At 42.9% G+C, this 211,553-nt stretch overlaps 1 protein-coding gene across 1 annotated transcript; it reads left to right on the top strand.

The window, feature by feature from the left end:
• Positions 1-56,886: 56,886 nt before the first annotated feature.
• On the top strand, positions 56,887-208,609 carry NPAS2 (neuronal PAS domain protein 2). Its single transcript, XM_054009832.1, has 21 exons — positions 56,887-57,758; positions 121,498-121,551; positions 127,295-127,443; positions 132,652-132,743; positions 141,347-141,436; positions 145,409-145,529; positions 146,551-146,664; positions 161,752-161,870; positions 164,855-164,937; positions 166,358-166,464; positions 168,070-168,217; positions 170,828-170,909; positions 171,924-172,065; positions 175,281-175,390; positions 175,589-175,681; positions 189,044-189,190; positions 197,488-197,682; positions 202,650-202,738; positions 203,131-203,223; positions 205,204-205,384; positions 207,355-208,609. The coding sequence occupies exons 1-21, from the start codon at positions 57,475-57,477 to the stop codon at positions 207,526-207,528; spliced, it is 2,667 nt and encodes an 888-aa protein (XP_053865807.1). The 5' UTR covers positions 56,887-57,474; the 3' UTR covers positions 207,529-208,609.
• Positions 208,610-211,553: the final 2,944 nt, after the last annotated feature.

The raw sequence follows: 211,553 nt of genomic DNA on the forward strand, positions 1-211,553 counted from the left end.
CATGTTTACAGTTTTGAAACGAAACAAATTTTGGTTTATTCAAACATTTGAGGGCTTTTTTTTTAATTGAAAATATTTGTTTCAAAATGTTGGGCAGGGTTTTTTTTATTATTATTTCCTTCCCTTCACTCCTTTATTTTTCTTCTGCCACTGAAATATGGGAGAAGAAAAATTACAACCTGAAAAAAGGATTTAATGTTTAATTTTCCAATGTGTATCAAAAACAATGGGAAAAAATGGTGAGAATATCTGTTTTATTTTAAAAAGCTGTGGGAAGGGGGGGATTAATGAAAAACAATTGTTTTAAAAATTCCACCCAGCTCTTCTTAGCTTTTAAAAAAAAATTTAAACAGGTGCTTCTGGAAGTTTGCTGCGAGCAACAGCAGAAAAAGCCAGCCTGTTTCCCTGCAGTACCAGGCACTTTGCAGGTTTCTCCCCCAAGCCTTTGCGCGTCACAGGGGAGGGGACTAGGAGCAGAGAAAACACAAGGCGTGGCACCACCCTATGTGTTGTCTGCTCTACTGCTGTGGAATTCCCAGCTCTCCGCTCTTCCATGTAATTAGGAACTTCCCCCACAGCCTGCCAGGAAAGAGAGGAAGAACCCCTCTCCAGCCCGCTCATGATGGTGTATTATTGTGTACTATTCCTCGCCACCCAGAGACACCCAAAGGGACACCCAGAACTGCACCCCAAGCCACCTGCAAGGCCCACAACTGAAAGTTCTAAATCCAAAAAGGAGCCGCATAAAAAGGCTCTGGCCCACAGGAGATGAGGGGCAGGAAGTGATGTGTCTAGAATTGGGGTGTTTGTGGGAAGAGTTAATTAAATAGGTGGTTCTTTGTTACGCAGGGGGAGTGGAAAGCCTGTGATAGGCACCCAGCTAAAGAGGAAACATCCTGATTCCCCAGGGGCCTGAGTTATTATCAGCATGAAGCAGCTTGTGCTTGCCACCACATAGCACTGAAGCCTGTGCAGTAAGCAACTCATTAACATATTTTCAACCTTTCCCTGTTGAGGTGAGGCCCCCAGGGTCATGGAGCCCCTATTTTGCTGCAGCTTTGGCATCACCGACTGAATTAGTCCTGCCCCTCCAGTCTGTCATGCCTTAATTACTTCACACCCCTGCCTGGCCTTACCTCAGTCACCTCCTGACCTGGGAGCACCTGGTAAGATAAAATTGAATGTAAATGAATAATTAAAATATTGATATTGGTCTGTGAGCTGTTGTAAATAACACAAAACTCTGCGTAAAACCGAACAAGCTAAATAAATATGGCGGCATTAAGGAAAAAACACAGGGGAAAACAGCTGGGGGACAAAAAGGATGGAGAGCGGATAAAAAACTGCAGTGTTTCCTGCTTTTACATTTTGTTCCAGGTTCCGTGAATCCTGACTGTGCACTTGGCTTTAGAGCAAGTCATTTAAATGCTCTCCCTGGTCTTGGGGAATTGCTACAGAATGCAGGCTCCACTGGAAGAGTCGGACTGACTGTCAGTAGCAGGATATCCATGCCTAGGTGCTGGAACTAGAGGTGCAGCGGGTGCTGCAGCGCCCCCTGGCTTGAAGTGGATTTCATTGTATACAGGGTTTGCAGTTTGGTTTGATGGCTCTCAGCACCCTCATTATACAAATTGTTCCAGCTCTCCTGTATCCATGTCAACAAGCACCAGTGCAGGCCCAAGTCTGTCCTCATTTTGGTTCAAATGTTTCATTTCATAACAGCAATGAGATGCTCATGGCAGTGCATGTCCGGAGGGCTACTGCACTTCTGGGCTGGTTATGGAAGGGCCTCTGCCTTCAGCCTTGTGCCTTGGCACTCACCCAAGGCAAAAAGTAAACCTCCAGAAATGCAGAGCCAGACATGTCTCATTGCTTGATGCTAAACTACTTGTTATAAAGAAACATGTTCCTAACCTGACTCACTGGAGTTTGATCAGCATTAGAAATAGCAAGAATGACTTTCAAATGAAGGGGTTCTAGTTGTACATCAATGAAAATGGTAGTGAAGGACAGGTTAGGGGAAATGTTATCACCCAGAGTTAAAGTTACAATTCCACAGTGTTAAGAGACTTATTAAGTTTCTAACTCTGATGCTGAATCTCACTAGTAAGTTAACTTGGGTTTGATGAAACAATGTCAAGACATAGCACTTGAAGTGTCAGATAACTGTTAGTCACCCAGATTAAAAACAAATTACATTGACATTGTGTCATATCTTGGGAGCCCAAAACAGAGATTGATGTTTTCATCTTGGGTACAGGAGGAGGGGAGAGAGGGAGTAAAGTAAGAAATGAAAATTGCCCAGATATAGCAAGTCTTCAAGTTTTGTTTGAAAAGTGACACCACAGCAAACTGCGCCAAGCTGAGGCTGAGAGATAACACAATCCTGCCTATCTCCCTTATACTCAGCAGAAGCGTAGACAGAGGAGACATCACAGGCGCTGACTTTTCTTTTGCCTGGTGAGTGCTGCCCCCCCCCACCCGCTCCACCCCACCCTCTCTCCACATCTTCCCACACCCGCTCCGCCCCCTCCCCTGAGAGCTCCCCCACCTGCTACTTGCTCTTCTCCGCTGCCCCTCCCCGAAGCGCCTCCTGCCAGCTGCTCACTAATCGGCCGCCAGCCCGGGCCTTGTAACCACTGTGACTGGTGGGCTCTAAGCACCCCCAATTTCTTTTCTGTGGGTGCTTGAGCCCCGGAGCACCCATGGAGTCAGTGCCTATGGGGGACATTATCACACAAACAAAAGTACAATAATGCCTAACACCTATTGAGAATTTTAAGTACAAGTTTAGAAACCAAATTCAGTAACTGGTTCCTGCCAGGTGCTCAAACCCTTCACCAGCTCCCAGTGATGTCAATGAGAATTGAAGGGGTTCAGCAACACCCAGGACTGGATTCCGTGATGCCTTTGCTTATCATTCGAGAATGAAAGAGATGAATACAGAATTTAACATAAGAACGGCCACATGGGTCAGACCAACAGTCCATCTAGCCCAATAACCTGTCTTCCAACAGTGGCCAATGCCAGGTGCTTCAGAGGGAATGAACAGAACAAGTAATCACCATGTGATCCATCCACCATCGCCAATCCCAGCTTCTGTCAAACAGAGACTAGGGACACTTCAGAGCATGGTTTTGCATCCCTGCCCATCCTCGCTAATAGCCATTGATGGACCAATTCTCCATGAACTTACCAGCATCTGGGAAGGAAACTGTGAGGACCCAATTCTCAGCTGATGTAAATTGGTGTAGCTCCATGGATTTCAATACAGCTATATCAATTTACACTATTGAGGATCTGGCCCTGAATTTTTAATTAACTGTCCCAGAATCAAAAATGAATTGGGGATCTATTTCTGCATGGGCTAGTAAGTGGTGTGAAGAGGTCCTGAATTACTGTATTTCTATTACACAGATGTATAAACAGTTAAAAACGCCACTACTAGCTCTTATTCCTAGAGAGAGGTTCTTTGACCTCCATTAGAGAAGGGCCAGAACCAAACCCCAGAGTGAAACACCCACAAACTTTGGGAGGAATTTTGAATCTAAATCTGTCTACAATTTGTGGTTAAGGTGCAGTTAAGAGGCAGAGGCCCTACCTGATGTCTGGTGACCAAGTAGGATTAACCGTGATATCAAGGTAGACCAACGTAGCTGCTTTTGCCCGTGTCATGTACTCCTTGTTTACCGTCAGTTGCAGGGCGGCTACTAGCAAGTCAGGCTTCTGTACCAGATACGGACTCTCTACAGAACTTCCTTCCCAGAGAGATACACCAGATGTGATCACTATAAGACCCTTTAAGGCAGCGTTTTTCAAAGTTCGGGTGGCGACCCAGTACTGGGTCGCAGCATGTCAGGCACTGGGTTGCTCTGGTCAGCACTGCCGACCGGGACATTAAAAGTCCCATCAGCGGTGCGGCCCAGCTAAGGCAGTCTAGTGCCTACCTGCTCCAACACCGCGCTGCACCCCAGAAGTGGCCAACAGCAGGTCCAGCTTCTAGATGGGGGGCCAATGGGCTCCGCACACTGCCCCTGCCTCGAGCGCCAGCTCTGCACTCCCATTTGCCGGGAATGGGAGCTCGGGGGGCAGTGCCTGCAGATGAGGGCCACATGGAGCCGCTTGTGAGCCTCTGTCTAGGAGCCGGACCTGCTGCTGACTGCTTCAGGTGCAGCATGGTCCGCGGTGCCAGGACAAGCAGGAAGCCTGCCTCTGCACCCCGGCTGCACCGCTGACTGGGAGCCGCCGGAGGTTAGTTCATGCCCCAACCCCATGCCCAATCCCCTGCCCCAGCCCGAGCCCCCCTCCCCCAAACCTGGAACCCCTTCCTGCACCCCAAGCCTCTCATCCCCGGCCCCACCCCAGAGCCTGCACCCCCAGCCCAGAGCCCTGACCCCCTCCCGCACCCCAACCCCCTGACCCAGCCCAGAGCCCCCTCCCACACCCTGAACCCCTCATTCCTGGCCCCACCCCACAGCCCTCACCCCCGCACCCTAACCCTCTGCCCCAGCCCTGAGCCCCTCCCACATCCCAAACCCATCATCCCCAGCTCCACTGGGTTGTGGGCATCAATAATTTTCTTCAACTGGGTCCCCAGAAAAAAAGTTTGAAAACTACTGCTTTAAATCAATGCCCAGAATGGCTGTTGTGTGCTCAAGTAAGGTATGTTACACATATCACCACCTAGTGGCTAGACACTACAGTTTAACATTATGTTACAGCTTGGGCATAGTTTTGTGTGGCCTCTGTGCCCTGCCCTCAGTATGCAGCTTGTGCTGGCTCAGTCAGGCATGGCTCTAACAAGATGGATCACTGATCACATTGCCACTGGACTGCTGTCACCATTTTCTCAAAGATCATGAGGAAAGCCTCCAAGGCATACTCGGGGCTTATTTTCACAAGCCTCACTTGCATGACCACAGTTGCTGGGCCTATGGCCCCTGGAGGGTAAACCCTGGAAACTGTCTGAGGTTGCATAAGGGCCATTATGTCTCTGCTGTTGTGCCCCTACGTCCTGGGCTGACTGTTGGTGCTGAGCTGCCAGGAGCTGCTGCTGCTGAGGTAGGGTGATTCTTGGTCATCCAATTTAGAAGACATTCCAGATACACATTGTCACTGTCTTACCACCCCATGTCCTTAGGACTAGGGTGTTCGACTGTTCTGGGCATGAAAGCCTCCCCCTTCTTCGAGGGTGAGAAGATCATGCTCGCATTCACCACCCAGGTTCATTCCCCAGGACACCACCTGGGCCATGACCTTCTACTCCCCCAGGCTACTGCTCAGCATCCTCCAAATGTTCTAAGAGACGAGGTATCCAAGCCTCTAGCTATTATCTTTGGGAAATCGTGGGAGGCGGGAGAGATTCCAGAAGACTGGAAAAGGGCAAATATAGTGCCCATCTATAAAAAGGGAAATAAAAACAACTCAGGAAACTACAGACCAGTTAGTTTAACTTCTGTGCCAGGGAAGATAATGGAGCAAGTAATTAAGGAAATCATCTGCAAACACTTGGAAGCTGGTAAGGTGATAGGGAATAGTCAACTTGTGGAACTCCTTACCTAAGGAGGTTGTGAAGGCTAGGACTATAACAGAGTTTAAAAGAGAACTGGATAAATTCATGGTGGTTAAGTCCATTAATGGCTATTAGCCAGGATGGGTAAGGAATGGTGTCCCTAGACTGTTTGTCAGAGGGTGGAGATGGATGGCAGGAGAGATATCACTTGATCATTGCCTGTTAGGTTCACTCCCTCTGGGGCACCTGGCATTGGCCACTGTCGGTAAACAGGATACTGGGCTAGATGGACCTTGGTCTGACCCGGTACGGCCTTTCTTATGTTCTTATGTTCTTATAATAGCCAGCATGGATTTGTAAAGAACAAATCATGTCAAACCAATCTGATAGCTTTCTTTGATAGGATAACGAGTCTTGTGGATAAGGGAGAAGACTTTAGTAAGGCATTTGATATGGTCTCACATGATATTCTTATCAATAAACAAGGCAAATACAACTTAGATGGGGCTACTATGAGGTGGGTGCATAACTGGCTGGATAACCGTACTCAGAGAGTAGTTATTAATGGTTCCCAATCCTGCTGGAAAGGTATAACAAGTGGGGTTCCGCGGGGGTCTGTTTTGGGACCAGCTCTGTTCAATATCTTCATCAACGACTTAGATATTGGCATAGAAAGTACACTTATTAAGTTTGTAGATGATACCAAACTGGGAGAGATTGCAACTGCTTTGGAGGATAGGGTCATAATTCAAAATGATCTGGACAAATTGGAGAAATGGTCTGAGGTAAACAGGATGAAGTTTAATAAAGACAAATGCAAAGTGCTCCACTTAGGAAGGAACAATCAGTTTCACACATACAGAATGGGAAGAGACTGTCTAGGAAGGAGTATGGCAGAAAGGGATCTAGGGGTTATAGTGGACCACAAGCTAAATATGAGTCAACAGTGTGATGCTGTTGCAAAAAAAGCAAATGTGATTCTGGGATGGATTAACAGGTGTGTTGTGAGCAAGACACAAGAAGTCATTCTTCTGCTCTACTCTGCACTGGTTAGGCCTCAACTGGAATATTGTGTCTAGTTCTGGGCGCCGGTTTTCAAGAAAGATGTGGAGAAATTGGAGAGGGTACAGAGAAGAGCAACAAGAATGATTAAAGGTCTAGAGAACATGACCTATGAAGGAAGGCTGAAAGAATTGGGTTTGTTTAGTTTGGAAAAGAGAAGACTGAGAGGGGACATGATAGCAGTTTTCAGGTATCTAAAAGTGTGTCATAAGGAGGAGGGAGAAAACTTGTTCCTCTTAGCCTCTAAGGATAGAACAAGAAGCAGTGGGCTTAAACTGCAGCAAGGGAGGTTTAGATTGGACATTAGGAAAAAGTTCCTAACTGTCAGGGTAGTTAAACACTGGAATAAACTGCCTAGGGAGGTTGTGGAATCTCCATCTCTGGAGATATTTAAGAGTAGGTTAGATAAATGTCTATCAGGGATGGTCTAGACAGTATTTGGTCCTGCCATGAGGGCAGGGGACTGGACTCGATGACCTCTCGAGGTCCCTTCCAGCCCTAGAATCTATGAATCTACCACCCCAGTCCAGATGTAAGCAGCTCAGCTCTCCAGTGGAGCCCAGACACCCCACTTCTTTCAGATGGTCAGCAAACAGCCCACCTATGGCACAATTTCTTTGTGTTTAAGGCCCTCTTCCTTCAGAGAAGCTTCTGTTAAGTTGTGGCTACAACCAATCTCACAGGCTAATAGGAGGCAAAAGTCCTATCAAAGGTAGGTCAGCATCGAGTAGTCACGCCCTCCTTTCAGGGAGGGACCATCAGGCAACAGTCATACAAGGAACACTTGCTTTCAGCCAGCCCTCTCTCCAGGACCTGGACACTGGAGGTCTACTCTCCTCTCTGACCTACCACCAACTGTGTGTGTGTTTTCTCTTTTTAAGCTTCTCCCTCCAAGTCTGACATCTCTCACAGGTGTGGTGGGCAGGCTGACTGAGCATTGTGGGCTCATTTACACAGTGTGGCCCCAGTGTAGGGTTTGTATACCCCATCATATGAGGGTGTGGTTTATTCCCCAGGTATAGAAGATTTGGCCCAATGTAAACATATTTTCTCATGTATCCCAAGAAAAACGAGTTTTCAGGGAGCAAATCCACTCACTGCTTGGCAAATCCACATCACAGAAGCAATTCAGAACATCTAGTAAATAAACATCTTTGGTCAACCGATGAGCAATCGAATAAGTTTTCTACATAACAACTGTAGTAGGAAGAGGGCCTGAAACATAAGCCCTTGTATCAGCAGCCTAGTATGAGGCCCGAGGCCTAGGCTAAAGTAGTGGGCAAAGCTTTGCTGAAATAAAGCAAAGTCAGGCTATGAGCTAAAGGCAGGCCCTGCTCACAGAATCTGGCAAGAACAGGGCTAATATTGCAAAAACACACATTCCTAAGAGGTGCTAGGCACAGAGCACTTACGCAAACACATTGCAGAAGGGTGGTACCAGAACACCTCGATACCAACACATTCCCCAAAGGTAACGAGAACACACTGATCCCTCCTAAAGATGAGGTCAGGATGACAATGTGATGAATAGAGATGTTTTGATCAAACCAACCTGTAGAGGATAATGGGTGGTAACAACCCACTCAGGGGGCAGTAATTAACTATGTCAGAGGAACAATACGTAACTTGTTTGTATTGCTGTATAAAATGGAGTCTCAAAGGGAGTGTCTTTGGCCAGCTGAGGGGATAGTGGAAAGTCCTGCCATTAATTGAGCTGCATCCATTGTCATGGGCATACATAGAATCATAGACTTTAAGGTCAGAAGGGACCATTATGATCATATAGTCTGACCTCCTGCACAATGCAGGCCACAGAATCTCACCCACCCACTCCTGTATCAAACCTGTGTCTGAGCCATTGAAGTCCTCAAATCATGGTTTAACGATTTCAAGGTGCAGAGAATCTTCCAGCAAGTGACCCGTGCCCCATGCTGCAGAGGAAGGTGAAAAAAACCCCAGGGCTTCTGCCAATCTACCCTGGAGGAAAATTCCTTCCCGACCCCAAATATAGCGATCAGCTAAACCCTGAGCATGTGGGCAAGACTCACCAGCCAGACCCAGGAAAGAATTCTCTGTAGTAACTGAGATCCTGCCCCATCTAACATCCCATCACAAGCCATTGGGCATATTTACCGCTAGTAATCAAAGACGAATTAATTGCCAAAATTAGGCTATCCCATTATATCATCCCCTCCATAAACTTATCAAGCTTAGTCTTGAAGCCAGATATGTCTTTTGCCCCCACTGCTCCCCTTGGAAGGCTGTTCCAGAACTTCACTTCTCTGATGGTTAGAAACCTTCATCTAATTTCATCCAGGGCCGGCTCCAGGCACCAGCATTCCAAGCAGGTGCTTGGGGCGGCAATCTGCAAGGGGCGGAGGTCTGTGTGGTTTTGCCCCCCCCCCAGCAGCACGCCGAATTGCTGCCGCGGACGGCAGGGGCAGTCCATGTACCGTTAGGGCGGCACGCGTGTTTCGGTGGCGGCGGCAATTCGGCGGCAGCTTCTGTCTTCAGCTGCCTGCGGCGGCTGCCTCCGGCTGAAGACAGAAGCTGCCGCCAAATTGCCACCGCCGCGGAAACGCGTGTGCCGCCCTAACGGCACACGGACTGCCCCCGCCGTCCATGGCGACAATTTAGCACGCTGCTTGGGGTGGTGAAAACAGTAGAGCCGGCCCTGATTTCATCTCTAAACTTCCTGATAGCCAGTTTATATCCATTTGTTCTTGTGTCCACATTGGTACTGAGCTTAAATAATTCCTCTCCCTCCCTGGTATTTATTCCTCTGATATATTTACAGAGAGCAATCATATCTCCCCTCAGCTTTCTTTTGGTTAGGCTAAACAAGCCAAGCTCTTTGAGTCTCCTTTCATAAGACAGGTTTTCCATTCCTCGGATCATCCTAGTAGCCCTTCTCTGTACCTGTTCCAGTTTGAATTCATCCTTCTTAAACATGGGAGACCAGAACTGCACACAGTATTCCAGATGAGGTCTCACCAGTGCCTTGTATAACGGTACTAACACCTCCTTATCTCTACTGGAAATACCTCACCTGATGCATCCCAAGATCGCATTAGCTTTTTTCATAGCCATATCACATTGGCGGCTCATAGTCATCCTGTGATCAACCAATACTCCGAGGTTCTTCTCCTCCTCTGTTACTTCCAACTGATGCCTCCCCAACTTATAACAATAGTTCTTGTTATTAATCCCTAAATGCATGACCTTGCAATTTTCACTATTAAATTCATCCTATTACTATTACTCTAGTTTACAAGGTAATCCAGATCTTCCTGTATGATATCCCGGTCCTTCTCTGTATTGGCAATACCTCCCAGCTTTGTGTCATCTGCAAACTTTATTAGCACATTCCCACTTTTTGTGCCAAGGTCAGTAATAAAAAGATTAAATAAGATTGGTCCCAAAACCGATCCCTGAGGAACTCCACTAGTAACCTCCCTCCAGCCTGACAATTCACCTTTCAGTACGACCCATTGTAGTCTCCCCTTTAACCAGTTCCTTATCCACCTTTCAATTTTCATATTGATCCCCATCTTTTCCAATTTAGCTAATAATTCCCCATGTGGAACTGTATCAAATGCCTTACTGAAATCGAGGTAAATTAGATCCACTGCATTTCCTTTTTCTAAAAAATCTGTTACCTTCCCAAAAAAGGAGATCAGGTTAGTTTGGCACGATCCACCTTTTGTAAAACCATGTTGTATTTTGTCCCAATTACCATTGACCTCAATGTCCTTGACTACTTTTTCCTTCAAAATTTTTTCCAAGACCTTGCATACTACAGATGTCAAACTGACAGGCCTGTAGTTGCCCGGATCACTTTTTTCCTCTTTCTTAAAGATAGGAACTATGTTAGCAATTCTCCAGTCATACGGTACAACCCCTGAGTTTACAGATTCATTAAAAATTCTTGCTAATGGGCTTGCAATTTCATGTGCCAGTTCCTTTAATATTCCTGGATGAAGATTATCTGGGCCCCCTGATTTCGTCCCATTAAGCTGTTCGAGTTTGGCTTCTACCTCGGAAGTGGTAATATCTACCTCCATATCCTCATTCCTATTTGTCATCCTACCATTATCCCTAAGCTCCTCATTAGCCTCATTAAAGACTGAGGCAAAGTATTTGTTTAGATATTGGGCCATGCCTAGATTATCCTTAACCTCCACTCCATCCTCAGTGTTTAGTGGTCCCACTTCTTCTTTCTTTGTTTTCTTCTTATTTATATGGCTATAGAACCTTTTACTATTGGTTTTAATTCCCTTTGCAAGGTCCAACTCTACGTGCATTGAGTGTACTTGTATCAGCTGTAAGACACCAATACGTTGCTTTATCGACAATAAACCTGGCCGGGTGCCTTCATACCTTAATGGAACTTGTGGTCATTGGGCGGTTTGCTCAAGGTCTGCTGTGCCAGCTGTTTGCGCAGAGCTGGGACGACACACAGAGAGAACACACACACACAGCCAAATATCTGATGACATCAATATAAATGTTAACTGGTATATCATAAATTATAAATATTGACTGTATTAAGTAGTAAATATTGCTAGTGAGATATAGCAGAGACCTGAGATGAGATGAAATGCCAGAAAGTCACAGACTAACAGCAGTATTTTACAAACTCTATATTACTTTTGTTTATCCTCAGGCAATATTTTACCCAGCACAAGAAAACAGTCACAAGTTTTTATTAGACAGCATGATTTTTAAATGTGAGTGTTGTAAATCTTATTTAGAGAGATCTCCAAAATGAGATTTCTATGCTGCTCTGGGGCATTCCTGTTTTTAAAAGCACAGGGTATCTAAGCCAGATGATAACTTGGAGTTATAATTGGTCACATGGTTCTAGTTCAGCCACTCAGAAGCCAGGAGAAATACAACTATGCATTAAATATGTATTTGTCATCTTTAGCCTGCCATTTGGCTAGCTAACAAGATTTTGACAAGTTACTGTGAGACAAATCCTGGGAATGGAGCAAAGCTCAAGTAATAATAATTATACCTAGCTCTTATCCAACACTTTTCATTAGATCCCAGAAAGCTTTACAAATGCAGTCAGCAACATTAACATCATTTTATAGCTGGGGAAACTGAGGCACAGACCAGTGACGTGAAAGGGATTTTCTCTGCCTGAAAACATTATGGACATGAGGGAAGTATCCTCAGCATCAACTGGTCAGAGCCGCAACCATCATTTAAAATATAAGGGGGAAGCAGGAAACATAACCCAGTGCTCACCTCATGTGGGGTCTTGGCCCAGTGGATCTGCCACTGACCAGCTAACCGTCTTCCCATCCACAGTCAGCTGCAGAGACCCACCATGCAGCTCTCCCCTGTGGCACAAAGAAGATTTGAAATCCCCCTGCATATTTGACACGTAGCATTTAAAAATGATTTTGATACTCCCATGTACCCTGGGATATGTCCCTATGATAAGTGTATTGGTTAGTACATGGCCCAGCATTACTAACATATCTGATACTTGTATTTGTATATCAGAAGTAACAATAAGAATACTAGAATATAGGGTTAGAAGGGACCGCAAAGGTTCATCTAGTCTAACCCCCTGCCAAGATGCAGGATTGGTTGTTTCTAAACCATCCAAGACAGATGGCCAACCAGCCTCCTTTTGAAAACCTCCAGCAAAGGAGATTCCATTACCTCCCTAAGCAGTTTGTTCCATTGTCCCACTCTTCTTACAGTTCGGAAGTTTTTCCTGAGATCGAATCTAAATCTGCTATGCCGTAGTTCAGTGTTTCTCAAACTGGGGTCGCCGCTTGTGTAGGGAAAGCCCCTGGAGGGCTGGGCCGGTTTGTTTACCTGCCCCGTCCTTAGGTCCAGCCGATCGCAGCTCCCACTGGGCATGGTTCGCTGCTCCAGGTCAATGGGAGCAGCTGGAAATTGCGCGGGCCAAGGGACTTACTGGCCGCCACTTCCAGCAGCCCCCATTGGCCTGCAGCGGCGAACTGCGGCCAGTGGGAGCCGCAATCGGCCGGACCTGCGGATGAGGCAGGTAAACAAATCGGCTCGGCCCGCCAGGGGCTTTCCCTACACAAGCGGTGACCCCAGTTTGAGAAACACTGCTGTAGTTTGAACCTATCGCCTCTTCTCCTGCCCTCTATGGCAAGAGAGAATAACTTTTCTCCATCCTTTTTATGACAGCCTTTCAAGTATTTGAAGACAGTTATCATGTCCCCGCTCAATCTCATCTTTTCCAAACTAAATCCTTCAGCCTTTGCTGTATGGTTTGCATTCCATCCCTTTGATCACCTTGTCACTCACCTCTGGATCCTTTCCACTTTCTTCACATCCTTTCTATACATGGGACACAGTACTCCAGTGGAGGTCTAACCAGCCCTGAGTAGAGCAGTACTATCATCTCCCATGACTTGTATGCTATGCCTCTGTAAATGCAAAAAAAGCAAATGCAATTTTAGTTTGCAACAGCATTGCATTGCTGACTCATGTTGAGGTGGTGTTCAACCACAACTCCCAGATCCTTGTCAGCAGTGCCACTGCCAAGCCAGTTATCCCTCTTTCAGTATTTGTGCATTTGGTTTTTTTTCCCTAAGTGCAGCACCTTACATTTGTCTTTGTTAAATTTCATTTTGTTGTCTCTCCCAGTTCTTCAATTTATAAAGATACCCCTGAATTTTAGCTCTAATCTCCAAAGTGTTAGCAACCCCCCACCCCGTCCCCCAGCTTTGTGTCATCTGCAAATTTGATCAGTATGCTCTCTATTCCTACATCCAGGTCAGTAATAAAGATGTTGAACAACACCGGATCCAGAATTGATCCCTGTGGAATCCCACTTGAGACCTCCCTCCAATCCGACATCATTCTATTAATAGTTACTCTTTGTTTGCGGTTGTTTAACCAGTTATGTATCCACCTAATTGTAGTTCCACCAAGCCTGCATTTCTCCAGCTTACTTATCAGAATGTCATGTCAGACTGTGTCAAAAGCCTTGCTGAAGTCCAGGTACACTATGTCCACTGAATTCCCCCTATCCATCAAACCAGTTGCCCTGTCAAGAAGGCAATCAAGATGATTTGGCATGATTTGTTCTTGGTAAATCAGTGTTGGCTGCTAGTGATTACCCCTTCGTCAGGAAGGAAGAATGGGACCCAAAACCACAGACATTTAGGAACCCCTAAATGTCTATATCTATATGGACCATCTCGTGCAGAGGTGGGCAAACTACAGCCCGGGGGTGCATCCCGCCCTTCAGATGTTTTAATCCGGGCCTCAAGCTCCTGCCTGGGAGCGGGGTTGGGGGCTTGCTCCATGCGGCTCTCAGAAGCAGCGGCACATCCCCTCTCCAGCTCCTACGTGTAGGGGCTGCCAGGGGCTCCGCACGCTGCCCCCGCCCCAAGCGACTCCCCCGCACTCCCAGCAGCCAGCCAACGGGGCCAATGGGAGTTGCAGGGGTGGAGCCTGTGGACGGAGCAGCACGCAGAGCTGCCTGGCTGTGCCTTCGCATAGGAGCCAAAAGGGGGACATGCTGCTGCTTCCGGGAGCTGCTTGAGGTAAGCACCGCCCAGAACCTGCACCCCGTCCCCCTCCTGCACCCCAACCCCTTACCCCAGCCCTGATCCCCCTCCCGCCCTCTGAAACCCAGTCCCACCCTCCTGCACCCCAGAGCCCACCCCCCCACCAGAGCCCTCACCCTCTCCCACACTCCAATACCCAATTTCATGAGCATTCATGGCCCACCATACAATTTCCAAACATAGATGATACCCTTGGGCCAAAAAGCTTGCCCACCCCTAATCTAGTGTGTGATTGGACACAGCTATATTAAATAACCTTATGAGAGGTAGGGATTCCCTTCCATTTGAGGGTAACTAATCCCACCACAAGTAATGATTGCAGTATCTTCTATCTGTGCCCTTTAATTTAATTGTCAGAGATTAAAGCCTGCCATAAAGCTGGGCATCAATTTCTGTTGTCAGACTTCAAAGAGAGCTCCTGAAATCTCCTGCCAGAATCTATGATCATCTCTGTGGTTTTTTATTTCATGCAGCATTTGCATCTTCGTTAACATTATTTTTGCTCACTTCTGCGCAGCTTGCAAAATACATTCTTGAATCACAAAAAACAAAACGCTCTATATTTGTGATTCTCCTTTCAAATAGATTAAATCACACCCTGGATACAAGTGAGTGATTTGCAGTTGCCTGCCTTCCACTTTAATAGATCACTCCAGAATATTAAAGTTGAAATTTCTCAGCTGAAATCATAATGTACAATATGGATTATATGTTTGAGACTTGTTCTTACAAAAAAAACTATCAAGGTTTCAAGGCTGTTAGCTATGTAGATTCAGACTATTTCCTTAGATCTTTCAGGCCATGAGTGTCAAGAAGCAATTTATTTTAAATCTGTCAGCTTGTCCTTTTTAAGAAAAATAAAACAAGTGGTAAGTTCTGAATTTCTCGACGTGAATGATGCAGGGCTCTTTCACATTAATTTACCTGCTCTACACTTTTTTCAATCTGCTCTGTAATTACTAATTACAAAGAGAATTAGGATCCAGAGTTGAATCAAGGTAAAGAGCACTTGGCAGAATTTCTGATAGAAACTACAAATGATGATGGCCTTGATTTCTCAAGTATGTCTTGTCCTTATATTGCTAGTTTTTGCTCCTCAAGACTCAACAGAATGAATGCAATGCTGAAAAGTAAATCATCATCACTTCATTGTTCTCAAGCAGAGGTCATAGAGGCAACCCCTTTGTGTGTGGGCGTGTGCATGAAGAAAGGTACATTTACCCTTAATCTTTTTACTATCTTGCTGATGGTTCTCTCAGTGCAACTGCAGGACAGGTGCATTTTTATTCCAATGTTACCCATCACATCTTTATTTATGTGGTTCCATATCTAGCACAGTCTAAAATGCTCAAGACTGGCTTTGAACTCCGGGTGGCCAGAGAAGACATTGTGTGTTCCATGGCAGGCAACTAGTTTCTAGAGCAGCAGTTGGCTAGGTCAAGGATCTCAAGAACCAACCCCATAACTACTTATTAGTCAAAATGGATCACAGGCAATGTTCTTTTACTGCTTTTCCCAGCTGCAGTTCACTCCCTTTTGGTCCACCTGCCCACCGCGCTGGAGAAGGGAGGGTAGGGTGTTCAACAGTTGTTTTCAGTTCCATTACTGTAGTGTTGTGTTCTCACTAGAGAATTGGTTTTGACTCCAACTGCCTTGGCAACAAGAGCTCACTCCTTCAGAAAGTAGCCAACAGAGGTTGGGAAAAATCTCCAAAGGCCAGAATAAACCCAAAGCCAATGACTTTTTTCCCCCAATGGGAGAAGGAAAAAGAACTTGAAGAGAAGCAGCATTGGAGTTCGGGATGGTGCCTAAAGCCCAGATTTAGGCATGACTGTGATCCAATGCGCTCCCACTCAGCTGCTGCCTAACCCTGCAGGCACCTAAACTCACCCAACACTTAATTTTTTGCTGTAAAAGTCCCCTAGGCACCTGCGCTGGTGCCTCTGAGCATGCACACTACTCCCTCCAGCAGCTAAAGCACTCACCCAGGATGTAGGAGACCCCCCCTCCCCTTTCCATTCTATCCCTTCCCACACACCTGGCCAGATGAGAATGGCACAGTCAGGTGAGTTCCCTGGGCCATCAGACAGTCTGTGGTAGATTTCTCTTACTCTCTGTTGGTGAAGCCATTCCACAGGAAGAGTGAGAATGACTCTATAGTCCACTGGTTAGGCATACACCTGAGTGGTGAGAGACCCCTGACCTACTCCCTTCTCCTTATGCAGAAGGGGGAATTGAACTATGGTCTCTCACATTATAGCAACTTCTGTGCTAAACAGTAACAAGGGAGGCTTGTACCAGCAGGCAAGCTGTTTCTTACGATAACCCACTTCACCCCCTAAACTGCCTGACTCCAGGAGACATGGTCCCAGCTGCAGATCACAAGCAGCAACAGGCACCTCTCTCACCAGCATCTCCCTTTGGTTAGCTTGGGCAGCTCCGTGCCTAGCATGCTGGCTTTTGTGGATCACATTCTCAGGTGCCTGTCCCTCCCTATTCATCGTATAGGGAGCCTAGGCACCTAACTCAAGCTTTGTGTATTGATTTTCAAGATACCTAAAAGTTAGGTGTTGGAAATCTCAGTGTTGCAACACCTAACTCCTTTTGTAGATCCAGGCCAGAGAGTCTCCTGGACAGGGAGAGGGTCTCAGTTAGAGCTCTGTAACCATGTACTTGGCCTTGAGACACAAAGCACATGGCCTAGGTCACCTATTATTGCCCTTGGGGCCACTTGAGAGCAGTCATTCTGGGAAATGTAATTCCCCAGGAAGGACCGACTCCATAGGTCATGTGACCAGGGAATCAGGTGACTGACTGCCTTTTGGGGACTATATAAGGCTAGCTGGCGCTCAGTATTGGGGCTGAGGTTAGATACTGAAGGTAGTTGGGTTTGGTGGTTTTTTTTTGGGGGGGGGGGGTGTTTTTTAATGGACAAAGAGGCTGTGGTGATATACTGGGAAATCTCCCCGGGTAGGAGGATGTGTTTTTTCCCTTCCTAACTTGCTGGAAGCTGTAAAAGTATCTTAGCTAGGACTAAGTGATGTGAGTTGCTTGTCTCTCTTAGAATCATTGTGTGGTAAGAAAGGCAGCTCTAAACAAAGGGCCTGAGAGTGAACTGTAATCTGGACATTATTTTACTGTCTCTTGCTGATGTATCTGGCCACTAGTTTACTAGTTCTGAAATAATCCTCTGCAAGTTCTGGTAAAGGTTCAGTGGAGCTATGGCTGGAGTTTATAGACTTAGGAGTGCTGCCCAGAAGACAGTGCAGCCCTTGTGCACTAATGAGTGGGTAGAGCTCCTGTGGGGGTGGGGGGTGGCATGCTACTTATACAATCTATAATGTGTGTGTGGAATTTACTGCCATGAGATTCTATTGAAACCAAGTGCCTAGGATGAGTCAGTACTTATATGGATAATGAGACCATTCATAGTTATGTATGATAGGATAAAAGTGTATATGAAAAATAAACCCTCATGGTTTAGGGCAGTGGTTCTCAAACTTTTGTACTGGTGATCCCTTTCACAAAGCAAGCCTCTGAGTGTGACCCCCCCTTAGAAACTAAAAACACTTTTTTATATATTTAGCACCATTATAAATGCTGGAGGCAAAGCGGGGTTTGGGGTGGAGGCTGACAGCTTGTGACCACCCCATGTAATAACCTTGTGACTCCCTGAGGGGTCCTGACCCCCAGTTTGAGAACCCCTGGTTTAGGGTATGACAACCACTGATGGCCTGGAGTTAAGAAGAAATTTCCTATATGAGCAGATTATTCCATAATTGTTTGTTAGGGGGTTGATTGCACCCTCTTCTGAAGCATCTTGGTTTTTACTAAAGATTTACCACCAGTCTGATCCAGTATTAAAGCTCCTGTATAAGAACAAACAATAACATATAGTTCTCATCTCCTCCCTATTAGAGTCGTAATACTTGAATTTACAAAGTATACATGTACCCATTTTTTATTCCCTTTCTTTCCCATCACCAGGTTTAGGTGCTCAGGGCACTGCATAAATAGTTACCTATAATAACAAACAAACAAAAAAATCATTTATTTATTTATTTTATATATATATATATATATATATATAATTAATTACACATGCTAAGAGCCAGATGAAATATCTGGTATCATTAAAAAAGCTGAACCAGCGGGCCACCTGTGATTGAAACAAAACTGTTCTGAAAGGAAGTGTTTCTATGGCTTTTTTTATTTAGCATTAGTAGAGATGAGTTGAGTTAGAAGAGGAAGAGAAAAGCCCAGGGCTCATCAGAGCAAAGACCTAAATCATCTTAAGCTAGGGTGACCAGATAGAAAGTGTGAAAAAGCAGGGTGGGAGGTGGGAGGTAATAGGTGCCTATATTAAAAAAAAGCCCGCATATTGGAACTGTCCCTATAAAATCGGGACATCTGGTCACCCTATCTTAACCAAGAATGTAAAACTGATCTAATTAAAGAAGAATATTGTTGCAGTTTAACGTGTATAGAACAATACTTAGCCAGAGGACTCAAAATGCTTTATAACGGAGGATAAGTTTGATTAGTCCCTTTTTATAGATGGGAAAGCTGAGGCACAAATGATTTACCTAAGGTCACACAGTAAGTCAGTAGTAGGCCAGAACCTGGCTGGCCTATTTCCCAATCTAAAGCCCTATCCATTGGACCATGTTGTGTCTTATGCTCTATGAATAAGATGTATTATAGCAGCTTGTGATCGGATTTTAAGATTTGTTTGTTTTTTTACTGATTTCTAATGGGACAGTATTCATTACATCACATGCTGAAACTATATCATGATTAAAATGTTTATTTGAGAAAGATTATAATAAAATATTTCTAAAATGATGAGATATGAGATGTGACAAAAGCATTTACTTTCAGCAAACCTCTAAGGAAAAAACACAAGGAAACATTTTGGAATTTTTCTCTCTCAAAACTCTACATGTCCTCAGATTAGCCCTTCTTATAGTCTTTTAACTGTAGCCTTTTAATTGCCTGTGGAGACCATTTGAAACAAATCTGTTTGTTAGCTGAAGATTCAATAACAAGCTTCCTAGAGTGGGTGGTTGTAGCTGCTTCTTTCCTTGTAGGAGCATATATCATCAACTGGAAATGTGTATAGATGAAATTCTCTCTCTATTTTTAAATACAGGTACTTTGCTTATTTTTAGGGCTAGACTGTGACATAACCCATAATAAGGGTAGCATGTAGCTGTGCCATGCACGGAGCATCTCAGGGAAGGAATTATGGCTCAGGAAGCCACAATCCCTTCATGCTTCCTCCATTCTGCAATGGTCTAATTGGCCTGTATGAGCAATAAATTTCCAGCCTCCCTGTGCTAGCTCAGTTCTGCTGGCAGATGCACTTTGGGAGCCATTACTCACCCACTTACTCTGGGGCACTGCTTACTCTTGATTGTTCAAACTACAGGAAGGAGGTAAGAAGGTTCTTAATTCCTCCTCATGCCGCAGTGCAATTGCTATGGTCAGGTATGATCTTGACCTAAAGGACTACCGGAAACGATAAGAAAATTCTATACTCTAATACTGTTTTGTGGCAGACTAATTTTTAAGAGGACAGGGCTCAGTTCTGCATGGTGCTGAATGTGTCCAACGATGTGCTGAGAGCCATCAGCCTTCTCTGCGCTTCAGTGGCAGTTGAGCACTCTCGGCAAACAGCATTTTACAGGATCAGGCTCTTAGTAGTGTATTGCATGCAGGGCCGGCTCTAGGATTTTTGCCGCCCCAAGCAGAAACAATTTTGGCCGCCCCCCGTTTTTTTCTTACCCCACCCCCAGCCCCACCTCAGCTCTGCCCCTTCCCCAAATCCCCAGCCCTGCCTCCTCCCCCCAAGCTCTCAAGCCTGGGAGGGAGGGCAAGCAGCGGCGCACGAATCAGCTCTTGGCGCGCGAGCGGCAGCAGCGGAGGTGAGCTAGGGCAGCGGGCACATTTTTAGGGGTGGCATTCTGGCGCTGGCCATGCCGCCCTTAAAAATGTGCTGCCCCAAGCACCAGCTTGTTGCTGGTGCCTAGAGCCGGCCCTGATTGCATGAAAGGGGCCCAGTAAGCAGCAGCTGCCTTACTATGCTCTAATGTGAGGCTAAAAAATTATTACAAAGTGATAAAGAAATGTACTTCATCTTTATCAAAAATGTTCATGTGGGAATCTGAATGGCATCCATAGGGATCTATACACACAAGTAACTTCCATTAAGGTTTACCATTATGCTTTACCTAGGGAGGTGGTGAAATCTCCTTCCTTGGAGGTTTTTAAGGCCCGGCTCGACAAAGCCCTGGCTGGGATGATTTAGTTGGGAATTGGTCCTGCTTTGAGCAGGGGGTTGGACTAGATGACCTCCTGAGGTCCCTTCCAACCCTGATATTCTATGATTCTATGATTCTAAGGTTAACAGAGATTGTACAGACATGCTCAGAGTAAGGGTTCCAGACAGTTGCTTTCTGGCCTCCAGATCTAGTCTTGAAACCATTTTAGAGGAAAGGGCTCACAGTTAATGTTGGGTAAAAGTTTAATTCTGATTCACATTTTGCTGCAATTAGCTTTAATCACTTTTTCTCTTGCTGCTGCGAATTTTAATGCGTCATGGATCGTGGAATCTGGTCTTTCCCCCTGAAATCTGGTCTTTTGTGGGCTTTTACCCTATACTATACAGATTTCACGGTGGAGACCAGTGTTTCTCAAATTGGGGGTCCTGACCCAAAAGGGAGTTGCAGGGGGGGTCACAAGGTTATTTTAGGGGGGTCATGGTATTACCACTCTTACTTCTGCGCTGTCTTCAGAGCTGGGCAGCGGAGGGAGGCGGCTGTTGGCCAGATGCCCAGCTTTGAAGGCAGCACCCCGCCAGCAGCAGCGCAGAAGTAAAGGTAGCAATGTCACACCATGCCATCCTTACTCCTGCGCTGCTGCCTTCAGAGTGGGCGGCCGGAGAGTGGTGGCTGCTGACTGAGGGCCCAGCTCTGCAGGCAGAAGGGTGGCAATACCATACCATGCCATCCTTAGTTCTGCGCTGCTGCTGGCAGTGGCTTTTCCTTCAGAGCTGGGCTCCCAGCCAGCAGCCACCGCTCTCCAGATGCCCAGCTCTGAAGGCAGCGCAGCCACCAGCAGCAGTACAGAAGTAAGGGTAGCAGTACCTCAACCCCCCCTACAATAACCTTGCAACCACCCTACAATTCTTTTGGGGTCAGGATTTCTACAATTACAACACTGTGAAATTTCAGAATTAAATAGCTGAAATAATGAAATTTACGATTGTTTTAGTCCTATGGCCGTGAAATTGACCAAAATGGACCATGAATTTGGTAGGGCCCTAATAAGGATACAGCACATATTAAAAGTATCTGCTTCTGGTGTTTTGCTCTCTGGACCTGGACACTTTGCAGATAGGATTCTTGTAGGGTTTCAATTTCAGGATCTGATCCTATTCTCATTGAAGTCAATAGCAAAATTCCCATTGATTTTAGTGGATGTAATACTGGGGCCTTCGTGTAACAGCTGTTGCATTAAAATGTAAGATCAGAGTCTGGGCAGGTGGCAACCTTCCTCTCCGCATAATTAGACAAGCTGGGTTTAAAACACAGGGAAGCATTTTAGCACAATTTTAAAATTTTCCAACCAGCTCTACTAAGTACACAGTGAGCTACAAGTGTTTCCAAATCACTGAGTGAAACAGCTCTTGGTCTTACTTGAAAGGAAAGGGTAGAGGATTCCATAGGAGTGTGGTTGGCTTGGGAGACAAAGTGGTGCCTGCACAGCTTGCCTCGGCCTAAATTACAAAACCCTGAATCCACCTACCCAGAGTTCTAGGCAACCTTTTCACACAGTCCTCATTTCTTTGTGGATTTAAGGCTGAGGAAATGCATGTCACAGCCCCGAGCATGGAAGTGGACAGTTCCTGTGCTCACTTTAAAGACAATTAAACTGATTTATATTGTCTAAAAATGCCAACCAGTTTTGGGGAGTGGATTGGAGGTGTGTGAAGCGAAAGGCCTCCCACCTTCAGTCAGCAGAAAGTGATGGAGTGGTGGGACAACGCCTGCCCCCTGTCACTGAAAGTGTTTGCTTTCTTTTCTGATCATTTCTCAATTGGAGAAGTTTAAGTTAGGTAGTTACCAATTTCATTCTCATGAGCCCATTTCCTGGGGAAGGGTCCACCAGGGACAACAACAGAATGCCCAGAGTGGCATTCCATTGGGGTGTGGGAAAAGTATCCCCTCAGAGCAAGAAGCAGTCGCTGTTGCTGTATATCCCAGAAAGTTCACAAACCTTACTTATGGCAGCAAACCAGAAAGGCTATTTTTCTAGGTAGAGTCTTAAGGGAAGTACACAACTCATTGATGCTGCTAACTTCAATGCTAAGTCAAAATGCTGTGATGCTAATTCTCTTCCAACTTTTTTTTGCTCTTTGCTAAAGGAAGTATCTTAATTGTGTAGCTGAACATACAAGTGTGACATACGACTTATTATCAGAACCTGTTTTTTTTTATGTACCATAAAACTCCATCTGTCCTCTCATCTGCAGTTGGCTACGGCCCCTATACCACACAAACACAGAACAAGAATAAGTTATTTTAAATACCCAGTGTATTAGTCAAAACTTGATGGGTTTTTGTTTTGTTTTTAAATACTGTCAACCCAAAATTGTTTTTTCATTTGTGGGCATCTAAGAGGAGTTTTATGTATGAGTTAGGATGGTGGGCATCAAATAATTTTATCCCAGAATTACTAAGATCATACAGCCAAATCCTCAGGTGCACCTAATAAGCAGGGGGGACACAGGTGGCTTTCCACCATCTTTTGGGGAGGTCGGGGAGGGGAGGAACTGGAATCCTGTTTGTCGCCCAACAGATAATTGAGAAGCACAAGGCTTCTCTAACTTATGCCAGAAGTAACCTCTGCCTGGGGGCCATTCTGCCAGCCCAGTTTCTCTGAAGCACAGCACATTACAGCCCTACCTCCTTAGATCTGCGCTGACAGCACCACGAGCAAGTAGCATAGAATCAGCTACAACACCTTGGGATTCCCTTATACAAGGTGTATCTCAAACTGACAGTTTAAGATAGTATTTTGTCTCCTTGTGCAACCAGAGCATGGATCTGTCCAAAGTTCTGGAGAAATAAAGATCATGTTAGCTGTATTATTAATTTTCTTGTGTTATATTTGTAGGGATGTAAACTCACTAGTTGTCATATAAAGTTTTTTGCCGGGCGTTAGAAGATGCCCAACTTAGTTAAACAAAAGAGCTCAGTTAATAATGAATAATTTAATCCTGGTTCAGCAAAGCACATACTCATGCATTTAACTTTAAAGCTTGACTTAACTTTGAATATGGATGGACTTATGCACATACTTAAAGTTAAGTGTGTGCTGAAACACTTTGCTGAATAAGAACGGACTTAAGCTTGTTCATAAAGGCTTGGGGCATTTTTAAGTATGGAAAAGTGCAACTCACTTCTGAAAACATGACCATTCTCTCTCTCTCTCTTTTTTTTTTTTTAAAGCAAACTTGTGATTTATAGATCAGTTTTAGATGCAGCTCAGTAGAATCTTCAGGAGATAACCATGATGCTGAGATAGTCCCTTGGATATATAAAGTGCTTTCCACTTATTTCATATATTGATTAATTTGTTCCAAACTTCTGGACTAAATAATTTGTATTCAAAACAATTTCATCCTTTATTCTGATCAATTCTCATAGCATATTCTCTGGATAACTTGATCAATGACTGTAAGGCCCAATTAATTAGACTTTTTTTGCATTGACTGCAAAGGGAACAGGCTCAGAACCATAATGAGGAAGCACAACATAGACAAAGACCTCCAGAAAGAGTTATGGGATAAAAGAGGACTACAACTGAAGCTGGATTTTTCTTGGAATTAGCACATTATAGAAATGAATATGGAAACTGTGCTATGTATTCCGATGATCAGAGAGAAATTATAAAAATCAATCCCTTATTTAAATTAAAAATGTGATAAGAGTGGATTTAACCAAAATGCTGGCCCATTAGGGAGATCTTGTTTAGTCTTATTATCATATGCTCTTCAGCAGTGGTTCTCAATCAGGGTACACGTATCCCTGGGGGTACACAAAGGTCTTCCAGGGGTACATCTGCTCATCTAGATATTTGCCTGGTTTTACAACATGCTACATAAGAAGCACTAGCGAAGTCAGTACAAACTCAAATTTAATGCAGATAAATGAGAATACGCAATTTTTCAGTAATAGTGTGCGGTGACACTTCTGTATTTTTATGTCTGATTTTGTAATCAAGTAATTTTTAAGTGAGGTGAAACCTGGGGTATGCAAGATAAATCACACTCCTAAAAGGGATACAGTAGTCTGGAAAGATTGAGAACCACTGCTCTACACTGTGCTATTCTGTTAGAAATTTGGAAAAGCTTTAAAAGATATGACAAGAGAATATTAGAATATAAAACATAAGGGAAAAAACAATTAAACCATTTTTTAAAAAAATTTTCATTTCCAAATCCAAAATGTAACATATGAAATGAAAAATAAGAAAGGCTTCTAGTTATAGAGAAGAGGACAGAATCATACCACAAGAAAAATATGATACATCAGGGAGGAATCCTGGCTCAATTAGTGGATGTTTTGCCATTGACTTCCATGGGATCAGGATTTCACCCCATATCCTCTCAAATTCTTTTGTATTAGTTGGTAAGAAATCCTATCAAAGTTAACTAGAACTGTCAGATCTACACACTGGCGTAAAATATTCAGCATTACAGATATTTTCCATTTTTTGAGAATTAATAATTTAACAACTCAAGTAGCTCCCTTTAAAAAAAGTCTACTGCCCTGCTCTCCTTGAATGAAAATATGGGATCCCCTGAAAGAGCTATGTTTGATATTAATGTAAGCCTTTACACTCCCCTCCCCCAAATGTACATCTCCCAATGTGTGTGTATTAAGTTTGGTTTTTTTAGCCTCCTAATTCCAACATTAAACACTATTTTTATTCAGGCCTTCTTCATTCTATAGCGTCCAATGGATTTATTTTAGTGATCTTCCTTATTATCGCTCAAAATAAAATAGCAACTCTTCTATCTACACCACATGTCTTGGAAGCAAAAACCATGACCTGGCAAATATTTCCAAATGCAGGAAAACACTAGATTTGACTGCAAGGCATTTTAGTCAGAAACAATTTTTAGCATTCTCACCCTTTTAATGTACCTTCAGACTCCACTGATTTTTAAAGGAGAAGCTAAATCCCTTACAAGATGGAGCCCAGTAATCCTATGTGTGAGTAAAGAGTAGATGGCAGTTGTTGTGTTAGTGGCAGGAATAGATTGATATAACAAAACTATTAGGATCCCATCCCTCCCAGAATGAACATTGAGTGAAATCCCGCCTAAATGCCAACTTAATTGGTTAGAGACATGGGTCTGATCTTGCTCCCACTGAAGCTGATGCCAAAACTCCACAGACTTCAATGGAGGTCATTTCTAGATTTATATTTCAGCAACAGGCTCTGGGGCGGCAGAGGAAGGAGGAGAAGGAGAAATAGTGCTGCTTTCACAATCAATAGTGACTAGCTTTTTAATGTTCTTTTGTTTACTTTCTGCTTTGAGCTTTTACTTTCTAAAAATAAAATAAGAGCTTGGAAACAGTCAAGTTCAAAATTCAGAGTAAGAAAAATGTAACAGCTGCCCTGACCTGTATCCTAGTTGATTTATTTAAATGTGTCATTCTGCCACCTGAAGAAATCCAGATTATACGTCTATGTAGTAGTAATAATGTAAACCCCAATCCTGAAAAAAAATATGGACATGTTCCACTTCATGGTAGTACCCACGTATGTAAAATTAAGCATGAGCACAAGTGTTTGCAGGATCAGGGCTTTATATAGAACCAGACATTTAGATGCTGATTTACAAATAGAGGGCCTCATTCTCCACTGCCTTTTGCTTGTATAGTCATTTGCACTTGTGCAAAGTGCGGGGTAAAATGCTACTCAAGCAGAATCGAAAATTTTACATTCATTGTGCACTCTTTTTGCAGATGTGTAAATGACTGCACCAGGTGCCAGACAGCAGAAAATCAGGCCCAGAATAAGATACATTTGTGGTATAGAAAAGTGAATAGGAAGAGTAGTTGGGAAAGAAGAGAAATAACAGCAGGTTACAGTAAAGTCTCAGCTGGTGTAAATTGTAATTGACCAATTTATTCCAGCTGAGGATTTGAACATCTATGTGTATCACAATCAACATCTGTAATAACTTCAGCTTTTGCAAGGAAAAAAAAAGGAGGGGGTAGGATAGATGTGCTTTTTTTTCCCCTTGGAGATCAAACTCTCTTGAAAGACTGTTCCTTGAGGTGCCCACCTGATCCTTAGGCAGAACCTTGCCAATGAAAAGATTCTTGCCCTTCTCCAAAATGAAAGGAAGGATGGAACCTAGAAAAGGAACACTGAATCCCTGAGGAGCTCCCAAAAGGGAGGGAAAGCACCTATACATTTTTGTGTAAGCAATCTGCACTCTTTTTCCTGGTCTCTCTACCTAGGCGTAGCAAAGCTGCAAGGTTGCCTTTTCATTTATATGTGCCTTTATCTGAATTTTGAAATGCCTGTTTTGTAAAATTAAACAGGGAAAAGGAAATTTAAAGAGTATTTGTTTCAAACTGCTCCAGCCGACTCTGCCAATGCCGTTCAATGCTGCCTCGAACCTGGAGATTCCCCCGCTATGGGTCACTGCCTTTGGACTACCACAACAGGGCAAGCTTGCAGCTCAGAATCGGGTTCTGTGTTCCCATTCCCTACTCGCTTGTACTGTCTTATCTACTTTCTCCTGCTGACACCATCAACTGCCACTGGGCTACATGTGAGAAAAGAGAAATCGTTCATAGTTGAGCTGATTCCTACTATGTTTCTGAGCAACCAGTTCTATGTTGAGTCTTTAGGAGCTGTGCATGGGAGCGATTTTACAGAATGTAGGCAAACGGGCTTTTCCTTACATATGGAACATGAATCCTTCATGAAACTACTGGTTGCTGCTCAGATTGCAAATTTGCTTGGATTTAATGGCACAACAGGATGTAGTTTACCAAGCGTGTTTTGGAATAACTTTTGCTGCATTATTTTCTCTGAGTGCCTTTTTTTTTCCCTCCAGTCATTGCACCCCAGATTTGTAGTTCATCCAAACTTCATTCAGTGGTCAGGATTAGCTCCCCTACCAGGACTGTATTGAGGGCAGTGCTAGGGTTACCATATTCTGTACCTCCAAATGGAGGACACTCCACGGCCCCCGGCCCCGCCCCCAGCCCCGCCCATACCCCCTCCCCAACCCCGCCCCCTCCCCAAAGTCTCCGCCCCCTCCCCTGCTTCCCGCGAACATTTGATTCGCGGGAAGCCTGAAGCAGGTAAGGGGGGTGTGGGGGGGAGGAGGCGCAGCCCAGGCTGGCCCCCCCGGCGGCTCCAGCCTGGGTCGGCTCGGGCCCTGGGGTGCCGGCCCCGGCCCACCACCCCCGGCCCGCCCAGCACTGCCGGCCCCCGGCGGCCCGGCACACCCCCGGCCCGGCTCCCCGGCTCCCCGCCGGCCCGGCTCCCTGCGGGCCCGGCCGACCCGGCTCCCCGCCGGCCCGGCTCCCCGCCGGCCCGGCTCCCCGCGGGCCCGGCCGACCCGGCTCCCAGCCCGGACCCCGGCCCGGCACCGCGCCCCCGGCTCCCCGTCCGGCCCCGCGCCCGGCCCTGCACTGCGCCCCTGGTTCCCGGCCCGGCACCATGCCCCCGGCCCCGCACCGCCGGCCCCGGCCGAGCACCACCCAGCCCTCCCGATTTTCCCGGACATGCCCGGCTTTTGGGGATTTCCCCCCGGACGGGGATTTGAGCCCCCAAAAGCCGGACATGTCCGGGAAAATCCGGACGTATGGTAACCCTAGGCAGTGCTCCTGTTTTGACAAAACCAGAGATGTTTAGAGTTTTGATGGACCATGACACTGGCTCTCCAGCCCCTAGTTCTACACAGAAAAAATACTGCCCTGCTTGATATGAATAAAGCACAAATGCCTCATCAATTTTGAGCATGTCAAGTGAATCCCAATTCTGGCCCCCACAGCTGTGCTGAGTCTCTTCTTGTGTAAATCTTTCATGCAAAAGCAAAAACCAGTAGGAAAGACTGTCAAAACAAGGCAGAGTTTTGCCTGCAGGAAGATGAGTTATGCTGCTGCAACCTACAGAATGAATGCCAAGTGAAATACCAGTTACATAGGAATACATTGTTTGCAGATAATGTAGCACAGAGTTTTGCTAAAGCTTGAGGTTATTGAGAAAAAAGTCACATGTTTTCCTAAATATTATATATTTAAAATGAATAGTTTACAACACAGGAGGAGAAAAACCAACAGATTATCACAAACTTTTTTTTACCGTGACTTTTTTGCTTAGTCTCTGGTTTAATGTATCAAACACTACCTCTGTTTTTCTGAATTTGATAGTTTTGGAAGTTTAAGCAACTGCTATTTGAGAGAAAACCAACACCAGAGGAAGAAATATTTGCATCAATAATGAAGAAAAGCACAAATGCTACTTAGCACTTACATAGCACTTTTCATGTTCAGTGTGATTTACAAACATTGGCCAATTGATAGTAAATTAAACAGTATTATCTCTTCATTCTTTTGTGACTAATGCTCTGGCGGGGGAATCAGGCGATTTCCTGGTTGACTTTAAGTAAACTGGTGAATTTTAGCATACTGGCTCCTTCACATGGAAGTATACCACCTGTTCACACACACAATTGCTCTCTGCTGTGCACAGGCCCTTATGCAGGACCCAGGACCCTATTTAGCTATCTTCTAATATCTTGCTGCAATCCCATTTCAATCTGCCTTTCCATTTAACGTATGAAACACAGACACAAATATTTCTTGATAGCAAACTGCTATACAGCTGCTACAGGAAAGGTGGATGGAATCATTTTTATGTCCATCTTCTCTGCTGCTATCCAGAAAATTCTTAGAAATAAATTATCCCTGTAAGATTGATCTTGGCCTAATTTTCCCCCGGGTTCTTTGGAGTAATGTCAGCAGAACTTTGGTAAAGCCAGTGTTCTAGCAAGGCAAATCAAAGTGCAAATTTCCTTGTGTCTGATAACTGTGGAAAAAGTATCCACTTTTGCAAATGCACTTGCAGACCAGAGTCATCAGCCTGGATCCTCAGCTTCTGTAAATCAGTGTAGCTTCACTGACATCAGTGGAGCTATGCAAAATTTACACCAGCAGGGGATCTGGCCCATTGTGTGGATGTGGATCATAACTGCTTCTTAAAGGGGAAGGCTACTGTGGATGCAGTGCATTATAGGTGCTTTTCCCGTGCAGACCGTTCAGTTGCCAATGGTCCAATTCACATAGCATGCATGCAGCCTTAATCTCTCTGCTCCTAGTTCCTTATCTGTAAAATGGGTGCAACAATACTTCTCTATCTCACAGGCATGTTGTGAGGTTAAGTTCACTGATCTGTGTGATGAGCTCAAATGCATAAATAGATAGGTAATAATTATTTGTCTAAACAACTGCTATGTATAACTGTGTTCCCTTATTGTAAGCATAAATAGACTTAAGAATAGACTTAAACAAAACTGATTTTGATTACTCTAGTGAGAGTATGCCTGTCACATATGCCTGACATATGCAAGCATTGAGGCATGACTCACCCTTTAAACAATGATTCAGATTAGCTTTCCTTGTGGGCTGTATGTCTTTTGTCTGCCTTTGTTTCCAAAGTCTCTGTAATCATCTCACAAGAGCAGTGATGGTTAAAACAACATTAAAATGAGACCTTTAATAGAGCCTGTACAGCGGAGTTCTTGGTGAAGGGCAGAAGGGCATGTCTCTATTGTTCTGCTGAAAAATCAAGAAGTCTGGGATAGAGGGTCATTTTAAATTGGGAAAATAAAAAAGCAGAGTGACATGGATCAGTATAAAAGTGTTACTGCTGGAAGGGCAATATTGCCAAGTGATGTGACCTTATATTTGGTTACTGCATAAGAAGCTATTGAATGTGGAATAGCTGAGAGTAGTAACACTGACTTCCCCACCACCACCACCACACCCCATTCCCCCACCCTGTTTGCTTTTACTGAGTCAGGACTGCATGATCTCAATAAGAGACTAAATTTTGGAGGGTGTTTTATTTACACAAACATGAATTTTAATGGCTCAATTGTGCAGTTTGCACACAACTGTGTTAGGGCATGGCACAGAACAAATTGCATTAGGATGACACAAATTGTTTCTCTGATGCACTGGTCCCACTCGATGGTCGGTTGCATAGGGGTGCTGAATTTAGGGTTGCCAACTTTCTAATTGCTTGAAAACTGAACACCCGTACCCTGCCCTGCCTCTTTCCCCAAGGCCCTGGCCCCACTCAATCCTACTCCCTCCCTCCATCACTTGCCCCCCACCCTCCCATCGCTCACTCCCACCTCTCCTGGGACTCACCAGCTGCCTGCAAAGCCAGGCTGGGAGGAGCTGATGCGGAGCCTGCCCAATTGGGGCACAGCGGGGGCCGGTCCCTGGAGCAAGGGGCCAGGGCAGAGAGGGTCAGTCTCCATAGCCAGGGCAATCAGGGCACAACACGGAAGAAGGGGGTGGACAAGACTGCCCTGTTCCCCCAGGCAGTGGCACCTACCTCTTAGGTCCAGTCAGTGACAAGTTCCCTTTTTGACTGGACATTCGGATTGAAAACCAGACACCTGGCAACCCTACTGGGACTATGGCCTTGACTCCTTCCCATCCCTTTTTGGGAGATTTGCTCCCTGAAGGAGCAAAAACTGAACAGTCCCTGCTCACAGAGATTGCTGTTGTGACCTGCCCTTGTGCAAGTGCAGGGAAGGCTTGTTGTATATCTCCCTTCCCATGCATCTGTAAAAAGGCAGATCCTAGTCTAGCACTCAGTATTTTGATGGTCATGGCAATGGTCACTTATCACATGTAACCTTCCATATCCTACTGCGCTAGATGTACAAATAACTGTAAAAAGCTTTCCAGGTAGCAGGCTAGAGGCTGTGTTGAGACTGAATGGGACTTTTAGTCCACCTTATGTAAAATAAAATGCCCTCTGCCAAATGTTCAATAATCCTTTATCAGCTGCTAAATGACACTGAATGGAAGGGAGCCAGAGGTGAAAGTAAGCCGGTACGGTACGGTATGGCGTACCGATAAGAAATTGGCTGCCATTACACAGCCGACCGTACGGCAGAGCTGCTGATGGGGGGGAGGGAGCAACAGGGGCAGCTGCCCCAGGGCCCGGCAATTTAAAAGGGCATGGGGCTCCTGGCCCTGGGGCTCCCGACCGCCGCCCCGCTACCCCAGAGCTCCGGTGGCGATTTAAAGGGACCAGTGCTCCCGGCCGCAGCTGCCGCTACTGCACCCGCGCCTGGAGCCCCAGGTCCTTTAAATCGCTGCCGGAGCCCCAGGTGGCGCGGGCTGGGCAGTGCTAAAGGGCTGGCTGGGGGAGTCTGGCCCCAGCCCTGCCCCTTCCACCCGAGGCCCCACCCCTTCCAGGGGCCCAGAGCCACCCCCCTTCCCCATCTTGCCCAGGACCCCAACCACCCTGCGTACCGGTAAGTCCGTTACATTACTTTCACCTCTGAATGGAGCGCCACACTTCCTATAATAGAACAATTAACTGATCTGTTTTTTGTGGCCAGACAATTTGGTCCAAGGTTCAGTCCCTTCTGTCTGCCGCAGAGTACTGAAATTTAGTCAGAATAACTAGAGTTCTTGTAAGAAAAGAAAGTGAATAAAAGAAGTCTCATTATTTGAGGGAGGTTGCTCTACCCCTTTAAATTGAGTGTCAGAGTTTGCAGTGGATTAGAGTATATAACTTGTAATGCCGTTTTCTCTTTCTCTACCATCTCTACTGTCTATACTCGGAACTGGATCTGAAGAAAGGGATATTAAGAGCAATTCCAGACTGTTCATACGTTTTATTTCACACAGTAGAGCTCTGAGGAGGAATGGAGCTCACTAATTTATGAGGCCCCCACTAAACACAACCAGATTATTTAATCCAACTTTTACATCCAATAACATTTAAAAAAATATTTAACTTAATGTGTCTCCCTTGTCCTTATTCCTCCTCCTCATTTTCTTTCCTTTTTCACTCACTTTGCTTCCTTTTACTTTCTATTGTGGTTTATCTTTTCCTCCGTTTTATGTCTCTCGTCTGTCTATTTTGTCTTATAGTTAATATATTGGTTTGAATTTCAGTACATTTTTTTCTCTCAAATCATTCCATTTTCATTCCCCCTTTCTCTTTCTAATGGTGCCTTACTTCAGCTCCTTGTCCCCCCTTCCCTTGTCCATTTTCTTTCCTATTTAATACTTTGCTGTGACCTTCTTTTCTCTCCCCTTTGTTAAATTTCTCCCTTCTCTCTTAAGCCTCTGTCCCCTCCTTCTGTCCCCTATGTACTGCCCCTTTTTAGCTTCTCTTTCAAATGAGGCCAGGAAAGGAAGAGCAAATAGAGCTCTCCCACTGCATTGGGGAACTGATTTCTCCTCAAACTCCCTCTGGCTTTAACCACTTGCGTTTACAGTAAGTTCTCATTTAAAATGGAACAAGGAACTTGAATGAAATCAAATTCCTTCCATTCCTACATGCATAACTTCCCTTCAGCAGCATCAGTTCCATGTCACTCTGCTTCTCCTGCCTCCCCACAGAGTGTTACATTTATGGAAAAAAACTACCTCAATGACTTCATCTCTGTTACTGCAGATGGCTTTCCAGACTCTCAGCCTTTTGTCTCTTTGGGCTGCTTTAAGCTGGTGCTCCCAGTTCAGCTCAGCAGTCAATGTTTCTTTGTGTGCTTAAACCACAAGCATTTTTGCCATTCATGCCTTGGCTACTTCAGACTTTTTTCCAACTCTTGCTGACCAACCTTGTTACCTTAGTGTAAACCCTGGTGTCAGCACTCAGCACTAGTAACCAGGCTCTGCACTGACAAGTTCCTTGGTGACTTGAGATGGAAAGGAATACTTCCACCCACCTGGACAGAGCGGAGCAGCAGTCATTACACAGCTGCTCCTGTAGCCTCTTGGCTAAGAGAAGAATGGCAAGTGGGTCCACGTAGTCACAGATCCAGTGGCCCTCCCAGTCTCCTTGACTTCAGTAGGAGCTGTATATGCGTATATGAAGGTCAGAAATGTGGCCCTCATGTTTATCTTTACCTTTTCCCTAAAGCCTCACTCAATTTGAATATTTTCCATCCTCCCAATTTTGTTGTCTCTGTCTTTTTTGGGAGTTTAGGCAATCCAAACATGATATTCCAGGAACCACTCATGAGAGTAGGTAAGGATATGAAGGATTAGGCATTCAAATGGTATTATATGGTAACTGAGCATAAAAATACAACTGTAAGGTGACTGGATTGTAAGCTCTGTGGGGTGGGTACTGTCTCCAAATATGTATTTGTACAGCGCCTAGCACAACGGGGCCCTGATCCTGAGTGGATTCTCTGGGTATTCCCATAATACAAATAATAATAATGTTAAGTACACAAGTAATGACTTATTATGGTGTCACAATGTGAAGAAAATTACTCTTTAAAAGATTAGTTTCGAGGGTGGGGGGAGGGGAAATTCCAGTATGAAAGAAAATGCAGAAACAGTGCAGAAGGAAAGAAGACATCATAGTAGGAGACAGGGAGAAGAATACAACGCACAGGCACTGACTTTTGTTTTTGCTGGTGGGTGCTTTTGACGAGGTGTGTGTGTGTTTGGGGGGGTGGCACTCTGCCAGTTTTGGGAGGAGGCTATTTTCAGCATATTTATACACTTATTTCAGATTTTAGTTATTGAATATGTGTCTACCATTGGTATCTTAACAATTTAATCATTATTAAAACAGTAATGAACTACATCATTACATTATCACGAATTATAGTATCTTAAAATCATTGCACTCACCTACAAGCTGTCTTCACTAACGTCCCAATTTAAAGACATTACGTCTCACTATAGCTTTCTGAATGAAACTGTCATCACACTGTGGCTCGTGGGTGCTCAGTACAGGGTTTACAATGGCCCGAATGGCACTGTGGCGCCGTGTCCATGCACAAAAGGGGCCCCAGCACCCACCCCTGCTCATCCCTTCCCCCCAAGGCCCCACCACCACTTGGCCTTTTCACCCCAACGCCCCATCCGCTGCCCGCTGCTCACTCCTCTCTGCCCCCTCCTCACCATGCGAGCAGTAGGCAGGACCGCGGGGGGAAGATGCTGAGTGGGAGCAGGGCCTCAGGGCAGAGCACGGGCAGGGCCTCAGGGGGAAGAGGCCAAGCAGGGGCAGGGGGCATTGGGACGGAGCAGGGGCTGAGTGGAGGGCAGGGCCACAGTCCAGCCTCCAAGGCTCACAAAAGATTAATCAGGTCCTGTGGGTGCTGAGCACACCCTATTTTTTTCAATGGGTGCTTAAGCCCTGGAGCACCCCTGGAGTCGGCGCCTATGTTACCTTATACATAGACAGAAAACCTGCAATGATTGCTCGCTGCTTGCTAATGAGAGTGGTCCCACAGGCCCGTATAAGGATTGACTACTCGTGTGAGTTAGGGCAGAAGGACTGATCTCATATTACCAGTGAAGACCAGCTGACTCTCTGACTTGGCAGTGCCTAAGGGCCACTTTCTTTATTATGGCCCTGATGCCAAACTCACTGAAATCAGTGGAAAGACCCCCATCATCTTCAGTGAGCTTTGTTATCAGGCTCATTGTGAGCATCACAAGGAAAATATCTTTCTAACAAAACAGGAACTTGCAACAACATTCCCAGCAAACTCATTGTTAACCTGTGGGTGCTGGAATTTCCTTCAATAAAATCCACTAGTATTAATAAATGTGCTGGTGACTGTGTCTGCTTAAAGACTAAAGGCATTTCCTGCAGTACTTCAGGAATAACTTTCATGCTATTGGAGTAGGCAACACCAGCACAAACACTACCCTGCTATGGAATTACTGTTCCCCGACAAATATCAGTTATGACCAAAATAAGATTATATTTTCCATGGTTATGTCAGCTATAGAACTAATTGTCAAACACAGAAATATCCTATTAAAGATGTAATAGAGGGCATCCCATCCCATGTCCCCATCCCAACTCACAAATGCAGAGAGCACTTGGAACTGGTGCAGTTCTGCTGTGCAAATGGATTTGAGGGCTTCATGTCTGGGTCTTCTCCTGCATGCTACAGAACATAGCTCTGTGGGGGCTCCTGCCTGGCAATGGATCGGGAGTTTAGGGACAGGAGTGAACTAAGTAGAAGTGTGCCCGGTGAATCCCCTGCAATTGCAGCTGCCATTCTGACCTGCTCATTGAGACCATATAGCTGCAAAAGCCACTGTCATGTTGCCCACAGAGCAAGATTACTACCTACAGCCCGCTGACTGCCCCCTTCTCTGGATCTCCCCATTGCTAAGGATGGTTATTTGAGCAATCTTCTGGGGCACGATTTGATCCTTGATCAGCAAATGCAAGCAAGTAAGGAGAAAAACCACAAAGTGGAAACAGAAAAAGGAGACACCAAACTCTTCAGAGTCTTTAGATTATAGGGTAAGTATTTTTATAAGGGAAATATTTGTGTTATAGGATTAAATAGTTCTACACTATCCTAGTGACTTTACTGGCCTCCAGAGCCCAGGGCAGCAGGTAATGAATTTAGAATCACATACCATACTGAATTGTTATTATCAACACGTATAGATGCAGCCTTGTACCTGATGAATGACACCTGCTGTGAAAAATGAGTGATTCTATTTTTGGAAGGTATTTATCTGGTATTTGAAAGGTAGCTTTAGATGTATGTTATTCAATGTGATTCTTTAGGAAAGGTAGTGATCTTCTATGGATGTGCAAGCATGTGACTGTATTATACATGTGCGGTACATTTACAATAGTGCATCTTAGATCCTTAATGGCAATGACAGAGTAGAGAGCTGGAAATAAAATTAGCCAGGAATGCAGTTTTGGGCCTAGTCCCTATAAAAACTGGTGGGAGTGTGGCCAGGAAAGGAATGCAGACTTGGCTCAATATGAGTAAAGAAAAAAATATAATTTTGTTTCTGGAAATTAAATTTTTTTTACAGATTTAAAATGGATGAGATTCTGCTTACCGTTCAGGAAATTATGTTGCAAATTTGCCAAGCCACTGACAATTACAACATAACCGTCATGGAAAAGTTATTGACTTTTCTTTTGAAAACTACATGCACTTCCCCGCTTCCTGCGCAAACTGTGCAATTGTTTCTTTGATCTTTTGATCCACATTCATCAACAAAAATCTACACTAAAAGATACTTAGGGCCAAATTCTCAAACACGGCCTCTAAATCTGTACAGGCATATTTTGCATACACACTCATTTGCAGGTGCAAGTGGGAGTTTATGTGGGCAACACAAATAATTTGTGTATCAGACTACTTGATCTCCACGCACAAATACAGACACCTGACTGCCAGGGCTGGTGCAGCCACTAGGCAGACTAGGCGGCTGCCTAGGGTGCCAAGTAGTTGTAGGGTGCCAAAAAGCAGTGCCCCAAACATTTTTTTTAAACAGCGGAGCACAAGGCTGCCACTGCTCCCCGCCTCCTGGATCCAGAGGGGCTGCCCGCGGTGCGGCCAGTCCCTCCCCCAGGGCGAGCAGCCGGTGGCCGAGCGGGGAAGGCAAGGGTCTAGCGCTAGCAGTTGCGCCTTCTTCCCCGCGCCGCGGGCCAAGTCGGGCTCCCCGCCGCCCCTGGGGCTCTCAGCGGCGGTGGCAGCAGGCTCAGGTGCGGGGCCGCCGGCTGCCTGTGCCACCGCCGAGAGCCCCGGGGGGCGGCGGGGAGCCCGGCTCAGTCCGGGGCATGGGGAAGAAGGCGCATCTGCGCTCTGCTCTTCAGGCGGAGAAGCTGGGTGTCTACTCCACTTGCAAGGTACCTAGCCAGGTCGCAGGGAGCTGCACGGGCCCCCAGAGTGCCGGGAGGTGGGCAGGTCCAGTCCCTGGCCTGGGGAATGATGTATGTGGGAGCAACCCGGGCACCCCTCCCCCAGCCAGCGCCACTCCCTCCAACACCCACCGATCAGCTACCTTCTCCCCTGTGCACCCCTCGCCCCAACAACCCACCCTGTCCTGCCACTTTTGCCTCTGGGCAACCTCCACCCAGCAACGCCCCCCCCCCCCAGCCAGCCACGGTCACCTTCACCCCTGCATCAACCTCGGGACCCTTCCCCACCTGCCATCTCCCTTCTGCCCACTCCTCCCTGGTGCAAACCCCTCCGTGCCACCTTCACCCCCCTGCAACAATCCCGGGCACAGACACACCCCTGCCTTCAAGCCCTTTGCAACAACCCCCTCCTGCCCACTTCTCCCTTGTGCCACTCCCTCCCTGCCACTGCACCCCCTGCAATGAGCCCCTTTTGCCTCTGTGCAATCTCTTCCCTGCCACTACACCCCCGCCGCCTCCAACTGTTGGCCACCTCCAGCCCCTGCAACAATCCCATGCACCCCCCTCTTTGCCACCTTCACCCCCTGGAAGATCCCCCATATGACCCCCCTCTTTGCAACCTCCCCCGCGCCCCTGTGCCCCCTGCACTTTGTGAACATCTGGGCCCCTGGGGGGAATTTGGCCATAGGAAGGTGTGGGCTGGACATCGGAGGGGGGCGCAAGGTGGAAGTTTTGCCTAGGGCGCAAAATATCCTTGCACTGGTCCTGCTGCCCGCACAATAGCGAAGGCAGGTTTGAGGCCAAAGTGAAAATGTGGCCTATGAACTGATTTCTACACCGCAACTAGATCCCCATGGCTGGACAGTGCCAGCCGACTTGGGCTCGCAGGGCTCAGGCCGTGGGCTGTTTCATTGCAGTGTAAACTTCTAGGCTCATGCTGGAGCCCAAGTCCCTCACAGAGAGAGTCCTGTACTTCTTTCTGTAGGAACACAGAACTGCTTCCCAATTATAGGAGCTACGCAGTTTAAAGGGGGAATAAATCCCTATGGTTTAGACTTGCAGCAGGATTTTAATTTATAAAGGTGGCCCATGTACTGCCCTCAGGCTGCAACATAACTGTCACTGTGGTCAAAGGGAGTTCTGTGCGGGATCATGGTTAGTTTATGCCCTAAGAAATCAAACCTCCCACACTATGCTCAGTAGGCACAACAGAGTAATATCACGGCAGCATCCTGTTATACCTAAGAATTAAAGCTATAGCAGAATAAGGATTTGTCTATCTCCCTAAATTGTTACCATTCTTCTTGTAGGAGTTACCTGTCCATGCCTACTGTAGTGCTGCATATAGGAACATTCTGAGCCAGATTCTTTCTGATGCAAAGGTGCCAGAAAGCAGCTGAATTTCCCCAGTGGGAGGAGAGGCAAGGTACCTGGTTCTGACGCCATTTTCCTGCAGCACTTGGATTAGGGAGCGTCCCATCCCAGGAATGGGAAAAGTAGCTTTACTCCCACAATCCTCAGTCAGCACTTTGGGGCACATAGCCAGTGACATAGATCAGAAAAGCCTGGTAGCTGCTCTCCTCTGCATCAGGGCTAGCCTAGAACCCGCTCCAGAATTAGAGCCAAACCAGCTTTCTCTCGCCCTCTTGCGGCCAGTGGAAACCAGGCACAGCAGAGAACCTAGCACTGTATTTGTTGAGAAGAGCTTCCACTTTGGGGGAATTATATAGCTCATTGTGGACAAAATGCCTCAGATTCCTTCTTTTTTTCTCTATCTACAATTATCCTAATGAAATCTAGATCCTTACTTCCTATCAGGAGGACCAATATCTCTATAAGCACCTGCCTCCTGGTCAGTACTGCCACTTCCCATGATTAGAAGATTTAGTCACACTTCTAGCATTTTCCTTTGATCTTTAGCTTATAGGGATTCACCAAAGTTCCTTTGAGGTGACCCGGCACTCTGTCAAATTTCATTTCATTCTTTTTTCTCAAAAAGACAGCCAAACTCTCATTCCCACTTTTTCAGCACCTTATTGTGTACAGAACAAAACATACCTGTATTCTGCTTAACTAGCAAATTATGCATAAACAAAATAAAACTCTTACTCACTTTTTGTTTCATGTTTTCAGCTCTACTGGCTTTCCAAATTAACCAACTTGCTCTATGCAAGTATTTTTTGCAATGTTCCAGTGGTACGTTATGATACCTCATATGTCTCTAAATAGAAATACATGTTTGTTCTTATTTCATATATTATTTAAACAGTGAAACCTCTCTCTTTCCAATGGAGACACATTGCTGGACATGCACCCATCATTCATAAAGTTCATATTTCCCCAGACTAGCCACAGAGACTAAGCATTCTGCACATGTCACAGTTTTAAACATATGTATTAAAGGTTGGAGAAACAGGAGTTTTTTCAGGTCAGGGCATGTTATGGAAAACTGTAAGAAGAGCAGGATTTTGGCACTTTAATTTGTTTAAACTGATCCATTTCCAGATCCACCCAAGCTCTGTTATTAAATACCGTACAGTACAGTACATCTCAGAAGAATAATTCCAATTAAAAAACATGATTTGTTGCTAGGCTGCACTTCTATATATATGCTAACTGCAGACCACTTTCCCCGCTTTAGCCATCATTTCTAACCTTGGGCCAGATTATCTGGCTGATACTAACAGTACAGGAGGTCATTGGCATGCAGACACCTTCCTTATCACATGGATAGTGGATTAGCCACCTCTTTGGCACTGTACCCCCTACCCAGACCCAGCAAAGTCATCTCTGAAGTATCAAGGCTCAGGAGAATTGAGCTGGGGCCAGGAATGGGAAAGCCCGGGACTGAGCAGGAGTTATTTCATCCATTTAGCCATTCAGTCCATTCATCTCCTGTATTGTACAGTGCAGCTATCAGATTGGGGTAGTGTTAAGCCATTTGCTCAGAAATCCAACAGTTTTGCTGGATTCATCTTTGTGCAAATCTGATTACAAAAATTAACATGGCTGTAGAGATTTAATGGCTGTGGTAGCAATTTTAGGTAGAGACAAACTCAGTTCTGCTGTCTCATCAGTTCAGGCACCACAGTGATCAGCATGGAATTGACACTTAGATAATAGTCTTCAGTTACTTTCGAAGATGGCTTCCTGCAAATTCCAGGGCAGGAAATCCTCCCCTGGCCAACCCTGACCACTCTTCTTCTTTGCTCATCCTCCCTTCCACTGCCAGTCCCAGCTCCACAGAACGCTTCTCACCCTCACCCACCCATGGCGTCTCCCTTCTGTTGCCACCCCTGAGCACATATAATTCTTGCCCTTTCCCTCATGCAGTATCTAGGGAATACTGAGGCCTGACACCTGGGATCTAGCAAATCTGAAAAAGTGGAGTCACTGCATCCTTGAGATGAGCGGCCACTTTTTTGAACATATTTGTGTATCCTTAAATAATGCACTAAATAAACCTTACAGAAACATACTTTTCGCTAAACACAAAACAATATAGGTAAATCAGATAAAAACCTTACAAAGAATTGCACTGAAGAATAAATACAACCATAAAAATATTTCATATTTTGCAAATGAAATTATATTAAATTTAAGCTCAAATATGGGTCAAATATCTCAGATATTTCTGGATTTCCTCTGAATTGATAAGTAATATGTTCTAATGGGATGCACGCATTCATATCCTCAATCCATTCTGACACTGAAGGTACAGATTCCTTTGTCCCACAGCCTCATTATACATGTTCTTGCTACTGAGAACAGTACTCCAATAATTTTATTTTTATATCTATTTAATATAACGTCTTCTAACTTATTTTAAATTCAGACAGCTGGATTAAATAAACTAAACACGTTCAGCAAATCTTGCATATAGTTGATCACATGCAGTGGTACTGGAACAATGTGTATAGTCGGGTGCTAAGAGCCATTGAACCAAACTGTAAACCCTGTATATGATGGAAATTATTTCAAACCAGGGAGTGCGGCTGCACCCCCAGCATCCCTATTCCCAGCACCTGTGATCACATCTGACCAAAACTTTGCGTTTCTAAATCACACACATAAAATTCTCAGTCTCTATGTTATTGTTTTAACACAGTTCTTCATGTCACGGATATTTATTTTTGAATGATATATAATTATGTTCAAATGAAAAAAGTCATCTTTTTAGTTGACTAAGTTGTTTAGTGCTGTACTTATCAATAATAATTTAACGCACTTGTATACCAACCTCCAGTCTTCCTCTAGATAATTTTTCATTGTCTTCCTCTTGACCTTTGAAAATATCCCTCATAACTGCCACTCAAAAATCTATATAAATTAGAAGTATTTAATGTAAAATTCATGAGGCTCTTCAGTTCATTTAAAACTATACTTAAAAAATGTCTGAGTAATAAAAAGAGAAAAATAGAATATCCCACTTTCATTTTATCATTGAAAAAGAAATGAATATTTCCTTGCCAAAGATGGCCATTAAACTAACTATGTCTTTCCCAACCTTTTTTAAAAAAGGATATGCCATCTAGAGTTGTTATTTAATGGCCGTAAGGGAGATACATTTTATTTTCTTATATATTATTAAACCATCATACCAAAAATAAAGTCCTGGTATCACTGGATCAAGATAAATTAAGTCCTTAATTTAACGTAAACAATACACAAAGAAAGCCTTACCTCAATTATAATGTTTTACAATATCCATTTACACACTTATCAAACGTCCCTGTCCCTAGGAAAAAAACAAAACAAAAAACCAACCAACCAACCAAACAAACAAAAAGGAGGAAACCAATAGTAATGTATTAGGTTTGAGGCTTTGTGTAAGTTGGTAATAGTTTCATATTGTGGATTTTATATGAGTGTTAAAAAAAAAAGAATTACAAGATAGATTTCTGGCACAGAACGAGTCCTGTGCCTCTTCTTCACCTTACTATTTCAGCAGAACTTTCAATTCATTTATTAAGACTAGGTAACCAAACAGAAAGGATTTGTTTAGGGGAAAGTAAACATGAGATATCAGATAATACCCAGATCCTTTCATACCCTTTAAGAAGAGCTCTCCCTAAACTTCCTGGACCTGATTCTTATTGACACTAAAGTCTCTTTACACACTTGCTCCCACTTAAAGCCACCTTTACACTATCAGAGTGCTGTAAAGGGACCTTAGTACAGAGATATGTTTTTAGAAGATTATCAATTAGAGATGCTTGCTCATAAGCATGGGCGGTGGGTATCATAGGCTGGGGTAGGCTGTGCCTTCCCAAACAGCTTAGCGGGGCTCCACCCCCAGGCCAGGCCTCCCCTGCATTCCAGCACTCTGCCTTGGCTGGCTGGGGCTGGCCGCCCCACCTCCCTCAGGGAGTCAGGGCGCTGGTGCTGGGGCCACGCTGCCAGGAGCACCGGGGCTGGCCGTCCCACCCAGGTGCCCAGAGCACCAGGGCCGGGAGTGCTGCCGCCCGGTGCACTGGGGCTGGCTGTGCCACCCAGAGCATTGGGGCTGGAGCCTCACCCCCTGGCTGTCCGGCATTGAGGCCGGGGCCCGCAGTGGAGTGCTATGGGCTCCTGTGGGAGTGGGGGAGCAGTAGGAGGGGCAGATGGGAGGGCAGATGGGGAGGGGCGGGCGGGGCTTTGGAGGAAGGGGCGGGGCCTGGGGCTAGCCTCCCCCAATGTCCGGGTTACCGGCCGCCCATGCTCATAAGGGACCGTATTATGAACATAGGAATTTGAAGATGTGCCCTAAAGGCAAGAGCTGGGAACACCCCATGGCTGTGTGCAGCAGTTCACCAGAGAGATGCTCTCCGGTTTGTTTTGTTAAAGTTTTATTCCTTCTCATTCACTGATTTGTTATTTAATGAACCCCAAGATTGTTACACGAAGTGCCAATGAGAATCAGACCCCATGTTCAAACAACTCCTGCTCTCTTCAGATTAAAAACAATTCCACATTTTTAACACAGATTTAATTTAAATTCTCAGAGTCTCAGTGTTCAGAGACATGTCCTACCAGTGTTTCTCAAACTGGGGTCGCCGCTTGTTTAGGGAAAGCCCCTGGCAGGCCGGGCTGGTTTGTTTACCTGCCCCATCCGCAGGTCCAGCCGATCGCGGCTCCCACTGCCCGCGGTTCGCCTCTGCAAGCCAATGGGGGCTGCTGGAAGTGGTGCGGGCCGAGGGACGTACTAGCCGCCGCTTCCAGCAGCCCCCATTGGCTTGCAGCGGCGAACCGCAGCCAGTGGGAGCCGCAGTCGGCCAGATCTGCGGACAGGACAGGTAAACAAACCGGCCCGGTCCACCAGGGGCTTTCCCTACACAAGTGGCGACCCCAGTTTGAGAAACACTGCTCTATACACATACTATTCTTAAATTGTGTCTCTCTTCTTGATACTTTTCACCTCCATATACAGCCTTGATTGCACCAAAAGTCCTGCCACTACAGGACAGAAGACACCCACCTCTACCCAAATTAAAATGAGCTGACTTGTTCTATTAAACCACATAGCCATTGTGACTGAGATATAAAGTATCTTGATTTGTTGATGAGGTTTATCACTTGGCTATATTTAGTATGCACAGGAACTCCCATTATTGCCAATCAATGGCCTTTTCCTCTCTGTAGGAATATGGTACTTCAAGAGATTTTGACATTTTGAGTAATGTACAGTGCGTTAGGTAACTCTGTAATATTGTCTGCTAAGAGTCTACTTTAGATTAATCCCACTTTATACAGGGATAACCAGAAAAGACAGAAGACTCTGTAATTTATCACCTGGGGACTTGACGAGTGGTTTACAATCATGTGAGTTCCTGCAGTTGGCGCATAATTTAGAGTCTCTGCCTGTATTTAGATAATAAAAATGGTCACTTTCCCAATGAAAGAAGATATCTGTCATTGTAATAGAAAAATAAAAACATCCAGCAGTACTGGTGCCAGTTGCTCCCTGAACACTTCTAAAATTAATCAAAGATTCTGTCCTCTTTTGGTGTCTTATCCCTGCCAAAAATCCAGTTAACTTCCTAACTTCTAATAGTTCTTTAACAGTTAGTCAACATATCTGGTTATCTGTCCCAAAGATATGGAGAGAGAGAGAAGTTTTATGTAACTCATTTGCCCTAGATTTATCTCTGGTCGGCCCTTATCTTGTAGTACTATCTAAACCATATGCATACTGTATTTCACTCTTCGCATTGGTTTCTTTTCTGTTCCTATTTATAACTGAGGATATAAAGATATTATTTTGTTGAATTTTTTTCTGTATAACCCCTTTGAGAAGCCAGTATCCACTCTTCTCTGAAGCTGGATAGAATCATCTTGCCTTCTGCGTCAAATTTAGGCTCCATGTCTTCATTTTCAAACCCATACATAACTTATCCCCTACCTGCCTCTCCACTCTTCTCTCTTGTCGGGTCCTTTGTTGCCAGTTAGCTCAGCCTAAATCACATGACTAACCAGCCCAATCATGTACTTGTCCCACTTTCATGCAGGTGCTTTTGTCCATGCAGCATCCTAGGCCTGGATTCTCCTATCTAGGCCAATCCACTACACTGCTGTCCTCTTCTCTTTCAATTCCCTCCTTAGAATGTTGTTTATATTACAGAAGTACCTAGAGCCCTAATCAAGATTAGGGCCTATTGTGCTAGGCACAAACCCATAATGAAAGACCCTGTTACAAAGAGTTTATCATCTAAACAGACTAAGGGTGAGAGGGGGATGGCACAGAGCAGGTAAGCGACTTGCCAAAGATCATTCAGCTGGTCAGTAGCTCGGACTAGAGCTCAGTCCTGTTCCTCAGCCCAATGCTCTCTGAACTAAACCACACTGCATCCCTATTCAGTCATATACAAACCCTTTCCATGCTTCCCACAGTTGCCTGCACATGCCCTCTCTTCCCTACTCTCATTCCACATCCCATTCTATACACACCTTCTTTTATGCCCCCAGGGGCTTTTGATCCCCCACTTCCCTGCATGACTTGCTACTACACTGCCAGTTCCCTGCCTCCTCATTAGAGCTCTCTTCTTGCCTTTTCCAGAGCCTCCTTACATGACTAGAAAACATGGCTTCATGCCACCCTTCCATGTCTCTCATATTCTTGTAATTTCATTGTGCACTCAGATTTCCATTTGAACTGAATAGCAAACTGCTACTCAGATTCCATTCTGGACAGTAGCTGCGTAGGGGTGACAAACTCACCGAAAGGATCTTTGCTTTTTTTGTCTTTTTAAAAATAAATAATCAAAGAGAGGAAACAGGCAGAGGTCCATCATGCCCCAAGAAAAGCCTGCATTGCCAAGCAAAACTTTCAAGTATTTAAACCATGACAAAGCAGTAGGAGTAGGAAACTTGCAAACCCAAGATTTGAAAATATTAAGCTAAGTTTATGTGATGTAAAATCAGGGCTGTTTACTGTTCTTGGAAGTAGTTAACAACCCAGTATAATTTGGCCAACTTTTAAGAGCAGAATGTCACCCCTGATACATTGCTTCAGGAAGAGCTGGAATTGTGATTAGTTTAAATCACACTAAAGTTATTACAGTAACTATTTCATTCACTCACATAGAGCAACTTACAATATTGAGGCTTATAAGGCATAACTTTGGAGAACACTTTTGAAAACACAGGGCCAAAATTTGTCCTTTTATACAGGAGTATAGGTCCCACTGAATCAAAATTTTCACTGGTGTAATTCCGGTGACATCAACAGAGTTAAACCTAATTATGTCCCTTGTTAATAATGTCCCATTGATTCAATCGAATCAATGGAAATTGCAGGTACATATCATCTGAGTGTAGAATTAGGTTGACAGTTCAGCTCTGGACCCATACTCTGGTGTTTAGTTTGATACTGGTACATTAGAATGAGAGGTATTTATTGCTTACTGAAAAATTAGAAAATGTCACACTGAGACAACTTAGATCATCATCACCACTTTTCTGTGGATCCATAGAGTGGTTATCATTCAGCCAGGGCCGGCTCCAGCATTTCTGCCGCCCCAAGCAAAAAAAAAAAAAAAAGCCACGATCGCAATCAGCGGCGGCAATTGCGGGGAAAAAAAAAAGCCGCGATCAGCGGCAGCAGTTCAGCGGCAGGTCCTTCGCTCCTAGAGGGAGTGAGGGACCTGCCACCCCGGAATTGCCGCAGGTGCCGCCCCTCTCCCTTGGCCGCCCCAAGCACCTGCTTGTTAAGCTGGTGCTTGGAGCCAGCCCTGCATTCAGCTGTAGCAGAATGGATTAGGGGTAGGTTAGAAGAAGCTAAATAATAAACTGACCAGAGTAGTGGAGTCAAGCAGAATTTATATAACTAAGCAAAAACTGGGTGATTCTGTTATTTAATACATTTTTAAAGTATTAGGAGTATCTGACAAGCTTAGGAGGTTAATTTTCAAGGACCACGTCCTTATTCCCCCCAAACTGTTTGGTTGTGGGTTTCAGCTGCTGTTATTTTGTTTGGGGTTTTTGGTTTGGTTTGGGTTTTTTTGTAGGGGATGTTTTTGCTCTCCTCTGGCAAAACAAATAAACAAACAAATAAAAAATAAGGTATTATAGGAGGGCTCTTTGTCGAGCCCATTGTAGTTAAAGTTGTAAGATACTTTAATTAACCTTATTTTCATGTTAAGAACATTTTGAAACATTTCCCTTTGCTGGCTGAAATTTTTCATGGTTAGGCTTTGCCCTCCAAATGATTTTTTTTTCTGGAAAGTTTCAGCATAGTCCACTGAACAATTTTTGAGTTACAAGAAAATGAACATTTAATTTTTCTCATGGTCAGAAATTCTAATCAGACTTTTCTTTTGATGGAGCCACAACAAAATCTATTGAAGTTTGAAACTTGTAGCTTAGTATGGGCACAGTCCTAGTGCTTTTTCTTTGATTTAGAGGAACTTTTGACAATTAAAAAAGCTATAAGCAACTGAAAAAAATCACTTCTGAATTTATTTAATTGGAATCTGATATACACTGAAGAAGGGCTTAATGACTTAATTCTCTCTTTGTAAAATAACTATGACCATTCACCCTACCTGGCCTGATATGGGGGCTCAGACAGAGGTAGGGACTGTTACTGTCATGTTGCTATTAGGTCTGTTTATATGTGGATGATTGTAAATGTTTCACTGAAAGGCACACAGTAAAATCTCCCCCTCCCCCAGTACTCCCTTGACATCAGGGTCAGGATGCGAAAAACTGAAGGATTTGGTTACCTTTCTGCCATTTTAATTGCATTCTGCAATAGTGAAGCTTTTGTTTAAAAAACATGTTGATCTTTTTCTATTGTGAAGTTAGTGCCATCATAAATTATGTGTTGCTGTCCTGTTTACTGAACCTGGCAGATAGCTGTAACTAGGGTAACCAGATGTCCCGATTTTATAGAGACAGTTCAGATATTCGGGGATTTGAATTATATAGGTGCCTACTACCCCCCACCCCTGTTCTGATTTTTCACACTTGCTATCTGGTCACTACAGCTGTAACCAACCAACAACAAGAAAGATGACAACTCACAATTCATGTACCTCACTGAAGCGTGAACCTTAGCTTCAGAAATCTTATTTCCTACACAGACCCTATAAAGATACTTTGGAAAATATTTTACTGTATTTAGTATTTTATTTTATTGAAGAGCATTGTGCAAAATGAATTTCACATTACTCCGTGTTCTTGTCTGCATGCAATACTACTGGCAATTGATTTTCTGATGGTGCATGAGTTCCTAATGCAAAATCTCTCCAGAAGATTTTAGGGTGAAATTCATTTCTGCCACGGAAAGCCCACATAATCTGGTTTTATACAGGAGAAATGTATGTGGACAGTGCAAGTAAAATCAACTCCACCCCACATTTCAGTGAATGAGAGAAGATGAAGTGGACTTCCCACCCCACAGCCACTACTCCAAACTATGAGCTAGAGTAGGTTTGCCACCTTTCTAATTGCTGGTAACTGCGCCCCTGCCCCGAAGCCCCAAACCTGCCCTGCCTCTTCCCCCAAGGCCCCACCCCTTCTTTGCTTCTTTCCCCCATGGCCCTGCCCCTGCTCTGCTTCTTTCCCCAAGGCCTCATCCCATCGCAAGCTCCTCTCCTCACTCTGCCCCTCGCTCGCTGGATCATCTCAAGCAGCTTGCCTGCAGGTAGGAGGCAGCCCTGGCTGAGCAGGGGTGGCATGGGTTAATGACCCAGCACCTCCCCTGCCCTGAGGTAACTGGGCTTTTGGTTTGGGTGTCACTTAGGATTGCCAGGTTCCCTTTTCAACCAGACTTTTCATTTGAAAACTGGGCACCTGACAGCCCTAAATGGCACCTGGACACAGAAGCCAAAAACTGAACTGTCTGGGTAAAACTGTAGCAACACTAGTAATGGCCACTACCTCTTCAAAGGGTTGCCAACCCTACAGGATTGTCATGGAGTCTCCAGGAATTAAAGATTCATGTTTAATTAAATATTATGTTGTGATGAAACCTCCAGGAATACGTCCAACCAAAATTGGCAAACCTACCTCTTCATGCTACTTGCACAGGGTGTCGGGACTACTGCATGTGGGTAAATACTGACTTTTGGCCCCTTCCCTCTCCCTCCTTTGAACTGTGTACATTGTAACCCTCCACACTGGCCTATATAGGACTAGCAGGCAGACAGGAGGCCAGACCCTCAGCTGATGTTCTGCCCTCTCTTTGTGCAGCACATAAGGGTTCTACTGACACCAACACTGTGCACATTCTCCATCCCTGACTTCAACACATGCTGCAGTGCAGGGTGTAAATGTGCGGAGGCTCTTGTGCTAGCGGTACTCAGAACTACCCACTAATGAGTGCAAGTCTACAGAGTGTTATCTACGTGAGTCAAAAAATATTGTATAGTGGGGCAGCTGTAGCAAATATTTAGAGGGCTTATTATATTTTATAGATGTTAAATTGATAACACTAGTTTTCATGACTGTTGTATTTAATGCATATTCTGCTGATTAGTTCAAGAGTAGCTGAAGACAGTGTATGTTTGTGTCAGTGCACACAGCTGTCTTTCTGTCCCTGTGCTTAAAAGGTAACCTCCTTTCATTCATTGGAAACCTCTGGGCCTGAATCTGATTGCAAGTCCACTTGCATAAATAAGAGAGAGTCTGTTCGAGACAATGGAGTTATATCTGTGTAAAATCAGTGTACTGAAATCAGAGTCAGGCCTTGTGTGCTTTAACAATCTGCCTTCTCCACAAATACATTTGAGGAGCAAATGCGTTTCATTGCTGAAACGATATTGCCTACAGTATCTGCTGTTGTTGGAACACTGTGAGTACTTCTGAAGAATAGCCTAATTATAGTCATTTAAGAATTTTTTCCATCTGTTCTGCTCATTTACAGATCCCCCCATATTCTCCTTATCTCCTCCCATCCCCCATCGATAGTTGCCTTTTTAACACTTTCTCCCCCTCAGACTTCTCCCATCACATATTTCACTGTGAAGTCTATTCTCCTCTCATTGTCTGAGTACGGTTTCCATTAACTATTAAGTTAAAGGATACTCTCGGGTGGTTTATACCCCAAGCTTTGGCTTTGCAAAAACAACAAAAAATTTAAAAACTTTATATTACTAGAAATGTTTCAATTTGTTTGTGTTTAAACATCCTCCTGCAGCCTTTGCAATTAAATCATTACAGCATTTTACATGAGAATCAGAATGTGGAGCTGACTAGCAACTGACTGGAAACAAAAGTGAAGCAGTCTATTTTCATTGTCCAAACTGAAAGTAAACAATAATTGGCAAAAGTAAAATAGATTTTAAAATATCTTTTAATTTTAATAGTCTATGATGATTAGTTTGATAAGCATGGCAATTTATTTTTAAATGTACAATTTAACTTGACAATCTCTTTATTGTTAATGGTCTTATAGGAGTTATGTATATGGTTGGACAGAGGTGAATATATTTCAATAGAACATTCATAATGCCTCATTGACAACCTGCTGACTTTTGTAGTTAAAGCTACATTGAATCAAAACATTAGAATGGGTTGCCAAGAGATAATCAAGACTTGGAGTCTTTAAATCAAGACTGATGTCTTTTTTAAAACATATGCTCTAGCTCAAGATGTTGGGCGAAATCCAAGAATCACTGAGGAAAATTATATAACTTGTATTATGCAGGAGGTCAGAACAGATTATCATACCATTACTTTCTGGTCTTACATTCCATATACTTAATAGATTTTATCAGAGAAAGTAATGTGATTTGAGCGTTATCCTGTAAGTTCCACATTTTAAAACCCCGGAACAAAAATTTCAGACTTGGCTTCCTAGCACTAAATTAAGGCTTAGGTATCCTATTTTATGTTCATAATAACTGCTGTTGCTCTGTACTTCAAAAAAGCATGCCATCTGTTTAGATGCCAGAGTTATGGATTCAGGTGCATAACTATAAGCACCCAAGTTTTAAAATGTTTATTATTACTTCTTTATTTAACCTTGAAGATTCACTGTTAACAGTCATGTTTTGTTATGTGGGTTAAATATTTGGAATAAAAGGATAGGCAAAAGAGCAGGCATGGATGGTTAGCCATGGAGAAGGACCCACAGGAGGTGAGCTTTAAGGGAGTATTTGAATAAGGAGAGGGAAGTTTATTGGTGCACTGAAGGTAGGAGGCTATTCCAGATATAGGGGGTGATGTGATAACAGGTGCAGGGTCGTGAATGGGAAAAGTAATCAAAGAAGGTGGTAAGGAGGGAGTAGTTAAGAGAGTATATGAGAAGCAGGGGTGACATTGTGCCGAGCCTTGAAAGTGAGGACAGGAGTTTGAAATATGGGCCTAATCCATCTCCCATTGGAGTCAATGGAACAACTGGGTATCAGGCCTCACATGTTGGAGGGACTGGTTCTCTAAAGTCCTCTGAAATAGAGAGGCAGAGGATTCCAGGTGAAATCTACTGAGAGTCAGGATCCAGGGTCATATCTCCAGAGGTTTGTCTTGACTAGGAAAGGCAGTCAAGTTTAGTTCAGATTAGCTAACACATGCTACCTAAACCTGACAAACTCAACCTTTTTTCTAGTGTAGATGCAGGTTTTACCTGGTTGAATTGTAGCCTGGGCTTCAAGCTAAGGGTGTTACTCTGCATTTACCCAAGTTTAGCTAACCCATGCTAGCTATGCCTATCCTAAATTCAATTACTTTTCCTAGTCAAGATAAACCCCTGGTAAGAAGGGTGTTAATGCCTGCCATTTTGTTCAAACTACTTGAATGAGAAAACATTGCTTTTATAGGCCAAGACACCCATAGAGTTCCAGTGGAAAAAAACCCATAGTTATTTCAGTGACAAACTATGGCCATGTCTACGCTACCACTTTTGTCAGTAAAACTTATGTGGCTCAGGGGTGTGAAAAAACACCCCCCCGAGCGACATAAATTACACAACAGAAGCCCTGGTGTGCACAGCACTGTCGGCAGGAGAGCTTCTCACGCTGCTGCTGCTGCTCGTGGAGGTGGTTTTATTATGTCAACGGGAGAGCCAGCATAGAGCAGCTACACGAGCGATCTTACAGCGGCACAGCTGCATCACTGTACAGCTGTGTCACTGTAAACTCGCTCATGTAGATATGGCCTCTAATCCTGTTCCCTACCCACAATTTTGCTCTATGGGAAGTCTGCGAATGATCAGCCACAAGATGCCAGAGCAGGGATAGACTTCAAGACTTTTCCACATCCAAACAACTGTTTCACACTTTCTCGAATCTATTCAGCAACTTTTTCAAATCATGCCCTTCTTTCTTCCCTCTTTCCCTGCATAAACCTTCTTAAAAGAAAACCTCCCTTAGCTCCCCTGTCTAGTGCTTGACCTACCTTGCATAAAAGAGAAAAAACAACCTGCCGTGAAGAATAAGGTTTGAATGTAAGACTAATTTACTCCCTTCCTTTGAAAACCTGTGGAAGAGGTAAAGTTTTGTTTAAAAATGTACCAGGTTGATGATGCAGAAAACCCAATTCATTGTCCCTTTGCTTGTAGAGATTAGCAGCCAGGCAGAAAGGCAGGAAACTTGGCCTTCTATTTGGACAGAGCCTGAAGATTCATTAGGCATCCTAGCTCCAAGCACCCACAAATCCCTTTGCAGTCCTTTCAGGCATCCCTCTACTTCTCCCCTGGCAGTATGGGCTCTGCTGCTATTTGTCACCCCGTTGATGATTGTGAATTACCGCCCCCTCTGAGTCAGTTATAAACTGCAGATGGGAAGTCAATATTGATCACTCTGAGCAGCATTTACTTCTACAGAGATTTCTTCCAGAAACATCACAAGTCTGTTGGAGAAGCATACCACCTAGAGCTGCTCCTTGTAGGCCTGGCTTGACGTGGGTGAGGCCTCATTTCTTGGTAGACAGGATTAGGGAGGTACATGGATCAGCAGGCTGGACACAGAATGTCTGTACTACCTAAGATGGGGGGGGGGCACTCGGGGAACCATTTACCATGGACAAGATAACAATGGATAAGATAAATAAGGAACATAAAGATGAGATAACAAATAAATTTACATGGACAGAGTAGGGACAGACCATGTTGTACAAGGATTGGTTCCTACAAGGTAACCAAGCCAATCCCGAAACGTGTGATGCAATGTATAATACATGCAATCTAATGTGTAAATGTATATAAAGGAAGAAGTTTGCTATGTAACTTTGGATGTGTGGTGTGCCCTGTAACCACCCCCAGTGCTTGAGCCTAATCAACTCATGCACAGTTTGATGGTATAGCTATAAAGAAACCTCAGTGATGAGTTCGGAGTTAAACTGAGTTGCTGGGAAGTGAGTGGATAAGGTCTCAGAAGCCACCCCAACATACTCCTGAGTAGATAGGGACTCAGTGGCTACGCCAACACTCCTCACATTCACCCACCCACCACTCGCTCCAGCTAACAGAAATCACATGTGGTTCCAAACAAAAATTGTTCATGTGAGGGACTGCCTCCTAATTGGAGTTAGGGGAACATGTTGAGTACCAGGCGATGGATACCAAGTATTTGTCCTTGTTTGCTGCCCCTTTTGACATGGAGTGTAGAGCAGCAAAGGGCCCAAGGTCTGTCCCATCATTTGCACCATCACAATCTGCAGTATTAATTAAATTAATCTTTAGCCATCTTCCTTCACTTGCTCAAAAACTTCAAGAGGACATCTTCAAACTACATTTACTTGGTCTTCCATCTGCTGGTTTTCTATTCTCCTAGTTTATCTTTACCACTCTCAGTGATCCTTATCCTTTGTCATTTTGTTTTTCCTTTACAGTAACTGGAGATTGTTTTGCCCTCTGTATAATGTACACATACAAAGACCATTCCAAATATAGGTTTTATATTTAAATTATTACATGAATCATGCAGAAAAATATATTACTAATGATCTTTAAAGACTGAAATTCAAATGATCAGATTCCACATGCAGCATTATGAGCATTAATAAAGGCAAGGAAGACTGAACTTGGTAAGTTTTTTGGGGAGATGGTATGATGAGGTTGCCTACAATGGCATATGGCCCATCTGCAACTGCTGTGAATAAATGTCTCCAGCTGCTGGACATGGGGCAGTAGATGGGGAGGGCTCTGAGTTACTACAGAGAATTCTTTCCTAGGTGTGTGTCTGGTGGTTCTTGACCACATGCTCAGGGTCTAATTGATCACCATATTTGGGGTCAGGAAGAATTTTCCCTTAGGTCACATTGAAAGAGACCATTGGTTTTTTTTTGTTTGTTTGTTTGTTTTTTCCGTTCTCTGCAGAGATCACTTGCTGGTTTGAACTAGGTAGTAAATAGTGGATTCTCTGGAACTCAAAGTCTTTAAATCAAGATGTGAGAACTTCAGTTACTCAGCCAGAGGTTATGGGACAACCACAGGAGTAGATGGCTGAGGTTCTGTGGCCAGCACTGTGCAGGTCAGACTAGATCATGATGGTCCCATCTGGCCTTAAAGTCTATGAATAAGATTCTTATGGACCAACTTCTAGTTGGAACAAATGGGATTGCTACTTTGGGTCATGCATCTCTCATGTCTGGAAAGCAATTTTCTGGAGTACTTATATGTGGTATCAAGTCTAAGCAGTAAATGTACTTTCCATAATTAAACTATAACAATTTATAATTACCTCAATACAAGTTCTAATTAGTTTTTTAATGGTTATTGTTTTCACAATGCAATTTAAGGTATCAGTAAATGAATATATCAAGAAAAATTCTTGCTCTACTTTTGGCAAATCTGCATTTTGCTAGCTACCCCAGTGTTACATATGTAATGTATGAATTAAATAAATTTAAACCAGCTTCACTTTTTTATTTGTGCACTAAAAGTTATCACCTTCTGCAGGATAATGTTAATTAAGGTCTGCATTCTAATTTTTGTATATCCACTTGTGTCTTGCAGATTGCCCTTCCCAGCTCAATGGTGCATATTCCACAAGGAATTCTGTTCTACAGATTTTGAAAATACATGGCCATGTTCTGGAGAGATTTGGGTATTTGTGCAAAAGGACTGGAATACCAAATCATGTGGTATGTACTCATAGGAAGTCTCTTTTTTCATGACCTTACAAGGCCTGCAGCCTTTATGCGATACCTTATTGTGCAATACAAGGAAAAATACATCAGAAACAAAAAATGTCTTCTGCTCCACTCCTCATGTGATGCTTTATTCCCTCACACACTTTTAGTTTGCCAAAGGGTCATTTAACCATTGTTTGGCAATTTCCAAAGGGGGAAAAAATGCTGGGTTACATCCAAAGGAAGGGAGGAGCTTTGTAAAGTTTTGTATTTAATCTGATTATAAATACACAACTTCACCCTTTTAACATTAGTCATGTCTGTGCTAGAAGGGAGAGTACAAAAGTGCCTGACTAAAGAGTGCAAAATTTTCCATAGTTTGGAACTGCAGACAGGCAATTCAAACTAACATTTCAAATATATCATACTCGGCATCAGAAAGCGCAGCAAATCAGGAGCAAGCCTAAAAATAAACAACTTCTCCTAGGATCTAACACATTTCCTTATATCTCACTGGCTACTTTTCAGAAGGAGTATTAGACAAAAATAATACAAGTGGGAAATAAAGAGAATGACCTACTTTACAAAAAAGAGCTCTCTGTAAAGGTTTTGCTCTAATTGACGGTGTGGAGTTGCATAACCAAATAAGGAGTTACTGTTTATGCCTGTAGTAGCTGAGAACCTTGCTTTAGGTAATGGAGTTCTCTGGCCTGATATGGTTCCCACTGAAATCTCTAGCAAAGCCCCCATTAACTTAAATGGGGCCAGGGCCCATAGTCCTCATTATGGACCCAGCCCTGTTATCCTCCGGTCATGGGACAATCAATTAATCTCATGTACTGGGAGATAGCCATCAAGATTTAGACAGGGAGGAGGCAAAGATACAATGTTTTATGTTGCTATGCCTTTCCATGGGATCGGAATATTTCTCCTAGTTGTGGATCAGTGGTTTGTGATGTTACTCTTCAGTTTCAGAATTGTACCTTAGAAGACGGGGCTGTTAGTGAAAATATGGTATTTAACACTTATGCCATAAGTAGCTTGTTGGGTTATAGTTGGCTAAACCTGAGGATTCTCACTTCCTATAAGGGGTGAGAAGAATGGTCTTGTAGTTGAGTCATGGGTATAAGAGCTTGTGAGGGAGGGGTTCTGTGGCTCTACAACAAACACCCACTGTCATCAGCTAAACCAGTGGTTCTCAAACTTTTGTTCTGGTGACCCCTTTCACATAGCAAGCCACTTTGTGTGACCGCCCTTATAAATTAAAAACATGTTTTATATATTTAACACCATTATAAATGCTGGAGGCAAAGCAGGGTTTGGGGTGGAGGTTGACAGCTCGCAACCCCCCATGTAATAACCTTTGGACCCCCAGTTTGAGAACCACTGACCTAACCTCTTTGTGCTTCAGTTTCCTCAATTATAAAAAGGGGGGAATTATATTTATATCTCTCCTTGGTGTTATGAGGCTTAAAGCATTAATATTTATAAAGGGGATCATCAGATGAAAGGCTCAGAGTATTATTGTTTTTAAAGTGTGCATATACCAGAGGGTTGTAGGGTACAGCGATCCTACCCTCTCTAACCTGGTCACTATAGGAGGAGAGCGGCATAGCTAAAGAGTTTTAAACCCACACTCTACATCAGGGGTCAGCAACCTTTCAGAAGTGGGGTGCCGAGTCTTCATTTATTCACTCTGACTTAAGGTTTCGTGTGCCAGCAATACATTTTAATGTTTTTAGAAGGTCTCTTTCTATAAGTCTATAATATATAACTAAACTATTGTTGTATGTAAAGTAAATAAGGTTTTTAAAATGCTTAAGAAGCTTCATTTAAAATTAAATTAAAATGCAGAGCCCCCCAGAGCGGTGGCCAGGACCCGGGCAGTGTGAGTGCCACCGAAAATCAGCTTGCATGCCGCCTTCAGCACGCGTGCCATAGGTTGCCTACCCCGTCTACATTTTCTGGCCAGCTTAAACTGCGGTCGTTCCTTAGGATCTGGAACGCAGCAGAATTAGCAAAGATCAACTGCCGCTTTATGCTCTGTCGTTCACTGTGCATATGTATAAATATAGCTAAGTTGATATTTGCTCTCCGCATTGTGAAGAAACCCTCCCTGTTTTTTCTTCTTCTGTGCTTTCTCTAGCCCCAGCGTCTCCTTTTCTTGGATCCTCGCCTGTCTCCTCCCACAGAAAGGGGGGCTGGGGAGAAAAAAGGTCACGTATGTTTGGAAAAATATGTAGGTCAGTGGAACATTTCCTGCACTTGTGCAAAGGGAGGCAGGGGAGGGAGCGCTCCTCTCCTTCTCTCTGCAGCTTTTTCTTCCCCACCCTTTTCTTCCCAAAAGCAAAACCACCCGCTCTTCAAAAGGGGGGAGACGGGAAGCGATCAGCGGGTCCCTTTTCAGCCCTGACCAATTTTGCAGCCCAGCTACATTTTCCTTGCAAGAGAGTCCGATTATAGCAAAGCAGCCCCCGCCTCTCCCCTCCAGCTAATTCGGCAATCAGGCATTAGCCCTCCCGCAGGAGCTGCACCCCGATGATCGCCGGGCGCAGGCCGGGCTGCGCCCCAAAAGCTCTGCTGAGCGGGGGTGGAGGACGATGCAGGATTTGCTGGGAGGATGCTCCCTCCTCGCCCCCGGGGCACCAACTTTAAGGAGAAGTCCCGGGATTGCAGCCTCCCTGCCTCGCCCCTCAGTGCATTTAACTTAATGCACCAGGACGGACCCCAGCCAGCAGCCCCTCTGCCCCCCTACTTCCTTCTCCTCGCCCCGCAGCAGCCCGGGGTGCCGGCTGGTTGGCGGTCCCGGTGGAGCCCGAGCTGCCGCGTGTCTCTGTGCGGTGCGGCGGGGAAGCGGGAGCCCGGCATGCGGCGTCCCCTTGCACCATGAGATACAGCGGGGGCAGCAGCAGCAGCAGCCCCAGCAGGAAGGCGGCGGCCAGACCCCCGGGCTTGTCGTGTGCGAGGACGAGTTTGCCGGCTCCCGAGCCTGGCCTCTTGCGCGAGTGGAGCAGCCGCCGCCGCAGCGGCACCGGGAGGCACCAGAAAAGCGGCGGCATCAAGCCCAGCAGCAGCCGGTGTCAGAGCGGCCGCGGCTCCCGCGCTCAGGTCGCCACAGCGGACAGCAGCAGCAGCTGGGCTAAGCCGGCCCGCCTCCCCCAGCACCCCAGGTAAGGCGCAGCCCGCCGCTCCATGCGGGGGGCGGGGGGCAGACAGCGAGCCGGGGACTGGCGTGTGTGTGTGTGTGTGTGTGTGTGCGCACTGACACACGCGTCGCTGGGTCAGCCCTCTCACACTCTTCGCATTTTCCGCGCCCTCAAGGACAGGGAGACGCGTGTGGACACACGCACAGCTCCGCTCTGTCTGGGCATGATAGGCTACCCCCGCCTGCGTCTAACCAGAAGGGAACGAGACTGAGCCCTCAGGGCTCTGCCCCAAGCCGCCACCATTCGCCTAAGCCTGGGTTTCATACTGTGGGCGGCGTTTGATCCCCTGTGGCCCTCTGGCAGAGGCACATGTACGGAGCCTCACACACGAGCTTCCCTTTCTGGCTAGCAGGATGGAGGTTGTGTATTCTGGGTTACTCACTCATGTCAGGACGCTGTATAGCAAATGGTTTGCATTTTAATGGACATCACCTCTGACAGTTGGAGGTGTAAGCAAGAACTTGGGTTGTCAGCTACTGTCCATTCAGAAAACACACACACACACACACATGTTCGTTTTAATTTTTGAGTATTTGGCTTGAACATGGAAAGTGAGTTGGGAAAGCACTGATGGTCCCATGGCCTTAAAAATTATCATGTGGCTGTATTCATAAAGAGTTGAAGAGTGATCTGGGGATCTGGGCATTGATGCTGCAGTTCTTATTCAAGCAAAGTTCCCACTAAGGTCAGTGAGAGTTTTGTCTGAGGACTGGGCCACAAGGTTGTCATTTGCCAAGAGCTTCTTGTAATTTAAACCGTTTGTCAGTTTTCTTCTAATTTTCTTTTCGTTTGCAGACCAGAGAAAAGTTGCTAAATAGACTTCTAACAACATGGACCTTGTTTCTTAAAGAGTTGTGTAGTGTTCTTTTCCTGTCAGGGCACTGGAGTGATTTAGCAATTAGTGAGGATGCTAATCCAAAAACTTTACTTGATATTCCTTAACTGCTTACAGGATGATATCTTACTTTCACTCCAGTGATTTAGAAATAATTAGCTGTTATAAATATTATAGCCAGCAGAGGAACTTTAATCTTTTTATGGTACTAAATCTCCAGAAAGGCTATAAAACCCCTTAGTGTGGGCATGCATAAAATGAGCTTTAAGTGTACAAATTCAACAAGTGTCCACTGTGGCTGAACCCTGAAGTGGAAAATTGTCTCCTTCACTCATGTATGAAATGCTAATTTGTTTCCCATAGTGATGTTTGTTTAGTTAGATTAAATAATTAGTGATTGCAGTTTCATGATGTAATCAGCTCAACCATTGATCTGTGTCTGTTTCTGAAACCTATTGGCTGGCTAACGAAAGGCCCAAACAACCAGACTGCATTTAGGAATAATGTTATTCATGTGAGTACCCACGAGTAACCTGCATGTGTGAGGGTTTGGGGCCAATAATATATGTCATGAACTTAACACTAACACTGTTTGTCTGTTCTTGTATTTTAAGATACAGAGCTATGATTTCATCATCTTTTCAGTAAAATTTTCAACAAGTTTTTCTGTAACTTAATTATAAGCAGTGCAAGTAGTGACCTCTATAGTTAAGGTTGCCCAACACTTCCCATTATAAACCTCTATTTTCAACCGCTTAACTTTGTGAAAAGTAAATGTTTGGGGCTGAAATTTTCCATGTTGGTGTCTGCCTATGGCTGATTTTTTTTTTTTTTTAATTTTGAGCTAAAATAGTCCAGTCACTTCTGAGAATGATAGTAGGGAAAAATATTGTTTTGTCCATCTTAAAAAAAAAAAAATCTTACAACCATTTCTTTGGGAAGCTCTAATGCCTCCATGATTTTGAGCAGGGAATTAAAATTTGGCAGGGATGTCACCCCAGTGGCAGGGATGTACCTTTTGTTGCTTCTGTGAAAATGTATGCAAATTTGGCCAAGTTATAAGCTTTTAAAAAACCTCAGTTTGCACATGCTCAGTGGAGACTTGTTAGAGTTCAGCTGCTAAATTTTCTGAAGACTCTGCGCTGAGCATGCTCCATCTCCTCACAGATCCACTCTGTGCATGTGCCATCTCCACAGAGTGCCTGAGCATCCTCCAACCTAAGGCTGCAGGGGCTGAGCAGGCAGCTTCCCTGTGGTTGCTCCTCCTCATTTCCAGAGGCTGAAGTGGTGCTGAGCACCAGAACTAAGAGGAGGCACTGTGGAAGAGATGGAGGAAACAGCTATGCTCAAATGAAGAGGAGTGATAAGTAGTGGGGAGAGGGGAAAGAGATGCAGGAAGGGAGGATTTGGGCATGCAGGGGTTAGGAGCAGAAGTGTGGGATAGGGCAGGAGCTGAGGGGGTCAGAAGATGGGGGGGATGGGAACAAGAGGTGGAGAAGGGCAAGAACTGGGAACGGGGAAAGACAGGAATGAAAATGGGTTGGGAGTTGCAGAACAGGGGCAAGGTTGGGAGCTGGGGGAGGCGTAGGAATCCAAGTGGATAGCAGCAGGCGAAGAGACAGGGGCAGAAGCTGGGGAGGACAGGTACAGAAGGATCTGTAGTGACTAGAGCACATTCCCCTCCAGAACCTGGAATTGAACCTATTATTCTGGTGTCGGAACATTCCTTTGATAGCAATTTGTTGTGAAAGCTACAGGCAAAGTGTGTGTCTCCATCCTCTTCTACTAGCAGGTCCATATAGAAGATAACCTTCTACTGCTACCAGTTACTCTGTTAACTCAAGTGATAGAGGACTTTGCTGTGGATCTAAAGATCCCAACCCTGCTGATGACCCATGTGGGGCTCAATATGCTTCATGATGGAATTTTTGTTTTTTCAATTTTAAAGTTTTAAAAACCTTTGGAAATTGCATAAAAGTACATTAAAAGAATATTAAACTTGCAAAATTCTATGGAAAAATTGTATATGGTAATGTAATTAAAGGCTATATCACAAGGGGGCCAAATTAAGGTTACATGGGCAGCCTTAATTGTGGTATTTCCTAACTTTTGAGCACTTGACTTGGCAACCTTAATATACTTTTCATGTAGGGTTTTTATATAATGAGCGTAAAGATTTGAAGAGCTACTGTCAGTTAAATACATATTTGTTTAAACATAATTTTCAACCTACATACCAATTACCCGTATTATTACTATAATTATTAAAAGTGAAATAATTTTTTAAATCCAATATATTTGTCACTATGTATTTTCTATGTTTACTTTCTGTACTTCTCTCATCTCATCCTGGACAATGTAGAATTTTAATGAATTTGGTTTTATTTTTGTTTATAGTTAGTTTCACTTTCAGGTTCCTAGTGTTGCAGTGTTTGAGTTTCAGATTCTGCAGAGGAATATTTATTTGTGTAAACATAGCAGTTTCTGTTGCTTTGATTTTGTTTTGCTGTTGGCCCTAGGTTTTATAAAAAATTGTTTATTATAAAATTAGGGTTAGATCCTTCAAATACTTATTTTTGTGAATAAGTTCTCTCACACAAGTAGTTCTGTGGAAATCAATTCAAGCTGACAGTACCCTTTTAACAGATTTGTTATGAGACTGCTTAATTACGTTTTAAAAAATAAATGGTTTATTGTCTGACTTAAACAAAATACAGAGGTATTAGTCTTGCTGATATTATGTTATTATCTCGTATGTCACAATATTTATTCATAGTATAAGGCTCTGGTCCTGCTCTGTGATTCACTGTGGACTGCTGGGCCTGCATGGAGCCCAGTTGACTTCATTGGGGGAAAGGAAAGGAAGGAAGGGGGCAGGATGGAAACAGAGAGTGACAGCTTCGTTTCTATCCACTAGGAATTAATCAAAGATTTCTAAAAAGTCATACCAAATCTTTTCAAATTTGTGTGAGGTCCCTCTTTGAAATGTTACCTCCTTTTTAGATGCCAGGTCAGCCAAGTTGCTGTGCCAAGCGTCTATCCCTGGCAGCAGTCTGCTCTTCCATCTAAGCAATATGAGTCATTGGGCTACAAGCTCTGTTCTAGAGAACCAAGCTTTCCTTGAATTGGAGAGTTTCTGAGCTGAAGGGATATATGCCAAATGTATTTCTGGGAAATAATTTTTAAGTTGTCTTGTTATTATATAAGTCCCAAAACATGTGAGTAAGTGTGGCTCCAGGTGATGCACATTTTCAGCAGCAATCTGTTTAGGCAAGGCCCATGCACTGTAGCCTATTCATAGATTCATAGATTCATAGATTCTAGGACTGGAAGGGACCTCGAGAGGTCATCGAGTCCAGTCCCCTGCCCGCATGGCAGGACCAAATACTGCCTAGACCATCCCTAATAGACATTTATCTAACCTACTCTTAAATATCTCCAGAGACGGAGATTCCACAACCTCCCTAGGCAATTTGTTCCAGTGTTTAACCACCCTGACAGTTAGGAACTTTTTCCTAATGTCCAATCTAGACCTCCCTTGCTGCAGTTTAAACCCATTGTTTCTGGTTCTATCCTTAGAGGCTAAGGTGAACAAGTTCTCTCCCTCCTCCTTATGACACCCTTTTATATACCTGAAAACTGCTATCATGTCCCCTCTCAGTCTTCTCTTTTCCAAACTAAACAAACCCAATTCTTTCAGCCTTCCTTCATAGGTCATGTTCTCAAGACCTTTAATCATTCTTGTTGCTCTTCTTTGGACCCTTTCCAGTTTCTCCACATCTTTTTTAAAATGCGGCGCCCAGAACTGGACACAATACTCCAGCTGAGGCCTAACCAGAGCAGAGTAGAGCGGAAGAATGACTTCTCGTGTCTTGCTCACAACACACCTGTTAATGCATCCCAGAATCATGTTTGCTTTTTTTGCAATAGCATCACACTGTTGACTCATATTTAGCTTGTGGTCCACTATAACCCCTAGATCCCTTTCTGCCGTACTCCTTCCTAGACAGTCTTTTCCCATTCTGTATGTGTGAAATTGATTTTTCCTTCCTAAGTGGAGCACTTTGCATTTGTCTTTGTTAAACTTCATCCTGTTTAACTCAGACCATTTCTCCAATTTGTCCAGATCATTTGAATTATGACCCTGTCCTCCAAAGTAGTTGCAATCCCTTCCAGTTTGGTATCATCCGCAAACTTAATAAGCGTACTTTCTATGCCAATATCTAAGTCGTTGATGAAGATATTGAACAGAGCCGGTCCCAAAACAGACCCTTGCGGTACCCCACTCGTTACGCCTTTCCAGCAGGATTGGGAACCATTAATAACAACTCTCTGAGTACGATTATCCAGCCAGTTATGCACCCACCTTATAGTAGCCCCATCTAATTTGTATTTGCCTAGTTTATCGATAAGAATATCATGCGAGACCGTATCAAATGCCTTACTAAAGTCTAGGTATACCACATCCACCGCTTCACCCTTATCCACAAGGCTCGTTATCCTATCAAAGAAAGCTATCAGATTGGTTTGACATGATTTGTTCTTCCCTCCCTATGCAGGGACCAAGTATATTTTTTTAATGCTAGACTATTTTTATCATAATGAACAACATTTACCTTTTTTATCTAAAGACTTTATATTGTTGCCAGCTTCTGGATGACGAAATAGTATTTTTTTTAAATTAAAAGTCATTCTGATAATATTTGCTAGCTTTTAGATGAATTCATCCTGATTTTTTAAATAAACAATCTCTCACTATTTTTAATCAGTTGCTAACACTACTCTGTCGTCTGGTACAGACACCAAAGTTGGCAGTTTTTTCAAACTAGCAAATACACACACTTGACTATACTATACTGGGTGGACTGATTTAAATCAAAAATATATAAATCACCAATTTTAATAATGATTTAAATCAACAAGCAGGAAACCTTGATTTAAGTGATCAATTTTAATCATGTGTTGTGTTTATGCTTTTTATTTTCCTAAAGAGAGGTTGATTCTAACTGGTTAATTAAAACATGTTGCATTGTAACTAACTATATTCTGTACTCTAAATTTGGTGCATTTTTTTTTGCTAACCAGGAGGATATCTACATCTATAAACATTTAATGAAGCAATTATATAGCTTAACTAACATTTATTCAGATCCTTAACTTTTAGATTTTTTTTAGTATGTTAGAAAATACTGAAATATGCATTTCTTAGTTACCATAATTTTTTACTTATGATTTGTGTCAAGCTCTATGTGAATGGAAATTCAAATTCAATCAAAAATGCACAAAAACACAATTTTAATGTTTTAAAATCAAACTTAAATGTGCTGGATACTTAAGAAAAAAAGTTTATCAAAACATATTCTACATTCGAAACTGATTTATTACACAAAGGAAATATCTGTAGTTAATGAATTGCCCTGATTGCTTCTGGTCACCATGTCCTTTAAGATTTTAGAACCAGTAGATCTCATCCTATCACATCTAGTTTTTCTTCATAGACTGGAAGAGGAAAACAAGCTTTCCTGCTTTTTTCAACTCCCACTTGGTTTCTTAACTTTACATGAACTAGTCATTAAACTGAACTAGCTGAATAAACTGAAATGAAAAAAACATTCTCCCTATTTCTGCAGAAAAGGCTACCACTGTCAAAAACTGGTTGAGAATGTCAACCAAATCGGTGGTTTGATTCTATTTTAAAATTGGCAGAGGTACTGCTCAATATTTGTTGTATTTAATTTACATTATTTTAATAGTTTAGACCTTAACATAAATTATCAATTTCAAATTTAATTTTAAATAGGTTTATTTAAAAAAAAATTTGTTTAATTTAAATAAAAATATCTGATTGAAAAAAGCCAATATTTTAAAATAATTGATTTTTATGCATCCTGATATTATAAAATAAAACAGCAGACTCTTGTACTTTTTCATGTTAGAGTGTTGTTGTATAGGCAGTTGGGGAAAAACAAAATACAGTCCATCCTCGCTATAACAAACCTGTCAGGATCCAGGCCTTCGTTGTAACCAGGGGTTCATTATAGCAAAAGGACAATCAGAACGAATCATAAACTGCTGGAGTTTGTTAATGAAGTCACCTTGGATAGGGGCGTTAGCTTAATTAATTAATATTAATTAAGGCTACAAGTTGGTCAGGGAGGGAGATTTTTGGTGACCTTTGTGACTTCAGCCCCTAGTGGAGGAGCTCCTGGTTGTCAGCCCCCCCGCAGAAGCGGGACTCTGTGCTCCCAGCTGTCAGCCCCAGGTGGTGGGAGACAGAGTGGGAGCCCACTCCTTAGTTTCTGCCCTTGGGCTCAGCCCTGGATAAAAATTATCCATGAATATGCAACATCCCTCCCCCCCCCCTTTTTTTTTAACAGTACGGTAATGAAGGGCATTATACCAAGGGTGTACTGTATCTAAAAGCACTCCTGAGTTTTGTATTTCTTGTTCAAGCTGTTTTGTGTTATTTAATAAGCAATATTAACCACACTTCCCAATGGTGACAGCGAAACAGTGTATTGGACACTGATTCTATTGAACAAATAGACATCTCTTTTTCAGAGAGCTGTCAGATTGTTCTGTCTATTGAGCAGATCAATGGTACAGGTTCTTGGGTGCTCTGTAATCAACATTCAATCAAGTTAAAAATAAAATATACAAAATAAAGCCTGAAGATAGAACCTAAATTTGTTAAAAATGTTGTGACGTTGTGCAGTCTATATGGTTTTATAAAAACTTGATAATAAGTCAATATAATGTAACTAAGATAGTTTTAGAGAAAATACGGTAATAAGTGAATGTAAGTAACTGGAATATGCCTCATGCAAAAGGTCTCTTGTAAGGTATCATTACAAAGCTTATAATCTACTGAGTGTGATCATCTGATTTGTATAAATGTACCACTCTTGTATCTAAAACTAGAAATATAAAATGTAACTCTGAGGGCCTATTGTAATTGGGTAAAGTGTGGACCATTAATGATGGTTTGGAATCTTGATAACTCCCATTGTCTGCAGATGGCTGTATTTACCTGTGAGTCTTCCTGTATATGTGTGTGCTGGCAAGTGAGTAATGAAGTCTTGCAGTGACATGTGATCATGTCACCTGAACTGAAATCCATCTTTAACCTGGTGCTTTTCCAGTGAGGGGGGGTGGAAACCCAGAGAGACAAAGAGTTCCCGCCTTATGCAAAAGATATATAAAGGGGGGAAGAGAACAGGGAGGGAGAGGAGCCATCATGAAGAATCCCCTAGCTACCACCTGAGCTGCAACAAGAGCTGTACCAGGGGAAAGAATTGTGCCCAGGCCTGGAAGGTGTCCAGTCTGAGAAAAACTTACTGAAGCATCTCTGAGGGTGAGATTATCTGTATTCAGTTTGATTAGGCATAGATTTGCGCATTTTATTTTATTTTGCTTGTGACTTACTTTGTTCTGTCTGTTACTACTTTGAACCACTTAAATCCTACTGTCTGTATTTAATAAAATCACTTTCTATTTAGTAATTCACTCAGAGTATGTATTAATACCTGGGGGAGCAAACAACTGTGCATATCTCTCTATCAGTGTTATAGAGGGCGAACAATTTATGAGTTTGCCCTGCATAAACTTTATGCAGGGCAAAACGGATTTATCTGGGTTTAGACCCCATTGGGAGTTGGGCATCTAAGTGCTAAAGACAAGCACGCTACTGCGAGCTGTTTTCAGGTAAACTTGCAGCTTTGGGACAAGTGATTCAGACCCTGGATCTGTGTCTGGAGCCAGACGGAAGTGTCTGGCTCAGCAAAACAGGGTGCTGAAGTCCTGAGCTGGCAGGAAAAACAGAAGCAGGGGTAGTCTTTGCACATCGGGTGGCAGCTCCGGGACTCTGTGCTCCCAGCTGTCAGCCCCAGGTGGTGGGAGACAGAGTGGGAGCCCACTCCTTAGTTTCTGCCCTTGGGCTCAGCCCTGGATAAAAATTATCCATGAATATGCAACATCCCTCCCCCCCCCTTTTTTTTTAACAGTACGGTAATGAAGGGCATTATACCAAGGGTGTACTGTATCTAAAAGCACTCCTGAGTTTTGTATTTCTTGTTCAAGCTGTTTTGTGTTATTTAATAAGCAATATTAACCACACTTCCCAATGGTGACAGCGAAACAGTGTATTGGACACTGATTCTATTGAACAAATAGACATCTCTTTTTCAGAGAGCTGTCAGATTGTTCTGTCTATTGAGCAGATCAATGGTACAGGTTCTTGGGTGCTCTGTAATCAACATTCAATCAAGTTAAAAATAAAATATACAAAATAAAGCCTGAAGATAGAACCTAAATTTGTTAAAAATGTATTTTCTAATTTGGCAGTCACTTTTACAGGTCTGTCACTATGATTTATTCTGTTTTAAGAAAGCATGTACTTCATTATTCAAACTTCATATTTTTATATTTCTTCCTTTAAAAAAACTGGACCTCACTGGATAAGTGGAATCACTGGGAAGAAAATTGAAATTTACACATCACACCAAAATAATTTTTTGCATAAAAAGTTTTTGACACAATCATATTGGGTTTGATTTAATTTTGATATTTTGCAGTTGATGAATTGTCCACTATATTTTCTCTTAATTCACACTTTGAGACTCCAAGCAACTTTTTACATTGAGGGCTTCTTTTCAGAATGAAGCTCTCACTTTGGCTGTCTGAATCAACAAGTGCTGTGGAGCCTCTGAATCAAATTCTATGAAACTTAACATTGCTGGGTTATCTGACTTCAGTCAAATACAACAAGTGGATTGACCATTCAAGGCTTGCTTGCACAGTAGATCCATTGACTAAAGTGGGAATACTCTCACTGATATGTGATATTGAACATTATCTCTTGTATTGTACAGAAGAATTGGAATTAATTTTGCAGTTGCAGGAGTTGATGGATATTGCATCTCATTATTCATAACCTTTGTTTTTGCAAAGTTATCAGTTTGGGGGCAGGATATTTTTTTTGTTCTAACTAGATGTATCTTCTTCACTGGGCCTTATGGAATAAGTCTGCAGATTCTACTTGTGGCATTTTGTCTATTTCTGGTTTTCTCATCCAAAACAGAAAAAGGTTTTATATTAGAGGCTTTACATTAGACAAATCCATTTGGCATTTATACTTCTAGTGAAAGTTTCTTTAATTTATGGTGACAGAAAAAGTTGTTTTATTATTTCTGTATGGACCATTCTTTACCTCTTCAGTAACTCCATCCTGTTCATCAAACCAACATCTATATTGCTTCATCTTCAGTTACAAAGATAAATTTTTTTTCTATTCCTCATATTTTAGTGATCTTGTGCTACATTTTCAGGTACACTAATAAACCTTTTTAAAAATAGAGAAAAGCCATTTTCTTATTTACATATGGTATTTTATCAGTGTTTCTCCAATGTACAGTAGTATGTCCAACTAGATATCCCGATCAAACAATAGTTCTTTTCTAATTGAAACATGCTGGTGTATTTCCAACAATTTCAGGAAGAGTAATGCAGAGTACAAAGATTAGTCATACAAGTTATTGTTTTAACAATTGTGGTGTTTTTACGATAAAGATTAGAAAGTCTCCATTACACTGTATATTGCTACTGAATTCTTTTGATTTCCATTGAAGTCCGAGGAAATTTTGCCTGAATAAGATCCATAATACTCAGCCCTCAATCTGATTGGTCTCCGAGTGATAATAATCAGTTTAATCTTATCTGTTTCTCTCAAGCACAAGGGCCAGGTTCTCAGCTGCTGTAAATTGGCATATCTTAGTTGATTTTAACAACTACAGTTATTGAAATGAAAAAAAAAAACTGCTGAGAATGAGGCCCCTAATATCCACAATTTCCTTAAAAATATATAGTGCAACCTTTTCAACAACCAAGTACCTTGCAGGTATTCAAACTTGCCACTATTCAACCCTGAGGAAGCAGAATTTCATTTGTGGCCTGATCCTGCAGTCCTTATTAAGGCTGGGTCTACACTACCCGCCTGAATCGGCGGGTAGAAATCGACCTCTCGGAGATCGATTTATCGTGTCCCATCAGGACGCGACAATCGATCCCTAAATCGACGCTCTTACTCCACCAGCGGAGGTGGGAGTAAGCGCCGTCGACGGGAAGCCGCAGAGGTCGATTTTGCCGCCGTCCCTACAGCGGGGTAAGTCGGCTGCGATACGTCGAATTCAGCTACGCTATTCGCGTAGCTGAATTTGCGTATCTTAAATCGACACCCCCCTGTAGTGTAGATGTAGCCTCAGGCAAAGCTTCCACTGAGGTCAAAGGGAGTTCTGTGTGACAAAGGGCTACAGGTTTGGGCTTTTGAATATTTCTGTCCCCAGCTTCTTAGGTAGGGGTTACCTGAGTTAAAAGCAATGAACAACAATATGGAATGCTTACTATATATAGCGATTTTCATCTGAAGTCCTCAGAGCAAAGTAAGAATTCAACCTGTTCGTTGAATCTGCCAAAGCAAGATTATACAGGTTTTCTTTTGAATTTTTGAAAATTATTCAGATAATATCCATACCCATACTAACAACTGCATTTCTTTATTCAGTGGAATTGCACAAAAGATAAATTTGACTGAAAGACTGATTCACTAATGTTATACCCCAACGTGGTTGTAGTTTGTGTATTTGCAAAAATCAGTTAACAGTGTACAACATTTTTTTCTTCACCCTATTAATCCCAGCTAAAATGGCATCATCTCACAAAGGCAATGATGAGGGGCCTATCCAACAAAAGTATCTGTGGCTTCTTGAGTCACAGAGGCCGTAGATGATTTTACCTGGCTCCTCGATGACCAATGTATGTAGGAGAAAAGATCAGCCTGTTGTGGTGGATCTAAAAACACTCCTGCATGCTGTGGATTTGTGGAACCGCTTGGAGGGAGGACAATCATGTAAATAAACTCCTTCCCTCCTGTATTCTGTTACCTCCTGTCTCTCTCAGTCCATGGACTCTCCAAGTAAGCAACAGGGACTGATTCCAGGTGCCCTACAGGTTGTCTTAAAGGAAAGATGGGAGATGGAGCCTCTCATTTCTCAGTAACTGGACTGCAAGATCTGCCTCCTCTCTTTTTCAGTTCTCTCCCATCTTTGTCTATTTTTTTTTCTATTTTTTGTAAAAAAAAAAAAAAAAAAAAAAAAAAAAAAAATTTGGCATGGGGAAGACAGGAATCATCTCTGATCCAATGGATCTTTTTTTTCCCTACCTTCCAGGCTGACCAATTCAAAGCTGTTATCCTGGGAGAAATCTTTGTCTTTGGGGTACATACTTCCTTAGCTTAGTCCCCCTGGATGAGAACATTGTGGAATGTCCTGAGCAGGCTCTGTGCATGCCCAACATCATGGCCCTAATTCAGGAATGTCACCCTATTCAGGACAAAACTTAAGTCTATGCTTAAAGTTAAGTACATGTGCTTGAGGTTGATCAAGTGCTCTCCTGAACAGGGATGGGCTAAAGTACATGGTTATGTGCTATCCTGAACCAAGGCCAGGACGTATATTTCAGTGAGGATGGGTGGATGGGAAGGTAGCGGTCCTAAGCAGCGAAGTTAAGCACTACATGGCTGCTAATAAGTGGGAAGTACCCTCTGAAAGTCAGTATAGTACAGAGGAGCCCAAGTGCTTTTCTGAGCCAGCAAATTGGAAGTTACCCTTCATCTGGATATGGCCCTGAGGATATTAGCTGCCCTGAACTTTTGGCTATCCATTTGCTTTATTATGCGTCTTCTCCTTTAATTTCTCCATATGTAACAAGGATGGCATGAGCAGATTTATAATTAGAAGTCATTTATTTTGTTTCTTCAGCTTTATAACTTTTTAATATTTTCTCTTCCACAAGCTCTAAAAGAAGATTTTGTTCCCAGTTCCTCATACATTATATCTGATGTGATTTGTGTGTTAATTTATCAATTTGTTGTTAAACAGCCTGATAAATGTTGATTCTGTTCGCTAAGTCTTTGGAGAATTACCTTGTATTACATTTGTTGTGGAGGATTTTTGTAAAATATATAAACTATTTTGTCAATAGGCAGTGTTGTAGCTGTATTGTTCCCAGGATATTAGAGAGACAAGGTGGGTGAGGTAATATCTTTTATTGGGCAAACTTCTGTTGGTGAGAGAGAGGAAGGGAGATTGAGACTGGGAGTCATTGGGATGGGAAGTGTGGGCAGGGGAAAAAATAGTATGTGATCATGTAATTAAAGACTGTATCATAATATGTATGCACAAGGGGGCTGAATTAAGGGTCTGGCATTTCCTAATTTTTGAGTGCTTGACTTTGCAACTTTAATGTAGTTTTTTGTGGGTAATTTCCTAGGTTTTTAAGAAAGTAAACTGAAGTCAGAAATTCTGTCATGCGGCATCATATTGACACTCACATGGTTCATTAGCATCACTGATCCCCACTCCTCAAGGCTCCTTGTCCAAGTCACTCCCAGTTCCCCCATTCCCAGATCCTCATCTGATCTCTCTCACTCCCCCACAGCTTCCAGTCATCCTCCTGCCCACATTCCCCATCCCCACTGGCTCCTCGTCCCAATCTCCCTCCCCAGGCTCCTTTTTCAATGTCAATGCCCCCTCTCCCCTGCAACCTGCTCCTTGTCTTAGTTTCTTTGTCCAATCATAGTTCTCCCGACACACCCCAGCTCCTTGTCAGATCAATCTTCTCTCATCTCCTTCCCCTCGTCCCCCTGGTTCTCAGTCTCAGTTTCCTTGTTCAGCCAGTGCCAACCCCTCCACCCCAGCTCCAAGTCCCAGTTTCTCTCATCTCCCCCTACAAGTCTCCAGTCCCAGTTTTTGTCACTCCCAACTTCCCCTCCAAGCTTCTTGTCCCAGTTTACTTCTCCTGCCCTCCCTACAGGTACAGCTCTTGTTTATTTGAATCATGAAGCTTCATCCTCCATTCTGACTGGGCCCAGCAGGGAGATCATAAGAGCACAGACAAGACAGTCTCCCGTTCTCAGTTCATGTGCTTGGACCCGGCATGGCCTGCATCAGCCCAGAGTTGCGATTGTAGGGGAAGTCCTGCTGAGCCCTGGAATAGAGCATGCTCAGTGCAAAAGTAATCTTCAGGATGATAGCTGCTAAAATCTAAGAAGTCTCTACAGAGCATTTCAAAGGCTGAATTTAGGCAGATTTTCACGCGGACAGCGAAAGGCACCCCTCTACCAAATTTCAAATCCCTGCTCCAAAGCATGAGGGCCCAACAGCTTTTTTTTTTTTTTTTTAATGGATAATGTATTCTGCCCTAGCTACATTTTCAGAAATGTCTGAACCATTTTCACTAGAATTAAAGAACAAAAATCATTCTGAAGAACACATCTGGCATGTAAAATTTAAGCCCAAATGGTTAAAAATTGGTAAAGTTATAAGCAACTGAAAACAGGGGCTTATAATGGGGAATGTTGGCACCCTTAATAATAGGCAGCGCTACTAGTCCTGACCATAATTACTCTAGAACAATCCAGTTCCCTAGTTATTGTTTGGTTTTGAGGTCTCTAAGACAACTGTGACACTGTCATCCAAGAAATGGTAGATCAAAAAGCAAAAGATTGACAGAATAAGAGATTTTGTCATCAATGAGTAAACCTGCAGAATGGCTGGGCAAAGAGACTGGGGAAAAGCCCCCAGAATGGTTAGTAACTGGATAAAAGTAAAGAAAAAATGTATGGCTTAAAGTAAGCTCTCCTCTACAAGATGTACAATATAAACTTTGGAGGAACATGTTGTTTTCTATAAACCCTACTGCTGATCTAAGCGTGAGAATGAAACCAACAATTAAGACTATTCAACATACCAAGCATTGGAACTCGCTTACTTATTTTCTACTTATTTGGTCAAAAACTGACCATCTTGCAGAACTATTTTTTAAGCTAGCTCCTCAGAGGCCTTACAGTACCCCCCTCCCGCCCTCTGGCTGCATGATGCAAAACATTCATCTTTATTCACTAGAGGAAAACACATTTCAGGTCCAAGGAAGAGGTGAAAAGATCATTTTGGAACCTAAATCAATTTAAGTTTTGCAGACTAAACTGTGAAGGCTGCCTTTTTTTCCCTGAATAAAAGGACTACAGAAGCAGTCAAAAGAGGCAGCAATTTTTGATTTTTTTTTCTGCTGTTGGTAAAATAGAGAGACAAGATGGGTGTGGTAATATCTTTTATTAGACCAATTTCTAATCTCAGTGCCATCCTGTCCCACCCATGTCCTTGTCCCAGTGTCTTCGTCCAGCCAGTCCTAGTTCTCCCTGTGCACTCTGGCTCCTCATCAGATTTATCTTCGACCCTCCTCAGCTCCTTTCATCTACTCCACTGCCTCTCAGTCCCAGCCTTTCCTATCTCCTCATCCAATTTCAGTCTCTACTGAGCACTGGTGAACTATGATTTTTTTCCAAACTTGGATGTGGATGGATTTTTACAGGAACAACAAGGACATATCTCTGACATAAAGACCACACACTGCCAAATTTCAAATTCCTGCTCCAAAGAATGGGAGCACTGGATCTTTTCAAAGAAAATGGAACCAGAATTTTTTTAAATAGACCATGTATTTTTCACTAGCCTTGTTCTTGGAAATGGCTGAACACTTTTGACTGAAATTTTCCAAAAAATTCAGCCCAAGGCAGATACCCAGCATGGAAAGTTTCAACCTGAATGCTTAAAGTTTGGCAAAGTTATAAGCCCTTCGTTTTCAGTTTAAACTGATTTTTACCGAAGAAAATACCAGATTTTAAGTATTACTTGTTTTTTTCCAGTTTTCATCCTACTTTTGTATCATTCAAATATATAAAAAATAACTTGTTTTATTAGGAATACAATACATTGCATGAGGTACATGTATTAAGATTATACATTAGTCTGTGTGTATATGCAAAGCTGCCTGTTGAAGTAAGGCTATGTATTAGTCTAGAAGATACACGTAATAAACAAACAGGCATACGCGCAAGTTCTGAAGTCTGTGCGCATTTGAACACACTGATAAATCTCACCCCCACCATGTACACATTTCAAACCGTTAGTGGATAATGGTGTAAAGATCTGACACACTAAAATGGGAAGAAAACAAAAATCTATATCAGAATACGTTTCAGAACACAAGGAAGTATTCGAAAGTTTTAATAAAACAAAAACAGGAGAAAAGGATGAAGTTGAATGTATGTGCTGCAAATGGTGTGGCCCAATTATTAAATGTAATTATTTATAGGCTACTAGTTCTAAGTCTACAACAAGCAACAGAGGGTCCTGTGGCACCTTTAAGACTAACAGAAGTATTGGGAGCATAAGCTTTCGTGGGTAAGAACCTCACTTTTCAGATGCAAGATGTCCACAGGACCCTCTGTTGCTTTTTACAGATTCAGACTAACACGGCTACTCCTCTGATACAAGTCTACAACAGTAAACTGTTTATTCAAATGAAAATTTTATTTGGGGATTAGAGATTTTTTATTGTTTTCTTAAACTCAGAGGTGGCATTGTGTTTTGAGTTCTGTTTTAGTTCTGCAGCAAACCACATTAAATTCCATTCATCAAAGCATTAATCTACTGAATACTTTTTCCCCCTGCCCATCCATTCACCAAAATAAACCCCAATACTTATCCATAAAAATTATTAATAGTTTTATCCACCAATTTTCATCTGTTTTTGTTGTAGTAATAAACTGATAAATTCCCCATGAAAAATTAAATAAAATAAAAACGGAAAACAAAGGGCCCTAGTTATAAGCAACTGAAAACAGGGTCTTATAATGGGAAATGTCATGCAACCTTAACTATATAACTTAATAATAGGTGGTGCTAGCTGTTCTGCCCATAATAAGGTATAATGGTCTAAACAGAATAGAGGGAGAAATTAACATTTTACCCTGCAATAAAAATGACCTTTTTCTTCTATAAAGTGCTCAAGGCTAAAGGTTTTCTGCCTTGATCACGCTGTGATGTTATAGTAAAGTGTATTGAGGGGCAAGCCTTCCTGTTTTCTCAAATTACTGTTCTTTTTACTATAAAATTTAGGATGAGGGAAAATGTAAAAGTCACATTTATTCTTAATTCTGAGATCTAAAATCAACAGGCTACCAGTGTGTATAGACAAAGAAATGAAACAGAAATGGTATTACATGCACATTGTGGGCTGAATCCAGAGTCACACCTGCAGAAGGTCTGGCACAGTTTAGGGGTCCAAAGGTGACTTTAAGCTGAGCTGGTCAGCAGGTACAGTGTACAGTAGTCGAAAGCTAAATTATGCTGGTGGCTAACAAGCCCCCTCCCCCCGGAGACATTCTGGCAGCAGGGGGTTGGGAGGGTGCAGGCAGGGCCAGTGCTACCATTAAGGCGAACTAGGTGGTTGCCTAGGGCGCCAAGATTTGGGGGTGCCAAAAAGCGGTGCCCCCAATTTTTTGTTTACAGCATTCCTCCCTGAGCGCGCGGTCGCCAATCCACTTCTCCCGCCTCCCAAGCTTGCAGCGCCAATCAGCTGTTTGGCGCCACAAGCCTGGGAGGGGAGGAGAATTAGAGCGGGGGCGGTGTGCTCGGGGAGGAGGCGGAGCAGAGGTGAGCTGGGGTGGGGAGCTGCCGCATGGCTCCCCGGGGGGGAGCTGCCGCAGGCGGGGGGGTGGGGGGGCGCAAGGTGGAAGTTTTGCCTAGGGCGCGAAACTTCCTTGCACTGGCCCTGGGTGCAGGGATGCTCTGGTCATGTCCCTGTTCTCCAGCCACATCCCCTATGCTGGTGGCCAAGATGGGGGATGACATAAGACTCACTGCAGTGGCTCTATGGCACCTAAGCCAAGGGGAATCCTTCAAGGAACTGTGTCCATTGGGTTTAAGTCTGCTTTGTGCCAGGCAAGCAGTGCAAAGCAGATTTAGGGTGAAATCCTGGCTTCTTTGACTTCAGTGTGACCAAGATTTCTCCCTCAATGTTTTGGAGTATTTAGGACTACCATTGGGATGCTCACCATGACTAACTATAAATTAAGGTTGTGTAACAGTTTCTATTCTATCTCTGTTTCAACTGCTCATAACTTCCTGAAATTTTCACCTATCAGGCAGACATTTTTCAGGCTTGGTGTCTGTCCCAAGGTGATTTAAAAATAAAAAAAAAACAATAATAAAAATGGTTTCAATGTCTGAAATAAATGAAAAAATACTTTCTCCATTATAAAACAATTCTGATAACGTTGTTTCTGAACATCTATACAGCGAAAAAAAGATAGAGTAGAAAGATTAAATTTGACTTGGAAACTGTAATCTGAGTAAATTTAATGAGTAAATAATTGAGAAACAAAATAAATATTGAATCCCGCTGTCATTTTTACAGTCACTTTTCAGAAAAGAACCACAGTTTAGGAGGCATTTGTTAAATTAAATTACATCCATTTTGGTATAGGAGTAAAATCAGATTTGTCAAGATTTTTTCTTAGCGATAGCTGAAGTCATATGTTACTGATGATCATAAATAATACACTGTTTTCTTTTTAAAGCCATGCATATTGTATCTGATTTAATATTAGTTCATATTTCAAGTTATTAAAATGGCTATAAGTATATATTTAATATGAATGATTTCAAATATCATCCATATGTAACAAAATTTAAGATTGAACAGGGTTTCTAATTAGTTTCTGATCTTCTAATTCCATCTCTTTCAAACAGATCAACAGACATGAAAGAAACTTTTTATGTACACATTTATAAATTATACACTGACAAAATCTAGTGCAGAAGACATTTTATTCTTATGAATTTGTTCTTTGTAACAGGCAAAAACAAACTTTAGGAATCTTGCTATTACAAAATGTTTTCTCTCCTCTTGCATGTGCTGTCTGGCAGTATGTCTCTGAGTTAGCAAATCCAGGCTTACCTTTGAACTCACGCTCATGGCCCTTTTGCTGAAGAAGAAGGGACTTAAATATATGCTTAAAATTAAGTACATTCTTAATTACTCTGCTGGATTGGAGACTATGTCTTATAATAATCTAACGGTGCTATATTTCTTGTTACTAATGTATATTTTCCCCCTCCCATCCAGTATGCCTACAAAATATAACCCTTTATGCCCCTTTAACCATATTTTTGAGGAAATTATTTTTTTAGCTGCAGAGACATAATTTATGGATCAGACTTTATAGTATACTGCTGGCAATCAGATATAATAAACAGAAAATCCGTATGTAAACTAGGTTGTGCTTTAAAGCTTGAAGGACAGAGGCATAAGTGTCAACTACAGTGAGTTTGCAGATATTTGCATATGCAAGGGTCAGATAATGTAACTATTCCTGAATAATAAACCTGTCCTTTTTTCTAACTAAAGAGCATAAAAACCTTTCAGGAGATAGTAGTGATTGACCAATGTCATAGGTGATGCATATAAGCTAAAATTAGTTGCAATTAGTCAGACACTGTGATGAGAGTTGTGTATGAACAGAGCCCTACATCTTTCTTTGTCACTATGCAAGGCTCCCAAGCTCTAAAAAAGAATAATGATGTAAACAAGAAGAGTAAAAACCTTCATTGTGTACATACTTCAAATCCTGCCAAACTGATGCATTAACTCCATGGTTTATGGACTTCAGTCAGCAAAAAAGTGAGCAAGCTCATAATTAAAAGTTTGATTTGTTTTTTCATTATTAAAAATATTAAATACATTTAAAACCATTTTAGAGGCATTGGACATTGTTAAAAACAGTGGCTAATTTGAAAGTGAATTTAAATTATCCATACGTTCAGTTAAGAGAAACGTTCTTTCATGTAGAGTGTGGAAACCAAAAGCTCTTCCATAAACTTTCAAGGGATCCAGTTAACATTTTCTGAAGTCCAGCCATTATAGCTACAGTAAATACGCTGTTGTCATGGTAATACACTGATCAAAGTCTGAAGGAAAAAAACTCAGGCGTTGTTATGCTTCATAGTGTGAGATGAAAGGATGGCCTGACTAGAAATAAAATAGAATTGATAAGCATTTAGTTCAAGTTGATTTTCCATCCTTCCAGAAAGGCATATTTAATTTGAATTTTAAATTAAACTATTTCAAAATAACTATGTGATTTCATATAGTTATTCAAAGTATAGTTAGTACTCAACATTATGCATGTCAACATTATCATGAAAAGGCAACTTTTTGATGCAGATAGTACTGTATAGCTGAAATCCATTTCTCTCAGTTATTTTGAACAAGATTAATACTTTCCCGTATGCGGCTATGCAGAGGAGTAAGGGGCAGTACATCAAAGCACACTATGGAAATTTTAGTGTGTGGTAGCAGGGTCCACATGGCAACTTAATGTGTGGCAGGCCAGTGTGCTGTACATTCACACTGTGGTTTTTCACACACTAAGTCTCTGTCCAGAGAAGCCGTTAGATGCCAAGGTGCTAGGGTAATTAAAAATTACCTTAGATATATTCCACAGCTTGCTTTTTTCCCCTGAACTACAGTCAGGATGTGGGGAAAAAAAGCTATAAGACAAGCAAATTAGAGTATTAAGTGAACCAGGATACCCTACAGATAGACTGTAAGTAGAGTGTAAGGGCAAGGAAGAAGTTTTCATCGGTCCTGGAGCAGCATTTAACTTTGTGGAATATCATGTATCCAAAGGAAAAGGCCAGAACAAAGACAAAGGAGACAGTGTCCCTTCAATACTGCTTGCACAAATTTAAATTTGTGCCTGGCATGCATGCATTTAAACACAGCCTTTCATTATATTGATTTGGTGCATACTAATTGTCAAATATCATCCAATTTTTTGACAACCTTAGGTATACATAATTTTCTCCTCTATATTACTGTGTGTGTGCCAGGCAAAGAGAGTCAATGAAAGATGTGCATAGAGGACATGATCCACAACCCTTTTAAATCAAGCAAAAAGCTTCTGTTGGCTTCAGAGGGCATGAATGAAACAAGGGCTTCTGTATATTCTAAATTTTCCTTTCAATTTTCTTTGATTGCTATTGGAGGATAGTATTGGCCTAATGCTTTTCTGCCTCATGGGCTCTCTCATATAGAGTAACACAGGGTTCTATTCTGGCACCCCTGCCTGCTCAAGATATATCAGAGGTAACTACGTGAGATGGTTTGGGTTATCTGCTGTGCCATTACTATTCTGATGATGTTCAGTTCTGCAGTGCACATGTTTCACTGAATGCTGAAGTTGCAGTTTTTCCGTTTTCCAAGCCTGTGTTGGAGATCAGGTCTTGGATGAGAGCTTGTGGCCTGAGGATCAGCCTAGACATGAAGCTGGTTGGGTGACAGAAGGATCTTCAGGATCTTTTGACTGAGGAAGTCTGCTTTTGTCACTATTGCTTAGAGTCTTGGGGTGCTATTGGAAGCTGTCTGCTTTTGAAATCCAGATCGGGGAGCGGAACAGTAACCAAGAATGCATTTTTCTGTTTAGACCTGGCTAGGGGGTTGTGACATTTCTTTTCAGAAGAGGATTTAATAGGGGTTTAGGTATCTAAATCATCAGTGAGTTGCCTAAAATAAGTATCCAAATTTGCAATTTCCCCCATGGTATTTTACATACTTGAAATAGAGTATAAATGTGGTTTATTGAATCCTTAGTCATGTTACAAGAGTAAGGGTGAAATGGACCTGTTTACTGTTACTGTTAGTTTATTACAAACCAAAGCCCTGTTGGTTTCACATGGACAGACCCTTGTGTCTAGGCAGAGCCCTACTGAAGTCAGTTGAAACTACAGTCTTCCATCCACAGTGAGCCCCAGGGCCTGATCCAAAGCCCAGTGAAGTTAATGGAAAGTATCTCACTGATTTCAATGGGCTTTGGATTGAGCCCATAGTAAATAAGATCACCATATTTTTATGTATACAGTTTTAAAAAGAAAAAATATCATTAAAGCAGCAGCTAAGAAAGAAAACATATATGAACTGTAAGGGGCTGGCTGGTTAGGAGATTAGCAGTGGACTGTATTATTTTCATGGGTCTAAGTGAAAATGTGAAATTGACCATTTTCAGGGAAAAACCAAAATCTCTGCAGAACCCATAATCCGACTTTCTGCTGCTTCATTGCTTATTGTGTTCAAGCACAGAAAAGCCTGAAATGTAGGTGTTATTGAGGGCTAGTCTACACTAGAATTGCTACATTGGCTTTCCCATCAGCATAATTACTCCACCTCTGCTTTTTCATACTCCTGAGCGATGTAAGTTATATCAGCATAAGTGGTAGTGCAGACCTGCCCTGAGTAATCAGTCTAACTGAGGTAGGGGATAACGTGCAGGAGGCAGGTAGAGATGTGATCTTAGCCTTAGCCAGCTGGCTTATTCTTGGGCTTTCTGAGGCTAATCATGTAGACCAAATGACGGAGGGTAACAAGGGAAAAGGCAAATAACCTTGGAAGGTAAGGAGAAAGAGGATCTTCCCCTCCTGCCTGAAATTTCTACAATACCACTGATAAATAATAATGTTCTTAATTCCACCCCCTGCCCCTCCATTTCTGAATAGTTCATTCGCTCTCCTAGCAGCAGACTCTGGCTACCCTGATTCCCCTAGATGAATTACTACTGTAGATAAGCCAGACTGACTTTAAACCTTGAGTTACTGTGCATGGAGTGTAAAACATTGAGACAGACAAAAGTATATTCTAAACTAGGAAATATTCCTGCCAAATTTCAGCAGCTGCTATATAGAATCATACCATTTCATGTGTTAGATGATGTGCTATTTTGCACTGTCCATACATTATTCCAGTTGATCCTCAAACAAAAACTATACTGTACTTGCTACATAGAAGCCTAATCACATAACGCGTAAGAAACATTGATTCTGCTGTAACTATTCGCTGGGAAAAAAGGTAACTGAGAAAGTGGTGTTTGGCACAAAAACAGTGCAATGAGTAATAAAAAAAGTAGTTCTTTTTAAATTGTTGGAAACATTTGCATTTGCTAATATTCCACTCTGTGCTCTGAGTAAGACAATTTTGCATTCCTACCTGAAAACAAACCTTAAATCTACGTTCGTAGAGTGGAAGGTCCAGAATACGTATTGTTCAAAAACACAACAAATTTTAATAAAATATGTTGTGCATAAATTACTCTTCGATTCTTGGACCCAGATTCTTGGCTACTGCAGAGGAGCAGACAGCACAGGAACAGGGGGGATGGCCTTTTACTCTCCCATTCCTGAGCCTGATATATGCCAGGCTAGTCCTGTGAGCTGCCAGTGGCAGCCAATACGACAATCAATATGGCAAATGGGCATCTGCAGGGACATATGGATGCCTACCCACACCACCGTTCCATGCCCACACTGTCTACACTAGCTGCAGGAGGAAGTGTTTGGTGGTGGGGCAATGTAAGACCCACAATGCTGGCTCTATGCTACTGAAGGATCCCCCTGCACTGGGATGGCTCCTCCAATGACCAATAAAGCCAACTTTAGGGCCATGCTCTGCAGGCAGTGTAGCATCAGGCAGATGCACTGCACTGCAGGATGTGGGCCTGTGACTTTTTCAAATAAAAGCTCCAACAAATTAAATAGTAAGGGCAGGTTCTGTGATTCTTCCTTCAGGTTTGTACTCTTTGGCTTGTGCTAGACATTAAAATATGTCTTTGTTCAATTTATGGCCAAATCCTCTACTGTAATCAAACCTCAAAGAGCACAAATAGGAGGTGTGTGTGTGTGTGTGTGTGTGTGTGTGTGTGTGTGTGTGTGTGTGTGACTTAAAGCTCACCTTTGCACTTTCCAGTCTTCCTGCTGTGTCTGCTAGTCCACTTTTGCCCTATGTTAGAACAGCCTGAGTGATGCTCTAACTTACACCAGGCTACAGTGGCCACAGGGAGCTGAAAACACAGGTAAGGACTGGCATAGTGCGGAGGTGACCTGGCCAAGCCCCCTCCCATCTGACCATGCCCTTTTCCCCTTCTATACTGGCAACAAGGAGGGGATGTGGGGTAATAGCTTCTACACTGGCACTGCACCCCTGGAGGAGCATAAGGTTTACTGCCAGAAAATGCCAGTGGCTCAATGCAAAGCATACCCTTGAATCATACCCTAAAGTATCTTGCCCTTAAAGTTGTTCTATGATATTTGCTATTTTGCTTCATGAAAAAAATGCAGCCTTAACTGTCTGTGTGTAGGCAGGTGTTTAAGTACCCAAAAAGACTAATAGAGTCTTTCACTTCCATGTCACCAGTTCAAATTAAGCTCAGATTGGTGGTGATCAAAAGACTCCTTCCAATGTGTGTTTGGTGGCTTATATAAACTTATCTGGATCTCAGTACTTCATCCACCAACAGTGGACACATCACAAAAACACTATTACAATTCACACTACTATTGGTGGTTCTTGCACTGATTTTGCAGTAAAAATGCAGTTTGTTTAATTTAGATCATTAGTACCGTTCCATTAAGCTGATGCCCACTTTCCTGAGCAAATAATTACAATGCTATTTACTTCCTCACTATATTTTTACAATAGAGCTGAATCAGTTAATCTGATTCCAGTGGAACTTGATATTATAATTATTTGATGAGCTCTTTAAATTAATTCCAAATATTTGATGAGCTCTTTAAATTAATTTAGTGCCGTTTACCCTGATGGAGTTAAATTAGCTATGACTGACTAGCTATGGCGCCAAAAGAGAAAAGAAAAAAAATTTCAGGTTAGATACCTGAAATAGGTTTATATATTGATATATAAAAGTTGCACAGTATAGTTGTAAAAAGTGCCGTTAGTTATCACCTAAATAGAACCAAACCAGTCCCAAAGTCCCTCTGGCTTTTTTTTTTGGTATTTGGAGATAAGATCAGGAGCCAGTCCATTTCAACACAACTACTGTCCAGATAGATCAGATGTTATATACTTCATTGCTATGGCCTAGCAGGTCTTGAGCCATCTATGGGAATTCCACTAGGTTTAAAGCAGCCTCACAGCATACCTTCAAAATGATTCTCTCATTGAAATACGTAAGACTTAAAGCTCTAGGCACACTTTTACAAAGCACAATTACTACACAGGCTATGCCTCTAGATCTGATGCCAATTCATGAGATGTCAAATAAAAACAGTGACCCATCTTTAGAGGATCTCTATTGCTTCTTAATCTCTGAAAACTGGAAATCTGTATGGACAATTCTCAAAGGGGAAAAGTGATCACTTATTGTAGTAGCTTTGTGCAGGTCAACCCTAGAAGCACTACATTGGCGCAGCTGCACCGATGCAACTGCGCCGCTGCAGCGCATCTGGTGAAGATGCTCTATGCCAATAGGAGAGCGCTCTCCCATTGGCATACCTCTGCAAGGGGTGGTAGCTATGTTGCTGGGAGAGCGTCATAGCACCAGTGTGGACAATGCTTAGGTCATTGTAACTTCTGTTGCTCAGGGGGGTTTCTTTTTCACACCCCTGAGCAATGTAAGTTAAATCGACTTAAGCGGTAGTGTAGATCTGCCCTGTGTTTCTCCAAGATGATTGTATGTATGGACCCTTACTCCTAGCCCACCTTCCCCACTTCCTTGAAGAATCAGGTTAATGATTCCTGAATTAGTGGAAGGAACTAAAGTGTGATTTGGAGCATTTTATACCCTGGGGGACCTGTACTAAAGAGAAGAGGTATGCCATCCATAGACTCTGCTTGTGAAAAGCTTTTGAGCTCGTGTGTGAGGCATTCCCTTTTCCTATGAACCTCAGTACCACTGAGATGTCTGACGAGTAGCTATACTTTTACTGTAAAAATCTAAAAGCCTATGTGTTATTTCCATAAAGGAACCATGCGTCCCAGTTTTACAGGTGTCCCAGGGATTTCATTCAGGGCATCTGAAATGTCCCCGTTTTATATTTCATCAACCAAAAGTTTTTGTAACTACAAAATCTTTGTACAAGATGTATTGCTACCCTGGTATCAAATGTTTAGTATGCGCCTCCTTCACTTATGTCACATGCCAGTGTGTGTTTCACATCGACCATTGCTCAGGGTCACGCTTGCGAAATGTGCCAGGCCACAACATTACACTACGAATCTGATGAGTTGATGACCACGTCTAGTCAGTGCAAAGCCTCTGTTCCGGACTTCTGGTAGTGAAAGAGGGAGGGGAAGGAGAGGGGATTGGGAAGAGAGGTGGAATATTTGGTGATGCTTCTCTTCTCTCTTTGGCCTCCCTAGCCAAAGAGAAGAGAGCAGCAAGGATCAGAGGAGCACAGGAGAAGAGGTGGAACTCAGACTTTCTTTGTTCTTCTCTAATGCCCTGGGGGAGCCTTTCCAACCCAGATGGAGCAGATCAAAGAAAGGAGCCAGAATGAGTATTTTGAAAAATATTGTCACAAAAGTGTCCTCGATCTGTATTTTGAAACTATAGTTCCTTTATAGTGCTATGCCCTCATCACTCGCCCTCCCCCCCAAAAGGCTGTGATCAGAGTAAAGGTTTGTATGTTTTTATGTGATTTTGAGAAATTGGACATGTGTGTTGCGGGCTTTTGTAAGCTGAATGTGAAAGAGAATTTATTATGGTGGTGAGGCATCTATAAGAGAGTTTGGGTGTTATGATGTTTGGGTGATAAAATATGTGAATTGTGGTTGTTCTAAATGTTCTTGTAACTGATAATGTCCTTGATTTTTAGTAATTGTTTTGATGGAAAATGTATTTGAGCAAGCTTAGTTCTAATTTAATGATTTTGTGTGCGTGTGTGTGTGTATAGGTGGGGAGAATTTCCCTGTTTCTTTAAAATGATCTGTAAAATGAAGTCTTTCTCACTCAACAGATATGTGTGTACAGTTCTTTGCATTTGCTATTATTTAATTTCATCTTATTGATATCAGACCAATTCTCCAATTCATCAGGGTAATTTTGAATTCTAATCCTGTCCGCCAAAGTGCTTGCAATCCCTCCCAGCTTGGTGTCATCTGCAAATTTTATATGCATATTGTCCATGCAATTATCCAAATCATTAATGAAAATATTGAATAGTACTGGATCCAGGACAGACCTCTGTAGAACCCACTGATACATTTCCCAGCATGACAGCAAACCATTGATAATTACTCTTTAAGTAGTCTTTCAACCAGTTTTGCACCCATTGTATATAGTAATTTTATCTAGACCACATTTGTGTAGTTTGCTTATGAGACTGTCATGTGGGACTGTATATATCATATCTACAGCTTCTCCCCATCCAGTAGGCCAGTAACCCTATAAAAGAAGCAAATTAGGTTGGTTTGACATGCTTTATTCTTGACAAATGCTTATAAATAGATTGGTTAATAATTTGCTCCAGTATCTTTCCAGGTATTGAAGTTAAGCTGACTGGGCTATAATTCTCCTGGTCCTCTTTGTTCCCCATTTTAAAAGACAGATACTATGTGTTCCCTCCCCGAGTTCTCTAGGACTTCACCCATCCTCCGTGAGTTCTCAAAGATAATCAATCACTAACAGTTCTGAGGTTGCTTGAGCTAGTTCCTTAAGTGCCCTAGGGTGAATTTCATCCAGCCCTGCTGACTTGAATAGATCTAACTTATGTAAATATTCTTTAACCTATTCTTTCCTATTTTGGCTTGCATTCCTTCCCTGTTGTTGTTAATATTAATTGTGTTAAGTATCTTGTTACATTAACTTTTGCAGTGAAGACTGAAGCAAAATAAGCATCAAACACCTCAGCCTTTTTTATGTCACCTTTATTAGTTCTCCTTCCCCTCTAAGAAAAAGACCTACACTTTCCTTCATCTTTGAGGTGATGGGTCAGTCCCTGGCATAAATTAGAGCAGTCTGGCAGGGGTGCTGGAACAATTTGTATAGTGGGGGTGCTGAGAGCCATTGAACCAAATTGTAAACTGTATATAATGGAAACCACTTCAAGTCAGGGGGTGCTGCTGCACACCCAGCACCGCTACTTCCAGCACCTATGCAGTCTGGAAGTTGTTTTAATTTACACCATTGATCAACTGGGCATAAAAGAGCCCCTAGCATGCTGCCTTTTTCCCTGACTACATCCTTCCACTGCCCTCAGGAGGCTGACATGGGAGACACCAGGCTTTATGAAATCCAAGGATTTCCCTGCTCAGGGGGATCAATCTGCTTTGGGACAGCTGTGTGCCAGCCAGGTGTTCCCTTCCAAAACTACCCCGGAGTATGGGAGAAATGGGCTTTTGATGTTCCACTCCCCCTAAGTGCCTCACTTAGTTCATTGCTGGGTCTTTAAATACATTTTAGCTTCCTTCTTATTCAGCACAAGACTCCTTGCAAGCTCCACTCCGCTGAGATTTTGAGGGTTTAGATTATCACATTTTCCATCCATTTGGTAGGGAGGTACATAAGGTTGGGTTTAGCAGTGCTTAGATTAGCTGTTGCATAGAGTGGAGTGTTAATGTTGCTTGTGTATATTAAAGTAATGACAATGCTGAGGATAGGGGAAAAGAATCCCACAGGAACAGAACATGAACATTAATTATAGGGAAAAAATATATTATTAACATCAGACCTCATGCTACAGGAGGTCCCAGTGTGACTATTATGGGAACTTAATTACTACCTTCCTGTACCTTTTCAAGTCAACTCTTCCTCATAATGAGAATAATTTCACCATTGCGATCACCAGTGTAGTCAGACATTACAGAAAAATGATCTTTCCTGGTATTCCAGTCTGTGTGTGTGTGTGTAAGTGCAATAGGTGCACCTGGTCCCCTTTGCGATCCCTTGTGTCTTACTTCATTGTTTACAAAACACTGTGATATCCTCGGATAGAAGTTGCTCTGCGATAGTAAATGTGAAGTATTGTTAAGGCCACACAATGTGGCAGTGCCAAGAATATAGTCCAAGAGTTCCTGGCTGCCAGCCTCAGCCCAGTCAGTGAGCCCCTCATAGTCAGTCCTCTGCTTACATTATCTGTATTGGCCCATATGCAGTGATATTAGATTTACGTATTCCAAACTAAATAACTCTAAAAATAGCAAATCAGCCTTTCCAAAAATAATTAAAGGCACTAGTCCTCTTTGGGGCCAAGTAAATATAATAAATTTGGAGATTCTGGGCCCAAACATTTTAAAAGATATTATGTTCCTTTCACCCCCAACTCCCTGCAAAAAATAAAAAGAAGAAGAAAATTTTAAATAGTGAAATACTCCAATTTTATAAGCAGCTGTATCTCACAATGCTTTTTTCAATTCCTTGCAAGCTTTAAAAATATCTTTACTGGCTGATAAGTGTACATGAAAAATTTCTGCTGGATTTTTTGATAAATTCCTAAGTAAATTCAAAACTGAAGTAAGAAAGCTAGTTATTACTGAAACATACATAGTACCCTCTATGGCAGTGGTTCTCAACCTGTGGCCCACAGGCTGCTTGCAGCCTAATCAGCACACAGCTGCGGCCCATGTGACATTCTCAGGGCCATACAGGGAGTATATATATTTTGTGGAGTGACCCACATAACACATAGAGAGCTGCATATGCAGCGCACAGTGGTAAATAGGTTGCAAACCACTGCTCTATTGAGATATAGGAATGTAATGAATTGGCTGTGGATACATTATTTCTGTTGCTTTCTTGATCACCTTATAAATCACAAGTGACGGAGTGTGAGGGAAAGTAGTGAGTTATGAAAAGTCATCAATTCCAAGAGGAAATTATATATAGGAATCCCATTAATTATTTTATTTGTGCATCAGCATTAATCATAGAACTAAAAATTAGTGGTAGCTTAGGTTCAGATGATCGTGACTTGATCACATTTGTAATGTGTAAACAAAATAAAGTCCAAACCAGTAATAAAGTTGGTGCTTTAACAGGCTGAGTTTCACAAAGCTGAAAATAATTATGAGCCAAATCAGCTGGGAGGGAGAATTTAATCAGAAAAATGTGAATAATAATTGAGACTTTACTGGATGCCTAAAAAGCCACAATCAAGGAAGAAGGTTAAAAAATTGACTGTCTTAGAGGGGAAGTGAAGGCGACTCTAAAAGTATCTTGATCACAGTCTATAAGTATCTACATGGAGAACAAATATTTGATAATTGTCTCTTCAGTTTAGCAGGAAAAGCTATAACATGATCCCATGGCTGCAAGCTGAAGCTAGACAAATTCAGACTGATAATAATGTGTACCTTTTTAACAGTGCAGGTAATTAACCATTGGATTAACTTACTAACGTTGTGATGGATTCGCTATCACTGACAATTTTTAAATCAAGCTTGGATTTTTTTAAAGATATGCTGTAGTTCAAAAGGAATTATTTTGGGGAATTTTTATGGCCTGTGGTATACAGGAGGTCAGACTAGATGTTCACATTAGTCCCTTTTGGCCTTGGATGCTATGAATTTATGAATTTTGCTCTCTCTGTCTCTCTTTGTGGTAATCTTCATTGTGAGTTTTGTTTCTGAAATAAGAAACAATTGATCTCGCTGTAGTTTTTAATTTTCACTTATAATTTTTAAAAAAATACAACTCTAAATTGAGGGCGTGTTTAGTGTGTTTGATTTCATGTTAAAAATATTTATTTTATATCAAGACAAAGCTTGAAACATTCACAAAGTGATAAAAAAAAATGTATCCGCATGCCTCTGCATATTGTGGAGAGAAACAACCATCACAGAGCTCCCAGGGGCCTTTCCTTTTCAAAATCTTTTGGAGGGCACACCAGTGCCCTCCTGTGTCTCAAGATAGTCCTGGAATAGAGTCCAGTGTTGATCATGCTCCCCCATACTTCCCATAAAGATTAGCCATATTTTTCCCTCAAGACAAGATTGTCTTTTAGTTGATGTACTCACTGGCCTCTCTGTGGTGTCTTTTTCCAGAAGAATAAAATCCTGTGTCTCACTGCAGGGTCCTTATTTGGGGTGAGGGGTTGAAATCACTTTTTCTTTATTCTGAAGGGCAGCAGCCTACTAACAGAAACTTCAGGTCCAAATGTCCACTTCCAGAAACATATTGATTATGTCCTCAATTATAGTTACTATCAGGTCCCTAAATTCCTGTATCTAGAAGGGTTTAAACATCTAGCTATACATAATCCCAATCTTCTGTGCCCTTATACCCTCAGTCCACATTCCCCTACACTTTGCTGGGTAGAGAGAACTAAATCTCCTGAAGCTCAAAGGATATTAATAAATTAATTGGTGAAATCACACAAATAACTCCTTTCATCTGCAGAAAATAGATATCTTTCAGGCATCCAGCTGGATTCTGCATCAATATATGACTTCATTAAATAAAAGAGAAGAGAGTTAACAGTAATTGGCCTGGTAACAGGGGAAGTGATGCTGAAAAGCTAACTTACAGTGTAATGACTGCAAAGGGTTTGGTTAAAATTATGACACAAAAATAAATTAATGTACTTTATTCACTAAGGATGAACTTCACCCATGGACTTCTGTACCACGTAAACCCCATATGGGTATTATGCAGGGTGGTGAGAACAGTTAGAGGGGCTGCACATTTGTTCCTGCGTCCCAATAGCGCCACATGTTCTGGCCCGAAATAGGGTGGCATGAGAAAGGTGATGGGGAGTGGAATGGGGCTGCAAGATCCACTCTTATGTGGATCCAGGGATCCTATAACCCCACACAGAACTGCAGAAGGGTTGCTTTGCAGTTCTGTGGCCTGACCCACAGACTGAGGGTGGGTGGGATCCATCTCCCCAAGTTTCTGTGTTGTTCCCTGCACACAGCCTAAGTATTTGGGCTTTTCACAGGGTGTATGAATGAATTTTGCTCACAGGCAGATTTTCACACTATGGGACTGAGGCCTGTTATACATTACAAAGCTAGGTCAACCTAGCTACGTTGCTCGGGGTGTGAAAAATCCACATCGCTGAGTGGTGTAGTTAAGCCAATATAACCCTCAGTGTCGATGGTTGAATTCTTCCATTGACCTGGCTATCACTTCTCGAGGAGGTGGATTACGTACATTGATGGGAGACCCTCTCCTGTTGTCGTAGGTAGTGTCTACACTGAAGCGCTACAGTGACGCAGCTGTAGCTGTGCTGCTGTAGTGTTTCAAGTGTAGACAAGCCATTATTTTTTTTGCATCAGGAAAAATATACAGTATCTTGTTCTTATGCAGTTAGGACAGCACCCCAAGAGAGGAGAGAATCATACATTTGCCCAATGTGCTCTCTTAGAGTAATATCAGTGGGATATATTGCAGTTCTATCAGACATCAGTGAACTGCTTTCACCAGTTTAGTCTGTGCTGCAAATTACAGAGGAAGAAATAGATAAGCTTATTGTACTGCACTGAGTCGCATTGACCCATGTGATCTTCCACACTATTGGTAGATAATGTGATTGCTCTGGAGCAGGTCAATGCACATTCTCACTTCCAGTTATTTTGGGCCAGTGCAAACTTACCGTACCATGAAAAATTGCATCACATAACATGGCACCCAGAAGATGATGTATGCCGCTACTGTGATATTTTTATTATGCCTCAGAGAAAACCCATTTTAAAGCACAGCTGCAAAAAGAATTGCCAGTCTTACAGTGAAAAGACAAAAAGCAACCAATATATGTAATCTAATACATGGGGGCCAACATTTTCCTTTACATAAGTTGGCAGATCTGCAAAAACCCAGGGTATCAGCTACAGCTTTCTGAACATGTTACACTTCCAGTGGGAGACAGGTAAATGTGAATTGAATTAGAACCTAATGTCAGGTTTTGTAATAATGCCTGTCTGGCAGGTTGTGAATTTCTGATGGAGGAATAAGAGAAAATCCTGGCACAAATATGTAGTCTTGTGATATCGAGGGACCAACACACAACATTAAAAATGTTATTAACTCACGAGGGAGTTCCTTTGAATTGACTCTAGAGCAAACATTGCACCCAATGTGATACACATCGTTGTAACTGTGTTCGTACAGGAATTTAAATCATTAGGCCAAATTCTGATGCACAGCATGGAACATAGCCAGAGAGTAGTGCAGACTGGCCAAACTCCACACCCAAAGCTTAGGTGGATCCTGAGTAACACACCTGCTGATGGAAGGCTACATAGCTGCTATGTGTCCACTCACCCAAACTCTCTTCGAGAGGTAGAGTGTGTAGGCCTGATTCTAGTTTCAGATCAGTTTTACACTAGTGTAACTCGGTTGATCTCAAAGTAGTTACTATTGATTTACATTGGTGGGAATGAGAACAGAGTCAGGCCTTGTGTATCTAGTCCAGCTGGGTGCTGCAGGGTGTGTTGGGAGAGACAGTGATTCCATGACATCGCAGTTGGAACCAGTGGAGTGGGTTCCCCTGATAGAATGTCAGGTTGGTAGTGAAGATTGAATGGTTTGTTACCCCAGAGTAGGTCAAAGTTCAGACCTGGCCAAAGGTCATCTGGCTTGATAGATTCAGAATATGGAAAAGCAGCTGTCCCCTCAGACATGACAGGACCATCAGGTAAAAAGATTTGCTCCATAGTGATTGGGGCTGAGAGAGAGAGAGAGAGAGAGAGAGAGAGAGAGCAACCTTCTGTGACTTGACACAAAACTACATTTTTAAAAAAAGATCTCGTTGGGGACACCCGATCTTGACCCTCCTTTTTCTTCATAGGCTTCAGGTGGAAGTCGTTGCCATCTCAAAAATAGCATGGAGAAGGGCTCTATACAGGAGTGGCCCTAGCCATTTTGCCAACCAGGGTGGGAAATATCTGTGTTGTCTCTCCCACCCCTCCCCCCACAAATAGCAGAACAAAAAACAACAATAGCCAAGCAGCAGCACAGCTCTCTGGCCTCCCCTGGAAGTTGGCGCTCACGGTGACCACCCTACTCACCCACTCCTAGAAGTGTCCCTGGTTGATTGGGAAATGAGACTGTTTACATGGAATTTCTGACTCCCCTCCTGCTCAGGTCCCCTATCAACATTCTGTGACATTGAGTCAAAGTTAGAGTGCCATCTACTGAATCATCTGTGCCATTTCCAGCAGTGCTTGGGTTTTTCTTCAAGATCTCTCATCCAAGTTGTCACGCAGCCTGACCCTGTATATCTTGTGAGAATGGAAATCATCCCAACAAATTCATAGCAAGCTAGCTATGAAATTAGGATCTGTATTAGTAATGGGTAATGGGCATGGTAGAATCTTTCAGTATTTCAGAAAGAATACAGTAGAATATTCTACTGTGGACATTCTGCCAGAGCTCTGATCCAGAATCTCTAGTTGAGAATCCATATTTTTTCTAATGAAATAGTAATTCATTCAGATAAAAGCTAATGACCTGAACTTCGAAAATTATATGTGTTAATTGAGCACACATACAATTACCTGCTGTAGAAAGGCATATGATGCAGTTTTACTCTTAAAACAATGGGGAAAATCCAGAAAGGAGGCTTTGACAAATGTTAGGACTTCCATAATAAAAAAGTTGTTGTTTTAAAAAGTAAAATGGCAATACTGAACATTATGGATTATGGTATATTATGCATACTGCATAAAAGGACTGGCAGTAATTTTCAAAACACAGGTTGCTTGCTCTCTGTAATGTTGTGTTTCACAAATTTATGGTCATTCCATTAGTTATCTATCAAATAGAATGGACATCACAAAGTATTCTGCATTATTATGAGACTGTGAAGGTTGTGCTCTTGGCATTTCTAATAGTTTTGCGTCACTGAAAAGATCTGGAAAGAATCATACATTCAGTCAGTCCACATAATGTTATGTAATATTTTCTTACTCCCTCCTTAAATATCATCCATGTCAATTTGACATGTACAAGCTAAAACAATGATGGGATGGGAAGTTAGGGAGAGAGTTTTTGTTTATTGGGCTGTAAATTAAATGACGTGTTGTCACTCATGGGCTGCCCCCTTCCTAGATGGTGAAAAGGCAGGCCCGATCCAAGACTTCTGTAAATTCTGTTGAACTATTAAGAGATGCTTCCCAGTGATACTGTTGGTAGAATCTCCATTTCTCACCTACCCCTACTGTTACTGCTACCTTCTTTAGACTATGTATAGCAGTTTCATGACATATCTTCACTGGTTGCTCCTAGGTCTTCTATATAGCCACACAAAACACTAGCATTACATATCTAGGCCGACATTTTCAAACTTGGGTGCCTAAAGTTAGGCATTTAATCACACATTTAGTCACCTGAATAAGTGGACTGACTTTCAAAGATGCCGAGCACCCACACCTGCAACTGGTTTCAGTGACTTGTCACCATTAGGAATTCTCTTGGCATGTCTTAATAGCCTCAATGTAATTCAGAATACTTTGTGAGACGCATTTTATCTAACAGATAACTAATATAACCATCGTATATCTATGAAAAAATTAACATTACAGAAGGGGGCTGCATCAGATCAGTGGAAACCTCTGAAAATTCAATCACTTATGTAGGTGATTAAATATAGATTTCGGTGCTTAATTTTGAAAACCCAAGTTTAAAAATTTTGTCCCAAGCCCATCCAAAAAAATTTGTTTGGATAGTCACCAATGAGGAGCCCAAAGAAAATACAACCTACTAAAAATACAGTATAGAACTGTATCAGAAGCCAGACTCTCTCCCCAAGCCAGGTGGAGAGGGAAGGAGTTTGCATTAAAGATTGATTTTTCTCATGTTTTTTATAACATTAGTAAAAATGTTTTATAACTATAGTTCATGGTAAAAATATTGGTTAAGCTGCAATCCTCCATACATTAGGAGTATGTGATTTGTTAGTAATTTAGAGGATTATGCATAGTGCTAGAACAAGATAATTGGATTTACAAAATAAGCAAGATTGAGGAAGCTGTCTGGTACACTGATGTGCGTAATACATCTTTATGACCACGAGTCCGAATTTAGTAGCTATATTACCATCCCTCATATTGATATTTCCAACTGAAAAGGCTGAAAGGCTGAAAGAAATAGAAATAGAAAAATTCTCAAGTATGGTTTTAAGAACTGTGACTTCTGTCAAAATAATCTCTTTGTTAATGTGGGTTGGATTTAGACCCTGGACCATTTGAAGTTGCTGAGATTAAAGAAATAGCTCATATTAGTCAAATATTTTCTGAGTTATAAAGATATAAGAATAAATGTAAGGAATACTGCCGTATTACTAAAACATTGGCTCTTCTGCAATGCCTGTCTTTCATCAAAGCCATGGCAACGTAAACCCTTTTCGGCCCACTGTAACAGTGTGGCTTGCCCTTGGGCTGGAGGGCCTGGGGTCAAGACAATCCTAATTACAGAATGGACACCTCATCTTGAGGGGAATTAGGCAATTTTCTATAAAGTGCATAAGGTGGCTGCAGAAAGGGAGGCTGTAGTGAGACTGCAGATTGTGAGAGAGACTCCTGCAAGGAAGGCTCTGAGACCTAGGGAATTGCTCTAGCTAGGAAGGGCTGGGAGTAGCCTGCTAAGGGAGGAAGGACTCCGACCATACCAGGGGTATTTGGATTGTACCTGGCTGGACGGTGTTCAGTTATGAACTTTGCTACCCTAACAAGGGCTGTTGTGACTGGACTGGAAAAATCCAGTGTGACATTTATTTGGGGATCCAAGATGGGAAATTGAGGTGAGGGGCTGTGTGCTGGGCTGCCACATCCACCCAGCCAGATTCCAGTTTCCTAGAGGCCAATGCATCTGTTAGGCTTTCACAGAGTCCCAAAATTTATCAGAGGTTACTTACACCATCTCCAAACCAACTGACTTCATCACTTGAGAAATATGAATGGATTATATATTACAATACAAAGTGTTGATCCATTTATCCATTAGAATTATGTCTAACTTTTAAGAGGTCTGTTTTTTCTAGACGATGTAAATCCTCAGCAGATGTAAATTGGGGTAGCAACATTGAAGACAATGGAACTATGCAGATTTACACAAGGTGAAGATTTGGCCCAATTGCAAGTGTGGTTATTAAACTTCAGTGTAATCTGTCTAAAAGTTTGTTACAGCAAATAAAGGAACAAATAGTATACAAATACAGTATCTGAAATAAGGAGCAGGGGGTGACCATGTACAAATTTATTTGGCAAATGTGCCGGTCTTATTTTTTGGGTGTCCCATGATGCTCAGAGTGAGGTGATTTAACATTCTGCGTTGGGATGTATATTCAAAGGATTGAGATTTGGATGCCTAATGCCCTCGTGCCCCTTTGGAAAATCCAAGCTCTAATTTCTGGGATTTTAGAGGCTCCCTACTGCATATTTTTGAGGTACTGTACCACGTTCGATCATAGAGAGGATAAAGTGTAGTTAATTCTCTGCACTTTAGGTAGTTTACATTGGCAACATCTGAGAGGTTTAGGAGTTCTGAATTTTACAAATTCACAAGGTCTTGGTGTTCAGATTAAACATTTTTTTTAACTTAAGTATGAAACAATAGGAACCGGCATAAAAGCTCTCTCAGGAATTTACCCTTTGAAGTGTGTAAAGGAAGAAGGTTTAGGAAAAAACACCCACATTGAATCAGATATTGTTTAAAAAAGAAAATCCAAACAACCTGTAGTGATGGAGCCGAAGTATAAGTCATTTAAAGTGTGATGTCAGTAGGCTTGTACTAGTTTTTATTACATTATCTAAGATGCCTTACTTTATATTACATAATTATAACCTGATTGATCGAGTTACCTTTCCATTTCACTGGGGTGGGTCAGATTCCAGAACTTTACTCACATTGAATAATGTTGTACTGTATATGAAATTCCATTAAAATCCATGTACTACTTTTGAAGTAAAGTGGTATTCTTTCTGAGTAAGGATATCAAAGGATATAAAAATCTGGCACTGTTTTTGTCCATAACTATTTTTGTTCTCAGTAACTGTTAAAAATATGCAGCATTATGTAACAGCTAACTTTTCATGTTGTTCAGGGATGTAGGCACGTACTTAATATTTCTATATGAATTTTGAAATTCCTGGCATATAAATGTCAAGTTGGCTTGAAGTACTAGTAACTTCTAGTTTTCATTATGGTGAATGAGATAAACATTATTTGGAACTGGGGTCAGCTTCCACTGAAGTCAATAAGGCACTCCAACTGAATTAATTTGCAGTAAGTTTGGGACCCTAGCGTGTGTGGCCTATTTTATTTTGCACAGTACTTGAGACTGGGATGTTTTTCACCTTTGTGAGCTAGCATGGCAGTATTTGACTAAAGTTTTTGCAGTACTGTTTTTTTATTTTTATTTTTCCAATATCGTTTCATATCTGGCAGAGGCATAATTGAGTAGTATTATGAGTTGGGTTAAAGTTTGTTATGGGTTCAGTTTATACCTATGTAGCACCTCCAGATCTGGTTCAGACACAGAGTATATCCGTATGTAGGGCACCTTGGCCCTGGGCTATAGGTCCGTCGGGCAGTCATAGTCTCTATGTGGGAGTAGTAAGTCTGCATTCTTCTTCCCGAACACATCCAAGTAGTCACAATATTTGTCAGAGAAGCTGAGGTTCTGGCCTGGAGCTACTCACATCTAGCTAGCCCCTGCCATCCAGGGTTCTGTTTCTGAGGGTCTCCTCCTATCCTGGAGCCCCGGGGACAGGTCACCTAGGGTTGGTTGCTTTGTTGGAGTCACTTTCTGACAGTATTCAAAGGATAAGCTAATGCTCCTTCACCAGCAGGAGATATATGGATCATGCTGTGCCAACCAAGGAATGCCAAGAATTATCTGGAAGAGCAGTGAGCAGATCACATTGAAGCATATCGTTTCTCGGTGCCCTTCCACTCTGGCCTCTAAGGGGATGGTCTGCTGAATCTCCTGTTCAGACAAGAGGGGTGACCCATCAATCATTTCCATGGATTTATGTGGAATTCAGCCGGACGGGGATCTGCAGGGTTTTGGCTGCCTCAGCATCTATAAAATTGGCAGCAGCCCAAGAGTCTATCATTGCTAGTTCCAGCAGTGACTGGAAATCTGAGGAGACACTCTGGTTCTACTTGAAGGTGGTTCTGGAGCATGGAGTTCTGGTGGTGTCCAGGTCATACCCCCGTACTGGGCCAGGGCTTGTCCATTTCCTGAGGTCTTCTGAGCTGGACAGGAGACAAGGGTGTGTCCTGCTCCCCCACAATACAAACAGAGATTCAGCTGCCCAGGTTGATGTGCATTGGTTCGGGACTCAGTTCTACTGGCCATGGCATGGAGGGTGAGCAGCGGGATGTGAGGCCACCACTCCTTTCCTCTTTTCATTCATACTGCCAAGAGTCAATGCACAGGGTGAGGTCAATAAAGGTGCCTGGGTGGGTGGGGTTTTCAATGTGGGCCAGATCATCTTGTACTTCATCACTGAGCCCCCAGGAGAACTGGTTAAGTTGGGCTGCCTCATTCCACCCAGCATCAGCTACAAGCCGTCAGAAATGTATGGCATAAGAGGTGGCCAGCCCTTGTTCCTGGTGAGGCTTCCGGAGGGCAGCCTCTGCAGAACGGATGTGATGCTGGTCATCAAAGAGAGTTGCAAAGGCTTGTAAGAAGGCATCCCAGTCCGAGAGCATGGGGCTGTTCTGCTCCAACAGGGGGGAAGCCCAATTGAGCGCCTCACTAGAGAGCAGGCTGAGATCCCCACCTTAGTCTGGCCTGTGGAGTATGTTTGGGGGCAGAGCAGGAAGAGCAGCCTGCACTGGTAAAGGAAAACACAGAATTTACGATGATCCCCATTGAATTGTTCAGGTTGTGGCACCACAGGGGCTGGTTCCAGTGATGCATTGTCCGGGCCCGTAGTGACACCACTTCTCTCTGTGAGCATGCGAGTTGCTTGCGTAGAGGCCATGCTCCAGCAGTGAGCTGTGCCACTCGAGTCTGCAACTTGGTTACTTGCTTGCACAGGTCCTGTGCTTCCAATGCACACTGCATAACATGGGTCTGCAGTGTGAGGTTCTCTGCCGGCAGACAGGTGACTTGGTCCTGTGGGTCCCTGGCCCTCACGGGGCTGCTGGTTGGAAGGCGTCCTGCCCCTCTATTGTCTGTGAAGGGGTTGGATGGATTTTGGGGGAAGGGTGGGAGCGAAGGGTGGTCTGAGTAAACTATCACAACCGCGATGTGGGTGGTCAGACCTAGTGGTCAGAGCAGGGGTCAGGTACCAGCAGGTTGGCGTCTGAGACAGGCCAGAGAGCAAACCAAGAGCCAGGCGTCAGGAGACAGGCAGAGTTGCAAACCAGAGTCTGGGGTCTCTCACAGGGGGACTGAAGCGAGTGGAGGGAGGGAGACAGGCAATCTGTGCTATTGCTCTGATAACTCCCTGTCATGGCTTCCTGGCTTAAGTACTGGTGCTGGCCAATCAGTGGGCTGCAAGGAGCTGCCACTCAGGTTCTGCTGGGCAGTATTTGCTGCTGAGTTTATATTCAGCCTTGGGGTCCTCCCTCAGGAGCCTAGTCAAGCCTCCTATGTTATGTGGAGGCGTCAGCAATCCAGAACCCCCATGTTCCCAGTTTCTAATCCTGCAAATTCTTACAATACTAGAGGCCTTCAATTTCAGCTTCCAACTGGAACATCCCCAGAGCCCTGAAATTTGACTAGCTACTCATGTCAAAAAGGAGCAACTGTATTTTTCTATTAGCTATGAGCAAGGTTTGGACCTTTAGTAATTTCTCTTTATTAAAACACAGCAATTAAGAGAACATACTAAAAATTAAGTTCAGCGTACACTCTGTGGACCACATCCTGCTCTCAATTGATGTGTGGGAGGAGGACAGGCTAAGGCTTCTAGAAATCTTTATTTCAGAGTAGTTGATAGGAATAGTTTAATATACACTATGAAGTAAGGATGTGCTTGAGTATGAATGATAAACACTGAAAAGAATGGCTATAATTCTGTTTCATTACCCAATTGTCAGAGCCTTAAAACTGCTGTGTGTAGATATTTAATATGTTGCTAAAATGCACTAGTAATACCTAGAAATACAATTGATTTTACTATCACTTCAGATAAAATGTACAGTACAATGAGGAACAGAGAATGATATGGATTCTAGAGCTGGTCCAGAACTACTTGATTCATGTGGTTTTTACTTCAGACTATAAATTTAAATTAAATGTATAACTAAATCTATGAAACTTGTTCAGTCGCATGTTCTCCAAGGATCACTCTCTTCCCCAGAGTTTCAAAATGAGCTGGATACAGGAGCAACTTATCTTAAAGGAATAGGAGTGGGGTGCAGAATATGCAGCATGCTTTAAAAGGGGTGTCGCAGATTGGTCTATCCCTGTACAGCTGTGGAGCTAAAGGAGGTATGGTGGACAGCATTTCCCAAGTGCTTTTCCTGGAGCGGTGTGGCTCTCATGCACACCTAGACAGAGTTGTGACTAAATGCCACAGTCAAACCCATGGTAGAAAAAAACCTGAATACAAATAAAACAAAGATTGTAATTAATGAGGATTCTGAGAATTGCAGGTGTGTGTTTTTCTAAACGGATGCAAGACTATTATTAACAAATTAACAATTCTCATTTGCAGTTTTCCTTTTAACTGTTTAACCGCCCACCATCTGCACGATGGAGTCTGATATATACATCAACAGCGCCATTCCCTTCTCTGCCCTAAGTAATACAAATAAAACCCTTAAACAATTAAACTGTGTAATAGAGAGTGTGAACCCCTGGATTTCTGTGGTACATACCGCGTTTTCTTGGAAGCACCAAGTCAAGTGTATTCTGCACTGATGGGCATAGTATGTTATACTAATGAGAGGTTTCATTTTAGCCCTTGAGATTACTGTTCCTATAAATTCTAACAGAAAAGTAATCTGGTTTTCAAATACCTTGTGCAAATGTGCCATCCCATCTGCATTCTAGAACAGACACTGCAGAGGCTGAATTGGTGCAATAGAGGGCAATCTTTATAACTCAGGGTGTATGTGCTATCGGTTATATAATTGTGAGGAAAAATTAGCCAGCACATCTGCCATCCATAGGGTAGAAAATAGGTGGCCTTATTTCATCCTTGTTCTGCACCATATGTTAGTAGTTTATATCAATGCAAAACATATACAAAATAGATGTAAAACATTGCCATTCTGGTTTAGGAGTATTTTGTGTTCACTTTGCACTGGTGGAAATGATTACACAACACACAGGCAACAAAGAATAGGCCCTAAGAAGAATGTTGGAGGTTAGAAAGAGGAATTTTGCTGACTGGAAGACTGAAGGAAAAAGACAGATGGTAAAATTTAAAATAAGAGGTTCTAGCAAGTAAGGTTAAGTAGAGAGAGAGATATTAAATATATAAATTCAGGCAGAATCTCTTTATAAAAAGGGTGATGAAATATGGAACAAACTTTCAAACTCAACAATAGAATAGCAAGTAGAAATGTAAGTGGTTAATGAGGCAATTAAGGGGACTTTGGATGGAAAGCTTTGGGGTGTAGTCACTAAATAGGTTTTTGGATTTAAACTAATGATATAGAGTAACAGACCGTATATGTTTTCCTGCTTAAAAAAAAAAAAAAGATTCCTAGGCTGTATATTAAAACTGTTGAAAAGATATAGGATTTAAAAAGGTGGTTACCCAACATAATAATTGGAATAATTGATGTAGTTTCCTAATTATTAATGTTGTTAAATAGTAGGGTACAGTGTAGACCAGATGAGCAAAATTCTACTCACCTAGAACAAATGATTTTTTTTTAATCAGTGAGAAATATTTTATAAGCTTTCTCACTTTAACCATCATCATGGTAAAGAACAGGCAAGTAGATTTTGTTTTTAGGCTGGTAGGTGTTCACGTCTCATTGTAAGGCTGATATACTGTACTCAGTGTGGTATTGTTCCTGTGACATGTTAAAAATTTCAGCAATGGACTTGCCCGCTGGAAATTATTTTCTAATTACCAAGGGCTGAATTATACATTGTTCCGAACGGGGCGGTACAGTTAAAAAAAAAAATGAACTGGAGAGCCTACCAACCAGGAAGAAGTTGCTATCCCTTGAGGTTACATTTACATTATGTAAGACCATGTAAAATGATAATGGAGGGATTTTCCTGTTTTTGTGCAGACTAGAGTTGTGAGGATTCTGCTTATATATTCTGCTGAACTTGAGTCTTAAGAGTTAACACTACCTTAAATACAAAAAAAAAATACAGGAATTGTGATATCCACGTTGGCACCCTGAAAGTTTGGATTTTGTGTGTCGTACTGTGTAAGAAATATATGGTATAAAAACAAATCTTAGTTAAGCAACTGCTTAACTGATTACCCGTACCACCTTTCTTAGGATTCTTTTAATTTTTCTTGCTTATCTAAAGAAAAGGACCCAAGCACTGAATTTAGTTTTATTGAGTTATTAAATATCCTTAACACCAGCATCTAGTAGTATAAGATCTAAAAAGATAAAAATAGTACTGGACCATGATTTGGCTAACACAAACTAGAAAATTGGTTGATATAACCATTCTGGTTTTCAGAATCAAATCGCACAACTGCAATAGAAAATAACACTTGTACTTACTCACTGTCTTGGGAAGGTGGCTTTGTATTGATTTTTGACTCAGAGTACCTCAGATAGGGCCTCATTTGTGTCAAACTGGTTATTAATTCTGGTGTTGCCAACACAACAGAGGGGAAGAAAATCCAAAAGTAACGCATAAGACAGTTTGTTCCATTACTTACATGCCAGTTCACCAAGCTCTCCTTCCCAATAGACTGCTAATAGTCAACCCTCTTAATCTACTTCCCCACAAATTATACTAGCCCCAGGATCTGACTAACACTCCGAACTATTTAATATAAACCCCTACATTTATGACAGACTATATAGAAAGAATGCAATTCAAGAGGCTTGTATACTTGTTATGTTTTATATTTGGATGGTCCTAGAACTTGGAAGGCAGTATGAAACTGTTAACTCTGGTAGACACATATGCAAAGTTCTGTAGTCTTAGTTAACAACAGTAACTTGCTCAGTTTCAAAACTACTTTACAACAATCTTGACTGGGCTCCATTACAAAATAAGGACACATACTGTAACTCTGTGACAGTCTTTAAAGCACGTATATACATGCATGTACCACTCCTTTATTAGTTAGGTACCCTGTTTCAGGAAGTGGTCAGTTGACTGATTTGTGTTGTCACCCGAGAGAGAGCCTGCATCTTTGCTCAGCCATCAGCTTTCAGCTCAGTTATTGTTCACAGCGGGAGTTGACACTGCAAACATAGGTGTAGCAAAGGACGGAAACAACTATTGTCTGTTCCCAGTGTGCTAGTGGGCAATTGGAATTGCTGGAAAATAAAGACAATTAAAGATGTCTGTCCAAGATAGGTATTTGATGTCACCAGGAGGACTCCCAGGTGACTGGCCCAGGACCTCAGTCTTCACCCTTCCACATGTCCATACTTTCAGGAAGTAATGTGCTGAAGGAGATAGGCTGTTTTATCCCATTTCTTATAGGTGGGTCCAACTTGGTTTCTCTTCTTGGAGGTGCTAGCATGGCTCAATCAGAGGGTGACCCATACTTCTGCCAAAGATTCAAAATATCCAACCAAAATGATAATTGTCCTCTCACCATCCAATCAGGGAACAAGACATCACCTTTAGAGTTTTTGCTGCTAGGACTGGAATTTTGGGCAACACATCTTGTCACACCGGCTTGTGTATGACAAGTTAGTCCATTGCTGTTGGTATGACGTGGTCAGCAACTTATCTTCTCTGCAAATCACTTTCTGTGAGCCCCTCTGTGATGTATCCCTTGGCCAATTTTGCTGTTATTCTTGCTCAAGTTGCAGTTGCGCCATCAACACTTTACTAGCTGTTGAAATGTCCAGTTTATAGTTCATATAATTTATAAAAAGTTCCTTCATATTCTTTGATGCTCTTTAAACTTGTTTCAACAATCCATTATACAATGCAAAGTCATGTCAAGAACTGTAGTCCTCCAGCAGGCCAGAACAGGTGTATAAATCTTCTATGTATGGCTAAGCTGAGTCTGTGCATTATTAATCAAATAGCTACCTTTCTGATGATTCCACTCTGTGATCAAATGCCCTTATAAATACACTATTTTGGTTACAGTTCCTTTTATTTACTGCCTCTTTCAGCCCAGCTGTGTTTCACTGACATGATAGCATGAGCATGCTTTATGGCAAATATTAGCCTTACTTCTTCACTTTGTCACTACTAAAAGAAATCAATATGAATGCAACCTGTTTCTTTTCCTAATAGGATTAATAAGGTAAGCCCTGTCATTAAAGTTTACAGTGTATTGTCCAAAGCTGAATCACTTAGTTGACTTCCCTTTTATACATATAACTTCATTTAAGCATTATATTAGATTCCACCTAGTTCCCTATTTTTCACTACTCTATCTGACACATCATATAGTAACTTAATATTTAATATCAATTTTTAAAGTTTTTTCTGTCAGTCCTCTGTCCTGGGTAATTCTTAAATAGTAATAATTCATAATTTTGGGCCTTAGTTACTACAACTGTTTTGTTTTTCAAATCACTGCATTCTTGGTAGTATTGCAAAATATTATGTCTTAATACAATTACTAATAAGCATGATATCAGCACAGACCTATGAATGTTTATATGTTGAGCTCATTGAATAAAGAAGTTTATCACTTATCTGTGAGGAAGCTTTTAATTACTTTTCTGAATTAACTCCAGAGGTGAATGGGTAGATAAAAGATGCTTTATTGTTTTCCTTTATCTTTACTGAGATGTCTGTATTTGTATTAAGCTCCACCTTTGATCTTTTATTCTTTCTTTGCATTAGTAATTGAAAAATATTTGAGTGCAAACAGACTTTAATATGTAATTTCCATTAGTCCATTGTAGTTGTTACCAAAAGCTTTTTTTTTATTTAGTCCTTAGCAGTGATAAATTCCACTGTTCACAGTGTTAGAATTGAACATTCAACAACATACTTCAATGAAGAAAACAACATAAGAATTGCTGTACAGAATTAGAGTTTTGATCCATCTAGTCCAAACTCTTGTCTTTGACACTGGCCAGCACTTCAGAGGAAGGCGTAAGAAATCCTGCAGCTGGCAAATGTAAAAAAACTCCTAACATGGAACAACTACACACAGTATGGGTCAGATTTGATGGGCCCCTCTGGGGATGTAGTGAGGACAGTGCAAGGAGCTTCTTCCATTTGCAGGCTCTGTGCAAGGGTATATCACAATCATGATCTTTCACAGAGCAGGATGTGCAGGCATAATCCTGGATGCACAATAGCTCCCAGGATCCCCCTAGGTTTGTGCAGGTCTGCACTACGTGCAATGTGGACCATTGCCTGAATGCCACAATTTGGCCCTTTGTTTGCACTGAAAAAGGGTAGCTCAGGTGAGGAACCAATCAGAGGCTTTCTATATTCCCTACCTCTGTAGAGAGCTGATATGCAGCTACCAACCTGATAGAGGGAAAGGTTGGGTCTGGGCAGGGGAACAGATGGTTGAATATGGGAGGGAGCTTTCACCCTTTCCTTATTAAGCTCCCTGAGTCAAACCAGCCTCTTGTGAAAAACCACAGCATGGCTAGTGTATGTACCTAGTACATGCCTTCAAGTTCCTATGTGATGGCATGCTCTCTGTGCCTTCTCCATTCCAGCCCCAAAACTCTTTCATCTCCTTCTACCACACATGTCTATGTGCCTTTTACTGTACTGCCCTGTATGACTGGAATGCTTTCCTCAAACCTGTTCACCAAGTCACATGCCTGGGACTAATTTAAATTCTTCCTAAATACTCCTTTCTGTCACCTTGACTACAAGCAATGGAGGTGAAATGAAAGGTAAAAATAACAAAAGATGTGTTTTTCAGTGAAACCAACGTGATATATCCATGATCTTGTTGTTGTTACCCGAGGTTTTCCTCTCTCCCATAACTAGGGCCCTATGAAATCCGTTTTAGTATTGTGGATTTTTCAGTGAATTATTTTCTGATTTTGTTTTTTTTTCATTTTTTTAAAAATTAACTCTGGACCCACGTCTGCCACTGGGGGGCAGAGAGGGAGGCGCAGAGCTCCTCTGTCCCCGATACAGAGCTCCTCCAGCAACGGGACTGCAGCAGAGAGAGAGAAGGGATTCAGTGTTATAGTTTTGATTCTGCAATTCTGTCCATTTCATAGGGCCCTACATAACCTTTTCAGCGAGACTTCTATTGTCCCCTACTTTAAACTATGGCTCTGACCCTGCAAAGATTTATACATGTGCTTAACAAGCATGGTGAATAGTCTCAATGCAGTCAAATGGGACTACTCAGTCCATAAAGTTAAGTACTTGTGTAACTCTGTGCAGGATCAGGGTCCTTAAAGCTTTACTGCCTAGCAGAATTTTAGGAGAGGGGAGCAAAAGTACCACAGACTGTCTTTCACTGGGTGTCTTTCACTGGGTGAGTGTCAAGCTGCCTTCTTGGGTGTAGGGAGCTGCAATTTGCATTCCCTTGCACCCAGGGAGGTGAATCAAACCTAAAAGAGGTCCAATTCATCTTTAATGTTCTGTCTACTCCATTTGTCATATCTTGGAAACAGGGCCGGCTCCAGGGTTTTGGCCGCCCCAAGCAGCAAACATAAAAAAAAAAAAAAAAAAAGCCGCGATCGCGATCTGCGGCGACAATTCGGCGGGAGGTCCTTCGCTCCGAGCAGGAGTGAGGGACCGTCTGCCGAATTGCCGCCGAGCAGCTGGACTTGCCGCCCCTCTCCGAAGTGGCCGCCCCAAGCACCTGCTTGGTAAGCTGGTGCCTGGAGCCGGCCCTGCTTGGAAAGACCTGCACTTTCTGACGTACAATAAAGTATATGAATATCTTGAATAAACAATGCATAATTTTTGTTAGGAATGTGCCCTTTGTTAAGTATAAAGTTCAGCATTATAATTTTGTTAGTCTCGTAATAGAGGGATCAAAATGTTTATTAATGGCACTCAGAAGCAGAGAGTTTGGTTAAATTAGCTACAAAAATATAATTATTATAATTAAGATTGCAAAGTACTAATGAAGTTCTGTAACAGTTACTTCTTTTCCTCAGAGATTTACTTTGCAAACCTGATTTGAATTTTATATTACATAGAGGAATTCTCTATCATTGTAAAAGGGAGACCATGAATGAAGGCTCCCTACTGTTAGGGCTGTGCTGAGGACAGTGAAGCCCAGTGCAGGGGTGGGATGGTTAGTGGTGCTACGGGGAGTTGCTTGGCAGGGGAGACCACTCATTTAGATGTGGTTCCTGGTTTCTCTCTCTCCTTGCACTAAGAGATTTCTGTGGACCTAGGGTTCCCTCTAATATCCCTCATGGGGGGATAGAGAGGGACCAGGCAAGTCCCCAGAATTAAAACAACAACTTGATGTCTTAGCAGGGGAGGTTACTGGGACTAGAACTGAGTCCTTTTCCCCCTAATCACGTAGGGTTTCCTTTGCCCGGTTAGGCCCCATACTCCACTCCAGCAGACAGCTGTATAAGAGAACAGTCAACTGGGAAATCACTGTCGTGGGCCATGCAATCTGTTCAGTCTCCTGGCTGGTAAAAAGTCAGCTCACTGTGGAAATGAAAATAATAATAAACAGCAGAGCACAGGAACTGCAGTTGCAGCTCATGCCTGTGTGGAGTGTTCCTTGCTCCAGCGCCCCTGACCCCCTTCCATGTGCATTCAGGCAAGGAAAGCCACAGTCTGGCTCTTCATGTGATTGTGACGTAAAGAAAGAATTCTTGAAGGTGACCGATTGAGCCACCCAATGATACTGCTTGCTGAGTATGGCACTGCTGAGGGTGAGTAAGAAGAACAGATTTGTCCACCGCCTGATTAAAAGAGTCTTCTACTGAACAGTGATGTGTTTCTTAGATACATTACAGCAACATATTTAAGCGACAATTCTTATTAATAATTATTTTCAGCAAGTAAGAATGTCTTACAGCTAATACTTTGAAGAAGACATACTGGCATGGAGCCAAACTCCTCCCCATTGTAAACTCACTGGAGTCAATTGAGTTATACTCCGGATGAATTACTGCATCTGTCATGTAAAAACATATATCCAGCATGCTTTACTGTACACTTTCAAACAAAGGACTCCATTCTGCTTCATTTGAAGTCTATGGTAAAACTTGCATTGTCTTTATGGGGCTCAATTATGAAATTGCTGCACCATCCCACAGGAAGCACCAAGAGGTGCCCTTCCTCCTAGAGCTTGCCTGAGTGCAGGAGGAGCTACATCCTTTCATCCAAACTCCATCCCACAGCCCCACCTAGCTGGCTAGCCAGTATGCAGTCGGGCAGTGCTATGGCTCAACCTCCTCCCCTTTTTGCCTCTTTGGAGGAAATAGTGAGGGAGAAGTGCCAGTCACATTTATAAATTAAATAATGCAAGGTTTTAATTCAGAGCTAGCTGAAATAAAACATTTGCCTGATCTACTCACAAAGTGACAACAGTTTAGCTAAAGGTCAGATGTTGCATGAGGTTAGTTAAACCATGCAGCTTTGTGTATGGACACTCTTACATTGGTTTAAATTTGTTTTACATTAGTTTAACTTGGCCCAGTTCTATACCATTATAAGACAGTCCACACACAGAGTTGCCCTGGTGTAACCAAATCAGAGATGTCAGAATTACAGGAGCTAGCTGCATTTCTCTCCTCTTTCTGATCTCTCTCAGTGCATCCCCATAGGTGTCAGGCCTTGTGTCTATACCTCTCCTGGGGTGGAATTCCGCAAGCCTCCCACACCTAGACCAGGCCCTGTGTATCAACTTTGCTTACGCAGCAGGCTCTGACTGCCTTCTGCACCTATAGTTTGTCTCTCTGGGAGTCTGTGTTATACAGAGATCAGACAAGCTTCTTAAAACCAAAGTATTGTTTGTTTAGCAGTAGGAACTAAACATTTAGAGAAAAGGGATTTTAAAACAACAGTCTTCACACGTCTTTCTTATCTAAAGGCTTACTATCACCTTATAGTAGCATAGGCAGGCCTAACTTCTTCCTATGCCACCGTGGGTCACGTGTTTCAGTCTGGTCACCTGACCACCTGCCCTTCACCACCCCCTCTTGAGAGGGGCAATGCCTTTTTAAACATATACTGTTTGATCTCCTGGTTCCCAGACCTTGGCCCTGCTTGTTAAAACCAGTTTTGTCAGTTGGCTGGAGCCCCAAGGTAGAATCTTCCAAGCTAATAGTTCGGGAATTGTCTTTTAACAACCCGTACGTGTTTACCAATGGGTGGTTTATCTTATGCCATTGTTTCCCTTCCTACTTGTTCTCCTTTCTGTCCCTTATTAAACTACAGCAATATAGTCATACAGTACACATCCCAATAACCAGGTCAATATACAATATTCGTAAATTATTGCAGAGCAGCTGCAATTCTGTCACAGCTGAAACATCCCACCGTTAGTTAAACTGGTGCACCTTCTGTGTGTAGACACATGACTAATGGAGTCTCTTCTTTGCATCATTTACTCAGACACATTTACAGAAATGTAAAGATTAGTTTCTATTTTAAAAATATACTACCAAAATAGCTGTACATGATTCATCTCCCCAGAATTATTAAATGTCACATCATGCAGAGTAAGAGCAAAAATGTCATCATGTTATTGATGCAAGGGCAGTGGATTATGGGCGTTAATATTTGTATTTATTTTCACACTTCAGATAGGAAAATATTTTTTTTCTATATTATACCTGACTTAGGGCTTGGTTTTGCCTCTTCTCTGCAGCTACATGGTTACACATGTGGGAGGGCGTAACATGATCTGTGTAACTCTAGTTGTGCCTTCCACCTAAGGCTCAAGTATGTTATTGGGAATAGAGTACAGCAATGATGTAGCTCCCACTTGACAAGGCAGGATGGTGGGGCAACCTGAAAGGGCCTTCTTCATCCGCAGCAGTCCTAGGGTCTGCACAGATGGAGCCTGAGTTCCTGCAGCGGGTAGGGCTCTATGAATCTTCAAACCTCTGAGCTTTGAAAGGAGATGAACTTCATGGAGTCGCCTATGTACTTTTTCCTTCCTGGGGGGTTCCCCTGGGATCAGGAACATGTGACTTCATGTTTGGAAATATATTTACTGGGGCAGATCCTCAGCTGGTATAAATTGTCATAGGTCCATTGAAGTCAGATTCTTCTCTGCTGTAAATGTCTCTGAAGTCAGTAGAGTTACACCAGAGATGAATGTGGCCCATAAACTTAAAAATCCCAAAATGATTTGGTCCTTTGCAAGCCATATATAAATGGTTTACTAGACAAAGGGAGGATAATGAGTTCAGTCTATTTCAGCTCATGAATGTCCTGTTTTGAATTTAGTGCTACTGTAATCTGTTGATTTAAAAGCATATTCTCTTTATGGTAATATTAGCAAACAAAATCTCCTTCTACATGGTTGCATATAGGAGAGGGAATTGTGTGGATAGGATTAAAAGGATCCTGTCAAGTTTATTGCTATACCAGAAAAATAGGCCTACCTTGACAGTAGTCCCATCTGGAAAGGCTTACTTTGTGGACTCCTAGGACTCTACTGTTGTTAGTGTTTTCCATCCCCTGCAGACCAAACCAATTAAAAAGCAGCCTATGAGGTTTTTGTCAGACTAACAATTACGGAACCAGTGCACATATATGCTGTTGGTGTGTATGCACTAGCTCAGTGTTTGACGATCACAATGAAATGGTTGCAAAAATAAAGAAACAAATGTTGGCGGGATTTCAGAACTCTGAATATCTTATAGTTGAGACTATTTTCAAGGCAAGCTTTTTTGGGCTATTAATTATTACACTGTTTCTTCAAATTTCTATCAACTAATCTAATCACCAATCATAGGGGTATCTATGTAGGATGTCTCAACACCTAAGCCCCAGTCCTGCAAAGATTTACACACATGCTTATCTTAACCCTATGGGACTACAGAGTGCGTGAAGTTAAGCATATTTGTAAGGCTTTGTATAATCAGGGCCCTAGATACAGCAGTTTCTAGTACTTTATAATACCTAAGACAGACAGGTAGATGGGTACATAAAGTTATCAAAAATTATACATCTTTGAAATTGAGGGCTTGTCTCGGGAGAATGTTTTCTATTATCATAAAGAGATATTATCATATATATTTTAATCATGTTCTAAAAATGACACAACGAACACATAATGTTTAGACCCAGTCTGTATTAAGATGTTTGTCTTGCATTCCTTTCTTAGATGACAAGTATAAAACAGGAGAGGCAGGTCAGTGTGGGGGCGTGCTATATTCCCTGCAAGATAGCAAAAACTTAGTAAAATAGGCCCTGGGAGTTTATCTAATGTGTGAACATATCCAGTGTAACTGACTTGCTTAGGGTGTTCCTGATAATAACGAGATTTGAATATCCAGAATTGAAGTACAAATCAGTATACCTTATTGTCAGACAGCAGGGCTCTAGTATGTTGTGCGAGTAAACACGTAGTACAGTTGGGTTTTTTAAACCTGTGGTCCACAGACTGTGGGGCACACCTCTCTAGGGAGGTGCAGAGGAATGTCCAGGGAGCACAGTGGGGCCCAAACCAGCGCCCACAGGGGGCAAGGAGGGAGCGCCACCCAGCCCTGCTGTGTCCCCAATGATTATTTATTTTTTGTTATAGAAAAAAAAAAGTGTTTCCCCATGTGTCCTCAGTCTTTTCGGGACATTTTTGTATTATCCAGAAATCTTTAGTCTAGTTCACCAAGTGGGGGGCTGTGCCCCATAAAGCCCTGATTTCCAATCCCAATGATGTCACTGGTTTACTGCACCAGCTTGGCAAAGTCAATTAGGAGCAATTTTTTAGAACACTTGGAAGAGCTCTTGGGGACACATGGTGGTGTAGTAAGTATTTATAATCTAAGACATTCTGTCTGGGCAGGGCAAATGTAGACACAGTACCTTAATGGGGGGTGTTGGCAGAGCCATCCTTTGCAGCTGCACTGACTTCTGCTTGAGGTGCAGCATACACCCTCTGCCTTTGTTGATGGATGCTAACTGACATACCTGGTTGACTACTCATCCTTGGAACTGCAAAGTATTTCCAGACATGCTGGACCCTCTGCCTCCCCTGCATTCAGGAATGCTAATGGTAACAATCTACCTAGTTCTTGCATAGTCGTGCAAGTAGGGTGCAGTATCTGTGCAAAAGGAGCCAGAATATAGTTTTAAACTGCTCTGTGCCTCAGTTTCCTTTTCTGAAATGTGGATGATAATAATAATTTACTGCAGAGGCTATCATTTGTCTGGTTGTATAAATGCTAAGCATTATTATTTTTCCCAACTGGACATGTTTTCCCCCACAAAGTGTGCAGTGAGCTATGTTATTATTATGTGTCCTGTGACAAGCCCAGGTTCATCATCACTGTAGTCAATTCAGAGTGAGAGGTGACTGTGAACAGACCATTACAATCACATCGTCAGTTCATCACAGGGACCAATGTTACTGAACTGACCTACTTTTGCTGTACGCCTACGGAACGCTAATCCTGTTTAGCATTGCTGGAAGGGGACAGGCGCACCAAGGAGCATTCTGAGTTGTACAGATGGCAGCCTTCACTGATGAATGTTATTTTAATTTGTTAGATCTGTTTTCTGTAGTGTTAGGAGTGATCTGGGCAAAATTTAATTAATGTGATATATTTGGTCCATTCACCAAAGGTTGAATAATATTAATAATTAATAAAAGTAAAAATTAATAAACATTTATCTAGTGACCTTCCATCAGAGACCCCAAAGGACTGGATAAACTTTACAAACTATGGATAAGGGAGAAGCTGTGAATGTGGTATACCTAGACTTTAGTAAGGCATTTGATACGGTCTCGCATGATATTCTTATCGATAAACTAGGCAAATACAATTTAGATGAGGCTACTATAAGGTGGGTGCATAACTGGCTGGATAACCATACTCAGAGAATTGTTATTAATGGTTCCCAATCCTGCTGGAAAGGCATAACGAGTGGGGTTCCGCAGGGGTCTATTTTGGGACCGGCTCTGCTCAATATCTTCATTAACGACTTAGATATTGTCATAGAAAGTACGCTTATTAAGTTTGCGGATGATACCAAACTGGGAGGGATTGCAACTGCTTTGGAGGACAGGGTCATAATTCAAAATGATCTGGACAAATTGGAGAAATGGTCTGAGTTAAACAGGATGAAGTTTAACAAAGACAAATGCAAAGTGCTCCACTTAGGAAAAAAAATCAGTTTCACACATACAGAATGGGAAGAGACTGTCTAGGAAGGAGTACGGCAGAAAGGGATCTAGGGGTTATAGTGGACCACAAGCTAAATATGAGTCAACAGTGTGATGCTGTTGCAAAAAAAGCAAACATGATTCTGGGATGTATTAACAGGTGTGTTGTGAGCAAGACACGAGAAGTCATTCTTCCGCTCTACTCTGCTCTGGGTAGGTTAGATAAATGTCTATCAGGGATGGTCTAGACAGTATTTGGTCCTGCCATGCGGGCAGGGGACTGGACTCGATGACCTCTCGAGGTCCCTTCCAGTCCTAGAATCTATGAATCTATGAATATGACTCTTCTCATTTCTTCTTCTTTCTTCTTTTCAGTGTGTGTGCAATGTGCCTCAGGTGGCATGTGACTAGGATTCATCATCAAATTTGATCCGCTGGGTTGGATCATTAGCTTCCCCGGCTTGGGCCGTGTACTGACGAAGAATGTGACATGAATGTTTATCTGTTCCCTCCCCCTCACTTGTCTCACTTATACCAGTATCTCTGTTGAATTCAATAGGGTCTGGACTGGCTCACTCACTGTGAGTGCCAACCTCAGGGCAGATAATCAACAAGCAGGACAGAGACCCCAAACTGGTGGTATGTTCTATAATTAGATTTCACCAATTCAGTAACAAGCAATATAACCGTCTTACCATGGAATCAAACAGTCCCCTTGGGCATTCCAGTCTATCTTGCCACCCACGCAAGCTGGACCATGTGATAGATGGTCCTTTACACCAAAAATCACAAAAAATATTCAGGTAACTCCCAGTCCCAAAGGACCAGTCACTTACCCCAAGTCATTTGTACTCAGATCTCAAACCAAAGACAATGTTTGTAGCCAATCCTGTAATAAACTAATTCAAGATTTAATTAAGAAAATAAATGAGTTATTTACAAGGTTAAAACAGGAAACACACACATACATGAGTTACAGTCTTAGGTTTAAAAAGGTAATATAAGCTTCTATAATAACCAGTTCTATGTGTACTTTAGGGCTGACCCATGCCAAGCAGTATGGGGATCTCAAGCTTATGTTTAGGAATCTCTGTCCCTCAGACTCCGGACAGCATAGAGACCAAATTTCTCCTTGTCAGGGATTTTTTATATCCTTCACCCCAGAGAGAGTTAGGAATGCAGTCAACAAGATTTTTGTTCTTCGATGCTACGCAATGCTTCATTTGCATTCAGTGGGCTATCTTGTGTGCAGACTGAGACGTTCTACCTTAATTAACATTCCTTTTCCTGTTTGGTGAGTTACACAATTACAGAGGGTTACAATGTACACACTCAATATAGCTTCATACCATGGGATACAGATATTATAAGTAGGATTAAAACATGCAGTATCCTACAAGGATTCCATAAAGTCTAAACACTAAACACATTCTTAAAACACTGATATCTGTTTTAACTATACTAACCCACAGGTGAGCCAGACTGGTTTCCAGCTATGCATTTGTCAGCATTCAGTGAGGCCCTGGTCCTTGGCATGAGCTGGCTCCTGATCTGCCAGCATCACGAGTTACTCCCAATTTACCTGGTGAGAGGAGATTTATGCTGTGTATATATAGGGCTCAGTTCTCTCATCACTGAAATACAACCATCTCCAGGATGGAATGGAGAAGCAGTTTAATAGTGCAAAGCTATACCATACAACAGCTTCTACAGATAAAAATGATTCTTTTTTCCAACTAACCATTTTAAGTAGGTAGAATGTAAGGAATATAGCCAAAATACATTATGTGCCTTTTCTTCTTTTATTATAATCCCATAATCTTCAGATGTATTACCTACAATCATCTCCTCATCCCAAAGCCAGGCCAATGGAACATTAATATATGTCATACTCCATAATTTTAATACCCGTATTTGTTTTCTTTAGATATTTTTGTGTTGCTTCAACCCTGAAAACATCTGAAGAGCCATTATAAACTGAAGCATGAAACTCGGTGAAATATCAAATTTAGAAATATAATCACTCCATTTAAATAACTAACCAGAAAGGCACATTTAAAGAAATATGTAAGTCTTTTTTGAAAATTTTGATGAATATCTTCTATGTTTTTGTAATCTTCTTATTCCGTGTCTGGTTTTAAATGTAATCTTTTTTATGTAAGGATCATTCATAAATATTGAAAATGTAAATATTTTTAAACCGCAGAACAAACTATTCTCTGCCAAGAATCATTAGCCTTCATCAAGTCTAGAAAGTACAGTTTTCTTTTTACTGTGTTTTGTCCTGTTTGAAAACCCAAAACATTCTCTTTCCTAGTAAAAACAAAATTCAGCACGCTGTTCTTGAAAGGAGGATGATTAAGTTAGACATGCTTGGGCAAAAATAGCTCTAAAGCAGTACACTTGCCATTCCTGTGGATTTTACCTTTGCACTTAAATACAGTAATTCCCATAGCAATTGCTGCATTACATGACACCTAGTAACTTTGTTAATGCTACTATTCTGCCACAAAAAAATCACAGGGCCTTCTCAAAATAAAATGCACATTAGAATGAAAAGGGATTTTTTTATATTTGTTAGTTACGTTCCGGCAATTGTGCTGTAGACAACTCTGTTTTCAGCTCTTTAATTCAATTTGTAATTTTTCATTAACTTTTCTTTTCCCTTTTGTGTGCTATTTTTAGCAGTAAACTGTAGCATGTTTTTGTAACAGTTCAGAGGGTTATATTTGGCCAAGATGTAGCAATAGGTTGAATTCTTGATTCAGATTTGATTTGCGCTCAAATCTGGTCATTTATTCTGATTTACTGTATTTGTATTCAGACAAATCCAGCCTAATAGTCTACCTGTTGCTTTGATTTTTCTATGGCATCCAGCATGGCAGGACTATCTAAGTGCCCCATCCAAAAAAAATAAGAGTTAAAATAGGTGCTTAACATGGTCACGGCCGTCTTGCGGCTCTGTTATCTCTCCTCCTACTCCTCACATGTTAACCTTGCTCTGGTAAAACAGCAGGACATTGAAGTGAAGTTTAATAAATATTAGTAAGTTTGGCGCAGTCTCACAACTCAGAAGAAAAGAGGACGGCTGCTAGCTCAGAGTCAGAATGAAGCTCACTAAGTCTTGGTAAGATTCATTTTGAAGTCCTACTGTGGAGCAGCCAGTGAGACAGGGAACATGGAGATTAGAGCAGGGGTTCTCAACCTTTTTCTTTCTGAGCCCCATGCTACAACATGCTACAAAAACTTCACAGTCCACCTGTGCCACAACAACTGTTTTTCTGCATATAAAAGCCAGGGCCAGCAGTAGGGGGGTAGCAATCAGGGCAATTGCCCGGGGTCCCCCACCATAGGGGGGCACCACAAAGCTTAGTTGCTCAAACCATTATCTTTGAAAACTCATGATGATTGGGGGAGGTCCCAGATGACTAGAAAAAGGCTAATATAGTGCCCATCTTTAAAAAAGGGAAGAAGGAGGATCCGGGGAACTACAGGCCAGTCAGCCTTACCTCAGTCCCTGGAAAAATCATGAAGGAGGTCCTCAAGGAATCAATTTTGAAGCACTTTGAGGAGAGGAAAGTGATCAAGAACAGTCAACATGGATTTACCAAGGGCAAGTCATACCTGACTAACCTAATTGCCTTCTATGATGAGATAACTGGCTCTGTGGATGAGGGGAAAGCAGTGGACGTGTTATTCCTTGACTTTAGCAAGGCTTTTGATACCGTCTCCAACAGTATTCTTGCCAGCAAGTTAAAGAAGTATGGGCTGGATGAATGGACTATAAGGTGGCTAGAAAGCTGGCTAGATCATCGGGCTCAACGGGTAGTGATCAATTGTCTAGTTGGCAGCCGGTATCAAGCGGAGTGCCGCAAGGGTTGGTCTTGGGGCCAGTTTTGTTCAATATCTTCATTAATAATCTGGAGGATGGCGTGGACTGCACCCTCAGCAAGTTTTCAGATGACACTAAACTGGGAGGAATGGTAGATACGCTGGAGGGTAGGGATATGATACAGAGGGACCTAGACAAATTAGAAGATTGGGCCAAAAGAAATCTGATGAGATTCAACAAGGACAAGTGCAGAGTCCTGCACTTAAAACAGAAGAATCCCATGCACTGCTACAGACTAGGGACCTAGTGGCTAGGCAGCAGTTCTGCAGAAAAGGACCTAGGAGTTACAGGGGACGAGAAGCTGGATATGAGTCGACAGTGTGCCCTTGTTGCCAAGAAGGCTAATGGCATTTTGGGCTGTATAAGTAGGAGCATTGCCAGCAGATCAAAGGACATGATCATTTCCCTCTGTTCGGCATTGGTGAGGCCTCATCTGGAGTACTGTGTCCAGTTTTGGGCCCCACACTACAAGAAGGATTTGGAAAAATTGGAAAGAGTCCAGTGGAGGGCAACAAAAATGATTAGGGGGCTGGAGCACATGACTTATGAGGAGAGGCTGAGGGAACTGGGATTATTTAGTCTGCAGAAGAGAAGAATGTGTGTGTGGGGGGGGATTTGATAGCTGCTTTCAACTACCTGAAAGGGGGTTCCAAAGAGGATGGATCTAGACTGTTCTCAGTGGTACCAGATGACAGAACAAGGAGTAATGGTCTCAAGTTGCAGTGGGGAAGGTTTAGGTTGGATATTAGGAAAAACTTTTTCACTAGGAGGGTGGCGAAGCCCTGGAATGGGTTACCTAGGGAGGTGGTGGAATCTCCTTCCTTAGAGGTTTTTAAGGTCAAGCTTGACAAAGCCCTGGCTGGGATGATTTAGTTGGGGATTGGTCCTGCTTTGAGCAGAGGGTTGGACTAGATGACCTCCTGAGGACCCTTCCAACCCTGACATTCTATGCTCCAACTGCCTAGCTCCTGACCCTTCAGCCTCCCCTGTATCTTAAGCACAGCCTCTCTCAAACTACCGCAATGTGGGTGCTCTGGGGTCACATGCTAACCCTTCAAGGACATATGATAGGTGTTGCACATAACACAGAGAGACAGACTTTGCACAGGATTCTAAAACACCAGTGCTCTTTACTTAAGAGCTAAAACATAAGATAGTGCCCCTCTTGGGGGACTGTTTAGGTTCCCCCCACCTCATCAGACTCCTGCAGCAGCGTCCCTCTTTTTGAGCTGGTGAAAGTGACCAAAGACACCAAATAGATCAGCTTCTGCCTTTTATAACCTTTCGGTCCCTTTGTCTAGTAATTCCCAGATCAGCCTAGTGAGTTGGTTGCCAGAAGACCATCCCCAGACAAATCAGTAAAAAGACAATGGAGAAGACAAAGGGCTACATATTCAAAATGGAGTTTGCAGCTTGATAATGAGAGAATTATAAATTGTAAATTGACAAATTACCCAAATTCATATACCACTCCCTGAAAATCAGGCCCAATTTGTTTCAAGTTGGGCATCTAAAAACTGAGACCATACAAGGGCCATTATGCCATCTGGGGATTGCTGGAGCTTAACAGCACTGCAACTGCACACCTTCCCTGGACATGCCCCCGACTTGCTTCCTCCAATGGAGGTTATGAAGGGTGGTGGCTTAGAGGTAAATTCACTGGCTCTATGCTCCCTTGGATTTTCCCATGCTGGGGAATCCACAGCACCCTGTTCTGGCAGCTTTGTGGAGGAAGATTTGTCCCAATATGTACATGAGGTGAGCTGAAGGTTTCTTTCTTTCTCTTTAGGTATGTTCTCATTGTGGACTATCAATTTCAAATGCCGACTGATTTGGTGGCTCACTTCAGTGAGAGACTCCTGATAGTCTTCTCTGCTGATTCAAGCTGCTTACTATCTTTTGCTTACTATCCACCTGCTGACTCCTGCCATAAGAGTAAAGGCACAAACATGATTGTCATTGCTAAGTACTCTTATGGCTGGAGTCAGCAGGTGGACCTATTATTGATAGGGTTGCAAGTTCTTAATGTGTGAGCACTATTCAGTCTTCGAAGAAATACTGTATTGTTGTTAGTTTTATGATGCAAGTTCTTTTGGGAGGAGCTGTGGCAAGGAGCAAACGCATTTGTTCTCTGCCTTAATCACTCTAACGAGAGAAATCTCTGGGACTCAGTTCCGAAAGAGGGTGTTCCCTGTGTGCTGTCTGTGACCTCCCTCCCCTCTGTTCAAAGACTGGTTGGTATAGTATAAAATAAAAAAGTTGCACTAAGAATATACCCAGACTTCATGTCACTGATTTCTGCTCCAACAGGAAGCTGGCTTGCAAGGCCCAGACATCTTCTACAGCTCCTCAGAGGGGTGACACAACTATTTAGCAACAAATATAATTTGTTCTGCCATATCTATTTTATTGAGCACAGTTCTAATTTCATATGCCAAATACAGACTCACAAACATTGTTAGCAACACTTAAGGTGCTCTGGAGATTTGACTGTGTCAACAAATGGATGTGGAATCAAAGTGACAACTGGATAGTGTCTGATACTGGCAGCATCACAGCAGCTCCTAGATGTGACATCAGTCAGTGAGAAAGCCAAATCCTGTACAGAACAGAAGAGTTAGGTCTATTGCCAGTGAGTATGGGCATATGCTTCCCCCACAGTATAATTCCATGTATTCTGTAGATATCCAGTAAAACAGTTGTTCTTTTTCTCTTCATTAATAAAAAAGTATAAAATGGTAACAATTACTGCAGTACTCAGAATCAGAGTTTGTGTTCAAAATAGTGGAGAGGCCTAACCTAGTGATTTGAGCAAAGGCCTAGGGATTTAAGGCAAGGAACTTCTGGGTTCTAGTTCTTGGTTCTGTGACTGCTTCTGTGTTCTTGGACAAGTCATTTAACCACATTGCCTCAGTTCCTACCAATGGGCAAATAATTTTAAAAACTATTGAATTATTTGTTTGAAAATGTCACTCCGTTTGTAAAATATATTATTTGAGAATATATTTGTCAGTTCTGTTTATCAGTCTGACTCTGTGGCTCAGTGAATAATTTTAAAAAATATTTGTTGATTAATTTTAGAATGGTAATGAATGTTGTCAAATAAATTATTTGCTAAATAATATTCAGCTGGCTATATGAATTTCCCCATTATGAAATGTGGCTGATGATACTGACCTGCCTCATGGCGGTGTTGTGAAGCCTGATTAGCTAAAGTATGAAAGTTTTCTGAGCACTACTTACTATTATTTCTTTGTCTATATTCTGGATTACAGAACACAGCAATTCCAATTGAATTCCAATTCAATAAAATCCAACATGTGCCCTCTGTATTTCCTATTTATGATCCTCCACTATCCAATTAAAATCCCATTAAGCTTCTCACCTATGGTGGCTTTATCCTCAGACCAATGAACAGCAGCTTTTAACCTCCTGCTGCATTTGTATTGTTACAAAAAATTAACAGGATAATTTGCATATATACCTCATATTTCTTAGCTAACATGTGTCTCATGAGCTAATGGAGGATGACTATCTACTAGTTACTGACAAAATTATCCATAATTCTTCCCATTGATCAGTTTTCATTTTTGTTTTTAAACAAATAGACTTGAGACAATAAAATTCCTGAGCAAAATCATATGTTGAAATCATATTCGGCCTAAGTAATGCATATTCATTAACTTGGCCCTCCTTTTTTAACTTTTTATTGTATCCTGCTTCCTAAATTTTGTGGAATCATTTAATGGAAGGAATAGTGACATGGGATGCCAATTTTCAAATGACAGTGTAGGAAGTCTAAAGTTTGAAACATTGTGCTGTTGATCCTGAAAATCCTTGCATGGCGTGCAACAGGTGCATAAGGGTTTTGTGCTCTGATACAAGTGGGAGTACAATGGACACAGGTAATGATAAACGCGACGCTTTGGTCTCCTCACTGCTTGGTATTATGTCTCAAGCCTCCCTTCTTCAAAAGAGCACTTGGCAAAAGAGGGGCAGGCAGTGGACAGAGAATGAATGTATCAGGCTATGTACACGTTACCGCTTACATCGGTATAAGTTATGTCGCTTGGGGCATAGGCGCCCACTCCATGGATGCTCCAGGGCTGGAGCACCCAAGGGAAAAAATTGGTGGGTGCTCAGCACCCACCGGCAGCTCCTTGCCCCCCCGCCCAGCTCACCTCCGCCTCCACCCCTGAGTGCGCCGTGTGCCCACTTTTTCCCCCTAGCTCCCAGCGCTTGCGCTGTGAAACAGCTGTTCCGCGCGGCTGGGAGGGAGGGGGGAAAAGGGGGAACGCGGCGTGTTCGGGGAAGAGGTGGGGCCAGGGCGGGGATTTGGGGAAGGAGTTCAATAGAGGCAGGGAGGGGGCAGGGTTGGGGCGGGGAAAGGGTGGGGTTGGGGCGGGGCCGGGGGCAGGGGGTGCGAGCACCCACCGGTGCCGGGGAAAGTTGGCGCGTATGGCTCAGGGGTGTGAATAAGCCAACCCCTGTGCAACGTAAGTTACACCAACCTAAGCGCCGATGTGGATAGCACTATGTCAGTGGGAGAGTTTCTCCTGCCCAACCACCTGCGGGGGCTGGAGTAATTAAGTCAACTTAGAACATCTGCACTAGCAGTGCTACAGCAGGGCAGCTGCATCGGTGCAGTTGCACCACTGTAAGCTCTGTAGTGTAGCCGTAGCTTGAGGAGACACAGCTTCATCCTCGGCTGTGCTGAGTTTACACGGCTTTTTACCTGTCTTGCCTACATGATTTACCTATTTTACCTACTTTTCTTATGAGCTATGGCTGGCACTTGTCTGTATCTATTGCAGGCTCAAAATTGCTCATTCTTATAGAAGTAATGGACATACACCTTATGTCAGATCAAGAATTTAGTCAGTATCTGACCATTCTGTTCCGAAAAGGTTAATACTGACAGGTATGGTACATGTTCAGTTTTGCATTTGGGATTGCATTTTTTCTGTGTGGCAAGTCAAGTTGGTCTAACATAGCATTGACAGCTGCACCGCTTAAAAACCTATTGAACGCTAAAAACTAAGCTCAAGTCAGATAGTGAGAAGGCAGTTCAGTCTCCAGGCCCATTCAACCCCTGACTTCTCGGCTGAGACTTCAACAAGGGTCTCAGATGTTGTTAGTTGCAAGGCTAGTTTTTGCAACGTGGAAACCTGTACTCTAGGAACCAGACTGTGTCAATAGGACTTAAGTGCATGCTTCAGAGCTTTGTGGAATTGGGCCCCTAATGCATCCTCATATTACCTTTGCCTTTGGGGTTCCTGCCGAGCTCTTATACGAACTTTAAGCTTCCCCCAACTGGAGGAACCACCTGAGAGGGCAGCAGTGGAAACAATACCTGCTTTTCCCCAGGGATGAATCCTCTTTGGGACAGGGGGCCTTGAGTCTGCAGAGGGGTTTCATATTTACCTCCCTGCATCTAGCCCAATGGCTTTCAACCCGTGGTCCATGCCCACCCCCACCCCCGGGGGAGTCCACAGACTATGTCTAAGGGGTTCGTGAAAGGTTGTCATTACCATAGAGCAGTGGTTTTCGTCTGTGGTCTGCAGACCCCTGGAGCTCTGCAGACTATGTCTGAGATTTACAAAGGGATCCGCACCTCCATTTGAAATATTTTCGGGATCTGCAAATGAAAAAAGGTTGTAAACCACTGATCTAGCCTAGTAACTTGGAGAAGGTATCCACAGTAGACAGATTAGACTGTAAACTTTTCAGAGGAGGGACTGCCTTTTTGGTATGTGTTTTTACTTTGCCTACCACAATGGGGCCTTAATCTCTGATTGGAGCCCTTGGATGCTATTGCAGTACAAATCATTAATAATGAATCATAACATCTACAATAGATGGTTCTTAAAATTAAGGACTGAGTTTAAAACCCTGCTGACACACTTATTTGTCTTGGGTACTGTCAGTCTGTTATTACAGTAAAGCAGAAGTGACTCTGAGATTAACCTGAAGGTAGAGCTAATGACATGACAACTTATAATAACTCTGCATTCTTTCAACAGAAAAAGCTATTTAGACAATCTCATGGATGAAAATGAGAAAGACAGGGCAAAGAGGTGAGCACTTTTTTTTCTTTTATAACACTGTTCATTTTGTTGTGAACCTAAGATTTTATGTTGCTGCAAAAACTATTTTTTCCATCCTAATTAATCAAAAGGGAGAGAAAAATAAAGCCAAATACAACTTGAAAAACTGATGAATCACAAAGCACTATTATCAGCCATCCTTTAAGAATAAAAGCATGTCAATAGTGCTTCCTCTGAAAAATATCAGCAAGGCAAATACAAGGGTTATTTTTTCACATTACTGCATAGGATCAACCGAGGAACCTACAGAACGCTATTTCTGCCACAATACAACTGTCTAGTCTACCATGTGTATAAAATATCCAAGTTTTACGAAAAACACTTTGTAAAAGAAACACTGATTGTTCATTGAAAATAATGAGGTTACTCAGTTTATACATGGGTAATTATCTGATAAGAATTTTGGGAAAAAATAAAACAAAAAATGACTAATACTCTCAAATCACCTTATCACCAAAAACCAATAACATTATAAACATTACTTCAGACCTAAACATAGTCTCCTTTCATATGTACTTGTTATGGATTGGGTTAAACCCCATTGAAGCTAGGCTAAATGATGGCGCAGTTAAATGCCCCTTTGGTTAGTAATAGTCAAAACAGTAGAAGCCACCACCAAACACACAGATCCACTTAGCAAGACTGAGTCAGAAGCTATGCCATGCAGGGTGAGGGGTTTACCGGGATTGATACAGCAAATGCAGGGGTTAAAGGATTGATTGATGGAGCTGTTGTGTGTGTCTGTTTTTGTGGAAAACCAGAGAAAACACTAGAGAGCAAGGGCAGAAAAACCAAGGGCATAATCAGAACAAGCACTGGGAATGTGGTCTTAAGAAAACGTAAGCGAGAGTTTAGGGAAAGAAAAAAAAAAGCTAAGAGAGACAGCTTTTGAGCTGAGTGCTGATTGGAAAAGGTGCCTGCTACTGTGAGCAAAGACACTGTCTCTTGTTGTTTCATTCCTGCTGTGTTCAGGGGAAAAGGTCTTTGTACATTCTTTGTAAATAAACAGTATTGCTTCAAAGAAACATCTGGTTCCATCACCAATTACTGCTCCTAACTGGAACAACCCACAAGATGCTGAATTTTTGGCTAATTGATTGGGTCTAAAGCAGTAACGTGCTATTAACTACAGTGGTAAAGTCACAGTTAATACATACACAGGAAATTGCTACTAACACTTTGTAGGGGTTTCCTTTTCAGGTAGAAAATCATTTGTTGCAGTAAAACTCCATAATAATTGGCTGGCACCAGGAGTGTCACAGAATCTGTTTGCTAGCAGTTTTTTTGGACGTGTGATCAGTACTGCAACCAGCAGTTTAACTGGTGTAGAAGGAGCCTTAGGTTGCGTGTATTTTTTTCCCTTTGTTCTTTCTAATGAAAGTATTTCCAGTCCAGGCACAACTAGTTGGTCCAGGCTCGTCTCTTTTGATTCTTTTCCTGCTTCTTCCCTCCTGCAGCCTTTTTTCACTAATATAGGTCAGAACGCTCTGCAGCCCGGCTCAGCTGTTCTCCTTTGCTTCTTTTCTAATTCATGCATGCTCGAGATACAGAAGCCCACTGTTCGATACCAGGAGCAATGTGCTGACCTAACTGCTGCAACCACTTAGGACTGCAAGGAATGTCTTCTGAGGCAAAGGGCCTATCAAAGTTTTCCCAAAGCCACTGTGCCAACAACACTCTTCACAAGGGACTTAATGCATGAGAGTTGCTAAACATAGTATTATTAATGCACGCTGCAAAGAAGCACAATGTAAGGATACGCCTAACCATCTGTAAATATGTAGATATCTGTGAATGGAGGAAGAGGATGAAGGGAATGGATGCCTCATGCCACATTACATCATGAAAAAGATGTCTTTGGAGATGGTATATCGCAGCTGAAAGTTTCATACAAAGTGTCAAGAATTATAACATTGCTGGAATGCGGGGTTGTTTTGCAGGGAGTGGGGAATGAAGCAAAGGGGAGAATAGAGGGAGGAATTCCAGATTTAACTGTCACTACCAGTTCACACACTTAGGTTCAAATTACTTTTATGATGCATGCAAGGCAACCATTAAAAAGGGGGTTAGCGAGCAACATACACACAGAACGGACATAGGAAAACACATATCTTAAATAGTGGTAGTTATTACCATCTGCTGATATTTTAATGCCTCTTTTTTTTTTGTAAGGAGCATTTTTGGTGATATATAGGGTCAAGCCTTTGTTAATATTTACTCAGAATCAAAATTCCATTCAAACAGTGTATCTTTTTCCCATCAACATATCCCATATTGCTTTGAAGATAACCAGGAGATACATAACCTGGACTAATGGTATGAATTGTGCAATTAGAATTTGCTTCCTTTAATAGTTTGATATAGTTTGTGTCGATGCTCTGCTCTGCAAGAGATTTCAACACTGCATTGATCTCTGTGCTGTCGAGCGCTGCACTACAGATATAACCTTGTTTGATACTCCCGTTCGCATCCCAGTTAAGAAAGATGTGAAACAAGGAGACACGGTTTCACCAAAACTCTTCACAGCCTGCCTCGAAATGGTAATGAGGCGAATGAATTGGAAGGGTGGAATCAACATCAACGGAGAACAGTTAAATCATCTCAGATTTACAGAAGATGTTGGGTTGATCACAGAAAATTATATCAAACTACAGAAAATTCTGCAAGAACTCAACACAAAAAGCAGCCAAGTCAGACTGAAAATTAACCGCTCCAAAACAAAATTTATGCGGTCTGATACCTTACCAAAAGTCCAAATAACAATCAAGGGAGAACAAAAAGAAGAAGTTGAGCCATATGTCTATTTGGGCCAAGAAATTAACATGTGCCATGATCAGGAAGGTGAACTCTCGCAAAGAAAGAAAGCTGGTTGGTGCGCATTCAGTTCTATCAAAGATGTCCTCCAAGGAAAAATGAACAAGGCAACATGCAGCAGCCTTTTCAACTCAACAGTACTGCCAGCAATGTTGTATGGCAGCAAAACATGGGCACTGATGAAGACAGAGGAGCAGCCACTGTCTGTCACGGAGTGGGCTATGGAAAGAAGAATTCTGGGAATTTAAATGCGAGACTGAGTCCCCAATGAAGTGATCAGACAGCAGAGTGGAGTGCAGGATGTCGTTGTTGAGAGCAGGCATAATAAAATGTGATGGGCCAGGCATATAACGAGGCTCACTGACAATCGATGGACTACAGCTGTCGCTGAGTGGTACCCACAGGAACTGAAACGACCACTTGGCCAGCCTCCAAAGAGAAGGGAAGATTTTATCGTGAAAAGACATGGCTGCATATGGAGAAGGAAGGCCAGGATACGAGACGAATGGAAGATGTGTTGTGATTGGCGCAATCTGTATGAGGGCTGAAGGACTGATCCATCAAGGTGATCAAGGTGAATAGTATGAAATTAAGATAAAGACAACTTCAGCAGAGTATCAGGGATAGTGCCCTAATAGTGAGATTTACTAGACTATGGAATAAGTTTCCAAGGGAAGTGATGGAACCTGCATTGTTCATGACATTTAAATCTGGACTGAACAAAGCGCTAGCAAATATAGAATCCTACATAGGCAAAGGGATAGATTAGATGACCTAATCAGATTTTCTGTTTTCTTCCTTTAAGGATTCTACTCTGTTTATAGATTTGGCTCTTGGTAGAGTTGTTTCCACTACAGAAGTTTTCAGATTTCCTTTGTGAATAAAATGTCAAGTGTTAAAAATAGGTACTTTCTGGTTTCTGTCAAAACATCTTTTACTTTCTGGGCAAGCAACACATACTCTATATATGGTTGGGGAGTTTCAGTTTTTGAAGGAATGGGAGCCTTCAAGCTAACCCGGGCTGAGGATTGAATTACATGAAAATAAAATGTTGGTTTTCTTTAAATCTACTTGAATTGTTCGGAAATACGATGAAGGTGGATTCAAATCTTGTCCCAACAGTCTTCTGCACGTGTAACAGGAGTAGCTAAAATCCATTAGACAGCATCCACCTAACCTTTTGTGTTCAAAGCTGTAAAATAACCAAAGATTGGCTTCTTTCCAGTGCATCTCAAAAAGTATTCAGGCCAGAGAGCAAGACAAACAAAAATTACTCACACCCACCCCCCGTCACTGGTAACGTATGGAAGCCTCCATTGTGATATCTCTGCTGAAAATATTTATTGCCATATTGGTCCTTAGAGGAATGTCAAAGTTGGGTTAAATTCTATTCTTATTTACACCAGTGTATGCCCAGGTTTCTTCATTAACTGCAGTGGTATTACTGGATTGACGCTGGTGTTACTTTTAGAAGAAGTTGGCCTGTTAATTATTAAATCCTGTCTATTTTAAACCACATTTTTAGCTTGTTATACATTTAAGCCAAATAAATCTTAGCCTATGATGTTCTTGTTTGTCTGGAACCTTTCAATGGAGTAAGCAGAAGTTCGGGCATGTTTTACAGTTCATTTTCTGCCTGGTCATATAAGCCTAGGAGACACCCTCCTAGAAAACTGTCCATTAACATACATAAAAAAATACTGGGAGACCAAGGGTGCACTGAAGAGTACAATTCTTAGTTTACAGATTAGTGTACAATAAATAAAAATTAAAATACAGCTACTGAGCAGATTGTTAGAAACAGTAATACGGTAGTGTCTAAAAGCCCCAGATGAAATTGGGACCGCATTGTTCTACTGTACAAACACATAAAAAGAGACAGTCCCTGCCCCAGAGATGCTGGAATTAAGAGTTTGGGGGGTGCTGCCGCAACCCTTGGCTTGAAGTGGTTTCCACTGTACGGAGTTTACAGTTTGGTTCAATGGCTCTCAGCTCCCTCACTATAAAAATTGTTCCAGCAACCCTGCCCTGCCCTGAAGAATTTACAATTTAAATAGACAAGACGCATAAAGGGAGTTGTATTATCCCCATTTTACAGATAGAGAATTGAGGCACAGTGAAATTAAGTGATTTACCCAATGGCACATATAGCGTCTGTTACAAAACTGGGACTTGAACCTAGAATCACAGTCCAGTGACTAAACCATAAGACCAACTTTCCTTTCTACAATTAAACTTGTGCAGGATGCTTATAAACTGCCATAGTTTTTTTACTTTTTTATCTGACCAAGAAATAATTTAGAATACCTAAGTGTTTTGATCAGCCCAAAAGTTTGAGCATTATAAATTGTTTTCTGGGCCAACAAAATGTGTTGCCATATTATTTACCTTGTCTACTTACAATCTTCCTTTACGGAAAGTACCTCAGCATAGAATGCATGAATTTTGAGTACACACACACATATGAAAACCAGTGCTCACAAGACAAGCTTTATGATTTGTCAGAAAACAAGGACATGAAATTCCTCCACATCTTGTCCTGCTGCTGGAGTGATAAGGGGAGGACAGAAGAGCCAACATGTGCTCACTGAGTGAGCACAGGAATAAGATAATAAAGTCACAGAGCAGAGATGGGAATAAAATCCAGCTCTGTTGTTTCCCAGCCTAGCACTATATCCATTGGACCATGCTGCTTTTCAAGATGTCCCAGCAAAGAGGTCACAAAGATGACAGTGAGAAAGGCCAGTTCTTTGTTGCTTATTTAGCTTTGCCTGGTGCCAGCCATCAGTGTTCACACATTGATGCATAGAGAGTTCATTTTCTAAATAATATGTCGCAAGAAGAATATGTAATGATTACTCTTTCTAGGTCCATTCATTATTTTTTTTCATACTTATAGGGCTTCCCGTAACAAGTCTGAAAAGAAGAGACGTGACCAATTCAATGTTCTCATCAAAGAGCTCAGCTCCATGCTTCCAGGCAACACCCGTAAAATGGACAAAACTACAGTGCTTGAAAAAGTCATTGGCTTTCTGCAGAAACACAATGGTAAAAATTGCTAAACCTATCCATGCACCGTCAAACTGTACCAAATCCTTGTTACTCCAGTGATGGTCAGAGTGGCTCAAGTGGTTAAAATTTCATAGTAAGATTTTTTCCAAGTCATAGTTTATGCCGAGAAAACTTAAGGGTACCATGCAACTCAAATCAGTCTCCTCGGCTGCTCCTTGGTACAGGGTAGTACTTATCCTACTTGCTCTGTAGTATAATGCCTGTTCAGACCTGATGGGCTTGCTCAAGACTGCCTTTCTTGATCACAATGCTCCTTTTGGTTGTTGGGCTCAAGTGAATGAAGCAGGTCAGTCCTCTGACGGTCTAAGGCACAGGATGTGTGCCTCCCTAGCTGACTGAATATCAGCCAGCCAGGGAAGAAATGCAAAGGGCACAGAGCTCTGAAGTGGATCTGTGAGCTAAGCAGGGGACGGACTTCTGCTCTGAACAAAAAAGTGATCGGGAGGGAAAGAGGAAGCTCCCTTCGCCTGACACCAACAGACTTCTGACTGGAGGGGGAAAATATTCTTCTTAGCTTCTCTAAAAGTAGATGTAGGGAGCCAGTCTATTCCCTCCTGGGGTATTGTGAAAGGGGGCTGTGACTCCTGCACACTGTGGGCCCTTAGTATGAAAAAGAATCAGCTTCTGAGGATAGGGGATAGGGGAGTTATCATATGAGAAGCTTGCCTGTGTGCCTCTGTACATTCCTGGTGTAGAGCTAGTGGGTTTGGAGTGGGGTTGTTTTCCCTGGATAAGCCAACCTGCTACTAAGACAGCATCCATAGTCTTGTCTCTCCTAGGTCTCAGTTTCTACTTCATCTTGCCCACTACACCTTTTAACAGATGAAAATCCATCAAGGATTCTTTAAAAAAAAAATTGGAGAAAGTGAAGGCTCGAGGTTGCAAATTTAAATAATTTTCTATACAGAAAATATCTTAAAGAAAGATGACATGTCATTCTTTCTGGCTGTAAAATATTGATCATTTTTTCTCTGGCACTTGGATCCATGTGCCATCACACCAAGAAGGCTGAAGGGTGAAGAAAGGAGGGGAGCTCAGAACTAATGTGTGTATAGTGTAGTACAATGGGAAATTCTGACATTAAGGGCCAAATTTTTAAAATTGGTTTAATAAATTCTATTCACAAATATTTGCTTGCATAAATTTTGGGGATTTCTACCCAATGTGCACAAGCAAATACCAGTTTTTCATTTGCATAACATGTAGGTGCAAATTTTGTTTGATTTTTGAGGCCATTTGCAAATTTGGCATAGAAGAGCACAATAAAGACAGCTGCTGAATAGTGATGACGGCCAGACATTTATTTTAAAATATATCTGAAGGGTGAATTTTTATTCTCATAAAAACGTGTCAGCTCTACCATTATATCTCCGTACTGATCTCTAACCCTTGCTGTTCCCTTGGGGACCACTGAACAAAAACTATAAATGTGCTGAATTGTACCACTCATCTGTGATGTGAGCAAAGTTTAGAGACAGATCACCTCTTGCTGAAGGAATCCTGAGGCTAGGGTGGAATACTGCCAATTTTGCCTTGCAGAGGCTGATGGTTCTACCAAAGATGTGGGGTTGCCCCTGCCTCATACCCCATGAAATGGGGAGACGCTTCAGCCCCCACAAATCATAGAGCCCTTGAGATCTTGGGAAATGATCTGGAAGTCTTGACCATTCACTTGAAGGCTTTGTGCAGGCTCCAAGTTCCTGGCAGGATGGCAGTGGCTCTCAACCTTTCCAGACAACTACACCCCTTTCAGCAGTTTGATTTGTCTTGCGTATCCCAAGTTACACCTCCCTTAAAAACTACTTGTTTACAAAATCAGACATAGAAATACAAAAGTGTCACAGCCACACTATTACTGAAAAAATTGATTACTTTCTCATTTTTACCATATAATTATAAAATAAATCAATTGGAATAGAAATACTGTAATTACATTTCAGTGTATAGTATATAAAGCAATATAAGCAAGTCATTGTCTGTATGAAATTTTAGTTTGTACTGACTTTGCTAGTGCTTTTTATGTAGCCTGTTGTAAAACTTGGCAAATATCTAGATGAGTTGATGTACCCCCTGGAAGATCTCTGCGTATCCCCAGGGGTACATGTACCTCTGGTTTAGAACCACTGCAATAGGGGGAGATCTGCACACGGAGGGTTTCCTTATGCATGCACATCAGCCTCAAATCAGGAACAAGACTAAGAGCACCAGAATACCGTATCACTTGTAATCTAAGCCAACTTTGACAGTAGGGCACAATTACCAACTTTCATGCGGTAAATAAGCTCCCCGACTTTCACAATAAGCCAAAAATCAAGCTAATCCCATTTCAAAACAAGGCCAAAACAAGCCAATTCCTAAGAACCCCAACACTCTATGGGACTAGATCCCTCTGGCGTGCAGTCGGAGACTGTGGTGGGCCCGCCGTACACCCTGACTCTCTCTCCCTCCCTTGCCCCTGCTTGCCCCCTCTTGCCCCAGCTTGCTGGGAGCCGATCAAAGAAAAGAAGCAACAAGCTACAACGAGCAACAAGCTACAAGCCAAACAAGCAACAAGCTACAAGCCAAAAACTAGCCAACAAGCAATTCAAAACAAGCCCAATTTCTGCGTTTTTATCGCGGGTTTGGCATGTCTGCAGTAGGAACTGATTCTAATTTGATAAGGCCTCTTTACACTGCTCAGGTAGTGTATACCCAGTTCTGGAACAGTGTAAATGGGCCACATCTCCAGATGTGACAGTCCTTAAGCCCATTTGGAATCCCAGTGACTTCACTAGAACTCCATATGGGTGAAGGGGTCCAACCTCACAGAGCAGCTTGCAGGACTGGGGCCTAGTGAATTAGTCTATGCCACTTTGCTGTCTTTTATTCCTTGGACAATCTTTCCACCTTCTCAGAGTTGAGACATATGGGTGTAATGAAGAAGCAGATAAAACTCTTACATCATGACACCAACATAATTCGAGTCACAAATGTCAAAATAATTGAGGAAAGAATGATAGTTAATCTGTTATTGCAGTGATGGTTTTCTTTTAATGAAATATTGGCATAGACAAGATGATTTCATGCAAGAGGGCATGATTGGGACATCTGAAAGTTTAGTTAGATTTGTTATTCTTTTACAGCTTCTTTGGTGACCGTAATGATATATCTTTCTTTTTAGCTGCCCAAGGCAGAGTAAAGGAAGATGTTAATATGCACACTTTAAAAAATCAACTAAAGAACAACCACATAGGAACTGAAAAAGTGTAAATGAAGTATCAGATAGCGCCAATAATTTACTCAAAAAAGGCATTTTACTTTCTTTTACCCAATTGTTCTGTTTAGTAAACAGCCTATGATTGTATATAGAGGTTGGACTGAATTGCTACTGGTTTTGTACTCTTTAAAAAAAAGAAAGAAAGAAAAATACTTTTCAGACAAAAATCTATTATTTAAAAGTTTAAATCAATAGTAGATATGCAACATACTACAAAACAAACAATACAGTTTAAAAACATTGCTTTATCCACACTGCATATGATAGTTTTATTTGTTATATTCAATACTATTTTCTCTTACATTCAGCTTTCTCAACCAATAATTTAGTTATAACAGAAAAGCAGATCAATTTTCAGATTTCCTGCTCAAGAAACAGTCTCTTTCTGTTAATCCAAGGAATATAATAAAATAATTCTTCCAGAAATTGATTTTTCAAATATGCCATTTTTTCCGTGGTAGTATCTACTGTAAAATATTCTGCATTTTGCAGGGTATATAATAAAGAGCTGTTTGGAGCTGATCCTTTTTTCCCCAGCCATCTGCTGAACATTCTGGGCCGGTAAAGCCACTGCATTGTGGTATCAAAACAACCCCACGAATGTTGAAAACATTAATTTAGTGGGAAACAGACTGCTGCAGCTCCACTGATAAAAGCACTAACCTGTGCTTGTGTGCGTGCTTTGGTTTACTTCCATGAGACACTTCACACAGACACTGTTATAGGTTTACTGCCTTTTAAATCATTCAGCCATTTTTATGTTTGTGGTCAGTCTCTTGAAACAGAGAGAACGTGGTGTTAAGTGCTCTATAAATGTTGATAGATTAGGTTAATCAGAGTAGAGTAGAGAGGCCACATTTACCCTCCACCGGACCAGCAGTGCTAGTGCTCAAGTGTGCTTTTATTAGAGCTGGGTGAATACTGAACAGAATATTAGGCAAATTTTGAGAAATCAATCAAATAATTTATCTGACAAATACATTCTTACATTACTTACCCACTGAGGTCCATAATATACCAGTAATAATTGGAAATGTTATTTGAAATAAATTATTCAACAAACTCTCATTTGGGTTCAGTCTTAACTACAGAGCTGTGATTTATAATTATCGTACACTTGCACTTCTCTGAGTGAAAACTTACAAGGGACGAGTGCCCTAGGAGTGTTTATTGGATGGTGCTTCCATGTGGCAGAACAGAATGCCACCATCAAACTGTCAGACAGGTTCACAGTCAGATTTTTATTTTAAAGGATAGGAGATTGCATTTTCCAACTGGTTTTTGTGAGTGAAGCTCTGGTTTGCTCCCCCATCCTCCAGCCTACACTGCACTGTGGAGCTGGCTGGAGATGCTGTGAGGGGAGAAGGATGCTCCATCACAAGAGATGTTGTAAATTGTACATTCCACCTGTGCACCAAGCAACTGGGGAAGCGATTATGGTTTCTAAGGCATAGTCCTCCAGCTTCCTCAAGGATGCTTTTCACTGCCCCTACTCGGCGTTGTGGCTGTAGGCCAGAATCTAGCCCTGGGTCATTCCCATCCTGAGTCTGAAACTCAGTAAACAGTAACTACATATTTGATATATGCTAATCCTCATCCTGATTTTAATTTTGCTCATGCCTTTTTTTTTTTATTCAATATTCACCTAGGTAACGCACTGATTGAAAACAATGGCCATTTGACTGCAAACTCCCATTGAAGACAATGGGGTTTGGCTGAATGAAAACTGAGTAAGGACCTCCGGACATGGCCCAATGAGGATATTATCCATATTCTTGCACTGCATGCATATCCCATGCTTGAAAATCTCTATTCATTTCAAGCGATACAAAATATTCACATCCCTTAGCAGCAGTTTGTATAAAGTTTTGCAAAATATACTTTTTCTTTGGATTTAAAAGAAAATTGTAATGTTGTTGTTTGTTTAGAAGTCTCAGCACAGACAGAGATTTGTGAAATTCAACAAGACTGGAAGCCTTCGTTTCTCAGCAATGAAGAATTCACCCAGCTGATGTTGGAGGTAAAAATGCACATACTTTTGCTATGGCTGTGCACATTGTTCTAGAGCAACAATATGTCTGTGATGCCAAAAGGAGAAGAACTTTAGATTTTATTGTACTTGACCATAAAGCAGAGCCACCGTGAAACAAAAAGACTGGAAACCAATACAGGGTTCCATTCCATGCTTGGACACTGCAGTAACCGAAGTACTGCAGTCAATAGAAATCCACTTTTTAAAAAATGCTACACACACATATTAAATGTAATACATAAAATAAATTCAAATTATGATTTACATTTTATTGCTACAAATATAAGATAGGGAAAGGGAAAGCTTGCCATATCTCTCCTTTTATGTATATATATATTATTATTATTTTATTTAACATTTATACTGCATTGGTACCTAAAGGTCATCCATGCCACAACCCTATTGTGCTAGGTATTATACAAACATAGAAAATGACAGCCCCTATTGACTTGACACCATTAATACTGCCAGTGCAATCATTTCCAAAGTTCCTATCAAAGACATCTTTATTATAATAGGGAGCACAAGCACTTTGCAATTATATTCTATTAAATTACATTTAAATTATACCATAGGAGTTTCTAAAACTAGCAGCGATTTTTAGGGAAATGACTCAATGATGTTTGTGTAGGTTTGATATGAAATCCAAATGAGCTGCCAAAATGTAATTTTCTATCTTATAAATAACTACAGCTTTGTTAATTGTCTTTTCTGATACTAAAAATGTAAAGGTTATCTGGTTTTGGAGTGTCATTTAATAACCTGTTTTCACTGCATATTTGTTTTCTCTGCTGTGATTTATGGATGTTAGTATGAAGAAAAACGGGTGAATGGACGTGATTCACTGTATGGGTGCAGGGAGATACAAATAGTCAGCAGGAGCAACTATCCTGTCCTGGGAGTGGGTAGCTGTAAATTCTCTCTGAGGCACCACTGTTTGGTCACATTACCTTTTAGTTTTTCATTATAAGTTTTCTTCTTGTTAAATATTTAACTTCCCTTTCTGTTAATGCTCATGCTTTGAAGCAAATGGAAATAATTAACTAATAGTTTTGTTTGTTACAGCTGTTAGTTTGCATCTGTTGTATCTGTCTTAGGTTTTTCTATGGCACTCGTGAATGTCGCAGGCCAGTTTTTAAGGGACACTTCATTTGCACTTGCCTGGCATAATTGTAGATTCTCATTTCAGTGCACAGGAATTTACACACATAACTCCCTTCACATTGAATTAAAAATATTCCCTTGAGGTGGAAACAGAATGGACAGATGACTGGACAGATGACTTGGGTTCTTCTTCGAGTGCTTGTCCCTGTGGGTACTCTCTGTGGGTTGGAATGCACTCCGTGTGCCTGAGACCGGAAGTGTCCACCGGTCCATGCCTGCATCCTACCCCACCTCCTGCTCTAAACTGAGAGTACAAGGGGTGCTGCGGACTGACCACCTCTCCAGTTCCTTTCTACCACTTGTGGTCTGAGAGGGAACCCCTCAGTGTTTGCAGCTTTTTGCTAGTGTTCCCACTCAAACTTTCTTGTATTGTATTCTTAGATACAGTGGATGCCTCTTGACAGCAACCCTGATATCAACAACTTCTAGTTAATAGCAACATTTTGCCAGAAACTAATCCCATCCCATCCCATCCCATCCCATCCCATACCATACCATACCATACCATACCATCGACTTCATTGTTAACAGGATTTGGATATTGGCAGTGACATGCCACTTCTTCAGAACTTCTTTTAGAAGAAAGGCCCTGACTGCAGGCAGGTTTGTGAGGCTGGAGCTAGGGAAGGAAGGGCTGGGACATGTCTTCCTTGGCTTCAGCCCTGCAAACCTGCCTGTGCTCAGGGACCACACAGGAGGCAAGGGGATGGGGGCCCCACATCTCCGCCCAGTGGGGGAGCCCCTGCTGGAGTACTGATGCTGCAGGCTGGGTGGGGAGGCTGTGGGTAGGGAAAGGGGCTGCAGTCCAAATGCCAGGGTTCTCAGATGGGAACTCGCAGAGCTGCACGGTACCTTTCTCTGCTGCTGCCCTGCCCTCAGCTTCCCCTCCTCCTGGAAAGCCCCGGCATCCAGGCTGTAGCCTCCTCTCCCCGCGGCTGTCGTGCCTGCAGGCAGGTTGGGGGCTGCAGCGAGGGAAGGCACGTCATTGCCAATATCTGACACCGCCCAGCGAGTGCACTCTGTCCCCGAAAACAGTGGAGAAAAAGTACATTTGTGTTCCCACCCCATCCTGAACTCTGTAGTGGTCCAGGTTGGGGAGGCTTTAGCCAGGGTCCATGGGTATAATTGCACCCTCAGAAATCAGACCCGACTTCACTTGCATTTGGCACAGGACCCCATCTCAGTTTTGGTCCAGCTGGGCCAAATTTGCATGAGTGGCATTGCAACCTGGTGTCTGGGGGCAAAGCAGCAGGTTGCAATGCCTGGAGTGGGAAGGTGGGCCCAGCCCCATGGAACAGGAGCTCCCACTGTGGGGTGAGTGCAGGGTGGGTTCGCTGTCCAGCCACTCTCTCCCTGGGTCTGCCCACCCTTCCTAACTGGGCTGGGATTAGGCTTGTGGTGCCAGAGCAGAAGGTGTTGCTGCAGGTGGTTGGTGCCTCCATGAAAGTTCAGTACAGTGCTCCTATTGCAGGGTACCTTCACTCTGAGGCTACATTCGCTGCAGGTCCAGGCTGCCAACGAGCATAACAAACTGCTCCAACCTAGGCCCACCTCTTCAGACCAGGGTCACAAGAACTAGATCTCTTCAGTAGGAAAAACAAATTTCAGCCAGGCCCCAATTCCGGGCCATCTTTGACTACGGGAAATTGTTGCCAGACCATCTCATCAAATGTTGCTGGATGCAGCGGATACGTTTTTTCATTCCATGGCGACTTCGGTCATCATGAGGTGCATGGCTGCAATCCTTGGGGTTCCCCAAGGAGGTCCAGGCAACAGTAGAAGATCTCCCCTTGTAGGGTAACAACCTGTTTAGCGAGAAAACAGATGAGTCATTTCATTCCCTTAAGAACTGTCACACACCACTCTGCTCCTTGGGGAACTGTACCCTGGCACCCCGGAGGAAATACTCCCAGCTGCCTCCTCCATCCTGTCCCTCTGCCCTTCTGTCATTCAAGGGTCTGTGAGCCTCCTTGGAAACATCAAACGGTGCAAAGTAGCAGGTAAATGCACCACTCTTTAGTCCCAGACTCCCACCAACAAAGAATGCTTGAGAATCACCAACAAGTCTTCGCACTGCCCTTTCTCTGCACTGCCCTTATCCCACACTCTTTGGGGGCTGCCTGGTCCCTTTCCTCCTTATGTGGCATCACATCACATTGGATAAATGGGTCCTCAACAGCTTCTCGACTGGCGACACTATCAAATTCCTGTCTTCCCTTCTCCAAAATCCCATTCCCTGTCCTTCTTCAGGGACCCTTCTCACAAGAGGACTCACACACAGGAGGAGGACTCCCAAATCCAGCTAGATAGAGCCTGTGCCCCCTCAACTCAGGGGGAAAGGCTTTTACTCCAGATATTTCCTCATCCCCAAAAAGAAAGGGAGCTGGAGACCCATCCTACACCTCAGACAGCTGAATGTCTTCATGTGCCCATTTGAGATTCAGGATGACCACCTTGATCTTAATAATCTCCTCCCTACAGAAAGGCGACTGGTTTGCGGCTCTCAGTTTGAAGGATGCCTACTTTCATATAGACATTCATCCAGGACACAGGAGATTCCTGCGCTTCACGCTGAGCCTCGAGCACTTTCAGTTCAGAGTTCTTCCCTTCGGCATCTCAGCGGCTCCAAGAGGTTTCACTTTCCGTAGTAGCAGCAAGTCTGAGTCTGTAAGACAGCCCAATATTTCCTTACCTTGATGACTGGCTGCTCACAGGTCAGTCGTATCAGGAGGCGCAGATGGCGGTCCTCTCCTTTTGCAATCGCTTTTACTTCTGAGGACTTCAGGTAAATCTAGAAAGGTCAACTTCAGGCCCCACACAAGTTTTAGAATTTAACCGGGTGAATCTGAACTCGATTTTGGGCAAGGCGTACTTAAGTCAGGATACATTCCTCACGATGAGGGATCTCACCACCTAGCTTCGACTTATCCCCTAGATAGCAGTCCGATCCTGCCTGGTTCTTTCCAGGCCATATGAATGCCTGCATCTACATTAGTGATTCTCATCCAGGAGTCTGGGGCCCCCTGAAGGACCACAAGTAGGTTTCAGGGAGTCCGCCAAGCAGGGCCGGCATTAGACTTGCTGGGGCCCAGGGCAGAAAGCCAAAGCCCCACCACCTGGGGTTGAAGTCTGGGGCCCTGAGGCGCATCACCCAGGGCTGAAGCCTAAGCCTGAGCAACTTAGCTTCACGCAGCCTCCTGTGGTGTGTGACCCCAGGCAGTTGCCCTGCTTGCTACCCCCTAACGCTGGCCCTGGCTTTTATATGCAGAAAAACAGTTGTTGTGGCACAGCTGGGCCGTGATTACAGCATGTTGTGGGGGGGCCTCAGAAAGAAAAAGGTTGAGAACGACTGATCTATATGATAAGTCTGTACCTCTGGTGTCTTCAAACATGTTTGTGGATGGTTTACACTCCAAGTAGGGACACCCTTGACAAATGAGTCTTGCTTCCTCAGAACATCCTAATGTCATTCACCTGGTGGGAAATCAAAGACACTGTCTGCATAGGGGTTCCTTTATTCCCCTACCACCAAAAAAAGACATTAATTATGTGTGCCTCCATGCTTGACTGAGAAGCTAACCTGGATGACCATCTAGACCATCCTGCACTTTACAAGAAACCAAATGGCATAACAATCTTTTCAAGCTTTGGACAGTGCATGAAGCTCGCAAGAGGTTTCTTTCCTTCATCTGTATTGCACATGTTGAACTCATGTCAGACAACATGACTAAAATATTTTATATAAACCAACAAGGAGGAGTGAAGTCTGCCCCACTCTGCATGGAAGTAGTCAAACTCTGGAACTGGTTCATCTGGCATCAGATCCCCATCTCAGCAGTGCACCTACTGGCAGTAACAAACATCTTGGCAGACAGCCTCTGCAGGCTTTTTCCATAAAGATCATGAGGGGGAGATCCACCCTTTGGCCATGCAGTACTTCTTCTGGTAGTGGAGCTCGTTCCATCCTGGGACGTCTTTGTGACCCAAGCGACCAAGAAAGTGTCTAGTATAATGCTCCTAAGCTGCCCACAGGCACAACTCCAGAAGGATTCCTTCTTATAGTGATTGGACCCACCAATGTACGCCTTCCCTCCCATTCCCTTATTCCCTGGTGTCCTCAGGAAGATCAAACAGGTTGAGAAACAGTAATCCTGTTAGCACCTTGCTGGCCAAGACAACTTTGGTTCACCACCTTCCCATAGGTGCCCATGCATACACCTGCCACCGGAGCACAGGGAGGTGCCTAACAGATACTGCTACTGAAATATCTTCTAGTCTTAGGCACAAGGAGCGCATGTGCACTCACAGTGAATAACCATTGGGACCACACATCTCGAAGAATTCCAGTTATTACAAGATAAGTAACTTTCCTTTTTTGCAGACTTTTCTTGTAGGGTAATTACCAATAGAAGATAGTACTATGATTCTTCATGAGCCGGTGCTTAGTAGATATTGGGAGGTCCTGTTGAACTGCGCTCTCTCTCTCTCTCTCTCTCTCTCTCTCTCTCTCTCTGTGCTTGGTCACCCAAACAAGTCCTAACTTACTATGTTTGGACAAGACTCTGTTTAAAAATATTCTTTGTCCAGCTATAAAAGCTTGCTTTTTGCAAGCAATGGCTCAAAAGAAAAAAAACCCAAAGTGTATTTGACTGCAGTGAAATGGCTGCTGTCTTGATAATGACCTGATCCCGCATCATTCTTGAGAGCATGAAAGCAGAAGCTGCTAAAGTAGGACTTTGAAACAGTACACAGAAGATCAAGACTATGGAGATAGGAGAGAATGCTATCAACACTGGCAGATGTGAAATTGAAGAAGAATACGAAAGAGTTGATGACTTAGTCTATCTTGGAAGTACAATATCTGCCAAGGGCCAGCTCACTAAAGAAATGAAGGCAAGAAACAGTAAAACCAGAAGTTCATTTTCCTGTTTTTCAATCCGCTGGAAGAGTAAGAAGATGTATCTTGCACACTACAAAGAGATTGTACAATGCTATTGTCCTTCCAACACTACTGTCCACACCTCAGAAATGTGGCAGATGTGGAAGCACACAACAGGAAGCTGAATGGATTCCACCATGTTGTTTAAGAAGAATCCTGGGAATTCATTGGAGGGATTGTGTGAACAATGTGGAAGTGTGGTGCCCCTGGTTCAGCAGACTGTGGACTCAATAATTAGACAGACACTGCCACAGTGATTTTGCCATGTTATCATGCGACCCTGTGGCAGAAGCACAAGGTACATCTTAGATTGGATTCCACCTGGAGGGAAGAGAAGGGATGGAGAACAAAGAATGACCTATCACAGGAGGATTGAAAAGGATGCTGCCAGCATGGAGACATCCTATGAAGGAATCAAACACCTTGCTCTGGACAGACAGTGATGGGAAAAATGGGTTGACTCATGTGCCAGTAGGCACAGGAGATTCTAAGTCTAAGTTTAAGCACCATGGGAATTTGGTCGCTGATTTAGAAGGGAACAGTATTAATTTATATCTGTACAATTGTAATTTTTACAGCTGAATAACCTTTGATGAGAGAGACACCATATTAATGTTAGATGGACTATTTTCAAATAAGTAAAATAAAATTATATATGCATACGTTAATTTGATTTCCCCACAGAATTATAATGTGAGTTAATTTGTATGATTTGCATACAGACTTAATACAAAACACCTCACCATAGTAACAGGCATAACCCAGCTGCCCTGCAGTGCCACTGTTCTCCTTCCTGAGTTAATTGCTATAATGCTTTTAGAAAATATTTTAAATGTATGACAGAAAAATATTATCTGCACCTAAATTTAACAGAACCAAACTAACTATAAGAGCTAGTGAACATAGTCTTCCACTGAGGTATAAATTATTGACCTGATTGTCAAAGGTTTGGAGCACCTGAAGATGTCATTGATGTAAGCAGGCAGGGGTGCTGAGCACTTCTGGCAACCAAGACATATGTTTATTTATTGAAAAATATTGATTATTTTTTAAAATGTCTTTAATTATATGGGAATTCCTGAGAGGTGCCGGGTCACCCTGAGTTCTCATTGGAGTCAATGGGATGTAAAGGTACTGAGCATCTCACAGGATCTACCCCTAGACTGTCATGATTTGGAGGTCAGGCAATATAACATCATTAAAAGGTAATATTCCCTAGATTTGCAATAAGATCTTGCATTTAACCTATGACCTCAATGTCACAGTAATCTGGCTTTTTGCAATACACATGCACAGTAACAGATCTCTCCAAAAGCATATGTATAAGCCTTATTCTAATTAGTTAATGTTTGTAACATTTGTGTTGCTCCAATAATGATCATAGAATCATAGAAGATTAGGGTTGGAAGAGACCTCAGGAGGTCCTCTAGTCCAAAACCCTGCTCAAAGCAGGACCAACACCAACTAAATCATCCCAGACAGGGCTTTGTCAAGCTGGGCCTTAAAAATCTCTAAGGATGGAGATTCCACCACCTCCCTAGGTGACTGGCACCAATATCAGAACTTTGATTGATTGATTGATTTATGGATCCAGACCTGTTCCCACTGAAGTCAATGGGAGTTTTGCTATTGGCTCATCAACTTCAGTGGGAGCAGGACTGGAGCTATGAATTTAATACTGTAAGTGCTTCTTATTTGTTTGCGTCTCCTTGTTGGAGTAGTAGATGAGGCCTTGCTTTAGATACACTTAGAAGGTTTAGCTTGAGATGGAATAGGCTATTGATTTCAGATATGGCTATGAGCAAACTATTTTTACATGATAAAATATTTTAGGGTGATATTTTCTCCGATGCAGAGGACTGGTACAAGGCTTGTGCCCCCACTTAAATCCCAGGGCTGGAGAATCTGCTGCTGTGCGGGATTTAAGTAATGCTCAAGTTCTATATTGGCTCTCTGCACAAAGGTGAATTGTACCACTAATGAATAATCGAATACCATGATCTTTAAAATAAGTCACTCAGTTAAACCTGAAGCTAAAGCTTATTTGATCATTTCTCTCGCTTTTATTTACATGAAAGCATAGTAATATACAATGTTACATTAATACAAACAGATTAATTTTGTGGGTAATTATTATTTGAGATAGCACTGTGTCCTGTCATGATACTTTGATATTTACACAGAGCTAACTTTTTTTAATAAATTCCAAGGATCCAGGCTTAGCCATTTTGCATTATTATTAATTTAAAAACTGATATCTGAAATATTCTTGTAAGCCTTTTGTTGTCTCAGCTAGTATATTTTGCTGAACTACAAAGAACACTGTATAAGTGAGATAAGACTGTGAAATCAGAGAATTACTGTTGTGCAACTTGAGATAATGTTCCTACAACCTACTAATAATGTGGTGGTGAGATAACAGGTTTTGATCAATGTACAATGAGAATTACTACGGTTAAAGAACTCTCCACTTGTGCATTTCTCTTAGGCATTAGATGGCTTCATTATAGCAGTCACCACAGATGGAACCATTGTATATGTTTCTGACAGTATTACACCTCTACTTGGACATTTACCCGTGAGTAATTCTTGCACACTCTTTTGCAGATACAAATTATGGGTCAATCCTGTAAACTCCAAAACCTGCATGTAGTGCTTATTCTTGTGAGTAGTAATCCCATTGATTTCTATGAATATTCACTCTGGGGGCAGGACTGGGCCCCCAATTTATTTCTAGCATTGGTTAAAAAGGGGGGGGAGATGAAAATGTTGTGACTTTTTCCCATCAAAATTAAAAATTTATAATTTCTAAAAATATCCAACCAGTGATCTTTGGTTTTTTTTAGTATGATTCATACACTTCAGTTCCCTGTTGCTGTGATACATTTAAAACTAGACAAGACAAAGCTCTGAAGGATATTCTGGTGTGGAGAGGGACAATATGACCTAACTTCTTTTCCATCCTTGGTTTCTAGGAAAAATATAAAATGGTTTCTAGTTAAGGCTAAGATTTAGTCACAGGTATTTTTAGTAAAAGTCATGGACAGGTCATGGGCAATAAATAAAAATTAATGAGAAATACCCATGACTAAATCTTCTCCTGGGGCCCTGCTGCTCTGGAGGGCCCTGAGGTGCCGCTGCTCTGGGAGGCACCTACTCCAGCAGTGGGGGCTGACTGCCCTGACAGCCCACTGCTCCGATGCCCCTGGGGACTGCTCTCCCGACAGCCTCCAGGGCCACTTCTCCAGCCGTCCCCGGGACTGCTGCTGCTTGGACAGTCCCCAAGGCTACCCTCAGGACTGATGCTGCTCAGGCCAGCCCTATTGGTTAACCGGGCGGGTGGGCGGGCTCACCCGCCCACTTCTAAAGGCCCCTCCCCCAGCCTAGCGGGAGGGACCACTGGACCCAGGAACCAAATAATTGCTTGGGACAACTAATGAAAAAACAGGGAGTGAGGTGAGGTTAAAGGTTCAAAATCAGGGTACCGGATGGGGACACCGAGCAGAGAACCCCAGACAGCGCCCACTGCTCCTCAAAGGTGGCAAGGGAGCCAGCGGACGCTGCCCAATGGAACTCTGCCCGGAGACGTGAGACTAGGGAGGTACGGAAATAGGCCCCACAGTCGCAGAGCACCCCGTCGTCCAACATCCTCTCCCTGGTATTATAGATGGTGAGTTTGGCCATAGCCAGGAAGAGGTTGACGAGGAGGTCTCGCGACTTAGTGGGGCCACGGATTGGGTTTGCATAAATGAATAGGTGTGGGGAAAAGTGCAGCCAGAACCTCAACAAGAGGTTCTGGAGGAGCTGGAACAGGGGCTGCAGCCTGGCGCACTCGAGGTAGGCGTGCGCCAGGGTCTCCCTCACGCCGCAGAATGGGCAGGCCTCGGGAATAGGGGTGAACCGCGCCAGGTACACGCCCGTGCTCACGGCTCCGTGAAGGAGCCGCCAACCAATGTCCCCGGCAGGCCTTGGGACTAAGGTGGAATAAAGGCTGGCCCACCGGGGCTCCTCACCCTCCACAGGTATTAGATAGTCCCGCCATTTGCTCAGGCCAGCCACACCGGCCACTGCAGCTGCGGAAGACAAGAAGTTCACGGAAAGTCATGGAATCTGTGACTTCCGCAACCTCTGTGACAAAATCACAGTCTTACTTATAGTTGATGGGGAATAGTGCTGCTGGTGATGATGGCCTTCTGAGATGTGCACTGAGGGTCTGGTTCTACTCCATTGAAATAAAGGGCAAAACTCCTATTGACTTCAGTGGAATAGGATCAGATCCTGAACTGGTTGACTGATGTCACCAGGCTGTTGGGCTGTGAAGGTCTGCTGCTGGTCTGGTCCAAAGGAAAGCAGGCCTTTTAAGGATTGTTCCCAGGAAAGTGGGAGTGGTGGAGCTGCTGCTCTATGTGGCTGTGTGTTGGGGGGATTGGTTACTGGGTCTCGTGTCCCAAAGATGTTCCTGTGCTATGCTGTGTCTAGCGTGGGGAGCAGGGGAAAAGAGTTGGGTTTTTTCTGCTCCTGCTGGTGATACTGGACTGGGACAGATGGTATGATAATTAAGGCATTAATCCTCACTCATTTTTAGTAGTTCAGTTTCCATATAAATACACAGCCAGAAGCAACAGGAAGCACTTCTATTCCACATGCCTTTTTTTTTTTTTTTGCTTAGGAAAATTGTAATTATGTTTTACACTCATTTCGCCATTCAGCCAAATATGTTAAATATATTCCATCCAACAAAATATACCTAACATATTCCACTAAACTATAATACGATGAGTAATTATTTTCTCCTTAGGTGAAACTATGTCATGAAATAAGGAGGGCTGGTGGTGAACATAGGAATATTGCTATGCAACAGTAACAAAGTAGCTCAAGCTAAAACCACCTACTTCATTTTTCTTTAGTCCTCCACAGTGCAGGAGTTCAATAATCTTTCTGTCATTTGTGGGCAGAGAGATTGCCTCTTTCTGTCTTACGGTCTGTTGGGCCCAATGATTTCCACAGAATTTCTTCAGTTTTCAAGGTTTTTCAGATGTTTGTCTCAGTGTTAAGGAAATGCTTTTCATTGCTTTCCCCTCTACTCTTGAATCCTACTGGAAACTAGGGATCCAATTCAGGGAAACATTCCTACTCAGGAAGGGCAATTAAGCATGTGTTTAAGTCCTACTGAAGTCAATGAGACTTAAACCCTATTTCAATAAGGACGTATTTAGGCAGGTACTTAAATACTTTCCTGAATTGTGATCTAAAACTGTAAACTGGTTATTCTTTCCTCGCCCTATTAGTCTTTAGCATGATAACCATGTCTGAAATCCAATCCCAAATATGGAAATGGATCATTATTATTTATATTGTGGTAGTTCCTAGGAGCTCTAGGTATGGATTTTGATTTTGAGTTAGTTGGGGTTGGACCTGCTTTGAGCAGGGGGTTGGACTAGATGACCTCCTTAGGTCTCTTCCAACCCTGATATTCTATGATTCTATGACTTTATTGTGCTAGGCACCGTGTAAACACAAAACAAAAAAGATGGGACACTCCCACCCTGCAGGGACCTAGAGCCCAGGCTCCAGCCCGAGCCTTGAAATCTGAACAGCAGTGAAACAGCCCCGCAGCCTGAGCCCCGCAAGCCTGAGTCAGCTGGCACGGGCCAGCTGTGGGTTTTTCTTTGCTGTGTAGGCATACAGAGTGTGGGCCAGACTGTGCAGTTAAGCCAGTGGCCTATTGGTGGCAGTACAGAGCCCTACCAATCCAGACGGGATTGTGCTTGAGGATGCACAATCCCTACCAAAGCACCCCTATGAACACAAGGGGAGTTCACATGCTGCACTGTCCCTTTGGATGGTGTAACACTCCTCTACCGTTTGCTTGACCAGCTCTAGCTGGGACAAGGGACATAGGCAGGAGCAAAGCCATGGACCCACCTCTTTCCTGCCTTCCTTTACTGGTTTGTGCTCCTGGAGGCAGTAAGAGGAGGCAGTCACTGCACATCCCAAAGCTCAGAAACTGCAATTGTGGCTGTGCTTTGCAGGTGGGAAGGCTCACTACACCCTCTCTTCCACAGTCTAGCCCTATATGATCAGCAGGGACTTCCTTTGGAGTGGGTTACCTTTAGAGGTTTAATTCTAATGAAGAAAACTCAAGTTTAGGGGAACTTCACAAGTGTTAATGGAGTTACACCAGAGATGGATTTGGCCCAGCGTGTACTACTTTTGTTCAGTATAATATCTGATGATGATGATACAGAGCACAATTTTAAGAAGTGTCTGCCTAACTTGTGTACCCACTTACCTATTTTAGACCAGAACAACAGCCCATGGAAGTCCACAGAAAGATTCCCACTGACTTCCATGGGCTTTGGATCTGGCACTTTGTGTATTTAAGTGCCTATGGGCATGGAAAGTTTAAACAGCTGCTTATGAAAATTGGGCTTTCTGTTTGGTTTCGCAAATAAAATTCAGTCCCAATTGCGGAAAATGGCAGGTTGGTGGAGAATGAGAATTCCACTCTTTTTTTGTTTTGATCATTTGTACTTTCTTTTCTTTGCAGTGTGACGTCATGGATCAGAATTTGTTAAATTTCCTCCCAGAACAGGAACATTCAGAAGTTTATAAAATATTATCTTCTCGTATGCTTATGGCAGATTCTGCCTCATCAGATTCCCTAAAGAGTACGTTTTGTTTTATCATTCCCACTAAACAAAAAGCATGGGAGAGAGAAGATTTCTCTCTTGCAAGGGTGGAGTCTCTCTGTGATATATGTCAGTATGAATATTTTGCATCTTTAGATATATTTTCATTCATTTTGAAACAAATGTTGCCACCAGGAATGATGCTTCTGTTCAATTTCAAACTAGATTCATTGCATTTATTTACTAAAGCAAGACTGCTTGCAGCTATGTTAATTATAAAATATCGTGTCTTAGGGGGAGAGCTAAGGAAAACAGGTTTGACCATGGAAATTTAGAGAAGTTCAGTGGAAACAAATCACATCTTAATTTATGTTTCAACCTAGTACAGTTATATTCTGTCCATAGATACTCGAGTGATGCACACCTGTGTTTTACATTACATTTGAAATATGTGTAAATTAATCCGAATTTATTTTATCATTTAATTTTTTTTCATAAATAATCCTTTCACATACTTCATCTAAATTAGCTCTAAGAGTGGGGGAGGCAAAAAATATGGAACACATGACAATAGAATCTACACCATTTTTTAAAAATCTACTATATAGAAAACCCTCTGCTATTCCAATGTTAATTTTAAAAGAAATTGACAGTTTTCGCCCCAAACAGAAGACATGAAAAATCTGTGAATTATGGAAAGAAAAACCTAAATAAATAAGGGTTTTAAATTAAGGGCCTGATTCTGCACTCCATTATACCAGGTTTATGGCAGTGTAATTCCTTTAATAAAATTGGCATAATGGAGTGAAGAGTCAGGCCCTAATTCTGCAAATCAGCCATGAGAAAAAAATCTGTTAGGAGTGTTGAACATTCTGGGTTTATTTAGGGTTCTTTTCACACAGGCTTCAATCCTGCAATTAGCATGCTGGTGGACTGCACTCTGTGGGGCTCTGAGCGAGTGTAGTCATAAACTACTAGTTGCAGGATTGGGACCAAATTTTCCACTCGTGTTTAGTTTAAATAGCCTATTTATTTATTTCTCCTTTTTCTAACAATACAGCTGACAATGATTTAGAGTTTTACTGTCATCTTCTGAGAGGAAGTTTGAACCCGAAGGAATTTCCAACATATGAATACATAAAATTTATAGGAAATTTTCGGTCTTACAGCAATGGTAAGCCTTAACTTTTGTGTGAATGAATGTTACTAAACATTTTATCTGTGCAAAAAAAATACATGTGGTTACGTAGAACCAACAGACTTTAACTGAAAAGGTTATTTCTAACGTTATGGGGTGAATTTTAGTTCACATGGAAGTTAGCAACTGATTAGTAACCGCCAGATGTATGTCGGTAAAGTCAGTAGCTGTGTAAATTCTCCCTGTCAATGCACTTCACTTCTAGATTGTGACCCCAGTTATCCTGTTCTGGGTATCTGCTACCTTTGTCTGATGATGAAAGGCTTGGGAACAGTTTGATTACATTGACTAACAGTAACAATGGATAAAATTAAGATCCCTAAGCTCACTTTCACCTCTGAAAATTTGACTCCTCGCAGGCTCCATTGCTGAAAAAAACTACTGAACTTTCCCCTTCACCACCTCTCCAGGGAATTGTTGTTAAATGTTGTAGCACTTCATGACAAAGCGTATGCTATTGTAGGCTCCCACGAAATCCCAGCCATGTTGTTAGATTTGCTCCTTGTGCCATTGTGGCCACTAAAGCATTTAGACTGGATCCTCTGAGATGCCAAGCAGGCTCAACTCTCATTGACTTCAGTGGTGGTTGGGATCACTGAGTACCTCAAAGGAGCAGATCTATGAATCCCAAACTGTTCAGTTTTGCATTCCGTCCCCAGTACCCTGTACTTATAGAATAAGAAGGGTAGAATTAAATTCAGCAAAAACCTTAATACAGTATATTCAGACTGAGGAGATAATTTTTCAAGGGACAAAGAATAATTTGTATGTAATCTGTTTTAACAAATCGGTTGCTATACAACTATTCAGAGACAGAAAAGAAACACTTCATTATTACTTCTTCTTCCCCTGCCCTGCAGAGTTTGCCTTAGATATTTTGTCTGAATTCCAAAGAGTAGTATTTCAGAAGTTGCTGTTATTGTTCCAAATGGGTCATCCTCTGCAAAAATTCCTCACTATGCTTTCCAAAAGCCACACACCACATTATGAAAAGCTTTCCTGCCCCATTTAACTTTCTGGTCTTGATCCATATGACTAAAACAGAAATGCACATACAGCACGGTAAAATGTATTTCTTACTTAGTTACATGTGATTTGTGGGTTTATTCATATAAAAACATAAAACTGCCTTTCTATTTTCTATGTTTATTCTCTTTACTGTGCTGAATGATGTGAAATTTAGCAGAATGACATACACACAAACTGAGCTGTGTAGCTTTCTAGAACAGAAGCTTGATTTCCAGTGATGACGCATAAGGATACATTTCTTACTTGGAGAGTTTTTGATCGATTGATCTACAGAGATTCTCAACTTTTCTCCATTCATGATCCTAAAAGTGCCCTCTATTTTCCTACCATGACACCATATATCAGCACAGAGACATAGCTCTTTAATAAGGGCAGTTGCTATTGTTCAGAAAAATAACTTTTTAAAAGTCTGTCCCTGGAAAATTCTCCCCTAGTTTAGTGTGTTAAAAGGTTCTCTTTAAGGGCCTGATTTGAAGTCCATTAAAGTCAACGGGGGTATCTCCATAGATGTCCATTGGCATTGACTCAGACCTCAAATGTACCAATTTATAGCTTTCATATATTGGCAGGTATCGTTTTGTGCTTTAATTCATTTTTGTTCTTCCTCTTTCTTTTCCTTCTGACCTAGCTAAAATTTAAATCCAGGCAGGTTCCAGCATTAAAAATGCCAGAACTTTCCCCTTCACCTTTCATGACCCCTTTTTCTAAATCTCTCCCTCCGTTCTTCTCCCTTTCATCCTCTCATCTGTCTCAGACCCTTCTGGTTGATAAGTGGAGTTTTGCGTCTCTCTGTCTCCACTTGGCAAGATTTCATCTCTCGGAATCTTTCTTTTTCTTCCATGTGGCAGAGATGTGGGATCGGGAAAATGCCACCCACCTACTTCAAACTATGGGATCAGTGGTGGTTGGAAAGCAGGAGAGCACAGGTTGGAGATAATAGGAGTGGCCCTATCTCCTCCAGAGGCTCTGTTGGGCTATTGATCAGCTGGAGGAGGAGAGAAGATGATTGGTGTTTTGCTTTTCCCTTTAACTGATTTAAACCTTAGCCTGGATCCTTAGGAGTCTGTTTTTCTTGTTTCAGCAGCTCTGCCTCGCCTCCCCTTAACTGTGGGTTTGGAGCTGTGTTTAGCAGATGCTGTGGTTCTGACTGGTTGCCTGTTTTAGGGAGTCACCAGGGAATTTCTTAGTTCCATTGCGATCAAATTGGCAGAGGCCTGATGGGCTTTTTGCCTTCCTCACAGCCTCCTTGAGGCACAGTTAGGTTAAATAGTCATAGAATTTAGTCATTACAGACGTCCCACAGGTAATACTTGATAGGGTTGTTAGTTCTTCACAGGTTTCTAGGGTGGTTAAAAAGATAAATGGGCCAGTTCCCAGAAGTAAAAGACCTGAGAATTTGCTGACAGGCCTTGTGCTCATGGGATAGGGGTGCTGTGGATGTGGGCTTGTGTGTATGTGAAAGGATTCAGAAGAGGAAGCTGAGTCATAGGGGTAGGCTGAGGCGAGTCTACCCCAAGTTATGGGTTGTATGGTAGGAGCCCTGTAACCTCTACACTGGAACCACTTAAAATGCCTGGTATGTGAGAGTATAGGTGACAGGTGGGTAGCCTCCTCCCCTCCCCCCCCTTTGTGCCAAGTTTAATCAAGTTGTGGCTGTTTAAAATCCATCCAGTGTCTGTTCTCATTCACTGACATCTGTGTTAAGGGGAGAACTGCAGCATTCTCTTCTTGATTTTGGTTGGCCTCTGAGTTGTTAGAGGGCCCAGCAGCTTCAGTGCCATCGAGTTTTTGGTGTGAACAGAAGTGTGCTGGGTTTCCTGCTGTGCTCTGGGGGAGAAGGCTCAGTAAGGCAGGAGCGGGGCTCCCAAGAGTCAGGCTTGACTGCTTGGCAAAACTCTTTTCTGTTCCTTGGCAGGCTACCAAGCTGTTACGTCCCTGGTACAGAGGGAGCTGTATGTGATTGCCAGATGGAAATGGTAGAATTATCAATAGTAAAAGGCAGAAGTGTTCAATACATATTTCTGTTCTGTATTTGGGAAGAAAATAGGTGATGTAGTGTCATATGATGGTGATAACAATCTTTCCATTCCACTAGTATCCTAGAAGGATGTTAAACAGCAGCTGCAACAATGAGACATTTTTAAATAAGCAGGTCCAGATAACTTGCATCCAAGAGTTTTAAAAGAGCTGGCTGATCAGCTCGCTAGACCATTAATGTTGATTTTCAATAAGGCTTGGAGCACTGGGGAAGTTCCAGAAGACTTGAATAAAACTAATGTTGTGCCCATATTTAAAAGGGGCAAACAGGATGACCAAGGCCTGTCAGTATGACATTGATCTCAGGCAAAATAATGGAGTGACTGATACGGGACTCTATTAATAAAGAATTAAAGGAGAATAGAATAATTAATGCGAGTCAACATGGGTTGGTGACTTGGAAGAAAACATAAAATCATCACTGATAAACTTTGCCAAGCATACAAAAATTGGGAAAGTGGTAAATAATGAAGAGGACAGGACACTGATTCAAAGTGATCTGGATCGCTTGGTAAACTGGACGCAAGCAAATAGTTTTAATGGGGCTAAATGTAAATGAGTATATTAGGAACAAACAATGTAGGCCATACTCACGGGATGGGGGATTCTATCCTGGGAAGCAGTGACTCTGAAAGAAATTTGTGGATTATGCTGGATAATCAGCTGAACATGAGCTCCCAGTGCAACTTTGTGGCCAAAAGGGCTAATGTGATCCTTCGATGCCTGCATAGGGGAATCTCGAGTAGGAGTATTTGGCACTGGTGTGACTGCTTCTGGAATACTGGGTCCAGTTCTGGTGACATAATTCAAGAAGGATGTTGATAAATTGGAGAGGGTTCAGAGAAGAGCCACAAGAATGATTAAAGAATTAGAAAACCTGCCTTATAGTGACAGACTCAAGGAGCTCAATCTGTTTAGCTTAACAAAGAGAAGGTTGGGGGTGATTTGAACACAGTTTATAAGTACCTACACAGGGAACAAATATTTGATAAATTGTCTTGTCAGTGTGTCATGCAAAGGTATAACACGATCCAATGGCTGGAAGCTGAAGTTAGACAAATTCAGACTGGAAATAAGGTGTAAATTTTTAACAATGAGGGTAATTAACCATTGGAACAATTTCAAGGGTCATTGTGGATTCTTCATCACTAGCAATTTTTAAATCAAGATTGGATGTTTGTCTAAAAGCTCTGCTCTAGGAATTATTTGGGGGGAAGTTCTGTGGCCTGTGTTACACAGGTCAGACTAGATGATCACAATGGTCCCTTCTGATCTTGGAATCTGTAACTCTATGAAACAGTAGGCCGTGCTTTTTGGTTGGTGCTGTTCCCTCAGCTCTGCAGGAGCAGGAGTGTAAGGGAAACACAACAGCTTCAGTGACCGACTCAGATTGCTCTGTAGCTCACCATGGCGTTGAGACCTGCTGGTCTAATGATTAATTATTCTTTTTTCCATTAAATAAATACCAGTTTTCCAGCCAGTTTCCCTTTTTCTGCCAACCACACGTTGGCACCTCAGCAGGATGCGACGTCAGCACTCCTGGACAAAATGTCCACGATAGAGGGGTGTGAGGAATAGGAGGGGAGAGAGATTCCAAAGAATTGCATTGTGGTACTCTTCCCCTGGCCCCAGAATCTGCCTTTGAAAGTTGTTCTCGAAGGAAAAAATAATGAAGCTAGGAATAGGAAAACAATTAGCCAAGTACACTGGGAAGGAAGAAGAAAAAATGAAGCTTAATTAGCAAGATAATTCCTCATGAATGCATGCAAGAATGTTTTTCCTTGTAGCATTTGACAGCAGTGAACATGTTTTTACGCATGGGGACTTGGTAGAGGATGTTCTTCCTTTAGTAAAGATCTCTTATTTTTTTTAGTCGTTTGATGCCATTTCTGACCTAAGTTTTTAGCAACTTGTTTTGGCTCTTTCTGGGAAATATTCACTGAATGTACTCTGACCTCGTATTTCTACTACATTAATATGAGTTCCCCTTCAGCTTATTTCATGCAGGCTGTATCTGATCAGAATATGTAATTGTTAAGTTCTGATTCATGTAATGTCAGACACATTCATGATAGGAACAGTCAGTCTAATAAATCTTTTCCATGTTTCCTTTTCATTTAACCTTCACTAAAGTTGGAAGTTTCCCTAGATCCATGTTGCCTCACATACTTTTATTCAAAACTTTTTTTAATAAGTCACTAATTTTCTTTCATGTGACCTTCCCTGAAGTATCTGCTCATTAACCTCAAAGGTGCATTTATTATTTTTAATTATTTATATTACAATAGTGTGTAATACCCCAACTGAGATGAAAGCCCCATTGCGTTGGGCACTGTACAATCACACATCTCCTGATTCCCACTCCAATGCCATATACACTAGGCCATGCTGCGTCCCTAGGAGATATGTTTGGTCTTAGAGCAGCATGTAAAGATGGACTTTAGTGATCTAATTCTGAAGGTTGAGATTTTCGAAGCCAACTAGAGGTTTTACTCACACAACCCTCACTAATTTCAGAGGCATGTCTGGCTAAATCCCCTAGTCAGTTCTGAAAGTCTCAGCCATGAGCTTTTTTTTTTTTTTTTTGGTACCTTGGAGATGCTACAGAGACCCTTCCATATAATACAGTGCAGACACCTTGCATGCAACAGGCTGATTGTTTGACAATTATTTTCACTTTTCAATGATCCAGATCATATACCCATGGCTCCACCCATGTAACAGTCCTCCACTCGTTGAACATCCCTCCTACACACAGAAGGAAGGCTCAAGACACCTTCCTAGCACCTTGTCCCCACCCCTATGCCCCAACTAAGTGGGAGGGGCTTTGTGAGGTCTGGAGTCTATGCAGCAGGGAAGGGAGGGAGGCAGGACGGAGATGCTTATGGCTCAGTGGAAATTACCCAGAAAAGTTAATATAGCCAAAGGCACATATTCACTCTTCTACAGATCTCCTTACCTCAGGGACTAGCCACAGACAGAGGGGATCCCTGGCAGCATATCTGTAATGAAGCTGGGCTGACAGAGAGGAATCGGGGTGCTGGGAGCCAGAACTGTTAACACAGGAACACTAGGTTTGGAGGCAGGTTCCATGGCTTTGACCACAGAGAGCCAAACCCTGATCCCTGATGATGTGCTGTGAGGCAATCTCTGTGACTGTGTCTTCATTGCAGAGTTAATTTAGCTCCAGTGGAGTCACCTCCTCTCAAATTAGCCTCGCTTGAGTGAGAGTGACTTCACTGTCTGAGCAGCACAGAGTGATTGTGTTGACAGCTGACAAATTACGCTAATTTAAACTGTTGCCTGTCTCCTCTGATGTGCTAGACACGTGTTTGTGTGTGTGGATGAGACGAGTTAGGGGCAACACTCGAGTGATAACTCGAGTTAACTCTGCAGTGAAGACAAGCATGGTAAGGAAGTGCTTCTGAGCATAGGCGCCGACTCCGTGGGTGCTCTGGGGCTGGAACAACCACAGGGAAAAATTGGTGGGTGCTCTACACCCACCGGCAGCTCTCCGCCCCACCCCCCTACCCCAGCTCACCTCACCTCCGCCTCCTCAATTATTTTTTAGTAATAGGTGGTTTGGTGAGCTCTGTTATTAACAATGAAATAAAATTGATTACAATCTGTGATCGTGCACCTGTGGTATTGCAAGCTGTTGTCTCCTGAAAAACAAGGGACTACCAGAATATGGGGGTAAAACTCCTCTTTACTACTTGACACACAATTTAAAAAGTGTGTGGGGAAAAATAATTTTTTTCTTTGAGACGAACAACAACCCTTTGGTCTAGTGAACAACACTTCCAAGGCATACTTAAGGGGTAGGATGATATTCTACTTCTCCCACATAAAGAGAGCCAAACAAGCTGAGCTGGTGAATTTAATGGAAATGCTCAACTATGCTTATTCACCCACTTTGGTTAAACTCCAAGACCAGTGTCAGATATGAAATGAATAAAATAACCTCAGCACAGGCTGAATTTACTTTGGTTAGACTGAAACAGATGTACTGGGAATCTGGCAATAAAGCTGGGTAATTATTAGCACATGGCCTTACAATAAAATCACTAAAAGCTAAAAATCAATTCAATTCACTCTAGTCAGGGCCAGAGTGTCACTGGTCATTAAAGAATTAATGAACAATTCTCCAAATTTTACCAGTGCTTGTATTTAGAGGAAGACCGCCCCATCAACCAGTTCTTTGAGGAATACACCCAACATCTGCAGCTCCCCCCAACTAACAGAAGAACACTAAATTTGGCTTGATTTCTTATTACATTCCTCTGACATTATGGCTGCTGTAAGCAACAGGTATGGCCCTGGGCCTAGATGGCTTTCCAGCTGAATTTTATGCCCAGTTCAGGCACCCTAGCTCCCAAACTGACCGAATTATATACAGAAGCTTTTGTTAGAGGAACCCTGTCCCTCTCAGTGAATGAAACCTTATCTCAGTCACTCTTAAGTCTGGAAAAGATGCTCAGGAATGTAAACCAATATCCTTAATCAACTCCAACATTAAAATATTGTCTAAAATCCTAGCTGGACAATCAGAAAAAAGTAAAAAGGAACATAATACACGTGGGTTTCATACAAAAGAGACATGAGTTGGACAACACTGGTCAGGTTATCGCTGTGCTGTCCTACTATCAAAATCCCTTGAAACCAATGGCAGTTGTGTTACCGGATGTGGAAAAACCCTTCAGTAGAGTAATTTGGAGATATTTGGTCCTCATTCTACACAAATTTGGATTTGGTCCCTCTTTCATTTCCTGGATTAGACTTTTGTAGTCCAATTTTAGCTCGCATGTCATAACCAATAACTATATCTCCTTTTCTTTCAATCTCCACCATAATTCTAGACAGGGCTGTCCCCTGCCCACCCCCACCCGCCTTTGATTTGGCCTTAGGGTTGCTGACAATACAAATAAGGTCATATCGGGGGATACAGGATATAAAAACAGGATCCGAGGAGACAAAAATCATCTTACATGCTGGTGATATGCTTTTATTCATCACGAACCCCTTCAGACCATCCCTAACATTACAAATTATGGAATTATTTGGGAAGATCGCAGGGTACAAAATTAATTGGCATAAGTTGGAAGCTCTCTGTCTCCCAAGGGGTGCATAATTATGCCATTTTAGATAATACTTTTTTCCTGGCAGCAGGTGCAAATCAGGTACTTGTGAGTCCTCTTTCCTAGGAACATAAAAGAAATAGTAAAAATTAATCTCAAGGCTTTTATCACACAGAAAGCTTTGGATTTACATAGATGGCTAGCCCTCCATCTATCCCTTTTGGGCAGAGGTAATATATTAAAGAGAATGTTCTCCCGAGATGTCTATTTGTTCTTAGCTCCTTGCCAGTTTATATTCCCCCAAATATTTTTTTCAGATTTAACAACCTTTTAAAGACCATATTGAAGGTGTGGGCAACAAGCCCAGAGTATCCTTTGAAAAAAAAAAAAATACAGCTGCCTATTCTGTCAAGAGGCTTTGGTCTGCCCAACCTTAGGTTTTATTATATATCCTCAATTTTGAGCTAAATACCACAATGGCTGACCCCTCGACAAGAGTCTGAGAAAAGGGACCTGATTGGGGGGGGATGGGACCCGATAACAGTCTTCAAATATATTAAGGGCTGTTATAGAGCAGATGGAGAACAATTGATCACCATGTCCACTGAAGGAAATAACAGGCTTAATTGGCAGCAAGGTTAGATATTAGCTTAGATAGGAAAAACTTGCTAACTATATGGATAGTGAAGTGCTAGAATAGGCTTCCCAGAGAGGTTTTGGAATCCCCATCACTGGAGGTTTTTAAGAATAGTTTAGACAAACACCTGTCAGGAATGATCTAGGTGCAGGGAACTGGACTCAGAGCCATCCCTTGGGAAGGGTGAATCGGGGCAACTGCTCCCGGCCCCGCGCTTTGGTAGGCCCTGCAGGCCAGTGCAATTGGCTGGCATGGTCAGTCCTGGAAGAGATGAAGCCATCACTTCTGCCCCGGGCATCGCACCCTCCTAGGGATGGCCCTGACTGGACTTGACATCCAGTTCTTGAGGTCCCTTCCAGCCCTACATTTCTATGATTCTATGCTCTCCCTCCCCCAGACTCCTCAGCCTGGCTGAGCAGGGGGAAGGGACTGTAACCCCACTGCCACTAGAATAAGTCCTGAACTCAGACCTCTACCATTTCCATAAAGAGAAATTCGTTACAATTTTTGCTGCTAGGAAAGCCTGGTATCTGGTTGCTTCTAAGTTTAAGTATCATCCCTTAGTACACTCAAAGACTTCGATTTGGAGTAAGTCCAAAATTTTAATTGCCCATAGTCCTGTTCTGTGGCTTAATTGGATTTTAAAAAAGGATTGTGAGCATAAACAACATAATTGAAAAGGATTCCTTCATGCCCTTTCCTCGCCTAAGGGAGAAATTCCAACTGGGCCCAAAGAAGAAATGGCAATTCCTGAAACTTAGACAAGCTCTGCAACTCCAATTTGGACCAGATGCCCTTGCAACACTGGACCCCCTTAGTCTTGGGGCTTTTTGAAACTGTTATATTGCATACCTAGGTCAGGGGCCAGAATGTATTCCTATCCATCAGGCAAAGTGGCAATCAGTAGTGACAATGATAGAAGGAAATAGGAACAAGAACTTTCAGTCTCCCTTTCCAATATTCAGTGGACTCAGATTTGTTCCAATATACATCACTGCTCACTTGGAGCTAAGATTAATGCATCAGAAAATTATTTGGAGGATGTACTGGACTCTATATAGACTTTTCAGATCCAGAGCAGTCACCTGTGTGACAAATGCTGGCACTGCAATGCAGCAGCACTAGTTTATACCACATGTTGCCCCTGTAATCCATCTTTTTTTTTGGACAGTGGTAAATATTTGGGCCAATTTCTTTCTCTTTATCAGGATGGAACTGCAGGCTGACCATGCCATCCTAGGCCTAACCAATCCATCTTGGAAACTAAAATCCTTCAAAAAACTTTGGTTGGAGAGCTCTGATGGTAGCTAAGTGCCTAATTATACAACAATGAAAGTTCCAAGTGTGCCAAACTATTGAAGAATGGTACCCTGACTTGGTGAGCTTGGCAGCAATGGAACAAATAAGGTTTTGCAGTAGAAACAAGATAAGCTTATGGATATATGATCCTCATTTTTTGGAATTATTGGAATAATCACTTAATCAATTAAATTGCCCAATGGGTAACCCTATTTTTGTGTGCAGTGCTTCCTAGTCCCCTCCCATCTTTCCAACTCATACCCTCTTAGTTCCTTTCCCCCTCCATCCTATCATTCCTCTCCTGCCTTCTTATTAATGTTTTGGGCATTTGCTTGATCATTTTCTCGCTCTCTATGCTCTTCCTCTTTCTCTTCCATTTCTCATTTTTTTCTGAAAGGGAATAACTCCGTGGATTAGTTTATGATTTTAAGTATCAGGGGGTAGCCATGTTAGTCTGTATCTACAAAAACAACAAGGAGTCTGGTGGCACCTTAAAGACTAACAGATTTATTTGGGCATAAGCTTTCGTGAGTAAAAACCTCACTATCCGAAGAAGTGAGGTTTTTACTCACGAAAGCTTATGCCCAAATAAATCTGTTAGTCTTTAAGGTGCCACCAGACTCCTGGTTGTTTTTATGATTTTACTTTACAAGGAACCCCAAACTGGGGCTCAACAACAACATGACCATTGTTACAAATGTCTTTAACCAGTCAAAGATTGTCTTTGTTTTATTACTTTTTGCCCTTAATAATGAAGATGTTTGGACTTATTTTGTTGTAAAATCCCAATAATTGACTCTCTACTCCAGGTTAGATTCCTTTCTTCTCTTTGCTGTTTCTGTTATGTTTATCATCTGTGTTAAGATAAGCAATAAAGAATAAATAATACACACACTCAAAATGTAAACAGCATATATTAGAGGGTTGCAGTTGTATAAGAAACAAATGGTCTGAAACATTCTAAATTAAAATAAAAAGTGTGGGTAGACCAGTTGGATGCTGTGTCATTCTCAACTAGATAATGGAGCCTTTGTTTCATAAATATATTCCATTCATTTCACATGCAGTGATCTTTGTCCCCAAAGGTAGAAATATTTGTATCCATGGATTTTAGGGCTTGTATTCTTTTTTTAAAATTTTTTTGTAACATCTATGCCCCTAATATTCCTGCTCCTGATTTTTTAAACTCTTGTCAACAGTAGCTCTGCTCTGTCAATAGCAAAATCCCAAATTTGACAGATACATTTACTGCATAGCAATTCTTATCCTTTCTGGATTACATTTTCCTTTTGGGAATATAATGCACTATTCTATTTTGTAAATGCAAAATTTAGGACTGTGTTTTGCCTTTTTGTACAAACACAGAAGTATCTCTGATTTAAGCTTGTTCATACCAAATAACCTAAAATGCTCCAGTGGAAATACCAGCAGTATTTCTCAGCCCAAAAGCTTTTCTGTTGTGTCTTCCCCACTGAGCAAAGTTAATAGGCTCACTTACCAGTTTTTTAATTTATCACACCTGCATTTAGGAGACTTTGCTTAGGCCCTTTCGGCCTCTTAGGATCCATCCTGCATACATTTAACTATTAGAATTAAGGGTTACTATTGGGAATGGTCCTGTTGACTTCACATGTGACCGCTCATGGTGTTGAGAAGTATGCCTGGAAGTAACTTTTTACAGTGCCCTTAATATGAGTGTGTATCATGCCATTGATTTTTAAACAGAACTCCCTTCTGAGATTCAAAGTACTGCAAAATACTCAGTGGCATGATAAAGCCCATGTAGAACAATGCAAATTGCTGCTTATGCAGGTTCCTCCTATTTTCCTGCAGTTCATACTCCTTTTCCATTTTCTCCCACCTCTTTTATATAAGTCCCACAGAAGCCCTCATATAAGCATACAAATGCAGCAGCAGAATTGGAATACAAATTCTTAGGAAGTCCTAAGAGGAACAGCAAATACACGCCTTACTTATGGAAGGAGAATATTTCCCTTAATTTTTATGTTAATAATACAGTCAATTATGCCCTTAAGGCTCAGGTAGAGGATGTTTCATGTCTAGAGATTTTTTTAAATTATACAGATGCTGACATCTGCACCACTTTCTTAAATGTGGCATTTTTCTTCTCCTTTGTACTTTTTGGCTCAGTACATAAACGAATCCACAATGGTCTGATCTGATTAATCACAGATGTGAATTCTCTACAGACTACTTTTTTTTTCCTGTTTCTCACTGTTATTCATGTTATCAGCTATGTATTGGTATAGTGTGACTTTACCATAGCTTGCATTGGGTTCAAAAAGCATGTGTAATAAGTTGGCTTAATACATAAGCCAGTGAAGAGAAGTCCATTATAAAAAGCCAGTACAGCAGATACCCAACATAAAAACTGCTAGTGAACTACCCATATAGACTAATATACAAATTGGCTGAAAGGCAGCCTTTCTTCACCAAAGGGCACATTTGCCTCTGGTGTGTGGTACAGAAAGGAGCCAGTGTAGGAGGGCGTGGCCATCCCTCCCTCTCAATCTCCAAGGGAGGCCAGATCTCCTCCCCATCACACATTTAGAATGGTAATCTGTAAAAGGGGAGAAATTAGCTGTCTCTAGACCTCAGGCCCTCTGGCCTGGGCCTACCAGTTATCTGTCATCAGGGCTCAAGCCCTCAAGCAGGGCAACGCATGCAAACAGCATAAGGGGCCCTGAGGCAGGAGAGAGTAGTTTATAGTCCAGGAGCCCAGGCCCTTCAGCAGGGCCAGGCACCAAAAGTCTAAGGCTTCAGCCCTCAGGCAGGGCAGGGCAATACAGGGTCTAGTGTCCTAGCTCTGGAAGACAGTAGACTAACATTGGCCTAAGGTGGGGAGGCTGCCACCCCAGGGGTGAGGTGGCAAGAGGTTATGGGGACACAGGTCCACCCAACTCCACCAGGAACCAGCCCAGGATCCTAAGAGTGGCAGATTGTTCCACCACTGGGTCAACAGGGAATCCACCCACAACACAGTGGCCTGGATTCAGGCAGCAACACAGCCAGACTAGAGTAAGTTGTCCCTGGGCTACTTTCTACCATCCCCTCAGGGTGTACCTAGGTCCTGGGGTCACCCTCTGCCTCCCCAGGATATACCACCAGTGGCAGTTCAAGCAGCTCCTCAACATGAGGCATGTCTGGCAGCCCTGGTGAGTCCTGGGGACAACAGAGATCTTCTGCAGGCTCCTGCTCTAGCAGCAGGTTGGAAGCGTCTGTCTCCCTGCAGGACCCGCCTTTAGTATTTCCTGTTCCTGTTCCGCCCCTCTTCTTCTGGCGGGGTGGGCATGGCCTTTCTGCTTCCGCCCATCAGGGGTGTGAGTAGCCATCCCTCCCTGTCAATCACCAAGGGAGGCCACTCCTCCTTGCCACAGCCAGATTGTGAGAAACTTGAGAAAATAGAGTCCAGGCCACAGATAGAGGAGAGAAAGCTCTATGGTAGCATCCCCCCACCTGCAATTGCTATGCAGATTGAACTCTATGTGTCGAGGAGCTTGGTCAGCTGAAGAGTGCAGGAGTCAGGGAATAGCTCCTCACCATGCAGGTTCTCCCAGGACTGTTCCAGGTCCCACTTGAAGTCTGTCGTATTGACTTCAGAGGTAGCAGGATTGTGATCTCCAAGCAGCATAACTTGGGGTGTAATTTTCTTTACTACAAGTGCTCTGAAGAGCAGGAGTTCATCCTCTGTGACACTAACATACATTGGGATCACAGGCTAGCTAGAGGCAACTTGACGACTTTGCAAGCCATTGCTGAGAAATGAGGGCCTGAGGGGCATGCAGGTACCAATGGACCCTGAACATGACATGAGACCAGTGGAATCATTAAAGACACAGTTAGCAGGCCACCATAAAAAATTGTGGCTATAACCCTTCCTTTTCAGCCCCTCTCCCAGTCTACTGTGCCAAGAGAGAATGGGGCAGGGACTCTCAAAAGATGCCCTACTCTGAAGACTAGAACTACATGCTAAAGCCTGCTAGATCCTGCTTTTCTTTTGCTTAAAATAATTATAATTTTCAAACCTCAGTGCTATTGGGAGGAAGAGACTGGGAAGGATTGGGAAGGATGAGCGAGAGGATTAGGGTGGACAGGGAGGCTGGAGAGGGCCCAGTGATGGGGGGCAGGTTGGGATGGATTGAAGGGAATGCTGGGGGCCAAGGGCTCAGGGAGAGGGTGTGGGTGGACTGGGGAGAGATTGAGGAGGAAGTGGGGACTGAGGGTCCCCACTGATCCAGGCTGGGAGTGGGGGGATTGGTAAGGACAAGGGGGTTAGGGTAGATGGTGCGGCTGGAGAGGGCCCAGGGCTGGGGAGGCTGGCTGGGATGGATCAAAGGGGATGTCGGGGGGGCTATGGCTGAGAGAGAGGGTGTGGGGATGGACTGAGGAGGAGTTGGGGAGTGAGGGGGGCTGAAGGTTCCTCATGGATGCAGGGAGGGATTGGGGAGGATGGGCAGGGATGAGAGAGAAGGTTAGGGTGAATGGGGGGCTACAATTGGGGTTATACATTTTAGTGTCTGAAGAAACATGCCTACTAACTCCATGAAAGCCTCAGTGATATTGGTCTAAATGTTTTGCCACCAGTGACTTAATAACACCCTTCAACCTCTAACAACACTTCTTTCATCTACTGCCTACAAGTAATGCAGTAAGATCGCTAAAATGTATATTGTTATTGTGAATGGTGAAAAGGAGCAACTGGATGTGTAGGGTTTCTTTCCAGAAAGCTGTTGTAGATACCACCAGAAGGTTTGTCCTTACTTTTTATAAACACACTTCTTACTTTGAGTTAAGCTCTCATGTCTTTTTGCCTAACATGACTGACTTCGATTCAAATATATGCATATAAGCTTTAAAAGGTTTTGAGACACTCCTCTGAGTAAGATTTCTTATTAGTGCTTTTCAAATCTGTAAAATATTCAGTCAGGTCAAACCTGCTAATCTTGCTTTTTCCCTTCCCAGTGCCTAATTCCACTTGTAACTGCTTTGATGGTGCTGTTCCACAGGCTTATAGAACATCACTAGGAAAACAAGTCTGTTTTGTTGCTACTGTTCGACTGGCAACACCTCAGTTTTTAAAGGTAAGCGCATGTAATGGAGTGCATTAGTCTTAGAGGTACTGTATATTCTTTCAATCTCTGTACATGCAAAATTCCAAATTTTACTAACAGAGTTGATCAGAATAGAGACTTCACAATCATGAATCAAAATCCAATATAGAATCATAGAATATCAGGGTTGGAAGGGACCTCAAGAGGTCATCTAGTCCAACCCCCGCTCAAAGCAGGACCAGTACCAACTAAATCATCCCAGCCGGGGCTTTGTCAAACCTGACCTTAAAAACCTCTAAGGATGGAGATTCAACCATCTCCCTAGGTAACCCATTCCAGTGTTTCACCACCCTCCTACTAAAATAGTATTTCCTAATATTCCTAAAACCTAAAGATTCCCCACTGCAACTTGAGACCATTACTCCTTGTTTTGTCATCTGGTACCACTGAGAACAGTCTAGATCCATCCTCTTTGGAACCCCCTTTCAGGTAGTTGAAAGGAGCTATCAAATCCCTCCTCATTCTTCTCTTCTGCAGACTAAACAATCCCAGTTCTCTCAGCCTCTCCTCAAAAGTCATGTGCTCCAGCCCCCAAATCATTTTTGTTGCCCTCCACTGGACTCTCTCCAATTTTTCACATCCTTCTTGTAGTTTGGGGCCCAAAACTGGACACAGTACTCCAGTGAGTATACACTATATACAATTAGTAGGGTTATTGGTCTGTTGCAGGGTTGATGGAAATGGTGTTGGAAATGGTGATATATCTATTTCTTTATACTGGGAAATGCAATCAGGGGATGCCACTTGGGTGTTAGGATGCCTAGTGTGGCATTCCTTAGCTGTATTTTCCCAGCACTGGGATGGAGCAGCAGAGTAGAGATGCTGACACCATGCCCTCAGTTGGCTAGACAGGTGCATTAAAATGACCCTTCCCACTCTTCTCCCATCATGACACTAGGAAATTCACTTTTTGAGGACGGGACACTGCATTCAGCCTAGCACCAGCCACTGCTGTTCTTTAGTTGGCAAATGTAAGCTGCTGTATCGGCTGTCCTATCCTCTGAGTTTAAGAAATCTAATTGAGACAAATCTCATTTGACAGCATTGGTCGTTCAACCTCACTCCAATACTGCACTGGGATTTTTAAAGGCATTCTTGACTGATTCACAGCCCTGACTGTACAGTCTCCTCTGGAAAAGCAAGAATACTTCTCAAACTGCAATAGTAGTATTCTTACTAATAGTACTCTGAATTTCCTTTCCTTTGTGTAGTTAAAACTCAACGTTAATGTTGCATTAACATAAACTGCCAATGATAATAAGTGGCTGTGTGTTGTAAGTGACCTGGAAACGGCTCGGGGGGGCCAAGAACTGCTGAAACAAATCTTGGCTCCTCAATTTACTTGCTATGACCTGGGACACGTCATTTAACATCTGTGTCTCAATTTCCCACTCTAAAATACTGATCTTTCTGATTGTCTGAGCAAAGCGATGTCTAGCACTCTGCTCTCTCTCTCTGTTTGTCTGTAACATGATAACGTTTAAGTGCCACATCTGATCAATGGGAGTGGGCACAAAGGAGAAGAATGGGAGCACACAGACATGGGAGACATCCCCTCCCAGGCATGGGGGTGTGGATTGCAAGGAAGGAGATGAGAGGGTGAACACAGAGAACTTGTGGGGTTGAATGGAAGAATGCAAGGAGGCCCTAGTATGTGTAGTGAGGTCTGCCTAGAGATGCAACAAAGTGTGCAACCCTCTAGTATATTATTATTGCCATCATCGCTCTGGGGCAGGGATTTTATTTTTTCACAAAGAGGCCCCAGTCCTACCTACCATAATATGTTTACTAATTATTAATATCACTTGCTCCTGTAGACGTTGGGAGGCTTAATTAGGGCCAGGTTGTTCCTGGCTCTGGTATGAATGCATTTAGGAGTGGGACGTGAGAACAAGGTGAAAGGAACCTACCTCTTTATGCCCCTGTACAAAGGCTGGGCAGAGTTTCAGTCCTTGCACTCAGGATACCCAAGGACTATGCTTCCAGGTAGCATGCTCCAGTGGTTAGCATGTGGGCATGGGACTTAGGATACCCAGATTCAGTTCCCTGTTCTGCCACAGACTTCCTGTCATATACTCTCTCTTTTCCTTCAGTTCCTTAGCTGAAAAATAGGCATAACAGGGATGCTGTGAGGATGAATGTATTAAAGGATTGCATAGTGCTCAGATACAGTGGTAATATAGGAGGCCACATGCATACCTCAGATTGATCCACAGAGGTGTGCTGCCCCTTCTCACATAGGCCAGTGGTGTTGAATTTCTACAGGAGGAGAGAGCACAGGTTCAAGGGTGCAACAGCAGCTAAGGGCTCCTGGAGGCAACGTGACTGCTAAAAGCACAATGCTTCTTAGGGTGTGTCTGCACTGCAGTTAGGAACTTGCGGCTGGCCCATGCCAACTGACTCAGGCTCATGGGGATCAGGCTATGGGACTGTTTAATTGCAGTGTAGATGTTCGGATGCAAGGTGGGAGGGTCCCAGAGCTTGGGCTACATCCCGAGCCTGAATGTCTGCACTACAATTAAACAGCCCTTTAGCCCAAGCCCCTCAGCCCAAGTCAGCTGGCATGGGCCAGCTGTGGGTCTCTAATTGCAGGGTAGACAGGTAGAGTTCCTGCCTGGGTTGTGCACTGTCCTCTAGTGTGGGCTCTTACAATGCAGCAGTTGTGCTCTCGCTATCTGTAGAGTGCTTTAAAAACATAACATCCTATATACTGTAAGAAATAATGATTATTAACTTGGCATGTATTGTAGAGTATTCTTTTCTTACCCTATGCAATAATGTTAGTATCAGTTTGTATTAACATTAGATTTCTATTCAATATTACTGGTTGACATCTGTACTTTCTATTTGATTATATTCCTCATACCTGCTGTGTATTCCTATTTAACAAGAAACAGATGAAGCTGAGAGATAAAGTTAACAATCTTAGTAAACAGATCTTCTTCCCAATGCAGGAAATGTGCATAGTTGAAGAACCTTTAGAGGAATTCACTTCAAGACATAGTCTGGAATGGAAATTTTTATTTCTGGATCACAGGTTTGTGAGCAGAAAAACATACTTGGTTTTGTTTGTATCTATTTACTGCTATTTTCATTAGCTAGATTCTGTCAAATAATATTATGCTTCACAACAAAATAATTTGAAGAGCCTGGTTATCAGCACTGTTATGACTAAAATTACTACAAAAGCTGATGTTTGATTTCACTGATTCTGGAGCTGGCTGATTTTGTCTGTATTTATTTTTTCATCAATCTTTATTACACAACTATTGTGTATTAAAAATGTTTTTTTTTCCTGAGAGTATTTTGATTAGCCAGTCCTTATCTGTATTAAAATGGCAGTAGGCTATAAGTCTAAGAACAACAATTTCCAACTAGTATACAGCTATTTGGTTAATCCAGAAATCAGAGGTAATAAATCCAAAAAGGCAGGAGGAGGATTTTGTGTGTGTGTAACCTGTGCATTGTAGAAAAATGTGCCATGAAAATATTACTTTCCAAATTCAGCCATGTGTGCAATTCCCATTGGGCCAGTTCTTGAGGATCACGGAGGGCAGCTTTGTGCTGGTTTGACCCACCTTGGGGCAGTCGGGCTGGCAAGGTTAGAGGTGTGAAATGGCTGCTCAGACGCTCCATGTTCAGGTCCTGCAGAGGCCCACAATGAAAAGAAGCTTATGCGTGTTATCTCCCTGTCTATTCCTCTGGTCTCATTGGGTACTCTTCGCCATGTGGGAGCCATAAAAGCTGCTGTTGCCTAGAACAGTTGTGGTTCTAATGAAGTCACTTGCCCCAGGGGAGAAACAGGGAAAGGCCTGAGAATGGGGGGGGTGCTCCTCAAAGCAGGTTCTTGAGAGGATATTGGGCATTCCTTGGGGGCTCAGTTCCCTGTTACCTTTTTCCTGCAAGGGAGATCTCTGTCTTACGGGTCTATGACCTCTCTAGCTGGCTGGCAACTTTGTTCAAGAGCTGCTAGCTAGCTCTGGCACTGGGTGGGGAGAGATATTGCTCAGCTCCTTTGCTGTCTCTCCGAGTCTAACTCAGCCAAGGAGACTCTGCCTCCCCACAACAGGGACATCAGGGTGACACCACGTTACTCCTGTCACCATTCCTTGGTGACACCACTGCCATGTAAGGCAGTTGGATGGGGACTGAAGTCACAGGCAGTGCCTTGAGGGGGAAGGAATTACTATAGATCAGTGCCATGGTTGCTCTCCAGGGGGACTTCCTCTCGCAGGATGCCCGTGCCACTCTGCAGGTGTGGAACCGAGCCAGGGAGCTGAGTTACAGCTGGGATCCCTGCCCATAGAGCAGAGAAGTCAGGATTTAGCCCATTGATTTCAGTGGGAGTTACGCATGTGTAAGTGAGACTGACTTTCTGAATTTCCTATTTAATAGAGGAAAAGTTGCTGTGTGTTTCATTGTTTTGATGAAATAATTTGTACTGTGCCCATATGCAGAGCGCCGCCTATTATAGGATACTTGCCCTTTGAAGTGCTGGGTACTTCTGGCTATGATTATTACCACATAGATGACCTAGAACTCTTAGCAAGGTGCCATGAACACTGTAAGTATTGTATAGTGTAAGCTCATATGAATTCATTGGCATGCCTGTTCTCAGTAAAATGCAGCTTCAGTTAAGATAGGTGTAAACTTGGCGGACCAGGTTCTTACCTCTGGTACACTGCTATAAACCTGTGAACTGACTTTAGTGGACTCGTTTCAGGTAGCTGATAAGACTTTGGCCTAGAGTTCTTTAGCACTTAGAAGGCCAGATCCTGCTTTTGTTATTCACACAAGTAGTGCCAATGACAAGCAGTCAAGTGGACTCATTGCATGAGTGAGGCAACCAGGATTTGAGCTACATTCTGTTATTCCAGTAAACTCACAGTCTTGGAGAAGGTCAGACTTTATTATCCCTGGTGTTGTTCAATATATATTTAAAATCAGGGATTATTTAAATGTATTCTATTAGGATTTTTAAAAAAACACCATTTGCTAAGTGAAGAAATATAAAAATCAAGCAATCTTATTCAAATAATGCTTATAGCATTGATGGTAATGTCTCAGTCTTATTACTCCGCTATGGAGTGAACACCTTCAGTCAAAATTAGTTTTGGGATTTTGACATTAAAATAGAAGGCTAAATGCATTGAAGTGTGAGACCCTTGATGTTAATAAAACTAAAGCAGGGGTGAATTTGGCCCAGGAGGGTTTAAAACATTCAGGACAAGTGTAAACTACAAAATTAAGTTGACCTAAATTACATCAATGTACAGTCACCACAGCTTTTGCGTATCCACACTAAACTCGTTGTGTCGGCGGTGTGCACCCTCACCAGGAGCACCTGCACTGATTTAACTGCCAGTGTGGGGCATTGTGGGACAGCTTCTGAAAGGCAGCAACAGTCGATGTAAGGAACACAGTCTCTAGTCTACACTGACATTGCATCGACCTAGCTACATCAACCTAAGCACTACTCCTCTTACGGAGGTGGAGTTCTTAAGTTGGTGTAGTGAGCAAGTTACATCAGTGGGAGCTACATTTTAGGGTAGACACTTACAGAGTTAGGTTGACGGACCTAGCTGCCTTGCGTCGACCTACCTCTATAGTGTAGGCCAGGCCTCAGTCATGTCATCTCTGAAATCTTGACTGGCTGGGGAATTCCATTCAGTTTCAAACAATTTTCGTCTATGCCTTAAGTCTATACACTGAGATAACATAAGGCCAAATTTTGCACTGATTTGAACTATGTCATAGAAGCCAGTGGATTTGCACAGGGTGTAAGTCTGCACAGGATTTAGTCCACCTTTTAAGGCATTCATATGCTGTATTTTTCTGCTATGGAACTCAGACCTTTCACATACAGTATTATAGTCTTAGAAATCAATGCCAGGAGCTTATTTGGCTAATTTGTGACTGGCACTTAAAACACAGAAAGAGTTATATAAAAGTTGTAGTTATTAATACATGGACATAGTTAGCATTCATCATATTTGTGCTATTTATAAGTATACTGTTGTATATTTAAAATTTCAGAAAGGGATACCTGGTGACATACATGATATGTGCTTTTACCATAAATCCCAGAGAGATTTCTTATGAAACTTTTAAAAAGATATTTTTCACATTTTAAAATTTGTTATATGCAGTGTCCATTTTCTACTAACAGTGATGCAGTTTGGCAAGGGAAAGTCTTGTTGTTACCGGTTTCTGACCAAAGGACAGCAGTGGATCTGGCTGCAGACCCATTACTATATCACCTACCATCAGTGGAACTCCAAGCCAGAGTTCATTGTATGCACACACACCGTAGTAAGGTAGGAAAAAGACGTAGTTATATTTGTCACCATTGTAATCAAGTCAGACTCTAGGGACCTAAAAGCACAAGAACATATGGACATTTTAATGATTTCATAAAGTCCCCTTAAGAGTCTTTCACATAACAAAACTGAAGTCTGAATTCTGTAGAGAAAATAAGCTTCATTAAACAAATATGATCAGGTTAACTCTGTCTTCATGCTGCATGTACCATATGAGAACAAAATTTATTTGTCAGTCATCAGACTCTTAAAATCAGGGGCCAGATTATTGGTTGCATTTGGCCCCCTGTGCGCCAATCCTACGATAGAAAGGGGCCGTGAAGTATCACATTACAACTACTGGAGAATTCCCTCTTCTAGGTGTAACCCACACACCTCCTGGGTGTGGTGTTTTGTCCCATCTACTGGCACTGAGGCCGAGAAAGAGAGAGAGATTAATGAGTTTGCTCTACAGCCTTAGCTAACAGCCATATTTTTTTAGCTCATGCTCATGCACTAAGCTCCAGATACCCCAGGTTCGATCCCAACGCTTGGGGTCTGTCACTGTTATAAGTGGGGGCTCATCTGGGAGTCTCTGAAGCTTGTGATATGCTTACTTAGTTAGGGGAAGTATGTAACCACACACCTCCTGAGTGTGGTGCTCTGTCCCATCTAGTGCCATGGGGAGGGAGGGAGAGAGAGAGATTGATTTGCTTTACAGTCATATGGCTTTTGGCTCATGCACTAAGATCCAGAGGCCCCAGGTTCAATCCCACCCGCTGACAACTGGGGTCTGGCAGTGTTACATAGGGATCATCCATGCATGCTGTATGGCAAATGTAATGGCAGTAGGCCGCCTCTCTAACAGCATCTGACACAAGCGCCAAGGCTAAAGAAAAGAAAGAGTGAGGCCACAATATTGATTCATTCCAGCTGTTCTTGTCTGGGGGAGTGGCCCCTTGGGGCCAGAGGTGACTAGGAGTAGGTTAAAGCAGTTGACCAGCTCGCAAATAGGGAAATTGCAAATTTGGCTTAAAGCTACCTTTCATCCCCATCCCCTCTGCTCAGCTGGAACAGAAAATCAGGACATTCAACTGTATAAAATAGTACAATACAGCTTTTGGGTGTTAATGCAGTGTAGGTGACAGGGTATTTTCAGTGTTGCTTTTGAAACAGACCCCCAATAAGGAGGAGGCATCATTCCCTGCTTCCTACACAGTATTAACATAAAGAAGAAAATTAAAAAGCTTCAAGCATATTTCAGAGTAAATAAAATTCTGATGTTTTGGGGACTTAGACAATCACAAGCCACTGAGGTCCTGATTCTGTCCCCTGTTCCAGCCCCGACACCCCACTCCAGGAGCATAAAGAGGTCACAGTAGACTAGGCAGGAGAATCATAGGGCTGCTGTAAGTGGCCCGATGCTGCCCAGGCCCCGTAGGATCCAATGTAAGGGGTGTGCTAGGAGCAGTTGTAGCACTCAATGCAATGGGGTTGTAAGGCTGCAGAGCAGCCGATAGACAGCCTGCTTAAGAGTGGGGTGGGATGGAAGTGAGTGATGAAGGTTTATGTGGCAGTGGGGGAAAACAGGCTTAACTTAACACTTAATTTTCATTTCCTGACATTCTAATATTTGGGTTTTTTTGAAGTGTGGAACTTTTGTAAAGAAATTGTAACATTGTTTTGAGTTGGACTCAGGGCCGGTGCAAGGAAGTTTTGCGCCCTACTTCCACCTTTGCCCCCCCCCCTCCCAGCCCTGTGGCAGCTCCCCACCCTGAGGCACTGCCCGCACAGCAGCTCCCCCCCCCCGCCCTGAGGCACCCCGCAGCAGCTCCCCCCACCCCAGCTCACCTCTGCTCCGCCTCCTCCCAGAGCACGCCGCCCTTGCTCTAATTCTCCTCCCCTCCCAGGCTTGTGGCACCAAACAGCTGATTGGCGCCGCAAGCCTGGGAGGCGGGAGAAGTGGAGCAGCAATGGCGTGCTCAGGGAGGGGGCATAACAGAGGTGAGCTGGGGTAGAGAGCCCTGCGTCAGCTTCCCCCCGCCCTGAGGCACCCCCGCAGCAGCTCCCCACCCCCCCGGCCCGGGGAGCCGTGCAGTAGCTCCCCACCCCCGCTCACCTCTGCTCCACCTCATCCCTGAGCACACCGCCCCCGCTCTAATTCTCTTCCCCTCCCAGGCTTGTGGCACCAAACAGCTGATTGGCGCCGCAAATCTGGGTGGCGGGAGAAGTGGAGCGGCGACCTCGTGCTTGGGGAGGGGGCGTAGGAACGCTGTAAAAAAAATTGGGGGCACCGCTTTTTGGCGCCCCAAAATCTTAGTTCCCTAGGCAACCGCCTCGTTTGCCTAAATGGTAGCACCGGCCCTGGTTGAACTCCAACAAAACACACTTTCAGCCTTAACGCTTTTTTAACAAATGTTTTGTTTGTGAATGGATATATAGAGGGGGTTGAGCAGAAATTGAAAATAAAAACACAGTCCCTCAAATCATATGCATTAAATGTGACTTGATTTCATTTATCACATAATGATTTACAACAACATATAATGTTGCTCCGTTTGTTTAAAATGCATTTTATAAAATAAAATAATGAAATGTTACTCATGTAGAATTATATTTTTCAATTAGTTATGCAGATGTTCGAGTGGAAAGGAGACAAGAACTGGCCTTGGAAGCTGCACCCTCAGAAGTTGTTTCTTCAGCACTAAAGGTATAACCAGATATGTTTTTCATAAACATGCAGTAATTGTGACCCATTGTGTTAACATTTCCAAAGATCTAGTAGCAATGCTGATCTAGACATATTACCTGAATTTTATACTCCAGAATTCATTGAGCTCTTGAACAATTATTTAAGTGAACTGGAGATGAGCATAAAAGGACAAACTTAGAGATCAGAGAGAGTGGTGAAACACAAAGCCTGGGCATTGGCATTGTAAGCTTTACCATGCGTCCTTGCCAACATGCTACAATTTGACCTAGAGGGACCATTTCTGAGAGTGAGATTCCTTTTGGAAGGATCATCTTGAGATTGTTTTTCATGCACAAGAATACTGCATCCTGCATATGAATGCAGAGTGTACAAAAGTTATTTATAAGCAGGACCCTGTCACGATAATACCTGAGTCTTTCATGTAATATATCGCAAAAAGCATCTGAAATCTCCCTAGATCAACACATGGTGATACCAAGATAAGCCAATTTTAGAAGGAAAAATTCACTCCTGTGTTGACTTGTCTGCCAAATTCCTGCCTAGAGTGGATCAAAGAGTCACATTTATTACAACCTGAAAAACAGGCTTTAAATGAAATTGCCAACTCATCCTTAACCACACACTGACATGCGTATGTCTGAACCTGTCCAAAATGTACTATCTGAAGAACAAAGGGTCCAATTTAGTGCATTGCTGAGTGGTTCTGGGTGTTGTCACTCACCACTGAGTGAAGAAAGAGATTCTGCAACTCAAAGGACTGGACTAAAATTGAATAGCCTGCAAGATCTTTCCACAACAGTAAAAGCTCATTCATATGCAATTGGAAGGTATAGCAGAAGTAGATGTCATAGACATTCTGGCCCAGGTCCTCTGCTGCTGTAGATTGCAATAGCTTCATGGAAGTCAGTTTATACCAGCTGAAGATCTGACCCTACAAGTACTGTTAGATACATGACAGAACACCATACCCTGTCAGATGTAATATGATGGGTTTTTTTTTTTTAATTTTAGGACAGTGGCTTAGGCTTGAATGCCGAACTGCACTTTAATGCGCTTGAAATAGGCGTCTCAGTTCTCAACACTAGTCGGACACCCTCTGTATCATCTAGAAGCTCACGCAAATCTTCCAACACTCCCATGTCTGACCCTGCATGTAAGTAATGTTATTATGGAGCTCCTGTATCAATACTTTATTTTAAAATTAGCTAAATTACCCCAATTATCATTCCTGGTGGTATAGTAGTTACTGGTGAGATGCTGAAGGTGCTGACGACATGTCCATTAATTCTATCGCCCATGGACGGGTATGTATTTAATTGAAGGTGGTAAAATGGGCTGATGTAATCATCCATCTCTTTGGAATAAAGGAGGCTAGTTATGAAGCCTGTTGCTGTTGAGTTCTATGGAGATGAAATTTACAGTTGCTAGGCACAGTTCCAAGCTATAATATTATACTGTGTTGGAAGTTAGTAAGGTCATCAGCTGGAAAGTTCTGAAACTCAAGGCTAAATTCAGAAGTCATGCATAAGGTTTTAGTAAAGCCCAATGGTTCTCAACCTATTTACTATTGTGGGCACATGCAGCCTACAATGTGTTATGTGGGTCGCATCCAATACTACCTGTATAGCCCTTAGGATGTCACATGGGCCACAGCTCTGTGCTGATTGGACCACAAGCAGCCCACGGGCCACAGTTTCAGAACCACTGGTACAACCAAATGCACGGTGATACACGTAGGAACAAAGAATGCAGGTCACACTGACAGGGTGGGGGACTGCATTCTCGAAGCCATGATTCTGAAAGGATTTAAGGGTCATGATCGCTATCCAACTGAATACAAACTCCCAGTGAAATGCTGTGGCTGACAGCATTAATACAATTTTTGGAAGTACAAATGGAATTCTGAGTAGGAGTAGGGAGGTGGTATTACCTCTGCATAAGGCATTGGTAAGACCATATCCCCACTACTGTGTCCAGGTGTGGTGTTTGCACTTCGAAAAAGAATGTTGAAGAGGTTCAGAAAAGAGCTACAAGAACGATTGAAGGTCTGGAAAACATCCCTTACAGTGAAAGACTTTAAAAGCTCAGTCTGTTTAGCTTGTCAAGGAGAAACTAAGAAGTGAATTGATCATAGGGTGTGAGTACCTATAGGGGGAGAACAATTCTGATAGAGGGCTCTTTAATCTAGCAGGACAAAGGTATAATGAGCTCTAATGACAGGAAGTTAGAGCTAAATAAATATAGACTAGAAATAGAGTACAGATTTTTGTTAAGGTAATCAACCATTGAAACAACTGATTGATGCATGTGGTGTATTCACCATCACTTGAAGTCTTTAAATCTAGATTGGCTATCTTTCTAAAAGAGATGCTCTAGCTCCAACAGAAGTTATGGGCTTGATGCAGGAATTATTAGATGAAATTCAATCACCTGTGTTATGCAGGAGGTCAAACTAGAGGATCATAATGTTCCATCCTGACCTTAAAATCTATGAAGTGGTGTAAGTTAGACTCCCATACATGCACTCAGACCCAGGGCTGGCTCCAGCTTTTTTGCCGCCCCAAGCGGCGGAAAGAAAAAAAAAAAGGAAAACCCGATTGAGCTCTCGCTGAAGTGCCACCGAAGAGGAGGAAGAGACGGCGTGAAGGACCCACCACCGAATTGCCGCCGAAGACCTGGACATGCCGCCCCAACAACTGACTGGCTACCACCCCTTTCTATTGGCCGCCCCAGGCACCTGCCTCCTTCGCTGGTGCCTGGAGCCGGCCCTGCTCAGACCCCATACCTGCACACACTTATGTATCCCATAAACTCCTGAGGCAGAACCCAAGGGGTGGCACAAAGGTGCCTTTAAATGCTAGGTTTGTGTTCTCCAGATTTGAAGGCATCATTTAGAGCAGGGGTTCCCAAACTGTGGGCCATGGACCAAAGACGGGCCACGACACAGTCCCGGGTGCCCCCTAAACTGTATATATTGGTGGACTGGAGGCCAGCCATGGCCCCCACCCAGGGCTGGAGGAGCCCAGCATCTTCGGTGGGTGGCAGAGGGCAAAACAGAGCCACTGGGTGATGGGCGCAGGGTGAGGAGAAGGGGCTGGCCCTGAGAGGCAGCAGCTCCCAGGGCAGCTGGAGGAGGCTGGATGGTTCGTGACCATTCCTGCTCCAAGCCACTGCACCCCATGATCCATGGCTGTCAGGCCCCCTGGGGTATTGGCCCCATGCCTACCCCTATCCCCACAAGACCAGGGCTCAGCAGTGTTGCTCTGTTTCCACCTGGACAATGCTGTGATCTGGATTGTCAGGTGATGGCCGGGCCTGGCCCGAGTGCCTGCCTTTGCCTGGCACTGGTGGCCCCCGAGCCCTTCCCTCATTCCCAGGCAGGGAGTGTCTGTGAGAGCACCTGCCCTGCCCCTTCACTCTCTCGCTGGCTCTGGCCCCTGCTGAGGTGAGGGGCCGTGCACGTCCTGCGGTGCCCCTCTCCCTGACAGATGCATGTTAACAGTGGGCCGCAGTGCCTATTGCGGCTGCACAGGTGGGCCTCAGAGGAAAAAAGTTGGATAACTCCTGAGTTAGAGCAGCATCAGGCCACTCTGACTTAGGTCAGCAGTAACAGCCCATGGGTGACGTTCTGATGGCCCAGGATCACTGGAGCTGAAGGCCCTTTAGCCGTGCCCCTGACACACCTGGTAAACAACCTCCTGTCATGTGGGCTGGAACAGAGTGCCATAGAACCAGCTGTGCGAATTCTACTCCAGCCAGAGATTCACCTATGAAAGAGGAACCTCACCTGCTCTTTTGGGACACCTTTTTGGACCCTTTGCTGCACTGGATGGAGCACAGGCTGAGTCTGGTCCAATATATACCTTAACATTTGTGTGGATCCTCATTGTCAGCTGTCAACTGTCTTTGGAGTCATTGATTCCCCTTGACTCCAGTTGGAGTTTGATCAGACCCTATATTCATGGGCAGTGGGTATAATAGGCCAGGGGAGGCTCTGCCCTGGTGCTGCTGTGGCCGCCAGAGCCCCAGTTGCGAGATTTTGGGGGGAAGTTTTTTGCTTATTATGCCCCATGCGGCTGAGGAAGCGTTATGGGATATCCAGCTTCCCAGGTTCATTAGTAATCTCCCTGGACTCAGGCCGAGCGGGTTGGGGTGCTTGGGCCGCCAGCCGGCCTGGGGCTCCTCCGGCCCGTGGGCAGGGTGCTCAGGGCTCCAGCTGCGGGAGTGGGGAGGTGTGGGCAGAAGGGGCGGAGCTGGGGCTAGCCTCCCTGAACTGCCGCCCATGCCTATATTATTACCAACCATATCTCATCATTTTAATTTTATATGGTGATTATTCTTAAATACGAACAAAAAATTCTCTTACAGCCACACCAACAAAACTGATCTCAGAGTCTAACATTCCCTCCTTGCAAAGAACACCCAGCATACAGCAGGATTCATCCATGCAAAGACTCAGTCAACCTGTCACTATTCAGGTAGGTTTACAAATGGGCATCAAAATAAATGGAATTTACAAGGAGGAGTTAGATAAAAAGTCACATGTAAAATATGCCACAGGTTCAATTCAACAAATAAAGACAGAGCTATGCAAAGGCAGTCACATTAGGAGAAGACCTGAGATTTAAAGTAGCCATGCATATGAATAAAGTTTGTTTTATTTTTTTTAAACCTAGGCGTCTTTGCCTTCTCAGCCATCATGTGAGCTTCTCCCACAGCAGCTGCTGGCCCAAGCAGCTTTGCAAAATCAGCCTACATCTATGGCACAGGTTAGTTGGGGGCTTGAAACTGGAATAGGTTACTTAACCATCTCATGATGTTTTCCCACTTCACCAACCAAAGCAAGGAATATAGGGACCCTCCCAAGTAATTGTGTCCTAAAACTACACAGGCTATAAAACTTATAGTGTGAATGTCCTCTGGATTCTAAACACACACACTTACTTAAATCTACCAATCTGTTGCTGAGAATCTTTTTAAAAAACAACAAAACATTACTCTTTTACAAAGACCCTTAATATTTGTTTTGCTCTGATGATGCGGAGAGAACCAGCATCAAAGAAAACACAAATTCAACAAGTCCCATTCCCTGAGTTATGCCATATCAGTGTTGATGCAGATGAGGGACTAACTCCTCCATTGGGATCCACCAGCATGGATCCCAGAAGTGGGTTTGGTTTTTGCTCTGAATATCCAACTGGTCTAATAACCATACAGGTTCCCTTGGTACTTGATTAGAAGGAATAAAGAATTTCAATACTGTGTTTTCTCATAACATTGTTTCTGTCCTTCCACAGTTTCCCAGCGATGGAGCCTCTCCTGGCTCTGTCGCACACCTCTACTCCTTCTAAGAAGCATATGTTGTTCCCTTATAGCTTATGCCCAGGAGGACCACTGATTTAAAATAACAAAATCCCATTTCTCCTTTAAGTTTAATTTGCCTCCATGACTCCACACCAGTGTGTAGTGAATCAGTAAATAACAACCCAATTTATCATCTCTTAGCATTAATTTTCTTTTGCAGATGTTCTTGTCTGCTAGTCTCAAATAAATTTTGAAACAAAATTTATTTAATTTTATTTTTATATAAATTCGAGTATATTTCCCTCTTGAATTTCTGTATTGACATTTCTTCTCTGCCTTCAGAAATGAATCTAGAGAGGAGATGCCTCCTTATTTGTTTCCCACCAGCCCCAGCTGTCCCACCTCATCTCATTGGGATCCTAATTCCATTCCTTTCCACTCCAGTTCAGAGTATAATCTATTCTGTTCTGTTCAGGTTCTTATACCATGCCCATCACCATAATATCTGAGCACTCTCCAGTCATGCCTTAAGCAATTTGACAGACAAATATTTGTTCTCTCATCCTCTCCCCACAGGAGAAGCATGTGCAGCGGAGTGTCACATTTTGCATGTACTGCTCAAACCCTCCCCTCCTCCTACCTCCACTTTCTCCATATAAGATCTCACCAAGAGAAAACTGACAAAATACAATGTGACCATCTACCTCCCCTCAGCTTGCCTTGCCTTCCCTTCCTACAACTCTCACCTCTCTTTCCCCTGCCACAAATTGATAGGTCAGTTATTGGTTCAGTAACAGAATGCCTATGGACTGGCTGAAGTTTGATTAAGTGGAAGCAAACCTGTCTCAACAATGTTATCTAGCAATCATCTTTTGGACAGCTAGGCTTAGCCAATCATTACAGCAAAAGCCCAAGGGGCAGGACTTTTTCACTCATTAATGCTTTCACTGAGGACTGCAAATAGACCACGGCTAAAGTCAGGCTGTTGTCACTTTCACCCTACATAAGAGATCTCTAGAAAAAGGTAGCAAGGAGGATTAAGTTACAGAGAACTAAGGCCACCTGATCTTGAATGAGGTTATCCACTTGGGGGTTTAAGGCACTTTAACTTATGCACATTGATCATAGAATCATAGAATATCAGAGTTGGAAGGGACCTCAAGAGGTCATCTAGTCCAACCCCCTGCTCAAAGCAGGACCAATTCCCAGCTAAATCATCCCAGCCAGGGCTTTGTCAAGCCGGGCCTTAAAAACCTCCAAGGAAGGAGACTCCACCACTTCCCTAGGTGACGCATTCCAGTGTTTCACCACCCTCCTAGTGAAATAGTTTTTCCTGATATCCAACCTGGACCTCCCCCACTGCAACTTGAGACCATTGCTCCTTGTTCTGTCATCTGCCACCACTGAGAACAGCCGAGCTCCATCCTCTTTGGAACCTCCCTTCAGGTAGTTGAAGGCTGCTATCAAATCCCCCCTCATTCTTCTCTTCTGGAGACTAAACAATCCCAGTTCCCTCAGCCTCTCCTCATAAGTCATGTGCTCCAGCCCCCTAATCATTTTTGTTGCCCTCCGCTGGACTCTTTCCAATTTTTCCACATCCTTCTTGTAGTGTGGGGCCCAAAACTGGACACAGTATTCCAGATGAGGCCTCACCAATGTCGAATAAAGGGGAACGATCACGTTCCTCGATCTGCTGGCAATGCCCCTACTTATACAGCCCAAAATGCCATTAGCCTTCTTGGCAACAAGAGCACACTGTTGACTCATATCCAGCTTCTCGTCCACCGTGACCCCTAGGTCCTTTTCTGCAGAACTGCTACCTAGCCATTCGGTCCCTAGTCTGTAGCAGTGCATGAGATTCTTCCGTCCTAAGTGCAGGACTCTGCACTTGTCCTTGTTGAACCTCATCAGGTTTTTTTCGGCCCAATCCTCTAATTTGTCTAGGTCCCTCTATATCCGATCCCTACCCTCTAGTGTATCTACCACGCCTCCTAGTTTAGTGTCATCTGCAAACTTGCTGAGAGTGCAGTCCACACCATCCTCCAGATCATTAATAAAGATATTAAACAAAACCGGCCCCAGGACCGACCCTTGGGGCACTCCGCTTGAAACCGGCTGCCAACTAGACATGGAGCCATTGATCACTACCCGTTGAGCCCGACAATCTAGCCAGCTTTCTATCCACCTTACAGTCCATTCATCCAGCCCATACTTCTTTAACTTGGCGGCAAGAATACTGTGGGAGACCGTATCAAAAACTTTGCTAAAGTCAAGGAATAACACATCCACTGCTTTCCCCTCATCCACAGAGCCAGTTATCTCATCATAGAAGGCAATTAGGTTGCAACACTATGCAAATTTTTAAAGGGCATTTTTCTTTTGGCAGACAGAAGGGGAATTTAGTATTTTCATGCACAATTCTGTAAGTGTTGCCCAAAGCAAATATTTGCAATGTTAGGTGTTGCTCACCTATGAATTTTGTGCTGTGCAATTTAGGAAGGGAAAAACAATTGTAAAAACAGAGGGGGAGTTTCCCGTGACGCTTACGCATTCTTTTCTCTGTTAACCCCATAGCCTTAATTAATTCGCCTTAACTTTCCTTAGTGTCCCCACGTTACTGAAGACAATCCCTAAGAGTTAGTTATTTCTTGTCTTCCTGAATTCCTACAACATTTTACTCTATATCTGTTTCAGGAAGTCACACCTCTGCTAGAGGCAACAAAAACTTATGGTTTGGCTCTTCTTTACTCTAATTACCAAATTAAATTTCCATCCACTTTAAGATCTCTTTACACTGCCAGAACCATGGGCAGCGGGTGACCTGCTGGCTCGGGGAGGCTATCCCCTGGCCAGCCTTGCCCCCCTTCCCTTACCAGAGCCCAGACCCCCCCCCCTGCAGCCATCAGTCCCCCTCCTCCCAGCATGCCAGGCAGGTGGCATGCAGTAGCCCCCTCCAACCTCTCCCCTCCCCTGAGCACAGGGCAGGCAGCCCACTCCCCCCGTGAGCGCCAGGGGGCTCCCCAGCACTGGGCGGCCCCAGCCATCCCAAGTCCTGGCCACACCCGAACTAGCCCCAGCCCGCTTCCCTGAAGAGGAGTAGCTGGCCTGCCTGGGCTGGGGCCAAGGGGGAAGGGCAAGCAGGAGGGGACCTTCTGGTGGAGCGTGGGTGGGGCCATGCTGGGCTGTTTGGGGAGGTATAGCCCCCCCCCCCCGCCTACAATACGTTTCACCCATGGCCAGAACCTTAGTGTAAACTAGACTTGGGCTTCAAGAGCATAGGCGCCGACTGTGTGGGTGCTCTGGGGCTCAAGCACACATGGAAAAAAATAGGGGGTGCTCAGCACCCATGAGCCATAGTGGTTCCTGACCCCTGTCCCCCCAGAGTTTCATACCGGAGGTCTGCTCACAGCACATGCCCTAGACCCAGACGGAGCTTGAAGCCTTGGCTACACTGGTGCTGTACAGCGCTGCCACTTGCTGCGCTTAGGGATGTGAAAAAACACCCCCCGAGCGCAGCGATTACAGCGCTGTAAAGCGCCAGTGTAATCAGAGCCTGCAGCGCTGCACGCTCGCTCGCAGCGCTGCTAGCTATTCCCCTCGGAGAGGTGGAGTCCTTACAGCGCTGTGAGAGCTCTCTCGCAGCGCTGGCGTTGCGACTACACTCGCGCTTCACAGCGCTGTGAAGTCCCGAGTGTAGCCAAGGCCTCAGTGTGGAAGGTGATGAGTTCTGTGCTGCTCTCAGCTTCCACCCTGGGGGCAGGGAGTTTGTTTATAAACAGAGGCAGGGTGATTAAGATAACAAAAGGCCTGTCATTAAATTAAATTAAGGATCATTAGATGATCCTGAAAGCATTGCCAGGCGCGCCAGTTAAAAGATAGGAAACAAAGGTTAGGAATAAATGGTCCATTTTCAGAATGAAGAGAGGTAAGCAATGGTGTCCCCCATGGGCCTGTACTGGGACCAGTGCTGTTCAACATATTCATAAATGATCTAGAAAAAGGGCTAAACAGTGAGGTGGCAACATTTGCACAGAATACAAAATTACTCAAGCTAGTTAAGTAGGGTTACCATATTTCAGCACTGAAAAAAGAGGACACTCCACGGGGGACCTGGCCCTGCCCCAACTCCGCCTCTTCCCCACCCCCGGCCGCACCCCAGCCCCGCCCCTTCCCCAAAGTCCCTGCCCCAACTCTGCCCCCTCCTCTGAGCACCCTGCATTCCCCCCTTCTCCCTCCTGCTCTGATCTTGGTTGGGGGTTGCTAAGTGCTTCCCTGCTCCCCACTCGCCCTGCAGCCTCTGCACCCCCCCCACCACTGCAGCCTCTGAGACCCCTGCTCCCCACTTGCCCTGCAGCCCCTGCACACCCCCACCCCTGCAGCCTCTGCGTCCCCCCACCTGCCCTGCCCCTGCGCTCCCCTGCACCCCCTGCAGCCTCTGCGCCCCCCCACCCCTGCAGCCTCTGAGACCCTTGTTCCCCACGTGCCCTGCAGCCCCTGCACCCCCCCACCCCTGCAGCCTCTGACCCCTGCTCCCCACTCGCCCTGCAGCCCCTGCACCCCCCTGCCCTGCTGCTCCTCACCCTGCAGCCCCTGCACCCCCCCGCCCCTGCACCCCCCGAGACCCCTGCTCCCCACTCACCCTGCAGTCCCTGCACCCCCCCGGCCCCTGCACCCTCCTGTCCCTGCAGCCTCTATGCCCCCACCTGCCCTGCTTCCTCGCTTACCGGGCAGCCTCTGCCTGGCGGGGGCTTCAGACGCTCAGCGGTGACCGGGGTGGCGCGGGTCCCTGCAGCCCTGGCCACAGCCTCCTTCCTGTCGCCGCCGAGCACGTTCCCCGGCCTGTTGTCCCCGCCGGAAACAGCTCCCACGGCGCCGGGTTCCAAGCCGTGCGGGGCAACGGGGCCACAGCAAGGGTCCCCGAGTGGCCGTGGGGTGCCCGCCCGTGGGAGAAGCCCGAGCACCCCCTGCCCGAGCTCGCTACAATGTAGCCGGGGCGGCTGGGCTGTGCTGCGGACCCAGCGGATTGTGCTGGGACCAGGCAGACCGTGGCTTATGCCTCCCTATTTCCCCGGACATGTCCGGCTTTTTGGAAATTCCCCCAGGATGGGGATTTGAGCACCAAAAAGCCGGACGTGTCTGGGGAAATCCGGACGTATGGTAACCCTAAGTTAAGTCCAAAGCTGACTGCAAAGTTACAAAGGGATCTCACAAAACTGGGTGACTTGGCAACAAAATGGCAGATGAAATGCAATGTAAATGCAAAGTAATGCACATGGCAAAATATAATTCCAATTACATATACAAAATGTTGGGGTCTAAATTAGATGTTACCCATCAAGAAAGAGTCATTGCAGTAGTCTGGAAGCACTATGCTTCCATAGTACTGCAAATTTATAAGAATCTTTCTCACTGTGCCTGTATAATCCGGAACTGTGGAACATTCATTCTCCAGCTTCAGAAGATGTAAAAGTTATCTCCAGTCATCAATGGGATAGACACAACTAAATAATGTAGCTGTCCTTAATGTGCATCAAGACCATACTAGGCAACTAGATATAAATAAGATTGCTGATAGTTTCATCTAGAAAGCATCAGTGAGACGTAATGTCTTTAAACTGGAACGTTAATGAAGACAGCTTGTAGGTGATTGCAATGATTTTAATATACTGTAATTCATGATAATGTAATTATGGTCATAAAAAAATTATTAAAATAGTAAAGATACCGATGATAAACACATATTCAATAACTAGAATATGAAAGAAGTGTATAAATATGCTGAAAATAGCCTCCCCCCAAAACTGGCAGAGCCCCTTTCTCCCCCCCCCCCAAACATATACACCTCTTCAGAAGCACCCACTAGCAAAAACAAAAGTCAGCACCTATCAGCAGTGCAAGTAGGCCAGTACGCTCCAGTATGCCATATCAGCAAGATATTTATAGCCGGAACGGCATACTGGAAAGACACAGCAGCAGGCCCCCGGAGGAGAGGGCTCGGGGGCAAGGCTAGGAATTCTGCTCCTTTCCTTGCTGGGAGGGGCAGCAGCAGGGAAAGGAGCTGAACGCCGGCAGCTTCTCTGGCGACTGTACCACCCGCAGCCTCGCCCCCCAGCCCTGTCCTCCGGCTTGGCTGCTGCTCTGGTACACAGAGGGAAGACGGAGACGCAGCTCCGTGGAAGGGCAGGGGGCGGGTCTGGGGGTTCTGCTCCTTTCCCCGCTGCAGTTCCCGGGACAGCCCTGCCCTGAAGTCTCCGGCGCAGCAGGAGGAGGACAGAGCCCCCCTGCCCCAGGTAAATGGGATGGATGTGCAGACAGGGAGAGCATGGGGGCCCCAGGCAGGGCTGGCTCCAGGGTTTTGGCCGCCCCAAGCAGCCCAAAAAAAAAAAAAAAGCCGCGATCATGATCTCGGGGGCAATTTGGCGGGAGGTCCTTTGCTCCCAGCGGGAGTGACAGACCGTCTGCCGAATTGCCACCGAATACCTGGACGTGCCGCCCCTCTCCGGAGCGGCCACCCCAAGCACCTGCTTGCTAGGCTGGTGCCTGGAGCGGCCCTGGCCCCAGGCTGGGGGCAGGGTGGTGAGGAATCACATTGAGGGTCACGTGCCTCCCTTAGCTAGTGCCCTTGCCTGTACTGGTAAGAAATGGATTTTACTTGCACCACTGGCGCCTGTGTGCAAGAGTATGTCTACACACCCAAAAAAACCCAGCGGCAACAGGTCTCAGCCAGGTCAACTGACTCACCCTCTCGCTGTAAGGCTAAAAATATCTTTGTAGATGATTGAGCTGGAGCCTGGACTCAGACCCAGCAAAGGGGAAGGATCTCAGAGCCCAGGCTCCAACCGGAGTGTCTACACTGCTATTTTTAGCCTGCCAGCACAAGTCCCAGGAGCCAGTCAGTTGACCTGGGCTTGGAGACTCACTGTCACGGGAGTTTTTGCAGTGTAGATGTACTCTAACTACTTTGCCTATGAGGACTTTATTTTAAACAAATATTTTTGTCCTGGCCTAAATACAGTTTTATGTATGACCTGCTTGCTAGCCTATGGTTTTTAAAATGAAATCTAAAAGCACAATTATGACTGAATGTAGTTTGAATGTAAATGATCATCTTAAAAAACAAATCCTATCTATTAACATATTAGTTGATTTGTCTTTTTTACAGTAATGCACTAAAAAATCCCACCAAAACAGAGTGCATGCTAATGAATAAATAATAGTCATTATTGTGTCTGAGAATGCACAGATGTTACTAAAAAGGAGAAAGAAAGAGTAGAAAGTGTTGCTGTCTTTCATATCAACACAACAAATCGGGAACAAAATGATAAGCTGCATCCAGATATCTCACAGATTTTGTCTTTCAGATTTAGCCATATTTGTTATTTATTGTTGTCTGGAAAACTGGTACTTTGTGATTTTCACTTTTCTGAGTATACCACAGAAACTTAGAATTATTACAGTGAGATCAGTAATTTAATCAGGCACTGATGTTAGAGTTAGAATAAAAACAACAAGGAGTCTGGTGGCACCTTAAAGACTAACAGATTTATTTGGGCATAAGCTTTCGTGGGTAAAATCCCACGTCTTCAGATGCATGGAGTGAAATAGTTAGAATAGTATGTGGAATGCCTTGAGTTGAGCTCTATCATTTGTTATAAGGTTGACGCTTGTTTCCTAATTAGTTGAAGAGCTTTTGAGGTAAATATTGTAAGGTACAGGTTCAAGGCTGCTCGCCTATCCTCTTAGGAAAACAATGGAACCTTTTCCTAGTAGGTGCCTTTGCTAGGCTGTAGTATAACTGTTTTCTACACTAAATCACAGGATGGCAGAAAGATTAATTGAACAAAAAAAAAAAAAAAGTGTTTCTAAACTTCAGCCTTTAGTGACATATGTTTAACAAACCAGCTAATTGTTTTTGTTTAAATGTGCTAGTAAAAGAAGAAACACAAAGAGGAAAATATGGAATGAAATAATAAAAGTGAATCTAGCTAAATATGAGAACATGCTGATTGAAATAAATCATCAACATTTTTAATCAGAAGCAATGTCTTTTGGCTTTTACTTTCTACAACAAATTTAAAACTAATATCTAGGCATACAAATTATTTATTAGAAAATTATTTGAGGAAAATCACATTTGTTTCCCAAAGCATCTAAAAAAAGTCCATGTGAATTGGAATGAGTATTTTATAGCCTGGTTAGGCAGTCGGAATGAACCATTTGCCGAAAAAAAAAATTTCTTTCAAAACTGTCTGATAGAAGAGATGCCTTTTAAGGACAGAGAAGTTTCAAGCCTCAGTAATAGAATTCATATGGGGGAATTAGCTTCCACGAGTGAGTTTTAAAAAACAAACCCACCTCTATAGATCCATGGTGGAGTAGGGATTAGCTTTGACTAATCCAATCACGTACTGCTGGATAGCATAGTTACACTCCCTAATGGTATAGTACCAAGAGGATCCAGAGAAACATTGGGTCAGCTTTGAGCAAAGTGGAGTTTGATGCTCTTTTGGAGCCACTTATCTTGTTCTCCAAACAGAGGTTTGCACTCACCCATGAGTCAGGTTAATATTTTCTATTTGGGATAGAATAAGAGTTAGAGCTAGTCCTGCCCTCTAAGGAATTTCTAGTCTGTTTTCGAGCTGAGCAGAGGTGCTGGATTTAATGTGATGGGGCTATTGTTGAAAGGCAAAAATGTTCTGGATACCAATGCTTTAGGGAAAACTCAACTTAACACATGGTTCAGTATTTGCCAACCTTCAATTAGCACCCTAGGACCAATCCTGCAAGGCACCGATTACTCCTCACTCCTGCTGAAGTCTATGTGGAGACTAGAAATCTCACAGCAACTGAAAGTGGGATGTCCCAATATCTGAGCTCTCCAGGACTGCCAACTAACCTCAACATAGAGCATACTAAATGAATGAGAAGATGGGAGGATTACTGGGGCAAGGAAATCTGTCTGAACAGTGACCTTTGATTTGGTGGAAAGTTACCTCCCCTTCTATATGTGTAAATACAAAGGAAAATCGTTTTAAAGTTCTCTTCCCTTCTCCCCTTCAGAAAGTTTAAATGGATAATTCAGATATTTGCTGGAGGGAATATGGGGGAGGAGGTATTTCCCTTCACATATGGAACTGCTTTAAAGCAAATGAATGAAATCTCAATATCATAGGCTAGATCCTCAGCTGGTATACCAGCATAGCTCCACTGAAATCCAATATGCTGTACAGACTCACCAATACCAGACTGCCCCTTGATTCTTTCCCCCCACCCCTTGGAACTGTAAAGAATGGGGTCTATCAAATGGTCAATCAAAGATGAGACATCTAAGATCACAGAGCACAAACAGAAAAAGGTGACGCTCATCAATACTGGGGTCCAGTCTGCCACTTACCCTGTCCCAAGCTGTGTTACAATCTATGGATCTTTTATAGACTCCTTTTTATCACATTACAGAATATAGTTAGAAATGTCACCATTGACATAAGTGAATCTGTCTAGACAGTTACATATTCCATTACCCCTCCCCCGAAATTTCCAGCTACAAAAAATTTAAACAGTTTTGACCTAATTACAATAGAGTTTAGCACAAGTCTTCAGACAATCATTTTGTTTTGTCCTTTGCATTGGATACATTTTCAAACTTAACATTTTTGGCAAGATGATTCACGTCCCAATAACAAAATCAATTTGCTATCAATTTCCATTGTTTCTTCCCTTACAATATTTTTAACCTACTCCTCTTTTGTGTGGCTTTGGGTAACTTGTTAGTCCCATAGCATGACCTAACAAGCATATATGCAGTTAAAAAACCCACCTTCTGCAGTTCCGAAAATTGATTATTCCCTCAGACATATGCTCAAAGCTAAATGTGTCTTTTAGTTCCCTTGATGACTTCCCTTGAGTTGCTGGGAGCTCTTAGGCCTGTGTGGCAGCAGCATAGTTCTGTCATTAAGTAGGTGGAATTCAGACATGGTGTGAGCAAGTGCAACACCATTAATTTCAGAGGATCCAGCCACTGACATCTTTTTGCCCGGTAGCACATATCCATTTTAAAAGAACCCACTATCTTAACCTCTAATGTCTTTTGGTCAAAGCAAAGCGTTCTTTGATTGAACCATGGGAATCAAAAGATTCCCCCAGGTAGAACTGCATGTTTCAGAAAGGTGAGATACACATTGTGATGGGTTGGATCACAGAAACCCCCTTGGGAGCTGCCATCTGATGTGCAAAGACTACCCCTGCTCCCGTTTTCCCTGCCAGCTCAGGACTCCAGCACCCTGTCTTGCTGAGCCAGACTCTCCCATCTGCTCCAACACGGACCCAGGGTCTGAATCACTTGTCCCAAAGCTGCAAGTTTACCTGAAAACAGCTCACAGAAGTGTACTTGTCTTTAGCACAGATGCCCAACTCCCAATGGGGTCTAAACCCAGATAAATGGTTTTACTCTGCATAAAGCTTATGCAGAGTAAACTCAATTGTTCGCCCTCTATAACACTGATAGAGAGATATGCACAGTTGTTTGCTCCCCCAGGTATTAATACATACTAGGAGTTAATTACTAAATAAAAAGTGATTTTATTAAATACAAAAAATAGGATTTAAGTGGTTCCAAGTAGTAACAGACAGAACAAAGTAAGTCACCAAGTAAAATAAAATAAAATGCGCAAATCTATGTCTAATCAAACTGAATACAGATAATCTCACCCTCAGAGATGCTTCAGTAAGTTTTTTCTCAGACTGGACACCTTCCAGGCTTGGGCACAATTCTTTCCCCTGGTACAGCTCTTGTTGCAGCTCAGGTGATAGCTAGGGGATTCTTCATGATGGCTCCTCTCTCCCCTTTGTTCTCTTCCACCCCTTTATATATCTTTTGCATAAGGTGGGAACCCTTTGTCCCTCTGAGTTTCCACACCCCCCCCCCCCACTGGAAAAGAACCAGGTTAAAGATGGATTCCAGTTCAGGTGACATGATCACATGTCACTGCAAGACTTCATTACTCACTTGCCAGCACACACGTATACAGGAAGACTCACAGGTAAACAGCCATCTGCAGACAATGGGAGTCATCAAGATTCCAAACCATCCTTAATGGCCCACACTTTACATAATTACAACAGGCCCTCAGAGTTATATTTTATATTTCTAGTTTTAGATACAAGAGTGGTACATTTCTACAAATCGGATGATCACACTCAGTAGATTATAAGCTTTGTAATGATACCTTACAAGAGACCTTTTGCATGAAGCATATCCCAGTTACATTATATTCACTTAATATCATGTTTTTATAAAATCATATAGACTGCACAATGTCACACACATTATAGAAAAGTTTACTGATTTTAAAAGAACAGGAGTACTTGTGACACCTTAGAGACTAACAAATTAGAGCATAAGCTTTCGTGGGCTACAGCCCACTTCATCGGATGAGCTGTAGTCCACGAAAGCTTATGCTCTAATAAATTTGTTAGTCTCTAAAGTGCCACAAGTACTCCTGTTCTTTTTGCGGATACAGACTAACACGGCTGCTACTCTGAAACCTGATTTTAAAATGTTACCCTGTAGCTTTTTCCAAAATGTTGCTCCTATTTTTAGAACATGAATGAACTCATCTTATAAAGGACACTCAGGACCTGAGCCAGTGCCCACTGCAGTCAGTGGTAATCTGTCAGTTGACTTCAACGGGCTTTGGCTCCTACCCTAAACACCAGCTAAATACAAGTATTTCTTTGTTATCATACGCTAAAATCTTCTGCAACTATTGAATGAGTTCACATTGTACTGTGTAACTCTAATATTCGATGATTTACGCTCTTATTGAATCCTACTACTGTGATCTCTGTTTTATATAATATTGAGAACTGCCCTCCTCTATTGAGTTGATGGCAGCTATTAACTTGTTATGTCATGTGTGAAAGTAATATAATAAAAACATTAAAATAACTCCGAATACCACTGTGTATAAATACAGAAGGTGTTCACAACTACTGTAACTGGAAATCTCATTATGGTACAAAAAAAATCAATAGAAAAACCTGATATCACACCATCATTTCTACTTGAAAAAAAATAGGGAACTGTTACTACTAGTGTACTCATTTGGGCTATATGACATTCCAAACCAAGACCTGGTCTACACCTAAAACTTAGGTTGACCTAGCTATGTTGCTCAAGGGTATGAAAAATTCACACCCCCTGAGAGACACTGTTGAGCCAACCTAAGCCCCAGTGTCGATACAGCTAGGCTGATGGAAGAATTCTTCCATTGACCTAGTTACCACCTCTTGGGGCAGGGACGGATTCTTTAGTGATAGAAAAATCCCTTCTGTCGCTGTAGCAAGTTTCTAAACTACAATGCAACAGCAGTGTAGCTGCTGCGCCATTGCCACTGTAGTGTTTGTAGTGTAGACATACCCAAAGTGCTCCTAAACTTACTTTTGTGGGATGATGCTATCTTTTAGTGATTGCTCAGGGTTATAGGCTGGTACACAGTATTGCACTAATTCCTCATCTGATTGAGACTTTTTGGTGACACTTAAGTACTAAAGTACCATCTGACGATTAATAAGCTAACGAAGAACCCCCTTCAGGAGGAGATCAATGTAATCAGGTAATATCGATGAAGCTCTATCATTTGAACAGATATGCCTGAGACGGAAAATAGAAAAGAAGATTCTATGGTGTCCAGATGTTAGCATATATAAAAAATATATATTGACTACATTTTGCAAACAAGAAACCTGTACAGAATACAATAGCACAGAGCACAATTCCTACCATAATGACAAGAAAGACACATGGTTGTTTGTTTTCTCTTTTTAAGTTCTCGGCACAATTTAACATGTTCCAGACTATCAAGGAACAGCTGGAGCAGCGAACTCTGATCCTGCAGGCCAACATTCGGTGGCAGCAGGAAGAGCTCCATAAAATACAGGAACAGCTCTGCTTGGTCCAGGATTCCAGTATACAGGTGAGTAATGTCAGTGTCATCACAAGAGGCAAACAGATCATTTTCAGACTCTGTATTTCTTAGTGTGGGCTGTTTTCATTTTATTTTCAGAGTCAAAGAAATCTGAACTTGGGCAAACTAATTCATATGGATCAGGATATCATTCTGGGAGCCTGTCAGTCACAAAAATCAAGACATGCTAAGGGCTGTCTGTATAGGAGGACTTGTCCCAGCAGTCACAAGAAGAAATGGAAGGGCTGGTGGTCTTTCAGATTAGTACTCCATAATGGAGCATTTTATCTACTGAGACTTCTCATCGAAGGGTGTTCAGGCTGTGACAATGGAATCACCACTGCTTTGATGGTGTCTTCATTTCACTAGCTTCCATTCACTTTTTGCTTCAAGTTAGATCTACTAGTCCTCAATATTACGTTGAACAGCTCTGCCTACATCCCTTCTCTACTCTTCTGCACTCCAAACCCTGCATATGCACCTTCACCCAAGCTTGTCTCTTTCACTCACTCCCAAATCAAGTAAAGGTGTAGGATCTGCAAGGGCTTCAGGCCACATATACTTAAGGACAGGGTGGGACATGGGTTTGAAGGCCCTGTTAATGGAAGCAGCACTTCGTAGGTCTGGTAGGGAGACGTTTGAATTCGATTATCTCTGTCCATCATTGATTGTACCCATAAAATTGGGTGCAAATAGAGGGGAGTTACTATCACACAGATTTCTGTATCTGTTTGAGTGGAATATGCCATATAGAGAACACAGGCGTGCTGCATGATGTAAGCATGGAGGGACTTCCTTCTGCTCCCTGGAAGGAAGGGAGCCTGTAATACAGCCTCCACTTTCTCCCTTCAGCTATTTCACTGGCATTCCTTCCCCATTTTCACTCCCTTTCAGGATGAATAATAGATAGCTCTGTGGAGAAACTAGCCCTATTTTCATTTTGTACACAGGATCTTCAGAACTGTAGTGCAGAACTCAGTCAAGTAATACTCTCCCTATTGGAGAGATGTTGAGCCCAGTACTGTGTATTAGTAACTGTTTCCAAGAGCCCAGTGTGATGAAAGATGAACTAGCAGGAGGGCTCTGGTCCTTGAACAGAAGTGTTAAAAAACCCATTAAGTCTCTTTTACTGACAAATGAAAGTACAGGAGCAGTAAGTATAATCTCAGATATCTGAAAGGATGCAGTGCCTGCTCCAGATTTAAAAATAGTGTAGTTAATGACTAGTGCATCCAGAGAAAGGCAGAAGGACTGAATCTGGCCAGCATGCTAGAATTACAAATGAGAACATCCATACCCACAAATAACATACAAGCCAGTCTCTCTTGAAGGTGAATGAATCTTCGGCTCTTAGTGCTATGCCTTTCATCAGCATCCATTTTACCAAAAAGATAGTATTGATAAAAGATGCTGGCTTGATAGACCTGGAGGCAGAGCTGCACAGAGGGCGGGGCAAATAGGGCAATTTGCCCCAGACCCCGCCTCCACCTTCCCCCATCTCCCAGTGCCCCACATCAGGAGCGGCCCTGGACAGCACTGCAGCAGCATGGCTCCAGCGGGGCCTGAGCTCCTTCCACTGAGTCAGAGCTGCGTGGTAAGGGGCGGGGCTGCGAGCTCCGTTCCCGCTGGAACCACGCTGCTGCAGCGCTCTCCAGCGGCCAGAGCAGCTCCTGGACGCGGCGCGCTGAGGATCCACGAGAGGGGAGAGGCGGCGGTAACCCAGGAGCGGCCCTGGACAGTGCTGCTGGGGGAGCGGTCAGGGGACGAGGAATCGTGGGCATTCCGGGGGTTTGTCAGGACTCGGCGGGGGGGTGGATAGGGGTCAGGGCAGTCGGGACAGGGAGGGTTGGTGGGGGGTGGGGTCCCAGGGTAGTGGTTGGGGAGGGGTGGTGAGGGGACAAGGAGCAGGATGGGTCGGGGATTCTGAGGGGGCAGTCGGGGGGCAGGAAGTGGGTGGGGGTTAGATAGGGGGCAGGGCCAGGCTGTTTGGGGAAGCACAGCCTTCCCTACCCTAAAGCTCATTCAGCAGTTTGAGGCTTGCAGACGGCTATTTAACACAAAGAGCCAAGCTGTTATCTTTTCCCTTAGGGCTACCATCCCTTTCACTTCTCAAATTATAATCTACATTTAATTTCAGTGCTATAGGGAGATTCATGTCAGGGGAGGGTAGCTTCATTTAAAATTAGCCACTTTAGATTAACAGTGATTGAGCCAAGAGAGCCATGGGGGAGGGATCACATGAGAAGAGCAATACTATATACCACCTACCTTCTTCCCAACCCTACCAAGTGAGACCCACCTCCCCTGTATTCCCCCGAGACTCCAAAGGGGTTAAGTCAGTGGTTCTCAAACTTTTGTACTGGTGACCCCTTTCACATAGTGTGACAAAGTTCCTCCTCTACCTTGGTGGGTCCTGCACTTATTGGCAGATTTGCGCGCTTCAGATTCACCCTGTGGGTCAGGAAACAGTCCAGAGACCTTCCCCTCTGGTAGAAGCTATAGTCCTGATCAATTCCTCCTGTGTTTGATCAGGAGTTGGGAGGTATGGGGGGAACCCAGGCCCACCCTCTACTCTGGATTCCAGCCCAGAGTCCTGTGGACTGCAGCTGTTTAGAGTGTCTCCTGGTACAGTTGCACAACACCTGCAACTCCCTGGGCTACTTCCCCATGGCCTCCTTCCAACACCTCCTTTGTCCTCACCACTGGACCTTCCTCCTGATGTCTGATAACGCTTGTACTTCTCGGTCCTCCAGCAGTACAGCTACTCACTCTCAGCTTCTTGCACACCTCTTGCTCCCAGTTCTTCACACACACTTCCTCTCCCCTAGCTTAACTGGAGTGAGCCCTCAGAGGGGGCCTTAATTAGAGTCAGGTGCTTAACTGCCTCACCTGACTCTTAGCAGGTTAATTGGAGTCAGGTGGTCTATTAGCCTGGAGCAGCCCCTGCTCTGGTCACTCAGGGAACAGAAAACTACGTATCCAGTGGTCAGTATATCTCCCTTCTGCTACTCTGCTGTTCCCAACTGGTCTGGGTCTATCACAATAGCAAACTCTGAGTGCGACCCCCCCCCTTATAAATTAAAAACACTTTTTTTTAATATATTTAACACTATTATAAATGCTGGTGGCAAAGCAGGGTTTGAGGTGGAGACTGACAGCTTGCGACCCCCAATAATAACCTCGTGACCCCCTGAGGGGTCCCAAACCCCAGTTTGAGAACCCCTGGGTTAATTTAATTTTAGCACCCTGTGTCCATTCACATGCATGTGCTATTTTGAGCATTTCAGTTTTCACAACATAGGCTCATCCCAAATTCTGGAACAAGCTCAAATGCTCAGTTCGTGGAATATGTACATAGTCTATACTAAAGACAAATCCATAGTAACCTTCTCCAGTTTGTGAGGGACTCCAGGGAGCTAGTCTCTAGGAAACAGATAAATTCATGGAGGTTAAGTCCATTAATGGCTATTAGCCAGGATGGGTAAGGAATGGTGTCCCTAGCCTCTGTTTGTCAGAGGGTGGAGATGGATGGCAGGAGAGAGATCACTTGATCATTACCTGTTAGGTTCACTCCCTCTGGGCACTTGGCATTGGCCACTGTTGGTAGACGGGGTACTGGGCTGGTTGGACCTTTGGTCTGACCCAGTATGGCCGTTCTTATGTTCTAACCTAAATGAACCCGAAGTTATGGAGACAGACATGAGTCAAGGAAGCCAGCAGAGTATCAGAAACCTGGAAAAATCTCTGACTGGATGGGTTCAGGCGTTTGGTTCAAAAGTTTTGGATTTTTTTTAAGCAGAATTTTTTTATTGTTTCTTTAAACAATCAAACACAGCAAGCAGCAAATATTTGGCCACACACTTCTGAAACCTCAAACCATGTTCAGGTTTCGGCAGACTAATTTCAGCTTTTCAATTAAAAAAAACCACAACAAATTTTGAAGGAAAGCAGACATTATCTGTGATTTTTTTCTGCTTTTTAAAAACCCCTAGTTTTCGATCCAAAAAAGTTTTGACCGAAAATATTTGTTCAAACCTTTTAATGAGCTTTAGTCCCTTTTAGCACTAGCTGATGCTGAGAACCAGTGATACCTTGTAAAGGTGACTTGAAAAGAAGTTTTCTCAAAACAGGGTTTGTGCTGAGATGGTTAAGGTTTTTAAATGTTTATTTTTCCCAGGGCCGCCCAGGGAAGAGGCCGCAGGGGCCCCCACGAGAATATAGTATTCTATAGTATTGCAACTTTTTTTTATGGAAGGGGCCCCCAAAATTGCTTTGCCCCAGGCCCCCTGAATCCTCTGGGCGGTCCTGCCTGGAGGGTAAAAACTTCTGGATTTCTACAGAACAGCAAGAGTTGAACAGTGGCAGTTCAAGCTTTCTCATATTGCCTTGCCAATGTGATTCAGCCATGAGGTGGAGGAAATCCCTCTAGGAATCAGAGGGCAGCTGTGCTTCCATGTCCATTCGCTCCTTGGCTAATTGGTTGAGAATGCTAACAAGGTGGCCAATTAAGAAAGATTTGCAAGATGCTTCTCCTGACCTCGCACTCTGCAAAGCAGTCCTGAGACATGTCATTATATGCAGTTCAGAGATGGTGTTGCTAGTTTATCTATTTGGATATGCTCAGTCTGAAGAGTGTTTCTTTCTACTTTGTGAGATTGTAGTAGTTATTTTATCCTGTGGTATCACTGTATTTAAAAGGAACCCAGATAGGACTACCATAAATTAAATATTTTGTGAAAAAATTACTGGTAAATGTTGTACCAAGTATGTAATGTTTTCTTGTTTTTAAGTTTAACTAGCAAATTGAAATATCCACTGCACCCCTGATCCTCTCTTTAGTGAAGCCCTTTGGACTGATGATTAAGAACCCCAGATTCATTTAGCATCTTTTAATGAGCTATGTTTCAAAAAATAAAACACTATAAGCTAAATTCAGACCTCCTGTGAGCAGTCACAACTCCATTACGTGACCTATGTATTTAATACAAACTTTTTTGAAGGTGTCATGGGCCTACAGAAAAACTGCCACTAGGACCATTACTTTACGGTCTATCAACATTTCCATTAATTGCTTCTTGCTTTTAATTTAGAGGTTTTTAATTTGACTGTAACTTTTTATGTGAGCTAAAACTTGGCATAAAAAAGGTCGGGTTGGGAGTGGATCTTTTTTTCAATAAAAATAATATAGACATTTTTAAACTAACATAATTTAATGAACAAGTCATATGTATTTTAAAAATTAGGTAAATACGTACTTATATGATGCACCAAAACATACTTACACAAAGGAAACACAATTTACCATGTCAGCTCTGTTGAAGAAAGGTGTGTTGTCTTTCCAAAAAGGAAGTGTAAAGGATGTGACAGTTTAGGGAATTGGTAATACAAGGTGTACATTACTGGACATACCTCAGATGTGTTGTAAGGCATGAGGCTAATAAGGAATTGTGATTCTGATTTCACCTAAACCAAGGTAAATCATGAGTAACTCCATTGAAATTAATAGTTTTACGTAAGTGTAAAACTGGTGTGAAATCAGAATCGGACCGAAGAATGTCTGCAGCCTCTGATGTGGCATGTCGATCTCTGACTAGGTTTTAAACACTACAAAGACAACTTGCAACATTAATAAGATACTGTTTAAAATGATGGCTTTTTTTTCTGCATTACCATAACAATAGAAATAGCCCCTAGAAAAACAAAAGAAACTGCAACTTTTAAGACTGCATCACTTTGCAGTAAAATAAATAGTGTTGAATTGTTTACAGAAGCACTGAGTAGATAACAGGTGCTCTGTTAGCTTTTTGTCATAATATTTTAAGTGCCCCTCATGACCTGACTAGGCATAACACCAGGAGATAGTTATCTGACTGGAAGTTAGACCGAAGTATAGTGCTCACCAGTTTATTAAGGCTTGGTCTACACTTAAAAGTTATGTTGGTATAGCTCTGCTGGTCAGGGGCATGAACAAACTACACCCCTGACCTGCATAGCTACGCTGAGCTACTCCCCAATGTAAATGCAGCTATGTTGAGGGAAGAGCGCGGGGGCGGGGGATGTTTCTTTCTATTAGTGTAGGCCAGCGGTTCTCCAACTGTGGGTCGGGACCCCAAAGTGGGGCTGGCATTAGACTTGCTGGGGCCTGGGGCTGAAGGTGAAGCCCAAGCCTCACCGCCCAGAGCCAAAGCCCAAAGGCTTCAACCTTGGCCTGCAGGGCTCAGGTTACAGGCCCTTCACCTGGGGCTGAAGTCCTTGGGCTTTGGCTTTGCCCACTCCCACCTGCCTGGGACAGGTTCAGGCTTCAGTCCCCCTCCTGGGGTCGGGTAATTAAACTTTTGTTGTCAGAAGAGGGTTGTAGTGCAATGAAGTTTGAGACCCCCTGGTGTAGGCAGCTATGCCAGCATACCTATGCCGACATAGGCTCCATAGAGTAGACATAGCCGTACATAGCTTTTCAGGGACAAGGGATAAGCTATGCAACATTGGGAGCTTGTGCCTGGCTGTGACATCATTAAAAAGACTCAGCCAGACACTCCTTTATGGTGTTGAACTACCAGAGACAAATTTGAAGGCAGCCTGTAACGATGCAGTTCTGGCAGGATCCAACTGTGAGTGTCAATTCAGGACAAACTACTTAAACAGGGCAGTTACAGCCCAAGGCTGGGGTTTTTCAACCTCTAAGGCAAACCAACCAGTCAGACAAAGAAGACTTTGGTCTCACCCCACTGGCTAACCACAAGTCACAGAAGCAATTCCCTTAGACACTCCTGTTTCCCAGTATCACCACCAGTGCCACTCGTTATGGGGACAAATGGTTATGAAAACCCACACCCCAGTAAAAGAGAAAAGGTTCTCTTGATCCCAAAGGACCGAGCCCCAGACCTAGGTCAATATACAAATCAGATCTTACCCACAAATCACGCTGTTGCCAATCCTTGCCAATCCTTTAGAATCTAAAATCTAAAGGTTTATTCATAAAAGGAAAAATATAGATGAGAGCTAGAATTGATTAAATGGAATCAGTTACATACAGTAATGGCAAAGTTCTTGGTTCAGGCTTGTAGCAGTGCTAGAAGAAACTGCAGGTTCAAATCAAGTCTCTGGACTACATCCCCAGCTGGGATGGGTCATTCAGTGCTTTGTGTAGAGCGTCAGTTTGTAGCAAAGTCCCTCCAGAGGTAAGAAGCAGGATTGAAGACAAGATGGAGGAGAGGCATCAGCCTTTTATAGTCCTTTCCAGGTGTAAGAACACCTCTTTGTCCTTATTGCGGAAAATTACAGCAAAATGGAGTCTGGAGTCACATGGGCCAGTCCCTGCATAGTTTGCTGAGTTGCAAGGCGTATTTGTCTTCTCTCAATGACTCATAGACTCATAGACTTTAAGGTCAGAAGGGACCATTATGATCATCTAGTCTGACCCCCTGCATGCTGCAGGCCATAAAACCGTCCCTACCCCTTCCCTGGACTCTGCTGTTGAAGTCCCCAATCCTGTTTTAGGTGACTTCAATCGGCAGAGACCCTCCTGCTAGAGATCCCTGCCCCATGCTGCGGAGGAAGGCGAAAAACCTCCAGAGGCTCGGCCAATCTGCCCTGGAGGAAAATTCCTTCCCGACCCCAAAAATGGCGATCAGTCAGACCCCTCAATGGGTCAATTGTATAGCTGATGGTCCTTAATGGGCCATCAAGCAGGCTAGGCAGAGCTAACACCAACTTGTCTGGGATGTCTCCCAGAAGCATAGCATAAGTTTGAAATACAGACAGTATACAGCCGATGTTCATAACTTCAACTACAAAATTGATACACACATATAGACAACATAATCATAACCAGCAAACCATAACCTTGTCTTAGACACCTCATTTGACCCCCTTTATACAAGATTTGGTGCCACTATAGGACCTTGGTTGCAACCATGTTCTATATGGTCCCAGTTCAAGTAAATAACGTGACACAGCCTCAGCTTTCTTTGCTAAAAAGAGAGGCCAAGGATTGAATGGGCACAGAATTAATCTCCTATCCCCACAAGTGGTCCCTCCAGAACAGAGTTAATGCCCATTGAACTGCTGCTACGGTTTTGTGCTTTGCTGTGTGGAGAGAGGACTTCAGCCTTCGGGCACCATTCATGAACAGTGAATATACTTCCAAAAAAAAAAAAAAGATTGCACAATATATATTCTAAAAAGGGCATATGATACACAATTAACTATAGCACAATGTTAATTAATTTAGAAATATTATGATCTTCCTTTTAGGATATGAGAGCTTATTTCAGAGAAAAAGAAAAAAAAGTTCTTCTTTTTTCCAGATGTTTTTACAGCAGCCAACAGTGTCCCTGAGCTTTAGCAACATACAGCAGACAGATCCTCAGCAGCTACAGCAGAGGTCAAGGGTCATTTCTCAGCAGCAGCTTATCCCCAGTCCTCAACTTCACGGGCAAATTGCATCTTCCCAACCAGCAAACCAGCAAATGTTAAGAGAAGCAAATGTGGTATCAAGCCAGGTAAACATATTATTTCACTACAAAGAAATGAATATGGATACAAGCCACTGAAGTCATTACTGAATGATCACAGATAACGACATCAGTATTGTAAATAGAAACGTGTGGCCTTTTTTATCTTTCCTTCTAAACAAAAGCTTCTCCCCTTAGCTTTCTCCTTTACTTTAAGACCTGTTTTTTTTAAAGATCTGAACCAGGAGCATTATGCAGCCAGCTTGTTTCTGCTTTAAAACTGAACAGGGGCGTGTGTGGAGACCTATTTTTCTTTTATTGTTCATGAAAGCTGACAGGTTGACAACCACGGAGACTGGCAGTATCTGCAACAGCAAGGCAACCTTTCCAGCACCAAAAAAGTGCTTTAACCTTGTCCTGGTGGCTAGTTCGCTGACACACCCAGTCAGTCGTGGCCTGAGACCATCAACACAGCCTATTTATGGCTAGTTATGATGGTGTATTGTTGATGTGTGGGGCCTGCCCATAAGGAACTGAACTGAGAACACCATCTTACAAGAGCAACAGACTCCAGCCCAGAGAAATAAAATTAAACTCTTAACTAGTAGTAATTGAGAGCTGTGATTCTGCGAGTATGCTCAGCATAGTTATCTTTCTGCCTTATCGCAGAGCTTTCTCTGCATTTCCACTGTTCCTTCTTCAGCATGATCCCAGCACACATCCCTATTTCTGTTCACCTACTGCTGTTCGGTGAACACATTTACAACTGTACCTTCAAATCACGCAGTGGTACCTCTTAACCTCCTGTGCCCTTGTGTTATAACAAGTCTATTAAAATGCTCCCATGGTTTATAATAATAAAAAAAATCAGGGTGGATAAAAATCAACGATTTTGTTTAAAAAATCTGATTTTTTTATTTAAATCGGAATTTTTTGATAAAATTATTTTTGAGGAAACAATGTTTCTAAAGATAGTTTTAATTAAGATACATTATAGCTCAAAGGTATCTCATCGTGGAATAGGGATTATAAATTCTAATTCTGTAGTATGAGACAATATATTCATGTAATGTTTAAGAAAAGTTTTGTAAATGAGTTTCAATAGTTCATGGATTAGGGACCCAATCTTATGGGGTTCCAGGGGCTTCTGTATAGATTGTTTAGGTTAACCTTTCTATCTACCCAATGGGACTCAGTGCTCAGTCTAGAAGATACCATCAGAGATGCTTAGTTTTGCAGTTCTCAAACTGGATTTGTGTCTCCAGAGATAACATGCTTGTTAACAGCAAAAATGTTTTTACATAAATAAATAAATAATATATAGAGATGAGAAATAACAGACCTGAAGCCTATTGTCCCTCTCAAATTTGTGTACACAGAGTCAATCCCTTACCTCTCTCTAAAAGTGCAAAGTTTCAAAAGGTTCAATGAATAGAAGATTGTTGGGGGCGGAATAGATCTGGACAAGGAGAAGAAGACTGGAGATAAATGTGAGAAGGGAGGGACAGGCAGTAGAAACAAAAGTGAACTGTTTGAGCAGCATATTCCAGAAGTCTTGAGGTCTTTCTGAGTGTAGCTTTCATTGATTTGAGATCTACCATACCATTTTCTCACTAGAAGAGAAAACCTATAATGGGAGCAGGCCATAAAAGAGACCCAGTTTGGGAATATTTTAATGAAATTCCTCTACCTATGAGTAAGACAGGCATGCGTGCAAAATGCAAACAGTGCAACAAAGAAATGCAAGGCCTGGTTGCCCGAATGAAACAACATCATGAGAAGTGTTCCTTCTCAGGAGGAAGCTGCATTGAAGATGATGAAAGGAACATATCTGAACATGCAGGATCTTTAGGTTGGTAAACTTTTTTATTTCATACTTCTCTCTTAAGGGCTGACTGTCTTCCTTCTGGACTATTCTTGAATTCTTATGTTTGAGCAAAAAATATAGTTGTTACTCTATGGTACTATTTTAGATGCAGTTGTGATAAAAATAAATAGCTGAAATAGGCAGATCTTCTTTTTACAATTCAACCTTTAAAGTTGTACTGAGTGTCAGTGAATGTAATGAGTAATACTAAATGAGCAGTATGGTAATAATAATTAAATAACTGCATTGTCTTATTTTGTTTAGGAGAATCCATCCTCAGCATACAGGATTCTGAAGACTATCCACCTTCAAGATCACCATCATTTTCTGTAGTTTCAGACTTATCTGCCAATGATAGTATTTCAGTCACATCATGTATGTCACATAGCCACAGTATATCACTTGTAGCAAAAAGAAGAAAAAATCTCCATCATCCAGAAACAACCATAGATAAGTTTGTGATAAGAACCAGCAGATTACAAAAAGAGGTAATTGATGAAAAAATTGCCCAGTTTGTTTATGCAACAAACTCTCCTTTCCGTATGATTGAGAACCTACACTTCATTAACATGGTTCAGTTATTAAGACCAGGATACAGTCCACCCAACAGAGCAGATGTCGCAGGCAAATTGCTGGATAAAGTGTATGAAAGAGAAATTGAGCAGTTCGCAGAAGATCTAGAGGGTAAAATTGTTAACCTGAGTCTTGATGCGTGGAGCAATGTCCACAGTGATCCTGCTGTATGTGCTTGTGTGACAACAGAAGAAGGGAATGTCGATACAGAAACAATTGATACATCAGGAAATGCACAGAAGCAGAATACTTACAAGAAGTAGAAGTAAAGCTATAACAAACTGTGGAAAAAAAATTCAAATGTCTAGTACGCAGCTTGGTCACAGACAATGCTGCAAATGTATCCAAGATGAGAAGAAATTTAGAAGGGAGTCCCAAACTAATAACATACAGTTGCAGTGCTCATTTGATGCACCTCCTAGCCAAAGACTTCAGTGTTCCAGAAATAAAAGCTAATGTTGTTGAAACTGCAAAATACTTCCGTAACAACCACTTTGCAGCAGCTGCTCCGAAAAAAGTGGGAGGAACCAACCTAACTCTCCCACAAGATGTGCAATGGAACTCAGTAGTGGACTGTTTTGAGCACTATATCAAGAACTGGCCTAATCTGATGACAGTTTGTGAACAAAATTGTGAAAAAATACATGGCACTGCAACAGCCAAAGTTGTCAACATTGGGCTTAAGAGAAATGTTGAACACGTGCTGAGTACCTTGAAGCCTATTTCTGTAGCCTTGAACGAAATGCGGGGAAACAGCTGTTTTATTGCTGATGCTGTTGAAATTTGGAAGGAACCGAGTGAGATCTTAAAAAGAGAAATATGCAATGACAGAGTTAAATTACAAGCATTAAAAAAATGAATGGGACAAGCACTATCTCCAGCTCATTTTCTTGCAAATATTCTCAATACTCGGGACCAGTGTCAAACCTTAACTGCTGAAGAAGAGGAGTTGGCTATGACATGTACATCCAGCAATTGTTCCTCCATAATGCCAACCATAATAAACTTCAGAGCTAAGGGTGAACCATTCAAGAAATACGTTTGCTGATGATGTTTTAAAGAAAGTCACACCAGTGAACTGGTGGAAGTCACTTAAGCACTTGGATTCAGAGACTGTTGAAGTGATAATCTCACTTTTAACAGCAGTAGCTTCTTCTGCCAGTGTAGAAAGAATATTTTCTTCCTTTGGACTAATGCATTCCAAACTGAGAAATCATTTGGGATCTGAAAAAGCAGGAAACCTTGTTTTACTTTTCCAGATTATAAACAAACAGGAAAATGAAGGTGAAGACGACTGAGTTAGCTGCAAAAGCCAATATTTTAAGTTTCTCGTGTTGACCTGGCTGACAGTCGATTTAATTTTTTGTTTAAAAAAATATATATTTCATTTAACTATTTTAGTTAAAAACAATTTTAACAAAAAAAACCCCTGATTTTAAAAATCTTGAATGTTTAACTAAATTCAAAAATTCATATGCTTATTTTGTTAAAATAGTATATGTTTGCCATTGAAGAAAAAAATCCAGAATACATAAAGTTGTTGTTTTAGTTAAATAAAACAATTTACATGTCTGTCTGGTGATGTTCTCCTCCTAATACAGCATGGCAAGAAAATCCTCCAAATATTAACCTCTTGAATTGGAGATATTTCACCTCCCAATGACTTCATAAATATCTGCTTCAATTACCTTTGGTAAATGAAATAACCAAACAATCATTCATTTTCTGATGTAGCTGTAAAACTAATCTGAAAAGTTTTCAAAATAAATCACTTTAAAAATGTATAGCGTGTGCCTTCTAAAAATGAAACCTACATCTATCTCTGAGTTGTGAAGAATATGTATTAAGGTTATAACAACTAACAAGAATGCACTTTTATGTAGAAATCCATGATTAAATCGAGTCTTCCTGACTAGTGATTTAAATCAATTTGATATAAAGCAAATCCACCCTGAAAAAAATCCTTTTCTACATAGTAAGGTTTATTCCCATCACAGGGCTTAAATGACAATAGTGATCCCTTCTAATTTTGCTTTGGTGTTGTCTTGGGGGTTTCTGTGTTTCCAGAACTGGTTCTTAGAATTACAGGGTCTGCTTTGCTTTCAGAGTACTCTGGTTTCAGAGTCAAATACTCTGAAAAGTCTATAAAATAAAACATGGTGAAATAGTTGTGGTGCATATGTGAGGGTAATAAATAACATATTACAGACTTTTAAAATGTATTATTTGTACTGCGATAGCACCTGCCTGTGTACACACACACACACAGGGCACACCTCATCATGTAATAATTAAGGTTATGATTGTGTCACATGATCACCGTATGTGATTTTTAAGTCTTTCTCCAAAAACTGGTCACAAGGGTACCTCCTATAACACACCATAGGTTTTGCTCATATATTTCCTGACATAATAAAAATCTATAGTTAGAGAAAGAGAGAGTGTGTGTGTGTGTGTTTTAAAAATTGTAGTCTAGAATCAGAAATCAATGAGAAGTGCACAAGTAATGCAGAACACCAGTCACTCATCCAGCAGCCTAGCTTCACAATTTACCAATTCTGCTGTGCTCCCACAGGCTGTGAACATGGCTCCATCTGCTGCTATAGCACAGGATAGCAACCAGTGTCATGCTAGTCCAGATTTCAGCCAGGACCGACAACTGAGGTAAATGATTTTTAATAAATTAATCAATTCTGCCCTGACAAAAAAGCTGTCCATTTATCATTTTACTACATGATAGATGAGGATTCTGAACACTAAGGAGGGTGAGGTATGTTAACAAAGTTGTGGAGTGAAAGGCACTAGAACCTGAGGTCTGCAGACCCCTGGGGGTCCGCAGACTAAGTCCAAGATTTCCAAAGGGGTCCACACCGCCATTCAAAACTTTGTAGGGGGTCCTCAAATGAAAAAACATTGAAAATCACAGCACTAAAATGAAAATACATATGCCTTGAAAGAAAAAATGGGTTAAAAATCAATAGATTACCGAGAACTAGATTGTGAGTTGGAATACATGTTCATGCAGTAACTTAGTTCTTCTCTTTCCCATGTGCAAGACTGTTGCTCAGCCAGCCTATTCAGCCAATGATGCCTGGCTCCTGTAATTCAAGACTCGCTTCAGATATCAGTGTGGCTGGACGCCAGGCTAAGTATGTTACTTGTGAAAAATAAAGCACTGAAGTGACTTTTGAGAGAGCATGGCCTTTTATAATGAGATCTTCCAGTACTAGTAAACATCAGTTCTGATTCTCTTTGAGTACGAGGCTTCTAGGGTGAATCTTACCCTTTCTGGTTGGTTCAGTGTCTAAAATTACTATTGTGAGAAACAGAATGTGTTAGTGGGATTTCAGCAAGCCAAGAATAGGGAACCTTTCTTTGTTTCTCTCTCTCACATTTAGTACTTGTCCCAATGCTGAGTTTCTGATCCACCAAAATGAGTACAAGGAAATATACTAAATATCTGAGCTCAGCGTCAGTACTGACCCACCTTGAATTGCTAGGGCCTGATTCTCCTCTCACTCTAGTCTGACATCAGTGTTACTCCACCAGGGCCAGTGCAAGGATACTTTGCGCCCTAGGCGAAACTTCCACCTTGCACCCGCCCTCCCGCTCTCCTCCCCCTGGAGCATCGCTTATTATAAACTTTCACAAATGAATGCTGCATAATGTGGCATTGTTCATTAGAATTAATACATGTTCGGCTTGAAAATTTATTAATTTCATTATTTAGTCTACATATTTAATGAAAATAAATGGCCTTGGGTCTCCTATACGTGGCTAGAGTCCCTCCTGCCTCCCCACCACCCCTCATGGATCTGGAAAGGGCTGTTTTGGGGATCAGAGCACAGAGCTGGGAGTCGGGATCTGGCTTCTATTCTCCACCCTGGCACCAACTCACTGGATGACTTCAGGCAACTTACTTCCCCGTTCTGGGCTTCAGCTCCCCCCCAGCGCTAAGGTGTGAAATGGTTCCTTGCTCCTGGGCTGGATAGTGCAGTGCAGGTGGGAGGGGGTGTCTGAAGGCCTGTCTTCCCCCCATGTGAGGCGAGGACAGAGTTCCAGCCTCCGTCATGACCGTCCTGGTTGCTTGACTCTGCCCCACGCCAATTGCTGCTGAAGCCCCTTACTCAGAGAGCTCTGGCCCAGGGCAGAGGCATCAGTGTCATTCTGGGCCTGATTTTCAGAGATGCTGAGCACCTGCGGTTCTCCCAGTGTCTGTGGGAACTCTGGGGTTCTCAGTATTTCTGAAACTCAGGGCAATTTATTTCGAATACTGAGCCAGGACTGAGCCTGCAAAGGCATCCTGGGGGCTTGGGGAGGAGGCAGCTCCGGGCTGGCAGGGGAGGCACGGGCAGGCAGTGATGTGGGGCGCGGCGGCAGGGCCCGCGGTTGCAGAGGATGCCCGCAGAGGTAGGTGCTAACGCAGCTGCAAGCAGCCCGTCCCCCCGCCAGGAGCAATAGTGTAAAAAAAAATTGGGGGGGCACCGCTTTTTGGCACCCCCAAATCTTGGCGCCCTAGGCAGCCGCCTAGTTCTCCTAGTGGTTACACCGGCCCTGATTTACTCCACTGATATCAGTGGAGTTTCTCCTGATTTACCCAAGTGCAAGTGAGAGAAGAACTAGGTGCCCAGCATCTTGGTGCTACATGAGAAGCTGCTAAATGAACCAAATTAATTTTCATTCCTTCCAAACCAAAGGGGAAAACATAGTTGTGCTCAATTTCTCATTCACAATCTTGTTCCTGGTCTTCCTCCTTTCCCTTTCCCATTCCCTCCCCCGACCTTGTTCTGGAGAATTTATAATCTGTGCCAGGCCTAATCCTGTAAGGTGGCTCACAACTGAACCCTATGTTAATAGGAGATGTTTCAGGAAACCTAAGAAGATGCAGGATTTTAGGCTGATAATTCATTAGCTGGCATTCTTCCCTCTGAGTCAGTAATTAACCAGTTCCTCAACATATTGTTCGGGGAAACGTGCTGACAGAGGTGCTGTCTTTCAGATGAGTTTGAAATTGAGGTCCCTATCATTAAAGGTCCAGTGACACTATTTTAAGGATAAGGATTTTAGCCCTAGTACCCTGACATCACATCTGATTTTTCAACAGTTTATTCTTGATTTTTTTTAAATAGATATTCTCAAAACCAACAATTGTTTCAAAGTCTGGAACTGCAAACTTCCAGCAGCAGTTCACCTATAGTGCTGATGGGACAGGCAGTGTTACATCCACGGTTTTCTGCATCACAGCCTTCTCAGACATCATCTCTGCAACCTATGCAACTCCAGCAACAGCAGCAGCATTGCTACCTTCAGGTGGGCTAGAACAGAAAGGATAATAAACACTTTGTATCTGTGCAATAATATGCAAAGCAGTAAAGAACTTATGATCTTTAGATGGCAGAACAAATGGGGTCTGATCATGCTCTCACCAAAGTCAGTGGAAGTTTTGCCATAAACTTCATTGGGAACATGACTGGGCATGTGCTACATAGATTTCCATACTAAAGATGTTAAATTTTGCAAATATCATAGAAATTAAATAAGGACCTGAAATGTTATATGAACCTTTCAAACACACCAATTAAGCATTAAGCTAAGTCAAAATATTTTAAAAAAAATACCAATACTGTAAATTGGAAAATTAATATGGCAAACCCAAATGTACTTAAATCACAGTCACAGTCAGTCAGAAAATTGTCATCATGGGGTTAAACTTTAGTGTCTCATTGCTTCTGTATTAAATTTCCTCAGTTTACAAGTCAAAAGATGATTTTTCTAACTGTGCTTTTTCTAACTGCCAGTACCACAAATTTGAAATGAGATCTGAAAATCCAGGTGTTTTTTTTTTTACTATCTTTTACATCATCACATTCTGCATTAAAGTTTCTGAAGGTGGAACTCAGGTGATATTGCTGTTGCTGATGTGCTAAGCCAAAACAGAATCCAGCTACTATAGTTGTGTTGAAGCTACAACTTCGACTGAGTTGAGTGCAACCCTGGAAATAACTGTATATGAAACATCAGTTCACTTTATTTAATAGTTTTAGATGCATATCAGGCAAAGGACTTCAACAGTGGTGAGGAACAGGACATTTTATAATGATTGGACTGGGGCTAGGTATCAGAATTCCGGAGTTCTATTCCTAACTCTGCTGTTGTCTCTCTGTGTGACTTGGGCAAACTGTTTAATTTCTGTCCATCTGCAAAATGGGCCTAAGGATACTTACAGTACAGGAGTGTTTTATGTAGTAATTAGTGTTTGTAAAAGGCTCGCAAATCCTGAAAGATGATATGGAAGAGCAAAGTATTATAGTTATTATTAAATAAGTCATCACAGACCAAAGAACTACCCATATCAGGAATATATATACTAGTATAAAGTGCAGCTGGGTTGGACTGGAAATGGGTTGATCAGATATTGAAGCCAAAAGCCAATTTCTAAATCTAATACGCCCTCCAAAGGATTTCATCTTGTTTCATGGACTCTAATAGCTTCTGTGCTGTGCTCTCTATGCTTTTTTTCTCACCCTGGACAAAGACTCCCTGAATAGCTCTTCTCTCACAGTAATCCCTATTTAAATAAATAAATAAACAAACAAACAAACAACCTTCTTTTTTTTAACCCATATTTCTCCCTCAAGTGGCAAGGAGCATACAGCCTGGAAAAAACAGGTGATATGAACCAGCTAACTGATTTATTCTTTGGGACTAATCCAACCCATATTGGGGTCAACAGGAGTCTTCCTATTAACTTCAGCTGAATTGGGCCTGTAAAGCTGATCCCAAACCTTATCTCATAGAACTGGAAGGGACCCTGAAAGGTCATTGAGTCCAGCCCCCTGCCTTCACTAGCAGGACCAAGTACTGATTTTTTCTGCTCTAGATCCCTAAGTGGCCCCCTTGAGAATTGAACTCACAACTCTAGGTTTAGCAGGCCAATGCTCAAACCACCAAGCTATCCCTCCCCCTGAAGTCAATAGCAAAATTCCATTGATTTCAAAAATCTTGGGATTAAAATCTTGTAGACTGAAACTGATGGAAAAGCCACTTCTGTGCTATTGGACAGATCCTATTCCCATTAAAGTCAATTTTAGAACTCCCATTGACTTCAATGGTGCAGGATCAGGCCCTATTACCTAAGCTAACCAATACCAGGACACAGTCTATGAAATATTTAGCCTAAGAATAAGGCTGCAAACTAACAATTTCCTAAAATACCTTTCACATTAAGAAACAAGAACTTTTGTATCAAATCACGCAAATGAATTTTCTTTTATCTGTAGGTGCAGACACCAAGTCCTTTACACAGTGAGCAACCCGATTCTTTGCTCCTGCCGTCCTACTCACAGCAGCAAGGAAATATAGGATACCATCATACACAGCAGCAGCCACTGCCACTTGCTTCAAGAAGAACCAGTAGCTTGTCAGAATCATCAAATCTACCACAGCCACTATGATAGAGTCCCACACCCGCAAAATCAATGCACGATTAGCTATAACCCATAGACCTGTGGGGCAGGAGAGAAGAAATGACTGAACCTACAATTTTGACTTTTGCACATGCATTCATTTCAAAGCTCCATGGCAGTAGCAAACCACAGAGTGCGGACTGCAGCAGACAATGCAACAGAAAAGGAGTTGGATTCAGTTTGCACTGTTTCATGACAATATTATGTATCATCAGGCTGAGTGAAAATAAATACGAATACTATCCTGTGCAAACTCCATCACTGATTGCTGTGCGGCAGGAGAACATTCTTGTTGGTACATCATTCTGAGAGCACTCTGATTCCTAAAGATTGTGGACAGACACATGAGGTACTTGGCCTACACTGTTTCAGTTCATCTTTTGTGAAGAAAAGCAATGGAACAAAAATGTATAGAGCAGAGAACAAGAGATTATTTTTATTATGATTATTATCGTTGTTTTGCACAACTGCACAGAAGATATAACCTAGGCACTTTCTATAAAGAGAGATTTGTTTTGTTATTCTGGTGGCCAGACTGGTACATCCAATTAAACAGAAAGCCCAGTCACAGTTAAAAATGCTACACAATCTATACCCCTTGATTTATAACCTAAAGGTATTAAAGCAGTTTACCCTACCAGCAATTTTTGATTAAAAACAAAAAACACTGGACTGTTTCCTGTTTACTCTGTGAATTGTGACTGCGAAGGAGAACTAAAAATATAAGCACAATCATGCAGCTGTATTGTTCCAGAATTCTAGTAGACTCTTTGCTAATATAAAGTGGGTCTTTCTGCAATATGAACAGCCCACTTACAACTGGTCATAGCAACAAGTATCTGAAAAATATGCACTGTGTTTTGGCCCAATGACTAGGGATGCTGCAAATTATCACATATCTTTTTCATGATAACATTTGAATTTTCCTTTAAAAAATGCACTTTTTGCTTTTTTGTATGTTTTATGTTTCTAAGAAAGATTTTATGTAATTATAAAATAAAAAGTAGTGTATTGTACAGCTGTTGTAATAATGACCTATTTCTATATAAAATAAAATTATATGGAATTATGTGGAAATTATTTTGTATATGAAATATCAACTCATTTCACAAGTATAAAGGGTTTTTTGTGCTTTTTATTTATTTATTTTTGTGAGTGGCTATTTAGTAATAAATTAATGAATTGCTGTCTCATGCTATATACATCCTCAAATAATTTTTTTCTTTCCATTTAATAATGCACATTTGTATTTGCTTTGGAGCATAATAAAGTAACTGAAAAGTTTTACTACAGAATTTACATACATTCTCCTTCCTATGGCGGATTAACTATGTAATTCAATTTAGACCTGAAAGGCTCGCTGTAACCTTACAAACTGTTTGATGTTTGTTTCCAAAAAAACCTATTCTGACAGTTGTTCCTCTCCTTGTTTCATCACAGGTAACCAGAATAATACTGCTTTAGGAAGCCCCAAAAGATAACAACATTAAACTTGTACCTGTAGGTAACTAGTTCCTCATCGGGAAATATCATTTCACTTAAAATTCTCAAGACACTATGGGGCAGAGCCAAGGTTTTAGTTTTAGCCAAGGTAGCCATGGGGTAGGAGACAAAAATATGGCTTAAAGCTTTGTTAGTGCTTTCCTGATCCTGGAGACAGCTAGAGACTGTTTTGCCTCTGCCATAAATTAAAGCAGCTTGAGGGCTGCCCCAACCAGAGGTTCTCAAATTGGAGGGGGCGGAATGTATTCTGGGGGGCAGGGGGCGTGAGAAGCTTGGGGGGGAGGGAACTTACTGTGCACATTCAGAGCTGGGCGGATGGAGAACAGTGGCTGCTGGACAGGCACCTGGAGGTGCGGGGGAGGGATAAACTGCTCCAGGTACAAAGGAGGAGAGGGTGCTATCAAATATGCTTGAGAACCACTGCTCTAAGTTATGTTGGCTACAACTGAAGCCAAAGGGCTGTTGCACTGACAGGGATTACCAGAGTGCAAGGTGCTCTGGCCATGCTCCCTTCCTTGACTCCAGATCAACAGCGCTGATGGGATCGTGAAGTGTTTCCACCACTTTCTGTCTTGAATCAGCTTCACAGCTTAACTCATCGTTAATCATTTTTTGTTCTGTCATTCTTCACAGTGTCTAGCCAAGACATCCTTAGTCTTCCTCTGATTCTAGTGCTTTACACTCTGGTATGTCTGACCATGTCAAATATCACATGTCAAAACCATCCAGTTGTCTTCTTTAAATCTTCTGTAACAGTGTTATTTCTTGCCTTCGCCATTTGCTTATTACTTCTTTTTTTTTTAATTTGGTGTAGACTTAACCATAGGTGCAGGAACCAGGGAGGGGTGCTGCTGCACCCTCTGTCTAAAAGTGGTTTCAGTTACATACAGGGTTTACAGCAGGGGTCAGCAACCTCTGGCACATAGTAAGCACCCTGTTTACCTGCCACATCCAGAGGTTCAGCCAATCGTGGCTCCCACTGGCCACGGTTTGCCGTCCAGGCCAATGCAGGAAGCACCCCCACTATAAAAATTGTTCCAGCACCCCGGTCTTGAAACTCTCAATATTCCCCTCACCAGTTCATTTCTGCAGTCAATAATCTTGTTTGTTGGAATCTTATAGCCAGGGGCAAAAACCAGTAGTTTACAGGAGGAAACTATAAACTTGCCATGCTTGATTTCCAGTTAACTGTTATACAGGAATATGATGCTCTTAAGAATAGACTGAGGGCCAATGTCCATCCTTTCTCAAACTCTGTCGGGCTCGCTTCTGCATATCCCAGCCCCATTTTGAATTGGAACATGCTATGCCAATTTATTGCTTTAGGGCTCTCTGTCGCTCTGCACTGGTTTATTATTGCAGAGCAGGCACAGTGCTCTGGCTTATTGTTATAAGGCTATAATGCAGTAGGGGTTGTTACTGTAGACAGTCATGGGTTATTATTGTATTGGGTTATTATTGTAGGCCTAAACTGGGTTATTACTGTAAAAATGCTACACTACACGGGGCTATTATTATTGTTGGGTCATCGTGCTGCACTGTTTTATTATTTTAGGGTTGTAGAGCTGATATTATACACCACTCAGGCTGTGCTATGTTAACTGTAGGACCGTTGTGCTGTGTTTATTACTGCGAGTTGATTTATTGCATACAGCTAGGCTGAGGTAAGCTGTAGTTTATAACATAGCCGTACTATTCGCAGAGTGCTGCAGTGAAGTGTTGTTATTGTAGGGTTGCTGAGAGAGTGAAGTGGGTTATTGTACAGCAGCTAGGTTATTGCACTGGGTTATTGCAGGGTTGCTAGGTTACAACACTAGGATACTGTGGAGTTGCTGGGTTAGGACACTGGATTGCTAGACTATGAGATCCATCAACTCCCACGTTGTTTTTTGTTTTGTTTTTGAAAGTCTGGTGGTGATTTGCTTAAAGCCGCAAACGCTGCACTCCGCCCACGGCAGGAGAAGATCCGCTCCCGTGGTTAGAGTAGGGTTACCATTTGTCCGGATTTACCTGGACATGTCCTCCTTTTTGTGTTAAAAATAGCGTCCGAGGGGGGAATTTGTAAATCACTAAAAATGTCCGGGTTTTCCCCCCCAGGCAGAGCGAGGCGCGGCTGGGAGGGCTGCAGGAAAGTCTGCCGCTCGCATGGGGCGCTGGCATTCCCCGCATTCTGCCGGCCGGTTTGCATCGGGCCTCAGCAGCTCCTCCTCCCCTGCAGCCCAGCGCCCCGCTCCGGCAGCACTGTGCAGGGGCAGAGACCGGGTTGTGTGTTGCGCTGGGGAGCGCAGTCACGTCTCCGGCTCCGCACAGAGCCCAACACCATGTTCTGAGTGGCGGGGTAAGGGGGCCAGGGGGCAGGAGAAGGGGCAGGGAGATTTTGGAGGGGGCAGTCAAGAGATGGGGGGGGTCGGGAGTTTGGGGGGGGCTTTTTGGGGGTGGTGGAGAAGGTTTTAGGCAGTCAGGGTACAGGTAGGGGGTAGGGTCCTGGGGGGCAGTTAGGGGACAAGGAA

Source organism: Malaclemys terrapin, chromosome 1, assembly GCF_027887155.1.
Source record: "Malaclemys terrapin pileata isolate rMalTer1 chromosome 1, rMalTer1.hap1, whole genome shotgun sequence".
NCBI lineage: Eukaryota > Metazoa > Chordata > Testudines > Emydidae > Malaclemys > Malaclemys terrapin.

Excerpts from the sequence above, each read along its gene's own strand:
- NPAS2 (XM_054009832.1), top strand. The coding sequence starts at position 57,475 with ATGAGATACAGCGGGGGCAGCAGCAGCAGCAGCCCCAGCAGGAAGGCG. Across the intron at positions 121,552-127,294 it reads GAGAAAGACAGGGCAAAGAG|GGCTTCCCGTAACAAGTCTG; the intron begins GTGAGCACTTTT and ends TCATACTTATAG. Across the intron at positions 197,683-202,649 it reads CAAATGTGGTATCAAGCCAG|GCTGTGAACATGGCTCCATC; the intron begins GTAAACATATTA and ends GTGCTCCCACAG.